The sequence below is a fragment of the Anopheles moucheti genome, chromosome X (assembly GCF_943734755.1).
Source record: "Anopheles moucheti chromosome X, idAnoMoucSN_F20_07, whole genome shotgun sequence".
NCBI lineage: Eukaryota > Metazoa > Arthropoda > Insecta > Diptera > Culicidae > Anopheles > Anopheles moucheti.
In genome coordinates, this window is record NC_069142.1 from 7,177,954 (window position 1) to 7,456,654 (window position 278,701).

The 278,701-nt window shown below is 45.7% G+C and overlaps 16 protein-coding genes across 21 annotated transcripts; 7 read left to right on the forward strand and 9 right to left on the reverse strand.

The window, feature by feature from the left end:
• Window positions 1–4,379: 4,379 nt before the first annotated feature.
• On the reverse strand, window positions 4,380–11,794 carry LOC128306860 (phosphatidylinositide phosphatase SAC2). Of its 2 annotated transcripts, XM_053044488.1 has the most exons (8): window positions 11,523–11,794; window positions 10,299–11,445; window positions 9,885–10,212; window positions 9,745–9,815; window positions 9,146–9,373; window positions 8,407–8,649; window positions 6,447–7,707; window positions 4,380–6,375 (listed from the first exon to the last, which is right to left on the reverse strand). In XM_053044488.1, exons 1-8 carry the CDS (start codon window positions 11,623–11,625, stop codon window positions 6,268–6,270), a joined length of 3,489 nt encoding a protein of 1,162 aa, XP_052900448.1. In that variant the 5' UTR covers window positions 11,626–11,794; the 3' UTR covers window positions 4,380–6,267. The 2 variants fall into 2 exon arrangements, with proteins under 2 accessions (XP_052900448.1, XP_052900449.1); XM_053044489.1 differs by lacking the exon at window positions 9,146–9,373.
• Window positions 11,795–13,069: 1,275 nt separating this feature from the next.
• On the forward strand, window positions 13,070–18,325 carry LOC128306332 (inhibitor of growth protein 3-like). Of its 2 annotated transcripts, XR_008287588.1 has the most exons (5): window positions 13,070–13,211; window positions 13,369–13,440; window positions 13,531–15,803; window positions 15,976–16,395; window positions 16,555–18,325. XR_008287588.1 is itself a non-coding variant. In XM_053043798.1 (4 exons), the coding sequence occupies exons 1-4, from the start codon at window positions 13,184–13,186 to the stop codon at window positions 16,090–16,092; spliced, it is 2,490 nt and encodes an 829-aa protein (XP_052899758.1). In that variant the 5' UTR covers window positions 13,070–13,183; the 3' UTR covers window positions 16,093–18,324. The 2 variants fall into 2 exon arrangements, 1 of the variants encoding a protein (XP_052899758.1); XM_053043798.1 differs by having other exon boundaries at window positions 15,976–18,324.
• Window positions 18,326–19,482: 1,157 nt separating this feature from the next.
• LOC128306925 (coiled-coil domain-containing protein 136) lies at window positions 19,483–27,118 on the reverse strand. Of its 3 annotated transcripts, none has more exons than XM_053044599.1 (6): window positions 26,555–27,118; window positions 22,911–23,521; window positions 22,617–22,831; window positions 21,283–22,106; window positions 21,042–21,203; window positions 19,483–19,821 (listed from the first exon to the last, which is right to left on the reverse strand). In XM_053044599.1, exons 1-6 carry the CDS (start codon window positions 26,972–26,974, stop codon window positions 19,747–19,749), a joined length of 2,307 nt encoding a protein of 768 aa, XP_052900559.1. In that variant the 5' UTR covers window positions 26,975–27,118; the 3' UTR covers window positions 19,483–19,746. The 3 variants fall into 3 exon arrangements, with proteins under 3 accessions (XP_052900559.1, XP_052900558.1, XP_052900557.1); XM_053044598.1 differs by lacking the exon at window positions 19,483–19,821 and adding an exon at window positions 19,863–20,534 and having other exon boundaries at window positions 26,576–27,118; XM_053044597.1 differs by lacking the exon at window positions 19,483–19,821 and adding an exon at window positions 19,863–20,534.
• LOC128306926 (carboxypeptidase B-like) lies at window positions 24,771–26,465 on the forward strand. The gene is made up of 4 exons (XM_053044600.1): window positions 24,771–25,014; window positions 25,092–25,280; window positions 25,466–26,133; window positions 26,223–26,465. The coding sequence occupies exons 1-4, from the start codon at window positions 24,771–24,773 to the stop codon at window positions 26,463–26,465; spliced, it is 1,344 nt and encodes a 447-aa protein (XP_052900560.1).
• An 827-nt stretch (window positions 27,119–27,945) lies between the features above and the next one.
• Window positions 27,946–29,751, forward strand: LOC128307149 (myrosinase 1-like). The gene is made up of 4 exons (XM_053044885.1): window positions 27,946–28,599; window positions 28,673–28,948; window positions 29,011–29,561; window positions 29,634–29,751. The coding sequence occupies exons 1-4, from the start codon at window positions 27,946–27,948 to the stop codon at window positions 29,749–29,751; spliced, it is 1,599 nt and encodes a 532-aa protein (XP_052900845.1).
• Window positions 29,752–29,817: 66 nt separating this feature from the next.
• LOC128307233 (steroid receptor RNA activator 1-like) lies at window positions 29,818–30,753 on the reverse strand. Its single transcript, XM_053044987.1, has 3 exons — window positions 30,682–30,753; window positions 30,340–30,597; window positions 29,818–30,227 (listed from the first exon to the last, which is right to left on the reverse strand). Exons 1-3 carry the CDS (start codon window positions 30,713–30,715, stop codon window positions 30,040–30,042), a joined length of 480 nt encoding a protein of 159 aa, XP_052900947.1. The 5' UTR covers window positions 30,716–30,753; the 3' UTR covers window positions 29,818–30,039.
• A 305-nt stretch (window positions 30,754–31,058) lies between these two features.
• Window positions 31,059–32,141, forward strand: LOC128306649 (succinate dehydrogenase [ubiquinone] cytochrome b small subunit, mitochondrial). The gene is made up of 3 exons (XM_053044221.1): window positions 31,059–31,213; window positions 31,292–31,580; window positions 31,647–32,141. Exons 1-3 carry the CDS (start codon window positions 31,174–31,176, stop codon window positions 31,834–31,836), a joined length of 519 nt encoding a protein of 172 aa, XP_052900181.1. The 5' UTR covers window positions 31,059–31,173; the 3' UTR covers window positions 31,837–32,141.
• Window positions 32,027–33,864, reverse strand: LOC128306648 (phosphatidylglycerophosphatase and protein-tyrosine phosphatase 1). Of its 2 annotated transcripts, XM_053044219.1 has the most exons (4): window positions 33,613–33,864; window positions 33,335–33,349; window positions 32,789–33,250; window positions 32,027–32,403 (listed from the first exon to the last, which is right to left on the reverse strand). In XM_053044219.1, the coding sequence occupies exons 1-4, from the start codon at window positions 33,616–33,618 to the stop codon at window positions 32,269–32,271; spliced, it is 618 nt and encodes a 205-aa protein (XP_052900179.1). In that variant the 5' UTR covers window positions 33,619–33,864; the 3' UTR covers window positions 32,027–32,268. The 2 variants fall into 2 exon arrangements, with proteins under 2 accessions (XP_052900179.1, XP_052900180.1); XM_053044220.1 differs by lacking the exon at window positions 33,335–33,349.
• A 406-nt stretch (window positions 33,865–34,270) lies between these two features.
• Window positions 34,271–36,045, forward strand: LOC128306827 (26S proteasome regulatory subunit 6A-B). Its single transcript, XM_053044447.1, has one exon. It carries the CDS (start codon window positions 34,394–34,396, stop codon window positions 35,678–35,680), a length of 1,287 nt encoding a protein of 428 aa, XP_052900407.1. The 5' UTR covers window positions 34,271–34,393; the 3' UTR covers window positions 35,681–36,045.
• A 6-nt stretch (window positions 36,046–36,051) lies between these two features.
• Window positions 36,052–39,557, reverse strand: LOC128306826 (protein sel-1 homolog 1). Its single transcript, XM_053044446.1, has 4 exons — window positions 37,702–39,557; window positions 37,138–37,621; window positions 36,866–37,070; window positions 36,052–36,593 (listed from the first exon to the last, which is right to left on the reverse strand). Exons 1-4 carry the CDS (start codon window positions 39,116–39,118, stop codon window positions 36,201–36,203), a joined length of 2,499 nt encoding a protein of 832 aa, XP_052900406.1. The 5' UTR covers window positions 39,119–39,557; the 3' UTR covers window positions 36,052–36,200.
• Window positions 39,558–43,278: 3,721 nt separating this feature from the next.
• LOC128306462 (ras-GEF domain-containing family member 1B-like) lies at window positions 43,279–48,001 on the forward strand. Its single transcript, XM_053043984.1, has 4 exons — window positions 43,279–44,527; window positions 44,709–45,608; window positions 45,797–46,200; window positions 46,313–48,001. The coding sequence occupies exons 1-4, from the start codon at window positions 43,862–43,864 to the stop codon at window positions 46,677–46,679; spliced, it is 2,337 nt and encodes a 778-aa protein (XP_052899944.1). The 5' UTR covers window positions 43,279–43,861; the 3' UTR covers window positions 46,680–48,001.
• A 55,968-nt stretch (window positions 48,002–103,969) lies between these two features.
• On the reverse strand, window positions 103,970–218,021 carry LOC128307370 (alpha-2 adrenergic receptor). The gene is made up of 3 exons (XM_053045173.1): window positions 217,255–218,021; window positions 106,525–106,683; window positions 103,970–106,367 (listed from the first exon to the last, which is right to left on the reverse strand). Exons 1-3 carry the CDS (start codon window positions 217,999–218,001, stop codon window positions 105,297–105,299), a joined length of 1,977 nt encoding a protein of 658 aa, XP_052901133.1. The 5' UTR covers window positions 218,002–218,021; the 3' UTR covers window positions 103,970–105,296.
• Window positions 118,469–119,882, reverse strand: LOC128307371 (uncharacterized). The gene has a single exon (XM_053045174.1). It carries the CDS (start codon window positions 119,841–119,843, stop codon window positions 118,554–118,556), a length of 1,290 nt encoding a protein of 429 aa, XP_052901134.1. The 5' UTR covers window positions 119,844–119,882; the 3' UTR covers window positions 118,469–118,553.
• Window positions 120,166–121,566, reverse strand: LOC128307373 (uncharacterized). Its single transcript, XM_053045175.1, has one exon. The coding sequence runs from the start codon at window positions 121,533–121,535 to the stop codon at window positions 120,279–120,281; it is 1,257 nt and encodes a 418-aa protein (XP_052901135.1). The 5' UTR covers window positions 121,536–121,566; the 3' UTR covers window positions 120,166–120,278.
• LOC128307374 (uncharacterized) lies at window positions 121,848–123,129 on the reverse strand. The gene has a single exon (XM_053045176.1). It carries the CDS (start codon window positions 123,127–123,129, stop codon window positions 121,903–121,905), a length of 1,227 nt encoding a protein of 408 aa, XP_052901136.1. The 3' UTR covers window positions 121,848–121,902.
• On the forward strand, window positions 123,530–124,790 carry LOC128307375 (uncharacterized). Its single transcript, XM_053045177.1, has one exon. It carries the CDS (start codon window positions 123,534–123,536, stop codon window positions 124,719–124,721), a length of 1,188 nt encoding a protein of 395 aa, XP_052901137.1. The 5' UTR covers window positions 123,530–123,533; the 3' UTR covers window positions 124,722–124,790.
• Window positions 218,022–278,701: the final 60,680 nt, after the last annotated feature.

A 278,701-nucleotide genomic window follows, 5' to 3' on the forward strand; every position in this document is an offset into this window, starting at 1 on the left:
AGACATCTTTAGCATCCACCAAGCGGGCAACTCCTCAGGAGATTAACGTGCAAGTTGATGAACCGGTGTTGTAAATAGTGTCCATCATTTTTCCTTCATCCGCTAACACGTCGGTTGCACTTGCACCCGCCGAGCAACGGGAAGGCTGTAAATGTAATGGGTAGTACACCACCAACGCCACCGTCACCACTACGACCGGACGCACATCAATCAGGGCGAATGATTGGTAATTAACGGATAAATATTTGAGAAACCGATTATCAATACATCATTTGCGAGGAAAATTAGCGAATTTACAGCGGTGCGTTGCCCGACCGCATCCATCTCTTTATACCGCCCCGTATCACCAACGGCAGGTATCTCTTTCGGTGTGCTTCACTAATTATACGCAATGTTTGAGCGTATTGATAATCGATTGCCCACGCGCGGATCCTGCAAGGGCACCCGGGCGGCAGGCGAGTGCGTGTATGCGATGGCATTAAATTATAAATAAAAGATGAACAGAAACGGATTATATCCGTAGCCTTTGTTTCATTCACAAACAAGCGTTAAATGGCTGTAAATGTGTATGTGGGTGTATATAAATATGCTGGAGGGGTTGGGAATTATGTGCAATTTTCTCTCACTTTTATCACATGTGACATGTAAAGTGAGATGCATTTGATTTACCCAAAAACAGTGGCACATGGAGCGATGCTCTTTAGCATTTTTGGATTGTTAATGGAAAATTTACATAATTTGTTGAAAAGATGCAGCAGATGTGACATATGTCTAGTAATTGACGGGTCTATAATAAATAGAGATAGATGACCACTGGGTATTCCAACCTGCGGAGTAATTAAGGATGCCTCAGGAAGGTGGAGTCTTTAGTCATTCTTCTCTTCCGCTTCAAGAATTACTAAAAACTGCTTGTTCTCCCGAGTGGGAGTGGGACTCATCTGGGAAGCAGAATATCACCTGACATCAAAGATCTCGAGGTAGTTGATGGTAGTTCTGCTACCTTGGTAGACGCTCATAGTTATTGAGACTCACATATATTATGGGCACCATAAACTTCTGGACTCTTCAGCAAATATACAAAATGCACTCTATATAACACACGTCCTGTGATACATACGGTAGTCCTTCTTGGTTTTGAGATTTAATGCAGAACATTCCACTAGTTAGCTGAGCTGTTATTCTGATGATAGTGAAGGTCAGAAGAGTACGTGAAGAGGATACCGGATTAATGTCCTCATCGACGTACCAGAACACCACAACGAACTCGTTGAATTTATCAAGTAGAAAACTTGACCGGTCGGAGAAAAGCAAGCATAGAAAAGTCCTTAAACTACAGAGGCCAGTAAACATGAGATTCGAACCACGATTCTTCAGGGTACTAGACCTACGATCCAGGCACTCCACCACGAGGCAATCCATCATATCTGTTGTTTAAAAGCATCTACTTACAAGCAGCACATATGTAAAAGATGGCGAGAACTTACTTGTGGAACTCGAAAACACAATCATTCAAAATTTTTTTAATTAAGCTAAATTGACCTCTACAAATCACAATTTCAGAATAAAAAACAATTTCTAATCTACAATTTAAAAATATATATATATATATTGACCACCCCAATCAATGTATCAACCGTTTCATCGTACTATTCAAATGTGTTATTTGCCACTTCTCAGAATTTCAACCCCATTCTGCAGGTAATATAATTCGAGACAGTTTGCGGTTGAAACGTCTGGCGTAAACTACACATACCGGCTCGAGACACGGCTCCACACCTGCAGCACAGCAGCCAGGGCCTCGGGAAATAAAGGCAATGTGTTGCCAATTGGCGAAAGGAGATGAAAATTGAAACATTCTGAAGTGTTCCTTTCTGGACCGGGTTCCCGTTTGCCCGGCGGTCCGGCCAACACAAAAAAATACCGACCACCGGATCATCGACACCCGGACCATCCCGGGGACGAAGGCGAAGCGGTTCGTCTCCTACTGACCGACGGAGTAAAGTTTTGGCCGAACCACGGTTTGGCACACGCATACAGAAAAGTGCCCACGGCGGCCAATCCATTCCCACATCCATTTAAATGCTACAACCCGACTCGGCCGCCCCCCACGCAAATGCTTCCCTCGGTGGGTTATTGCCGTGGGATCAAGGAACCGAACGGAGCGAAGAAGTTTAGTCGCCGGCAAATGGCGGCAAGGCACTAGCAGCGGAATAAAAAAGTTAAGTCGTCCGGAAAATTAATCTCACACCATTTCTCTGGGTGGAGTTTTTTTGTTGTTGTTGTTGTTGTTGCTACTGTTGGTTCCCTGTTTTTTTTTTCCTTTTTCGGTTCTCTATTGCATGTGGCTCGGTTACCCTTCCCCACTGCTCTTCCGCCCAAATCCCTGGCAGCTGTAGCAGAAGCTCTAAGAAGGGTAATGGATGCACATCTTCCCTCTCTCTATCTCGAAATGAAATCACAATCAAATTGCTGTAGATTGTCATCCTTCACACATTCACACTCACACGTAACAGCCGGGCCACAAGGCGTCCTTTCTCGTACCGTGTGTCGGGGTTACCGGGGCGGGGGTGCTGGGTGGTGGAAACGGACACGGGGTGGGTCGGACAAACACGCCGAGGGCTTGCTCCTTACAAATCCAATTTGTTATTATACTTTCACCATACTCCGTTTGTCGCATCTCCACTCACCCACCCCAGCGCGGTACACGTCCCCAAATTTGTGCCATCCTTTCCAACCCAAAACCACTCAAAAAAGGACATTTTCCATACCACAGCACCGCGTGTGTGTGCGAGTGACAAAGGGAGAGAAAAATACAAAATGCAGAAGGAAAGAGACAATGTGCAATCCCTATTATCTGTGGCACGCTCTAGAAAGCATCACCGTAGTGACCCCTCAAGACATTTTATTTTTATTTCGCTTTGTTTATGGGTTTAAGACGGCTATAGTCGATCGGGCCGTGCCTTGACGGTTCAACTTTGACCGTGATGTTAATTCGTACCATGTTTCCTATCGTGCTGCAAACCGAACGCCCAATCCCAGAGGCAGAGGATTTGCCGCTTCAATGGTACGCTCTTTACGGTGTATTGGTAATGAACGTTAAATGTTTTTTGCTCTTCCTATTCGATTTTAAATTGAGACTCTTTCCTTCTTTAAAAAAATCAAGAATCATTTTTGAGATTTTTATCTCTTTATCCCTAGTAGTGGATGACGTGGAAGTCACTCAAACGAAGAGTCCAGTTGCATTCGCATGACGTTAGCGTTGTGCTCAATGAATCTTTTGTAAAGAATCATTCAAATGAGTCTTTAATAAGGAGTCACATCACGAGACGACTCCCAAAAGATTCAGGAACTTAGTAGATCAGGTAGTAATTCGGGGAGAATGTTTTAGGATTCATGAATTTTTGAATTAGAGAATCAGATTCACTTATTTAATTCAATAATTCATACAGATTCATTCAATCTGAATGAGATTCGTATTAATAAATACCATTAGTCATTCAAATCAGGAATCGACTCTTAAAAGATTCACGAATCCTCTGAGGAGTTATGGATCCAGCCCCTTGAAGTCTTTTTTAGTTGTAAACTGTTCCTTAAAGGTAATAAATCAAGGAAGATCTTGAGGATTATAAATCCTTGAAATTGAGATTCTGAGTCATTGATTCAGTACAAAGATTCGTTCCGACTCAGAATCAGATTCACCCAACACTACATGACCTGGCCGAAACCGATCGAAAGCAACAGCTACGTCATCAACCTGTGTGCTGTTCCTTAAAGTGGCATCAGGAAGAAAAAAAAAGGGAAACCAATCAAATCTAACATTTCAAATTAACATTCCCAATAAAGCGGAAGAAAACAGATTAAAGGAAGCGCACGGAGGAGTTGATAAAGAGGGCAAAGATTTTATCTGCCATTTAAACAATAACGTCCCCAATCTACCCGCGCTCGGTCGATTAAAGGTGGCAGGAAACATGGATAGACATTTAGCGTTCGCCGTCTACGGGCTGTGCAGGAGATAGGAGGAGAGGAACACACTAAGAAGTAAAAAAATTACGAAGGTATCGTGACCATCACAAATGGAAAAAGGGGAATGATAATGGCAAATAGACGAATCGAGGCAACCCCTTTTTTCTTGCAACAGTTGATCTACAAAGCGGAGCAGGTGTGGGACCCACAACTCGGATGAACTGAAGATGTATCGTTTGGGTGTATATCGTCTTGAGTGGGTTTGGGTAAAAGAGTTACGCGACGATGATTATGGCAAGCCACCAATGTTTACCAGCTGTAAATACGGACGCATATATTCCATTTGCTAGGCTAGAGATAGTAGGGCAATTCTTCCGAAGGGTGAATGTAAAGTGCACGACACACACATCTGCGTAATTGTAAGCAAAAAACCGTTTATTTTTCATTCGCAATCGAACTGAAAGCAACACACCGGCACGTCTACTGTAAACCTGCGGCAAGCGATGGCAATATAGGTGTGAATTAAGTAGATAATACCTAACGGCTGCATGCCCTTTTTTACTCTTCCCGCAAGCACCAAACAGAAAACAAAAACACAGATGGAATAGTATTGTCTACGTAATTTGCTTCTCGCCACTGCACAATAATACAACACAATTAGCGATATACGGTAAATACACGATTAATACATGACGATTCATACGGTAACTGTTGAACGGTTTTTGATCGCTTCGAAACGTAACATTGTTGCGTAAACGCAAAGCATTGGTGTAGAACGCACCCAAAAACTAACAAACTGCGAACAAAAACCCGCGACCAAAAAAGAGAGTGTAAGCGTAAGCTCACACTCGGATTTGCAGCAAAACGCGCAACGGAAAGGGAATGAATATGAACGCGTAACGCTACTCGCGGCTAATGCTACCGGGTAACGCATTAGTGTGCCTGCTACTTACACTAGTCCAAACTCCGGAACGCTATAAGCTATCGTGTAACGTCCACTACCACACTACTACGTACGCCTACACTAGCACTAACTGGCTGGAATGCTACAACTCCTTCTCATCGTACGTCGTACGTCGCCGACGGACTGTTAAAGCAACTATCAGGGGAGGGGGAGAGGCTAAATAGGTTATTTGATGTTGTCCATTTCGCCGGTCAGGCAACCTGGTGGTTATACGCCGGTTTTCGGTTTCATCATACGCAAACCGTACATGCTATACATAATTGACTTTGGTATTTCTCGTAACGTATGAATCCTCACCGCACTCGCGAAGCTCCTATATATCCGCTCATTTATGCACGTTTGTTCTGTATCTTTTTTTTTTTCATTGTTTGTTCGCGAATTGTTCTAATGTATGTGTTTGTTTTCCCGTACGGTAGAACGATTGAACCACTTTGACTAATGATAAATAACAATACTGCCGATAATTATAATATATTGAAGCATTTTCAATTGCCTCGCCTAATAATGTGCACACCCGGCAGGTGAGCACACAATAAATTTCGTTGCCATTTTTACTTGTAATTGCTGTGTGCTGATACTAATACCAGGCACGAGCGTTATGTTTTTGTTTTACCTTTGAGGAAGGGAACGCATAGGGCTAATAATGAAAGCAAAACAGTTACATTCTTTTCCTAATAAACTATTTTAGTTCTGTCAGTACAGCTTTGGCATGAGGGAAAAAAACCGGGCAAGCATGGCCCCTAGTGGAAGCAGTTTGTGCATCCTGGACAGTTGTGTAACGAGGTTCGAAAATACTGCTAAGACTCCCAGTTCGTAGTGCCTCAATGCGGAAGTGGAGTTGATCCAGTCTCAAACGATCTAACTTTGCCAATATGGACCTATATTGGTGCTAAAAGCTTTTGTGCCTTCATACAGTGTTATGCTGTGCGCCGTTCCTCGAAACTTCCCGTTTGCTGAGTTTACGCATATGAAAACTATCCTTTGACGCTTAATGATTGCTCTAGAAGGGGGGGAAGTGTTTCACAACACAAAAGTTGCAAAATCTACCCACCACCCGAAGGATACATGAAGCTTGACCAATGATCTGCCTTCTTGTTCGTCTCTATAACCGTTTTCCCGGTTGGGAAGAGGGTTGTTGGCTGGCGGTAACTTGAGAATTACTCATAGCTGAATTCCGTACTGCGTTTTGGGTGGCACGATCTAGACGAGATCATTAAGCCAGTGCCGTACCGACTATATCATGCGATCAGCCCAATCGAAATTATAACACGCAGCTAAAGTAAGAGGAGAGTGTTCGCCCATTAGATCGCGCTTAGATAGGCGTTAAAACAGCATTCCGTTCACAGCGCAATCAGCTTGGTGCGACAGCTGGCCTTTTCCCATTTTTCCTCCAGCTGTTTGATCTCGGCAAAAGCGGCACTGGTGCTTCTTACCGGTGCGACAGGACTCTGAAAAAGCAAAATAAAAGGATCTATTAATGACTACCCTATTGCGCTATTGCGGTTCGAAGCTCCCTTACCTTTACAGCAATTTTTCTCGGATCCAGGTTGGCACCGAGTGTCTGCAAACCCTTGCCAATGTTTGACAGCGGACTGGTAAGCTTCTTGAGCTGCCGGAGAGCATTATCGCCACCGCTGGTCGGGGCCTGCAGATTAAGGCTCATGTTGCGTCCCTGACGGGTAGCGTTGGGCTCACCATCGTCGACGAAGATTTCCGGTGTCGGGCTGCTGACACGTATCGGTGACGCACATTCGAGCATACCGACCGGCATGTTGATGTGATCCGTCACCGACGATATAGACATCGTGGACAGATCGGACGACATCTTCGCGATGCTATCCTTCTCCTCCAGCACATTGTTCGCCGAACCGACGTCGTCCGGTTCGTTGCTCGTACCACCCATCACGATACCGACCGACGGTAGAAAAACGTTCTCGTTGTACAGTGGGTTCTGTTCGACCAGATCTTCCGGTTCGTAGATGCTGGTGCATTCCGCCTCCTCCGACTCGGAGCTGGAACGTTCCATCTTGCCTCCAGCGTGCGCAGATCCCGGTCGCAAACCCCCAGCCGTGCCTGCCCCACTCGGTCCGCTGCCACCACCAAACGAGCTGACCGAACCGCTCGAACCTTCCCTACGGCCACTCTTGCCGCCGGCCTGGTCAACCGCTTGGTCATCCTTTTTGCCCTTCGTTTTTCCACCACCGGCCGACGATCCGCGCCCAATTTTGCTCGCATTCAACGATTGGCCGATCTTCGAAAACTGGCCCGCCATATTGCTGAACGCTTTCGAGCCCATCTGTACCAGCTGCGATTCGGACAAGTTGCGCGGTATTCCGGCCGGTACCGACAGCAGCGTACGGCTCTTTCGGCGCTGCAAACTTCCACCGCACTGGAACAGCACATCCGTACGGCCACAGTTTTGGAGCGCGATGCGAAACAAATCAACGATCGCGGTTAGCGATTCAGTGATTTCTTCCGTCTTGCGTATCACCACCGCAACGTTGTTGAAGAAGCGTATGTTCGGCGAACGGAACATATGGAAGTAACCGTCCACACCGTCCACCGCGTAGTTAAGCCGAATGCACAGATGTGCCGGTGCCGGACCTTGGAACATTTTGTTGTGCTGAAACAGACCGAGCTCGAGCAGCGTGATGTTTTCCAGCGGTACGTTCTCGAACCGCACGATCTTGTCCAGGTGCGAATCGTACTCTGCGACGATGTAGCAGTCGTCGGTCAGGATAAGGATGGTATCCACCTCTGTTTCACTCGGATCACCAGTGCTGGAAGCGTGCGGAAAAGGCAAAAGAGAAGGAAATGAAAACATAAAGTTAATTAGGTACGTATGCGAGAAATTTTACACTAGTTCGGATTAAGTTAATTCACATTTAACCTTTTTTAGGGAAAAAAACATTAAGAAAATATAACGTAGTATCAGTATTTGAAGGTGTACAAACAACAATTACTACATACAGCTTTTATTCACGTTTCTTTCCGCATATAAATGTTTCCCAAAACATTGTTCTAACTATTAACTACTAATTATGCTAACTAATTGCATACATGCAGGCTGTTAAAGGCTAATCAACAAACAATACTGCTCCACCGCTCATGATGAATATGTGATAAGCATATAAATAATTCTCTCGTATAGATAAACATGCAACAAAGCAGGAAATAGAAGCTTCCCCGTTCTATGGTGATATATTTTTGCTGTTTGCTGGCACGAGGTCAAATGACGTCAAAGCACATGCGCCGTCGCTGATAACCAATGCATACTAATGATGTGACAGAAAGACTTTATGCGCTACTACTTAATGCCGTTTTTTATAACGTAGTGTGAGTGAATCTTCGTCTTTACACACACACACACAAACTGCGTGGTAAAATGGGAAGTTGAGAAGACATATTCGAAGCATTCAAGCAATAATACTTAGCTGTTATCGAAAGGCCTCAATATTTAGACGCAAACGCATCCTTACCTTGGATCGGCATCGATCAGACCCCAGGCACCGACCGGAAGCTGAGCCGTGCCAAGCAACAGCCGTCGGCAGTCCTCCACCAGTAGACGGGCATGTTCGGCACCTTCCAAGGCGTCCGTTTCGTCGGTAGCGGCTGTCTGGCTGCCACCGAGCGCAGACACCGATTCGGGCGACACGTTGTTACCGAGCATCATATCGATCGTTGCCTGACGGTACGTGTCCTTAAACCTGGCTAGATAATAGCTGGAATGAATGAAAGAGAAAGAGAGAGGGAGAGACAGAGAGATAGATAGAGAGAGAGAGAAGAAAAACGTAGGAATGATTGAGTTTATTCATATAATTACTAAATACTTTGCAGTTGCGACCTGCCAATCAATTCGTCCAATTAAATTTAACGGTGGGAAAAGAGTATGGAGCGAAAACGCAGAGGTAACTGTTCCAATCAAGAGGTATTTAGACTTGTTCAGGCACAGGGAAGAGAAATAAAAAAGATCAATAGTTGGATAGTCTTCTATGAGAAGAATTTTTCAAGTTTGCGTAAGATACAGAGCTAAGCAGAAATTAAAGAAAAATTAGCCGTAGAAATTAGTTAACACCGACACCCCTTTAACGCCACCTACACTAACCCTCTCTCTTTGGCTGAACGATCTGTTAGGTCTGGTATGTCTATCAGTTGATACTTGTTGTTTAGCTACTTTTTGTAATAAAGTGGATAAAAAAGGAACTTTTAGAAGCGCACCTGGCACTGTAGACGACCTGCTCTAGCAGCATATGTTCGGTCGACATCAGCCCATAGTTGTAGTACATCAACGGTGCCCGACCGGAAGGTTTCAACGCCGTAGTGGCAATGCCGACGATCGCATCGCAAACGTCATCCTCCGGGATGCAGTCGAACTCGCTCAATTGGCCCTGCAGCAAATCAATGCAACTCTGCCGGAACGTGTCGGCGAAATGTTGAATGTAGTAGCTGCCATGGGGAGGGACCGAATGGAGTACCATGGGCGAGGAAAACCAAATGTTTGGATAATCCAAAGAGAAAGCGAAAGGGAAAGAAAAATAGAGAGAGAGAGAGAAAAAAAATCTCAAAGCAAACACAACCAAAACAACCAAAAACACACGTTTTAGTATTCCGGCACACATTACTCCGTTGAGAAAGGGGGAATGTTATAGTGCGTTCATGCACACAAAGGAACAAACCACAATCACCCACCAAAAGAGAGAAATAATTCAACGTTACGGAGGCAAAGTGTAAAAAGGAATTTTGCAAAGCTCCACATCCATTTCCCGTCAAACAACTACAGCACCGTTTGCGATATGGTAAACGAAACGGTTACATACCGATTGGCCGAGTTCATGCCATCCTTCATGATGCCGGAAATCTTTCGCTCGCCCGTACGCGTATAGTCACCCTGGGAAGAGGCAAAAAAAAAATTATTAATTAATTGCCGACAGGAGTTTCTAGCTTATAACCCGCTAACCTTGAGCGCATTCGTTCCTGCGTACTGTCGGCTGATGACATCACCGTTATTCGCCCACAGCACCATGAACGGTGCCTTCAGGGCGTCCGGTAGCTGCGAATATGGCATCGCCAGCCCGAGCTTGACCAGCTGCGATTCCAGGACCGCCTTGCCGATGGCCGTCTGCACCACGTTCGTACGGTCCAGACAGTCCATACAGTTGACACGAAACACGCCCTTCTGGTTACAGATCGGTCCGTTGTTGTCGCGCCAATGGAATCCCATCGCGCCCGCTTCTGGTGCAAGCGATTCAATTAGTGAAGATACATTTTCGAAACGCATTCCTCGGCTTTTGTTTTGCAAAGAAAGAGACAAGAAGGTGTACAATTATTTGCCTTGACGGGTTGAAAACTCCCTAGCAGTTGTTGGCCTTACCAATACTCGTGAAAGTCGAACGTCACGTAGATCAACCGTTCCGAGTTGTACTTTAGCACATGGTTCGCGTAAGCATCACCTATTATCTTCTCCTTGCCGCTTTGCTCCACCAGATTGATGATGCAAATCGACTGGTAGATACCCAGCTCGCCGTCGAAATGCTTCTCAAACGCTTGTTGCGTCTCCTGCTCATCCCTGTCGAGGCGTGGTGGTGGCCTATACTTATAACCCGGCTGGCTCCAGTACACCGGTACCGAACCGCGCACCTGTGTGAACGATATCTGATGCTGTCGGAGCGAGAGCACCTGCTCCGTCTCGACGTAGTTCGCACAGTTGCCTTGTTCGTCCACGCCACGGCGCTTGTAGCGTGTACCGGCCCGATTGCGAGATCGGCGCGATACCAGCGCCAACGTAAAGCATTCGTTCCCAATAACGCACTGTTCGACCTGTACGAATCCCTGTATGATCGGCAGGACCCAGTCCGCACCGGGTGCGTCCATTTCGCCACCCGCCGTCACCTTGAGCAACTCCGCCAGCATTGGTTTGTTCCAGTAGAACCGATCGTCCGGTGGAGCGCCCCGGCGTTGCAGATTATTGGTAATATCACAGTTGGGACTATAGTAGAAGCTGTCGGTATCGTCGAATATCTTGTGCAGCTCGTCGATGACGCGCTTCTCGATGCGTACCGGATCCTTCACCACCAGGCTGACGGTCGATTTGACCTGGCTGGTCGCGATGGCGGCCGCCTTCTCTGTCGTGTTGCGGATCGTGCTGCCCGCACTCTTCACTGCACCCCAGGTCTTGTTTACCAGGGCAGAACTTTCAAACAGACGGCTTTTCGGCGAGGGATGCCCATCCAGCAGTACCGTACCACCCGTACCACCCTGTACTGCCGGTGCAATTTTCACCGTCTGGTTGGTGTTGTGCTTGCTGCAACCGAGCAACAGCGTATCGGCCCCGTCTGGACCGAGCACGGCAATGCTCTTTATCTTGTATACAAGATGCGGTGCATACAGAACGCCGACTGGTACCACCTCTTTGATGACGATCAGATGCGGTTCTAGCACACCCTGCAGTGCAATCGTACCGACGATGCCATGCGTCACACCGATACACTCGATATCGTCCACCGACGATAAATCCCATCCTGAAGCAAACGAAAGTAGGACATTCCCGGTAAAAGTGAGTTCCATCGTTGGCAAACAAAAAACACTTCTTACATACCGCATTTTAGCTGAAATTCGGATGAATATCGATTCCACCAGAGGCTACGCTCCTTGCGCAGGAAGATGTAGTGTGTTTCGGTTTGGAACACTTCCATCGCCATCGTACACAACGCGGAACCAAACCAGCAAAGAAAGGAAAACGGTGACTACTAGCGGTGCAGAATTAGCCTATGTGCGATACGACACTCTTAGCAGAGATGATTCATCTAGAGCTTGAAGTGGTTGGGCCACCCCTATCCGCCTCGAAACAATATTGATTGCAGCGGTTTCGTGACGCACACTCACACACTGAGATAGTGAATCTGCAACAATAAAAGATATGTACCAGTGCAAAAACAACAACAAAAAACGCATGAAACAAAGAAAAACAACACAAAACAACAGACCTTGTATTGATTTCTCTCAACTGTGCGCGCAAAAATTTCCGGCCAGGAAAATGATATTAGAAAAAAAAAACACTTTATTAAAATACTTACAGCGTGAAAGCACCTAGTCAAAGAAACACGGTTCAGGGCTCAACCATTACCAACTGCGACGGAATGCAACATTTAGAATGGGGAGAAAATTGGGTGAATTTTTCATGAAATATTGAACTGTTTTGCTTTTGCCAGGGATGGATGCAGGCGATAGGCTTGTTGCGGAAACGTAAACCCTCTCGCATATGTTTTTCACTGGGGCGCTGAAGCAGGCAAGGGTTTATTATGTAGCATAAATATGCTGCGTTCCGTTCACATTCCCATGTTCGGGGCAGGGTTCGATGCATATATTTTGGATCGCCGTGTTTAGTGTCAAACTAGACAGCACAGCCTACCATTGACGTTTAAACGCATTTATTTACTTAAACGCACCGTTTTTAATTAATAAATTCAGAGTTTAATTCGTAGCAGTTTATCCACAATTGTATCAATGTTCAACATAATCCAATGTTTATTTGAGAAAATTCAAAACGCATTTATGTATTTAACACAAAAACGTTCGTTTAATGCAACATGATTTACTAGTGTTACAGGGGTTTAAAGAATCCTTACAGAAGAATTGTTCATTTGAATGAATATGAAACCCTATTCGTAGAAGAAGAATAATACTTGCCTCACTGCATTACACGGTGAAGGTGTATTCCTTACGCCAAAGTGCTGATTTTGCCAGATTCTAGATTTAATAATAAGCCTGTTTTTTCTAGAATCTGTCAAAGCTTTAGAAAGAAAATAAATAGCCAAAAACCATCGTGTCCGCTAGCCATGATTCAATTTACGGCTTTCTTGATAAAAACAAATCGAATCAATTTTTTTCAATTACGTCATGTATAGTGGCCTTAAGCGCATCAAGCCAAAGGAAGCTTCTGATATTCTTTTTGCACCTTATTTTTATTGCGTTTATTCTACGAAATGTCCAATCCAAATGTGAAATTTTATAAAATTGTAAATTTGAAAAAATCGTTCATTTGGTTTTTCGTTCTTTCGTTGTAAAATGACAGCTAGAACTGTACGAAGCTGTCATCGCTGTCATCGCGAGTCATCGAAAGCAAAACGGAAAAAGGAGTGTAGAAAAGCATTCTGTGAATTTGCTGGGCATAGTCTTTTCTCTGTAAACTCGGCAAAACTTGTGCGTCGATTGAACAATTGCTGGTAAATTGAACGCAGTTCTGCGAACGGCTACAATATGTTATATCTCGAAGACTATCTGGAGAGTAAGTATGGACATTTGCACAAATGGTTTTCCTTTGCCAAAAAGCGGATGCAGGTACACCGCATCTTACGGACGCGCGTATCTGCTGTAGTTGATGGCGTCCATTTCCGGAGATTGATCCTATTGTTCATGATCTTTCCTTTGTTCTTTCGGTGCAGTGATCGAGCATTTGCCGCAGGAATTGCGCGACAGATTCACCGAGATGCGTGAGATGGATCTGAGCGTCCAAAGTAAGAATCAATTACGAGAAATTTTAACTACAAAAAGCACACACGTACACGGTCTTGATTGATTTGCATTCTTTTTTCGCCGTATTGCAGACAATACGGACGCGCTGGATAAGCGTGTGCGCATGCTGTTTCAGCAATGTCGCCGCAGTGAAATTTCATCTCCGATGGCGGACGTCGAGTTTGACTCGATTCGCACCGACTACTACCGGGTGCTAGACGATTCCGATGAGAAAATACAGCTGGCGGGCCAGATGTACGATCTGGTCGAGCGTTATCTACGACGTCTCGATACCGAGCTGGCCAAGTTCAAATCTGAGCTGGAAGCAGACCATAACGGTATTACCGAGATACTGGAGAAGCGTTCACTAGAGTTGGACAGCCTGACGAGCAATGGCGGTACGAACCAGAAGGAAAATCGCTTCTACGATACACAAAACTCGCACGGTTCGGGCCATGGCAGTCGCTCGGATAACCGACACAAGCTGAAGACTGAAAAGCGCCGTTTCAGTGTGGCAACGGGCGTGCCGATGTCATCGATGGAGAAACGTACATTAGCCGGATCATCGAAGCCGCTGAACAATAGCAGCATGCGTCCCAACACACCCGCTGTCCTCGCTCCGGGAGGAGCTGTGGTGGGCAGTGTCGTTGGTGGTGTGGCGGGTGTCACAGGTATTGGGACGGTGCCGAGCGGCATAAACACCGTGGCCTGTGCCCAATCAGTGCCGGTGATGAATGCATCACCCAGCACGGCTACGGTGGCCGCCACCTACAATCTGCAGACGTGCGGTGCTGGCAATGCGATCGTGGCCGCCGCCAGTCAAGCGATCGCGCAGACGCAGCAGATGCAACAGGGGCGACGGACAGCGAGCTTGAAGGCATCATATGAAGCAATCGGTGGTGTAGGATCGCACGAGTTGCTGCTCAATAGCGAGCTAGCCGGTGCGACTCACAATGCCTTGCAAGCGGTCGAACGGGAGTCGACCGCATTTTCGAACCAACGTCGTCAGCGGAAGAAAACCGTTGGTACGTCACTGGGTTGTAATAATATGCGTAACAATTCTACGATGTTGGTAAATGCATCATCTATTGCTTCTATTTTGTCCTCACCATCGCCGAATGTTCCCTCAATTTCTAGCTCGCCTTCATTATCGTTATCGTCTGTTCAAGTAAATTCGACTCCAATACAGCAGCAGCAACAACAACAGCAGCAGCAGCAACCACAGCAGCAATCATTTATACAACAGCATTCGCTCAATCACCAAATTCCAGTCCAATCGCAGCAGTTACTAATTCATGCTAATACACCCGTTACATTGCAGCATCAGCTGCAACCCGTTATGCAGCAAATTTCCCTTTCCCAAAACCAAACTCAAACAGGGGTAAAGCAGCAGCTTCTACCGGGCCAACAGCAGCAGCAGCATCAAATCATGAATCAACCGCACAAACCGGTGCAACTCGTGTCTGCCCAGCATCGGATGCCGCGGCAGTTGCAACCGCAACAGTTGCAGCAATCCATCCAGGCCCAGCATCTTCAGCAGCAACAGCAGTTGCAGCGACCGCAGATAATCCAGCAGCAATCGCAACAACTACACACGGTCCCTCACCAGCAGCTGTTGCAGGCCCAGTCGCAGCAAAAGCAACAGCAGCTGCAGCAGCACAAGCCAGTACAGCACGCATCGTTCCAACATCAAGCCGCAACACAACAACAGCCTCATTTGGTGCAGCAGCAGGTAGTGCAGCACATACAGCAGCTACCGGTGCAACAGCAGCATCCACTGTTGGATCACCAGCACAAAGATTTGCAGTTACAGCAAACGATGCAACAGCAGCTATCGCAACAGCAGCAATTGTCGCAGCAGCAACAGTCCCAGCAGTTGTTGCAACAGCAGCCGCAACAGGTGCTGCAACAGCAGCAGCGGCAGCTTATTTTGCAACAGCAGCCTCAGCTACAGGTTACCCAGCAGCAACTGTTACAGCAACAGCAGCAACAGTTACAGTTGCAAAATAAGCAGCAGCAGCAGCAGCTGTTGCAACAGCATGCGGGACAGCAGGCCGTGCAAGTCCTTCCGCAATCGATGCACTCGCAGCAGCTACAGCAGCAGCAGCCATTCTTGACCACCGTCACGCAACCGACGACCAGTGCTACGGTGGTGAACGTGTCCTCGTTTATGAATCCACTTATCTCCCCTAATCCCAGCCCGAGTACTAGTAACGCTAGCAACAACAACAGCACTAACAATACCGAGCCGGCTGTGAATCTCGACCAGACAGCGGAAGGTGAATGGTTCGATCCGAACGAACCACGATACTGTCTCTGCAACCAAGTGTCGTACGGTGACATGGTAGCATGCGATAATGAAGATGTAAGTCTACCGGTGCCGTGGCCGTTGATCCCAAATGTATATAATCACTCCCTTCTGTTCGTCATAACGACCGTACGCTCTTGGTTCCTTTTGTTTGTTGTGCTCGGTTTTCGTGTGATTCAATTTGCAAGTGTCGTTCTTTTCTTAAGATATACCTTTCTACCTATTCCAGTGTCCGTTCGAATGGTTCCACTACCCATGCGTTAATATTAGCTCGTCCCCGAAGGGCAAATGGTACTGTCCGCAGTGCAGCAGCTCCATGAAGCGACGTGCATCGCGGAAAAATTAATGAACTCTGCGCGGATGGCTCTGGCGTTCGTGTGTCGAGGAAAGGCAGTGCGACGGACAATTGCAGTTGTTAGAATTAATTTAGTTGTACGGTTAAGCCCGTCGTATCTGTGTATTAATTTGCGTGTGTGCCCATGGACTTGATGATGTTGGACGTTGTGATAGACTAACGTTAATTACTAACATCTTACATGATGAATAACACTAACATCATGTGATTTTTTTCTTCTGTTTCAGGTACTTGGTGTCGTTGGTGTGTTTAATCGACGAGGAAATGCACGGGAAATGTTTAAAATACTAACATGTATGTAGGAATTTTTTATCACTTTTTCTTCTTGATTTCATTAACGGTTGTCTGGCCGTATTGCTTTAAATTCTGCGGTATACTATAATCGAGATTTAAGCAATACGGCCGGTTACTAATGAAATAGGAACAAAATAATTGTGAATTTTATTCTCTTAGTTCCAGAAAGACCTAATAACGTGGCCGTGGTAAGCACTAATGGATCGTGCACTGCTTAGGCAGATTGAGTGCTTGAAACGTTTCAACAAACGTTTGTAGCGTTTTGATTTCCAACATCATTTCAATACATGACTTTGTTCAAATTAGAAATTCTGGTATTCACTTTATTGCATAACTACTCATACGACTAATCATGGATAATATGGTGTTTAGAACGGTGTATTTTTGCTTCCGCTGCACAGCAGAAGTAGAAAGCGACTGATGGGTTTCTCACAGTAATTGAAGGCGTGTTTTAATGTCCAGCAAAGACTGTGAGAAGCAGTTTTACGTTTTGTGTATTTCTCTGTTTTCATATTTAGGTATGTGTTCAACAAAGAAAACAAAGTCTCTTTGTGGGGGGAAGGGTGAAACGGAACTCACACGGATTAAGTTTTGGTACAATAACTGACATCGGGGTATGGGATGTATGTATGAACGGAACTAACATGGATTAAGTAATGGTAAAATAATGAATTGCACAAGTCTCAGTTACACATGCGCAACCATTAGTGGAATTAAATTGTATATATGAAAGTAGTCTAGTTTAAAAAAAATCGATGTTAAATGTGTAAAGCGGCATTGGGAACCGAACATTATCCCACAATTAGGTAAAACGTGTAAAATTAAACTCGCTAAATCTGGTTACTATTGCAGCAATTGAACCGAAAACAAAAAAGAAATCATGTATGAATGAAATCGAATGGTAGTGGGGTTGAATGCATGCGTATGAATGGACTACAGTGTGAAGAACATAGCATAGAATGAAATAATTGTACAGAAATTAATGTCACTTTATGTAATATTGGATGTACGCAAGTGTTCTACCGCAAACAGAACAAAAAGGCCTAAATGAATGATCCCTCCTCCAAGCAAAAAGGTGCAAATTGCTTCACAGACAGCAGTTTTCGGGAGGGAATGAAAGCTTTCATAGCTAATAAAATGCATTTTACGTGGTGTAATAAAATAAAACAGTATCGTCTAGTAATTTCTAAGACATACGGCAATTAACAATGTATTGATTTCTTTTCATTCAACAATGCTACTTTATTAGTATAGTCACTGGGCAATATATTGGATTGTATTTAATGTAATATTGTAATAAGCGAAAAATAAATAAACTATTAAACTCGCATGTCATAAGGAGCATGAAATTAACTAAACAGTGTTTGAGAATTGCAAAATTTGTTTGTAGTGCCAGCACTAAACCAAAATGAGCGGTTACACCTTGCGGGTGGAGAAACAGTTTTTATTTCTTACAATTGACTAGATAAATTCATTCTTCTCATTCCCCCCAAACCCCGAACAATTAATTTGGTTTTGCTAGTCAATATAACAAGCTTGGAATTAATTAAATTGTGGTAGTTTCTGTCTACTTCTCGTTTTTATTGGTCTATTTTAAATTTTTATACATCAACGGCTGCTAACGTGTCGTGTTCTCAGTGGAAAATCTTGATTCGCATTTTTCCACCCAGTCATTTGTTTTGGGGATTGGATCGAGCACAAATGTGTTCGTTCAACTTTCATAGATAAAAACCACTTACTTCATCGAATACAAATTTTGCAATTTTTTTTTGAATGCAACCTTTAAAAACCGTGGCGCGCTGTACTGGGGATTTTTACTGCTTCAATATATGGGAAATATACATATACACACGAAATGTAATTAACATTCTTGAACAAAGGGAATCAAACCAACAATGGGAACGCATGAATTACGAATAGACTGTCATTGTAAATAAGGAATAGTAATCAGATGGTTCTCGCATTTACTTATAAATGTAATTGTTGTGGTGTTATGAAATAAAGAAAGAGTATCAAATATATTTTCCATCCGTTATATTGCCTTTCTACACACTTCCTTTCCCTCGCTTGGGTAAAACATTTGAGAATAAATAATGTCGGAATTTCCTTCCTATATCAATAATGTATACACTAGTGTTGAGTCAGATTCTGAACAGATCAGATTTGTGAAACTGAATGAATCATTAAATAGTTCGGATAACTCTGAATCTCCTTTTTTAAAAATTTCACCATTACACATAATAAATTCATAAATCCTCAAAGTTCCATAAAGCCACATAGGTTGATGAATCCTGAAAGATTCATTAAACTCTTTAAAGTACCGTGGATTTTTGCATTTTTTATGGGGTTAGGTTGTGAAGTAAGATTTATTCTACAGACTATTGTAAAGATCTGATGATGAATCAATTAGAAATCATCTATCTTTGAGGATTCGTAAGTCTGTTTAGATTTGACGCATAATTTTAATGACTCCTCGCTAAAGATTCATATGAATAACTCTTCTCGAAGGATTCAAGAGTCAACAACACTGGCATACACTGTTGCTAGTTTCTGTAGCCGCCCTGTGAGATCATTTGGTTTTGAATAGTAACCGTAAGAGTGAGTAGTTGTTAGTAACGTAACAAGTTCCTCAAAAAAGAAACAACACATTTGTAGTAAATTTGGAAAACCCGACCCTCAGTCTTAACCTTACATGCACTCGCTACTTCCGCTGTCTTCTTTCCCTTTTAAAGCATTTTAACGAGCAGGGTTGTTCGGTGTGATTCACGTAACGTTGACCAGCGCCCCATGGGGGCCTAATAAATGCGTAATAAGTAGCCCTGCGGTGCGCCTACAGAAACTAGCCAACTGTGTATAACGATTACTAGTCTGACACTGGAAAACGTGTACTCTACTAATGATTCGGCATTAAATAAAATCTTACTGTAATGCTAATAATTTTTCCATTTCCGTCACATTGTGTTGATTTTAGTTGAAAGTTGTTGCAAAACATTAATACATTATTCTACATTAAAATTTATTCTTTTTATTTTGGGGGAGGCTCTTCAGCAACTAGAAAAAAAAACCATTCGATGGTAGTATCACCCTGCTTAAGAACACGTCAATCTTTAAAACACGCAGTCACACACGGCGCATAAATACACTTATTTAACGAATATCTGAATGCCGCAGCACCTAAATTGAGATCGCGCAACCGTTAGTCCTCCACGGGGCCCTGTGACGCGCATTACGGGCGGGAGACGATTGCATTGACTAGAATGGTTCAGTTTACGCGTTATTACAACCCACATATATGCCAACATCGAACAATTGACCGCAATCAACGCACGAACGCCGACTCGAGCGGAACAATTATTTGCTTAACGCTTCTACCAACATCAGAAGACGTTGCTCACGCTCGGTATGGCGCCGTTCTAAGTATGCGACCTAGAGAAGAAGAAACATACAGATCATTTTCCATCGTTGCCCATTGAGTGAGAAAGAAAGAGAGAAAGAGGAATAAAGAAATAGCAATTAGCATATTAATAATTCTCTTTACGCTCCCTTCTAGCTGCACTGAATCTAACACGCTGGATGCTGCCAGTACGGATGAAAAATAAGCAATGATCGCAACTAGTTCGGTCGACTATAAGCAACCAAAATAGAAAAGCAAAACAGAAGAGAGGAAGAAAAACCATTACAAATTTAGTAGGTGCAACAGGACGGAACCGTATTTTAACGATGTTTCTATCACTACGAACGTGTTTAACTACCGGCACAATCGCTAAAATACGGTAAGTTTTCCAATGTATAACTTTACTACCCGTGGCTACAGATATTTTGGACTCAGCTGACCAGATATCCTAATGGCTACCCATAACATTTGGCGAATTTTGTTCAACCCTGGCAGGGGCATATCTCTTTCTCTCTCTAAGCTAGTTTTTGGTTTTGTGATTGGATTTAGCTAATTACAATTGTAGCTTATTGTCAGCACCGGTCTGCTGTCGCAGCAGCATATTCGTTTTGGTACAGTGAAACTCATCCTTTAGCATATGCTGAACCAACGCTTTACAGTGTCGACTATGGCCGGCCGATAGCCAACACTTCCGGGCCAAGATTTGCCCATGCCGTGGTGTAACCCGTTTCAATGTGCGCTTTCGCTAGCGTGCCGTATTTTAAGCAACAACAAAAAAGGGACGAATTGTTAACAAAGTGTGTAAGATTAAAGGTTAACATTTTAGAAAGTGAAATCGTTAAGCAGAAATAGTCAACCCGGGGACAAAAACAGATAACAAAACACAATCAAATTATTTTCCGACATAAAAAAGAGAGAAAAAGAGAAAAAGAGAGAAAGATAGAGAGAGAGAGAAAAGAGAAAGAAAATATTAATTTAATATAAACAATTCAGTATGATCCTAGCAGACGGCATTAAGCGAAAGCACAAAGTGTGGGTGTGTTTGCGAACGGCGTACATCCAAATACAAACACAAAACAGATACAAAATGGCGTTACAGCTAGCAAATGTGACTATGGGGGTTCGTGGATGGATTATGGGCGGTTTTCGTTTTGTTGGTATGCGGATGACCTTTACGATGAAATCGTTCCTCAAGCATCCTTTAAACCATCATCATCACCACCACCACCACGACACAAACACGCAGCTATACCTTTGCCTTCAGTCCGTAATAATCGTTACTATGGTTCGGTCGTTGCTTATCCTTACGCTGGAGCAGCTCTTCTTCACTTTCGGCCAGTCGCTGCTGCAGAAAGCGTATCGATTCGTGGCAGGATGCAAGCTCTTTTTCGTGGGCGGCTTGTAAAGTTTTCAACTAAAACAATAGCACCGGCAACAAAGGTTAATGATACACATTTCCCAACCAAAAAAAAAAACCGAGCAGATACACTTACATCTTGCAATCGTTTCTCCTGCAGTGCTTTGTAGTCCAGCTCGAGAATTTTTACCTTCGACTGGGCATCGCGAAGTGGTCCACCACTGTCCGGGCTGTCCGCACAGCTGTCCGCCACCTTGTTCCGCACCTTCACCGGTGACCGGCCACTGTCACACCGTCCCAGCACCGGTGGTTCCTTCTTTTTCTGCAACTTTTTGATCGTTTTCTTACACTCGTCGACTTCGCGCGTTAGCCGCTGGACCGCCTTTTCCTTGATGGCGAGATCGACCCGCATGCCGCGAATGGTGGCCAGCAGATGGGCGTCTTCCTTGCTCTGTGCCTGGGCACGCTTCGCGTTCGGCTGGCGCGTAACGATCGCATCCACCGTCCCGGTCACATCCGTCTGCACTAAAATAGAGCGCACTTTAACACTAGCTGGTTCGCGCCGCCGGCCCCGACATTCCGGTGCCTCCTCGGCGGATTCGGTTTGCGTGAAGCGTGCGGCGCTGGTGGCTTTCGCCACCGGCAGACCACCGACGGTGGCACCGGCCGCATGGCTGCTAATGCTGGCAAGCTCCTCCATCTGGCGGATGATCTTTTCGTTCAGCTTCGAATTGATCTCCTGCAGGCTGAGCACCTGCATCTCGAGATCGGCTATATGCGTTTCATACTTTGCCTGCACCGAGTTAAAGCGGGCCTGCACATCGGCCAATATACCTTGCGCCTTGGCGTCCTGCTTTTTCGCGTCCGCCTCCAGCTGAGCGATACGCTGCTCCAGTAGCCGGCAGGTGGTTGAGGTGGAACCGTCCGTTTCGGACTTCCCCGTGGGTGATTTGCTTGCCACTACAACAAACGAATGGATGTTTGTAAGTTTTGGCAGAAAATGTTGAACAATGAATAAATAAGAATGTAAAATGAAAGTCAAGTTACATGAAAGTTAGTGATCTGACTAATGAGTGAGTTAATATAAACTACCAAAACTTCAATCCTACTCCACAACACCATTATTGAAGCAATTCCACAAACTTTTGAAACTCATAAATGAGTTACAATAGGATATCACACCTTGTGGCGACTGTAATGTCATTTACATCAATGCAAATAATTCCCGATTTATAAATCTCGTGAGTGAGCTCAAACAAAAATACATCTAACTGCTATCTAACGATCGTTGAGTAATTGTGGAGTGTTGAATAACCCAAACTTACTCAGCCTCAATTCCCGCATTATATATCTGCAATAACTGAATTATGCAGTTAATTAGCTATTATGTAACTCTAATTTAAACCGCAGTGAATTATTATTCCTAACACTACAAAGGGACAAAGTAAACCAACAGCTTCGTGCTCATACCGATTAAGGCTGAGATGGAGTCGGGATTTTTACGCATCAGTATGCGTTCCATCTCCCGGCACTGTCGCTGCAGGTCCTGTATAGTTTTCGTATCCTTTTCCCCGCTGTCCTGTAACCTTTTCTTCTCCTTGCGTGATTCATCCAGCTCGGATTGTAGAATTTTCTGCAGCTCAATGGCCGAATCGCGATCGCAGCGGGCGGATTGCAATTCAGACCTGGAACAAATAGGAAGAAAGGAACGCGGATCAAATTGTGTAAACCAAAATAATAAAAAAAAGGGGAGTTTCGTCAAACCTCAACACGTCGGCACACTTGGTTAGATGCTGTATATCGAACTGCAGCTTTTCACTCTCCTCCTGCATCGCACCATAATTCTCACGCAACGTCCGATGCACCTGCGACAGGGTGTCGTATTGCAGCTTCAAACTGTGGTACCGTTCCTCGGTATCTTTCAGCCGTTCCTGCAGCTCGGTAATCTTACCCTCCAGCAACCGTTCCTTCGACCAGCTCGCATACTGATCGTTCGGTTCGTCATCCTCAGGCGTGGGCGACGGTTGCGTTGATCTGTCACACATAACCTGCCGGCGATCCGCCAATGCTGGGGAGCTACTGTTGCAGTTTGCTGTCTGCTTCACGGTGCGATTACGCCCGCATTGGTTGTGTGGTGGCTCCAGTTGCGTTTCCTCCAAGGCGTTGATAGGTGCCGGTTGATCGAGTTGTCGTCGCTGCCGGGGCGTGCAGGCTGGTGTTGGTGTACATTTCGCGACGGCTTTGTTGGCGGTCACACAACTTTCGTCCATCGTTGGTACGATAAGGTTGGATGGTTTTGATGTGTCCATTGTTTGTGACTGAGGTCTACTATCGACTGTTTCATTGTAAGTACCGCGACAATCAACATCTAGCACCTAAAACAAAACAAAAACAAATAGAAAGAAAATGATTACTTTAGGACAAAAATTCCTCAGTTTTAAGGTAAAAAGTTTTACTTCAACTCATCTATATAAAATAGGATTACATTTTTTCCCCCAATGTAGATTACAGAACATAGTCTAACTTCAATGTCTAACTCCCTCCGATGATTCTCCACCCAACGGTGCCACGGCATTTTTTAATTTAACAAACGCTTCGTTCGAAGGTCTTTCTAATCGCGTAACATTTAAAATACTTTTTTATTATTGGTACATTTTAAGCGTCGCTTAAAAATCTTAGGAGAAATTCCTCTCTGCTTTTGTGTAAAGTAATTAAAAAAGCCACAAAATTTATCATCTTTCTTAGAATACAAACAACAATTATGTGTCAGCAATATTGTGCAATTTTTTTTTAGCATACCTACAATCGATACAGCTAGAATACAATCAAACGCCATAACGATTCCTGCCCAAGCCTTTCTATACCGTCAATTATCGAATCGATACAGGTCCCAAGAAGTAGCGGAGATCGATTCACCTTTGCCTGGCGGTGGTTTTGAACATGATTGGAATTCATAAGTACACACAAACCCCCACCAACCCCCGCGTTGATCGACTGATACCTACCGGTACCATTGGGCCGTGGTACTGCAAGTGCGTTTGCGTCGCCGTTCTTGTGTTGCGGTATCCGGCTTGGCCTAGATTCGGGCGAGCTTGCCATCTTTCTGTTGCGCGCGTGAAAAGAACACACGACGCAGAACAAACCCGAAAGCCAACGGGACTCTCGCTCTCTCGGGCCCATACGGGCGGGCGGGAATGGAACCGGGCAAAAGAAAGTAGTGAACCCACACATCAACACACACACACACACACACACGCCTGCTTCACATGATCCAACCAGAACCAGCATGACTCGTCTTTTACATGCTTTGTGGTTATGTGTGGCGTGTGTGCTTTTATATGTTCCTTTTTTTTATGTCTCCTCTTTAAAACTACCTCTCATACTGATCCCTCACCTCACCCAATCCGTCTCAGAACTGGCAGGGACGGATCAGACCTTATAAGGCCAGTACGCGGTCACCGGAGCCAGACAGTGTGAAGTCGAAGCCTCCCAGGGTGAGACACCAGAACGTGATCGGAAAGAAACGACATCATTTTTAATTTGTGCAATTGGCTTACAAAACAATAACAACCCCCTGAAGAATTCCACCGTGGTGAGGTTACGTAGATAGACGGTTAAACAAACATGAACCGGTTATTGTTCCACCGAACAATGGTTGGTTTGCTGGTTTTACTGCTGCTACAGTTCTGCACCGGGCACACACTGCCGGAGGTTCCCGCCATCAAGGAAGCTGCGCAACTCCCGGCCACCCGAACCGATGCCACCTCAACAACTCAACCGGTCAAATACGATGGTGCTCAGCTGTGGCGCATCGCTTACGACGATCAACCGAAGAAGAATGCCGTCGCGGAGCTGCAGGATCGCTATGGTTGGTTCTTGCCGCGGGAGTTTTGTCTTTGTACGCTTCTATCTCAACATCTGATATCCACAAACACCAACCCGCAGATGCGTCCATGTGGAACTACAATGCCACCTCGGTGGATATCTTTGTACGGGGGCAGCAGATCCAGAAGGCAGAATGTTACCTCCGCGCGGCTAACATCCCGTTCGTGGTGGTGATCGAGGATATGCAGCGAGCAATCGATACCGAGAACCCATCACTAGAGGAGACCGAGTTATGGGAAAATCGTAACGGTAAGCAATAGCTCTTACCTTTTTCTTTTACCAATGTGTTTGACTTTCTCCGTAAGGTTAAGAGGAGACTCAAGATGCGAGTTCAAGATCAAGTGGAATATGTGGATATCCCAACGAACTCCAGAGTACCACTTCCTGCCGAGTCTGTTTATCGATTTATCTAAACCTTGCCACACCATCATCAGGCCACCGGATGACGTGGACGGCTTATCACAGACTGTCGGACATCTACGACTGGATGGAGTACCTTGCGCAAACCTATCCCGACCTTTGCAGCACGAAATCGATCGGTAAAAGTGTGCAGGGTCGGGAATTGAAGGTGCTGCGCATCTCCAACGGTAACCCGTCCAACAAGGCGATCTGGATGGATGGTGGTATACATGCGCGAGAATGGATCAGCCCAGCTACCGTTACGTACATCGCGAACGAGCTGGTAGAGGACTGGGACAATCAGCCGGACCACTTGCGGAACATTGACTGGTACATCCTACCGGTGCACAATCCGGACGGGTACGAGCATTCGCATCAGTACGATCGGTTGTGGCGCAAAAATCGGGGCGGGCTCCAGTATGGACCGTGTGCCGGCGTTGATCTGAATCGTAATTACGGCTACAAATGGGGTGGCCAGGGTACGTCCAAACAGCCGTGTTCGGAAATCTTTTGCGGTTCGGGTCCATTCTCCGAGCCGGAAACGAAAGCGGTCAGCGAGTTTATGCAGTCGTCGGCGGCGGATTGGAAAGCATTCCTGACGTTTCACAGCTACGGCCAGTACATCCTGTACCCGTGGGGGTACGATCGAGTGGTTCCACCGGACCATGCCGATCTGAAGCGAGTCGGCGATGCGGCCGCTGAGGTAAATAGTGGCTTCTCTTTTCGACATCACCTGCACAATCAAGAACTTTCTCGCTCCCTCTCTCTCTGTCTCTTTACTCGATGCTTTAGCAAATGTTGCAAGCGAGCGGTTCACGGTACACGGTCGGACCTTCTGGTAGCACACTCTACCCGGCGGCAGGTGGTTCGGATGATTGGGCACGCGGTGCCCTTAACATCAAGTACGCCTACACGGTCGAGTTGCGTGATACTGGCCGGTATGGGTTTGTACTGCCCGCGAACCAAATTAAACCCACCGGCGACGAAGCCTTCCAGTTCGTCGATATTGTTGCGCAGGAAGTGGCCAAACTGTAAGATGGGTGTCGTCGACACAACGACCAAAAACATCCAAAATCCCCCAACACAAGGCTGAAACAAATAAAACGGAAGCTAAAAATAACTACCTTCACACAGTCCGGGCTTACTGTTTGCAGGTACAGGGCGTCCCGGTTTGGCGATGGGTCCATCTCGGGCAGTAACAGTTCGCCCCACCCCATCGGCGATTGTACGGCGGGTTCCACGTCCGTACCGTGCGGATCCTGCAGCATCAATCGTTCCGCCTCCGCCAGTATGTCCTCCACGCACCGGTTGTCCGCGTCGTTCGCTACCCCGAACAAGTGGTTCAGCTCACCGTACAGTTCCGGCCGGATGGTCGCTATCTCCTCGCCGATCGGTTTATCCTCGTTCAGCCAGCAGAGCAGCTCGTGCTCGAGAAATTCGTCCAGCGACGATTCCTCACTATCGCCGCACGGTTGCGCTGGCTGTTGGTGGCGCTTCGCTTTGTTTGCCGACCACCGTCCGATGCCGTTCAATTGCGCGGACATATTTCACTAGCTCGCTGGTCTTTGGTCGGTTGCCACGGGTAGCCTCACATAACAAACTATCACCGGGCCGCGGGGTGATGGAGAAACACACCTGCACACCTGTTTTGGTTCCGAAACGGCCCTCCGCCCGGGTGGAGTTGCCACCTTATCTATTGTTTTGTGTTTGTATTATGAGGCGCGCGGTGAGGGCGGCCGTCAAGACAACTGGGTTTGTGTGTGATTATGTGACACAAGCGATGCAATTCTCCCCATGCATTGGTCACCCGGACGTCAAGGTGCTTACAAACATGGGGGCGAAAACCGGATTTCGTTCGAGCTGCTGCTCGAAAACTAGGTGCGTCCTTCGAACGCAAACAATCGAGCAGATGTTAGATAATTTTTTTGTATAAACGCATTTAGATACTTAGAAAACATTTTATGTAAAAAAATGCTGAACGAAGTAGAGAAAGATGCGTAGAAAATTAAATAAAATTCTAGTTGCAACGATTGTTGACAACGCTGTCATGCAGATTGCATACCATCAGGAGGATATGGGTAGCAGATGCAGCCAGGCATTTATTGATTTTCTTTCCACCTGATAAGCGCATGTTTATTCACATTTTTAATCTCAATCAAGCATTTCCCGCTTCTAAATGGCTTATCAAACATGCGTGACTTAGTTTTAAAACGTTTCCTCACTATCTCTCTTTTTCTATTCCATCATTAACAAGCGTAAAGATCGGAACCTACTCGTCCGCTTTTTGTTCTGCTTTAGTTGAAGTCTTGCTTTCTTGCTGGGCATTCTTCAAAATCGGGTCAGGTCTGTAAGCGTACAACAGATAACATTTATAACAGGACACTTTCACCGTAGCAAGTTACCAGCATTTCAGTCGACACTCGTTTGTTGAGCCGTGTGTTGAATATCAATTGAGTCGAGGAAGTCTTCGTTCAAGAGGGGTCTGTTTTAGAGAAACCAGGAACTGAGTCAGGCGATGCATTGCCATAATGGGTTGCTAGCAGTGGTGCTGCTAGTGTTGGGTAATCTCAGAGGCAGCAACTGTTATATTACTACCGGTATACCGCAGATAATCGAGCATGATAGTGGAGCATTGCCTTCGAAGCTTCGGGATGCGCTAGCGAAGAAGACATTCTTCAAACAGATCAATAATCAAAGCAAGTTCCAGTTTCCAGACGAGTTTTCCTTCGGTGCTGCAACGGCAGCTTACCAGATCGAAGGAGCCTGGAATGTGGATGGCAAGGGACCGAGTGTGTGGGACACGCTGACACACAACCATCCTGAGCTGGTGGTCGATCGTGCCACCGGTGACCGTGCGGCCGATTCCTACCATCTCTATGCAAGCGACATCAGCTCGCTGGCGGCTGTTGGCTTCGATTACTACCGCTTTTCGATTGCCTGGTCGAGACTAATGCCACGTGGCGATCGGTCGTCGTTGAATGCACAAGCTGTCGACTACTACAACCATCTGATCGACAAACTGCTGGCGACCGGGATAGAACCGGTGGTGACCATGCTCCACTATGATGTGCCACAGTATTTGCAGGACTTGGGCGGTTTTGCATCTCCACTGATTGTCGATTACTTCCGGGAGTACGCGGACACACTGTTCCAAACGTTCGGTGATCGTGTAAGCAGCACACTTACTTATGCTAATACGCATAACAATTGAAAAGACTTGAAGAAATTCCTCCTTATTGCAGGTGAAAGTGTGGATAACTCACAATGAACCGTACGATTTTTGCGTCGAAGGATACGGCACGGGTAAGTCGGGTCCGCTCGTCTATGCCTCCGGTGTTGGTGAATACCTTTGTGCGCATCATGTACTACTGAGCCACGGTGCCGCCTATCAGCTCTACCAGGAACGCTACCTCCAAAACCAGAAAGGTTTTATTGGACTGACACTCAGTGGAAGATATTACTATCCTGCTAGTAATGCTACCGCTCAGGAAGTCGTCGATCGTGCCATTGAGTTTCAGGTAATTATTTATTTTTTATTGAGATCCATCTCCAAAAAAAAACGGTACATGTTGGCTTTCAGATTGGTTGGTTTGCTAATCCACTGTTCGGAGAGGATGGTAACTATCCGGCCGTGATGATAGACGAAATTGCCAAAAACAGTGCACTCGAGGGACGAACTCGTTCCCGTCTGCCAACGTTGAGCAGCTCCGAACGGACGCTACTACGTGGAAGTGCGGACTTTTTCGCCTACAACTACTATTCCAGCCGGCTGGTAGAGATTGACAGCAGCGAGTACAACCCGCTGGAGATGCCTTCCTGGCAACGGGATGCCCGTATCATCCAGTCCGTGGATCCCGGCTGGAGTCGGGCAAAATCTTCCTGGCTCTATGTGGTTCCGGAGGGATTGCGTGGCATTCTGAATTGGGTTCGCACGCGCTACCATAATCCAACGGTGCTAATAACGGAGAATGGTTATTCCGATGACGGTCAGCTTGAAGATACGGAACGCGTTGATTACTATGCGAAACATCTGAAGGCAGTGCTGGCGGCTATGCTGGAGGATGGATGTCAGGTGGCCGGTTTTACGGCCTGGAGCATCATCGATAACTTCGAATGGTTGCGAGGATACAGGTAAGAACTTCCGCAACACACTTTCGCACGTTGATAATAATGTATCTTTTGGTTTTTGTTCTACCTTCGTAGTGAAAAATTTGGCCTTTTCTACGTAAACTTTACCGATCCTTCTCTCGCGCGTATACCCAAACGGTCGGCCAACTTCATGGCGCGCGTTATCAGCAGTCGTACTATTCCGGTGAAATAAATCGATCGTGATCTTTCTTTCTTTCATTACCCTCATAAATGGTGGGCGTCTTTCATATGTGTTGATTATGGTGCTTAACTGTATTTCACATTTTATCACCGATATTACATCCTTCCTATCTCACCATATAATGGAAATATGGTAATATTACATGCACTCTTAAACAGGGAAGTTCAAGAATACATTACCATATGGTTGCCGAGTCGTGGAGAATACTCTCTTTAAGGAAAAAGCAGCATGTTTCATTACAATACGCCCGTATAAAGATTAATCAATTCATTTGGCTCCTCAGTCTTCGTTCGACTGTATTGGTTGCACGATAGAGTTCTCATCGTGTCCCGTCTGGTCACTGCGTTGTTGCAACTCCATGATCGGGTGTCGCAATACCGGAGCCCACATAGTGCATACACTTCCATGATCACAGACAATGGTACGATGGACCGCATTCGCGCGATTCACATCCTGATCTAGTAGGGCTAAAAATAAAATATTTTACTCAATGCCACGATCGACGACTAGCAGGAAACTACTATTTTTAATAAATAAAATTCACTTTTAATGATCAGCCCAGGCCAAAATACAACTCACCGGTAGCTAACATGTAGATCAGCTTTTCTAATACTTCCGGCAGCTTTTTGTCCGTCCACTGTTGGTACATGAGATTGAAACGCTTTTGCACGGTCGCCCGTCGTGTTTCGTCCACGCGCTGGACATATTCATTAAAGACGGTCTGTATTTGGTCGAACATTTCTTCCCGGCTTGGTGCGTTATCACTCCCATCGGATGTAGTGACCGGTCGTTTGCTGGCCAGCTTTGGAGGTGGATCATTCCAGCCTGGCTCGTGTGCTAAAATTGTACAAACGGGACATAGAGGATAACGTTTCTGTACGGTCAGCAAATAAATAGGATTTATTTTGAACTTTTATTCACATTTTGTAGGGCTACGATAGTTTTCGCCACTCATTGCAAATGGATTTTGTAGGGAATCGCAACCAAAACACTGTGAACTGTCAAATTTTGCGTGATGTTGTGTTCCCTGAGGCGGTGGTCTTGTATAACGATTATTTTTGGCAAATAATTACAATATTGGCCTTTATTTTATTGCAAATATATATTCGATAAATTTCTAGCTTTTTTAAATTATATATCTCATACAGGTGAAAAATACGGAGGTTCGTGAACTTTGTATAAAGACCGAATAATCCGACATATGTGTGACCGGAAGACGAGACAGCTGTCTAAAAGAACCTTTCACACAAACGTCAAAACTCTTGTGTCACCGACCGAAGCAGAAACGAAAATATCAAAACCGACGAATATTCGAAACCACAATCTGCATTTGTTTTCCTCTCTACTCTGCCTCGCTGTGTGTGGTGTTTTGCTTAAAATCCACCTAAACGCCCGACCAATCTGAGTGCTGCGATGGCCAACTGTATTCTGCGCGGTTCACTGTCGAAGCCAGGTACGTAGAGATTCCAATTGGAGAGTGGGAATTTGCTGCAACGGTGTCCTACATTACATAATTTTGCTATTTTTCTAGCAATGGCTTTCGCGCGTACACTCGTGGCCAGCCAAACCCTGCCGAAGGCGCCCTTTTTCACGGCCAGCCTGCTGACGCCGGCACGCAAACCGCAGATGTTCTCCTCCACCGTACGTAACTTTGCCGTTTCGCCTGTACGGTGTTCGAGCGGTGGCAGTCACGTTACGCTGTGGAATGCCGAACGTGCCCTGTCCCTGGCCCTGCTGGGTGTGATTCCGGTTGGGTTGATGTTCCCATCGCAGGTCGGTGACTCCCTGATCGCCGTGAGCATTGTGATGCATCAGCATTGGTAAGCCTTCGAAATTGTGAAAGATGGTGTCGTAGCTAATACGCTTAACCTTGGAATGTATTGCAGGGGTTTGGAAGCTATCGTGACGGACTACGTGCGTCCAATTCTGTTCGGAACGACCGTACCGAAGCTTGCCCATGGCCTATTGCTTGTTGTGTCCGCGGCCACACTCGGTGGATTGTTCTATTTCAACTACAACGACATCGGAATTGCAGGTGTCGTCCGTAAAATCTGGTCTACCAAAGCGAAGGAATAGATAGTGCTGCATTACACCGCACTAGCAAAAATAAGTGGTGGGAGAATTAATTATTATTATTATGGGTGCTCCTACGCATGGGAGCCGATAGAGATTAGAATTTGTGTTTCGAGATGCTTAGTTAGCGTAGCTTGCTACGAACATTGTACACACACTGCGTTGAGAGTGTGAAGAGTTTTCGCAAAAAGAATTTCGTAAATCAAACCAAATTTATTGTAAAATGTATAAATTGCCTGTCTCAACCCTGAGGTCACCGCGAGACGTTCGATAATGTAAATAAATCGACGTTAAACGGACAGATTCTATCTACCAGGCGTTTCTTTACCTTTCCCTCCTCCCGCTTCATACCCTTCCCTTTAAACTAATATTGCTAAATAGTATCATTCGAAACAGTAGTTCGTTGCATGGTTGGTTGAGGTGTTAACGACTGGATTACGTTGGTGTCGTTGGTGGACATTTCGTTTGGTGGAATAACCGTAACGCCTCCCACTGCTTGCTACGCAGCAATATGTGTGGCCGACAGTCACGCATATGCTCGACTGCCTGTTCTGGGCTCCATCCATTTTTCTAAAAAGAAACAATTTAGAAAGAGTTTTGTAATACATATTTATCATAAATTCATAAATCCTTATCTCCTCATAGATTTCTAGGATTCTAGGATAGGATTTATGAATCTGTTAGAAGTCGACTCCTCATTTGAGTGACTTCCCATTGAAGATCTTCTTGAAAGATTCATCAGCATTTGAGGATTTACGGATCTCTTAAAAGTCGAGTTCTGATGCTAATGACACTTCATTTAAGGATCTGAAAAATCTCCTTCAAAGATTCATTTTAAGAGGAATTCTAATTTAAAAGAGTCTTCAATGAAGATCTTCTTTGAGGATGCACGTATTTGTTGAAAATGATCGGCCTGATTTCGGCCTCATACTAAAGATTGAAATGGAAATCGTACCATAACCAGGTAACAGCCTACGAGTGTCGCACTTCTCGTTCTACCCGCCTTGCAGTGCACATATATCGTGCCCGTTTCTACCGGTGGTCCTTCAGCAGCCGGAAGCTGTACCATTTTATCGCTCTCTGGCAGAAACCGGTTCATAAAGTTAACGCCTTTCCACAGCTTTTCCTGGCAGGGCGATTCGAAGATGTCGGTCGTTTCCAGTTGAAGAAATTCCACGCCCAACTTCGCCCAGCGAGCCTTATTGTTGGAAAATGCCCAGAGCTCGTAGTCTTCGTTCATCGACACGACCGCTTTAATGTTTTCCTTTCGAACCATTTCCTGTGCCATCGATCGGAACGGTAACGCACCGAGGATGACGTTTTCATCGATACGGTCGTACCAGTTTCGAGCCGTGATTCTCTCCATCATCACATTATACAACAGTGATGGGTAAAAGGTGATTCTTGCAAACATCGCCTAAAAGAAAAGCAAGGGGTATAGGAAGGAAAAATCATTAGTATATGGGCTGATAGTTCCATTCTGCCGGACGCTATCACACACCTGGCCTTGTTGCTGCTGCAGTTAGCATGAAACGTGAACAACAAAGTTATATTAGGAGAAAATGTACAGGTGAAAGTACGACGATAATACACAACACACTACATGCAAAATGGGGGGGATTGGACTAGGGAGTTGGAATAAAACATTCACACGCAACACAACTTTCCACAAGCAAAGTATAAAATAAAAAAGCAAACAATTCTTCTAGCACGTGGGACGACACATGGAAGGCTGGCAGGCTAAAAATATATATAAATCAAAGAAACATATTACGGTACCGTCATCCTGCAATGTGTTTTAAAGTTTTGCCTTTCTTTTGCTGTGGCTGGTGTTGCTATCTTTCTGGAATTTCCCACCACACTTGCATCCACCGTATGTGGACAACAATTTACCTAATGCGGTCGATTCTACCTTAACGACGAGAGCGTTGGAAAGAAAATCGCTTGTTGATGCTGGGTTGTACGTCTGTAAACTGAATGCCTCACTGTGCAGCAAAACAACAATTAAAATCTACACCAGAATTGCAACATTCTTATCCAAACAACAAACGAAAAGAAAAGAGAAATCGTGATGACACGGCGATGCGGTAAATAGACAGATGGCCATTCTTGGAAAACCTGCTTATTTCGAAGCGCGAAAAGTTAAATGCAAACGAAACGAAATTTACAAGCGATTACTACTTGCACGTGCATGTATTTAATAGCCTATTTATTATTGAACAGCATACAAAATCAGCTTTATTTCCAGTTCCAAGCAATTTCTGATTTTCGTTTTCATCGAAAATCGTTTGAACAGCAACTTTCCAAACATTGAAGTGGGTCGAGTAAACGGAAGAATTGTTTTCTTGGATTCGTGTCAAACAATCGGCTAAAAGTCCCGCAAGAATTGTCGATGTGCGTTGACAGCGTACAGAGAAATTTCAATAGTCATCTCGCAACGGATCAGTGAGTAGCTTTGCAGCACACAAGCAGAATCAGACACAAAGGCACCGTAACTAAATCGAATCGTTTGGGCAACTCATTCTTAACGCCACAATCGTCAGTGAAACTAATCGTAGCAATGGCAGGAAATTTGGAAGATCGTGAAATCTGGGAAGATTCGGAGGAGGCGCTCGGTGAGGAGGTTCTCCGGATGCCAACCGATGAGCTGGTCAATCGCACCCGGCTGATGGACAACGAGATCAAAATAATGAAAAGCGAGGTGGTCCGCATCAATCACGAGCTACAGACGCAGAATGAGAAAATTAAGGACAACACGGAGAAGATAAAGGTGAACAAAACGCTGCCGTACTTGGTGTCGAACGTGATCGAGCTGCTGGATGTTGATCCGCAGGAGGAGGAAGATGACGGTGCGGTGGTGGTGCTGGATTCGCAGCGGAAGGGCAAGTGTGCGGTTATCAAAACGTCCACCCGTCAGACGTACTTTCTGCCGGTGATTGGGCTGGTCGATTCGGAGAAGTTGAAACCGGGTGATCTGGTCGGGGTGAACAAAGACTCGTACCTGATACTGGAAACGTTACCGGCCGAGTATGATGCGCGCGTGAAAGCGATGGAAGTGGACGAACGGCCAACGGAACAGTACTCGGATATCGGAGGACTGGACAAGCAGATACAGGAGCTGATCGAAGCGGTCGTCCTGCCGATGACGCACAAGGACAAGTTTAAGAACCTTGGCATCCATCCGCCGAAGGGTGTGCTGCTGTACGGACCGCCCGGTACGGGTAAAACGCTACTAGCCCGTGCCTGTGCCGCACAGACCAAATCCACCTTTCTCAAGCTGGCCGGACCCCAGCTGGTACAGATGTTCATCGGTGACGGTGCGAAGCTGGTGCGGGATGCGTTTGCACTAGCAAAAGAAAAATCACCCGCCATCATCTTCATCGACGAGTTGGACGCGATCGGTACGAAGCGTTTCGACTCAGAGAAGGCTGGAGATCGTGAGGTGCAGCGTACCATGCTGGAGCTACTGAATCAGCTCGATGGGTTTAGTTCGACCGCCGACATTAAGGTAATTGCCGCCACGAACAGAGTGGACATACTCGATCCTGCTCTGTTGCGTTCCGGACGACTCGACCGAAAGATTGAATTTCCCCACCCGAACGAGGAAGCCCGGGCCCGTATTATGCAGATTCATTCCCGCAAGATGAACGTCAGCCCGGACGTCAACTTTGAGGAGCTTGCCCGCTCGACGGACGACTTTAACGGTGCCCAGTGTAAGGCGGTGTGCGTGGAAGCCGGCATGATTGCACTACGCCGTTCGGCCGTGTCCGTCATACACGAAGACTTCATGGACGCGATCATGGAGGTGCAGTCGAAAAAGAAGGCCAATCTGAATTACTTTGCCTAATCGAGCCAATTTAGTTTTAACATTTAAACTGTTTCTTTCCTTGCATAATTAATCGTCGAGTTTTCAAAATAATCGTGAAAACTCGTGAAAATATAATTGGTTTGAGATTCAGTCACTTCGTTGGACTCACTCCTTATGAAATTTGTTTTTGCTGGCTTTGTGTATTCTTTTTTTTTTTAAACAATCCGTTCTCTATAAAATACCAACAGCACTGTAACAAATAATTAAATTCTTATTCTTTTCCACTTTGATTAACTTGCAGTATAAAGAAATTGAAATAAAGTAGTTGGATGTGTAAGTTAAAACATACAGAGGTGAAAGTATTTCGGAGTATACAAAATACAACAGATTAAAAACAAACCACATTGGAATTACGGAAGCGTGATACGTAAACTTTACACGAGTGTGATAACTATTTAGAAACAAATGGTAATATCACAATATTATTTACAATTCTTTGCTTTCTCCTGTCCCAAAAAAAAAAAACAACGTACGCTAGATTTGCTTTACAATTTGCCCTCTAGTCAACGTTTTCATTTAACGTGGAATCAGCACGAGGCTCATTATTGCGGTTTGGTCGCGTTTCTGCGGAATCGGCACTGTTTGGATGGTTTGGTTCGCTCTCACCAGCGGTGGATGTGTCAGTGGTGGTACCATTACTAGTAGTTGCCGTATTAAGAGTTGTAGAAGTAGTGGCTGTAGTAGAGGAAACCGGCACGGTAGGAGCATTGCTCTCCGTCCTTGTTGGACGCGCTTCATTACCGGTTGGGTTTGGTGGTTCTGGTATCGATACCGGTACCGGTCGTCTGAAGTAAAGTCCTGCCCCGCACAATATTGTTATGACCGTGATCAGATACAGGTCCCAGTTGGAGGCAATATTTTCATCCAAGTTGAAAATTATTTTCAACGGTGTCTGGAAGAAACAATTGTACACAAACACACAAAAGAAGTTAAGAACTGTAAAACACTCTTAAGCAGCGTGAGATTTAGTGTAGCGTCTTTTGAATCTTTTGAGAAGAGTCACTTGTATGAATCTGCAGTGAAAAGTCTCTAAAGTTATGAGTCAACTCTCAAAATATTTAATAACTCCCAAAGATCGAATTGAATCATTATAGGATTCACGAATCCTCATGTATGATGGATAAAGGTCAAAAGATATTTGAAGAATTTTTAAATATACAGAACCTCTTTTAATGATTCGAGCTTGAAGAGAAGCTGCAGCTTGATGAGCGCTAGCGTGACGGGAACCTTCGCATCGACGCTGGAATCCGCGGCCAGATCGTAGCACCGCTTGGCAAGATGGATGTCCTTCTTCATGCCCAAACCTTGCTCGTGCATGTATCCCAAGTTGAACATTGCCTGCGCATTGTTTTGCTGCTCCGATGCCATTCTGAAAGACGAAGATTATTCGTTATCATCATTAGACCGTTGAGTGAGAGCGAAACTAAGCGACTTACCGGTAGTGAGAGGCGGCCATCTCGTAATCGATCAGTGTGCCCATCCCGTAGTAGTGATAGTCGCCGAGTTTAACCTGTGCCGCCGAATAACCCTGGGCAGCGGCACGACCCCAGTACTGGAGGGCACGCACTAGCTCCTCGCCACGATCCTTGAATAGGTTCACTTCTTCTCGATCGAGCAGAAAGCCGGCATTGCTCTGGGCCACCTCATAGCCCATCTCTGATAGAAGCGCGTACTGCATGAACGATTCCTCGAATCGGTACGATCGATAGTCCTGGTAGCCAGACATTAACCGATCCGCCCATTTGCCGCGTTCGGCGACATTCTTGAACAGTTCAACTGCGGTCGGACAAGACCGTATCATGCCGAGTCCGATCGCATGCATCTGGCCCAGATTGTAGAATGCCAGCACGTGGCCAGATTGGGACGCTAGGCTGAAGTATTTAATTGCCAGCTTAAAATCCCGCTGGACACCGATTCCACCTGGCGGAGGAGAGAGAAACGATCGATTAATATATTTTCTGCTTCGAAATTGCTGACATTTGTGTGCCTTCGATGCTTACTGTAGTACATATTTCCCAGCTGGAGTTGTCCATCGACCCAACCCTGATCGGCTGCCTTGGCGAAGTATTTAAGAGCCTTCATCGTATCCTTCCGTACGCCCTTACCATGCAGATACATGATGCCGAGCCCGCTCTGCCCAACCGGATTGCCTAGATCGGCCGCTTTTTTGAAGTACTTAATCGCCGTCTCGTTGTCCGCCTTGATGTTGTCGCTACCTTCTAGGTAGATTTTACCCAAGAATGCCATCGCAACCGCATTACCGGCATTGGCCGCCTGGCTAAAGTATTGTAGCGCCCGCTGATGGTCAAGCGGTATGCCCCGGCCACCCTGATAGTGGAGTTGACCCAATCCAACCTGCGCCTGCACGTCACCCTTGTCCGCCAGCAGTTGATAGTAGTCGATCAGATCGTTATCGAGGATGCCGGAGCTAGGTCCGGAATTGTCCACCTCGTCCAGCAGTCGGATCCGATGTACGGCGGCACCGCCGGAAAATGTAACCTGCGATGCTACCTTTGTTGCCACCTTGCGATAATACTCGAGGGCAGTTTCGCAGCTATTTGGCACACCGACGCCGGCCCAGTACCGGTAGCCGAGTGCCATCTGGGCCCAGGAGTTTTCACCTGCCGCCGCTAGCGTGTAGTAGAGCAGTGCCTTCCCCTGGCTGACGTTAAATCCGATCCCGGCCGCGTGCATAAACCCGAGCCCCATCTGCGCATCTGGAAGGCCTTCTTCGGCAAGTTCGAGAAACGTTTGCTTCGCTGCCTCAATATCCAGCGCGACCGGGCTGCCGAGCAACTGCGCCCAGGCGACGTGGCTTCGGGCCAGTGGGTGTCCTTTAAATGCCGCCTCCACCATAAGCTTGTGACCGAGCAAACGGTCTACACGGGTTTTGTTCAGCACACTGAGTGCCCGCTCGTAGATCTTGTGCGCCTCGGTAGCCTCCTCGCTCGGTGGTACCAACTCCGCACTCTGCCTACCCTGCTGCTGCTGCTCGATCACCTCGATCTCGTTCACGATGTTCTGTATCATCACCTTCTGCACCTCCAGCATGTCGTAGAGCACGCTCGGGATTTTCTTGCTGTCCTTCTCCTTGCTCAAATCCGTTATCTGCACCAGCTTGATCGTGTCGAGGTCCATCTTTTCCCATGGATGTTGCTCCTGGTCGATGCTGCCCGGGCCCTTCTGCTCCTCGTCCAGCTTTATTAGCCCTTCGGCAGACTTGCGCTGGTTGGTCGCACCAGTTTCCACCACCCGCTCGTTACCGGGCGGTGCCTTCTTTTCACCCTCACCGTCGTCCTGCGGGGACTGGGCTTGCAACTTTACCGTCTCTGCGTTCGATGCCCGCACACACCACGGTACTCCGTGCGCGATTAGCAGCAGTGCCGCGAGGGCATAACACCTGCCGCCCAGCCACATCACCCTGTTTGCTGCTCAACCTCCTCCTCCAGACAAAGTTACTTAATCTACGAACCTTCACACACGCCGATAATGGGATCGGTCGGTTACGGTCTTACGGCGGTGTCCCGACGTGTATTGTGATGTCTTGGGTTGATTGATGCACAAGAGTCGTGTTTAGGAAAACCGCCGCGTATTGTTTTGCTGTCCTTTCCCCTGCTTTACTGACTGATTGGGTACTTTCTACCGATTGCGTTAAATAAAAAGTTGCTCGACATTTTTAAGCACCTGTCACTGGTGTCGAAAAATGACGTGTCTCGGTTTTACACGACTGTTGTTCTATCGATATGCGTGTGTTTGATGACAACATTGCACCGTCTGCTAGACAAACAATAGAACTTCACTAGAGATTATCGACAGCAGCACGACAACCCGGAGCCATCGCGATGCAGTGTTGCACTGTGCAGTAGAACATTTGGATTAAAAGTACCAAATATTATTTCATTATTATAACAGAAAAAAGGATATTTGTTTTGGGGAAAATCACCACTATGTTGTAGAAAAGTAGCCGCTGGGAAATGGGGTGGGATTTTTTCTTTATTCTCCAAAATATTGCTGATACAGATTGCATTGGTTTGGCAACACTGGTCACGCAATAGGAGAAACTTTTGACAGCTCTAGTCCCACGAATCCGTCAGCTGTCAAATGGTTGGTATAACTGGTATAGAACGAAAAAACATGCTTTCGAACCGCGAATCAACAGTTTGGGAAATTATTTAATTTGAATTATATTTATTCGAAATGTATACAAAGGACTGCATTAGATAAATCAATAGATAACACCTCCTTTAATAAACATACACACTCTTGTGTGTCTTTTAATATAAGCAATAACTTTCCTTTCATAACGTCTGAATTGTGGAATATCCTGCTCCAGCATGTACAGTACGCAATTCCACTCAGCAAGACGATTTGAAGACTTGATGAATCAAACGTTCGAGGACTTGAACCAAAAACAAGGAAGGATGGCGTACGGTTTGAAGATGTCTATCCTTCGTACGTATCCTGATGCACGTTTCCCCCATTCGACAAGCATCCTGGGACAGCGTTTGCGCAGTAACTCCAAAGGTTTCGCTACACCGTGTTGAACGGTATTTAGTTTCATGTGTAGGGTTCTCCCAATGGCTATAATCAACAAAAGGGAAAGACGACTTTTTTATACTTCTAGTGTATAAGGTTTTTTTTGTCTGAATGAAGCGTCTCCGTTTTGTACCGACAATAAAGTGTGCATACATTAGCGGGCATGAGGAAATAGTAGTCGGTAGCAATAGTAAACCGAATGGAATTGTTGTGCAGAATCTATTGTACTGACGCCTGTGTCGAATAGTAGGTGGGCTGAGCCAGTGTTCATTTAAAAAAAAACCGGAAATTCCTCGTTACAAGTGCACTCCAACTCCGGTTTCTGGGGTTCCTTGGTTTCTGGAACCATGAACTCAACAACTGTACCGGCAGCGACGGCACCGTCAACAGCCACCGGTCCCTCAGCCTCATCGGTACACCCGAAAAAGCCACCGGTACCAGTGAAACCACGTTCGATTCCTCCCCCACCAAATCCACTGCTAGCGTCGGCAGCGTCATCGCTAAACACTCCCAAGGGTAGCATCAGGACATCGCTGCTAGCGCAACGGCTGGAGGAAACGCTGCGTTTGGGCCTGGGGGAACTCGATGTCGTACAGCCGGTGCGTCACGTTAAACCAAGCTGCCCAAACGAAGATACAACCGGCAGGCAAAGCGTTCCCGGTGGTGATGCCGATGCGAAGCTGAAGAAACAATCGGCGGACGAGCACAACTTGCAAGCGGCACTGCAGGCGGAAATGCGTCGTCAGTGCGGTAGCATCAAGGCACGATTTCTTCTCGAACGACGACTACCTCAAAATGGGAGTGTTGCGAAAGAAAAGGAACTCGTTAGTCACGTAAGTAGAACTGTTTATGCTTGTTTACTGCGCTTTTGGAGTACATGATGTTCTTCTCAATTTTCAACCACCGTCAGCAAATTCCAGGGTAGTGGATTTGATTATAACCTTTATTAAACTCGAGTAATCTCAGATAGTTTGAGGAGGTTGGGATATTGGTGTTCAGTTTACAATGTTTACCTCCTGAGCTGAACCAGAGATCAAAGTAGTGGATATCTACAAACGGATAGTATTTTTTTTTCCTAGGTAGAATCTTCGTTTGAAGTTTTTATACCAACAGGTAAAACATTCATCAACGTTATAGAGAAGTGTCTTTTGAGTTCTAACCTCCTAGAATGCACATAAGTTATACAGAATAGTGCGTGAATGAACAAGAAAAAAACTTGAGACGATGTCTGGGTGTCAGTTCTACAGCAAATGGTACCCAGCATGCAAAAGACAGCCGGACGGGCTAACATTGTCGATTTACGCTACACAGTTCAAGAGTGCACGTGTTTTTAAGGCGTTTTTACTACATTATGGTCAGCAATTTTATCTTATATGACTTTAAGAAGATTTTAACTAATTTTACAAACACGTTTTATTAACATTCAGACGATTTTTCAACATTTTGCAAGTTTTAGCCCACCTTCGGGGGCATTGCTATTGTTGATGTTGGTACCTTGGGCAGCATATTGGTTGTCACACCTTCACCAAGAAGAAGAAGAAGAAGCTCACGTAAACAACACGAGTGAAGCCGCTGCAGAAACGAACGAGTTTTATCTGCAATTATATAAAATGCAGTTGTTTACATGCAAAAAATAACAATGAGGAGTCTTCTGCATCTGCTACCATAGCGAAAAAAGCCTTATTCGCTTCTTTATCACCGTCATGTTCGTGCAACCGGTACCACCGTCATGATCATGCTGCCGGCAGATCCAAAGGAATGAAAGAAATGAACGTGCTTTTTTACCATGATTCAGGTCCATCTTGTACTAGAAGAGGGTCCTTAACCTTTAGATGATCCTTTTACATCGCACAACAGCTCCAGTGCCATCTCACAGTGGTTAAAATGGGTTACAATTTTCATCACCGCATCCGACCTATGAATGTGCATGTGATATTTTTTGTCGTGAAAGTTAAATTATTATCGCACGTTTGGTTGCAAGCAGAACTCTTGTTACATTATATTTGCCCCTCTGATGTATTCACAATAGTTTACGCTACGATCACACGAAAACAAGACGAGACAAACTCATGACGGTTTGATGACGGTAATGATGATGCTGTTCCACTGGAATCAGTGTCCGAAAATGCATGTAAAATAGAGACTATTTATACCTTCATTAAATTCAGGAAACACTTTTCGCTGAGGCCGAGGCTTCAACGAAACCAAAATACATACCGACCTTTAACTGCACCATCAATTTGGTGCATCTAGTGCAAATTCATGACGAAGACATACACAGCAGTGCATATTTCGCTTGACTCCATCATGGGTGCTTTTATAGCCCTATATTAGCCCCCAATTCAACACAGACGTAAAAGACAAATACATAACACATTAGAGATTCAAACACATACAATACGAGTTCGATTCTAAATATAGACAGTAAAATGATTGGGGGATGCATAGAAGAAAAAAAGAACTGGTAGGGAATGGTGGGAGAGGGGGGAAGGGATGGAGCTGAAAATTTTGTTTTTGGCAGCGTTGCCAATTTTTTGGCTACTGCAAATGTCAAAACCTGCCTTAGCCATCGTTATTCGGGCGCCCGAAGGTACCAATTTCGGGCGCCCTGCGGGAGCATTTTCGGGCGCCCTTTCGTGTGACGTTTGGAGCTTGGGTATTGAAATTCTCAAAAATTGGTTCCGTCTTGTGGTTGGAACCGATTAACTTTAGCAGGAAAACCAACCCATAACGAGTTCATGCAATTTATGTAAGGGAAATGATAAAATCTAGGCGCAACTTCCAACTTTCTCTGGACCAACCGTCGCATAAATTCGTTGCATTTTCGCGACATGCCAAATATTCGTGCTCAACGTTTTGCGACCGTGTGTCTTTCCCCGGCAGCAAACTTCACCCCGTTCCGTTTATGCTGCTCAGTTGAATGTTCTCCTCTTCCAACTGTCAAACGCACGAAAACACAGCAAAAGCAACAAAAAAGAAAATACTGTACACACACAGCAAGGCACACAAGAACAAAAATACATGACGCTATCCCTCTACGGGTTGTGTGGTTGCTGTGGTAGGCGATGGGTGAACTATTGGATTTGGTCGTAAAACGCGTTATTTAAGTCAACTTTACGGTCCGGGTGCTGCCGTACGGAAGGGTTGCCCGGGCGTAAAACTCACCCGTCCCTGTACAGAAGTGATTACGGTGCCAGAACAGGCCACCCGCGTGTGTTTGCTCAATACGTCGAACAGAAAAAAAATGTTCTCCAGTCGACTCGCAGCGCTCAACTATTTTTGGCATTGATTTTATGACCGTGTAGTATTTTGTTTCTCGGGTTTTCCACCGAGAGAAGTATTCTTTATTTTCCCCCCGCTTCGCGATTTATCCGTGACCGATGAGATCAGACCGCTCTGTTCTGAATGCGGCAATTATTAAGTATTAGTCATTTACATACTGTGCTTGTGAGACGTGCTAGAGGTTCTCTCGTTGAAGTTTGTGAAAGAAAGGCGAGCAAAGATATCGATACAATCAATCATCTCCTCGAGCAACCTGTTCCGGTTTTCGGGACGGACGATACGATGCGTACAACGCGTTAATCCTCCTCCCAGCGGCACAAACATCAACTCTCCGCCAAAACCATGTCCAACACGATTGAAGACGATGCCGCGATACAAGGGCAAAATGTGCTTGAACGGATTAGCTCACTGCTCAACGGTGGTTCGTCCGGTTCGTCTACAGGGGCGACCGGTACAACATCTGCCGCACCCAGCACGCTGGTGCTGGAGGACATCTCGCAAACACGAACCGTCCACGAGGAGGAAATACTGCTCATCAACGGTATACCGGTACGCCTTCCGGCGGAAAACTCCGACCACAGCACGGCGAGTGATGGCACGGACGATGACGCCGTTTCGATACGCGACGCTTTGCGGGCCGGAGAGATTCCATCCATCTTAGTATTAAACCGCATAATCGAGAAGCTGCATCGGAGCAATACGGGCCCGGGTATGGTGGTTGCCGTCGAAACCTCGCTAACCGTGTCGAACTGCCGCAAAACGACGGAAAAGTGTGTCGTGCAACCGATCCCGACCGGGCGCACCGGTGACCCGGTGGTGAACCCGTGGGAGGTGACCGAGGAACGGGTCGAAAAGCAGCTTTACAACAGCCGTACGGTCGAGATGACCGAGGGTTACAGGGGACCAGCGGACGGTAGCATGGCGAACCAGAAACACTGCTGGCCAAGCGGTAGCGTAGACTCGGGCCAGTGGACCGAAACGGACGCACCGGAAATAAAACACGCTGCGGTAATAAAAGCTGGTGCGGTTTCGTGGAGCGTGTTTATTAAATGCTGCCCCACCCAACATCCACAATCCAGCATCACAGTTCTTTTTCTTGTTTTCTTTTAAAGTATTAGCACACACACACACACGCACTAAATGAGATTTTTTGTTGTTCCTTTTCTTGTATGTCTCATTAATTTTGCAGGATCCTCAGTACACGAAGGCGGACGACCTGCTGCTACACTACACCGAAGGTAACCTAATATCGGGTTCGCTGGACGGACTGCTGACACATTTTACGCCCACCGTCTCGTACATTCCGGACCGTTCGTTCATCTTTACCTTCCTGCTTGCCGCACGTCAGTTCCTGCGCCCGGACGAAATACTGGAGAAGACGCTCCGTGCGGCGTTGACGAACGGTGGCACATCCAACCTGCCCCATCTGCTCGCCGCCTGGATGCATGACTTTCCGTACGACTTTCGGGATGAGCGTATGATGCGGCTGGTGCGCAGCTTCACGGAGCAGCAATCGTCCAACGCTTCGCTCCCGCACGACCAACCGGACCGTGCCCGGTCATCGAACCGTGGCTCGGTCCGCGAGCGGAGTACACTGTCCCGTGCGCTGCGACGCCTCGCACACCAACTGGCCAAGCTGGAAAAATACGAGCTGGAAAAGAGCAACCTGCAACAGCTAAAGTACGGTGCGGATGAGTGGAAAACGGCCCCGTCGCTGGTCGAGCTGGCGAGCGGTTCGCCCGTACTGATGGCCAACACACTGACCGCCATCGAGGCGGAACGGTTTTCATTCATCGGGCTGGAAGAATTTTTCCCCTCGCCGTGCAGCGGTACGTCCAGCGGTTCCGGGTCGAGCTACCGCGCTGGTACGACCGGCAGCAATCTGCTCGCGTACGTCCAGTGGTACAACCGGTTGACGTACGTGGTCGCGACAGATATACTGCGTTCGCCGCGCAAACGTCACCGTGCCCGGGCGGTGGAGTATTGGATCGAAACCGGCAGGGAATGCTTTAATCGGGGCAACTTCAATAGCCTCATGGCCATCATCGCTACCCTTACCGGTGGCCCAATAGGACGGTTAAAGAAAACGGTAAGCTAAACCATCGGTGAAAGCAGCAGATTTGAGGGACTAATGTAGTGCTGTTGAAAGCCTCCTTTAAAAAATGAAATATCAATGAAAAGTTTGTTTCAAACAAATGTTTCATATGAATTACTCCTCTCAAGAGAGAAATACAGTACCACAGTACTAACGCGAAGTTATTTATTTTGCTCTTTCAGTGGACGAAGGTTACATCGTCGTCGTCGTCGCTACTGTCCGGTATGACGTCGTCGAGCATGATTTCCAGTGCCAGCGGGATCGGTAACAGCTCTTCCACGTGCAGCAGTGCGGCTGGCGGTGGCCGCCAGCAACTTGCCATTCTCGAGCATCAGGCCGATCCGACAAACAACTTTGCAACGTACCGTGCGACACTACAGGCGGCGGCCTGGCGCAGCTGTCCTGCTAGCTCTCGATCCTCCTCCACGTCCTCTTCCAGGTCGTCGCAGGAAAATTCGTCTTGCTCGTCGGACGACGGGCAGGGTCAGACGAATGCGAAGAAAGGTTCCGCTGTCGCGGTGTTGCCGTTCTTCAGCCTGCTGCTAAAAGATCTACACTTCTTAAACGAAACCAGTGGCAGTTCGATGTAGGTAGTCTTATAAATGCGTCTGATCATCTGTTTTGTATTTAGTTCTTACTCATATATTAGAAGAAGAGTTGTAATTTTCTAAATTTCTGATTTTTTGAATTATTTTCAGCCTCCCGAATGGACACATAAATTTCGATAAATGGCGTCAGCTAGGCGAACGGTTATCGGAGGTACGCCGCTGGCAGCGGCAGAGCAGCTATCAACGCCGTTGCCGGCTAGGTCGGCGGCACAAATCAGTCACGTCGGCCGAGGTAACAGCGCTGCGTGATGCCATCGAGCGGGGCGCTGTAATAGGCGACCGAGACACGAACGGTGCGCACGAAGCATCGAAAACGGGCCGTGATCACACAGATGGCGGTAACGATGACGGTGAGCGCGGTGCGGCCGCACTAGCCAAAGTGAGCTACGAGCGGGAAGCACCGGAAGGTGCGGTAGAGAAATCCCACTGGAAATCATTACAACAGTATCATGCTTAAGAGGGTTAAGTTATACGTATGACAGTAAGGGAGCAAAGAACAGTATAGGCCGATATCGCGTAAGTCATTATCTATTTATTTCATTTATGTGTTTTTTTAAAACAAAGTATATTTATGTAACAGATGTATGTGTATTTTTTAAAAAAATGGTAACAGTAGCGAGGGAATGCGATTAGAAGTCACCTAGGTATTGTGATTTTACAGCTTATTATTTTAAAAACATTGTTTTTAATACCTTTTGGGTAGGGATTTCGGGCAGACTAGGGCAGCCACTAACACAACGGGTGGGTAGTTTATAGGAGTGTACATTTAGTCGTGTATGTCCCATACGCCCACTGGCAGCAACTTCATCCTTAGGTAATAGGAAGTTAGCAGATAGCGAGGGGCCGTGCATTGCCAAACCATTCATAAACAGCTGCATTCCGTAAAGAAATGGTTGCAGGAAAGGGAAGCGAATCAGGTAATCTCATTAGACGAACCGATGGCGGCCAATGTTTGCCAATCAATCGACAGATCCGGAGTCTTGGACGACTCCGTTTTGCCCTAGTGCAGGTGCATTTTTTTATGTTAGCTTGGTAGGATAAATTACTTTCCACATCAGTATGCTACTCAATCTCAGTAGAAATGGTGGTCCGGTACTGTGCGACCATCATTTGTAGCCAAACAGCAACGTAAAGAAGCCAGATGTATTATGCTTTGTTTTTCGTCGCATCCCATCATCATCCCGGGGGGAGGGGAGCCATACGATGGCGGATGGGGGACATCCATCGTTTTTTTATGTAAACCGAACGAACGTGAATTACCCTTTTGACACATTTATACACAAATTCACGCATCGTGCGGGATGATGATGATGGTGGCGGTAACTGGAATAGCACAAAACCATGGAAATATTAAGATTTCACTTTCCAACCCAAACCCCCACTCCACCCGACATTCCCTCTTCTCTCCCCCACCCAAAAAAAAAAACTAACGAACAACCGCCGGTCAGTCTTTTTTAAAACAAAACTAACGTAACGAAAACAAAGCAAAAAAAAAAACAAAAACAAAAAAAAACAAAACACAATTCACACATGTATTCCGGATATTTATGTGTAGTGGCAAAAAGAGAGAAAAAAAAGGATTAAAGAAAAGCAAAACAACAATCGAAAAAAAAAACGGACACGAAGAGTTAGCACAGAAACCGCACACTCACACACAGCCAATAATGTGTGCTCACGGGCTCGATTTTTTGCATAATGACATAATCATAAAATTAATTTCCAGTCATTAAATATTCATATGTACGGTGGAGTTCAATAAATAGACGAAGGCTTAAATTATTAATTGAGGGACGTTGCGTTTTTTTTTGTAACAGTGCGAGTTATTTTATGGTTTCATGGTTGTTAAAGTATAGGTTGATGAGAGAATAGCTCCCACCTACAAAGAGCTATACGATGATTTTATTGGATATTAGTAGCTCGTAATGTAAAACGCTCAGTTGGTCCCATTTGAAAGAACTGTAGATTCACATTTGCCGAACTGGAGCTGATTCTAAACAATACGCCGTGGAATTCTTTTTCGTGGAAAGGAAAGGTTGATATCTTTAGTGCTACGGTCACAAAGCGTTTTCTGAAAATTACGTGGAAAACCATTTACTTTAATATTTCGCAATCGTCTGCAAGCGATCACGCATGATTTTAGGCGAATGAAAGGACATTCTATCTCTAGCTTATTTAACCAACTATCTAGTTGCCGAGATCTCAACGACTGCGTTCATTGATTTCGGAAACTTCATCCTGATAAATTATTATAACTCTGATTCAGATTCATGAATCTGAATGAAAGAATCGGAATCTCAATTTAAAAGATTCATGAATCTTCTAAGATTTTTATATGTTGTCCAATGTATATAGCCTCCATGAGCTTATCCCCACCATAATCCGCCTCTGCTCTGAGGATTCATACAGGTTTTGAGAGTCGTTTCCTAATTTGAATGACTCTTCATTAAAGATTCATATAAATGACTCTTCTTAAAAGAATTCTTTAAGCAGAACAACAATTGTGACTTGTCTAAATATTAAAATTCAACTGCAAATTGAATGACCTGGTTTCAATTCCTGATTCGAATGACTCCTCACTAAAGATTCATATGAATAACTCTTCTCAAAGGATTCATTAAGCCTAACACAAGTATTATTCACCATAGCTTTCCAATGACTCCTGATGACCTTCTTGTCCAAAGACACCCAACAGGTGGCGCAGAAAGTCAACATTAAAGATGATTATCACACGGTACCTTGACACTTATGGAATAACTAACCACCAGCTAATAGCTTTAATGCCCGGGTGTGTGCCGCATCCAAATGTGCGCTCGGTAACCAACTCGCTACGTCTAAATCAGCTACGCGCGCTGCACTAATCGAAGCTAATTACCCGCCAGACTTTGCGTTGCGTTGCCATTTTCAGCACCTGCGCTTGCAACTACTCGCCCGTCTGTTGGTTTTATTTGTTAGCGCCGCCGTGCTTTCGCGCTGCTTCGCGTTCGATACGCGTTGAACGCGTCGATAAGCGGCCACCTGTTCTCCGAACACGGTTGCACGTTCTAAGCAACACGCGTTTTCGGCCTCGCCTAAAAGAGACACATGGCGGATCGCACCAGCCGGCACGGGGCAACCTTTCGTGCTGAATTTTAATGAAGGCATCCTGGTGTACATACTTTTTTTTGTTTGATGCCTCCTCGTTCCAACTCCCTACACTGTACCGTAAACCAGTCCCCCTTCGGGGTGTATCTTTCGGGGTGGCTGCTTGGCTGATTAATTATGCGAAAATATTCGCACAGGTTGTGTGAGCACCCGAAGTTGGCACAGTGCCGGCCAGTGCCTTTACTCACACCTTTATACCTCGAGAGATGCCCCCCCTCCCTTCCCTCTCCTCCCACCCTCCCAATGCATGAAAAAAAGGAAACCAGGTAATCTGATACCGGGAGGATGTCACCTGTTTGTCAGGTGGAAAGGTTGGGTTGGTACGTATTAGGAATGTAGATGAGATGAGATGCAAACGCAACCATTGCGCACAAGTTGGGATGACGGGAGAACCGGGAACCGTCCGCCACCGTAAGAGGTGATGAAAGCTAAACAAAAATCATTATTCATAATTCAGTACGACGCGAGGCAGTGACCGCACGGTACTTTTCGGAAATTTTCGGATCCCACGGCTGTGCTGTGGGTTGGGGCAACTGATAATGGATGTAAGAGACGTGGAAGCATGTGGGGAATGAAAGGAAGAAAAAAACGAAACTCAGGTGTGCTAACGCGCTCTGTCAGATCGACCCAGGTGGACTGGATCTTCGCCGGTATTGATGAGGGTGTATCAGGTTGATGGTTTTGGGTTAGACGAAAAGCAGGGGGGCGGGGAGATGGGTGGAAGAGGGGGGGGGGGGGGGGTATCGTGTACCCGAGACCCGGACTAAAAACACTTGCAATAAAAATAATATGCTGATGGTGTGATGAGGAGGATAATAACAAAATGCACACAACCCCACCTTTAGACGACCCGGGCTCTCTAGATCAAAGAGAGCCAACCAAACCCGGGCGGTGGATGTATGTGAGTTGGGGTGGGCTAAAATTACCAAAACCGTGCGCTTCCGAATTTAGATCCTTGTCGGTGGGAAAAAGATGTCTCACCTGGGTGGGAAATTCGTCCCAATTTCGCCCAAATTTCGCCCTCATTTCGCCCGCCTCCCTCAAGAGGACAAAACACGCGAACTTCTTGATGCTTCTATCGATACATTGAAATCGATACAATCCAATTCCCTGGAACCCTCACCCAACCTCGGGGGTGGTTTGGGGTTTGGGTGCTTTCCCCTGCACAAGGATTGGGAAAACCTTCCAGCGTCACTGATTAGCAGTGTGTGTCCCGCTGCGGCTAAAAACCTCCCGCAACTTTCACTCTGGTTGCGAAGAAAGCAAACCCATCAATCGATGGAATGCCATCGTCATCCGAGCCACCGAGCGAACAAAGAAACCCGCCGATGGGGCCCGGGTAATGCTCTGCAGAAATTAACGAACCCCTCCCGGCAAATGGGTGGCGCCCAACATTAAACGTGCGTGCCGGGCGCCAGCGGATTGATGGTGCTGGCGAAATAAATGTGCCAAAAAATGGTCGCCCGCTGATAGCGATACAATGGTGCCCGTTAATGGGCTTAATCGATGTGTAAAATATGTAAATTTAATAAGAAACCAAGTGCACAAGCCGCGTGCTGATCGCGCTCCGCGAACGACACAAAGGAATCACGGCGAACAAAATAAAAAAAAAAAAACCACCCCCAGCTCAGCCCACCATTAAATATGTGACTCATAATGGCGTTAATAAAAAAAAAAATGACAGTAACACAATGAATCTGTGTCATAACATTACGCTGTTTCACGGATTTAACGGTGCCGTGCGGTTGGGGTGCCGGGCCGGGCGTCTTTCGATCGATGTGTTTCTGTGGCCTGTGGTCCCCCTGGGTTGCGTTGCTGTGATGTATGTGAGTCACCAGCGTGCGGCACAAGTACGTGCAAGATGGCCCCGTAAGTCGTCGACAGTTACACACGATTTATGCACGGCATTTTTCTGTCCCGTTTGTATCGCTCGGTTGGTTGCACCAGGAAGCAGGCGTGGGTCAGATTTTCAGAATTTTGATTTCCTGCGCTTCCTCCCGGAGGGCATGGAACGTGACCGACGAACGGTTTTCTTGAGTGTGTGTGTATGTGTCTGTAGGGAGGGAAATTCAAGTCTTTGTGTTCTGGAACGAATTTTGGGGGAAGGAAAAAGCCATAATAATCGAACGAATTGTATAAGTCGGCGAATGGGATGTACAGTTTAAGACGACTTTGTCTGATGGATGTACTGCACTGTATCCTCCACCCTGTAATCTTCCCATCCGACATCCGGCAGCTCCACGCCGTCTCAACTCAAGAACGGTCAAAAGTGTCGCTGTGTTTCCAACATCGCTGCATCTGGCAGCCTGCTACTACGCTTCAACGGTGTACAACACTAAAGACACTCCTTTCCTCAACGCTTTTTGGGACCAAACTGTCAGAAGTGCTCTGTCGGAGCAAAACAAATTCGATACCCACGGCACAACGCGCATTGTCTTCAGCGTGGTTACGGTTTTCCGTGCTTCTGCTTGAAATTTCCTGAAGGATACTTACGTTCCCTTTCCCCCTTTTTAGGTCTACCAGGAACTGTAGGTACAATTGTTTGCTTATCCAAAACACACAGCGGATCGACTGAAGAGCAGTGGACAATTTGCCGCACTTTGTTAGCGTTGACAATTGTCTTGCGGTCAATGCAGCTGGTAATGGAGGGCATGAGAGGGAAGCAGAGTGCTATGTGGACTGTCCTGACCGAGGTTATGGTGGCTACCTACCAGACCTAACCTTCCCAAAACAGTAAAGTCAAGTTGCGCTGGGTATTAACACTTGTGATTCACGGCTCGCGTTAAAATTGAATAAGCTTTAGTAGCTTTTTTTATTGTACCCATTACAACAAACCATCATCAAACGTGATTTGAAGCTTGGAGACGAAACGGTGCAGTGAATTAACCTCACAATTGCAGTTTCGCTGTTTTTTTGTATCTCTGAGGAAACGACCTCATTCAGTGGTCGGCAAAGTACGGCAACAGTATCATTTCAGATCACCAATTTGTTTCCAGAAAACTTGATCCAAAGTTGCTCTTCTTCATGCTCGGTTGTATTTCATGCTAAGATGCTGGAAATTCAGCATTAATTGGGCACTTGATTTAAGTCGCGTTGAAGATGCGTGAGTTCTCCTGATTTAACTTCAAGATCCAAGGGTCCTAGGATATCCAAGAGTTCGACACAAGTTCGATAGAAGATTCCACCTCTAGCAGAAATTCGAGGACTCCAGTTAAAAAAAGGGAACTTCACATGGGAGGCATTTGGACTCAGGTCAGAAATCCGTTTCCAGGAAACCTGGGTCCAGAGCTGCACTTCTTCATCCTCGGTTGTATTTCATGCTAAGATGCTGGGATTGGGAGCTGGATTTCAGGCGCACAAATCTCACAGTATATCTAGGATATCCACTAGGTCGACACAAATTCGATAGAAGATTCCAGATAGAAGATTCATATCTGAAGTTTGAAAGGAGTTCGTTAGAAGTTGTCATCTCTTGTGGACATGAGACACCTCAGGTACTAATGACAGAGTTTAAGACAAGAACTCTGGTGATACTATTGGTGGGACTTCACATTCTTGGTGACCGACTTAGCAATAATATACTAGGAACTAAAGCATTTCGCATCTCTAAAGTTTCTTAGTAGCTCATAAGTTTTTAGAACTTGAAGACGTGACGTTTAGTAATACTGTAAGCACGTGTGAATACATTCGAGTAAGGTGATATATCCACTAAACAAAAAATTTCCAAACGCATAACAAATGTTCGGGATAATCAAGTACACATGTTGGGGTTTCTAATACTAAAATAATGGATATTGCTGTGATAATGGGCACAGTCTGTGCCGAAAAAGTTTGCCAAACACTGACCTAACCTCAATCCGGTTTTGCGATGTTGCGAGCTGTGATGTTGAGAGAGGGAGTAAAATGGAGGGTAGAAACGGGGGGGAAAAAGAAGCATCACAAAAAAATGGATGAAGTAAAACGAATTTCCGGCCTCCGGGGTTCGAGGATAATAAAAGCACATGGTAAATATAAGCGGAGGGTAGGTACAAATAAAACCCCACCATTGACAAGTGTTGCTCAAATCGACTACTCTCGTCCCTTCTGCACACTCGCTTTTTCCCTTCCCAGTGCGACTGTTTCGTTGGTCAACGATCGAATGGATAGATGACACCATTTTGGCTGGGCCATTTTGCTGACCGGAAACCGGATGCTGCCCGGCATGATGGAAACCGTCCAGTACTCGATCGTTTTGTAGGTATTGCGCGGTGTTGCAGCGTGTACCTTTTTTTTGGGGGGGGGGTTGGTGCTAAGCGTTGAGGTCGTTAGTCGCGCCATGCTTTAAACGTATCGATCAATGGAAGCCGGACCAGAAATAACTCGGCACAGATGGTGGCCAGCAGCACACTAAAATAAATAAACTAAACAGTACACGCCGCACGTGCTGCTATTTGGCGGGGACAGAAATGATGTATCTTTTACGTGTGTCGCGGGCGCTTGCTGGCGGTTGGAGTTTGACGTGACGTGTGCGAGTCGTAATTTGGTGATCGAAAAAAGCAGAATTTATTAGGGCGGGAATGGGAGGCCCCAACAAGAAAAAAAGGGAAGAGCACAACAGCAAGCACACATACTTTCGAAACATCTGCAACCGTATAACTCATTACGCTACGCCGCAAACCTCACAAAAACAACAGCTTGTGACATCCCGGCCAGGGAGGGAATGTGTGTTCGAATGTGTCCGGATGTTTGTTGTCCAGACGACTGGCAAGCTGTCGGTGCTTTAGCATTCTTTCCCACCACGACAGACGTTGTTTGCGTTGACAGGGTGGGTGGGTGGTGTGGGAGGGGTGAGTTTTTTTGATTTGCTCTGTAATCGGCCACCCATTAGCGCAATCCATCCGCCTTGCTTTACGACTTTCCGATCCGCGAACATGGCCACAGTGTGTTGCTTAAATAAAGCCCCCCTCCCCCTTTCTTCCCCCTCCTCACCAACCCCCCTCCCACCCCGGTGTTTCAATTCTCACTGTAAAGAAAAGGGGTTTGGCAATGGTGGATTGCAAATTGCAGCCCTGTTGGGCTAACAAGCTCGGCTTTCGGCACTTGTCGAAAAGTTCGTTACTGGTTCGACCGGTTCGGTTTGTCGACCAAAAATTATCTCGAAACGATGGGAAGGAGGGAGGAAAGGGAGGAGGTTGGGGGGGGGGGGGATGAATGTAAGGAAGAAGAAATTATCTCCACCGTAGCGCACGTTTGGTTTTGGTTGCTTTGGGGAGGGGGGGTGGATAAATAGGGGTGCGTTTTGGTTGGAGATGTTGCGGGCTGAGGATTTACGGCAATTAGTAAAGTTAATTTAACTCACAAGAGGGAATGCCAATCTCCTCACTTCCCGTTCCGCAAAAACTTCAACCTCACCCTCTCCCCCACCACCACCCCTTCCCATCATCTTCCTCCAGGGTACAGATTTGTCTTTTTCTGGTCCAAAAGTCTCGTGGCGAGAATGGGAATAAAATTGAATCTCCAGTGCTCTTCAAAATTGCCGGCGGGTGGCGTACAGCGAGTGTTTCCAGTTTTCCCACCCTTCCTCCAAGCATTCCCTTTAACCCGTACCCAGCCAAACGACGTTGCATTTTAACGGGAGAGGGAGGAGGGTTGGTGAAAATGTTTAAATATATATATAGACACACCAAAAACAAAAAAAGGCACAAAATAAAACTGTTGGTGAAGTTGCTTTGCCAATCGGGGAGCAGAGGGAAGATTTGCGAAAAACGGTAAAACTTTTACCACAACTGTCGATATGATGAGTGCGAAGCGGTGTGGATTTAGAGCGGGAGGGAGGGCAGGATGGATGCGCCGAGAGAGGAAAGGGATGGGGAGAACGTTGAACTTTTTCGCGCCAAACACCCCCTCCCAAAGTGAAGCGTTCTAATTACCCGTTTTCGATAAATAAGAATATTACGGTGGGTGGTGGGCGAAGGAAAAGCGGTCCGGTGCGAGTGGGCATACAAGCGGTGGTACGTGCCGTTCCTAATGGTTTACGGTGGATTTGGCCATCCGACCGGGTGTGTGGGTGGAACGGGAAACAACGGACAGCAGACGGTGAAATAAAACTAAAAACCCAACGGCAACACTGGTTCGGGGCTACTTTTAGGCTAGAAAAGCCTCGGACTCGCTTGTTTTTTTTTTACTGAAACACCTTCCACACACATATTTTGAGAATCGTCGCGGGAAAGAGAGGGGATGCGAAGGGCTACGCAGGTCGCAGGACCAGTGATTGAGAAATAATTGAATAATTAATTATCACAACACAACAACAAGTGCGCGTTGGCAACGTGGCCTGTGTGGTTTTTCTCTCGGTGTGGGGGGGTGGGGGGTGATTTTTCGTCTATTTTCCGTGTCGCGTTTTTTGTTTTGGGGTTTAATTTGTTAAAAAGGCGCTCCCACTCCCATTTTCCCGTGCGATTCAAACGATGTTGCTCGCTTTGTGAAATTATATGACAGGTGGGGGGTAGATGATGATGGGGGGTAGGTGGTGGGGGAGGGAAGAAAGGAAGATGGAAGGGAGGAGTTGAAATCGATGGTGTGGGTTGTTTTGTGCTTCGATTAAAATCCTATTGCTCGGTGAACCGCTGCTTGTGAGCCTGTTTTTCATCCACTGGTTGCTGTAATGAATGAGTGCAGGGGTTGCAGAAAGGGGATGATGGGGGGGTTGGGGGAAGAAACGATATTACCACTAACACTAACGTTACCACAACTGATGCTAATGACTGTTATTAAAAGCGGCAGTAAGAATTAAACCAATTCAAAGCTCTATTTGTGTTTTGCAGACATCCATAGCGCCTGTAGGTATGCAAAGCAATGTATTTTTGTCTTGAGTTCCTTTTTTTTTCTTCGTGGTTTCTGGCTCACAAAACTGCAAGAATGAACTATACATATAGATTTTAGACAGTCCTAGCTTAGATCTTCGTATGAGGTATTTTGAGTTGAACAGTTTTCTAATAATATAGTACAAACATCCCTACATTTGCCATCAACTTTGATTAGTAGGAACCGTCGAGTTAGAGACTTGGTGGTAAAGTTTTCCATCCACCTTCATCTGGCAGATAGCGTTGGACATCGCTATTTCTACAAATCTGGTAAGTTTGGTCAAGATTCCAAGAGTCTCTCTTTGTTGAACTTTGTTGAACTCTGGATAGGTTATCGCATACGATCTTCCAGGAAGAGATGTTCAGGAAGTCCAGGAGTGTCCAGGAAGGACACTCCTAATGTCTCTCATGTCATCTCTCAGGACATCAAAGAATGCCAATGGACTAAAGTCTCTAAAAGCATCAAAAGCAGCAACAATTTTCAAGGTTGTACCACTGATTAAGGAAAGTATTAAAATGCATGCATGTTGCATACTTTCAGGCGTGTACATGAAAACCGTCAGATTCGTCTGTCAAATGTCAACTGCCGATGTACACTACTGGCATCGGCATACATCTAGCAGCTTTGGCTTCGGACAGCTTCGGTACAGTTAGTGTACGCGATACACGGATGGGTAAATTGCATCTAACCAGCGGACCAACGATTGTGCCGCACAAACTGTGTTCCGATGATGTTTGCACAAAATATGGCCGTATGAGCCGTTTTGTGGCCCGCGCTCGCTCAACCAAATGCTTTGCTAGTTTACAAATTTCTCGCGTAACATTTTGCACACCCCAACACTAACATGTACTTAGCGTCGGCGGTGGTTTTGTATGTAGTAAACCACCGTGAGGGCACCACCAAATGCAGGCGGAAGTGGGGCAAGGGTGTGATGGTGGGATGCGTGCGTTCGAACTCGTTTGATGGTGGCCCTAATAAAGGGGACCGGTGAAGTGAAAATTGTTTCCAAACTCGGGGGAGCGAAAAATGCGAACCAACAACCTCAACCATTCAATTATGAAACCGACAGTGTCGCGTGTTACGGGTAGGGGATGGGCCGGGGTTTGCTCGGGCAAGGGAAGCAAATGCATTCCAGCGCCTATCACTGCGAGGTTATGTTCGCGTTCTTCCAGCGCATTAAGCACACTTTCGTGAACAAAATGTGAATGCGGTGGGTGATATTGTGGGTACGTGTGCGTGTTTTGGATGTGAGTAATAGGGGTGGAATTATAGAATTTTGTACCGTTTTTTTTTTGGTGAAATATAAACTTCACTCCCGGTTCGACGTTGCGGCAGTGTACGGTTTGTAAAAGGCTCCTGTTTCGGATGCGATCCTTGTCCGGCTGGTCGAATGTGGTTTCGTTTGCGAAGAACCAGCACAATTGACAACAATGCATTCCTGGCGTAACGGGCTTCACCCACCTTCCTTTCGATTTGGTTCGAAATGCTTACCGACTGTTGCTGCCATTGTGAAACAGTAAATTGAATCGCGAATAAGGAGATTTTCCATGCCGCGGACACGCGTGATATGGAAGGGTCACGTGCCCGGGGGTAAAGTGGTTGGGATTTGTGTGTTACAATTAAATTTTAATTATTTATCATCAAATTACAATTGTTGAGGTTTATTGAACGGCGGGAGCACAAGCGGAAGCGCGATAAAGGGATGCGGTACGGTACACAGTACCCACGGAAAATTGTTCTGAATGAATCATTAAAGCTTGAATGGTTCGAGAGCCAGTTAAAGCGTGCGTTTTATTGACGAATGCGCGGTAGGTGTGCAATGTGTAAATTTTTATTTAAATACTATTTCACTCCAGGAGCACTTCGGCAGCTTTCGGGATCTCTGGCTGACGTAAAAGTGTCAGCAGGAGCATTTTCATATAATGATTGCCTACTTTCTGGCGCTGCTAGATAAGGCAGAGAGGAGTTATTGAATATTCCATTAAACGCCTAAAGTTATGCAATGTGAATGGCACGTCGGTGTTATTAATCGTGCGTTAGCTTTTCTGACATGAAATTAATAACAAATAGCTTGAATTTTTGAACCAGCTTTTTCGAAAGGGTATGTTTTTATAGAAATATAGGATTATATAGTTTTAAAATAATATTTCACATTTGATTTATTTTTCCTCAACACAATTCTATTAATTAAAATTGTCTTCTTTGGGATACACAATTGGATTAATTCTTACTTACCGCTCTAAAACTGCCTATTGATTGTCTATTACCTGGCGTTACTTGCGTTAAAAAAGGTAGAGAGGTGTTATTGTTCCACATTCCAAAAAACGCCCAAAGGTATGCAATTAGCAAAGCAAAACTATATTGTTAATAGTTAAATAACGTTTCTATCAGTATTTTGCCAATAGAAAACATTAATTTAGCAACCTTTTTTAAAACCAACCAATGTTAAATACATTTTTCCATTTGTTTTGCCCTTTATTAACTCCCGTGCAGTACAACGAAATACCGGCCCACATGCACTTCCACGTACCAATAAGGCTGTTTTGTCGCGCGTTGATGTATCACGTTAATGCCGATAGCTATCAATTAACCCCGTGTGCATGTATTAAGGGGTAGGGAGGTTGCTAGTGTTGCACTGTACCGCCCGGTAGCCCAGGTGGAACCAGGTGCGGTCGTGAATATTTATTGCCAGGCGATGAACAGTACGCGGGATTGGCTTAATCCCGTGTCACCGGACTGGCCCTCATCATTAATCATTGATCAGAATGTAGCGAAACCGAAAATACACTTTAAAAAGTAGCGGTACGCGTAACGCTGGCTGTGTTTGTACATGCCTTGCGAGTGGCGGACGTAATGCGGCCCGGTCCCCCAGTCACAGCGGGAAAGCCAGCCGTAATGAATGTTTAATAGGAGGGGCTCAACAGATGGGGACACCGGATGGGCTGATGGATGCTTTCTGGGAGAGTCGCGTGTTGATAAATGGAATGCCCGGGTGGGGGTGGCTTTGTTTGAACTGTTGTTACGGTTGATCCGGAACCAGCAGCTGATGGTACGGTTCTGGTATCGATAGCAGAATTATAATTAGCGTAACGAGAAAGCCTCAAGTAGTCGTAAAGGGACACTATAATTAATTTGGGTTGTTGAGGTATGCTCCCGCCGCACTGTTTTGTTTCTGCCCGTATGTAGGCACGCCGCCACTGTTTGTATTCGCTACTTGTAGCGCTCATAAAACGGCACGCAGATGTAACCTTGAATGTAACGCATCAGCAACTTCCAGCAAAGTGACCGTTCGTGAACGGTGGAAAAGTTTAAATCAACCGTGTTTCGCAACAGTGCGCAAAACCGGGAGACAGGGAAGTACTCCGAGAAGTTCATTACATTTTCATGCCTTGACAGTGTGATTGGTTTCAGTGGAATTTCGAGATCTTGGCACTGGGTCGTTTGTGTAAACTTTGCTGTTTTACTGAGGTGTTTCATTCCCTCAGTCGGAGTGGAGAAGGTGGAAAAATTCTTGTAACTGGTGAAGCGAGTTTCTGTACCGATGGATATCCTGCAGTGCGTTGTAGAACTCTGGAGATAAGAGTTTTTGTAGACCGTTTTGTAGTAGGAGTTCATGACTTCAACTCAATCACAAATTCTGCAATATGAAGTATAGGATGTCAATAACGATTGTGTCACACCTGGAGAGTATATCTACAAGACACCACAGAACACAGTATGGGCTATGAACACATCGGGTATTTTGGCTTCAGATTAAAGAAGGTGTTTGGAGTAAGAAAAGAAGACACCTGAGAGGAGTTTTTAATTCTATTGCTGAGGTCCTCCGGGCTTTAGAAAACTTGAGGGTCTTGGATCTAAGTCATTATTCCTTCGATACTCATGCAGTTTTTATAGAGTTCAGAATTCTAGCGTATGATATCACATATACAGGGCCAAACTAATAGATTTTCATTAGCTCTAGAAGGACTCTCATATCAACAAGAAGTAAAAGTTAGAATTTGTCGTATTTTGTCTATGCCAAGAAATTGGCAACTGAAGATATCTTCAAACTGACCTTTGAGGACACTTTACAATTCCTCAAGATCAAGACTTCTAGTGTGGAAAACTTTACTGCACGAGGTGGTCAGGAGTTTACAGATATCATTATCAGCCTTATTACTGTAGCAATTCTTTGAAGGCTACTGCGTTTTACAGAGACTTCTATTTGCATATTCAACATATCCACGCTGCTCTTGGAAGACCTCGACGGGAACTCTTCCGTTTCAATCTTTATTTAAACGAAAAGTTTCTCCCGGATTTGCGATCCGAACCAGCTCGGGCGATACAAATGTCCTTGCACGCGTCCTGTATCTTACGCTGGAGCTAGATTTAATGTCCCCATTACCCACCAGTGCACTCGAATGCGTTCCGCAGCAGCACAATCAAAACTGACGTACGACGACTGCTTACCGGCTTACGCTATCTACAGATATGGTCGCTTTTATTAGTTCCTTCCTATTTGCAGCACTTTACGCGTTACAAATCCGGCCAGCAAAAACTTCGGCAAAAGGCAACCCGCATGTACCCCGGTAGATGATGCTCGCATTCGGTGCGTTCGGGCTGTCGGTCGGTCGGGCAAACAGCTATTTCCATTGATCATCTCAAGTGCTCTGCGTTTCGGACCACTATTTTCCAGCGTTGGCCGGGCTGGCACTTTTCCATTGGTCTGTTTGCGTGTGTGTGTGTGTGAAAAGTCGTTAGGATTGTGAAAGTCAAAGCCATCTACCGTCTAGTCGTGTGGTGAATGGAATAGAGAGGGGGAGACCGATGTCTTGCTGGTGACTACGCTCTAAAGCACATCCCTGGTGCGGGTTCTCAAAAAAAAAAAACACACACACAAAAAAACTATCATAAAATGTGAGCATTTAATTGAAATGTCGAAACTTTTACACCAGCCCACAGTTCGCACACCGGAAGGCAAAAGTTGCCTCCTTATCTTATCGCCACTCGGCTTCCTGCCGCTGTTCGGGCGATGTGGCGTTCGCTTTCTTTTCCCAAAACGCTTCTGCTCATTCTTATCGCATCGCTGCACTGTGCTGACATTCTACCCCACCCGGGGGCCTCCCACAAAAAAACCCCTTCCGCCCCATTTGGCTGGACGATGCAGGCGTCCGCAAATGTGGTCCCGCAACTTCTGGACATCGTCCAGGATTCAGCACACACCATCGTGCCGGATTATCTTTCGCTCGGTTTTGTTGGCCATGTGGTTAAAAATCGAGCAACTTCCGATGCAGTTAACGTACAGCGTAAGTGAGTCGGTGTATGTGTGCCGTGGTGTTATCGCGGTTATAGCTCCTAGCCGGTGTTGGGAGTTTCTGGTGGAACGGATTTCGCCAACTCGCCCGATGTAATGGAGTTTTCGTACCGCACGGGAAGAGGTTGTACAGCGAAGTAGTAAATTGATCGCTTTAAATGCTAATTGCTCGTGCACGGTGATGTGATGTACTAGCGGTGCCCACCGTACAGTCACACCGGTTTATGAAGGGCACACTTTTAATTTACCGTCGCGTGGATGCTGTCGTACGATCGTTCCGAAGCGACTAATTCGTTTCGACAGCAGCTACACACCAAAAGCAGCACTGGAACAAAAGATCAGAAAAGCTGCATTCTTGATGGGTTTTTAAAAAAGTGGCCCAACTAATCTTGCCCCGTGTCGTGTAGCCAATCGTGCTGTCCGTGTTGCCGGTACGTTCATTTATCATTTCTCACGAAATGCACGAAGGTGTCATTTGTCTTTATCCTTTTGATTGGGTAATATCTGCAGGCTATCGGGCTACGGGTTGTGGCCCCTGACGAGGGTTCGGCGGGTTCAGGTTGCTTCAGGGCGCAGCGCGTCGTTCTGGTTTGGCAATCCTACGACCGTGGTCGTACGGTCGATTCCACGACCCTTTCCCTATAAATCAACGTTTTGCAATCAACTGGCTTTATTCGGTAGCTTCCTTTTTGCCCAACCGGTTGCAGCTGTAGAGCATGCCGTTTGTTTTTGTTCTTTGTGTAACTCGTTACAGGATGTCACTATGGGGTTGGATGGAACGGGATACTGTTAAAAACATTATTTTTCTTTGATTTTTCCGGATTTGTGTGGTTAAATTTGTTTTATGCTTATTTATTTATAATTATTTTATTTATGCATTAAATTATTTGGTTAATTATTAATATTTTATTTACTTGTTTATTTACTTATTTATTTGTTTATTTAATTATATATTTAATCATTTATTTATTTATTTTTGTATTTATTTGTTTATTTATTTATTTATTTTTATTTATTTATTATTTTTTATTTCTTACCTTTGGACCCATAATACTGAAAACAACTGGGCGCCTCCATCACTTTAAAAAATTATAAAATTTATTTATTACACTAGCATACTTGGATAGCGTAGCTTGGATTCATTGAGAACTTGCTGTTCGTAAAAGTTACACAATCTATGAAAGGTATATAAATTATGGGGTAGGATGGAACGGGGTACTGTTAAAAATATTATTTTTCTTTTATGCTTCAGGATTTGTTTGTTTAGCCTTATTTTATGCTTATTTATTTATAATTATTTTATTAACTAAGTAATTAATTATTAAATTAATTATTATTTGCATTACTCATTTATTTACTTATCTAGATTTTTATTTAATTATTTATTTTTTTTTTATTTCTGACCGCTAGGTCCATAATACTGAAAACTACTGGGCGCCTCCATTATTTTTTTAAAATTTTAAAATCTGAAATATTTGCTACACCAGCATACTTCAAGCTTGGATTCGTCGAGAAGTTGCTGTTCGTAAAGGTTACACAATCTATGAAAGGTATATAAATTATAGTTTTGTTACAATCATTGCATAATGCATTTTTACAACATTTTGCTACATTTTTCCTCGATATTCTTGTTCGCCCCAGTCCCACATTGCTACACAGTGCCGCTCTCCGATTGTGGAAGCTATCGAAAATCTAACTTTTTGGAGGAAGGTCATGAGAAAGATTTATCGGACGTGCGAGATGAAGATTTTCGAAGCAATGCGAAGAATTTTCCCGCTTCCCGGTAACGTACACAATCATTCTATCGTTACACAGGTGTATATTTCTCCGTGTGTGCGTGTGTGAGTATAGTAAAGAAGGGAGAAGAAAAAAAATCAAACAACTGTACGGATGGGGCAAACAAATTGACAAAATTCACTTCCTGGAATTGATTTCCCCACTCACCAATCGTCCCGTACGATGGAGTAAATAGCTCCGTCCAAGTGAAGCGAACCTCCCCAACCCCATCCAGTAAGGAATAGAATGAAGTGACAAAGAGAAAGAGAGAGATAGAAAACATGGTCATCATTGAAGGCATTTTTTTAAACAAACAAAAATGTGAAAGGTGTGAGAAAGATGCCACACAGCGGTGCAGCATGGGGAAAACACACAAAAAAAGGAAGGAAAAACGATCCGTTTAATGCGGTAGAAGCGGAAAAGCGGGAATGTTCTCCATGACAGACGATACCGATGTTGACTGTCGGATAAATGAGCTCGGCGATAAATCTTCCGATCGGTGTTGCGCCGCCTCCGAAACGCGCCGACGGGTTTGTTTGGTGGCGGTTTTACCCACTTGGCTCGGCGAACGATTTTGGAGTTTATTATTTTACCAATGCATGCCAATTTAAACCGATTTTTCATAACCAAAACGCAACCCCCCCGGGGGCGAGACATGCGGGTGGGCATGAGGTCGAACATGGGCCCTATTACTTCTGTCTCATCTTTTACCACTTGCCCGGGTGATACCTTTATTTATTGCGCCGAAGGTGGAAGTCCGCCCAGATTTTCCTTCGTTGCAAAATGATTTATGTCACACGGATCGGTTCCGGTTCCGTTTTCTGATGATTAGTTTTATTTGTGTGAATTTTAATGGAGCTTCCAGCACAAAGTGTTCCAGGAACTTCCAGACAATGGTTTGCAAATCGAGCGGAAGTAGTCGGAACACCTGATGGGTTGCCAAAGTGGGAAGTCGTTCGATAAGTGATACCGATTTTCACTTCGAAATAATTCACCAAATTGTTTGTTGACGTTCAACGTGTTGAGAGATTTGACAGTGGTCCTGTCAAATTCTAGTGTCGCAATCAAATTGCGGTGGAATGTTTTAAAACGCACCCACTTGACCTCCGATGCCACAAGAACTTTCAACCCCACCGAGGATTAGTGCATCTCGTCCCCAAAATTCTAAGCATTTCTTCCTTTATTAACCCGATGCTGGGCCGGAAGTTGGGCTAGGGTGGGTTCCAATTTTCCTTTTACCCAGCAGCGCTCGTACTGATGTCATTCCCGGTGCCCGGAGTTGTTGGGCAATTTACGGACACATACGACACCGCTCGGGGACCAATAAAACTCACAATCAATCATCCTTACCCGCACCATCACAACTCTCTCCCTTCCTACCACCATTATGATGTGCTTCGGGTGCACCATATTTCTTTACCCTTTCCTTCCAGGGCGTAGGTGCGAATGTGGGGAATGTGAAGCAAATTACCACCCTGTGTTGTTCGATTTTGGTTGCGATCGGTGGTTGGGCGAAAGAATCCATTGCGGAAATGGAATGATTGAGTGGATTGCTACCTGTGCCGGGGTAGTGACGGGTAGGTGCAAAAAATGCTTATTCGATTCCGATTCATTCGTGCCCGATCGTGTGGTGATGGCGCTGTGGACAGCCGGGTGGTGATGCCCCCCCATCCCCCATTTTGCTACCCCCTTTTTACCCGTTTTTATGTCCGGTGTGCATTTTTTGCATGCTGAATGAACCCCTTCGGAATGGGAAACGATGCAGTTAACTCCATCGTGTCGATGTGGAGCAGGTCGATCGCTTACGGGTACGTTCTCTGGTGTCCTGTTGTGGTAGTGGCAGTATTGTTGGCAGGAAGACAGCGAATGAAAGAAAGAGAGAGATAGCTTCGTTCCGGTGAAAGGAAAAACTGGTACGAAAGGTGACGAATGTTTCGTCATTGCTTCTCCGGCGTGTGACAACACGCTCTTCACTCTGAACCGTTCGGAAGCAATACCGATAAAGTTGTTTTATGTGAAAGCGTGTATTTCCTATTCCCATTTTCCTCAACCCCTTTTCTCAATACATTTCACGGGGCCTCCTGCCTACCCATCCCTCACGTTCTTATATTGCTTTCGTGTGATTTTCCTTAATGGCTTACGGACGGCGGATGGACGGCGGTACGAAGCCGACGGTACGGGGTGAGTGATTTGCTAAATCAAGCAATTACCTGGCATGCTTCCGCATACTCATATTTTCCACCTCCTGATACAGCTGTGACGGTGCACCGGAAGTGCTTTGCGCTTTGTGCAAGAACTATTCCTTTTCATCGAGCACCTTGCAGAACTTTTGTGGAATGAGCGGGGGAGAGATGGTTGGAAACAGGAGAAGAAGTAGAACGTAGAGTACGGTTTATGCTAATGGATGTTAGCAATGTTTTTGCTTGATGGTTCCCTTCTCCTCGCCCAACCCATTTTCTATTCGACGCAAATCAATCAATCGAGCAACGGGCACCGTGCCGAACGGTAGGCAGCGTTCGATCGCGTGAAGCTAGCATAGATCGTCCCACCCGCCGGGCGAATGCTTGTTTTTCTAACACTTCCGGTGTGTGTTTATCGCTTAATTATGCAGCCGCTTCCGCGAGTTTGCTTTTGCCGCGCCAAACTAATTTTTGCCCCTCCCCCCCGCGCTGCTGTCACTTTTCGCCGCGCGCACACATTAGCAAATGGTCCGGTGGAAATGGTATTTGGGGTGCAGGAGTTGAACCGGGGTGCAACAGCTAAATACGGCACACTATTTACATTTTGTTTTTTGTTTGTTTGTTTGAGCTCATTCAATTATTACGTAACGCAGAAATTTTCAATTTTCTTACCCCTTCCTGCATTTTTTTTTCTTCATTTAACTCCCAATGGAACATCAGAAGTTTAGAGTGTCAATAAAGAAGTGAATTTTGTTAAAAAAAAAAAAAAACATTAAAATCAACAATTTTTGGCTGGTATGCTGACTACCAATACAGTCATACAAGCTCCGATTATGATGTCACACGTTCTAGTTGTCGAAAATTGCTCATTTCCATTGCTTTTAGTATGAGCGTTGAGTAAGTTTTATGAGTTCAGCGTTACGTAATGAATGGACGTTCCCTTTTGAAGGAGATGCTCAACTCCTTACCCCCGATGCATCAAGCAAACGGTTTGCACTGGCGCCTTGATGTATGCAAAGGTTACAGCAAAATAAAAGCGCCATAACTTATGCAAGCGCGTAAGCAAATGTTTTCTTCCGATGACGCTTTTATTGGCTTGCAAAACTTTAATGCCTTCATGACTTATGACTTATTTATGAGGGTTTGCTTCAGAAACTAATGTGCGTAATGGTGATATATTTATTTAGTTATTGTTAGGAAGTACGTACTGCATTGCAGAAATTATTGGAGGTTGGAGAGGCATTGCAGAGGTTCGCGAATTCATCCGTACACCAATATTAAACAAACTTTAAGAATTAACTGAAAGTACAATAAAATACCTTTGTTTTGAGATTTAAACTATTTTTCTACATAAAAAATGGACTGAGTTCTAACGAATAATGTGCCTCCGGAAATTAAATGTTTGTTAAACCACTCGGATATTTCTGAAGAATTGCCGATATTTCAAATATATTAAGGATTTCTAAAACAAGGGATACAAGAGTGATACTTTACAGCAGGGATCTTCAAACTTTTCAGTCCATGGGCCGCATTGGTTGGAACTGTCATAGTTGGAGGATACTTATACATTATCTTGCGGGTCATTTACACAGAGACTGGAGGCAATCGAGGGCCGTAGTTTGGAGATCTCTGCTCTAAAGGATACAAAATACTCATCATTAGGAGCAAGTCAACTTGTGACCACTCGTTCCTGCTCGCTTCCTGCTCGCTTCCTGCTATGTCTCCAACTATTAAACATTACGTTCAACATTTTGCCGATAGATGGCAGTAATGGGTAAAAGTTGTTTAGTCGAATAGATAGATGACACAGATCATTGTCATCGACCGATGTTCAGTGTTCATCCCGCGACAACATATCGGTCAAGGTGTGGACTTAGTTACGTTTGCACGTCGTTTTCCATGAGCGTCACCGCTGCTAACAAATAAGCTAGCATGGAAAAAGTTTTACCCCATCAGTGCTGCCCGGTAGAGGGACAGCTGGATATGCAAAAATTATTTCGAAACTCGATTAGCCGTTATACTGTAGCGCGCTGGCAAACAGTGTAACGCTATAGGACAGTACATCCTTTCCCGTGGCTATAACGCCAACAGAAGTTGTGCTGCCTTTTCCGCTATGGATGGAGTAAAATTGGAATAAAAATACTGTTTTTTTCCTTTTCCCTTTTCAACAAAGAGCATCATCCTTTTCGAGGCGAACCTTAGTCTTGGGGTTTGCGCTTGTGGACAGGTGTGTCAAACGATTTGGTGTCTTGTAGGTTGAGATGGTTGCCCTATTCCACTTCAGGCTGATAAAAAAATGCCAACAGTAGCGTCGAAAATTGAAATCTTGATTGTCATTATTGTTATCATTATGATAACACAATTGCCATCCATCATCCATGCACGGGAATAATGCCCCATTTCGCCAACCATTAGATCGGTTAGATAGACAGGTAACCGTGTGGTGTTCACACGGTCGGGCATCATGAGTGTGGATGATTGACGTAACTTTGACACGCTTGAATGATGATGGAGATGGTTACGGTTGTTTGGTGGTGCTGTACAAGAGATTATTTTTAAACTCAAGCATCCTCTAAAGAGGAACCCCATTATAGACAATGGGTGCCCAAAGCTATGGTTAGGGTGCTTCATTTCACAACAACAACAACATGGTGTTTTTGATTTTAATTCGCTTATCATTCATATGTAAAAGGTAAAAATGGCATTTTTAAAGCGAATAAACAATTAACCCCTGAAGTTATGCAAACAGCACAACATAGTGGGATTTATTATGAAATTGTTCGATTACTGTGCGTCTATGTGAGTAGTAATACTCTCGCTGTGTTTGTCTATTCCCTTTTTCCCACCATTTCAGGCCACACGAGTGTTCGGGTTTGACAATATCATTCTCCCTCCGTTGCTGTGATTGCAGCAGCGTCGCAGCGCGATGAGTGTGCGAAATCTGTCCACTTATCGCAACGAACATATGAATTTTCCATTGCCCATCATTCGCCGTCGTTACACGCGCGACACCGTTAATGGTACTTGCGATACCCCGGCACGGTACGGTCGCTGTTGATAATATGCCGCACACAGATAAAAGACACTTGCAAGCAAGAAAGCACATCGTAATGAGGTTAATTTAGAGTGCTGGCGAAGGGCAGGCATGCTGCGGGCTGGCGAAATCGTTGACAGACGGCTGTATTCCTATGTGCCCGTGGGGCCACCTGTTCGGGGTATAGCCAATGCTTGGGTAAGATGCTGTCAGCGTATTTTGCAACACGGCTCTAGATTAGCCCGTCTCCCATACGGGGTGGATGTACTTCAAAACCAACGCGGCGCGGCTGTACGAGCCGTCGGGAGTCGGGATTTTACCAGATCAGGAAATGGAGAAAAAGTAAATAGATGTGTGTGTGTGTGTAAGGATGAAAAAAAAACACACACACACACATACACAATATAAGAAAATGTTCGTTTACTCGTTGCGATTATTTTGTGTGTCTCGCCTTCCACCCCTGCAAGTTGTAGTGGTGTGTGGCAACCCGGTCCATGTCGTTGGTGACGTTTAATTTATACTGTGCGCCTAGAAGGTAGGCAACCCACGATACACAAGATGAGTGCGATCTCCCGTTAGCTGGTCCCGAGCCATCGCGAAGCGTTCACGCTAACCTTGGGCGAGGGTGCCGTTGTGCTGTTGCTTGCCCTTCGCATCCTTTACATTCCAGCCCTTCTCCCATCCCCTTCCTCCCTTCTCCCCTGCGTGTCTTAAGCGCTTTGATAAATAGCACACGAGCAATGGATGCGTTCAGCGCTAAAGCGCCGACACCGGGTTGGCGGGAAACATATTTACATATTTCGCCCGCCGTGAAAACACCTTCGAGGAGTGAATTTTTGTGTGTTTCATAACTTGCCCCATTACGCATCAGCAACAGTAACCACGGGGCCTGTAGCGCGTCCCTGCTGTGCACACATTTACCCGCGAAGGCTACACTACGGGAACGCGCACGGCAGCATCTGCATCAAATTGAAGGGCATCCCAACACCGCCTGGGGTCGGGAACACTGTTGATGGGCACAATATTTGCTTACGGGAGGTTGCCGTGCATGAAAAATGAAGGCATTTTAAATTTCGTACGCAACCGTACCGTGCCAACCGTGGACGACCGGGGCAGAACACCCTGGTGCCAATGTAGCGCGCAAACTTTGACGTACCGAAGCGCTCACGGACACTTAACGGGCTGGACGTCTTCCATTAGGTTCACTCATGTGTGTGAAGCGGCGGTGTGTACACCGTGCGGGACTTGGATGGTGCGCGAGATAAGGCGTGAAGAAGGCGCCTGGTTCGCATCTATCAGGCGCACGCTGTACTACCACACCATGGATTGACACTTGTCTGAGCGGTAGCGACGGTACCGGCGGACGGCTAAGGTGTGGAAAATTCGGCCAAAATTATGTAGCCCGACCTTCAACAGCGCCACCAAACACCGCAGGGGTTGAAGGTGAGTGAAAGAAACAAAAAAAAAACAAGCAACAACAATGATCGTTTAACGAACGGCAGACCGTTTGCCCGTTGGCACCACTGCACGGCATGATCCAGCTCAGGGTGATCAATATTCGCCGTAGTTCATAAATTTCCCGACGATTTATGATGTCGCACCCCGGGGGGAACAGGGGAGGTCGAGACACGTTCGCGATGGTTCGGGAAAGATTGATTGTTGCGCGGTTTGCCGGCGCGAATGTGGAAAGATTTGTTTGGGACACCAGGATCGATGTTTGCTTGTCGCAGGCGCGCAACCATTGCTACGTCATTATTTGACGTGTGACGCATTAGCGGTGACGGATACAGCTTGCCCAGTGCATCCGAGCTTTAGAGCGTTGAGGGGCAAAACGAGTAACGCAGTTGTATTAAAGAGGATAATTTTGACATGCCGATTGCATACTTTTAGGGGCTGAATCTTGGCTAAGAATCCCAGTCGCGTATGGTTTTTTTAGCGCAAAGTTGAAGAGTAGACAAGCTTGGCTATTTCCTTGGTGCAAAGGGTTGAGAGGTACGTTGAGAGCTCATTGTGTCGTAAAGTCTTACCCTGGCTATGCTATCGTATGTGGCCTTGAAGTCATTGAAGGAATGGAAAGAGTGGAACTGCTGCTACGACATCGTCTCCAAAGATCTACCGCATGGCGAAAGCCCTTCTGAGAGTTCCCAACTATCTCTTCTATTATTACGACAAGTTGATTTTGTAATATAAGTAGGATTATCTACACATCTTTGTAATCTATTGATAATCCGCCTTTAATTATGCAATCCGCAGTACAAAATATTCTTTTTGAAGTCGCAGTTGATTATTACTAGCAGCAAAGGCCTCAGTGTGCCGAAAAGTGTTCAAAACAGTTCCATAGCGGTTTACGGTCGTGCAATTCCTTGAGGTACGTCTATAGCCCCAAGGATTTCTCCAGGTATTTCTTCGGTACATTGACTCCGACCGGGATGGGTCCTGTTTCGGTATTAGTAACAAAACTAAGCTTCTGCTGCGGAGGATAGGCAAAAAGGTAGCCAAAACTCCCGGACAAATTCCATTCCATCAAGGGAGATGCCACGAATCGCACTGGCAGGCATTCCCGTGCGGTAGTTAACATCGGGAAACCCTTCTGCACACTTTGCATTATTATTGCTTTTAATTTGATTATTACTTTCTTACGCCCCCAAAATGAAAGCGGGCAGCTTGATGGTTTGAGGTGCTGGGGGAAGGGTTACATTCCAAGATTTTCAATTTCCGACTACAAGGAGACCAAACATTTGTCCCCCCTCACCCCTGTTCCAGGGGCAGTATTGAATTAACGGTGAGCTATTTCTGCCAAGCTGCACGCTGGTTTCCGCAGTGCGAAAGTGCCGCACGCCAGCATGTGTTGGTGAGCGCGAAGGCATTAATCACGTTTTACGAGCCAAGTCAAGTTGCTTGTAATCTGCTTTTCATTGCGCCGCAAAGATCAACCGGCCCTGGCACCCCGAAAAGGCACACGGCGGGTGCCCACAGATTTGTAGGCCATCGTTTTCTGCTGCTCACGGGATCGGCACGGGATACGGTCGCCATTCTCGCGAGCAACAATTAACCTTCGTAATTAAATTTCGCCCATAATCTCATCGGAGCCCCCGGAGGTCCTTTCACAGTGGCGTGCGATGCTGCCGCACCAGTTCCGGTTCCGGTCCGTTGTGATGAAAGGGAGTAGGTAATAGAGCGCAAGGTAGCAAACTACCTCGCAGACGTCCGTGTTTGCTGCCAACTGTCGACGGCATCCCGTACGATGATGGAGCAGTAGGGCGAACGAGAAAAGTGTGTGTGAAAGAGAGCGAGAGAGAGAGAGTGAGAAGAGGAAGAGAGCAAGGGAGTGAGGCGAAAAAGCAAATAAACGCTAGATGGGGTTTCAAAATGACCATAAATCTTGGCGCTACGACATCCTCAAGAACCTGTCATGGTGTGTTGCTTCACCGCGCCACAGGGAAAATAGCAGGACGTCAGTTCCGCGAAAGGACGCATCCAGTAGCCGAGCGTCATCAAATCTATTCACTTGCAAAAGAGTGAAAATATGTAGCAGCGTGTTCCGCCTTCCGTACGCAATCGCCCCAGCAATGGTAACGGTTACGGGGCAAACATGTAGCCGAGGAATAATCCGCGCAATACTATTATCCTTAGCTTTTGCCGTGCGCTCCAGCCCGTGTTTTCCCGTCGTTCGGTTCGGTCGGCCTTTTCACTCCCGTTGCTTTTTTGCTTTGTTTTTCATCTTCATCCCCGGCGACGCGGGTGCAGTGAAGAGTGAGAAATAAAATTGTACCATTATTTCACACTAACTTCGTCTGGTGCAATCACGAGCGAAATGCTTTTACTCCTTCACTTAGCCGCGTGAATGGCGCGTGCGTTTTTTTTGTTGGTTTTGTTGGTCGTTTTTCTTTTGCACCCTTTTAATATTTTTTGTTGCTCCGGTTGCCTACTTTCAGGCGCGCGCGCGGGAGATGGCGGGCGGTAAAGGAAACGTGCTTTGCGCTGTCCGTGCACATTATGCAGGTTGATGCGCTCTGATTGCGTGAAAAGCGTGCGGTTTAGCAGATAATAGATGGTGGCAGTGGAGGGGAAAATTTAGCCAAGCGAGCAAATAACTACGGTGGTTACGCGTATTTGATCACTAGAAATAAACATTCAGTGCACTGATTGTGCGGTGGTACCTACTGTGCTTTTTGGTCTGTTGGTGGAGCTGTGTTTAGAAAAGTTAACTCTTCTTCAGCTGCATCGGTTATCTTTCTTTTGCACTACCTCTACAAATTTTTTGTTACGCCAGAATGTATGCAATTTTATTTTATATTTCGCTTTTCGTAGTCTACGAGGGAGATACACTCAGTGAACAGACGATTGATAAATGAAATAAAAAGTAGAATTGCATGCTTTCAGGAGCGCGTGGCACATAAAACCGTGTGATAAAAGGTTGTGGGTAAGATTCACACGAGCTACCACTTATTTCATACAGGGTGTACAAAATAGAGATACCCGAAGTTTGTTTTTTTTTTCAAATAACCATCAATCAATATTTTTATGCATTTTTTTCAAAATATGTTTATTGATTTGTTTGATTATCAATCAGTTGCCAAAGATCGTGTGGTATTGAACTTAGCAACCATAACACGAGTGCTCTTCGTGGTAGGTGCAGTTTGTTTTCAGGCATATTTTGCACTGAAAGCGCGTTGCATCAGCGTAACAGAATACTTGTTTTCGAAATACTTTTTAACAATTTTAACTGTACTGGAATGATGTTTCTGCTACATAAATATAAATGTCAATCCGTTACAGGGTGGTCAAGTTAATAAATAAAAACTTCGGAAATGGTGCACCCTGTTTATTTGCATACTTTATCCAGCTTTAGGCGCTTTGGAAAATTTTCCTGAAAGTATGCAATTAGCAGGAAGTTGATGGTTTATTATTCATTCTGTGCCTGAATGTATGCAAAATATTCTTTGCTATTTGTGCACGACCGAATCGTGTATTGAGCACGAGTATCTTTTTTCACGAAATAAAATAAAAATTATATCAAATATTGCTGTCCTGCAATCAGAGAGTGTACCAACCAGTACATGTCATCGACGAATGAATTAATCTGTACTTTATTTGTTTCTGTTTGTTACAGCTACTGTCAGTCATGGTGTTTTTCCCTCCTCTTCAAAGATGAACCAGTACAAATGAAGTAACGAGTTATTAAAACAAAAAAAGGATCAAACGAACAAAAGGCCCCGAACGGACACGCTAGGGATAGTAGTTTGTGTGTGGGATCGGTATTACATCATCATGATAAGCGCGTCACATCCATCGGGATGAACAGAAATGATAAAAGCAGAAGAAATTAAAAAAAAAGAAGTATATTGTTGAAGATGAAGCACAAAGTTGTGCTTGCGAGTGAAACAATATTATCTCCTCCCAGTTTGGCTGGAGTTGGGTTTGGAGTGCGAAATGCAAAAGTCCGAAACCCGATCCCCGCTTACTAGACACTCAGCCAAGGCCCATTTACTGTCCCGGGTTTTTGCCCGATAGGGCCTGCATCAGCTTCAATATGCTCTGGTGAACTCGTTCCAACGTCCCTCGGTCACTCCTGCCACTGCCTTCCGTTCGGCCTCTTCGGACGGTACCGAAATTAACAGTAAAAAGGGCCCATGAGGGTAAAATTTTGTCATCATAATTCTTACATCTTCCGTACCGTCGGTCGGTCGGACCGGGGAGTGTGGCGGAGCGGGTTCGGAGCGGGTGAAAGGGTGGTTTGCCTGCCGGAGAATGCCTGCCCGAAAGCCAAAACCGTCTGCGCGTCCATTTTGTTTTAATGGAGTGATCGAAAAGTTTCTCATTATCTCTCTGTTCCTCTTTCTTTTGCTGCACGGACCCGAGCACTTGCCCGGAAGCACTTGCCATGAAGTTGGCCAGTGCTGGAGTGCCGCGCGGATATTTCCATAGTAGTACACTTGAAAAAAAAAAAGAAATAATACACACACACAGCTAGCTGGACCGAGCGGGTGAGAAGGAGTGGTGGGGTTTGTGTTGTGAAAGGGAGTTATCCTGGTATTGCTGCTACGGCCCCGTGACCGGTTGTGTCGTTCGCGTGCAATTTACGAGTGTGCCCCTCCGGGGATGTTCGAGTCCGGGGCTTAGGAACTGTTCGCACGCGCAAGGGTTTTTCAGCTTGCCCTGGTACACTCCGATCAAGTTTTCCATCGGACCGGAGCCCCCATCCACGCACATGCAAAGTGGAAGTCGCGGCCGGGGATGCAAAACAGTCGGGGACCAAGTACGGACTTGGACGGAGTAAATCGCGCTTCAACGACTGAAGTCGCTGCTTTAAACGGGTACGAGGGCAATTGGGCTTGCTTTGTTCTGGGTATCTGGACGAGATGAAGCGACAGTGGTAGTCCACGACCCAGGAAGACGAATTCATTCCAAACGGTTGACAGGTTCGAGATCGTCATTTCGACCGTGGAGCAGCAATTGAAACTTGAAACAACCTGATTCAGCGGTTTAATTACTATGCAAATGTGCTGGGTGTCGTCTTTACAGCTGTTATTGCTTATGCTGGGCTTGTTTGGGAAAACCGTACATGGTACAAGTTATCGAAACAATAACGCACTTCAGGTCACTAAACTGGGGGGAAGGAGTGGAAAGCCGGGCGACGTTTTTGTGAAACATTTGGCATAGTCGTATTAAGGTGCAGGGCCACGAGAGTTGACAAAATGTTGACAAATTTGTCAAGTGACAACATTAGCTGGTCAACTGAGAAAAACCACTATATCGTTGCCGCGTACACAATTGTTTTCAGATTTCCGATACCAGGAGAGCTTTTTTTTCAAGAGGTGACACCTTCAGAGTGGAATAAATTTGCCCATCACTATTGCATTGCATACTATAAAACCCGTAAAAGCGATCACTAGTGTAAGGAAGATCGATTAAACGGAAAGCATCCTTCATCTCGCTCAAGCTTTCCGTCGGCTGGTACGAAATTCCATACAAAACCAGCGGTTTTCCGATTTTCGATACCAGGAAAGCATCCACGGAAGAGGTAGCACCTTGTACAGCAATTTTGGTCGAAAACCGCCGAAAGGTATGCAACATTTAAACACTAACTTTCCCGTTGGTCGAGTAAAATTTTGCAGCAATTTTACTCAAAAACCGCCGAAAGTTATGCAATGTTTAAACACTAACTTTCCCGTTGGTGGAGAAAAATTTCTTCGAAAACTACCAGTTTTCGAATGTATAGTACCAGGAGAGCATCCACGGAAGAGGTAGCACCTGGTACTGCGCCATAAGGTATGCAATGTTTATACACTAACTTTGCAACCAATTTTCCGCCGTAAGGTATGCAATGTTTATACACTAACTTTTCATACAAACCAGCTGTTTTCAGATTTCCGATACCAGGAGAGCATGTATTTGAAGAGGTAACACCTGGTACCAGGATGTTGCACAACACATGTTGCACAACACTTGCTGCGCAACATATGTTGCACACCATCTGGGAATGGGAACGGTTTACAATTGGTTTTTGTACAGAAGAGTGCACACCTTTAGGCGACTAGCTAGACTAATTGGTTTTGTTTTGAATAAAGAGATGCGATGATGTCTGTACTTGATACTTTTGGTAGAGTTTTCAATAAGATAGTAGAGTAGAGACCTTGGTTAGTTTTGTCCAATACGGTCTATAATAATACATATATATATATATATATATATATACAATAATACATGGTCCCTCTAGGAAGGATGATGCAAATAAACCTCAAGATAACACATGCTGCAATATACATTTCATTGAAGTTCCACAATTTCCACAATTTGATGCGAGTTGTAAAGCGATTTGTATCTAAACACACAAGATGAACGAAAAACGTGATGCTTTGCATTGAAGATTGCATACATTTAGGAGGCCTCAACAGACAATACCATCACGTGCTTTGTTAATCTACGTAATTGAAGGTGAGAATCATACGGCTTAACACAGCAATGAAACAGTTGTCAAATGCTCTAAAATTACGATCAAATTAACGAGAAACGAGGAGTAACACTAGTTGGGATGGAAGACATAAATGGTTGCTAAATCAAGGTGTCCGATAGCCGATGTCATAGTGCTGCGAGTAGAGTGTTTGTGTGCGAGAACACCACAGTACAGGTAATCGTACCCGGTGAGGGTGTTTTTATTTCGGTACGTGCAGCACAAAACTTTCGTACGTGTTCCCCGGTGGGCACGGCTGTTGTTCGTGCGGTTTAGATGTGGGAGTTTTATTTTTGTATCCGTCCCCAGGTAGCGGACCATTGTTTGGACGTTGTACGGCGGTGGTTAGCTGTGTCAGGCGTGGTTACCGGTGGACGTAAAAATCTTCCAAATCGACCACATCCAGCTGGCAGGTGGGTGCCGGCAGTGTCACCCCGTCGAGTGGTGCGCTAAGCTGAGCGAGAGTTGTTGTGCTAGCTGATGGATACTTTTCGTGCACTGCTGAGCCTAGAGTGTGCCGCATTACCTTACACAAGCTTTCATTCATTTTTGTATGCTTCAGGTGTGGAGGTTGACGATACATCTACCCAAAGTTTTGCTCCGGTTCGGCTGTCAGTGCAGTGGAAGATGGATGCGATTTACGACGTATCGTAACCGTTTCGTTACCCGGACGCGTGAAAGCATCACACACCATCGTCACCAGGGTGTTTAGATACACCAAAATCTTGACTGTTTGCGTCACCGGCGTGGCCTGAAAATCCCTAGGCAACAGGTAACACCGGCGGAAGATTTTTCCCGGGCCCGGGCACCCCACGGTGGCGCTCTCCCGTCCCCCGGCGACAGGCGACAAAATCCGATATAAATGATGGTTTTAATATACTAGGGAAATTAAACTGGAAGTAATCAACGGAGCCCACCGCGTTTAGGGTGGAACGCGTTTTCCGGGTCCGCGCAGCTGCTGCACATTGATTCGACAGTCGTGGGAAAAGCAGGCCGGGCCGGTTTTGGGGGGGTGTCCTTTCCCGGGGGAGGTGAAACGGCCACCCACCCAACAACTTTTGCGGACGGTGGTTTATGGGTTTTCTCATCCCGGCGAACCCACCCGCAAAATGGCGCCCGGTGCCGAGGCCGCACGAATCGATTCCGGCAACAGGCGCCAGATGCCAATTGTAGTTAATGGACCCAGCACCAGGTTCGGCGGTTCGGCTGGGAAAGATGTTCGGGATATATATATTGATAAACTTTCTCCTTGGCGATGCCACCGAGTTCGGTTTTTCAAGTCGTGATGCTTTTTTCTCTCTCTCTCCTCTCTCACCCGCTTGTTGCTGTTGTTTGGTGAAGTAAGCAAGAATACCCCGTTCTTTCAACGATTGTGGTCGATTCAATTAGGTTCTCGTGCAGTGTGATGGTATCGTTGCTTTGCGCTCGCCTCCATTTCCTTTTGAAGATGATCCTTACTATCAAATAGTGAGCTTGCTATTGGAAAAATGTTATTTTTATTGAGCGTTTCGACGTGGCGAACGGGGCATCATACGATATCCGTGCGCTTCACCTTAATTCGAAACGAAACGTCGGGCTGGTCGGGCAAGTAGGGGGAGTCATCCCCACGTCCAAGGCGTCCAATCAATCTGTGCTGTTTTATTGCCCTTTCGGTGCTTCCTGTTCGTTTCCAGTCGCGTTCGGTTGAAGGTGTCGGTAAACTACTCGCCCCATACACAGCTCGGGGGGTGCTTTAGGACTTTCCTTTTCTTTTTTTTTGGGTGGGAAATTTGGAACATACATATTTACAGCGGGCGTAAAAGTTGTCTCGTTCGTCTAGGGTGGAAATGCTACGGCAAAAAAAAGAAAGCACCGTGCGCACCGTGTGGGAACTGGTTGTCTGGTAACCCTGTCACGAATTGACGATTTAATGGCAATGCGATAAAAGCGTTGCCAGTATCGTGGACCAATTTTCCCCACCCCAGAAAGCGGAGGATGTTGATCGTTGCTGGATCGGCGATCGATAGTGCCACGGGTAGCTGCGTTGCTTGCCATTGTTTAGCGTTTAAGCACACACGTCCAAAGTGGTATTATGTACACCAACACCAGTCCAAGAACTACAGCACACCCATTCACTTTCTCATCTTTACGTTTTGCTCGCGGAACTTACCTGATCAATCAATTCGACCAAGGGTTAGGACATTGTAGCTTGTACTTGAAAGTGTGTGTGTGTGAGAGAGAGAAACTTTAATCGATTTCCACGGAAAATCGGTGTACAATGAGACTTTCACCAGCGACTGTCAGCTACTCAGGTGGCCGGAAGGTAACCCCTATCGCCATTTTGGAGGAAAGAAGGGATGGTAATAAAAGAGGGCCAGCGAGGCAAGTTGTATCTGCAAATCGATGACTAAACGTTTCCGACTATTCATCTGCTACATCAACGAATATCGATAATTGCTTGGAGCGAGGTTAGTCCTGACCTGTATATATATATTTATATATACGCTAGCGGAGGTCTAGAAAATCGATCTAATTCGTTCCACTACTGGTTGCGAAATAGTCAGTCACGTGCGGCTCCAACCCGGTGGCCCCGCAACGGGTAACGCGCTTACTGCAAATTGAATAAGTTTACATGCGATCCAGCAACGGCGGGAAGATGGCCAGAAGTACATCAAAAACTCGTTGCATCGCCACGGTTCACCGAATTTGCTTTACGGGGCGTAATAAATTCTGCATACATTTAGGGGCACATTGCGTTTTACTGCAAAGTTTTTTTTTCAATACTCTCTCTCTCTCTCTCTCTCTCTCTCTCTCTCTCTCTCTCTCTCTCTTTCTCTCTTTAACTCCCTTCCACGAGTGTGTGTGAGAGAGTTTTTTTTATCATCCCCCCGGCTATTATAGTTGAAGTTTATTAAACACAATCAGGCAGCCCGACTTTGCGCCTGCTGGCACTATATTATGCGAACCATGCAAGGCGTATTGCCTACCATTCAGGCGGGAAGTTTGGCACGCGTGGGCACAGTATGCACTTTCGGCTATTTCGGGCACCAGGCCTTACGGTGGTCGTAAAGCAGCGTGGCTCAACCAGACACGCGGGCGTGCCCGTTAATCGTGCTCGTGGAGTGGAAATAAAAACTCTCCTTGCAGCGAAAAACAAAAAAAAAAGTCCAAACAAACAACTCCACCTCGTCTGCACTATTTCGTCGGCTTCCGATTCGCGACTGATGTGCAATTTATCTCATCCTTGATGCTGGAAGCCGTACCGGAAGAGCATCAGGTGGTGTGGTACGCTTTTCGGGCGAAACCATTAATGCGAGAGTCCAGGCAATGGACCGTTACGCTTATGGGTTGTGGCGGGTATATTGCCAGCCGGTGCAGGATAGGGTGCACACCGCCCAGGTCGTAATACGAACGAGATCTGTGGCCCGTAAATCTGTGGTGTATGGCTTCAAAAGTTGAAGTAATTTTCTCAAACACCTGCGCGCATCGCTCCGGTCCCGAGTACCGCACTGTATCGGCGAGTGTTGGACAAAATGCTGGAGCTGGGTGTACCGGAGCACTTTGGTGAAACTTTGAACGTAGTTCCGGATGTGAGAGGCCGAACCGTCCGAAATCGTCCGGAATCATTAGAACAGTTACAGTCTCTCTCCACACATGAAACTTTGCATGGATGCTCTGCGAACTTATCTCACTTTTGTATCGAGTTTCAAGTTCCATGTGTATATTACGTGGAAAAGAGTTTATAGAGTTTGATTTGGATTCTACTTGGAGAAGAGTTAATCTCTTTTAGAATCTCATTCATATAAATCTTTCAATCCAGGAGTCAATCAAATCAGGAATCGATGCTCAAAAGATTCATGAATCCTCAGATATTCACGAATCATCAAACATTCATCTCGAATTCTTTTGAGAAGAGTCATCCATATAAATCTTTAGTGAGGAGTCAACCAAATCAGGAATCGACTCTCAAAAGATTTATGAATCCTCAGATATTCACGAATCCTCAAACCCATCCAATGAACCCATCACTAGTTTCAATCCCTGTGGGAGGAGTGGAGAGTTGCCAAAGGAAATATCTTTTTATTGGAGCAACATCACAAAGGGGTCGTAGCGCGCGGGGGGTGGAAAAATGGGAGATTGTTTGTGATTTGTTTACGATTGGCTCGAAAAGTGAGTGGGTCACTTCTCGGGGAGCATAAATGAAAACGATTACGGCCGTAGCACGAATTCGTGGATTCGATCAATACTCCCCGATTGACGAGATAGCCCGACCAGTACCGGCGTTTGCGGGCGACCCGTACCGGAGGAGCGTTTGGGTTTAAAGGTTGTTTATGAAGTATTAGATCTAATGCCGATGCTAAAATGTACGCTCGTAGATTAGAATCATCATTCCGGAGCTGGACGGGTCGGCTGTATTTATCTTCCGGAATGGCAAAACCATTCGATCGGTTTCGGTGTAAGGGGCTACCAGGAGCAACCTTTATAACTCAAACGCTCCGGTCGAGGTATTATGCAAATCGGTCACATTCTCCGGCGCTTTAGATATTGCCTGGATGCCCGCCGCATGACCCCACTGCAGTATAAAGATTAGTTTTGGGCAACTCGAGTTCTACCTCGATTCACACACTTTTTGGCCACGCTGTCAAAAAACCCGTGCTGCATGCAGCAGCGCTTGCAAGGCACCAGTCGCGGGACAATTAACGCTCGTACCCGGGGTACGGTTTTCCTCGGGTCGGGAACGTGTGTTATCTTGCTTGCCCCGAAGGGAATGGGAACGTTTACGTTGTTGTCACATTTTACACCGTTTTGCTTCCTTTTTGGGTTCCCTCTGTTTTTTTTTTGCACTGCCCTTTCTGTCCTGTTTTGTCCCGCGTTTTGCGTGACACTTGCTTTCGCTTTCGATAATCCAAACACTTTGGATCAGGTTGAGGTTGGCTCTTGAGCTCTGAGGATTGTTCCCTCGCAGGGCTGTCTTTGTCTTTCGGTGTGTCGCGGCGCAAGGTGGCTGATGTTTCGCATCCTGCCAAGGCTCATTAAGATAAGCACAATGGGGTACGGAGGGTTGCCGGGTGGTGGTGGTTGCTAGAGCGGTCGGAAGCTAACACATTCGAAGCGCAAGAAACGCGACATCCGTCGGCTGTCATGTCTTTGGAGATCGAACGCCCGCAAGCGAAACTACTGCGATGTGCTACGAACAGACACACCAAACGTTGGGGTGTACGGGCTCAGGCTGAAGCGGACCAGCCACGTACGCCACTGGAAGGCAACACTAAGCACAATGTTCCATTTATGTTCTGTACCGCTCCTGTACCGTGCTGTTAGTTGCCGTACAACACTTGTTAAATGTTTTAAGCGATGATTGAATAAACTCACGGATTTCATCATACAATCGCGTAGGAGGAGGGGAAAGGGGGCGCGAGGGGAAGCAGGCATAAAACAACACATCCGTGTAGGGGAAAAAGGGGCGGGGCAGGGTGGACGGGGATGGCGATGGAGACAATTAATTTGCACCAAAATGAAGCAAATTCTATCGACTGCCGGTGACATCGGGTCGGGTTCTTCGCCCGCCGAGGTGAAATTGGGTAGGTGGAAGAGGGGAGAGTGGGGGAGAGGGGCGAAGGGAGGAGGCACGCCCACCGTCCCAGGGGAACGGTCTTGTTAAAAAGCACTAACAAGCTCTTAAGCATGCTTTAGCCCGCCGCGGAGCAGATTTGCCCCTAAATGCACGCTATCCGCAAAACAAAACGCACCAGGTAAAGCGAATCCGCACGGCAATATGTGTGTGTGTGCGTGTGTGTTTTTAAATATTTTATTCGGTTCGGTTTCAAGGCCCAGAGCACTCACAGCTGTTGCATGGGTGTTTTTCGGGGCGGAGCGTACAGAGCACTAAGATGCTCGGGAAGGGTCGGAACGGTACGGCACGTTGTAAATGTAGCAAAACACATCGCTTGCTCCAAAGGTGGATTGTTCTTCCATGCACAATCAAACATGGTACGGAGAGAGCGCACAAAAGAAGCCTCCCGGGAAAAGGTGCGTTATCGGCGATGGTGGAAAAGAGGGTGGGGGTGGTAGGGGCTGGGTTCTTGTGCTATGAGGAGGAAGCACGTAATCCATTTGCTTGGGAAACCGCTCGCACGAAACCCGGTGCCGGTGGTGCTGCTGCTGAGTGAGTGAGTGAAGTGCTCAAGTGCTGCGATTAGATCGGCTGTACGAGATCGGTACGGATGAGCTGCAGAGCTTATCTACGCCCGATAACGTACCTCCCGGGGTGGGGTGGTTGACGGTTTTCGGTTGCGCATCTTCTGCGCGACAGAAAAGCTTGAAAGCACAGCACAGCCCGAGCACAGGCACAACCACGGCCGGTGGTTAAATCTGCATACAGTAGTACATACCATTTTGTCCCCAGCATCCCTTCCACAGTCAGCGGAAGGTCGGGTATCTGGTACGTGTAGCAAAAGCGACGGCGAGTAGCTTGGATAGTGCCACTGTTAATTATTCATCCCCGGTTAGATGCTAGATGCTAGACCACGAATCATTTCAACCCATCGACTGATGGATGGTCGGGATGGGGTGAAGCAGGGTTAAAAGGGAGGTGGGGAGGGGGAGCAGGGGGTGGTTTTTGAGTTGTTCCAGGGAGGGGGGAGAGGAAGGATACAACTCTATCGATGAGGCGTGCTTGTAGGCCGACGTTCATCGCGCCGATGATGCTGACGATGATGGTAATGGTGATGCCATCGAATTCACCTTTCGTGCAGCGCAGTTCGAGGCGCACGGCAGCTCGATTTATAATTCACCAAAGATTATTGCAAACCGTTGCCCACCGAGTAACGGTCCATAATAAATAAGAGCACCGGTACGGGGTTTCGCTCGCAAAATGGTGGTACAGGCGCGGTGCCAAAGATCAAACGTCGGTGTGTTTCGTCGGGGACGAAGGAAACAAAAAAAAAAAACACGAGCCATGCATAATTTCAGGCGCTAGCCGAACCGTATGACCGTACCGCAACCGGTTCCATCCGATATTCCGGGGGCGCGAACTGCATTAATAATCTGCCGGGAGCCGGGGTTTTCTGTTGGCACTGAGGCACGGGGATGCGTAATGCGTTGACCTTGCGCCATCATCCCGTAAAGGAGAATGGACAAAAAAAACAAATACTCCCCCCCCACCCCATCCTCCTCCCACAAATGTCCCACTGCTTCTCCGGACGCGATATCTCATCATTGACCTCGAACGTTTCGCTAATCTTTTGAGCGTTGCCTTCCTTAACCTCGGCAGCACGTGCAGGGTTTTTCCACCAGCAATGCAATGCTCGTACCGTAGCCGGTACCCAAAACCTTGAAGCATAATTCATAACATATCTTGGCAAAGCAATCTCCGTACGGTTGGCAATTGCCAACTGGTCAATGGGGTGCGGGGAGCGTTTTGGGAACGGACCTTATCAAATTGCAATTTTTATTACACAAACCCCTGTCCGTCCGGTACGTATTTTCTTCTTTCGAAGGGGGAGGGTGGGTCCAAATCCACCCAGCCGCACACACAGTGCACCGATGCGAAGGATGGTGCAAGCTGAGCTGAAAATCAAAACCCATCTCCCAGCACTGGTGGCTGGCGAAATGGCAATAACTTCTGCATTCGGTTTGCCGTAAGCAGTGCCGATCCGTGCCGACTCGCATAAAGTACAGCATTATACTACAAACACACACACACGGCTGGGCGTGTATGTGTGTGTGTGTTTTCGATCCCTCTTAAGTCGTTCTTAGCTTTTTGGCTCGCACACCGCACGTCCGAGAGATGGCCGAATTAAGCGCCCGAAAGTATGCAAACGTATGGATCATACACCGTACTGTGCTAAAGAATGAAGCTTACCCCGTGCGAGGGAGGTTTTTGGAGTTACCGCTTTTTTTTGTGTGTGTGTGTGTAAGGTTTCTGCCCTGGAGAAGCTGTACGGTGACTGCACCGTAAGCGGGACGAAACACAATGTTAACGAGCGGAACAGCGGACGTCCAGCGCTGTTTGGGGATTGTCTACGGTTTCGGTTTCGGATAGCTTCGATATGCTTTTTCCGGTTTCTCTGGTGTGTGTGTGTGTCGTGCTGGTTACAACGAAGCAAAAGGATTGACATTACTAGCCTTCATTCAGCTACTCTTTGTACTGTCCAGTTTGGGTACGAGTGGTTTCTTTTTGCTCCCATCTCTCGTCCCGATGTCCAAAGTGCTCGCTATATGTTTTCTAGCATGGATTATATGCATTTACCCTTAAATAAACCTTTTCCCTTCATTTCGAGCGTGTTTCGTTGTGTTGTTTAAGTAAATAAAATGATGAAAAGGAAAAAAAAACACAAACACAGTAGTGATGGGAAAAGTTCATATAAAAGGAGCGGAGCGAATCCGTTCATTCTTTGAAAGGAACGGAACCGCTCCAACAGGTCTTTTTTTACCTTTACAGCGGATTAAGCCTCTTAGTTGGCCGAAGGTGGGGGAATACATACGAAGATAAATATCACAATAAAAGCGCTTACAACTTTTACGAAAGTTAAAATCAATGATTGTTGGAGCGTCTTTCCAAGGAGCGGTGTTTGGAGCGTCGTTCTAAGGAGCGTTGTTTAGAGCGTCTTTCCAAGGAGCGGTGTTTGGAGCGTCGTTCAAAAGAGCGATGTTTAGAGCGTCGTTCAAAAGAGCGATGCTAAGAGAGTCTTTCCAAGGAGCGATTTTTAGAGCATTTTTCCTAAAAGCGGTATTTGGAACGGTATCGGAACGGCATCGTAGAGCTTTTTTTCAACCTGATGTTGTTCACAGCAGGTAAGGAGCGGATTCGTTCCACCAAGTTCGTTCCTTATTTCCCATCGCTAGCACACACACACACATACATAAAAAATCGACCTCTACCTTCAAAGCCGGTAAGCGACCAAAAGCACTTTTTTTTTTTAAACCAACCAGACCATTCCGTTTCGAGGGACTACACCGCCAGCCCCGTGCAGAGCAAAGTGACTGGACGGGAGCGATACGTAAGACGGAGAGATTTAAGGTCATTAAGCGCACAAAATAGATCCGAAATGAAGACAAACGACCCCGGAACAAACCCCGAGGTGAAGGGCTTTCCAATCAGCGGCGGAACTTTTCGCAGGGACTTGCGCGCCGTTTGCTGGTACTCGTATTTTGTTTTTTGCCTCTTGCTGACACACGCGACTTTAGCAGGAAAAAAGAAAGGACGAAGGTGGATAGAAGGGCTGATGTAGTAAAAACGAGGGAATGGAGGATAAAACAACGAAAGCTATCGGGTGAAAGAGTTGTCATTGCCGGTGCTCGCATTCATCAAAAGGATAGTGTAACGGGTCGTAACGGAGCCGGGATTTAGTCGCCGGGTTCTTTTTATAGCTCCTAAAGGTAGGAGCGTTCGTTTTTTTTGTGAATGTATTTGTTTTGCTGTGTTTGTGTTGGGTTCTGGAAGGGATTTCTTGGTCTCATGTCTCATTGGGCGCTGTTAGGATGCAAAACTGTTTGCTATCATTGAGATGCTTTTTTTCCGTTGCTTCATCCTGCTAGCTGGATGACCCCTTTCGCTGGACATTGCAGCCTTTTAGGCGCTCGTTGTTCGATCGAAGTGGAAGCTTCATCTACGGGGGTTGTTATGAGCTGAGTTCGGTCACTATTCGAATTGGCTTGCTAGCAATCACAGTCCGGACACTAGATACTGGTGACAACTTCGTCAACCGTTAACTACCCTCGCGTTCGGGGTGGAATGGAGCAGTAGACTTTCCATCAATCTGCAGCCTCGCAGTTTGCAGGGCAAAAGGTACGGCGACAAGCAGAAAGGAATGGCACTTTACATTACAATAGCGAAATAACGTCTAGCACACAGCCACTGCAACAGCGTGCGCGAGTAGGGGTTGGCCCGGATGCTTCGGGACCAATTTATTCCACGTGCTTGATTTGTAAAATTGTGACTTTGTCGATGAAACCGTCCCATGCGACAGATACGGCAGAAAGGAAGCAAACAAGCCCGAGGTAGACTACTATTGAGGTTAGTTCTGCTACCAACGGCGCAACGCTTCAGTCGCTTTCGTTAACTATCTATTCTGAGGCGCCTAAAGTTATGCAACGTGCATCTTGTTTTGGTCTTTTTTACAAGCTGTGTCACCTGGGCCCGCCTGGTACTGCCTGTGTGCAACGGGAAAAAAGCGTTCTTCCTTATGTCGCGTTGGCACACGTAGCAGGCACCCACCGTGCGCATTTTATTCCCTTTTGATCCGTGAGTGAGAAAATAGGATGGGATAGAGCAAAGTAAGAAGGAAGAAAAAAAAGGAAGGCTCAAACAACTTTGGGCAAAACTTTCGTCGAGCTCTCCTTTCTTCTCGTTTCCTGCATCATCTTCTTGTTTTCTTATGTGGCAGAAAGCAAAAAACTGAATCTTTTCCGAATTCTTTCCCCATTATGTTTGCGAGCGTGCAGTGAAGTTTTCTGTTCCACGAAAGTGGCTCCCATTATGTGAAGAGTGGTGAATCTGTTAGCCAGGTAAGCTATTCCTGTCTGTATCGCGCATGGAAAACACTATACACACCCAGCCACACAATCACACACGCAAAGTGGTGCCAACAAAACCGAAACAAGCAACAGAAGCCAACCGTACCGTGTGCAGGCGAAAGCGCAACAATGGTGGCACAAATTTATGCAAATATCTCGATAATTTTTGCCATTTTTCGCTGACAATAAGCTGCAGGGTAACAGCAGAGAGGAAGGTGAAAAATTTGCCCAAGTCACACATACAGAAGGCACACCCGCCAACAACACTACACATGCTGTCCGTAGGCTGTTTTTCCTTTCGGTGAAGGATACGAAATGTGAATCGATCCGATTGGAAGAAAAAGTTAGCGAACGGTGAAGGGAAGCTACAGGGCACGGGTAACTATTGTGCTTGTTGGGTTCGGTTGGTTGGCTGGAGGTGAAGTCAAACTTGAATGTTGGAAAATGTGTTTTGCCCCACTCATACCGGGTGAGAAGCAAAGATACTACTCGACGACGTGTCTCACTTTGTCACGAGTGTTTTCAACTGAACTGTGATGCCATCCGGTAGATGGTTACATCTCTTATTAAATGTTGCTTTAAAAATTGGAAAACATTGAGTGCAATGAGTAGGATAATTGCCGAAAGCAACCATTGCGTTCAACAATTTATTTAATTAAAAGCGCCCGAAGTTATGCAATCCAAACTCATCACTTTGCTATTAACGCTTGGTGTATTTGTTTTTTTTTTTTAATTGCATATAGCACCGGCGTTTTGAGTTGGTCGCCTAAAGTTATGCAAATTGTGTGCTTGTTGTAGCTGTTTAAAGTTTGTCACCTGGGTTGTGCGGATGCGTGTGCGCTTTGTTTGTGAGCTATGTGGAAAGAAAATACCAAAGTGCGAAGCGCACTTTGCACTTTACCTTCGCTTTACCGACATTCTGCTAAGCTCATTCACCTGGCGGGGCGCCACTGCTCTCGCGTTAGACATCAAAAGACGGGTTTTGGGGTTTGTGCTAAAGGGGTGTGTGTGTGTTGTGCCGTTTCTCCGAAGCTAACGCGAGGGGGCAGGCTAGTTGCTAATTGTCCCGAGGGGATGTGGCAATTACACGTAATGTGGATACCATCGTGGCATGGTTTTCAACTTGTTGCAGCCCCCGCTGCGGACCACCGTTGCGTAGGCTTATCTTCGAGTGGTGGTACCTTCTTCAGGCTGGGTGCGAGCACTAGCCATGGGAGTGAAGAAGCAGCGTTACCACTTCCGGTCGGTTAGGTATTTGCGTCACGAAGCAGCACAGCGCGCAACAGTGTTGCCAGTGTTGTGCTGCTTCAAGTCGGCCATCATTAATGTCGCCTAACGAGCTGACCTCATTTATAGGCGCGCTGCGACTAATCGTCACCTATTTATTCCTGCCTCTGTTTGCCGCATTCTCGCTGGTGGTTCGAGAATGTAAGCAGATAAAGAAATAACTCACCGGCGGAAGGTACAGCTGAGGGCGTAAACAAAAGAGGTGACAAACCGCGCGGATAATAAAACCAATCGCACCAAAACGTTGTGTGCAATGATGCGGTATTTCTTCAGAGGCAACAAATAAATATTGACATAAGGATGATAACAAAACCGAGCGGGTCAATGTTGCGCGTACGGCGTAAAACAAGGAAAGAAACACCATAAAAGCGGTGAAAATTTTACCCTATCGCTTCGTGGACTGTTTTGTCGAGTGATTTGCAGTTTCGCCGATAAATCAGGTTTGGTCGACGGAAACGGGCGCACCGTGTTCCCGTGGCCGCGCTCTGTTTTCGCTACATAAATTAGCGGTCAGTGCGAGCCCCCAGCGGTGCCGGAAGGGGGTGGCGGGTTTTTAGTTACCATCCTAACGATCCTTTGTTTCGCGTCTTGAGAGATAAAAATACGGACGCCGAGGAGGGGAGTGGGAAGGGCCAATAAAATGGTCAAAGAAGTAGAAACAAACAACACAAAATGGCGAGCTTTGATAAGTAATGGGTGCGGACAAAATGGAGGTCGGTGTGGCATCATTTTGCCAATGGCTTTACCATGAGAGCCGCCTTTTTTTGTGCGTATCTCAGCGTACGATGCGTAAATAAGCTCGCCGAATGGGATGCAATGGGGCGGGAAGGGTTCCGTATCAGGTTGGGCATAATTTTAAAGTTTCCTCATCCGTTCGCTGCTCGAATTTTTGGTTGATTTGCTGTTGCGCGATTTGCACCATTTTGGAGGGGGTTGTGTGATGTTTTGTTTCCTATCTTCCCGCGCGACTGTTCATCAGCACATTCGAAAACCATCCGTAAATGGTCGTGCGGTCTGCTTGAGGTGAATAATTTTGTCCACCATTTTTCAAAAAAACAAAAAGCAAACAAAAAGTGTCCTATTTTCGTTTGCTGCTGTCCGGTAGGGAAAGTTTTCATTTTCCACCCAAAAATCGAACCCAACCGTTCGACCAACGGGAAGGAAAATAACATCGCAACCGTGCTGCACGCGAAAAACACTCGAGCAAAATTAATGATTTATGGCATCCTTGCCCTTTTCGTCGTACGCGGCTAAGCGGGAAAAGCCATTCCAGCTTCCTTTATTCCCAGCCCGCCATTCCTTCCTTCTGTGCCTTCATTTTCTTTTCTCTTCGACGAGCTCGACGGGCTCGAACTCCGCTATCGCGATAAGAAGCATTTGTCGTCGCCGTGGCAGGGGCAGTTCGTTGCTTCCCAGTTGTGTCGCGCTGAGCCGGGCATAATGTTTATGTTTGTGTGTGTGCGTGTGTGTGTCTCTTTCATTTGCTGTGTTATTATTTTTTTCCAACCTCAACAGCGTATTTGTTGACTTGTGTGAGCATCAGCGTAGCGTAGAAGTCAAAAAGGAAACACTGTTTTATTTTGTTCCCGGGGTGGGCCCGTTATTCATACATCGAGCCGAAAAACAGAAACCAAAAAAAAAAGAAAATATACGGAAGAAGGTTAACAAAACACCGAAAATTTCATCGCGAACCAAAATCAATAATTCTGAAAATAAACACATTCCTCAAGTGGTGGAAGGTATGTGGCGAAAAGCAAAGAGGTGGTAGGGCGCAGTGGAGCGTGTACTCCATTTTATCTCGCTACGAGCTGGCGTCACTCATCATCGTGTTTTGCTGCCAATGCGGGGCCATTGGCTCTTGTGTTCATCCCGCTCACAAATTTGGCAGCGGTGAAACAAAGCAAAACGACGCTACCGTGAGTGAGCCATCACGTGTGCTGTTGTCTGTGTCCACGGCTGCCAGCTTCCCAACCGTTGTGGAAACCGGGAAGGACGCATGCTTTATGCTTTTTCTTGTACAAATATTATCCACACATTTGTCTTACGAGGGTAGGGGGGAGGGAGAGACGCGCGTGTGTGCATGTTTGGGTAGGACTCAGTCAACCGAGCTTGTCGTCTGGCGAAGATACAGTGAACAAATGGTTCCGATCTTATCGCCCACGTATACCCACTCTCTTCCGGGTATGTTTCTGATCGGAAATGTACGACTTACCATTTATTAAATATATTAGCGGTTTCGCTAGCGCTGCGACCGTTGCTTTCCGTCTCGTTTCAAGAAAGCAACAATGGACGATTTACTTAGGAAAATGTAAGTACATAATAGGGAGAGGGAGAGAGAGAGAGATGTGGTTGATATATAGTTAGAAAGGAAGAAACCAGCAACCAACGGTTCAATCGAACCCATATTTCCCTTTTATCCAACTTACCTTTTGATTAAAATCTACAAATTAGCGCGCTGGTTTCATTTTCCCCATGGAGACGCCCGGTCGCCTGTGTGATGGAGACGCCTGGTCGGTTGTATTTGTATGGAGGCGCCCAGTCATTCACGTGTTCACGGGACAGGAATTTGTTTAACGAATGTCATCATTGTGTGTTTGCCGTTGTTCGTAGTACCTCGCGTTCGTACAAAAAAAAAAATAAAACCAAAGCAAGCAAAACACAACAGCCACAAATTATGTTTTAATGTTTTTTTTTTTATATTTCTGAAACGTTACATTTTTGTTAATCTCCGCTCATTCGCTTAACTTACGCTTCACTTTTTTTTTGGTAGTACGACGCGCACGGAGCACAGCTTTTCTCTTTCTTTTCTTTTTTTTGCTTTTTTTAGTGCGACAGCCTTCCAACGCAACTCTCCCTTTCGCCTTCTTGCATTTCCTCCCCTTCCATATCCCAACACCCTCGCAAGCAACGGCTTTACCTGTCGGGTTTTTGTCGTCAGGGTCAACAGTTCCGTTTCGGGCGGGGTGGTATTTAAAGGGTGTAGTGTGTTACAATCGAACCAATTGTGAATTCTACCCCCGCTCCTGTCTTGTCACCGTGTGTTGTAGCATTTTCTCGTAGTTTGTGTTTTTGTGTATGGGTGTGTGTAAAGATGAGCACGTGTGTTAATATTTATAGATATATTCTGTTCTATTGTTTTAGTTTGTTGTATGGATCTAGCATACAGCTGTGTGTGTGTGTTTTTTAGAAAAAAAAACTTTACGGCAAAGGCGAACATATCGAACAGCTTCTTTTCTTTGGCCATGGTTGTGTAATGTACGTGTACGTGGTCGGTGTTGATAATTCAGGTGTGTTGTACGTGTGTCACCATGTCTAGCTCGTTTTACCTTAAACCATTCCTAGCACTATTTGATCGCGTTCTTTTACTAATCTACTCGCCGCATCGCACCGGCAGGACCTCGTGTCATTTCCGGTAATATAATTTGGCATTTTGATTGTTTCATTGAATAGCTTGTGGGTGGTGGGGTGTTTTTTTGCACGAGGCCCACACCAGACTTCGTACACCTTCGCACACAACGCAGGAACAGGGAGCAGTGAGACCGCACCGAATAGGGGCGCATTCGTCGTACGAATCCTTCACCATCATTACCGCTTTTGTGTGTTTGTTTGCAATTACTACGATAGACAACATTTAAAAATCTTGAGCTGCTCACGTTGTTTCTCTTTACTATTATTATGTTTTTTTGTTTGCAATAATTTCTCGGTGCAGATCGTTTGTGCAAATTACCACCAGACGGTACGGTGTTTCGTAAGAGTGTGTGTGTGTGTGTCGGTGTATTTGTTATGCGGTAGTTATTGTTTTATTTTTCGGGTGTACATTTTTCTAGTGTCTGTGTAGATGTGTGTCCGTTGTGCAATGCATCCGTTCGGGTGTGTGGTTTCGTTTCGTCCCTAGCTTGGTTGTGGCTGTATAAACGTTTACGCTTGCATTATCGCATAAGTACTTGCCGCCTTTCTGTTCCCTTTACGCCATTCCGCTTTCCAATTGTTCCGCGTCTGGACCGGCATTAGTGTAATAAGTACGATTAGCTATTAGGGGACGCCTGTTTAAAGGGGTGTTTTTTTCTTGTATGCTGTTTTGCTTCCATAGTTTCCTCAATTTACAGTCCTTGTTTTTGCTTAGAAGGAGCGTCTTTAAGTGTGTTTTTTTTTCTGTTTGTTTCATAAGGAAATAACAATTACATAGTATAAATATGAAACAGTTTGATTTAAACAATCTCTTTAGCCCACAGCTGGCTTACGTTTTAATTCTTTTTTTGTTTTTTTTTGTTCTTCTTCTTTGCATTAAATACTCCGTTACCCTTCTCGTCACGTATCGCGTTTTTGTTTAGTTTTTTTTTTTGTTTGTTTGCCGGTTTAAGGGTACCTCCAAACACCATGCAAGTCTTGTAAGATACGACAGTGAGTGTTGTTTTGTATGCTGCAGTGTGTAACGTGTTTGTGGACAGGTTTCATTTAAAACAGGCGAATCAATCGACTTTAACACGCAACAAGACGGTTTTTTGTTTCGCAAATGCACTGCACCTAACTTCACAGCGCTGTGTGTGATGCGGATTGCATACACCGTAGATACATTATCTACAACCCGCGAGGTATGCAATCCGCATAACGAAACGCCCTGTAAAGTAACGCATAACGGTGCGTTACGTTACGTGCAAATTTGGCGCAATCAACGTGTTTATTCTCTCCTAACGAAAAACCTTTCCAACGGTGTGAATGTAAAATGGACCTAAGGAAGATGCGTAGTGTTTTGTGTGTGTGTGTGTTTTTTTTACAGATGATGGTGTTTTATTTTCCCTATAAATATTATCCAAGTGATTAGTGGTGTAAAATAAGTAGGTACAAATCAAAACAATCACACCTATACACAATATAGTCTAATCACCAAAACTGCATGTTAGGGGTTGTGTATAATGGATGTTTTTGTAGATATTTTCTCTCGGATAAAATCTACCCCTTCCTTCCATCCTGTTTTGCGTACATTATCCGGTGCCTTAATTTATTCCAGTTAGCATTATTGCGTCTTACATTTAAAAAACCGTGGTTTGATTTTAGTGCAGTGTGTGTTCCGTGTGCGTGTGTATTGTTTGTTGTTTTTTTTTGTCACTAGCGCAAGGAATCTTCGAGTGTTTCCCTGCGTTTAGTCTGCTATTCGTGTGTCGCTGTACAGCTCATGGGCGTGCGTGGTTTATTTTCGATCCATTTGACCAGCTTACATGACCCATCGGCTTTGGCTACTCCCCCCCCCCCCCCCCCACCCGAGGGGAGAGTCGGTTTTGTTATTGGCGAGCATTGGACCATGATCGTGCTGTAGTGTTGTGGTTTTTGCGGTTCGATTGGCAAAACCCCACAGTAGAACAGTGGATGATACGAACCGGTTGTGTTTTTGTTTTGTTTTTCCTTTTTTTTTTGTTGTTTTGGTTTTGGGTTTGGAGGGAGTAAAGGATTTGTGAGTGTGTTAGGAACCGCTGTAAGGTGGAGAGTAATAGGACCGGAGGGAAAGTTAGGGAAGGTTGGTCGCTAGACTAGTTGGACACACGCTGGGCTCAAGCGTTGTGCAGCTAGTGCTAAATGGATGCTTGTTCCCATTATTCTCTCTCTCTCTTTCGCACCCATTCAGATAGGACCATCGTTCCCTTTTCCAAAGCAAAGGACCCATACAAGCGCACCGCACTGCAGGTACATACGTGAAGGAGTGGGGTGAGTGATAAAAGGACCGGCTCGATGTGGGGCTCCCGCACTGTCCCGTTCCAATATACTCGTCTCTTAGCACTCGAATTAGCACCATTTTGAATTCGTTGTTCTATAATCTTGCTTGTTTGTGTGTTATGTTCTCGCCACTGCCCGTGTGTGCACCGTTCTGTCTCGTTTAGGTTGGATTATTAGAACAGTAATCAACGGAAAAAAAAGAAAAAGTGGAAGGAAAACACAAAGCGAAACGGAAATGGGACAAATCGAAAATGGCGGAAGAAAATGGCGAAACAAACGGCATTCCAAGCGTGCGATTGTGTCGTGTTTTATATCCAGACCCTGATTTATAATGGTATGGTATATGTTTTTTTTGTTGTTGTTTATTTCCGTTCGCCATTTTGTGGTCATTCATCCCGTGTACCTTGCCCTTGGCGCCACTTTAATTTATCCTCAGCAGTCCGAAAAGCCCGATCGGTTAGTGGTGGCATTGCCTGATAGCTAAGCACGCAGTGGAATTTATTAACTGTGCCATTTGTTTGGCGTTTCTCCCTGGGTTCCCTCCATAAAAAGGACATCGAGCTGGAATTGTGTTCGGGAGGGGTGAAATTAACACCAACCCCTTATCAACCCCTTCTCGTCCTTTTGTTGCATTTACCACATCGTCTAAATTGGCATACTCTTTCTAAAGTGCAATATCAACATGAATGGCGATAGAGGGGGGTGGTTGCAGTAACAAAAAAGGAGCAACCTCTTTCAAACGTTGTTTGCTAATAAAGCTTCCAAGAGAGAGAGAGAGAGAGAAAGAGAGAAAAAGAGAGAGAGAGAGAGAGAGAGAGAGCAAAGTGAGACGGATGTTCAAGGTAGTTGGCTTTTGTGCGTGTGGTAAACAGTTAATTATGATGATTAAACTCGGTCGCCACCATACCGATATCAACCCCGAATGCACAACGACATTACGGGTGTGCGAGTGGGGAACGTTTTTCTTTTGTTTGTTTACCCATTGTTTGCAGTTAATTTATGATCCATACACGCGCGTACGGATGCATATGAGGGGTGGCGTTTTTATTTTTTTATTTACGTCGGCCATGTTGTTGCGCGTTAGTCTGCTTTGGGTTGTGAGCCGGGGGTGGAGAATGAAGGGGTGGTTTGGCGGCTTTCGATGGGTGACAGCTTGTACTACTGTTGGTCTTTTCAATTATTTAGTCGCCCCTCCTCCCACAACCCTGCGAAGGGGGTGGTTTTAAAGGGGTGGAGAGATACCCCCATCCCGACCCCAGAATTGGACACCCCTAGCAACCATACAGGGGAAGGAAGCGTATGTGACAGTTTATATGTGTTTTTCCCTTTTATGGCTCCGGTGACCATTAGGCAACTGGAGAAAATGTCACCCGTATGGGTGAAAAAAAAAATGAGAAAAAGGAAAACCACCCTGGTTCACATGTCACATTTGCGAGCAAGGGACCGTTTGAAGGGGTTGAAGGAATTATTCCAAATGCCAGCAACACCAGCCCCGCACCTCCTCCCTTCCGCCTCCCAATCACATCACAGCCATCTTTTTTTGTTGTTGTTGCCTTTTTGCACAGCGGAAGACGATAAAACTTTTCAGCGCTAGCAGTGAACGATCGGCGAAGCTGTGGTGGTGCGGCATGATTTTAACTTTATCTCGCACACACACGCGCGCGCACGGGCGCCATTTACACCCAGTTGTCGGTAATGGAGAATGCCCCGGGAACGGATAATTAAAATAATTTTAATTAAGCATCTACTTGGGCGATGGGAAGATAAAGTGGGGGGGGGAGGCCGCCTTATGGGTGTTTGCCCACCGGCACGTCCTGCCCTAATCCGGCGACGTATTTTGGCGTCTACGTCCCAACGACACACGTAAGTACAGCAGTACGGGTCACGTCACCCATCTGGAAGGCGACGTAAAACAATCAACAATCAACCCCGCAGGCAGTGACCCAACGGCTGTGGTAATGTTTGTTAGCTGCTGCACCGGCGGCACGGACGTACCCTGCTGTCGTGGATTTAGACGTTTTTATATCCCTGCACGTCGTGCATCGTGCCAGTTCGGAATCACTCAGCACTCGCTCCGGGCAGGCGGCGGCGGTGGTGTTAAATCTAATTTCAGTACCAAAGTGACAGCATTTCCCGTGCACCGGTACCGGCATCCGGCATCCCGCGTCGGAATAAAGTGCATGTCAAGCGGGAATGTTTGCACAAAAGCGAACGCCAAAGGAAAAACTCCACCCCCCCCCCCCCCCCCCCCCCCTCCACCCGCATTCTGAATGGAGACGCATAATCATAAGTGTCTCGTGCTGGAACCGATTGTGAAAGGGGAGAAGGGGAGAGGGGGAGGTTTAAAGGTTGGCGTGTGACGGGCAACAAACCCGAGCAGGGAGTTGGAAGTGTCACCCGCAAACGGACACTCTCGTTCTTAATCTAGACTAATCGTCTAGAATGATTCATTGTGGGAGTTTTTGGACAGTGGATCGGTTTTGTGGGCAAGTCCGTTAGGTTTTCGTCCGCACTGAGAAACCACCGAGTGCTGCTTATTTCACCAGCACCGCGGGTTGGCGAATCTTTGGAAGAAGTTCATCTATGGTAGCTATAAAATTTAATTAGAAGAAGCTGATGAGCTCGATTTAGAAACGGATCTTTAAGACGACATGTACAGATTCTGTCCCGAACTCGCCACTGCACAGCACTGTGTCCCATGTTTAGTAATTTCGTTTGGAAGCGAGAGTTATTTGAAGGGAAATCATTTGGGTTGAGTGAAACAAAATCTTTGCTCTGAGGAAAATGGTCCGGATGGCGAGATTTCTAGGCGACATCATGAACTGAGCTGTGGAAGACTGTTGAGTACCATAGCAGCTGTAGTTCGAGAAAACCGTTCAAATTTCATCGGGTACGTACTCTACCCTAGATGTCATGCAAAGTACAGTCTTAAACATCGAAAGGTACGACTTGTAGCCGTCTTCTCTGGCTCCTTGGACGAGGAATACTAAAATACAAGGGTCTAAGACTTCGAAGAAGCAATACCTGACAGATATCTGAATTTTGAACGTGATAATACGATGATGATGTCGGATTCATGTCCTTATCGAGAATGTGTATATGAAGGTGAATACTCGCCGAAAATGTTTATGAAGATCTTCGGAAACTAATTGATGACTAAACCATATCAGTGTGAAGTATTCCGTGTCGTTACCGGACTTGGATTTATACACCTTTATTTTGGGCAGCCCGCAAGTATGCAATATTCACTACTGAAAAAAAATTGCCTAAATGTATGCAATCCACATTACTAAACTAGCACGTTAGTGATGGTGAACTATCTGCAACTAGAAGGCGGTAATCAAAAAGCCATCTTGCACTGTACAATGACTTTTTACTGTACCCCAGTAAACCAAAGGGACAGAAACAGTGCGCTGCCTGGTGGGAAATTTTTTGTAGCCACTCACCACAAAAACAGGGAAAGGGGGGGCATTAGAATTACGACTACTCAACCTGCTTCCCCATGCTGGCGATGCGAAACAGATGCAAACGCCCACTCGGTACACGAATAGTTGCTTCCTGCTCAAGGTTGAGAGCAGGGGCTGCACGCTGTGTGCTTTGTGTCTCTTTGTTCTTTCACCCTCCCCCCCGTCACCACCGTTCACGTAAGGGTGCACGTGATGGTTGATGAAAAATGAAATTTTTAATTTGATTCCTTCCAGCGCTGCCACGGAAATGTTCGCCGTGCAGGCAAATACGAACCGCGCGGAAAATACGATTCCTTCTGCGTGGCTGTGTGTTCGAGAGACCGCGGGCGCCGTGTGTCATTCGGTACCCAGGGTTTTTTTTTTGGTGTGTGGTTCAGATGGCGTCGGCTGCTTCGGGTTCGGGGGGGTGGTTGGTTTTGTGTGTGTGTGTGTGTGTGCGGTTCCTTCCCAACTCGCCCAGACTCTCGGCTGCCCTGGAAAAGCTTTGTTTGATTTGTGACTCACGCGGTAGCGCCCGGGAGTCTTTGACGTGGCCGCGTGGTCGTGAACCGACAGCAACCGAATGCGAGAGCACACGGGGGTATTTTGGACGAAAAAACCACAACCGAAAATGGCGACGCCCGGCAAAGGGGGGTTGTTCTACCAGTGGTCACCCACGAAGGGTGAAGAGCTCATTGTAAAAAAGAGCGAGAAAGTTGTGGCTAATGGCAAACGTACAAAATTAGTTTTTACACCCCCACATTCGCGTACTTTTTCTCCCTCGCTCGCGTTCATCCTTCCAGCGTTATTGGCTGTATGTAACTGTGTTTCCTTTTTTTTTGTTTGTTTCTTTTTTCTTTTTCCCTTCAGGATATTTCCTTCCCTCACAGCGGGCGGCACTCTATCAACAGCATCCCGGTTTAACATACCGGATTCCGGGTTGTATTGCTGACCGCAACCATAAACTGGACCTTCGCACCACGAACGTTGACGACTGGTTGTGCTCAACCGACTTCTTAGCACCCCTACCCAAACGCCCGAACGTGTGCCCCAGCGAGGTTAGGAGCAACAGCGAAGTAGGAAAAAATAGGGACACACGTACACACACATATATATATGTATATAAACAATACACAATACAGACAGCAACCAAACCAACCCCCGCCATCTTGGTCGAAGAAAATGGACGCTGTCGCACCCCTAATCGCGCTCGGAGTCGGAATGCTTAGTCTTCCCTTGCGCTTTGACCCTCTATTGTATTATCCTTCACCGCTTCCTCCCCTAACCACTCCCCACCTCTTCTTCCCTTTCCTTTCTCACCCCACCCCCCTTCTCACACCCCTATTGTAACGTTAGGGTCATACTATGTATCAGCACGGAGCAAACTTTTGGCATCAGTTTGCCTCCATTTTGTTTGGTTCGGTTTCTACTTCACCCATTTCTATTGTTCTGACTAGTTTCTCTCGTATTCTCTCCTCCCTTCCCTCCTCCCGGTAATTTTTGTTGTTGTTATTTTTATTTGCCCCTCTTTTGTAGCTGGCCCATTGTTTGCAACTTGTTTGGCTCGCTTGCTCACTGGCCTATTACAGTGGTCATGTGGTTGGTTGTTTCCCTTCTTGCTGTGGTGTACCGTCGTGTATGGTTTGCAGTACGGTCAGTACATTTATGTTTTCCGTATGCTGCTCTATTATTGCTTATTTCCTGGCCTGTCCGTGCGTTCTGCTTGCCCGCTTTCGCATCTCAGGCCCGCAGTTTTTTTTTGGTTTATTTGTTGTAAATGCTACGTTTTGTGTGGTGTTGTTTTGTTGTTTGTTTGTTTTGTTTTTTTTTCGCTCGGGGTTTATTTTGATTCCAGCAGAGAAATAAGCTGTTGACAGATTTCATTTCTTTTCCGTACGTGCCAAGAGCATACAGGGGAGAAAATAATACTGTGAGGGAAATCGATTTGCTGGGATGGAGCATAAGGGGTGGTACAAACGAGGTGGAAAGGTGTGGTAAAGTAGGCGGGAAAATTTCGAGCACAGAAGCATTTGCTTGGTACAGAGTCGGTCGGTAAAACGTTAGTAAACACCTACCACATGGTAGTGTTTTGTGGTTGCATACATTTAGGCGTATAAAGTGCGCAAGGGTTAAATCGGTTTTTAATATTAATCTAGCTAATGGGGAAATGTGTAAATAAAATACAGAAAGAAATGCTCAAATTAATTTCTCAGCAAGTATACATATTATTAATTGTATTGGATGCCATTGTTACAATATGATTTTGTTAATAATTTTTTTAATATATTTTTTTTAATGACGGTGAAGAATAATACTCATTAACGCAAGAAATATTTAAAAGCTTTTCAACAAACGATTGAATTTAAGTGAATTGTCAATTATCTGAATAAAGAAACGTGTTAGTTGTGCCTTGCGCCGCGATTTGACCGGTGCACAATTTAAGCGCCTAAATGTATGCAACCGATTGCACGATTACCTTGTTGGTGGTTTTATAATATTTTACCGAGTTGTGACTAGGTTTTCGTGGTCCTCGGTTCGTGTGGTGCGGTTCTTCGATCATTTATTTGCTATATAAGTGTGTGTAATGTGTGCATTGTGGTATGTGCGTGTGTTTTGCTTCTGCTTTCCGGTACGGTGGCCTAGCCCCGCCCTTCGCAATGGTCATGTCACATCTACGTTAGAGAACGATCGGGCCCTCTAGCTTAGCTTTAAATGTAATAATCGATCAGAAACCTCGTTATGCGCTTATGCTTATGCTCGTTTATTGATGGGTAAAGTGGGTATGAACCACGCTCGCCACTGCATGGTATGCTCGTTGATTTATGTTTTGTTGTGTGTTTGGGGGGTATTTTTTTTTTTTGCTATGCTATCAGATGTATATTTTAACCCCCGTCCATCTCACTAGCTAGATTTGGCTTTGGGTTTCACTCCCCGTATCCCTTCCCTTCCCCGCACCGCCCATCCCAACTACCAAAACCGTCTTAATGGCGGTGGTTTTATTGCTATTCGTGCAATGTTTGTTTTTTTTTTAATGTATGCGGTTTTGCAGGTCCGCAATTTTACACACTACTAGACACCGATTGTTTTGAGTTCCAGTTTTTGATGCACAATTGTTGCACAGAAAGAAAGGAAAGGAAAAAAAAAGACCACAAAAGAAAAACAAAAATTCATCTACGCTTATGCTTAACGATGTTCAATTTTTATTTGTTTTTTTCTTGTTTTGGTTTTACTGTTGATTTAGTTTTCCCTAGTTTTTCTTCACCCATTTTCTTCACTCCTTTCCGGAGCGCCGGAGCTTTCGGAGCTCCCCGACAAGTAATACACACAAACACGCACACACTATAGAAAAAATGCCCCCAAACAACTGGAGCACTGGACCACATAAAACATGCATTGTATGGTGGATGTCGTAACGTTTTTTTTAAAAGTGTTTTTTGTTTGTTTCTTTACTTCTTCGTTATAATTTAGCTAAACTTTTTAAATAGACACTAATAAATTGTTGGTTTTTTTTTGCTAATGCGCGGTTTCGCCGTATCACCGTACCGTGTTAGGCTTTGTTCATCCCGCGCTGCTCCGGTTTTACACATTTAAATGTTTTCCTTCGTGGTAGTTTATCTAAGTGGGCGTTTGTGTTTCCTCTTCTGTTATTTCCTCTCTGGTTTTGCTTTGCTTTGCAGTGTGTGGTTTTCCTCTTGTTTGGTTGTGAATTTGTGTGAATTATTTAGAATAATTACCATTTCTTATTTAACAAGTTGTGACGCGGTTTCGTCTTAGCTCTGCTAATTATTAACCTATGAACCCTTTATCACTATGCACCAAATTCGTCAAAGGGGGCCGGTGTGCCCTGTTTGCGTACCCATTTGTTGCGCGTTCACTCAATTGCATCGAGTTTCAATGGCTTCCATTTGATTTGGCTTCAACTGTATCGCTCATTCACACCCTGCGTCCACACATGTATAGGTATGTCTTGCACTCTAATGCACATCCACACACGCAAACAAATAAAAGAGAAAAGAAGGAAAGTCACCTGCACCTTATATCGTATCCGCTAGCGATGGGTCACGTAAAACAAGTATATCAGACCAATGCGCTCTAAAGTAGTTTTGCACCTTACGAATAAATTGGGAGTTTTGCCGAGAAAATGGATTCCGTTTCGTGGTGTTAGTTTTGTATATATATATATTTATATATATTTTGTTGCTTGCCTTTTTTTTTGTTTTCGATCCAACACATCTCGGCGCAGCGCTCCACAAAAAACATCTAATTTCACTTGGTTTGCTTTCATCATGTTTGTACCATGGACGTGCCAATGGACAATACATAGTAAATGTAGTGTGTAATGGTTTGGTTTTGTTTTTGTTTGTTTGTTTGCTTAAACATATTTGGATTGGTTTTCTTATGTATGTGTGTGTTTGTGTTTTTTTTTGTATTGTTTTGCTTAATTTCGCTATACTATACTGCAGCAAGTTTAGTACGACTTACGTGCTATCATTATTAGTTGTGTTAAACTTTCTTATTGTTTGTGCGTTTGTGTGTGTGTTGTTCTTTCTATTTATCTCCTCGTCATACAATTTTATTCTTCGTCGTCTCGTCGCACAATTCAATACTTAGGTGTACAGGGATTTTTTTAGTTTTGTTTTGGTTTTGGTTCAACATTCATTAGAATATGGTTATTAAAAAAATAAACCAAGAAAACTCTCTTAAACGATTAGATATCTTTTTAGTTTTGATGGCTGCTGTAATTTTTGCCTTAACCTAACATTCGCCAACTGTTTTTTGTTTCTCCCCCGGACGACCTTGCTTTATTTATTCATTCTCATAATATGACACCCAATAGGTGTGCGCTCTCGCCCTCACCTACTTTTAATCGTCACCGCGCTTGCATACGCTCCCATAGTGTGCGTATGTGTGTGCATGTGTGTGTGTGTGTATGCATCTGTGTGATGTATGCGCAGCGGTTTATTTGATTCTGTTCTAAACAACGTTCGGTGACCTATGTACAGGTGACAACGATTCGTAGGTAGTGATTTTGCTAATATGACTCTACAGTGGATATCGCGCGCCCGCATGTATGCAATGCGCGATACAATATGACACTTTTTTGTTTTGCTTTGCAATGAATGCGAAATTCGATGTGTGTATGTACAAAACACCGCCTGCATATTTAGTGGGTTTGAAGGGTAATTAATATACGGAGCGCTGTTAGTGTTATTGCTTGAAATTTGCTCAGCACCATAAAGTGCTTATCCCATTATGCTTGGGTTTCGATGAACTTATTGGTTAGTAATTTTTACTCCATACCGAGCACCGAGAGCATGATTTTAAATGGTTTTTAAATCTTCCTCCTGAACTCCTCCCCCCCACCAAACATCAGTCCCACATTATCACATACAGATACGCACACACACACATACACACTCACGCGCACATAGGTATAGACGCTTGCGCAGTTGTGTTAAAAATCGTTAACGTAAGTTGTGTCAATTTGCGCAAACAGCTAGATATCCAGATTGCTAGAACAACTATACACGATGTTATGTATCTGTTTTACTCTGTGTGTGTTTGTTTCTTTTTTTTTGTGTGTGGTTTTGTTTGTAAATCTTCAATGTGAATCCTTATATACAGCGGACGCATTACGTTCGATAGGTTGGCACGCTTGGTTACGCGACCGTTACGCGAAGTAACGGTCACATAACGCTGGCCCCTTTTTTATACCGGTATTTACCAACTATTAGTCATTAATTTTTACAGGTTTCCTCCACTTTCGGTGCACTTGGTAGGCGGTGGCTTATGACGGTGTCGCGTTAAAATGTCAACGTAAAAGATAAAATAATTTGAAATGTTCCAAAACCATATGAAAAAAGGTATAAACTGTAGCATGACTTGTCCGTATGAATGGGAAGGATAGGAAAAATTTGGAAGAAAAGAATTTGAATTGAAGATTCAGGGTCCATTTTATCTGGCCAGTTGTGGCGTGCGGAATGCACAAATAAATGATAACAGTAAATGTGTGGTTGCTGTGCGAACAGGGTGAAGCAGGAATAAATGCAAAAATTGTATTTTTTGGTACAATCAAACAATGTTTACAGCATCTGTAAATAATACTATTATTTAAGATTTCACGGTCATATTTATGTTCATTTCAAATAAGGTTAAAAAATGTCCAGCGTAGTCTTCTGATATCAGACTTTAGGGACTTCGCATTAGAGTGAAACGTTTAGTGAAATAAATTTTTACCAAGTTTTAATTGTAAATAAACATAAACAACCCAATTCTCAACCAAATTAAACCATTTTTTGTTAATGATTGAGCTGATATAACCAATTTTGCATTTTTCTCTGGCACACCCTGTATTAAATCAATCACGTTGATAAACGACTGCTTGCCATCGTAGCCGCCTGAACCCACCAACTGCATCTTACCACATTATTTAATTATTAAATCTATTAGCCCTATACGCCCCCCCCCTGTATCACCTTTCCATTCTTTTCCCTTCCCCTCTTAATCCCCTTTTTTCCATCTACCTTTCCCTACCCACGGTTGGATGTACTACTACTAACCCTCCCGCCCCATTATTTGGTTTCCCATTGTTTGTTTGTGTGCTAATTAGTTTTTGAAGTTATTAGTTATCTAAACTTACGCACTAGTCACCATATTGCATTTGTGTAAGTACGTCGGTCCGTTAATGAAGGATGCTTATAGATATATGCTATATCAAGTAACAAGGGAACGAACGTTCCTTATGTCCACCCTCGCTTCGAGGGCTATTCGTATGAGTGGGAAGTTTTTGTTTTGGGGGTTATGTTTTAAGTACGAGCACGAGTTTGTTTAATTTTGATTTTTCTCTTATGCGCTATACACAGTTAGTTAAGAAAAGATGTGTTTCCTTGTATAACGTACCGCTACCGCTCACCTTCCGCTTCCGCTCTCCGATCTTAAAACTACGAGTTTACGTTTACTTGTTTCCCCCTTTTTTCCCCGCTCTAACATATGCTACAGTTTTGGTGCACAATTATGATGCTTTCCTGCTCCGATTGGCTTTTGTTCCTTTCTGTATTCCTCTTTTTTTTCTTCTCTTGCTTCAAAATGCAAATTATGTTACACCGTATAGTGCGTTTAGTTGTAAGTAGTTGCTTGTTATATTGTTGGTTTTTTTTATCAACTTTATGTTTGTTTTCCAACTTTAGGATTTTTGTTTGTAGTTTTCTGGTTTTCTCTTCGTCTACATACTGCACCTGGTCACATTAGCTAGGTGGGAGAGTAATTTGGTGGGGAAAATACTGCTAACGTTCACACACCTTTTTTTGTTTGTTCTGCGGCTTTGTGCGGTTTCAGCCCCACACACACACACACACACACATACACACACACAGACTCACATCCACATACACATTCGCACACAGGCCCAACGTTCGACTATAGCTGAAGGTGAATGCGAGTGTGAGGTGTGTGTGTATGTGTATGTGCGCGTGTGTTTACTTTTTGCACACTCGCACACACTCACACGCAAACACATACATACACGTGCGAAGTATTTGGTTTTGATTAGTTCGTTCTTACTGTAACGCGTTACTTGTTGTTTTGGTGTTACCGATAGATGGGCGGCATTGCATACCTGCCGGGCGCTTTGCACACCTGCCGGGATGCGTCGGCGACGAAGATGACGATGGTGGCGTTCAGCGCGGCAATGCCGGTCGGCGGATAGCAGGATAGGAGAAGCGCGATAAGGGCGAACCAGCGCCGGTGCAGGGACAGCCGTGCCGGGGTTGTGGTGGCGCCACCTAGCGGCGCGTATTATCATCGCATGTAGCCACCCCGGTAGCCGCCGCCGAGCTGTGCGCCGCCAATGGCCCGCTCCGTAGCCTTCTCGATGCTACGGGAGACGCAGCGATAGCAGCACACGTACGCTAAACATCACTTGAATAGGATGCGCCGGAACGCGCGCCGAAAGTCCTTGTTGAAGATGGTGTAGATGGCCGGATTGAGCGCTGAGTTCATGTAGCCGAGCCAGAACGCGAGCGAGAACGCACTCTCCGGGATGTGGCAGTCCGGGCAGACCGGCACGAGTATGTACAGGAAGAAGAACGGCAACCAGCAGGCGATGAAGCTGCCCATGATCAGTCCCAGGATGAGCGTGGCCCGCTTTTCCTTCTTACGCGCGATGCGCCGCTTTTCCTTTTCCGGGTCGCGCGGTTTCGGTTTCGGCGGCAGTGCCGGCTCCAGCTCGCTGCACGCACTGTCCGTCTGCTTGGCGGCGATCAGCTGCGAGATGGCCTGCTGTCCGCCACCACCGCTCGTACTCCCCAGCATCGGTTGCGTACAGTTGCCACCACCCCGTCCGCCACCGCCCGACCCACCGTGGCCGGCTTTCGCGTTGGTTTGGCGCGATTTTGCCTTGCCCTTGCCAAAGATTGGCTGGCAGAGGCGAAACTTGAGCGGTTTCACCACCGCACACCGGCTGATCACGCCCGAGTCCGAGCTGGACGGATCGAACTCGCTCACCATATCCGTATCGATCCCGACCGAGAGCGCCCGGTTTCGGGCGGTGGCGGACGGCGATGGTGACGGTTCGGTACTGCCGGCCGACGAAATACCGTTCGTGCTACTGCTCCGGCCCTGCTGCATCGGTTGCGCCACCTTAAGCGTATCCTTCGGCTCGAGCCCACCCGCACCGACCGGCGAGATTGGCCCGTGATTGTCCTGTTCGGCCGTCGCCGCCTCGCTCGTCGACATGTCCGAGGCGAAGTCGCACGTCACGACCGGGATGGGCATCGGGGTGCCGGCCGACGAGCTGGTGCCGCGCGGCGGCGGCTCTATCGTTGCGATCTGCGTCGTCCCGCTGATAGTGTTGCCGACGGGCTGCGCACCGCCCGTACCGGTGGATAGTTGCAGCGGGTTTTGCGCCGTCGACTGATTGTTATTGCTAGAGGCACTGGGTAGCGATGGCATCGGCACGGTACCGGCATTTCGCGTGAAGCTCGTATCCTGTTGGGGAAGATGCAGAAAACATGTGCCGGGTGCAGTCGTTTTAAAACAAACAAACAACCAAAAATCACCAACCAAGTGGTGATGAAACATTAAAGGGATGATTATGTAGTTAACATTGCATATCTTTAGGCGTTTTTTCTTCCGCATAACCTACCTGTTCGCTCGGTGGTTTTAGCGGTTTCTTACGGATACCGCGCCGCGCACGGGCCTTCGCCGCAAAATAGATCCGGATGTAGACAAACACCATGATGCAGCTCGGAATATAGAACGATCCGAGTGCCGAGTACAGCACGTAACCGATGTCTTGACTTAGCTGCAGAATAAAAGAAGGAAACATTGGTTCGTGAGATTTATGTCATTTTTGAAGAAGAAGTGACTTGAAATATCTGTAATGATTTGCTGCAGTTTTTGAGATATTCATGAGATATTGAAAGAATCCCATTTCTATAAGGTGCTTATCACTGGACAGCTCATCCTTTCGGTATTTCGCTAAATCTCGAGTAATTTTACGGTGATCGAGTTTCATACCACTGGACATGACTTCTTCAAGGATTTCCTTTAAAAAAAAAACAAGGATTTCTTAAGAAAAGAAAACATTTCTGGTCAAAAAGAGTGCTTGGATGGTATATGAGTTACAATTTCTTTAAGAAATCCTTGAAGTCTATCAGTTTTATTGAGATATCGACATATTCCAATGTTCAAAAGTCTTGTACACCTGGATAAGAGGCAGGCTTCTTAAAGGTCAGCTTTTGAAGCCTTCATTGTCCTTATAGTATAGATATCAGAGAGATAGCAGAGCATGTTCGTAAGACGAACACTTGTTTAGTTGCATATTAAGGCTGATGCAGGAGTACAATTTGATGTCAGCTGGATGAACTTTCTAAATAGCGTTAGCTCCGAGTTTACAACGCTTCGGTAACTAATACTCATATGCAGGAGCGTTCTATCGCTTGGAGAAAGCCAACCACCTTGGAAAATTGAACAGAGTTTCATTAGCACTAACAGCACCCAATGGTTATCATCAAGCCAAGACACCGGGAGCGTTCTTTGGGACACAAAACGTCTACACCACTCATTGCTGAAGTATTACACTAGTTGCCTCATGAATGTCATGTCCAAATTCAGCTGTTTTAAAAAGAATATGAAGGTCCCGTGGGTCTATTTTGGTCAGATTTAATCATTAATACGAAAAAGTAACGTATAGCACAACTTCAGGCGTACCGAACACATCTTCATATGAATTGTAATATTTTATTGTTATTTTGCACATTTTGGGTCATTCAAGTGGTAGCGTACCGTTAAAAAGAATAGCAACAAGAAAAAAAGGGTCCACGAATCAAATGTCTCTAAATCCAGCGACTTCACTTAACCAAATGTACTCCGTCCTTTGAAATGCTTACAATGCTAGTTGTCACCAACCATCCAGATTGTTTCCTCCTCTCTATGCCGGGTCGGTACCCGGGAAAACACTTTGGCATAATAAATCCTCTCAATTCATCGCATTTATTTCGTCCGTCGCTCAACCAGATGTAACGATGCCAGGGGACTGATACGGCTGCTCTGGGTACCGAGTGCCTTCGTACGAGTTGTCGAGTGCGCGTATTTGCCTCGAGAAGGCACCGTTTGGTGCCTTTGTGGTGCGCCACCGGCAGGCAGGAGCACACAGCGTACGCATCCAAACATAGGCTTTGTTTATCCCCAAAATCCAAGAAACTCACTCTCGTCACTGATGAGCGTCCGGGCCGGGTCGGCCTGGTTGTCCTCCCCTGGTCGCTTGTACGCGTCGTAAAAGGAGGGAAAAATAAAGCTTCAAGACGAACCGCCGTTCGGTTTCATCGTTTGATAAAAGCACCCGGCCCCGGTTACGGGTTTACCGTTTTGTGGCATTCGGGTGGCCCGGGAGCCAACATCACCCGCCCACCACCACCACCAACCACCCCACTGTCAACGTCTTTAGCATATGCGACGCGTGATTGGATGCTGATAAATGCTCGTTCCTTGCCCCCGAGCTCGAGCTTTCGGTCGCTGGCAGGCTGGCGGCTGCTGGGATCGTGCGATAACTGGGCTTTGCCTGAAGGACGGCCCAATCCTTCGACCGCTGTCGAAATCAGCAACAAGCATCGTTCGCAACAGCACGCGTCCCGGAGGGGGGAGGGGGGGGGGGGGGGGGTTGGCGCTAGGTGGAAAACAAATGCCGAAATTACACATCGCAACATCCCAGCGGGGCTCCGACTAGGAGGGGTCGGCTGGTGGACGCTAACCGCAGCATTCGACTGCGCCAGCAAAGATGTGTGAACAGTTTGCCAACGCACCAGCAGTCCGTGCCGAAAGGAAAGCGATGCTCTAGTTGGAGACAATTTGTCATCCGACTGTTTCGTCGCTGGAAGGTTTGAGGGGCCCGGTACGTGGGCCCCGTTCCGATCCAAATGAACATGCACACGTACGGTACGCAACGTGGCCACACAATCCTGCGGACCGTGCGTCAGATGGAAATGATAGATGCCGGCGAAACCGAACGGCCCCGATGACGACGTACGGGCGGGCTTGATGAGTGGCTTTCATTTCCATAATGAACTGATTCACTTGCGTCCCCTCGTTGGGCTCTGTGTGTGTGCATGTGGTGGAATGATACTGGGTGAAGGATTTATTGTGCGGTACTACATAAATGACGCTACAAAAGTACCCGGTTTGTGATGGCCCGGCCAAAGATCGGAATTGTACATGTCGATGAAGATTGGTTCGGCAACGGCGCCAAGACACGGACACGTTTTGTGGGTTGTGTTTCTTCATCACATCGCATCGGTTTGTTCTCGGCTTGATGAGCTGCACTGCTCCACTACAAAAGCACACTGTTAATGGGGAAATTATCTTGCTGTGCGAAAATAATCTTCGCTAGCGAGCGCTGGCGAAGCCTTCCGTTGAATGTGCCGTTTTGCCTACCACGGTAGAGCATGTTCGATCATGTCCAGGGATCCAATTTCGTGCGCTGTGTATGATAGGTTGCCAGCATTGGAACGTGCTGATGGCAAATGAACAATACATGGTTGGGGGACTTTGTTTCGATTGCAAAATCGCCCAAAAATGGAACATGCAGGCTAAGATTCTAGCGTGCTAGGATCGTTTTGTAGCGCAGGTTGCATACTTTAAGGCGAGGTTGAAAACAGTGGCTAGCATGAATACATGAATGCTGCAGGTTGTACATTCTACAGAATGTAATGAATATAACTGGTGAGCTTTATGCAGGATCGGTCTGCTCGCCTAAAAGTGAGCAATCGTTAAAAGGATGTAAGATTTGCATACTTCTTTGCTGGCCGAGTTACTATAGCCGACACCGGAAGATTCGAATATTTCGTCAAGGGAAAGATAAATCAAAATGGGTGTAGGTAGCCGTAAACATATATTTAGAAGTTATTAAATAAAAATTAACGCCTAAAGGTATGCAATCAGCATGGCATAACGTCCTTTAAAGAAGTTTAATGGCCACAGACACAGTACCAGCCTGGTAAGGTGTATTAAAACAAGCTGCGAAAAGCACGCTGTACGTCCAAATGTCAACAAACGACCGGATGGACGGATGAAACATTAACTTGCTTTGCAAAACGTTCCAATATTAACGCATCCAAGTCTGTCACGGCGGCATCCGATGGAGTAACAAATGATATCGCCGAAATGAAAATTAATTCTATCAAATTAGAACCCGGTGCCCGGTCGCGAAACCCTGGGTGGGTTCTGAAAAATGTCACCCGCCCGGCAGTGGCAGAAGGTTTATCGGCAACCGCTACAACGCTAATAAAATTATATTCACGCGCACCGGACCGGATCAGCGTGCCGGGGGGGGTAAAACCATCGTCGCTGCTGGCCGCGCAGAAACACACCGTGTTCCCTTAATTGGTTCGAGCCAATTTGTGCGATTAGCTTCATTGGACCCCGCAGCTGTGAAGATAATGAGAAAGTGTTTTCCGTTATTTTTGCGCAACGGAATAAGACCACGGTTGAGCGAACGATAACGATGGTGGCGGCGGCGACATCACATCGGCGTCGATGATGTCTGGCACCGGGGAAGGTTGGGGTATGAAAATCTAAGATAATTGATTAGCGGCAAGTGGTAGCGCGTTAACTCGTTTTTGATTGATGCCGGTGTAAGCGTGGAACGGAGGGAAAACTAACAACACCAAATGCTAATGGTAGTTTGAGTTTATGGCATTATGGTAAACTGGTTAAACGGGGCAGGGTTCTGGTGAAGGTTGACCAGGAGATTAGAGAAGCTTCGCTTGACATTGAGATAAATTTTGAAAAACAATTTCCCAAGTGGTTGGAATAGGTGAAAAAGGGAACCTGGGTGAGGAAAATAATTTAATTTCGAGTTATGCTTAACACGTCCGGCGACAAGCGTGAACCAGTGATCTTTCCTGTGGGTACAAAATTTAATAATCTAAAAAATAATGACAGATGTTTTAACGGCGTGCCATAAAAAAGTAAAAATAAATATTTGTTTATCACGAAATACAATACTTTTCTGTAGAAGTGTAAAACTACTATTTTTCGCTACTAATTTACGAAAAGGAGCTGCTTCTGTTTAATCCGTTTCAAAAATGCAAACGAATATTTTGCTGCAAGCGCACCAAAGCGTCACTCAAATTTTCCTGTCACCAAACATTTCCTGTCACCCATAATTTGGGTGACGTGGTACCTAGCATTCTAGGTAGAATTCTAGTTCCAGAAAGGTGTCACATAGAAAGCATGCTATGTGATGTATATTGCCATTTTCATTCAAATAATGTTTTTGTGTAATGCCTAAAAGTATGCAATACGCAGAACAAAAAAGTAAACAAGTGGGTTTTCATCGTTTTCATAACATTTAAAAGGTAAGGGTTGCGATATGAGGTAAAATAAAGTTTATAAAACTAGTTATGTATGGTACCCATGACTGTGTTGATCTTTATTTCATCAAGTAGTGTGTAATTCAATAATTAAGTTAATTAAAAGTTATAAATTACTGATCCGCAAGCGGGCAAAACTTGAACAAACCGTTGCACCTTTACTGATATAATGCTAACGCTTGTTCGTGTTTTTGGTTGATAGTTTTTCCTTCCGAATACAGTTAGTTTCAAAATTTTAATGGTGTAACGGAACGAAGCGCAAAGACAATCTTCTAATTTAGCACCGTTGGCCAGAGCTTAGCATTGTCCAGTTTAACAAACTGTCCGTAAGCTCCCGAACTGCAGTTGTAATGAATTAGCATCTGCTTTCCGGTGGCTGTGTCGACGGGAAGCGTCCGTGTCTTGCTATTACGTGACCGAGAGTACCGAGTCCCGGAGCAAGTTTTAACAGCATGCTTGACAATTACAATTAAAGAGTTAACTGACTAACCCGGGCGTACTAAACCCGGGGTGGGGGGTTACTAAATTTCCGTATCTGCTTCCGAAGACACACGAAACGAGAGACACGTACATCTACGTGCAAGCGGATGACACATGATTCACGTTCGTATTTTCGTGTGGCAAACAGGAAGAGGGAAAATAAACGGAATCCTCGTTGCACAATCGTGCTCACCATGCGCGTTGCATTTAATTAAAACTGCAACTGAATAGTTATTTGCCGTGGGGCCACTAGCGGAGTCAGATACCAGTTTGCGATGTTTAGCTTAGTGTTCTTTTGCTATCAGATTCGTGGAGGAACGGAAAGTGGACCAGCAGAAGAGAGCAACAAAAAATAAGGTATGTTTGAAATTGAATTCCAATGAAAGTGAGTAAATTTAGAATTTATTTCCAGTAATCTGGTTCGCTCGAAGTGTTTGATTACGCTGTTTTCGTTCGTGGCTTTTTTTTTGTTGCTGTCGCCGAGAACAAGGTACTCCAGTGAAGTGGGATTATCGATTAGTGAACCGCCCGAGAAGTGTAAAATAGCCAAATGCGGGAGGCAATGGAAGTGTACCGTTCGAATCCAATTTCACCATCGGCACCGCGCGCGAAAGGATCAGTATTTCGGTGGCACTTGAGGTGTTCGGCACTGGCTGTGTTGATCGTTTCACCGAGCCGGCCACAAATTGGTAAATGAGGTCGGATTTCTCACCTGGCACCGTAGAAATATCCAACGGAACCCCCGGGGTGATGGGAGTGCTTTTTGGTGTGGAGTGGTCTCTCCACATTGATTCCGCCTTCTCGGCTTCGGCGCGTGACGCAAACGGTACCAAACTCCCCAAACCGTTCCGTCATGTACCGGTGGTTGGAGTGAAATGATGCCACCCGTTCCTGGGCCATCCGCACAGGAAGCGTTAAATCCCCGGGCGTACCAACACCACCGTTAGCATGGAGTGCGTTATTTGTTGAGCAAAGGGACGTAATTGAATTAAATGACATTATAATTACACCCCGTTTGGTCGTCTTTATTAGATTTTCCTTTCATGTGCCTGTAACGCTGTCTCTTCCGCTGTGTTACTATTAAAAAAATAACGAACAACCCGGACTGAAAGCTGGCAGCGTAGCAGACCGTGTGAAAGTTTTAAACCATTAACCGGTGGGTTAGGTACATCGCTTACCTTCAGATGTGGGTTTTGTTTTTTTTTTGGTTTTTACTTTACTCATCTTTTTATTTGCTGATCGCACAGTTTCGTAACCGACACCTGTTCCGTCGGCAGAAACCGTCGACCGGGAGGTACCTCATCGTCAGTGCAAACGATTATTATCATATCATTATAGTCAAGCTTAAGCCAACCCGAGACGAGCGGAAGTAAAAGCGGATCAACGGATGGAAGCGCACGGATGAGTAGGCAAAGATAAAGTGTAATGCACGCGCCGGTCGTTGGTTGTTTTTTTTTGTAACGAAACTCATTTTCTCTTTTGACCATTTTTGAGCGAAACCATTAAAAGCTAAAGCACACAGGGCGACACTATACAGGACTCACGCCCCCGGGAGAATAATCATCGCTGGTGGCTGGTACCATAATTCGCACCCCGTGACGGAACATGTGCGGCGTTATGCGTTATGAATCATTTGCATGCATGAAGTCATTACTTCCAGCAGGATTAAAGCGTTAGCACGAAGATTTCGCCTTGAGCCTGAGTTCAAGATCCGATTTGTGTACTTTTTTCTTCCGTTATAGTTCCAATCATTACTGATTTCTCATCATCATCATCATCATCATCACCAACATCATCACCAGATGCTCTATTCTATCAGCGAGTATTGGGTAGAAGCAAAAAAAAAACCGACAACCCTTTTTTCCGTTTAATGGCAGGGAAAGGTTTACGACAGAATAAAATCTTCATGCCATTGTATGTGTGTTGTCTGCTGTAATGAACCACTGTCACCATCGATAGCAATTTTGTGCAGTACGCACCATTCGTGTCGTAAAAAAGGTGGCGTGCTGCAATGACGGTTGCCTACCTTACAGGCGTACACGGGTGTTGTGATTGGTTGTGCCTGGGCGTGCTAAAAACATACGCTGCGCGCGTTCTGGTTTTTTTTCCGGCAATACGACTATAAGAAACGTGCTTTATGGTTAGCTTTTTATTTTGCCAACACTGTGGGTGGCGAGCAAATCGTTCTTTGCCTTTGATAACTAGTTTCTCATAGGCTCACGTGCGCTATCTGGGATGATGAATTTGCTAAACGGAGGTAAATAAAATGTTTGTGAGAAGTAAAAGGGATCGTGAACATCTTTTTGTTGCCATTTGGATGTTGTGTTGAACAAATTTCTTCTTAGAGTAAAGAAAGGAGTGTCAAAAAGAATAAGGTTAAAGCATTAGAAAGTGTGATTGTGATTCAGATTGCATTGATACAGGCGTACAAATTAGGTCAGGGTTAAATTAGTAGTTTGAGTACAACAGAGCTGACCATTTTCGTTTTTGCCATTCTAGAAAATTAATTCCTTAAGTTCCTTCAATGGTATAGAAAATATTTAGTAGTTGTAATAGATTGAAATATTGCAATAAATCTTGTTGTAAATCAGAAGATTTTTTATATTATCTTCCTGTTGTATTGTCTGCAAACAAAAACGATTTTCTGCATTTACTGAAACAATTTTTATAATGTTACGCAAAAACCTTACTAAAAAAATATAACTGCTGTCCAAATTATTACAGTAACATAATTTATTTATTTTTTTATTATCGTTAGAACGGCCAGGGCGTAAATCTAGTAACATAATTTATACTTTTGTTACTTTTAAAGATATTTTTTTATTAATTCCATTTATATTTATGCATTTTTTTTATTTTTTGTTGTATGAATGTGGTAAGAAATAAATAAGTTAATAAATCATTTAACTAATGTTCAGTGTTAATTTATTAAGTAACAGTCAATTAACAACGGCTAAAATAGCTATTCGACTTTAGCAGAATTTTTACGCCTTCATGGTATGCAATCTTTTGCTAGTGTTTTAATATTTTCTTATGCATTGACAAAACACTCAATTGAAACCTTACTCATGGCCTTTTCAGATCAATCTATTATTAGTTATTTCTTTAATATCAAGATTTGAAAACAAGTTTTCACTCGCATCTTGACCTCGCTGCCGATATTATGATGATCCTAATTTCGTTCTATTAATTTTCCTTCCCCACGGCTACACTGTACCACCCCGAAACAAATAAAGTGAATCAATCGATTTTGGCTGTGTTTAATCAACCGCACCGTAGTGGCTCCGTGCCTGATCCCCGGGCCGAGGCCACCGCACGGGCGGATTAAGATTTCTACCGATGAAATGGCCTACAACCAAACGGCACCACGATGGTTGGGCAGAGAAAAGTTATAGTATCGTTTTTATTGAATCGCCAAATGTCGTTACCGAACTCCTTTCACCAGTGTTCTGGTTTTGCGGATGAGGGCGAGGGTGGAGGGGAGGAACTCTTGTCAGTGGAATGGTCCGGTGTATTCAATATGTTAAAAGGCAATCAATGTTCTCGAGCGTCGGCGGGTGGATCGAACGAATCGATCCGATCTGCCGACAGCGGGCAGCTGGGTTGGCGTGTCCCGCTACAGTGTGCCGGGAGTTCAGCATCATAAATTTACCCCTCAATTTTCTGGCAAGGCAGAACAAGCAGAGGAAGAATATGGGAAGGAAACTAAAACCCAATCCAAACCTCCTTCCAAAAAAAAAAAAATCCAAAAAACCGTCCACTCTGTTCTGGGCGGGAGCGAATGGCTACCGCTTTTGCGGGCGTCGTTCGGTTCCGTTCCACTTGAGAAGTGCCCAAAGTCCGGAAAAGGGAAAAGCTGGAAATCGAAGATTTATTACAGTCTCTCGCTCACCTCCCCGGTGCTGGTGTGCTGCTTAAAGTTTAATGGCCGATTATCGATTTCGCTCGAGAGCAGTGCCATTCTTCCCGCCGTGCTCGGGACGGATGCGGGACGATGCGGGGATAGGTTAACTCCCAACACGACACGGCCCAGGATGGGAAAGAAAGCAAATGGAAGCGCTCATCTTCATCCGCAAGCGAGGCAACTGTACTGCTTGGCAAGAACACGAATCAAGATTCTACTCATTTTCACCGAACGAACCAATTTCCTGTACGACACAATCGCGTCCGTTACGATTCTACTGCTGTCGGTGTTTTGCCGCCATAGTGTTTGGCTATTTATTTCGCTTTGTGTCTCTCTTCCTTCCAGTAGCGTACTGCTGCACGGTTTTCCTGAATCCTTTTGGGATGTCTCTTTTCTTTTTTTAGTCCTTTGGGTGGCTGCGGTCCGCAGGAAACTCGCGAAGCGTTCCGTTGCGTGTGCGGCAGTAGGCGCACCGGTGTAGGCACGCCAAAGACTAGACAAAATTGGCACGGGAAGTAATATCACCGATGACATAAATTAATTTCAAATCGCAATAAATTACCACAATCCGTAAGCGCCGAAAGCTAAGACGGGCGGAAAAACCGGGCCGCGGATGGGGCCGGTCGTTGAGTGAACGTTCGTCTGCAAGCAACGACAAACGGCAATTGGAAAATAATAATAACAGCAGCAGGGGGGTGGGGGGTGGGGTTAGTGGGAGCAGGAGGAAGGGGGAGGGGTGGTTTGGATGGGAGGTAGGTCGAAAGAAAACCTCCCGGTCCAGTGACTTTGTGCTTTCCGGTATCGATTGCTCCCTTCCCCAAACGACGCTGCTCTTGTGTGTATGTGTGTGTGCGCGTGTGTTTGTGTGCGTACGGTCAAGGACAAGAAGGACAGCAGGGTAATGTGCCAACGAACCGGGGCCGGAAATAAAAACAATAAAATTAATACAAACGAACCAGGGTATCGCTGGTCCGATTTGAGGCCCATTCGACCCGAAACTGGGCACGAGAAATCGTGGCGCCTGGAAGGTAGGCAAACCGTATTGCGTGCAATATGTATTTTTGCCGTTTGGAAGTTTATGGTGCCCCCCCGTCGAAAAAAAAGGGTTTCGGATTGTTTTGTTCGGAGCAAACGCCAGCGAAGGCATAGTGCAGGATGTTTATATTTATTGGATAGCACGTGAGAATTTACCGTAGCGTAGCATGATTGCTCTACTATTGTTACTGGTGCAGTGGTTGCTCGTTTGCTTCAGCGCAAGATATTGGTGCGTTCTACTGCTTTTTACCCTCCGTCAAGTAATGGTCGTAGTCTCTGTTGGGATCGAGCTTCGCGAACAAACCCTTCACCGTGCCGAGCTTGTCCAGCACGCTTTGATCGCTTTTGCCACTCCGGATGAACGTTTCGCACTGCTCCAACTCCGGCGCCACCTTCGCCAGCCGGTTGGCAAAGTTGTGCTTGTTTCGCTGATTGATTTGCAGCAGCAGCATACGGAACGCTTCCAGGCGCTGTTTGGCCAGCGGTAGCCTGTTCGGGTACGTTACCAATCGGTTGAAATCCGTCCGGTCCCAATCGCCGGTGTCGATTGTGGCGAGTTGATTTTCTATCTCCTCGAAATGGTTTGAATATTTGGTGGCGAAGGTGACTATCTCGTCGTAATTGCCTGTTTGCACTGCACGCTTCAGGTGCGCCAGGGCGGGTTGGAAAATGTCCAGGTACAGCTGTCGCCCCTTTGCATCGTTCTGCGTGGTGTAGACCATCCGTCCAACATCCAGCGCCAACATCATGGCCAGATAACTGTCACGTTGATTCGGGTGCTGTTTCATTGCTGAGTATATGATATTGTAGAGCGATAACTTCAAACTGGACCCGGCCATCTTTCTCACAAAGTCTAGCAAATAGGCGAACCGTTCGTTCTCGTAGGCTGGATCACGGTACACCGAAGCGACGATATCATTCAGCAGTGGGCCGGGAGGTTGGCCCGCTAGGTAGCGATGATAGTACTTAATTGCCTCCTTAGACGAGCCGGCTCCAATATTGAGGAAAATTAGATCCCGATAGTACGATGTAAAATCCTTCCCAACCATTGCGATCCGGTGCTGCAGTGTGGCCTTTGCTTGTTGGTGCTTTTTCACATCCATTTCGTTCAGCTGAGTCTTTAGACGCATGGTACGGGCGTAGTAGTCGTGATCGCCCTGTATGTCCAGCTTAACGTTCTCGAGCTCCCGTTGACAGTCGAAAACGGACGGTTCTCTATTGCCGACTGCTAATTGTCGTTCCAGGCATACACTCATGTTCGCTCGCGCATTGCGATACTGGTTCTCCAGACTGGTCCACAGCGTATTGCAGGGTTCGTCACTATGGTTAGAATGGGATAAACGCTTCACCATACTCTCACTTACGGTAATCTCACAACCCTTAGCCAGTGTTCCCAAGAAACACCCAACCAAAACCACTACGATGACAGCTGTCATATTTGTAAGATATTGATGAGCTGCACCAGTTATGGAGGATCTCCGCGAGACACTTAACGGATGAGGAATGGTGTGATTTATTTTATATTGTATTAGCTCGCCATTTGCTCGTATGTTTCGTAACAAATCTGACATGGGAAAGGTGTTGCAAAAAAGGCATTGAGCAATGCAAACATCGCAAAGTAAATATTGGTACAGCTGCACAACTCCAGTTACTTTAGGTATGTTAATGAGGCAGCACTAAAGCACCGCAGTTGGATGCGTTTATGAAAGGTAAATAACACGACTTAGGTAAACAATTTCTCATCTCCAGATGTGTGTTGGGGCAAATAATGCAGACGGAGTGACTAAAATTTTGTGCAATAGAGACAGCTTTTTATTGAAGAAAGTGAGCAACTTGTACGACATCGACAACATTTATTGGAAGGGACTCTTATTCGCAATGTGGTTAACGGCGTCCATTTAAACCACCCCTGTTTCTGGGTTTGCCGGGTTTAGCCGGCACGGGCGGTTTCGTCTTGGTTAGCTTATCTGCATTCTTCAGATAGTACTCATAGCCATTTTTGTTGTCAAATTCCCGAAACTTCATCTTCAGCGTGACCAGCTCCTCCTTGTAGTCCAGCTCGTTGTAGTTTTGCTTGATGTACTTCTCACATATCTCCACCTGCTTGGCTAGCTTCGCAAGGTAGTAGGAGAAGTGGCTCTTGTTGCGTTCCTTCACTTGTCGTCTTATAGTCTGGAATGCTACCAGCCTGTGCTTGGGAAGCGTTAACAGATTTGGGTACGTCACGAACTGGCTGTAGCTGAACTGGAACCAATATTGCGGTGCGACCGTTGCCATCCGCACGCCTATCTTCTCGAAATATTGAGGATAGTTTTTAGCGAACGTTACAACGTCTCGGTAGTTTCCACCCAGCATTTGGTATTTCCATCGCGCCAAAACGATCTTAAACATGGCGTCTCGCAACTTTTTGAATTCGGACTCTTCCTTCTCTTTCACAAACTTGTCCATATCGAGCGATGCTATCATGGCGAGGTAGCTGACTTGCTGAGTGACGCGGTTTACGATCTCTGGTTGAATTAATCTGTAGAGGTCCATCTGTTCTGAGGCGGTTGGAAGATGCTTCGCCAGTGCAAGCAAGTTCTCTAGCCGGCGGTTTTCGTGTCTCTTGGAGATGTAGACGAACTTTACTACAGTTTTGAGCAGGTTTGGTTCTTTCAGCGATACCAAGAGGTGATAATAATACATTGCGCTCCGTACATCGGCAGAGTCGACGTAGAGTAGTAGCAGCCGGTGGTAATAATTTTTAAATTCAAGCTGGACGGACTTCAGCTGGTTTTTTAGCTTAACCATTTCGTTCCTCATCTTGGCGACTTCGATTTGCTCGTACTGTAGTTTACGCTTCATGTCGGCGCTAAGCTTCACGCGCGTCTGCTCCATTCGTTTGTCCAATTCGTCAGACAATTGTTGGCAGGTTGTCTGTGGTGTATCAACGTCTTCGAAAGACTCCGCACGCTGGTGGCATTCGGTGAGGTTCTGGTGGGCTTTCTGAAGGTGCGTTTGGAGTCCACTCCATGCTCCCTCACAGCCTGTAGCGGTTGGTTCCGTTTTCATTAGCCCGGTCAGCATATATTGAGGGATCTCGATTGTGCATGGTGTACTATTTGCTTCACCTACTGCAAGCAGTGAGATCCAGACAAGGGACAACATTAGCACGTGTGGGATATTTGACCCCATTTTTAAACAGATGCAGCACGAGCACCTTCAGCGAAGCTCACAACACTTGACACAATACTGGTACTCTTCCTGAGAATATCCCCCACATATATAGCAGGTGTTCCAGTGGACACAAGCAGTGATTGTTGTCTTAGTAATCTGTGTGTCAATATTTGCAACTCGAAGAAGCGATGCGGCAAGTAAACAGATGTCAGTTATTTGCACATATGGTCCAACTAGTAAGAGCTGCATTGAAACAGAGCTGACATACTTCGTATGTTTCTTAGATTAATCTCCCACTCATTAAAAAAAAGACTATGAAGACGTCTTGAAGCTACGAGGGAATGTTCTTTATTGAATTGTGCTACAACATGCTACAACTACAGCAAATTACGTGTGGTACTCAACTTCACGAATGATCATTATCGAAGAACCCATAGACGACATCACCGGAATCTACCCAGAAGGTTTACGCGATGCATCCAAGTACGTTTTGTAGACTTTTCCAGATGCAAACTTCGTGAACTCCTTTTTCAGGTCGTCCAGCATACGTCTATCGTTTTTGTCTTGGTTTTTCGTTCTGTTCATGAACGTCTCGCAAATGTCCAGCTGTTTCGCCGTCAGCACTAGACGCTGGTAGGAGTTTTGCTTATTCCGTGTCCAGATCTGATTCAATACCTGACGCAACGCTTCCAGACGCAGAGCTGCTTTCTGGAACGAGTTCATGTACGGTACGAACAAGTCAAACTTCAGATTCGCCCACTTGGCCTCATCCACCGTCGCTAGGTCGGTTTGCATCTGCTCGTAATATTTCGGCTGTTTGGCAGCGAAACTGATGACCTCTTTATAGTTTCCGTTCGCGAGCTGATCTTTCCAGCGCGCCACGAGCGGTACCATCAGGTTGGTGTAGAGCTGCTGGTCGGCGTTGTACGCGGTTGTGTCGGCTTTGACATTCAGTGCGAACGCCGCCGCAATGGGTCCATAACGCTGACTCGGTCGTTTCTGTATCTCCCCCATCATCAGCCGGTAGAGGTCCATCTTCGCATCCGTGGTCTGGATCTCGCGCACAAAGTTGAGGAGGTTTAGCAGTCGCTGGTCTTGGTAGATCGTCACCCGGTATACGGAGCGTACGATCTGCTCGTGAAGTTCGTGCGTTCGGTCTTTGGCCGGAAATTCATGGTAGTTGGCGAGCGCTTGCTTTGTGTCACCGATCGCAATGTTGGCTAGCAGCAGATCCATCACCAGCTCGGCACGTTCGTTCAGGAGGCGGTTTAGCTGACCCTCCAGCAAGACCTTCTCGTCGTGCTTTTCTTGAACTTCCTGCTGGGCTGCGTGTAGCTGCTTCTCGAGCTCGTCCGAGTGCTTGCGGTGTTCCTGCTCCATCTCTCGCTGTGCATCGTCCAACAGCTGCTGACAGAAGACATCGGACGCACCGGGTGCATCTTCATCACTGGGCCGTTGCAAACAGTCGGTAAGGTTTTGCTGAGTTTCGTGGTAGTGTAGAAGAAAGTTGCTCCACAGATTTTCATCACACTTGACTGCTGCTTGTATGGATTGTTCTAAGGTTTTCAGCATTTCCGAACTCACGGTAATCTGACACTGATCTTGCTCATCTTGGAATGGGTCCTCAGATTGTGGGACCTCGTCGGCGTACAGTGTCGACCAGAGCAGTGTCTGTACAATCGCCAAAAGTACCACTAGCCTATAACGCATCTTGCAATTTTAAGATGACGCACCTACTGACGGATGGGCGAAGACTTTAACTCTCTTGCGCGACACTGTCACATTTATATGATATTGCAGCAGATGCTAACTCCCTGTACGTTAGACCATTGCAACAGAGATTTGTGTTGCATAAAGACAAACAAACGACCTCATAATGATGTGCAAATATTGAGATAGTTGTGGATAATATAATTTGTCTTGAAAGATATATGCATGCTTGAACTCTTACGGTTACAGTTTATCGGCGCCTAGTAGCAGTGTCATCGGAGCAACTCGCGAATATACCAGTTTTATGCTTGCATTAGAGCCCAGTATCTGTATTTAGTTCGTAACGCCCTCACCACACAATCATCGCTCATCCTATCTTTTCCATTTCCATACGCCGTTTGCCGAACTTGCCGTTAGATTTGATGGTGTTTATGTAGGTGTGGTAGATGTCTTTACGTTCGTAATACCCTATTCTGAAGTTGTTTTTCAATATTTGAATGCGATCCAGTTCGTGTTTGTGATTGCCGGTCTGTTGCACTTTTAGCATCAATTTGTCCAGCTCTAGCGCTAGCGTGGGCAGATATGTCTGCAGTGCATGTTTGTCTCGTTGGTCGAATCTTGCGTACTTTTGGAACTGCCCAATCGCCGTAAAACGGTGTCCTTTCGCGTGGAACATGCTCGTTATCTCGAAGAGGCGACGTTTTTCAAGCTTTTTCCATACCTCTTCGGCAAAGGAGAAGATCGTCTCCTGGAAAAAGGTGTAGTAGCGTGGATATGTGTTCGCTATCCATACATTGTAATCGAATTGCAGATTTTGGAGCTCCTTGCGCAGACGGTGGATTATGACGGTTAAAGGATCGGTAACGAACTCCTTCTTTACTCCCTTGTTCTCCTCGGTATACAGCCCAACCGCATCTGCGGCGTACAGCAGGGTGACGTACGAAGAGGAAAGCTTATGCCGGCGCACTAACGGCACCAGGGCTTTGTAGAACTCCACTCTGCTGCTTTTCAGCGGTAGCCCGCGCGCGAACTGTACCATGTGCAGGCCAACCGCCTCGGTTACCTTGAAGTCGGGATGATTTCCGATCGCGTCCACTATCTGCTGCATCGTCCATTGGTTTTTCGTCGTGAGGTAGAGCAGCAGCGCATCCTCGATGCGACCCGCCTCGATGCTGTAGATGAGCAGCTTCCGGTTGAGGTCGGGTATCACGCCAGTGCCCCGTTGCGTTAGGTGTTCCGCGTCCACCACAAGCTGATGCGGTTCGTGTGCCTTCTCGAGCAAACCGTACAGGAACACGTGATCACCCTGCCAGTAGTTGATGCGAAATAAGAATTGTTCCCGCTCGCCAAGCCGCGCGGTCTCGTTAGCTCGACACCGTTGATAGTGGGCGAAGTAGCTTTGCGTCATCGCCTCACTGTTGCAGGCAACCAGCGGTCGGCACTGTATCGGAGGTGCGTCGAAAATGGCACCGGCATTGGACAGGCACGAACTTTTCCCCGGCGATTGCTGTACGCTCACTTCCGCGCTGGCACAGTTGTGCAGCGTGGCGAGTAGAAGCACTGTCGCCCACAGTTTTGCCACCTGTGGAACCATCGTGGAAACTAGCATGTCTAGATGGATGGACGGTACACTCTTATAAGCCGTGAGCACACGTGCACATGCTAGTTCAAACAAGCGAACAGCGATCGGATGGAGTGATGGATGACGATCGATTAATCATTAACACGATGACATGCGTGGTTGGTTGTTTCTAGCCAGAGATACTTGAGATACTCCACTCCAGAAAGATCCGTCGTAGGTAAAGGAAAGTCGTCACACTACTCTCGAGGTCTGTTTTTGTTTTGTTCAACACCACGGCTGACATTCACCAATATTTATTCCTAAACAAATCATTTATAACTCTCGACACTAAAACTGTTTCAATATGGAAAATCGAGACCTTCGGGACGTATAAATCCTGCACATGAACCGTTTCTGGATGTATCGCACAGTTGACAATGACTCCACTGATCGTAAGCTTTGTGTTGTGTGCCGTGAAGTTGAGCATCGTAACGGCCTTGCCGAGTGGAATGCCGGAAGCGACGGAACCGCTGGACGCCTGTGGTAAGCACTATAACGATCTAATTGCCGCCACAGACAGCTGGTACGACAAGCAGTGCGAGGGCGCAAAGGGACGGGCCGCGTGCGTGGTGCCGGAGCATGAGAAAGCCTATCTGGAGCTGAAACAACGCTGCAAACAAGCGCACGATGAGCGCAACGCGAAGGTGGCAGAAATTTACGAAAAGCTGCCGAAATACGCCGCCGACGTTGGTACGCGGGTGAGCTTGCTGAAGGAGTCGCTCCGGAACGACATGCCCAGCCTGGTGGAGATGGTGAACGAGCAGAAGAGTTTGCTGGAGGACGCGTGGAAGTATGGTGCGCAGCTGCAGCGTGAGCTGATGCAGACGAGCATGGAGTCGGATCACATGCAGCGTGCGCTGATGCTCCACTCGATGCTGGTGAACTCTTCGCTGTCGGACATGCTGCAGGAAAGCTACCGGTACCACGGTGGCAACAGTCGGATGGTGGCCCGGATGTTGAAGTTTGCCCGGCTACTACCGTCCGCCGACGAACGGGTGGAGGTGTACAAGCAGCTGTCGGAGCTGTTAAAATCCAACCAGCAGGATGAACGCTACCCAGCCATCTTATTCGCAAGCGATGTAAAAGAGCTGAAGGATCGTTCAGCATCCGATCCGGACCAATTCCAGAGCAAGGTGTTGCAACGCTGGCAGGCCCAGCTGCTAGCGGGCAACTTCAACGAGGTACTTATGTTCGCCCAGGACTATCCCGAATACTATGCGCACATCGAGAAAGAGTTGTACGGTGCGCTGAAGAGCCAGTGGTCTGTGGAAGCCCTCAACAGGATGGTGCATCTGCCCAACACGCTGCCAGTTGCAGCACAGCGTGTTGAAGCGTTCCGTGCCGTACTGGATGCATTGTTGGAGAATCAAACGAAACAGCGCAATGATGCCTACCTGATGCGGTTGGCGAACGACCTGACCCAGCTGGAAGCAACGCTCGGTGCGGAAGATGCGGAATCACGCCAGGCGCTGGAGGAAACCAAGAAGCTATTCGAACAATTCACGTACGCGCGCGATTTCTCCGCGTACGCCGAGCTGTACAAGGTGTTCAGAGCAGCTTTCTAGAACCCGTTCAATAGTGTGCCGAATAAAACTTGAATGATTTATGATGCGTGTGGGAGCAGCACTCGTGAAAAGCAACTACTGGTTGGTGCGTTTAAGTTGACGAAAACTACTATTGCGTGTAAGATACTTCTGAAGATGTCCAAGTTAAGGGTTGATGTATGATGTCCTTCAATGCTAATTGAGTTGAGTAATTTTGAAGGCTTTATATGCCGCCTGAAGCTAGTCGAACTGTACTTCAAAACATTATTTTTATGGTTTACGGCCTACTAATCTTAAAAACGAATGAACTGGTGATTCTAGAAATTCTGAGATCTTCGTCGAATGTCTAACAGCTCAGAAAATGTACATCAATACCTAAACACTCCTGGAACAACCGAACAAACCATCAAACGATGAGATCTACAGACATTCTCAGCAATATCTGAAGAATCGCTTTTGTCAAATTTAGCAATAGCACATCATCGCGACTTCCGACAGGAAGTTGTACCAAATCTACTGCTTAAAATGCGTTGCCCGACTTTTAATCATGAAGCATGATGTGGCGTATCTTTCAGTTTGTAACACCGAGTTTTCGATTCGTCATGCTTGAGGATACACGTTCGCTGCAGAGTTAATGTCTTTCAGAGCAGGGGTTTGGACAAAAAACCTACGTTAGCGTGGTTCGATTGAATTGCAAAATTTCGTTAAAATGATATTCGAATTAATGCGGAACAGTGCGGCAACGCTCACTGATGACTCTAACGCATAGCCCAGGCAGGCAAAATTCGATTGATGATTTGTGACTGTGAACGTGTGCCTATCTGCTCCATCTATCATTTTAGTGTTGCTTTTTTGGTAATATTTGGACGAATCACTCATCGGTTGACTTCCGACCGTGCTGAGTGCGGAGTCTCATGCTCATCAGTCGGTTGATGTTAAAGTTCGAGCATTCTTTGCGGAACAATTGCGCCGCACCCGCCATCTTCTATCCGCAACACATCTCGCAAGTTTTTGTGCAGACAAAATTAAAACGCCGGTCTCAAACCTGCCCGTTTGCCCCGGGCACACCTTGTCATTTGTGCATGTGACGCGAGTGGGATGTTTTGCTGCTGCTGGCAACACTGTCCGCTCGATGAGCTTTCTGGTGGTGGTAAAAAGTAAAAAGTGGAAGGAAAAGTCAACAGCCGCCGGAAGGTAGGTTGACGGAAACGTTCCGGTGGGTTGTTTGCGGATGCTCTTTTGTTTCCGTTGCGCTATCTTTTACACCTACCGCAAACCGCACCCGAACGTACCGTCCCGGCCGTGATGCGGTACGGTTTTGATGAGGCTTCATCAGCGAGGCTTGAGGCGAGAAAATTACCGACATTTCGCCACCGTGGCGACACCGTGCGCCGGCCGCCGGTACGCTTTTACCATCGTGAAATGAGCGCCGTATCTGCTACGGTGCCGGTACCTGTGCCTTGGTTGCCTTATCAGCTATCAGTCACCTGAGACTCGTGATGGGACTGACTGCCGCCAAGAAAGATTCCATTAAACGTGACTACGTTTTTGGGGACCCATTTCTCGGACACCCGATGGAGTCGACGCCGCGGTAAGTGGAGAAGTTAATTATAGACGTACCGCTGCGAGCTGGCGAGTCCACCCTGTCTATTTAGCATCACCTCGCTCCCACATTCAATATCATGTCCAACAACGCTCACACACACACACACACACACACACATTGAGTGATAATTAAAATGATTCCGAGCGAGCTCGGCGGATGGAAGGCTTGTTTTCGATCGTTTCAAAAGCCTCCATTTTGTCATCAACCAGACATCGGGTACCGTCTCTTAAGTCACCGTACCGACCGGCCCACAGATGATATGCTTTTGCCCCTTTACCCTCCGCCCGTCGTCGCACGGCTTGGCTAGTATTGAAATTCGCTTCGCATCTCTTCTGTGGCGTAAAATTTTATGGACAAACAAAAGCCCGGATAAACAGCCCCCGTGCCGTGGGGTGTGGCAGGCATGGGCAGGCTTTTAAATTAAAAGCACTGCCCGGTGAGCGATAGATAAGAACTGTCCCGGCTACTCACGCTGCGCAGTGTTTCGTGCGAAGTCATTGTTGTATGAGGTGTTATTGAATTTTGCGGACATTTTTGCCGGCAGTCGTCTCGGGGGGGAGGGAAAGCACAAAAAGGATGCAATGATGGCGCGGTGCGCCCGTTGAGAAAGCGTTAAAAGGAGCCAATTTTGGCGTGCGGATTGCATAGCTTTAGGGGCTCATTTTGTTTAATTTAATTGCTTATGATTTCAGCACCGGGGTTGGGTGGAGCGGCATAAAAAACGTCAGGCTATTTTCTAAATTTGAACCACTTTTCGGGAGTCTTTTCCCTCCCAGCGCCGTAAAGTATGCAATCCACACCGCTTTAATTCTTAAAAGGAATTGTAAAGTAGGTAATATTGAATCAAAAATAAACAGGTAATCAGCTTAGTTGTTCATTTAGTGATTAAGGTTTACAATATTGAAGAAACAAAAACAAACAACGAACTAATTGCGCACTTTTCAAACGTACGTTTTTCTATTAACAAAACAAAAAATATGAAATGAAACCAAAAAAAAATACAGCATCCACCGCAGCCATAAAACAACTACTGCCATAACGGTTTCGCGCGAAAGTGAACGGTAACCGAACCAGTCCAGCCAAAGCAAACTCACCGGCCAGATGAGAAAGATTAATGCGGCTCTCGTTGCATCCACCACATTTGCCACCTGATGGCAGGCAGCAACGCACACTATCGGCGCGGCAAAAAAAAGGGTTGTGAAGGGCAAAACAAAAGGACAACAGAAAAAAAAGCTTTGGGCAACGGGCAGGGAAGCTTCACGTACGGTCGTCACCTAACCTAACGGACCGTATCATACGACCACATGCCCACACACACACGCGCACACCGAAACAAATGGTGAGCAGCCGGAAATGCAGACAGGCCGGAAATGCAGATGCACCACGCAAAAAGGGATGGTAGTTCTGTGGTGGGGGTTTGAGCTGTGAAGCGACAAGGAAGAAGGACAAAATTCGTTGAAAAACAGTAATGTCCATTATGGATGGTTGGTTTTTTTTCTCTCTCTCTCTCTTCTGTGTCGCGCTGCTCAGACCAGCAGCATGCAGCTCGCTAGTGTTGTGTTTCTTGCGCATCCTTTTTCATGTCATTTTTCTGTTTATGTGAAACAAACAACAGCAAAAATAAAGCAAATAGCACATGTCCTCACTTCGTTGCGCTCGGTCTACGTCTAGCATGGCAGCACACACGGTTCGCGATTGTCGCTTCCTTCCTTTGCTTCGCATTGGCTCGTCGATTCAATCGCCAGTCTAGCCGTCAGACTGTGGTGGTGGTGTAGTGTTGAATGGAATTTTTATGCATTCTCGGCATTCCCGAGCAGACCGGGACCACGTTTGCACACACACCCACATAAACACACACACACACGAGCCGGAACCGAGGATCGGGAAGAATAGAATGTCACTAGCGATAGTGAAGGTAGCGATGAGAAGAAAAAAAAACAGCACGCGTGTCCGAACGAAGAAAGCAAAGTGGCCTTGCATGGCGGTGCAGGCAGCTCTAGGGAAGAGCATACATAAAAGTAATTACTATTGTGTTAAAGTTTACGCTCCGTACGTTCGTGTTCGTTAGCACTTCGTCGAGTACGGTGCACAGCGCCTTTCTGCTTCCAAGGACAACGCGCCCAGAGCAGAGGTAGACGCTTCTGCACAGTTTCTTTCACACCCTCCCCACCCTGTTCCCCCCCCCCCCCCCCTCACATCCATGTGTTGGTTTCGATCCGGTGCAATTTGCACCGACAAAGACCAATTGTTTCGGATACACCGTGTGAACGCGAAGGGGTGGGAAAGTAGAGAGAGAGAATGGAAAGATGGCCACGGGACCCGGTGGCAGGGCACATCGGCAGCGAAGTATTATGAACAATGTTTCGCAATTAATTTTCCACCCATCCGCACCGCGCCCATCGCCTACTGTTCATTTGTGATCGTGTCCGAGCGGCTTAAAATGAAACAAATTCGAACTAAACGTTTTTGACAGAGCAGGTAGGTTTGTGGTAGCGGGAAAGGGAAGGAATTTGTTTGAAATAATTCAAAGAAAGAAAAAAAAACACACACACAAACACACTTACGTATAAATTGAAATGTCGCCGAGACGATAAAAAATCTCGAACGGCATTTGTAACTATCATGTAAACAACATTTTGTCGTGCCGATTGCATTACTTTGGGCGATTTGTACACTGTGTTGCATACGGCCAGGGGTATAACTTTCCCTCAAGTGAGACTCAAAGGATTGTGAAAATGTGCACAAAAGAGACAAACAAAATGGTTAAAAAAACAATTTAAACAATTTCCACACATAAGACAACGTTCACCACGTAGTAGTGCTGATGGTTGCATACATGCAGGGGTATACATTTTCCGACAGTGGCGGAATTTGACAAATAATTATGGTGTTATCGTTCTTGATTATTGGATTGTGAAGGATTTAGCATTTTGGATTAAAGAATAAGGTACGATATTTGTGGAATTTTAAGAAAATTATTAACATTTAATGAGGAGAACATTGGGGTAATAACAAATGGAAAATAAAAAAATTAAAAAGGATATCTAATTAAATTTTTAAAAATTAACGCTTAATGAGCAATCAAAACATTATCTTCAGTTTTTTATGCAAGAACAAATAAAATAATAATATTGCACCACTTTATTCTATACGAAACCTCCAAATGTCAAAATGAATTAGTGAACGCCTAAATGTATGCAACTAAATATTAGTGTACTTGTTGTGCGCTGTCTAATGCTTTGGCAAATGTTGTATCTCCTAAAACTATGCAACCGGTGTGACAAAATGATGTTGTCGAGAGTTTTGTAGAAACCGTGTCTTTCGTTTGGATCCTAGTGGCAAATAGTCATCGGTGTGGTTTAAATCTAAGAACTATCCATCGGGACTATTCACCTTGTTCCTTCAATTTTTTCTCTTCAGAAGTAGATGGAAGGGGAACGAAAATCCAACGCACTTGGTTCCGGTTTCCGATGAGGTAAGCCCTCCAGTGGGCCATACCGATGGTTAGCAGCCCGACGTGACTTATCAGGCCGTCCATTTACGACCCCGGGATTTCACATGCATTTTCCCAAAGCCAGTGTCAGCAGCGCTGGATGCCGTTGGTCCTTACACTCGCCCGGATTACGGGGCAATTCGGACAAATTGAAACGCATACACACATCGTTCCGATGGCGATGGTGTACCCGTGGTGCGTCGGGCCCGATAAGGAACGGCTAAATGGAGCACAAGTGGGAACACAACCCGGAAGGGCCCTTTCGGTGCGTTCGCGTCGGTGTCGTGTGAGAAAGCGGCTTTCTTGCCGGGATGGAGAGTAAAAAAAAAGGAAAGAAAACGAAAAACGTTACGACCGTTACGACCCCGGTAGGTTAAGATCATGGTTCAGCAGGACGGTCACAAAACCCGGGAGAGCCCAGGTCGGGTTGCACGTTCCAATTCCCATATTCCAATCGACCCCGTGACGTGCGATGGGGTAGTATTGTATTTCGTTTCCGGTGCGTTGGGGATTTCCTTTTGTATTTGTGTGTGTGTGTGTGTGTGTCTCCCTCTCAGTGTTCTCTTTTGCAGCAGCTTAATATGATTATTATCTGCCCCGATCGGGTGCTCGTGTTACGGCAGCAATGTCGACCATTTCATGGGCGGCTTTTTTCCCCCAATGGTGCCCTTGCTGTACTTAAACGTGGTGTCTTTCCACTCGTGCTATCGAGAGCGGTGTTTGAGATGGAAATGCTTGTTTTTTTTTCGTATTTCACCGTGTTGGTTGCGCTTCAGTAAAGATTACTTCAGCAGCATAATTGAGTAGCTTGCTTAATCCACTGCGCTGGTTGGGGTTGGGGTTTGGTTTGTTTTTTGCGCGCGAGTCAATCGACTGAACCACGAAGCGGTTTTGGAGTGATTTCGATAGTGAATTGAGCGTTAGCGCACAGCTCACTGAGCTGCTCATTACCGTACTCCGGCGGGGTTAACAAGAGCTAGTAAAATAAGGAGTTAATGACAGAGCATTAATGCTGGCAGACGAGGCAGACTGCTCGCTGAGCAGATCGTTGTAATCTTTCGAAGTGACAGCTGGCTATATTCCTTCCAACCTCCGAAAGCACCCGGAGCGCCTCGGTGGAAGATATACGCCGGATGTGGTGCTTTCCATTAGTAACTTTTAATGTAACAACTGCTGCATGTATCTTTGCAGACATTGGAACTCCTAGCCCGGAGTTCGCCCAGTAGCAGCGTGACAGCGCGGAGAAGGTGAAAAATATCACCTTCTCAGCAGGAGCCTCCCCCGAATCCGTTATCATTACCCGGATGAGGTTGCCGGAATGTGCACGGAACCTGGTGATCGAGCATCCCCAGCGTTGGGTCCGGAAGAGTCGGCGAGAAATAAAGAAAATGTTAGTTGCGTTCCTTATCATTGTTGGTCGGTGGGTGGTAAAGGAAGAATACCCCCTCCCTCCCATACCCCTCCCCGTCACACACACCCCAAACAAGGCCATCGACCGCAAGACTATCGCGCAAGACAACGACTTCCGGACGGTTTGACGTGTTTTGTGGCGGCGGAAACCAGCAAAACCGGCCAAATGGTAATGAATAATTTATGCGATGTTGCACACCAGATGGCGCTCGCGTGTGTGTGTGTGTGTGTGGGGGGGGTTATTGATGCTTCGTCGTTCCCGCTCACGGCATTTCCTTGTTGTGCTGTGTTTTGCAGTCTTCCCAGTGGTTGTTGTTTTGGGTGGGAAAGAACACCAAAAGTAACCCGTACCGTCCGGAGAAAAATGGCCTGCCTGCATGACAAGTAACATTCCGCGTACCATTTTGTGCGGCGTCTCTGCTGTAGCTCCGCGCAACAGCATGATGTGTTTGGTGCTAGGATTTTTACATTTTCAGCTTCGATGGGCGATGGGCTCGGGTGTCTCGACGGTGCCATATTTTACAGCCATGTCGACGTACACGGGCCTTCCCATTCGGGTAATGGGTGCATTGTGAGCCGTGTATGCATGTGTGTGTGTGTGTGTCTAGGCATGTGTAAGCTGATTACATTATTATTTTTATTATCATTATGATCATGAGGTGACGCGTACACGTGTAGCGCGAAGCGGGAAGGTGATTTGAGTGAAGAGATGGTCGCGCGACTGAGACTCTTCTTGCAATTTATTCTCCTCGCTATCTCTGCCTAGTGTCGGCTCATTCTGTCTTACGCGAACACGAACACGAACTACGGCAAACTTACTTACCGGTGTGTAGTAAAGCACACCGTCACTGCTACTTACTTCTTTGCCCGGTTTTTTTTTGTTGCAAGCATAATGTCATTTCTCTCTAGCAAAGAGGCAAAATAATTGGATTCTGTCAATCTTCACTGTGCTCGTCCACCAGCTTTCCCGTCTTGCGGAGGGTAGCATTTTCCAGCGTTGGTGACTTTGCTCAGTGCTTCGGCCGTTGTGGCTGGCATATGTAAGAATTCATAGAAAGAGCAGGAACAAAATAGCATCAACACAAACCGGATAGCGGCAAACGGAAGGCACCAGTGGAGGGAGGCAAAAAATAACCCCGGCACGCGTACAGGACTTTTCCTCCTACCGAAAGGTGGAAAGATCCGCTGGACCGCGGAGTAAAAGAAGCGGCAGAGCCGAACGCAGGAAGGTGTGGATCGAAAGAAGCTGATGGGATCGCAGCTTAACCCGGGCACCGCGGGTGAGGATTTAAGAAAGTTCTTGCACAGTTACCACCCCGCACCCCATCACCACTATTCCCTCACCCTCTTCCCAGCACGGCGCCCTACTTACGCACCTGATCCGGGTGACGAAGCTCTGGTGCCGTTTTTTTTTTCGTTGCTATTCTCTGCCTGTTCGTACGCCGTTTCGCGTACAGCGAACAAAACTTTACCAATCTCGCGCAACTAAGCCCGCACTTGGTAGATTTATTCAATTAATGTTTCCTCATGATGTGACCATTCGGCTGGCGGGAGTGGTTATTCTTTCGCATCGTGTTGTTGTTGGTTTTTTTCTTCTCTTTGCTTGCTCGTGGGGCGCGACCTGCTTGGCAAAAGGTTTTGCCTTTCAGCAGTCTGGTCGGGAATATCCGGGCAACCGTCGGGAATTAGCCTGCCGTGTCATCGCAAACGGTGTTTTTTTGGGGGGGCTGGGCGGGGTTGGGTAACTGCCACCAGTAACGGGACGGAAAAGTTTTGAAGCGAGCGCTGAGATTGCGACTTTTCCCGTGGGGGGGAGGAAAAAAAACCTGACGGCACGGAAGATATCGCTACCAATCCGTGATGGGGGGGGGGGGGGGGGGGGGGGGAAGAGGGTCGACGGGAAGTGATTGATTTCATCGCTTCATTCATTTAATCATTTTTCTCTACCATCATGCTGTACGAACTTCCCAATCAACCAGCATCAACCGACGGGAGCCTTGTTAGCATCAATAAACAAGCCGTTATCGCAACCATAACGGGCCCTCCCCCACCCCATTTTTTTACTGCGAGTGTGCAGTGTATTTGATCGATTTTGCACCGTAAATTGGCTGTTTTAGTAGCAAATATATTGCAAAATAAACGCAAAACGCCTAAAGGTATGCAAACCGCGCGACATAATTGCATTTTTACGGTATAGATAGTTCTCGGCAACGGTTGTAATGACGCTGTCATCGAAGTGTTGGTGCCAGCACAGTAAACATGCAATGTATCACAGAATCAAAAGCATTTCCTTCACAAGCCTATTCCAATAGCAGCGAAAACGAACGGGGATGAAGGGAAGGGACCCGAAATGCATGACAAAGCTAATCGGCAGGGTGGCGAAATGTATGACAAAGCTAATTTATGTGAACAGGCGCGTGAATTGGCCTGGGTTTGCTTGTTGTTTGCTCCCTTATCGTGCATATTTTCACCTGCCTGGGTGTAATGCGGGTTGCCGCCATTCCGGCTGTCAAATCATATAGAGCTGATTAGTCATTGCCCCAACCGATCAGTGTTGTGATAACACGGGGAGGGGGGAGGGAGGGTCTGGGGGGTGCGTTTTTTCGTGTGTAATGCTCTCGTTTTGTGTAATAATTTCATCAACTTTCACCACTCGCAAAGTTGAGACCCGCATACGAACACTAGCTCACCGACCTGCCAAACGCATTCGCTGGTAGGAATGGGGCAGTGCCGTTTGCTCGAACGTTACTGGGACATGATGAGTGAAAAATTAATCAAATTCTATTTCGGGTGAACTTTCAGACGGAAAAGAAAGAAATAAAGAGAGCGAGAGGGAGTGATCAAAAATGTTTCACAAACAGACTTCATTTGAATCGTTAATATCGTGTCTACTGCTGCCGTTGTCGTATGGTTACGGATGGATGCAAATCGAGCAAAGCGCCCAAAACATAAATGATCTTCTAAGCGTCATTTTACTCGTTCCCAATGCAATCTGCATGTTTTTTTAAAGATACTCCTCACCCTCTCCATTAGGTCCCGGCAGGATGAAGAATCGAACGTTCCGTCCCGTCAGCGAAGAGTCATCCACACGTGCAGGACGCTCCAGTCCACTTACCTGGCGGGTAGAAAGGAAAAGAGAGAAATGCGTTGTATATATCATTAGTGATGCTATTGTATCCCGCAGTCACCGTCCGGAAAGACACCGGCAAGAACCACTAGAGACCGAAACCGTTGTCTGTGTCCGATTTGCATGATGAAGATCGGAAGTGATTTTCAAAAGCATTCGAAACGGGGCGTGCGCACCCGTGGATGGTGCGGGATAGATCACGAAACCCGTTTCATCTAATGTCTTTTGGTGATGCTCATCCACGTTATGGGTGAATGCTTTGCCACACCCGTACAGGTTACGGACGGTTCGGAGTTAAAATCGTACCGAGCACTACCGAGAAGAAAGATTAATGACCCATTGAATGGTGGGGTTTTGTTTTCTTCTGTTACTATTTTTGCTAAAGCGTCCATTATTTGGAAATAATATGATGAAGATGCTTTTAAATTTATACATACAGACGATTTGTACGAGAGAATATATACGTTCTTTGGTTTAGTCGTGAAAATAAAGCCTGGAGTTATACTTAAAATAATCATTACGGAACATTTATTACATACAAGATAGATTATGTAATGCAATTTTATTCTTCTTCTTGTTTTTCTTCTTCTTTTTATTCTGCTTCTTATCTGTTTGGTAAATTGGTAATTGGTAAAAACATATTATTGTATATTACATTGCATACATTTAGGCGACTTAAAAGAAGAATAAATCGCTCGTAGTCCCGAAAACGCCTGAATTTATGTTAAAAATAATCACTTCGAGGCTTTCACTGCAGAGAAGAAAGATTGTGTAGTGCATTTCTTTATTTTCTCCTTCTTCTTCTATTTCTAAATTTTTCTTTCTTTTCTTCTTTATTGCGAAGCGTTTGATAACATAATAATAAGCATTATTTTCCAATTGCATTGCATACGTTACAGTAAACGCCTAAAGTTATGCTTGTAATTTTTGGGTGCTTTCCGAACATCGCGTTTGGAGTTTTTAATTGAAGCTGTCCGAAAAGGTTCTCCTCCCAGCTAATGCTCTCATCTCAACACAATCGATATTGTTGTAGCATGCAGCAAACCTTTTACACAACCAAATCGGAACGATGCTCGTTCGTTGCCGAAGTGGACAGGTAGCAGAAAAACTAGTTTAAATTTTCCCTGCAAGCACCGTCCGTGCACGGCAAGCTGTTAATGCTGGGAACTCTCCCGTGGCCAACTGCGTGCGGGCGTACGGGTTTGACCGAAAGCCACGAATGCCCCAAAAACCAACCGGTGGTGGGCCAAAGTTTTGCCCAGTTTTCGGATGGATTCGGTCAGCATCAGAGCATCAGGGGTTGGTGAAATCCCTCAAGGTGGACGCCTCACGAAACCGCACGCTCGGACGTGGTAGCAACCGCTAGTGACACACCGCCCCGAGGGTGTCTTCCTAGCGGACCCGTAGCGCGTATCACATCCACCCGACGTACGGTACGGGATGGCCCGGTGAGCGACGCTTCATAATCAAACACTATTATCATAATAATTTAATATAAAGTCAAAAACTTTCCACACACTTGGTCCCGCACAATCAGAGCCCCGGCTTCTTTTATGCTTTCGCACGCGTACGTGGTGGTGAGCGCAAAACCCATTTTCCGGTCCCGGGTGCTCGTCTACGGCTGGTCCGTGCATACGTCACCGGCACCGGTGGAACGGGCACCATCTCGAGAGTCATCGGGGGAGCGTATGACTCACAGCAGGTCCCAACCTGCGCCCGTGCATGTGTGCGTACGCTGCCAGCCACTTGCTTTATGCACATTTAATTCATTCTCCGACCCTGTGCGCTGTTTTGTCGCTCCCCGAAGGCGACGGCGCGCTGCTGCTGAAGGGCTTTCGGGTGTTCGTTTTATGCTTGCGGTGTCCTGCTCGTGCTGCAGGGCTGTCACCCAACGTAACCTCCGCGCTGGTGCTTCGTTAGGTCCGGTGCGGTTCATTTCTTTCAATTTAGGTGTCACTGGAGACGGGGTTGCAGGAGGGCTGCTGATGGTCTCCGGTCCGGTCGACCGTGGTTAGCTGTAGCTGTATACCGCAACTTCAGCCTGAGCCGATACGGTCATCGACGAGGTCGGCAGGGAAAACTTTGCCTTTTTGGCCGGACTTTTAAAAGGCACCGAAAGTCGGTACGATAAGTGAAAGAAGCTGCTCTCGGGCTGGGTGTGGTATGAGCAAGAATTTTAAGTAAGCTTAGATCACGGTTGGGGTAATCCATTTTTTTTTGCTTCACAGTGCAATTATTCACTTTCTTTTATATATGACAACTTTGTGAAATTTTTTGTAAAACTGGTGTTTTTTTGCTAATTAATTGACGTTGTATTAAGTCCGATCTTATTTAAACGGAGCAAAGCAAACAAACATTGCATAAGCACAGGCGCAGCACTTATTCCGAATGACTTATAACGTAGCTTTGCCTAAAGTTATGCAATTCGCATCTCAATCAACAATTGCAAATTGCAGTTTAGCTGCCATAATGAACTTTTTATCTCTCTTTCTCTTTCTCTCTCTTTCTCTTTTTTTCTCTCTTTCTCTCTTTCCATAAAGTTGTCTTTTCAAAACTGTGCTGCTTAGAAGGGATATTTTGCAAAACGCCGAATAAAATGGAACGGCTGAAAACAAAAACCTAATCACTTTTGCTCGTCACCATCGGTTGCTTCATAGTGGGATAACGATCATCGCCCGGTTACACGTGCATCGCGTTGCCGAGCGTGCAGGTGCACGATAGCCCCGAGCGTGCGGACATCCCGGCCCGGACCCGGCAAACCGAAATGGAATCGAAATTTAAAATTCAAATTTAGCCGCTAACGATACACTGGTGGACTGAAAATACATGGCCTGAGGGTTCGGGCCGGCACGGGTTTTCATTCGCCTGGCCTGGCCCCGTACACGAAGCGGTGTGGGTAAAGTTTTGTGTGCCGAAGTGGGATGAACGAAGCAATGAAATTAAGCATGGAAAATCCAATTCAGGAAGAAAGCGTCACTGGATGGTAGCGCAGCACGAATGTGAGTCTACCGTATCATTAAGACAGAGCTGTTGCTGGGAAAGATGGGAACAAAGGAAATTAAACCAAAAAAAAAAACAAAAAACAGGACCCATCCCGACAGGTCCTAGATAGGAAACACGAAATGGATCTCAGCAATGTGCAGCACCATCACTCAATGGTTGCGCTTCCGCAAAAGTGCGCTCAGGAAAATGTAGTGAGCGAAGCTGGTGAAAGCAATTCAACTGCACCCATTAAAGAACGATGGAGGCAGGGTAAGACAACACACACACACACCCACCCGAGCGCAGAAACGAAATTCTCCAGTTTCACTAACCAACAACCCCTTTTTAGAAATGCTCGTGTCCTGGACCAGAAACAAGAAGGTGTTGCAAGAAGCGTGAGGTAGGAGTCTGTTAAAGTTTTTTGCATACATTTTCGCCGCGTAGAATGAATTTTTCTCTTCGACAGTTTTTTTGTTTGTTTTATGTACCACTTTCTTCTCCCTCTCAAAACCAGTTTTTCCAAACCAACTCCATTAATGCTTGAAAAGGCTGTACGAGGGAGAAAAGCGAGAGAATGGAAGAGTAGCGCCAGTGTGCACGAACGCGATTCATGATTGCATAGTTTAGTTGCAGTGTGTCCAACCCTCGAACGGACATTTGCAGTGCAGATTTTGCCGTACAAGAAGCAGCGGACTATAGATTGTTTCATTACGGTACCGTTGGGCATCACCTACCTCCCCCCTCGTTTGCATTGCCCGCTCCTGGGAGTGTACCGAATGTAATTATATTGCAATTCGGTTCGTAAGCGCCGCGCCAGCAGGACGCCAAAGTTGTTTGCAGCGCCATCTAGCGGCGGTTCGTGCTAGCAGTTTGGAAAGTTTGGAAAGAATGGAACCACGAGATTCTAAGCAGGCGCACCAGTGTGTGGTAGGAGTTCCCTTCGAAACCCTGCAAAATGCTGAACGTTCCCGGTGTAACGAGAGGATACCTTAGATTAGAAGCACTGAATATAGACGTGCTTGCTCGTGAGTACGACCATCTACAGTGTTTGAAACGGTTAACCTTGCGGTTGAGGGCTAATTCATGCAGCAATCGCTTCTTCTTCCATTACTTCGCACCACCGCACCCGGAACACACTTCCCACGCCAGAAGAGTAATTGTGGATAAAATAAACCAAAACTTCTCAGCAGAGCTATTCCAGAGCAATTGGACGAGATTCTTGGAACGCTAGTGCCCGGGGTGTAACAGTATTTCAATTTCCCATCCCCGTCCACGCGTGGTTCGTTCGATTTGCCACTGGAAGCCGTCAGAAGTGGCCCTGTTATCGGAATATATTTTCCATCTCATTACTCAACCCGAGCCCGTGATAGCCATCGCCTGCAATTGCTCACAGTGCTCCGTCCAGTCCGGCGGGGGCCCTTTGGGGGAGGCGAGGGCCAAGGATTTATTAAAACTGTAACTTATCCTTATTCGATTTCGCTACATGTTTCTGTTGCGCGTACCGTGATTCAATCCTGGGCGAGGTACTGCCAAAGGGGCTAAATCGCCGTACGTGCCGTTCGCTGTAGTGGTCGGATCGCACACGTGCGGCAGCGTCTTCGAACTGGTTCGGGCGAAGTTAATCAAGGTCTGGTCCACTTCTCGCCGGTTGCCTACCTTATGGCTTCCAGCACGGAAGCCGATGGCTGACTTATTGATGTGTATTTACACTAGGCTCGGCAATATATACAAGCGTCTCGCATCCTGGGTGTGTGAGTGCTGGCAATCAATATCATCACCGAGATTCTAGCCGTCCGGCATTGGAACAGGCGGGTTAAATTAGTTTTCTCCTAACAGTTCCCAGAAACCTGCCCGCTTTTGTGTAACAGGTATTTGCGTTGCGTTCTTGGGCGTTTACACGCTAAGATCCAATTCTCATCAGGGAATAAATGGTCGGTCCACTGTCAAAAATAAAAGCTATCTTGCACAACACTGGCAGAAGTGCAAGCATTCGCAAATCTTACACATCTGCAGTCGAGTAGCAAGAAGATCGAGTGTGTGGGTTTTTTTCGTGTGTCTTTTTCACCCAAGGGCTGGAGGAGCGACTGAAAGGATATTGAAGACTTTGCCGAGCGCTTGTAGAATTGGCGTAAAACAAGCATACCACTACCGAAACCGACACCCGGATTAAGCGAAATCGTCCACCCCACCCCCCTCCCCCCCCCCCACCAACCCCCTCAAGGCGATGAGGCTTTTCTTGTGTTTGCAAAGCGTACGATATTGAATACAATAAATCAGCATATTGATGCTCTCGAAAATTTCATTCGGAGGGTACAGCCCCCCCCCATCCCCCCCTCCCTCGCCCCACGGGAAAGAGCATCGTCATCGTGTCGCCCGAAAGGTGACATTTGCTCGGAATTGCCTGGCTGCGTGTGCGTGCGGCACACTGTCGGAGACTTTTTTATCGTTTTTATTTGTTGAAGGGTGGTTAGGGGCCGGCCTCATGAAACTCATCAACCGGCAATCAGAAGCGAGACCCTTCCATCCCTCGCATTCACCCCCGCCATCCGCTTCCCTATCGTCCATCCCCTTCCGCAAACGAGCCTCCAAAGTAAAAGGATTCCAAATTCTTAAACTTCCCAAAGTTCGGCTACGGCGTTGTTTTCTGTTTCGCTTGTTCTTTTAGTGTAACGCCCGTTTTGTTTTTTTATTATCATTATTTGCGTCCTTCCACAATGCAAAGCGATACAGCGACAAACAACAGTAAGAAGGACGTAAAAGTAAAGAATAAAGAGCAAACAGAAGAGAAAAAAAAAATACACAAAATACAAAACAAGCAAACACACACCCTTCTTATTTTTCGGGAGTATTTTCCATGATTGATTTCCCTCGGCAATTTCGCTGGCACCAATGCCGGGATGATGGAATGTAGCATCACGCCACCCTTCCCACCCTCCCCGTTAACCAAGCACGCACAGACAAAAGCTGTATTTGGGCGTGCAGCTGTGTGAGTGTGTGAGCTTTTTTTTCCTTCCTTGGGTGGCGAGAACCACATTATACAGGCTTAGCTTCCGTATAGGGCAGGTATAGGGTAAGCTAGGGTGATGGGGTTCCGTTGCCATTTTCGCTGTGTCAGCTGCAAATTTGCAAAGAATATCATTTCCCAGCATTTCGTTGCGCCCCATCTCTGTTCGCTGTGCAACAAGGCAGAACGAGTGGGCGATAGCGAAAAAGTAAAGTAAAACAAAACGAAAGCACCGACCAAAAAAACGAAGAAGATATCCGAGTCAGCCGTAAAGTGTGAGACAGCTGCAAGCTGCGACAGTCTGTGCCATGTCAGCAGTACCCAGCGCCTGGTTAGGATGATGCAGGACGGTATAGCATACAGCACATGCTGGCGCCAAGGGTGTATGTTTTTGCTCGTGGTGAAGTTTTTTTTTCCCACTCACAAAAACAGTCCCGCACTCACACACGCGCACATACATGAGCGATCATTACTATCAAAACGTCTCAGAAGTTATCGGCAAACGCTAAAAGCCTAGCTGAGATTGTTTTTTTTCTTCTCGCCTTCCACGCTTTTGGACGCCATGATGAAGGTGAAACGAAACGCAATAAAATAAAATGACCAGTCATAATGGAAGGATGGAGAATCGTTTCCGTTGATATCCCATCCCCAGCTGGCGTGCGCGCTTGCTCGATGAAGGTAAGCGTGTAAGCGTGTTTCGCAAATTGCATAGCTTTAGGCGCGTTCAGAACACTTTGTTGCAAGGCATGCAACAAAGCGCCTGTAGTTATGTGATGTGGTTTGTGCTGAAAGATGTTGTTAGCAAACTCGAAGTACACTAGCAGCACGGTACGCAGTTTTGTGTGTATGACGCCTGGAGTTATGCAATGCATTGGGCACGAAAGCCCTTAGGGAGGGCTCTGTCATGATAAATACGTCATTATTAGACTGGTGCTCTATCAACAGATGTGTCTAACTGTCAAATGCATGCAGAAAATAAAAGATGTATCTACATTTGAGTGGTTCGTTGTCAAACACGTTGTAGAATAATTAATTTTGAAGCTCGTTTTCAAAAATCAAATATCACTATTCCTGACTTAGAATGTTTCAGCAACTTTTGTAGATAACATGTGTCTTAAGAATAAAGAATCGATCAAACTAACCCATAAAGATAATAGATATGTAGGAAGATGGCAAACTACAATCAAAGTATTAAAAAATCTGTTCCAAAAAAAGATGAGGAATTAATCGGTTTTAATAAAATAGTTAAATAAATATGTAATATTACAAAAAAAATACATTTATTAATTACTTAAGATAAAAGCATAATAAATTGCAAAAAGATCACAAAAATGTATGGGCATACATGATAGTTTTCGTTCTAAAATAATGAAAACATTGACACACTGTCAAAATGGTCTTAAATTACGTTTCATATTAGTGTATCTATAATATTAAATTAATATTTTGCGATCGAAATTATGAAAATGTCATGAATTACTGCTCTAATCCCTTTTTATTTATATTGTTATACTTTCACACTGTGCTTGTTCTATGTGGATTACCAAGGTATACACAATACCAAGGTGGGAGCCAGATGTATGTCGTGTTTGTCTGTCTCTTGTTGTCCGATATGTCTTATTCGGGAGGTTTCAGAGCGCTGCCTTAATAGCAGCTCGTCGTGTATTTTTAACAAGGCGGTCCACCTTGGGAACCGAGCTTCGATTCGTGGCCGGGAATAATCAGATAAGCGACTCGAGCTAGCAACAGCAACCGGTCTGTAGATTACAAGAAGCACCGACCGAAATCTTCAAGCATCGTCCACCTACGACCTTACGGGACCAGATGGTAGCGAAAGGATAAGGCTATAATCCCGTGGCCCGTAGAAGACACGGATCCAGCCAGGTTTTTTTTGCCAGCAGGCTGTAAACAGTATCGGTTGCCACCGTGCAAAACTGGACCGGTGATCCAAAATAATGTAATAACGTTCAATATTCCGGGTCACAGTTCCGGTGTGCGGATTGCGACGGATGGGGACTTTTGAAGGACTTTTTCCTTCCAAACCGGACCAAAGGGTCCGAAAAATCGTTCCCGCTTTGCTGGGTGTGATATCGATCGTGTGTCCTGGCGGTGCGGCGAAATGTTACCAGCCAGGCCAATAATGATGCCAGTAAGCATACAATTATGAATTTGCATCAGCTGGAAACGAGTGGCGATCGATAGTGATGGCTTGCAGGCATAGCACCACATTATCGAGCAATGTCCGTTCGAAGGTGCTGGCATCCTGTCGATGGCGGGGTGGTTTTTGCGAAGGGGTGATGATGATTATGAGCGCTGTTAATGGTGTGACTTGTTGCACCCCGATACCACCCGGCCAGTCGGCTGGTTCTTGTGGTGTCGGGAGGTGGGCAAAGGGGGGACACTTGTGCGGTCCACCCACACGCAAAATCCTTCGCTTTCTTTGGACAGGCGACGCCATTGGAAAACCGTCGATGGAACGACGTCCATTAATGACCGGCCTATTCGGGTACGGCCTTTGCCTTCCCTCGTCCCGAAATGCTTGTCTCAGCTATTCCGGGGAGGGGGGTCAACGTCTAATGGCACTCTTCAGCCACAATTTGCTCGGTTCATTTAGCATTTAATGTGTTGGGTGTGTTGGGACCGTTTGCTTAGGATTCGAAGGACGTCACATTGAACAGTTGCTGCGTTGCTTCGGGTACGAGTTACTTTAGCGCTTGATTACGCGTCTTCCTTTATTTATGTTTCTACTCTCCACCCTCTCCCCACTTCCATGGCGGTTGTCTTAACGACGGTGAAATCTTATCGCCCTCCCTCACCCAAGCAGTAAACCGACAAAAAGTTCACCACCATCCCGAGCAAGGGCGATGAGCGACGTGACAGAATGAAGCGATTCATAATTTAATTTAAGTTTCGTTTTATTTTACTTTTAGTTTTGCTTTTTTTGTTTGTTTTGCACGTCTACGCCCCCCGGTTTTCGTCTGAGACGAGCGGGTAACTATTTGCGTCGGCTAATCAATGTTCACGTAGCCGAATGGCAAATGCGAAAATGCGAAGCAAAACGGACGCGAACGCACGGGAATACCTAAAACCGGGCAACAATGTTTCGTATTTTATTTTCATCTTGTGTGCTTTTTTTGTTTTCCTTTTTTGAGCGTTCGGCTGGCAACGGTAAGAGAAAAACAATCTTAACATACAAAGTGGGCAAAATCATACTCCCCCTCCCCCTCCGCTTTTTCACCCACCACTCTCTCTCACACACACACACAAAGGGAAATCAGCTGGTCACTCTGAGTGCTGACGCTCGTGCTGGTCGTTGTTTGTGCCTCGGTCAACAGTTTCCCATCCTTCCACCTCGGAGTTTTTCCACAGCGCCCGTGCAGTCAACATCACTAGCGCCTTCACAATGGCCAAGGAATCGTTTCAAGAACGGTCACTAACGAACGTCACGTCGTCCAATTTGCAAATTAAGTAATTTTCATTAGAGAATTTCTGGGCCCCCATCCTCCTGCCGTCCCCAAACCCCACCCCGACCCTTCAACACCGGGGGGCAGCATAAGCGTTATGCTTCAGCCGTCTGCCGTCCGATTCCTGGCCGCCCGCGGAATCACCGGATACGGTTTGCAAATCAACAACGGCATGCGAAAAAATAGCTGCCGAGTGGGATGTGGGATAAGAAAATGAGAAATGGGTAGAAACAAACAAAATTCCTGCAACATTAGTGTTGTTTTTTTTTTTTTTGGTTGTTGTTGTGGGGAGGAAGGGCAGGGTGTTGCGAGACAAAACGGAAGAGTCGGTACGTGAACAAGCACTCGTATGATGCTTTATCGTTCCAACCGTACTCCCCCACCCTTGGCTGTGTTTGTATGTGTGTCACAGGAGTTGGAAAATGTCAAAAAGTTCGCACAATGTAAACTGACCCAGTAAGGCCAACCCCACCCCGCAGTGCGAGAGTTTTGAGCGATTGGGGTGGGGATGATTTTCGTAACAGGTCGGTTTCCTGCTAGGTCGTCCTGCATATCCGATGGACTTGCACGTTGGGCAAAACACAACAAAACTTCCATATTCCTGCATCGTGGTGCAGGGCAAGAACAACACAAACCCGAAGCTAACCGCATGTTCGATGCTTCCCAGCCGGTCTGGTGAGCAGCTCCCATTTATGCTGCTAATGAGCGTACTGGCATGATTTTGAATCAATGAATTGGGGGTGTGTGTGTGTGTGTGTGCACGATGCACAGTGGGCCATCCGCCGTGAACATCGGTGAAAAAGCGCAGGAATCGAAAATTCGCAAATAAAATATTATTAGTAGCGAATTGTCGTTAATTTGCATACATGTAGGCGCAATAAATTTAATACAGTTCGCAGGATAACTAAAACACATTAAGGTTTGATTTGTTGACTGTTGTTTACGCTGCGTAAAATAATGCTAAAAGTCGCTAAGATTACAAGATGTTATTAATTGTTAATGGTCTTAAGGTGTCGTGATTGATGTTAAAATATTTTTGAATAATGTTTATGCACGTTTGTTAACAACTGTCGAACAATTCTGGCAGGCGTCCCGTAGCAAAATTTTGTACCTTTTGATTTTAAATCTTTTATAAATCGTGTGCCTCTTTGACTGGTTGTTTTATTTTTAAACTATGCGCCTGAAAGTATGCAATTACACATCAAATTTCTTCTATTGGCATACGAATCACGAACAAAAGTAATGTTTAGGGGTTTTAATAGATACAGCAAGGTAAAATCTTTAGCCATTGCCTAGTTGTTTTCATTTAGAATTATGCGCCTAGAGGTATGCAATTTCATAGCAAAACTCTCCTGTTAGCAATATGAATCGCGAGCTGACTTCATCGAAATGTGTAGTGATGTCTTTCAAAGCTTTTTATTTGTTTTCATATACTTCATACTTTACGTAGCTTTATCGTGAAAAAGTCATTAAAAGAGCAATAAGTTTTTCGCCTTGATGGAGAAAGATTGACCGGGAGGCTTCGCTTTGTGCTACGCCAAAATAGTGTCCAACAAAAATTGGCTATAAATAAGTTAAGAATTGGTTTTTCACCAAACACACTTGTCCACTATCCACTGCCGGTCGTTTTTGCGTTGCCCCTTTTTTGCCCCCACCCCCTCCGGGGAACGTGCACCAAGCTCAGGGTGGTGATGAATGGGCACTTTTGACCGACCGAATGAATGTAAATTGCTACGTACGTACCAGGGCGTAGCAGGAACAAAAGCAGACGAAGTAACTCCAGATATGTTTTCCTTTTGTTGTTGTTGTTGCTGCTGCTGTTGTGTGGCGCCCTTTTGTGTGGGCGCTGTGTTATTGCGACAGTGAGTGAAGGGTCAAGATGGTTTCTGCTGGGTATCTTGCTCGGTGGGTTCTCGGCAGCATGAACCAGCACAAATGCGGAAGATGAGAGGGAGCGAACGCTTGACTTGCACACAGAAGTAGTTTTAAAGTTGTATAATTAATGTTTTATCTCGGCACCAGTTGAGAACTTCCGCCGCACACGGCGGACCTCATTATGAGCATTGCACCGCGTAACAGTGTGCAGTAGTGTTAGACCTGCATCGACAGCCGAAAGTGACTGGGGCTCGCAACAGAGTAGAGAATGGAAAAAGTACCACGGTTGGAAGCGTTGTAAATAAAGCTATTCTCAGCTTTAGCCCCACAGCGTACTTCTTGACGGTCCGAAGTGCACACAGAGCGGAAAAGTGTTTGTGTGCGAAATAACTAATGTTGAGCAGTTTTTAGACTAGTTTTGAGGGTGATTTGAAACGATAAACCGTGATGGATTGGAGTGTTTTTGTAGTTCTCCTTGTTCGAACCTTTTGTTTTCTCCCAGGGCTCCCAGGGGTTGAAGCACGGCAACGACAGCCAATTGCCGCGGTCCGTGTGTTTGCCATTTTGTCTGGAGGAGGGAAGGATTGGCTTGCATGATTGTTTGCCCAACATTCAACATTCAATTCTTTGTTTTTCTGCTGCTGCTGCTGCTGCTGCTACTTGGCGTGTTCATCCTGATCCCATCGAAACCGTCCTCGCATGTCAGGTTGTCAAGCGGTATGGGATGGGATTCACGTCGGCAAACAGAACGCATCGCCTGCCGCACGATAGAAAGGGAAACCGGGTCGCCGAGCTTGATTGAGCTTCTTGAGCTTCCGGACCATATTGTGATAATTGATGCCCGAAGTTTTCGATTGATCCCATATACCGTCTATTGCAAGCCTGTCCACTCGGCCACTGTGGCGGTGTTTGTATCTCATCTACGCTCCTTAACCTTTGCGTGTGCGTGATGTGTTTTCTTATCCCAGCGTCCTATCGGCTTGGGTTGCGGGGGGTTTTCCGAGCAAGGGAGAAAAGAAAACCCATATGTGTCCACTTGCAGGCAGGGCTGGTCTGCGCCAGTGTGCTCGAACCGAAGTGTATCGGGCTTGATGTCGTGTTTATTTGATTGAGCACAGAAAACAGAAGCCCATCCACAAACCCCGCTTGCCCTTAATTGTCTCCGTCACCACTATCCGCCACCCGGCTAGTATGGCCGCTTTTATCTAAATATTTCTGTTACCATATTAACGTCCTTTCCATTGGAGCAGCCATCAGTTCGTTCGCCCTCGATGATGTACCCTTTTTTTTTTTGATGAAGCAAAACTAGAACGAACCTTACGCAAAAAAAAAGCACACACACATACAACACTCGAATGAAAACGGGAAGCAAGAAAATTGAACCCCTGTATGAGGGGGGGTATTTGTTGGGAAATGGGTGGGAGAAGGGGGAGGTGTTTGTGCTGGTGGAGGAAGAACTTTTGCCAAGCGAAAACCTTCATTAATCTCTTTCCGCTCCATTTTCTCAAACCAGCCCTACTCGATCGTGTCTGTGTGTGTGTGTATTGGTGTGTTTGTGTGTACGTGAACATTGGCAATGGTTTACCTTAGCTCTTTGGCATTCCCAGAAAGGCGATCGTGTCTCGAACCGTAAGCATACGGGTTGACAAAAAGGGGAAATAGGGGTGGGAAAGAATTGGGGGGTTGGTGCGAAGGGTGGTATGCAATCGGAAAATATGGAGGACATTAGGGAACGTGTGGTGTGATGGTAAAGGTGGGGAAGGGGGGGAAGTGGGCGTGGCGGGGATGACTAAAATGATGAGAACGGAATGTTAAACAAAAACAAACCTCTCGTTGGTGCTTAGCAAGTGTGAGAGACAGCATATGCGTGTGCATGTATTTATATATGGGTCGCCCCCGGGTGGGTATGCGAATGGGGTGGTGGTGGTGGTGGTTGGGTAGCCAGGACACAGTTAAATGGGTGGCCATTTTCCCGTTGTGGGTGAGACGATTTCATAAGATTTTCATTCCCTTTTTTCGGTCCGAGCCCGGTGAAGGAGCGCATCGAAGGACCAAGGGCGGGGGTAGGGGGTTGTTGAGGGTGAAGCATTAGGGGATGGTTGATGCTATAGTTTGCCATCTTATCCACCATCCCCCCCCCACCCGCCCAAAAAAAAGGGACCGACAAAACTCGACGGATCCGAACCGACCGGCAGCAAAAGGTGAGCGAAGGGAAAAAAGCAAACAAGGATGTGTCCTTCTCCATCCCTTTCCCTAACCTCCATTTTCTATCCCTCTACTAACCTCCCATCCTTAAGATACCATATTGGTGTGTGTGTTTGGATGTGTGCTGAGAAACATATGTTGGTACAAGAGGCATCTAATTTAATTCTAGAGAAAAGGACCCCCGTCTTGAGATGTTCGATGGTTATGGTAAAGGTAAGGTTACGGAGCGAATCCTTCGCAGGACTACGAGTAGGGCCCACCGTCAGCGGCGGCGCTCCTTTCAAATGCAAACGATTCCGACGACAATGACAACGACGGCTATGATGACGCTGATGGTGATGATGACGATGGTGGCGATGATCATGCTGATGATGCTGTGTTTGAATTGGGTAGGTGTGCGTTACTACGAACGGCCCGGCCGTTCGTTGGCCGTGATGGGGGTGGGGTTTACTTTTATTAGAACGATGGTAGCCTCCCCCACCAGCACCTTCCCAAAATCAGGACCCGGCCGGTCGTCCTTTTCCCGCTTGAGGAGGGTATTGTCAAGCGTCTTCTTCCATTTTTTTTTCTCGCAGAGGCTACGTTAGATGTGTCCCTGATGAGTGATTCCAGTTGACGGTACGAGATTCTTTCGCTCGGTAGTGATGGTGGTGGAAAACTGTGGTGACACGGCAGTAAACCTCCCCCTCCACCCGTTCGACCATCCGGTACGGGGCGTGTGGGTGTCGATTTGGTAAATCACTTGATCTGATTTATTCACACGAACACCTGATTTTCGTTTCTGGCGTTGATTAACTAGCCAGAATAGTGTCAGTTTTTTTTCTGGATGCGGCAATCGCATTTTAGTGGCTCGTTGAAGATGATTTAGTGGCAGTTTGTCTGCACATTTAGGTACTTTTCTTAAGCCAATGAAGTGATTCAAGAGATAAAAGCAATTTTATGTGCTTAAGTGAATTGTTGAGTGTTTTTTTTATTAACTTTAAATGAAGACAGCATGATTAAATACTGCAAATATGTCATTATAATAATACTTCGCAAAACGCCATAAGGTATGCATTCCGCACGGCATATAATAATTGTTTATAATATTTGTATTATTTGTATAATATTTAGGTGTAAAGGTAAAGGTCAGAAAGTCGAAGGCTTCAAATTTTGTCTGTTACACTTTGGAGCAAATTGCGAACAAATTGCGAACAAACAAATTGCTGAATTTTCTCTAATATTTGGTAAATAACTTAAAAAATCCAAAAATTGCATACATCTAGGCGTTAATAGTAGATATTATTTGCCGCACCTTTAGACCAGTTGTTATGTTTAACAAACTGTATGTAAGTATTTTTCTTCTTAAAAAATGTTCTAGAAGTGTTTTTGATTAACCTAATGTACTTTAATAAACTGTAAATAGCCTAAATTAAATAGCTCTAGCATATTGCAAACGAATGGCGAACGCTTATATTTAATCGAGTTTAGGGAAATATACTCTTGAGCATTATTTTTCAGGCTGTTTCAAGTCCAATTCAAAGAAAAAAAAAATTTTCAAAATAGACAAAAGAGAGAGGGAGAGAGAGAGAGAGATAGAGAAAAAAACATCAATTGTTGACTATTTTGGATCAACATGTTCCTATAACCGTTTAGCTGTGGTGTTGTGCGGTGTTTTTTTTCCAAAATGCAAAAACCACTGCACCACTGGTTGAAAGCCTTGCTTCACGTATCTTCATCGTATCATTGGAAGCATCTTTCTCGCCTGAGGAAGTACAAAAAAAAAAAACTAAAATAAACGGGCATGGCGAACTCACAACCCTTCAAACGTTAACATTCCGTGTCGGTGTGAATCGTCCTCATGCGAGCGTCAACCGTTTCACACTTGGACTGTTTGAACCTTTTTCCGAAACCGACCCCGTACCGTGCGCCTTCGGTAAACTTTCATCCCCGCTTCACGGTGGCACGGTTGGTTTGGTTTTCTTCTTCCCACAAACCTCCCCTCCCCTCCCTTCTCCCTGTGTTTCTTGGTGGCGTTTTGCATTTTGCCCGTTCGGTGCGTTCACTCAAGTCATGTGGTTGAAGCGATTACGAAGATTTTATCCCAACCAAAACTGTCTGAAAGCGAACTTCGGGTTTCGGGTCTAATCCCTTCCTTCATCCATACGGCTGGCACATCTTGGCACCCATCAGCTAAACGACCTAATGGAGACCAGGAGCCAGGATGGGCAAAGCGATGTGGTGAACGGTGAAGAAATTGATGAGGATAAAATGATGGCAAGTGAAACAAAAGAAAGAAAGCAAAAACAAAAAAAAAAAAACAAAACAACATCCGGATGCTACTCGCATAGCGGTAGAAGGGACCGATTGTGAGACGATGAAGATAAGTTCCCCGGGAAGAGTGAACTGTTTTGTGGGTGTGAGGTGGGCAAATTAAATGAAAACAGTTTAGACACTCTCGAATTGTGCCGGGCTCGTTTCGGGGTAGCCGGGTGCCGAGCGCATGGTTTGCTGGAAGGATTTGCGTTCTTGCCAAATACCTTACCGGTTTTACTTCCGGCTAGGATGAGTTTTGTAAAACGGGTCCATCGCAGCGGGAAGAAACACCACAAAATGAGCCGAGTGTGCTGGTGTGGCTGTCAATCAACGTTTATTCTTCTCGCTGGAACGCTTTACGTGTTATTATACAAATAGTTTTATTGAGCTTTCGGCAGTTGGTCGATATATGGCGCCCCGCAATGGGCACATAGGAGTTTCGGGTGGGTTGGAAACTAAAACTAGCATTAATATACTGTTCTATTGGTGGCTACTTGTGGAAGTTTTCCGGCGATAAAACTTGTTTCTTTATGTGGCAGCATAAAATAAATAAAATCCATCCGAAGATTGGGGTAATTGGGTACAATTTTTAGTGCAAAAGTTTTGAAGCTGTAAAATGTCAAACATTTAAAATAATTTCCCCGTCTTCAAACACGCTGCGGAATAAACCCATTTACCGAGCGTATCTTCCGCGGTGCTTACTGTTGGTGCCAATTACAAGGAAGGGAACACACAAAAAAGCGAGCTACTCACGAATGAATGACCGATGTCAATTTCAATTGGCACACAAAAGTCCTTGCTCGACACGGTATTTATACCCTGTCTATTATTGTTTATTCGTTCGGGCAAAACTTTCCTGCTTCCCGGTGCGAAAAGCGTGTCCAGATCGCTGTTATCGTTTTCTCTCTCTCTCTTTCTCTCTCTCTCTTTCTCTCTTTCTCTTTCTTTCTCTATCGTTCTTCTCTTACAGGAGACCCATTTTTCACGTCAAGGATCTACCTCATTCTCGCAATTAATTTCCACCAGTGTGAAGAGCTTTCCGGAGAAGAGTTTACCGACCGCTGCCTTACCACCTTCCATCCCATCGATTCATGCACAACCGGGAAGTAATTTTTCGATCACTTTTGTGCTGTGAAAGTGGCTGCTGCGAGATTCGTTTTTTATGTGGTTTTTTTTTCCTGCGCTAAGCGTCTTATCCGCGTTCATGGAGGCGCCTGGTCGTTGGTAGAATTTCCACTTCAGTAGCAAACACTCAAGGTAGCGTTTGAAGGATGTATAAAAAAGTGAAGGAAAATAGAACGTGGTCATTCCAATCAGCATTACGGTCGTTACAGTGGAAAAGGAAGAAAGAAAGTGTGTGTGTGTACGAGTGAGAGAGAGTGAAAGAGAGAGTGAATGATAGATTTTGTCGTAAGGCGGGCGTAAAGCATCAGACCAAAACTTTTCTCAACAGGACACAGAACCGGTCGCACTGTTAAAGCGTTGCAGTTTATATTGTCCGATTCGATTTCGATGTGTATTTTATTCTTGTGACTTTCCCCGTATCTATTTGGTTTGAGTATCGCTCGTTTTTTTTTTTTATTGACATGATGCTCACTATTTTATGTACCCCTTCAAACGGTTGACGTAAAAGTTTATCGTAAGTGGTTGAACTACATCCGCCTTTTGATGCAGAGTAGCGTTTTGTGTACTATTTGTGTAAGTAAATAAAAGTTCCTTAGCAAACTTCCAACACCGCAATGAAAAATATATTTTGACAGTTCATTATAAAGGTTGTTGTAGGTGAGGTAGGGCAAAAGGTTATTGTTTATTGTTCTTAATTCTCAAACCACTTTTACACTGTGTTGTCAAACATAATTGTGATAAAGAAATCAATCATCATCAGAGGGACGATCAACATATCGCCTCAATTTAGCAGCTTCTATAACTCAATCGTGTGCTAATTCATTCATTTGTCATTTATCGATGCAGCGATTAGTAGAAAGTCTATTTCAAGAGTTTTTTTCTCTTAGAGCTTCTTTTACTTAGACTAGACTAGTTCAATAGTAAACTTTGACTTACTATAGACATTGGTAGTTTAAATTCGAGGTTTGTATAAGTATAATGGCCTTTTGCTAAGGTTTATATTTTTGATACTAAATTCTATACCTTAACTTATAATAATTTGATAATATAAACATGTTTTTAAAAGATTTGTGGAACAAAACGATTGAATCAAATTTCCTATAGGTTCTCAAGCTTTTCTTGCGTTTTTTGATTGGTTTTTACTAGTAATTTCTATTTTGTTCAATGTTTTTGTAGGTTTTAAAGTATTAAGGTTTATATGTGTAAGGTGGCCTTTGAGACTTCTACACAATTTGATTTTTTAAAGCCTTGTTAACACTTGTTTTAAAAAGGATTTGATGGCGACAGATTTGAACCGTCACTGATACATATTGGACAATAAAGTTGAAGCACACTTATCGCCATGTACGCAAACAAGGGTTGCAGTTAATTAAGGAAGTGGTGGTTACGAAAACTATCGCCCTTTCCGCAACGCCAAACCACATCGCACCGGGATGGTAAGCAGTGTGCCGATGCAAAGCGAGTAAACATAAAAAAGCAGTAGATTGAATCGATCGTAAAAGAGAACATTCTGTGGCCGTTTCGCCGTGTTTGGGCAACGGGTGCCACGGGGGTGGGGGTAAGTTTTTCGGCTTGGCTACAGTTCACTTACGCTCAATGTGACGCTGCTTTGCCTGTGTCTTGTGCCACATTTTAGGTCGCGACAGCATGAATGCAAAACCGGTACGTCGCGATTGTTTTTTTTTTGTTTTTTTGGTGTTCAATCGTCAAGTGGACGAGTGCGGGTGCATTGATGGGGGCCCCCGAAACAGGATGGACGAAGGTGGGAAAAAACACTTTCCAGACCATAAGTGTCGTTCGAGGACACGTTTTCCGTTTATTCAGAAGCGTGTTCTTCTCAGTGGGCACACACACTCACACCGATGTATAAATACTCATAAACCCCCCCACCCCTTCGCAGCATGGATGTTCCGCTTTGACCAAGCGGTTGTGGAAATGGTTTTTGGTATGTAACGATTCGGATGGGAAGGGTATGGCGTATCCGGTGTGCGATTACCGGGCGCAGCTGCAAAGTGAGGAATGAACGTAAAAAAAGGGGAGATGTTTTTTTTTGTTCGTCCCCGCATTCTGGTGCGGTCGAGATGAACCCTGCTGGTTGGTGAAACGAAAACCCATTTACACGAGAACACAATAGACACGCACCAGTTGTCCGATGGCCATAGGAAATGGACCAATGCTGCTGGGAAATGGGAAGGTCTGAGTAATGGTTTTCGCGCAAGGAGAAAGTAACACCGAAACGGGAGTGTTCTCTGTTCATTCATACCCTTTCCTCTCACTCCCCCCCCCCCCCCCCCTTCCCCATCCTCCCCCACTCACCAAACTTCATGTCTAACTGTACTGTAAGGCATCTTCAACCCGTACGACGAGTGCGAATTGAAAATGTTTCCAGGAAACACGTGGAAATCGGAGAAAATTGGAATGTGAAGAAGCAAAATCATGCAGCAAAAGGACATTACACAGCTGCGACCTGCGTGCAACGAACGAAAGGACAGACTAGCCAAACAGCAGGGCAAAAAAAAGAAAAGAAATAAAAATACCACACTCGGCGTAGGAAAAATCGTTATTGGGTGGACAATTTTTCCACTAAAAGCTTTACCGTATGGTTTTGAATAAAAGATTCAATATAGTCTATTGCACTGCTTGTCCCCATTTTTTCGATCTGTTCGATCTGGGTTCTTCCTGCGCTACGCATTTGAAGCATTTCGCCGTGTCCACTCGGCCCAGTTAACAGCACCGCACCGGCCATCTCGCCCGATTTTGGGGCCACTTACAACCCACCGAATCTCGGTCAGCCGGGGCCCGGTTGTGTAGCAATTGGAAGCGCATCGGACAGGGCTAAAAGAAACCAACACCAGCTGGACACCTTAATGTGCTCACCCCAAACAAACCCGTTACGTATTTAGTATGGGTGTAGCGTGTTGTGCACCAGTTTGTTTTGTGTACGTCCAGACACCATTTACCCTCGCCGTTGCTACACACAGTCTGATGTCTTTTTTTCCTTGATCGCCCATGTAGGCAATGGGGCAAACTGTTCCGGATGACCGTTAAGCCATGGAATGCGGCTTCGCGCGGGACGAAGATACATGGGATGCGATGCCATTACGACAGGGACATTTTCTCCCAGACGACCACTCGATACATCGTTTCAGCACATTGCTGGTCCTGCCACACCGGCCACTGACAGCCTGCCTTGGTTCGGCTTGAGAAGCTCTGTGCTCTTGCTCTTATTCTTTCTCCACTATCTAGAAGGGAATTGCGTGACACGAACTACAAGGGCGCACACTGTCGGGTGACAAACGAGAATGATGAATGTCCAGCATCCGAATGGGGGAGGGGTGGCGTCCATTTGTGTTGCTGATAAAGCAGTCACGGGACACAACTCAAGGAAGAACCGGCGATACATTTGACTAAGAAGTCAAAAGATAAAGCTACACTTAATTTCGCACTCTATATAATGTACGGTGGTACCTCGAGATACGACTTTAATTAATTAATTGTAGTTTTTCAAAAGAAATATTGCACAAAAAAATGACTATTGTCATAAAAAAGGAAAAATTCAAAGTTAATAGAAAAGTTGTGATGATGTTTTATTTCATTTTATTACATCGGCTTTATTTTTTATTATTAAGGTATATTTCATTGGCTATTTAAAAATATGAGTGAGAAATGAATTAAAAGACTTTGATCATCTTTGATGGAAGATTAGTTGCTTTTTTATGATTTTCTTTGAAGAATTCTTCAACTTTCTTCTCATTTCCCAAAATCTCTTTTATTATTCTTGCAGAGTGACCTTCTGAATCTTAAGCTACTCTGCAAGGTACTCTTCAAAGTTATTATAAGTAATGTAACTCTTCGATTGTTATCTTCAGGAACTCTTATTAGATAAGACATCATTCACATCTCTCTCATCCACCTGAGAATCTTGAAAGAATTTTCTCAAGAAATCAATCTTCTTAATCGCTAATAAGTTAAACCTCAATCCATTCAAAGCCTCAGACCTACTTCATGAAGAGGTTGAAGTTCTCCTCCACATCCAGCACTGGTGAATAATTCTTAGAGATACAGAGACTTAAAAGAGGTATCTTCAAGAACTCTTTGAGATAGCGGCATTTGTATTTCGTCACCTCAAAACACAGACTGAGCTCTAGCCTGAGTTGGGTGAAATTTTAAGGAAGCAACTTGGAATACAAGTGCGATTGCTCGTATATCAAAACCTTCGAATATCAAGGCACTCGCATCTGAAGGTACTCAACATATATACTTGTCTTCTGTTCTTCTTGCAAGACGGATTCAAACTTCCAATGCTACTTAGACGCTTACGCTTTACTACAGATACCAAAGAGGTTAATGAAGTTGCTATCAGGTACTCTATTTAGCGAGCAGCTTATTAGAAAATAAGGGTTCTTAATATGCTGGTCACATTACCAAGTAGTTGCAGGCCAATAAACAAGCACCCTGCATCAACGGGATCGTCACGTAGTTGTGTGACAACAAACGATTTCGCTTCGAGATTCATCTTAAAATGGAACCCACGAGCCAAGATTAACCACACCGCAAGCTGTAAAAACCCGTACGTGATAGTTTCAACCCTCGCCCCGTGCATTCGCGTCGAACGAACGAATGGGTAGCACGAATCAGTGCTGTGCGGTGGTTGGCCATTTTATATCTGCTAATGTTCGGATGGAAGCAGATTGACAGTTGCCAAAATGCATTCCCGGCGACGCCTTGTGCATTGGGCAACGTTTTTATGGCCCACATCGAGAGAACAAAAAAATCACACACGCGAACACAACATGACGAACCGAGACGAACGGGCTGAATGAGTGAAGTGCAACACTTGGAAGGGAGCCAAAGTGCAGCATCGGAGCCGTCACTGGTATCACAGCGAGATTGTCCTCTGTCGCTTGTTTGTTGACTTTCCGGCTTTATCGGCGTCCCGCGTCACACGCTACCGGCTGTGTGCAATGGAAACTGTGGGCCTCCGGGGAGAGGGGTTGGAAAAATGGGTACCGGGGTGGATTTGCGAGCTTTATTAGCGATGCAAAATTAAAACACAAATCGCTCGCTGCCTACGATTGTTCCGTCAGCGAACGCAAGTAAGCAGCAGCGTGCATGTTTGGTGGAGCGGTATGCGATTGGCCCGATGCCAAGCAGCAACGAAGCAATAATAAATAATAACAAAAAAAAAGACACAAAAGCAGAGGTTTTCCACACCAGATGGTGTGCGAATCAAGTGCGCTCAGCAGGACGGTTTATGGTTTATTGAATTAAATTGAAAATTTATTTGATGGTGTAAGAATAACTGAAGGAGTACTGCTCAACATGGCGCTATTATTAAGTTAGATATCGTTTCCGAAGCGTTTCAAAGTGACTGTACAGCTTCAATGGAGGCGCCCGGTGCTTTACAATGGCACAGTGGTTATACTTTTGTTTTGTGGTGGAATTTCAACTAATGCCGAGAAACTAATGCAATGGTGAAGAATTCGTATTTTGGTACCGGATTCCAATGCTACGAACGAAAAATATCTTGCTAAATTAACATTTCTTCCACAGCTGGAGTTAATGGAGACGCCTGGTGGTTTTCACTAAAATTCCCAAAACCGTCTCGAAAGCGCACTACACCATGAAAAAAGGCAGCAGAGGTTAGTTTGAAAATTGGAGAGAGAGAAAAAAGAAGACACATCCCATCGAGGTTCGGATGACAGAGGATATGTTTAAAATTAATTACCGGCCTGCATCTAGCACAGCTCATCATCTTGTAGCACCGGAGTGCCCTCACCTTGCGTCATGGCCGTTCAGCTCCCGGTGGCTTAAAGCACCAGTAGTAGCAGCAGTAGCAGCAGCAGCAGCAAGATAAAAGCTAGTCCGTCACCTTTAGGGGCCACCGTCGGTACGTTTGCTAGTTGAACCTTTTTCCCCATTCGGTAAGCTAGAACCAGGTTTAGATCAAAGGTGCTCCTAAACGAGCGCCAACTAGAAAAGGAAAAAAGTGAACAGAAAAGCAAGAGAGAGAGAGAGAGAGAAAGAAAGAGGAAAACCGACAACAACCATCATCACTGCCGCCTATTGGGCTGTAGGCAAGATAAAACCCCCGGCACACAAAAACCCATCTCTCCGATGACAACAGGGTTGTAATTTTGTTGAATGGGATGAGCAGGTTGGGGTGGGTTTTTTTTTGCTTCCCTTTCTCCCCCTATTTTCACAACCCTCCTGTTTTACCACCCCGAGTGTCTTCCCGTTGGCATTGTTTGATTTTATTTTTGCTCCCTCATTTCCCATTTCTGTGCGGTTGTTCCTCGTTCGCCTTGGCCATTGTTGCTTCCCGCATGCTCCTGGTTGGGTGTTGGTTGCAACACCACGTCCCCTAGGTTGCTTTCGCCTCGCATCGCAACCGCCGTGGTTGAACGTTGTTTTTCGGGGCCCTCCCCAGCTTCAACGTCACCCATTAACATCAAGGCGTTGTCGTATTTCATCCAGGAGGTCACTTCTATTTCACGGACTGACGACCTTCATCTCCAACGTTAACCCCCCCTCCCTCCCTCCCTCCCAACTGCAAACCCCCCCCCACCCCCCTACACCGCCGACCGCTTTCCGTACCCGCACACGCAGCATTAAACTTTGACACTGACGGCTGACACTTAATAAAGCCGAGCCGGGTCGCAATGGGTATGGGCGACTTCGCTTCCCTCGTCGTCTGTCGGCGCGTTAAGTAAGTGGTGCCCGGTTGTTGGTTACGCGCCCTGCAAGGGTCCTGCCCGTGAAGCTGAGCGCGAACAGCCCGGGAGAGCCCATAAATCACCACAGTCTGTCAGGCGGGGCTTTTAAATCTGCCAGACATCGCGGACGTGTCCGCCGAAGGCACTCGGGCCCTTTTTTCCACCCCTCCCCCCTTCCCCCTCCTCTCCATTGCATCATTCACTCCTATTACCATAGTGTTTTCGTTGCCCCATCTTCGTGTTCGGTAGGCCCCATTCTGACTGGTTTTCCACGATTGTAAGCCATTTTTTTGGGAGCTTTTCCTTCCCTTTCTCTCTCTCTATTATCCTTTTTTAAAGGGAAGGAGGAAGAAAGTGTGTATAAAATCTTCAAGAAAAACACAGGAATGTGGTTCGTATGGTCGATCGGTCGGTTTTCCTTAACATCTGGCCTCCGGGGGTCGCAAATCCTTGGCCGCAAAAAAAGGAAGAAAACGACGACTGGACAGTGTGCGGCTGACAGCCGCAGTGGATGGAGTCTGATAGACCCCCGGCAGTTGTGGTAGTGTTTCCACGAGGTGTCGCCTCGTCAGCGCGTGAATTGAAAGACTAAAGACACATAATGAAGCCTTCGAGGAAAGTGGCGAGGGCAAGCGGCAGTGTGGATGAGTGAGAAAACAATCAATGTGCGGCCTGGCTCATCAGCAAGATTAACGATGCTCCGACGGCGCGTTTGGAGTGCCACACGTCTGCACACGTCGTCATGGCACCGGCCCGAGTGCAAGAGGAAAACCCGAAATGCGAAAGGAAAGGCTGGTCTAGTGAGGCATAAATTTTTATTAAAGTCAAACCCGGGCAGCATGTATATGCCGGCGAGCCGCGCTGCAGATTGAAGGCTGTGCGATGAAATACGGGCACCGGTGGCAGCTCAATCGCTCGCTCGGTACGTCGCTTCTTTCGAACCTAGCGCTGGGGCGAGATAAATTCTTTGAACTCCGGGCCAAAAACCCGGGCCCGCTTGTGTGCAGTGTGAAGGATGTGGACCGGGTTTGTTGCCCAAGCACGCCTCGAGCCGTCTCGGGGCGCGTGTGTATGAGACGATGGGATATAAATTGTGACCACAGAGGAATTTTCGTAGCGATGCGAAATGAACGGTACCGGAACCCGACGTGACAGCCCTGGTGACAGGTGTTGGTTGGGTTGGCGAGGCCGAAGATGGTGGCGGCAGTGGCAGACTGGCACGGATTTCATCGCATCGTCGAATCGACTTTCACTTTTTTTTATTCCACCACGCGTTCTTCCATGCGCGAAAGCATTTGCAGATAGTAGAAGCTTCCGACATTTATCACTTCTGTGTGTGCGTGTGGAGCAACAAAGCAAAAAAAAAAATGTTCAAAGGCTGCGAGGGTTAGTGGCGTTTTTTTTTTCTTCTTCCACTTCTCACTCACCCAGCACGCACCATCACACACGCATCGTCGCACCGGACGGACAGGTGAAAACGGCCGGGTCGGTAGGATGTAGGATAAAGGGGAACATGTACATTCCACCAGGGATTTTCCCGGTGGCTGCCCACTGGCGGTGCTGTGGTGTGATGAATTAACATTCACGCACCGCTTACCGGGATGAATTATTTGATGACTGTCTCATTTTTTATCCCAACACAGCAGCAGGTGCCTTGGAGTGCTTCTAAGACATATTTCGCTATTACTGCGGTAGGTGAGGGTGAACTTCAGCGAAAATGCTAGCGGTTCGGAGCTGTGTTCTGGAGGTTTGAGAAAATTCAATACACCGAGCTTAATATTGCATTAAGAGGGCGAAAAAGTTTGTACCCGTACTATGTAAGCATAAATCAATCAACCGAGCTGCTTCGATAAACCTTGATTTGTGTTCCACATTAAAGGTCTTTGAGGCACAATTGGTATTTGTTCTAGAATGCCAGAGGAACTCCGAGGTGATGTTCGTACTACACATGTCAGAAGACATTGAGGAACGTAACGAATTTAAGTCTATGTACCGTTCAGGACTCGAATAGGCCTTTGAGGTTTGACGTAAGGGTTAGATTCTTTACAACCCAGTCTTTTCCGTCACTCAATACCTCTACTTCCACCCTATGAAGTCAACAACGCATGGCATATCAAATTTCTACGGCTAGTGTAACAACCGAGAGTATTGACTGCCCTTTTCCTTTTGCAGCGGCTTGCTATACATGTTCCAACAATTTTCCTGCAACCGCATGCACTGCATGGAATTTTCTGAAGCTATAGATTTGCTATATATCTATACACCATTTAACTGCAATGGCTATAACTTTAAAGGATTTTCATCTCTCTCGCTTAATTGTCAGTTTTCTTAAGAGCCTTTATCCATTCTTAGGATCATAGATATCTATCTGGTATTTATCGATTTAGCAAGTTTAACAATTAGTAAATAAATAAATTTGTTAATGAATAAAAAATAAGCAAATAATGAAAATAAAATTATTGAACTAAATTAAGATAAGAGTAAAATAAAATAACTCATAAAGTGAATATCAATAATCAATTTATAAAAACTCTAACCGAAGGAGAAAAGAGGAGTAGCTAGAGTTTTAGAAAAAAGTGTATTAAAGAGTGTTTGAGAAGGGCAAGTACTATGCAGTTTATACCTTTGTTATTTAAGCACAAAAAACCGTTTAACCATTTAACCGTTCGATATGGAATCTCATACCAAATCAAACGCTTAGAAGTAGCCATTATTGACATTGCAGAAGGATCTAACACAGCACGACCGGATTTTTCATTACGAAAGCAAGTACAATACCAACACAAAGCTTTAAACAATGCACACACGTGCCCTTAACATTTTATTCGTTGCAAAATGAAAAGAAAATATAAAGTTGTCCAAAGAAAATAGATTTGCCCATCCTGCACCGGTATGCTTTTCAATCTTGCCTCACCGCACAATTGTGGCTTTCCGTTTTGACCGATGTAACTTAGAGTTTACCATAAACTTTACCGTTTGTATGGTGCTGCATGGTAAAATTGTAGTCTTCCCAGCTGCACACGTGGTTGCTTTCACCTCAGATACGCTCCGAAGTGCTTGCATTGTTGCATATTTCATAATTTCAAATAAAATACACAGTGCACCTACTGTGCTCCTACCTAGGTTGCAATGTTCTCATTGTTGTTTTATGTTAAACACTACCCCCTTTTTTTGCCATTGTACAGTACCTTTCAAACCAAACTATTCTAAATGGTGATGTTTTTTTTTCATAGTCACCATAAACTTTAATGTTTCCAGAGGAAACATCGGTTCTTTGGTTTTGCCAGCAAGTATTGTATATTTTAAGTGAATTAATTTACTATGCTGTATGGAAATTTTACATAGGTTTCATTTTAAGTAATTTAGTTCTGAATTGAAACACGAATAAGTCTTCATAATAAATCTCGTTTGACCCTTTGTGTTCTTGTTGTAACGAGTACAAGTCAAAAAAGGCAAAAGGATTGCGTTAATATAGAATACATGTTATGAGATTGCATACATTTAGGGGCTTTAAATTTCAAAGATTATCATGTAGCGGTCTAGCAGTAATCGCTTCATTAATACTTTTAACCTGACTTGTTTTCCTTGTTAATAGCAAGGATATGCTAAAAGATTGCATATATTTAGGCGTTTTAAAACAAGAAACTATTCATTGTTATCATTTAGCAGCCAAAAATAGCTTTAAAAATTGCAAATTTAACCTGAGAGACGGACCGCTCGAAGGATAAGGAATTAAGTATTTAAACCTGCTTTATTTTCCGTTTTTATAGCATTGTTTTCTTATTTGAGTGTGATTGTGGATGCTTTTTACATAAATGACACCGGAAAATAAACCACCAAACCTGTTCTGTTGTCGAGTTTAGCGAAGAAATATGTTTTTACATAATTACGGTGTGGAAGATATGGTTCCGTTCCGTCCTCCATCTGATTTTATACGTGCACACGCAGACAAAACGAGCAAACGCTGCTGTATCTCGCACCAGCGACGGGCACAAAATATACATGCAACGGGTGCGCACATCTTGATTATTTGTGTTTGTTTGCTTATTAAGGTGGTTCGGTACCTTCTGTGCAGATTGCTGGGCGAAACATTTCAATCATACGTACTGCCTCGAACGCCCCCGGTCGGTGGTGGCGCACGCAAGGATGTTTCTCTCTTCCGCTACTGTTTTATTTCCTGCACACGATCTTGTCGCGGCATTTTCCGAACCGTCGTAGCCCCGGAGCCGGCAGAAGAAATGTGTAACAATAAAGCATTCGTCGTATGAGTGTGCGGTGTATGTTTTGTTTTTGTTCTTGCGAAGCAATAGACGCAAGCGACAGGCAGTCAGAACCGACCTCGCCTGAACGTCACCCGACAGCGTTGCAACAAGAAAAAGCAAAAAGGAACACACGTACACAGCCAAATTTGCAGGCTTTTGTTTTTGAATGCCTTCGTGTTGCGTTCACCCCTCGGAATGGATTTATTTTCTATCGCGTCCGTCCGCCGCTGGATCCGTGGGAAGCAACGGCGTGCGAGAAGTTGCAGTGTTGTTACCCTGTCCAAACGATTGGGGAAACTTTGCTTTTTTTTCTTTATTACCTTCATTTCATTTAATTTCGTCCTGATGAAGGTTTTGGCATCGTGTTTAATGATGTGATATTTATGGTGGCAGTTACCATTACGGCCGAACTGTATGGATATTATCAGTCGTGGAGAAATTAAGATGCGACAAAGGCAGCACGAACACGGGGGCAAAATATACAGTCATAGAAGAAAAAACAGATAACAAATTAGTCGTCGAATATTGAGGTTTCTCTGCTTCCATAATCGCCCTAGCCATCACTTAGCGACGTGGCGGCGTTGCAAACTGGCACACCACATAACCTCAAAATTGACACCTTGCGGTCTCGCTGTGAGGAACGCTTTAATGAGTCGGCTGCGACGGCCGGACGGTGGAAGCTGGGGATGGGGCAAAACTTCAACCATTCTTCCGGGAAGAGGAAATGTCCTGACGGAAAGACAACGCCATTTGGTGACGATGAACGGTATTATCATTGCGGAATTGTGATTGCAATCTCGACACACACATACACCGTGTCTTATCATCGCACCAACACAGGCACTACAATTTTATACGTATTACATTCCCGTCGGCTCCACGACGCTTCCACCCCTTTCCAGCCAGGGAAATTGTCCTTTGAGGCTTCTCTTTTTTTTCTCTCTCTCTCTTTCTCTCTGTGTCTTGTTGTGTTTCAGGGTCTGCAAATGTGCCGTCAAGTAGGTATAGGGTAGGCAAAAACCGTGTGGTTCATTTGCCATGTTTCCTTCTTCACGGGGATTTTTTTTTATTTCCGCACAACCGCACCCCTATACTGCCTGGCGCTCGGTTGTATGCGTGTTCGCCCGTTCTTGCTTCCCGTTTTCGCATTGTTTTCGTGCCACAAAACATGCTGGAGTGAATGCTGGACTGTTTTTTTTCTTGCTTGCTTATTTTGTCTTGCCTCCTTCAACTCCAACTGGTAATTTAACCCACCCCCATCCCATCTACTCCACTGTTGCCACCGTTGTACGTTTCCTTCCCTTTTTGCTAGGGGGTTGCACACCCTTCCGCACATCACACTGTGCAGCAATATTTGTCGGTAGAAAAAAAGAATATTAATGGAAGGGAGAGGGGGAAGAGGGAAGAGAAAGCGAGAGGGGGTGGGGGGGGGGAGATATTTCGGTTAACAAAGCTCCCAAGCCGTTGCTGTTTGAATCTCGGTCGACTGTACGTGTGGATGTGCGAGAGCGAGAGAGAGAGAGAGAAAGAGAGTGGCAAAAAAAGAAAAGGGAAAAGCATAAAGTATCGTTACGTGGAAACTTTCCACCCCTTCCGTTCGTCTTCATTGGCGCCTCGTTTCTCATCCCTCCCCTTCCCCCTTCCTCCTTCCCCTTCCCTCTGTTACTGCATTCTCGTGCCAGATGTCCTTTATACTTCTGCAATTCCTCACTTCGCGTTTGTGGGCTTTTGCGGGAGGAAGTGCTGGGGGAGGGTGGGAGTGAGGGGGGGGGGGAGAGGTGCGTGATGGAAGTAGGTTGGCGCTAAGTTTGAGATTTGCAGCTGCACGGGCACAATCGCACAATGAGTGCGAGCAGAAATGTCAAGGATCCCTTGGCTGAAGCAGACCGGGCAAGCAGACAGAAAGGAATTAAACAAGGACAATCATTCACGGTTTCGAGTGAGCAGTGAACGAGCAGAGACAGAAACATGGCGATAAAATTTCGCTTTGCCTCCTCATATACATACATATGCCCATATATATAAGTGTGTGTGTGTGTGTGTGTGTGTGCGAGACGCCATGGTAATCGAACTGCACTCGAGGGAGTTGTTTTTCTTCCACCGAGCAGCATAAGGTCCTTTAAGAGGTGTGTATATGATTTTTTTTTGCACTGTTGACGGGGTTTTTCATGCTTAAGTAGTGACTTGCGTTATTCTTCGTGCTGCTACCCAAAAATGAAGGCCACATTGCGTTTTTGCTGTTCGCTTCCCACGCTTATGATTGGTAATATATGTTTTATCGCTTGCTCCTTCGCGTTTTTTTTTCTTTCGTCTCATCCGCCACCCTCCCGAGTCGGCCCATATTTTTTGCACACCATTTTGTTTTGCAGATCGCTAATGGTTTAAGAGGCTCATTCCCATGCGTGTTTTATTTATGGCTCATGCCATTTATGTTGCTTCATTTAGTCGTTAAAGAAACTCCTGTTGCGTGCAGTAGTTCGCATTACCAGTCGCGCACCAGTAGAACCACTCCTTAATAGTCCGCACCAAACCCGATTCAATCGTTTCGATTTAATATTTCATCTGCGTTGCTATGTTTTGTGTTTGGTAGTGAAGAATTTTTGGAACGATAATGCAAACCAACGGGTACAGACAAACCTTCGACGGCATCAAGCGACGAACCCCACTAAAACGAACCCCTCGTACGAGTGGTAGTGAAAGAGAGGAAATAGCCAAAAGCGATATAGAAATTGAAAAATGTGACAAAACTTTCACCGCCAGATAAAACCCTGGCTGGAATGTGTGCGAGTGTTTGAGAGTGATTGTGGGGGCTGTTAGCGAAACTACGCCAGACGATATGATTTGTTTCCCAAAACGCCCCTGTAACGGTCTGTCGCTTGAGACTGGATGGTTGAAGTGACTGTTTTAACAAACTCCTAATTGAAAACACTTGCACTTGTACTAACGATGCACCACCTGGCACACTAAATAAATCTAAACACAAGAAGCAATACCCAAATGCTCCTTTATATGACTATTGCATAATATTGTTGTACTTTTTTATACTAAAAGCACTCCATTTATGTGGGTTTTGATATCAATGGATGGTTTTTATTTAAAAGATAAAAAAAACCGCATATTTGTAGAAATTTCTCACAATTAAAATACTATTTTTTTAATTTTCAAAAATTAAACCCCTAAATTTATGCAATCCAACATACAAAAAGCACTTTGTTAAAAGATCTTAATGAACGTTTCGTTCGTTTCGCATATGTGGGATGAAAAATGGCGGCAACGGAACAACATTTGACTAGATGTTAAGGCAGATTGCATCGACCGAACCTTTCCATTATTCAGATCGAAACGTTGATGTCCACACGTGAATATGTTTTAATTGTTTTCCATTTCGCTTAACAATGGCCGCGGGTTTGGCAAAAGGGCAAAGGGATAGTACGAAAGCAATAAGCAGTGATGATTCTTTGTTTTCTGTTAGTTTTTAATTTTTTTGTTTCGACTTTTGCGGAAGGAAGTGTATGCAATTTCACTCAAAATTTATCGTTTTTCATATCGCTGCTAGTGCTCGGAAAAAGGGAATCCATTTTGTTTTTGTTTTTTTTTTGCAGTCGTGCATACACATGTACGGGGAGGGGAGGAGTTTTTTTTCATATTAAAAGAAAAAGCATTAAGTTTTGCTCCTCTCGAGTGTCACCCTTCATCGTAATCGGTACCACCAGTGGAATGTGCAGCCACCGGGCATCGGTGGATCGATAGCTGCGAGCAGAAATAGCACAGCACATGGCGCATTCACAGCGGCCGCAATGAACCGATCAGCACTGGTCGGCATCATCGCTTTGTTTCTAATCGGTAAATGGACGGTACAGGTATCGTCCGGCTCGCAGCCATCCCACAACAGGGAACAATGCATTCGAGAGCAAAGGACACCTTCCACCGCTCCAAGTGGCCAGTCCTCATCCCACCAAACACTAATAAAGGCAGATTCAATATGCAACGGCCGGGGAGGTGGGTTGAACGCCCGGACTAAAAACGTAATGCTACGTGCTGGGCGGTGGGCGTGAGGATGGTCCATCTATTTCATTTTATTTCCTCCCGGCCATCGGATCCATTTCGCAAACGGTGTCCGTTTTGTAATAGGGCCACTCAAATCAACCTCAAACCGCATCGGCCTCGTTTGAAGCAAGGGTCTCATCCGTTCGGTACGATTCCGAGTGCCCGTAGCCCGTCCGGTGCGCTGTGCGAATGTGTAATGGATCTCCGTCATCCGAACTCATCTCGAACCGGCTGCGTGTGGGGCTGGGTGGCGCTGTTTTGCAAAGCGGGCCGGCGGAAGGATTAGTGGTGATGTTTGCAAATGTCGACCTACGGGAGGCGGATCAAACGAATGTCAAAGCTGACGATGCTGTACGATGTCCACGATGAAGTGATAAATTATGAGTTCCATTTCATCATGCCCATTGCATGCCCCCCACACCTGGAATGGGGCGGGAAAAAGGACACCGGTGTGCCGTCTTTTCTGCTAAAACCGAGCAACCCTCTTCAATGATTAATAAATGATAGATTTGCGACTGTTCGGTACCATTTAACGTTCAGGTCATTTTTACGATCGATCTTCGTACCTTCCCGGTCGCCCCGTAAGAAAAGGTTACCTCGGTTACCCAGCTATTCATAAGCTTTGCACAATTTATCACACGGAGCAAGACGAACTAGTTTACGAGCGAGTTGTTGGGATTTGTTTGTGTGGTTAGGGACGTATTTATTTACTTTTTGCAACTGATGATATGCTATCAACTTTACAATTCAATCAATGCTATCGCCCAATGTAATCTGTTCGAGTGAACGGGAGGCAATACTTAAATGAACATGCTATAGTAAGTTTTTTTTTAGGTCAACAAGCTCTGCTGGCCATCAAGAAAATCAAAGATGTTGATAGGAAATGATTTGGTTTGGATGAGTTTTTCGAGATGTCTTTTCGATGAGTAATAATATTGTATGTTTGTCTACTGATATATTATGTTTTATGAAAAAAATATTCCTGTCGACTTTACGAGGTTTTCCTTTGAGTAGGAAAATATTTAATTTTTAGACATTCAATATGAGTGAGATTAACTGAGAATAATTATAATAAAGGAAAGCCTTGTAATTTCTTTATTAGGCCCCTATACGCCTACATGTATGCAATTAAATCTTTTTAATTCCTCGAACGTTTCATATATTTAAAACTACCAACAATGGTTGTGGTTGTGAGCAGAATGTCAATCAAATAAAGATAAACTCAACCAGCACCCTGTAGGAAAAATAAAACTGCTCATAACAAACCCCTTCTCACGTGCAACAAGCCTAAACCCCATCATAAGTTATGTCGTTTGCTGTGCATGTGGCACCATATGGTAGGTGGGATTAAAAGAACCTTTGGCACGGTGACCATTTTGCCGTAATCTTTCCGGGCAGGGGGTTGTAGTAAATGTGTGGAAAATTAGGCACCCCGTTCGGCGGGGTGTCGCTTCCACCAGGCGCCTCCACCGGCGTCCGAGCCAATCGACCATTACGGGGGAGTTGGTTTTATTGATGGTAATTATGATCGCAGTACGACCGAAAGTACAATTCCGATACCCTTTTTCGCACCCCGTCTGCCAATGGGTTTTGTATTGCGTGGCGCTGCCGAAGAAATGGCCAGAAACGGCGTCGCCGGGCGTGAGACGATGTGTGCGATAAGCGAAGGGACAGCTCGAGCTTTTGGTGAGCTTGCTTGTACGCACCGTTCGAAGGTTCGAAGGCTGTATTTGTATACTTTTTTTTTGTTACTCCCTGCCCTATTTTGCTCATAAAGGAATCGGAAATGAGCCGACCGTGAGGTTGTGGTGCGTGACTCCGAACACACCCGGAAGTCTTCCTTGGTAAGAGGAAGTGTGGCGGTTTCCGGGCCCACAACACGGGAAACCCCAAATTATCCTTAGCATATGGTGGCAGACGGTCCAACCACTAGCCTGCCCAAAACCCTTATTCCTGCGGGGTCACCGAACCGGGCAACGCAATCGTCGTCGAGGAGGCAGGAAATTGGAAATCAAGCCTTCGGATGATTATCGTACTGCCCCTTTGCCAAAGTGGGCACCATTTTCCAAAGCAAAGCGAAAGAGCGGTAACAGTTTGGGAAGAAACCACCCTTAACCCTCCCGCCATTCGTTGCCATCGCTTTTTGGGGCTTTCGTTTTGTTTGTTCTCGTATTCCAAATGAACCGGAAAATCGTTCTCGTTTTGTTTTGTTGCTGCTCCGGTGGTGGGTTTGGATGTAGGGAAAGGGGAGGATTTTTCCACCCCAAAATGCGTAAAGTTTCCGTTGCGTACACCTGCATGGTCGGATAATTGAAGCGTTCGAGCCAGTCGGCGCAGATAAATATATATATACCCATACCTATGTACCTAGCTACCTGAGGTACCTATTGTTGCCGCTAGATGGCGTCAGAGCGTGTACGTGGCTGCACTAAAATCGAGCACCCACCGAGGGACACGGGAGAGATGGGGAAAAGTTCTCACAGACACACCATGAGGCATTTTGGGTCGCAAATTAATTGCCCATTTTTCGGAAGCGATTTATTATCTGCTCCGTGTATTCGAGCGTGACGGTGCGAGCTCCCTACCTGAAGGGGAGCGGATGCGTTGAGGGGAACGCCGATTTATGAGGTAGCAGGTTGCTCAAGGTAGGTAAACGGCACTTCACGATGGCTGAAGGCTTAGTTCCGATAAATTGAGCCCACCCCGGTTTTGTGAGGGCACGGGCCTGGCCGGTGTACCTGGCAGCATCGTCGCGGATACCGTTAATTAACGCAATAAACGTTATAATTTATGAACAACAACATCAGCATGAGGTGGCCCCGGGAACGCACAACAAGCGGAGCCACCGGCAGGTGCCGGAATTGCAAAGCCTGCCTGGTGTGACGCACACCCCCCCAGCGGTGGTGGCAAGTGTTTGGTGTCGGCGGTCGCTTGAAAATAATGAACTTATGAATGGTAATAGGTTTCAGGGGGCAATGTCGGGTAATTCAATGGGGCTGCAAGGCACCTTTCGCACCTCGGCATGTGACGTGCGATGACGTGCTTGCGGGTGTTACTATTTTCCCCGGCTAGTGGATGCGGATCAGGTTACTATTACGAGAAGGTGTCTGGTAGCCTTCACGGAAAAGGGAAAGTTGTTAGCAGAAGACTATTATTATCGCATTTGCTGACATCTTTTTGGTAAAGAGTGTTCGTGTCTGAACAACGATTCACATTTTTGGTTTTATTTTTCGAAGCGGTGGAAGCTTGGAAACGTTAATTAAGCAATTGTAATGGATTTAAAATATGCAACATCGCATTGCATACATTTAGGAGTTGGGATAGATCATACTTTTAGATAGGAAGCTTTAGCGCAAAAACGACATCTGTCAAATGGTCTAAGCACCAGGTTGAATATCTCGTAAGAGTTTCGTAAAGAAAATTATTGTTTTATTAACAATTTATTCAATTTTTAAATGAAGCTATAAAATTGAAACAAAAATAAAACAAAACGTAATTATGCCATCAAAATGTGAATAGAATGTTTAAAAAGCCTCATGAATATGTTGTTTCAAATCGCAGTTTAAAGAAACTTAAAACGTTTTGTTCAAAGCTCGTGAAATTTGTTTCTTTTTGTGAACAACACTCTTAGCAGAGATTACACCCCTAAAAGAGATTACAAGATTAAGTGTTAGACAACTACAGCACGAACCGCATACAACACAAACTTCAAACATAAATATGTTTAGCATGTGGAAAATTGACCTAACCAAGTTCAAAATGCTTTTTTTGAACAATTGTCAAGCAGCTGACAGAAGCTGGCATTAGAAAATCAATATAACCTGCTTTTTCATCTCAAAAAACTAGTTGAAAGTATGATCTGCCCCAATTATTTACGTATCGCCTAAAGTTATGCAATCTGTTCATCATAGAAGTTTTATCTATGGCCATCAATTGCGATGTAAATTGACACGTTTCGTTTTTCGTATATTCACACGACACAATACAGTCTTGAGCGTCGATATGGAAACACAAGGCTTCAAGACACACGGTGGCCTTTTCCATTTTCAAATCCGTTCCATCTGGGGTCTTTTTTTGTCGGTTCCACTGTGCTGTCTAGGTCTATTGTACCGTCAGGGTGGGACCATTAGACGTCTTGACATTGGAGGTTGTCCAATTCCTCTGGACGTTCCAAATGGGTATGTCAAGCTTGAATCGAATCCATTGCACATTCATTCGTTACCGGACGTGATCCGGACAATGACACATCTCCGTCTCGTTGCCTGACGTTGTTTTCTCCTCTGCGAAAGGGGTGGTTTTTTCTTCTCTCGGTTTGACCCTTCGCACCAGCTGCCCAACCAACGCAAAACGCAGCACATAGTATCTCCCTCGGTAGCAGTTTACGAAACCACGCACCTCGTGTCCCTCCCGCACCTTAAGCGTAACGGTTAAACACACCACTCACTGCGCAAGATGTATGGTACGGTATGTTTTGGTAAGGTGGCAGGAGTAATGATCCGTCCGCTTCTTTAGCCCACAGTTTTGGGGTGAAATTTTATACGCTGACAATAAAACGGATTCGTATTTCTACGCGCTCAAACTTTCTACCTCTCCCCCGTTAAACTTTGTGGGTAATGAGAAAAGGGTTAGGCGGTGGATAGGCGGCGAGGGCATAAATTGAGGGCAACGAAGGATCCGCTTGGGTTTGGTTCATAATTTATCTTGCCCGTCGCATTGCTACCCAGCAGTCGTACTGCTATGTTCTGTTTTGTTTTTTTTGCTCCGGTTCATCTTTTAGCCGTGGCCATTCCGGTTGCGATACCCGGTAACTTGGGCACTAATATGCACCCGCTGGGTGCCCTACATGTACGCACTGTACGGCGCAGTCCACCCAGTGCAGTTGATTGTTATGCGTGGGCATAACCCCTCCGGCGTGTTGTCAGTAGAAGCGTTGTAGTGTGGGATTTATGCTCTTCATGATCGTGCAATCGAATGAATGGCCATTTCAACCGCTCTCCCATGACAGACAGTGCATGTATATGTGGGCATGCGATGGCGCTGTGCAACGCATTTCGGTTGGAAAGTTCAGCCCGGGGATTTTAGCAATACACGATAACAAAAAATACAATGTTCAAGAGCACATAAGCGACATGGACCGGAGACGAAGCAGCAAAAAAAAAACCCATTTGAGCAATACAGTAAGCGTGCGAGAGCGGGAGGCTTGAGGGTCGATCAGTATGCTGGTTGCATTTTCTCACCCGAACGGTATGCCTTAAATACACCGCTTGGTTTTCGCCCTCCGGACAGCGGCACTTGGAATGGGTGGGGTTGGTAATAACGCAGCACTAAATTATGAGCGCTACGATAACCAGCACGCATGGATGATTTTCAGATTTCACCCTGCAGGGTTTTATGCTGTCCATTTGGACAGTTCTACCCTTTCTACATTTTGACTTTTTATGCTGAACCTCGCTGGAAACCTTGTTAAAAGTCGCTGGTAAGCTGTTAACCATGTCGGTTGCTTATTTAAACTCCACTATGCGATGCGCATTGCATACATTTTGGAGAAATGTTTTGTATGGTTGATTTAGTCGATAAAAACGCCTAAAGTTATGCTTTTGAAATACATCTCGGATCATATATTTTTAAATATGAGTGTATTATAACTTTTTTCGCAAATTTATTTGCTTCAACAGCCAGAATTATTGCTTCATCACATTTGTACAGTAAGTATTGTAACGTGGCCGAGAATTTTCCCATCCAACACATTACACTTGGCATTTTGTCTACTGTTGTGCATGATGATGATGATGATGGAGATATTTTCCGAATAACTCAATCGATTTATTTTAAATTGAGAGGAAAAAGTGTGCTTTCTCCCGTCCGCAAAATTTGGTGGTTTTGTGCGGTGTGGTGGGAATAATTTTCAACTTGAGCATCGCAATGATCCGCCAAAACAAAAAAAAAAAAACACAGAGAAAAAGAGTCGATAAATAAAACAAGTTTGACGTCGGTGGCATCGACATTCGTAGACGAATCGGATATGATGGATTGGCTATAACACACACACACATATACACATCGCAACATAAAAGCATACAAAACCGAATTGAGTTGAGTCGGACCGTTTCAGCAGCGTTCAAATGGGGCGGGAATGGTTCACAACAGTTTAGCCACATCGTGAAACGGTGGACGACAAATTGACAGCTGACGCTGACGTACGTAATGTTATTCTTCACCTCTTTTACCTCTGCGTTCATCCCTGTGGGGTTTTGACATTTATTGACAACACAGGCGGAAGGCGCGGCGTGCCGAGCGAGGCGTGGCGAAATGTCCCATCGCTTCCGCCTTTTTTGTATGGAGGCCAGCAAAGGAATTGGCTGTTGCGGTTCGGTTCCGGCTTGCAAAAAACGATAATGAAAGCGGGCGTGATTTAGCAAATCGACCTGTTTCACTGCAGGCAAAACCACACCTTAAGGCTAGCGGTAAAGAAGCTAAAGGGGGGAAACAAAAAAGTTGTCCCGTGTCTATCATCCGCCGCTCGCAAACGGTACCAGCCGTGCGCTCGTGTGGTTGAAGTGTTTAGTGTCGCCACTGTCTGCTGTTCCTTCACCTTTGCCGTAGCGTCTTCGACGCGACATTTCCCGTTTTGCCGTGCGATAAATCGCGCCACCCTTCCTTGCGGCGGGCGAAATTCAACAAGTTTATTAAATATGAAAGCAAATCGCTCGGTTAGCGTCAGTCACGCGACATACCGTGCGCGGCCAGTTGCCGCAGCTCGCATTGGAGCAACGGAACACCACCTTCGTAACCATCCAACCGTACCCGGGGTGAAGTGTCATGTTGCATCAAGCATTTTCATACCGCCATCTTGTGTTTTTTTTCCTGCCGACCGGCAACGGTGCGGTGCCGCGAGACGCGCCGGCAGGTCCATAAATTCCCTCCGTCCTGCCGTGCCGGCTGCGAGCGGGTTGACACACCGTGGAAATGGATCATCCAGCCGTTAGGGACTCCGGAAACTTATATCCGGCCCGGGGAGGAGCAACTTAAAACGACCAACAAGTTCTTCTTGCTGCCAACCAAGTAACAAGTGGCTTTCGCATTTGAGTAGCAAGCGCACCGCAGCAAACGAAGCAAAAAAAAAATCAACTTAAGGGATTTGTGATTTGTTTTGACATGCATAATTAGTGTTTAATTCGCCTGCTTCCTTCGCGGTAATTGATTACCCTGTGGTGAATAATATACTCCCGCTTTAAGTTGCCGGTGGTGCGATACGGTTGCTGTTCCTTCAGGGAAATGGCAAGCTAATAAAATGCAAAAACCAAAACTTTATGAAAGCAAAAATGCAAAAAATAATGATTTTGTAAAGCGAATTGCATAATTTAAGGCGTTTTTACAGTAAATAAAACATTTGCGCCTGATCGTATGCAAATTGCGTGACATTTTTTTATTAATTAATTAAGTAGCTTTTTTCTTGTTCATTACAGTGGGGGTTTTCTTTCCGTTTTTCTTGCACACTTTAGTGCCTTTTCAGTGCGAAACTGCGACTCCCGGAATGTCTTCAAGTGGATAAAATGGGCGTTTGGGACCATTATATATTTTTTTGCTTCTCCTAAACCCATCACAGCGCAGCACAATATACCTCGGCAAGGAATTTCGCGAGGCCAAGGTCAACGCGGATGATGGCAGTACGGCTCTGTTGGCGTTGGAAGGCGCGCACGACAATGGATACAACACGATATTAGAAACCGTACGATGGCGACCAACGCCCACGCTCACCCGAATGCATTGGCAGATAATGGTGGTTAATGGAGTGCCTGCATCAATTATGCAGCGAATACCTCGCCTGAACGGAGCAGGAAGGATCGAAACCCGGATCAGCCGGGGCCCGGGGGCCAGATACAACCAGCATCGCAGGAAATGTGTAGCGAAATCGGACGAAAACAGTAATGGAGGTGTGGAGGGAGGCATCATAATCGTAAGGAACCCGTCCGGGCGCTCAAATGGGTGGATCCTGGTTGTAGCTATAAAACCCATTCCTGTCACCTTTACCCCATCTTTACCGCTTCTTGGTGGAAGGAAGCAGCAGTACAATAATTTGCACTATTTTACGGCCCCGTCCGGTATGGCGACCCCGTTTCGTTCGGTGCGCCGGACAGGAAATGTTCGGAGCCCGAAGATGTCCATGGCGTTTTTCGCACGGCTCGAACGTGTGGTTGGGTTTGGGAACGTTTCTTCCTGGGGCGAATGGTCATGCTGTTGCTACCATAAGGCAGCACAGCCAATATGCGATTCGGATCATCAAACGGTTCGACAGTGACACCGCACTGAAGGGAAAAGTTCGAACCGATCGAATCTATTGAATTTAATGAAATGGTTCCCATCCCCGGGCTTTTGCCGCCCGGAACCGTCGCCTTTGGCACATTCGCTCCGCTGTATGGGGGTGGCGTGTGATAATTTGACACCATCTTCCCGGGGGTTAATCAACGAAGTTTGACCAAAAACTTCTGCACACCAGTGGACAGCGCGTGGACTGTGTGCGGTCCGGCAGCGGATTTGCAGTGGACGAACACGAGCGCATCGTAAATTTGTCTCGTGCGCTATCGCTGGTGCTACACTCTTTTGCACTGATACACCATCAAAACCCAAAGATGGCGGATGTTTGGGATGGGGTTTTGCTGTTGCTACTTGCAACATCAGCTGTGTGAAGGTGGCAATGTGTAAGAAATCGAAGCATATCCCACATAGCGCTCGTGAGCTTCACACTCGGGACGCTCGTAAGCTTGTGGAGTGCACCGTACTAATCTTTGTTACAGTGTTGACTTTGGACGACGATCGGAACAATGGTTGGTGGTAACTCAATCCTACATCAACAGTATGTCTAGTACGCTGTGAGCTTTGCAAGAGTGTCTCGGAAGCGCATCGGACACAATCCTTTACCCCCATACCCAGTACCCCGCGATGGTATCTTTAACTGCTGGACGCATTCTGACACGGAGACGACAATCATGAGCGTTCCGAAATCGAATTTCCGTGTGAAGGTTCCACCGGGTTCGCACCGTGGTGGCGATATCCCAAAGGGCGTTCGGTTTCAGACCGCGCGGTGGTACGTGCCGAACCAAATGTCCACAAAACCCTCCCATGATGTACGAGGGAGATATTCTGTTCTGTGTCTCGGCGACGAAGTGTCTCCGTGGGTGGTAAGCGTTGACGAGTAGAAAATGTGTCACCATCTTCGGTGACCAAAACTCCCGAATGTGTGTGAAAGGGGGGCAAAGCAGGAGCAGGAGAATGTGAGAAAAAAAATGCTCAGAAATCTCCTCCCGCAATCGTAAGTATCGTTACGGGAAATGAAACTACGACCACTCTACTACCCATCCCAGGAAGTGCTTTTGGTCGCGCTGTGTGTTGTGAGTCTTACAATTTTCCATCCAGTGTTATTTGCAGCTGGTTCCGTGCGGTGCGGCAAGAAGGTTTGCTACTACATTATGGTTCCAATTCAACGTCCCCATCAGCACACTCTAGCGCGACCATATCGTTCCATCGTTATCGTTACCTATTCGATAGTGAAGTGTGTTCACGCCATTGCAACGCATCGCGGAACCGGTGTGATGTTTGGTGTGGAAAAAAGGAAGAGATTTTTATGGTGCTTCCGTTTTGTCAATCCCTATCCTTCACCTTAGCGCGCTCTTCCTTCGTTCTCTACTCAAACCACCCCAGTTTCCGCAAATCAAACGATCGGTAGGTGAAATAAAATAAAACAGAATGACCCAAGTCTCACACCCATTAACACCCTCGACGCGGGACCACTTGTTACAACAAAAAAAAAAAACGACAACCTGACCCTTTGCGATGATAGCGTTTTGTGACGCTCGCAATACGAAGCGTTGGCCGAAATTCTTTAACCGTGGCACGCGTTCATTACCACTTTTACTGCCATTACGGTGCTTTCTCGGGTGTCCGATTATGTTTTTCGGTACGGATTTTTGCTATCGTGCTATCACTACCCGAATGTACCCGTTGGTACCGATTTGTTCGGACGTCACGTTTTCTGCATTGCGCGATTGTATTTCGATGCCGCTTTTCGTAAGCAGACGAGAATGCGTTGCTTATTCCTCAAAACGACAGCTTTTGCAATGCGGTTAGCATACATTTTGGCGTGCGGGTAAGCAGATTGCATACTTTAAGGCGGTTTTAGAATATGTAAGGCAAGACAGTAAGAGCAAGACAAAGCCTCGTAAACAAAATAATGTGCCCTGTCAAACTGCATCGAACATGCCAGTCAAACACGACATACAGCTGAAACAATTGCAAGTCATTAATCACATGCAAATAAAAATAAAAACGCAAAGAGACTAACGTAGAATGTCATGAAATTGTCATAATTTCGTTGGCATAATGGTTCCATATCGTATATAAACTCATATTAAATTAATTTAGATCGCTTGCAATAACTTTTTGTACATTATTTTAATGTGAATTAAAATGTTCATTTAAAATGCTTAATGTAATGTCCATTATTTAATCATGTTATTTATTACTGCATAATAATGTATTTACTAATTTAATATATTTAGATTGATAATTTTCTCATGGTTTTTGTAATCACTGATTGCACTCTGCTATCCTGAGAATAGCTTCTATCTTTAGGGCTTGGCTTGAATGATTCTTTGCTCTTTTGATAAATATTATACACAAAACAGGCTGTTACTTTTCATGTTGCAAATAATGCAAACAATTGAAATAATTTAGTTTAAATAAATAATTATTGAATACCAGCTTCATTATTAATTATTTAATAATTTGTACACCAAGGGATAGCTCAAATGTATTACTTTATAAGTAATACATAGTAATATAATGTAAGTAATATTTACTGCATGGTAAGGTAAGCAAAAATGTATTTTTTTCAATATAACAATTATGTTTGATATTTATAGTGTGTAAAACAACTATAGTGCATCATCCGAAAAATGTCGTGTTGGTCGTGTTTGTCTGGCGCTTGACAAAGCAAAGAACGCCACCTCAGCAAACTCCTTTACGAAACGCCGGAAATTATGCAATCGGTTATACGAAAAGAGACTTATTTCACTCCCACCTGGATATGTTCTTACCAGTAATGGATTTCATCTTGAGAGCGACCACTTTACATGTAACCACATCACTGCACCGGTCGGTAATGAAGCTACCGGGCTAGTTAGTTAGGATGCTCACGAGGCGGATGCTTTACGGGCACGCGATGCCCCCCCGGGGAGGGTTCACCATAATCGCCAGTTAATCATGCTTGGCAACAAGGAAACCGGTTTGGTTGCAGCATTTCTTTGGCCAAACGATTAGAAGTGTTAGAAGCGCCAGAACGGACGATGGCTTGCAGAGTGGCACCGGCACCGTAGGCAGTTGCAGCAAACCGGAAGCCGGATTACAATCTTTGTGGGACCGTTCTGTGCGATGTGGCTACCGGGAAGGAGCGCTGGTCAAGTTGTGCGGTTTTTCCAGGGCTCGTTGCTTTACTCGCGCTGAGCGTTTCTAAAGCAGCCCTGATTGCGTACCACTGTCCAGTGTTCAACCGCACCGTTTGTTGGTAGCTTACCGATTTTGGGGATGCTTCTTTTACTGTCGTTTTTCTCGATTTTCCTGCTCACCCTCAAGTGTCTACGGTGCACCGGCTTGTGCACACAAAAGTCTATTTTATTCTTTCATCGCTTACCCTCGCCCCTCCTGTACATTCCCGGTACCGGGTTGGGCGAGCTAGCGGCAATAAGGGCAAACCAGTGCCGAATGGTTGGCAGTGTTTGGAAACCGAAATAGTTTCATCAGCGCTGCCATCAACAGGCATTTGCGTTTCTGTTTCTCCGGCACTGGTGCCATACCGTAACGAAAACCGACTCGTAGCCTGGGTTGGCACGAGGAAGTGAATAGTTAGTCCTCACTTTTCCCCGGCAATCGTTTCTTACGGGGCCCGGCACAATCACCCCACAACCCTGGCATTGTACATTCTTACCCAGGTTCGCCATTTTTTTTTTTTTAGGGGAGGTTTGGGGAACGGTTTGCCATTCCTTCCGAGATGGTGCAACGGATGCGCCTTACGGTAGGCTCAAACTGCTTCACAAAATGGGACGTTTTTTTTTTTTGTTCGCCTGGTGTGCGATCAGACAGTAAATGCAGCTGGCATTACCAACCCCCCCCCCCCCCCACCCCATCTTCCCACCCTTTCGGCATGTTTGTGTTGCAAACACGCCAACAACATGCGATCCGTGTTCGGTAGGCACACCCCAAGCCGTTGGTTAGCTGACAGCACCACTGGAACGGTTTTAAAGCCTGCCTGCTTCTGCCATTATCTACCTTCAACGCATATGTGTGAGAGTGTGTGTAAATGTGTAGTAAATAAATAGAGAATGTAATACACCGAGACGCACACACTACTTGACTCCCTGAAGCACACTCGACAGTCGGCACAAAGGGACAAAAACAGTGGCAAATAAGAGAACGTAGCCGTCGTTCAGACTCACCTAGGCTGAGCACCCTTTTACCGCGTGTGTGTGTGTTTTTTTTTATTTTCTACACCAGACCACCTCTGTGTACAACGCGATGGTGAAAGGGGAAAAACGCAACGGGGGTGGGGCCGAGTGACAGGAAAGAATATTAGTGAGGCACAGAAGTTCCTTTCATCGGATAGTTCTTTTTTATCTTCCCCTTACTCCCGTACACTCGCTGTTGTTGTCAGCTGACAGGAGATGAGTCGAAACTAAAAATAGGTAAACGACATTGCATCCTTCCGTTGTGTGATCGAGGGCACACGTCACGAGGGGGTGAGGGTGGGGTCGTCGAAAGGGTGGTACGTGGGCCAAACATCACACAGGCAAGCCAGCAGCCAACCGGAGTGATAAAGCAGCAACAAACGAGGCAGCAGACCCGTGCAGCTTCTTGCATATTTCATATCAAACAAATTCACTCGCCTCACCGGAAAGGACACACACTCACACACACATACACAGAGGCCTCGTTCAATCCCGCCCCCCTTCCTCATGACGGTTGTTTTGTCGAAAGCTGTCGGTAATTTGGTTGCCGGGTTGGTTTCGGATTCTGGGTGAGATCAGCAAACCAGCACGCAACCTGACCGGCGGAAGCCTGGAGGCATAATTGTATTTTCTCCTCCATATTCCCCACCCCCTGTAGTGGCAGACCCTTGGTAAGAATGCAAACAAGTTGTTGCCGAATGTACAGAACACGGTCACACAGTACTTGTACCGGGGTTTTTGTGGTTAGTTGTGGCCCAACGGATCTGCCGCCGGGCAGGACAACATTGCATGAACATTTTGGGTGACGGAAGCGCCTGAATGTATGCAACACACAAAACCACGCACAGGCAGCGTTGGTCCGCAAACCGGTGGAACCGAAAGGGTTTTTCGGTTCGGTAGCAGTGGCACATTGGGAAACGAGCTGTCAAGATACCGGCTGTGCTAGCGAACGGGTTATAGCCCGACCAGTGCCCTCATTCTTCTTGAGGGTGGGCATGTTTTAGTTTGCTTCTTTTCCATAGCCAAAAGTGGCCAAAAATCGATGATTACGCCTGGGATGCATTGGGTACCTGCTGCTTCGGAGAATAATGCTGAATGTTTTATTTTCTAGTTTTGCAATTGGAACCGGGTGACGTTTTATGCGGTTGTTCGGTTCCCTCCTGCTCATTGTTCTTAACCGTACGCTAAAGTTTTCGAAACGTGAACGACACCGGAGCATTGTACTGTATGGTAACATTCGGACTGCCCTGCTGTCTCTCGCGTTTTGTGGCACTGGTTTCAGGGCAGGCTAAGAGCATGACCATCTTAGCATTTTGGTAATGATTTTGTTTATTTTATAGGCATATTAAATGAATTCCCATTGTTTGGTGAATGCGAGCATTTGTTCTTATCTTCTCCTTTCACTCATTTGATAAATCTGAAGTAAAGAACACATCGCTGATATTTCTTCTTGCAATACTTCCAACCAACAAAGTGTATCATTTGAAGGATTAGGAAGGATTAAAGTTAAAAATTTAAGTTGTCGTGTTTCATTAGTATACATTTAGGCGCAAAATTGTTTAATGTTGTCAGGACTGTTATTTAATCAATTGACAAAATTGAAATGAAATACAAAGACATTTTCAAATAAATAAAACCACATAGTAATAGAGTAGTGATTAAGTTAGCCTTTTATATATAATTTGGTTTTTAAAGAATTGTTTAAGCAAAAATGCTTCCCCAGTTTTTTTATTAGTGTAAAGAAAATTATTTACGTGGAGTTGGTATGAAAGGTATAGAAAAATTATCTGTTTGAACATGTTAAATAAACTTCATTTAATATTACTCTAACTAGGAATTCCAAATGTATAATGGTCGTTTGAATAACTTGACGGTTCAAACAGCTACCTAACGACAGTATGATTTAACGCCTAAATATATGCAATGCAGGGATCATCCATTTATTACGTAATGGATAAGAACAATACGGCATTGAGATAGAACATACACTCCCGCATCGCAGTGTATTTACGAAAAATTAGGAACTTGTAGGCATTATCTTACAAATTCCTTATTATCTTCCTGTTGGTCAAGATTTTCGGTATTTGATACCTTTCCGTCGAAACGATGAAGAACTGAATTGGGGATGAAAGTTTAAAATTTTGGCGTTACGTTGGTTTGAATCGTTTGAATCGTTTGAATCATTTTTTGAATCGTTTAAGGCGCTTTGGAACCATTTATATGATTATAATTATTATTTATTTGGCATTGACTTTAAGTAGCAAGACATTCAACGATGCCTTGCTAATTATACAAAGTATGTCAATAATGTGTTATTGAAATTTGACGTTTGTTTTTTTTTAAGTTTTATGTCAAAAACTAAATTCACTTTAATTGAAGCGTATAAGCATAATTTTGCCAGTTTGGTTGCCGTTTCGGGTTTCCAATTCAAGCCCAACTGCAATCCCACTCGGCATCAATTAGACGTTGATGTGAAAAACGTCCCACGAGGCGCAGGCTTGCAAATCGTGGCCTTACAAACACGCGTGAGTTAAAGCCGCCGTTAAGCACATTACACGGGCCAACGGATGCAAACCGTTCCGTGCAAGTGCGTTAATGGGGGGGCCGCTCGAAAGTTGGGCCCAAAATCGGGTTCGAGCAGTGCCAAAAATTATACCTTACCGAACCGTAAGAAGGCATCCCGGTGCTGACGCAGGGGGTTTTGCCCGAAGGCAACCGCACGCGTTTCGTTTATTTATTTATCGATTGTTTTCAGCATGTTCCGGCCAAAAGTGCTTGCCGTACCGTAGCTGGAACGGCGTTGATTGCCCGGAAGGCACAAACAAGCAGAACGCGGATCGTCAGCGAGATGATTGTGCGGAGGGAACTTGGGAAAAAGGGGGAGAAAAGCCCCACACCCGAGGCCCAGAGGACGATATACGGCCCTCCTCGATGCGACAGAAAAAAAAAACCCCGGCAGCGGGAGTGAGAAATTGAAAAACAAACGAAATTCCTGTACGCAGGCCACGAATCTGCAACTAAATAACTCTGTCTCCCGGAAAACCACAATCATCAACCACAGTGCAAACCATCCACCCTGCCGCTTCCCGTTCGATCGCTCTCGGTTGCTGTCGCAATAAATTTTCCAAAAGTTAGTTAAAACTAACCCGCTACGTTGCACTGCGAAGCACTGCGGGAATGGTTGGCAAATCCCGGGATGCACAACGCTCGTTTTTGTGCAGCACGGGTATTTGCGGTTGTCATTGTTGCCCGAAATTTGTGCGGCACGGTGCTGTTCGCAGCCGCATACGCCTGAAGGTAGGCTTTCCGCTCGGCGTAAATTCCTTACGTTTGCATTAATGTACAGCTTCCGTTGCCGTTTTCCGTACGAAGAGCCTCGTACTCGAAGTGGGCAGAGTTTGGCTCCGTATTCTGGCCGGGATGGTCAAAGCAATCAGAAACATTTTCCCTTCCGACCAGAAACAATTCTCGCAGTTGCATATGTGGGCAAAAGTGGGTGCCTTCGACGTTGTAATGGAGTTGAGGTGGTGCAACAACAGAGATGTGAAGTTTAGTGTTGTGCAAAAGTGGTAACGCTGGTTAACTAAACCTCTTTAAGCGCCGGGTTGGGAATGTACAAGAACGAGGGAGTCATAAAGTGCACGCGTTTCGTTGCATAAACGAGCGCACGCTTACCATTTTAAACTGAATCATCGGCTATTTTTGTAGTGCAGAAACCCAAAACTGAATATTATTTTTTTTTTCTTGCTCTCTCGCTCTCTCTCTTGATCCATTCTTATTAGCACTTCAGCACATCTTGCTGCCATCCAAACCAGGAAGGAGAAGTAGGTCTTTTTTTCTGATTGGAAAACAAACCCGTGCACCGAAAACGACAGCCCTGTGGAAAGTTCAAAATTCGCTGGTTCAGCAATTCGCACTTTGGCTTGGCCTCTGCACGGATGAGGGCACTTAAGCTAAACGCTTTTTAAGGATGGAGAGAAGGAGGGGAAGGTAGGTGGTTTCAACCCTCTGCTTGATGTGCTGTGCCTACTGGACGTTGCAACACTTGCCCTGGTGCTTAATCGTTCTTCGTGTCCAGTTCGCACTCCGGAAAAAGAGGGAAAAGACCCATCCTTAACCACACTCGACGCTTCCGAATGGGCTGGCAAGCAATTTGCTTGAAAATTTTATTTTCACTCTCATTCATTCTGTTTATTATTTTTATTTTGCTGTTACTTTCCATATACCATTTTTTAGACATTTCATTTTTCGCATCTCGTAGTTTTCGGCTTGTCTACTGTTCATGGACAGGGGCTTTACTGTGGTTTCTACCTGTTATAGTTCGCTTAGAATGTGTTTCCATGTGTTTGATATTTTGCGTTGGAAAGTACAACTCTGCGTTATTTCATGCCTTGAATTTCTTTTTTTCCCCATGACCAAAAAGCCAAACACACAAATTTTGTGTGTGTGTTTAGCGGACGGGAGATGCAAATATGCCGGACATTCTTCTTGCGATCCTTTCCGGCTTTCTCTACCCAACCTGGGAAATTCCCATTCCACTGGCCTGTTTGGGAACAAAAAGCAATTCTCTTATTAAGCGGATTTGTGTAAAAGTTGCATAACTTTAGGCGCATGTGTTGCTAGCTCTCGTAAGCTAACTCGCCTAAAGGTATGCAATTAACAGTAGGAAATTCATTTTAAAATAAGTGTAATGTTAGTTTTACATTAATACTTTCCAGCAGTAATGTCAGCTGGGTCGTTCTAAAACAAAAATACCCGTCAAAACGTACGCTTCGCATTCACAGCAATCGATCGCCCCATTGACCGTTCATATGGGAGAATATTGTGAACCACCTTAAGACTATTCCGCCACACGGAAGGTTTTCCCGACGAAATAGGGAAAGAAATAAAACAAACCCACATATGATGCGCATAATATCTAAAGTCACCCTGGCAGCAAAGTATGCGCCTGTCCATGACTGACTGCGACTGCAAAAGCAGCGAAAGACGAAAATGTAAGACAACAAAAAAAAAAAAGGCATAACTAAGATGATGGATGGGAAGAAGGGGACACTAGAGCAGCCGGTGCTTTTGTCAGTTTTTGGTGAGTGTGTGAGTGTGTGAGTGTATTTTCCCTTTCATCCCTTTGCAAAACGATTTCAAATATTTTTCCACCCCGGTGCGGCAACCTTTCCCCCTACAGCGTCGCCACCCATTTCAATCCAATCCCTTTTACCGGGTCGTATTGCATTCAGCTGCAAGCGTTTGGTGTGCTTTTCTTCCCATCACGGGAAGAAAACGAGCCAGTTCTTTTTGATCTGCGAGCGGTACGGCTTGTCAGGTTTTGATGTGTGCTCCACAAACATATATTTGGAGTTTTTAGGCACGGGGACGGTGGGAAAGAGGAGGAAGATGGGAGAGAGGAGTGGGGGGGTTAGTAACGAGCAGAAAATGGTGTTTTGAGGGAATGGGAAAAAGTGGGCGTACGGAAGGAAGATGAAATATTTTCTATCTATTTTTCGAAACGAACATAACGATACGGCCCGCTGGTAAAAGTGACACATATTCTGGATGCGTGGTAGGGGTTTGTGCAAGTTGCTCGCTACGGAACAGAACATATTACGGGCTGTATGTGTTGGCAATATTGCTGCTTTATTGCTGTGCAGTTCCGTTAAGCATCAACTCACGTTTGTGAACTTTCAATTTCTCATACTTAACGTAATGTATTCTCATTACGCTTTCAGCGCAATACATTAATCACACCCACCGGTGAATGATTCACTGACCAAGCGGTTTAATTGCGGGCCATTGCGAAGTTTTTCCCAAGTGCGAATTCATTATTTCGACGAGCATTGGAAATGCTTTTTTAAAATATCTTTTCACTGCGCCCACTGCTGGCCCACTCTCACCTTACTTCGCTCCAAACTCGCCCATTTGGGGTGTTTTATTTCTGTGCTTGTTGTTATTATTCTTGCTTCGCCCAGGTAATACTGGTCGGTAAACGGCTGGTCAAACAACAAAATGTGGACTGGATTATTATACCGGCATGAATGAACCGTTCCGGGGAGTTTTTTGTTCCCGGGTGCAAAGGGAAAAAATGGCCGATGAAATAAAAGCTCAATTTGACGCTACATTGGGTTGAATACTCGGGAGGAATGAATTTTTAAATAAAGCCGAACGCAGCGCGTACCGGCGGAAAGTGCGGAAAGAATATTCCGCGCCATGCACCGGGCGGTGACAAATGGATCGCGCGGCGGGTGGAAAGAATTTTCCGCAGAATAACAAAACAAAACAAAAAAAAAAGGTTCGTCGTCTGCTCATTATAATATTTTTTAAGCTTCAAATTACTTTGCGGTTAAGGGTGAGTGGCGTGCTGGATGGACCAAAAGTGGCATTGTTTCTTCTCTCCCACCTCCCATTCCATTATGCTCTCTCGCACTTATTTTCTCTTGTTTTTCATCTTTTTGCATTCGTTTTTTTTTCGTAGTGGAAAGCGACGCACCCAGATGGAAAAATACAACTTTTCCATCATGATCATTCCCGCGGCTAGGTATTACTGTGCTCCTGCGCTCGTCACTACAATTTGCTTTATTCCTTCCCCCGACCATTGCCAAACCAATGTCCAGGGAAACCCAACGGACAGCGGCTAATAAAACAACCAAAGTCAGCACCGAAAATGATCAACATAGCAAATAACTTTGAACAATGTCCGTCCAGCGAGGGGGAGGAGGGTTTTTTCTCAATCGCCAGCATTCCATCGATGGTTTTGCAATTGAAAATCTCAGCAACCACCGTAAAGACCGCGTAGCGTCTTTATTCTCGCCTGCGCTTTTGTCACAGCAGCGATAGGGAGCGCTTATCAACGCCAGATTACGCGTTCCACCGGTTGTGCTCCGGTTTCATTTTCGGGAAAGCTTCATTCTGCCGTCGCCGTCTTTGTTGAATATGTTGCTGGGTTTGTTCCTTTTTTTGGTTAGCAGTGCCGTTGTTGCTTTTGTTTGTTGCCCAAAGCGTAGCTAACTTCACTATCAGCGGACGCCATCCGGCCGCGTACAACAGTGCGTTAAATTTCTACTCCCTTTTGGTAAACCGTTCGCACCGGGGAACCACTCACACTCCGGTACGGTGCCAGTACGGATTGTGGTATTTTTTTTTTGTATCAAAGCTAATTTTCCGCGCTCTTGATTATGATGGTAGTTTTGCTTTCCACTACCGCGGGAAAAAGAAAATTCGTCTCAGGTCTCACGAATCGGAAAAGGTTATCTTGATTTTTGTACCCTTGATACGGATCGTTAGCGCTCACTAAGCAGCATTGCGAATGTGTATTATATCTCCGTCTTTTTTCGTCGTTGCTGGTCCTTTCCTACCTTTGCCACAGTTCAATCTTACTCCGGTAGATTGTTCAAACACGATTTCGCGCTAGCTAATTTTCGCTGCTGTTGCAACAAGTGCGAAAGGGATGGACAAATTATAAACTACCATGAAAATAAAGTTTGATACCACTCTATCGCTCACCGGCGTGGACGGTTCTTGCTCGGTGACCTTCCACTCGCTCGGCGCCAAATTCTTCCCAAGGTGGGGTCTCAAAATGACTATTTACGTTAAGCGTTTCGGCCGTAAACGGAAATGTGTGTAAGTTATTTGTTTTGCTTCCCGCCGTTACGCGTCAGACACATTGACTCGACACAAATCTAGACAGCGGCCTTGCTTGTTTTTCTTCCATGGCAAAGCCGCACGCAACCTGTTTGCAAAAGAACGAAAAAATAGGTAATTTTATTATTGCGATTTGCAGCAATTTAGGCGCACCTTGTGCTGTGATTTGCTTGAGCGCTGCGGCTAAACGCCTTAAAGTATGCAATGCGTATGCGGACACGCTCGTCTTCATGGTGAGCGTTTGATTTCCGCTCTGTTATCAGCTTATCCGATCGAGTCACGGTACCGGACCAGCACGTAGCTTTAATCGATGGTATCATTTTCTATGGCCGGCCCCACTACGGTACGGTTTTGGCATTCAAATTTCGAGAAAAAAGGGAAAATAATGGTTTTGCGCTAAGCCGCACCAACGCACCCAATAGCAGCGCGGAGATGATCGGGGTGGCTGGTAATGATGGTCATTGGATCTTTTTATTAACTTTGCTGCTGGTCACCTTTTTTCCGTTTGGTGCCTCTCCCCCCTTATATTCTTTCGCTTTAAGCGTTTCCTCTGTCGGTGAAGTGGAAGATAAAAAATGCTTAGGAAAGTAAAAATCATCAAATCGATTAAATTTATCGAACAAATGGCATAACCCGGGATGGACAATCCAAGCAATTCCGGCCATGAGCCGAGCTGGGAAGAGGATAAACAAAGCAGGCAGGAAGCAACAAAAAAAAACGGAAACAAACGAGCTGGTACGCAAATTATGAACGCTTCACACAGCTGATAACGAGCTACCAGGCGTCTCCATCGGTGGCGCAAGCAGCAAAAAAGGGACTGATAGAAATCTTCCCCGTATGCGGTGAGCTGCCGAAAATCCAGCCTCGCTGCAAAATGCTAAGTTAATGGAGCTCGAGAAAAATGTGAAATTTCATTGCTTTTAATTTAAATTCAATTGTCCCTCCTCATCCCCCCCCCCCCAGGTCTATCGGGTGCGCTTCCGCAATTCTTTCCCATCGCTTACGATTGTTCGCTTTGACCGGTCTTTTCTGCCCTTGGTTTTGCAGCGCGAAGCATTAAGGGTGGAGGTGGGACACACGACAAACAAAACACAAAAAAAAATTCCTGCACTGAAAGCAAATCCTCCATTAGAATGCTTTCCACTGTTACCCCGTGGCACGGGGAGGAAAAACTCAATCAAGCTCCCCAAAGGCTGGCATGGTAGTGAGCCTGCCTTGGTTTTGGTGCTGCTGTTGCGAAGAGTTTCGTGCAGCTTTTATTCCTTTTACTTTCGCTTCTTTTCAAACCTTGCTGCGTGTGGTAGTCGTTTGACCTTTTTCTAACCATTTGGCTATACGTGTGTGCGTGTGGCTGTGTGAGATGGTGGAATGTGATTTGTTTTGGAGTTTTCGTGTACTAGTGTGGGCATGCTTAAAGCGTTTTTCGTTCGGAAGTTTTAAAGGCATGACTGCAAAAGATTTTTTTTTTACAAATAAGCTTCCCCTGATGAAGTTCCGCGTCTAATCCACCACAGTGTTCCAACCGATCGGCTGATTGAACACAGTGCTTAAATCAATTGGTATGGCAAAATATGACAAAAAATGATTAAACGTAAATGGAAAACGTTCCTCAATTGGCTGTTCCAATGAAAACAAAGGCAGAAGAGAGCCACACACAACAAAAAGGAAGCAAACAATAGGCAATGATAAAAGCAGGACATTCAACTCGATTTGTAAATGACTGTATTGATTGCTGAAAGCAACTACAAAACAAAGATGCACAGAAATTGAAAATTGCAACCCCTTTTTCTATTTTAATATGAATAAGGTTCATCGAGTGACAGCAAAAACATTCTCTCAACCTCAATATAAATGGAGACAAATTTAAGGCAAAAAAAAAGAACTATTAAAGCGCAAATTGCACACTTGGTCGGCAAAAGCATAACCCCAAAATGGAGAACAACGAAGAGCTGCACGGATTAATCAGCTGCAGATGGTATGTGTACAGAGCTAAAGTCAAAACCAAACAAAACAATCCATCCAAAATACTGCAAACAGTCTGCAAATGTAACTGCGTATTGCAGCTTTAAAAGCTGTGTGTGGAGTGAACACACACAGAAAAATAAACCAAACAAAATGCAAAACGACAATCACATGCACCTGATGGAATTATTTCCTCTTTTGGTTGCTGTCAATTTGCGAGCGTGATTGTTTTCGTATGCCAACAGCTTCTGTCAGGCTATAAATGCACCGGGCCCTGGTGTGGCCTCTCGTTTGATCGCTTTGCAATTTCGCCCAATGGCTTCAAACGCATTTTCCCTTTTTCATCCCCACCCCAAAAAGGAGGCCAATGTTCCAGTGCGTCGATCCTTAAATATCATTAAATTATAATTCAATCGACATAATGATGATATTTGTTGTTGTTCCCTTTATGTATGCTGTTCCGAAGTGAACAATTGACGGCTCTTTAAGGTTATTTTTTTTTCTTTGTTTCAGTTTTATCTCCGAAAAACAGAAAATAAAACCCCGAATGCATTGATTACGTGAATGGGGCAAAAAAAAAATAAACGCAATAATAAATCGTAACATGTGGTTTAATAAAATTTTTTGGTGCCGTGACCAGGATCAATTTCTTCAGCTTCGATGCTAAGCTGGATGTGTAGTGAAAATTGATAAACAGTGCATATTTCTTCACGTTCTAGTGAAAGCCAATGAGGGTTTTCATGGCACACCCCCCCTATCACAAGGAAAAACCTTGTATCCTTCAAGAGCTCACTTAGGGCAGACACAGGATGTGGGTTGAGGAGGGCTTTTTTATCCTCTTGCTCTCCTCTGTGACATGCAGCACTTCAACTAAAAAATGTAACAAGAAAAAAAGGGAAAAACAGCGTGCGCACTTATCACCTGATGTTAACCGCAGCTCATATTTTAACCTTCTCCTCATGCTTCCGCCTCTAGCCCAAAAACCGATAAAACGGTACTAAAACGGCAAAACAACACGCAAAGCATCGTAAAAAAACCAATCGAACTGGTTGGTGGGGGGAAGGGGTGGTGCCGGTGGTTTATTTTGCCTTTTTTGTCTTTTTCTTGTGCGCAGAATGTGCTCCCCCCATCCCTTCTGCTGGCCCGCGTCTTCTGGGGTCGAAATTTTCAAAATTGCCTCATGTTCGCACATCGATGACTTCGGTTTTCCATTGAAAGCGATGCATACCGGCCGGGTGAGGGGGGGGGAGGGGGTGGGGGTTGTATATTTCCACCATCTTTCTAGCGCTTTTGTTATTACCGCGGTCCCGAAGCCGTTTACCGTTACTCTTGCCCCTCTTCCACCCTCTCTACCATTTTCCTCCCGCTTCATCCCCTTTTTTGTCAGTGCGTACTCCTTTGGGGAGGGTTTTTTTTTTGGTGTGAGTGTATTCGGTCAATGCAAGTCAGCCAGTTGCTATGAGTTGCCGAGCCGAACTCATCTGTTGATTGTGGGTTCGGCCATTTTGGGACCGTTCGCCAATTCCGTCCCATTCTTTCGCATGTCTCTTCGCTTCGACTTTTTTATTTTATTTATTAAACGTTATGCTGCGTGAGGGATGATTGTGCTAACCCCGCAGGAGTAGCTACTTTTTTATGCACCTTTTTATGCCATTTGATTGACTTCGTTATGCCGTTGCTGAGTGTGTGAGTTGGCCCAGTCGTCCGAGTGAGCAACCGGAAACTTGGGATGGATGGGGGGAGAATACTGTTTTTTTACTACTCCGCTTATTATTATCATTATTGCTTTTTATAATAATTTTGCAGCGTTGCCGCGCGGTGGCGTGCTTTCACGGCCGACCCTTAGAAGGTGTGTATTATTTTATTCAATATTTTGATGATTTCCCAGAACCCATAACGCGCGCGCTTTGTTGATGATGAATTTTCCCGTCTTTTTTCGACGTGTTTCTGTGGGTGTGTGTGAGTGTTTGGCTTCGGTGTGATAAAGGTAACGATTCCTGTTTTTTTGTGTTTGGCTTATGTTTTTTTGTGATGCTTCCCGAAATCACAATATCCAACATTCGCACAGTCTGAGCCTAGTTTTTACACAAATGGCACACAAAGAACAGTTATTTGTTGATGGTGTTTTGCAGAAGTAAAACAAAAGGGATCAAAAAGTTTTGTTACTATTTTAATAGCGTGCTTAAAATTGTCATAAACGGAATTAATTTAATCCAGAAAATGAGGAACAGCATGCTTGTCCGGATTAAGGTTGCAAAATGGCCGTTTGATGTTCGATTGATTTTCACGAGTACCTCGCGATGCCAACATTGGCATGATGACAGGGGAACAAAACTACCTTTTAGCGCTGAAATTCCGTAGCTGTGGGCGATTCTTGCCGATGTTTGAAATTGATAGTGCCAAACCGTGCTTACCTGCAAAGAGAGTAGAGAGAGAAAGAGTCAATACGGGGTGTGTTAGCATCGATAATCGGTGAAGAAATCGGACGATCTTTTGCAACCCGCCGTACACGCGCGCGCGGGGCTTTGCTTTAATAAATATTTAATGCCACTGATCGGTGCGTTTGCTGATTATGGTGCTCCCAGCCGAAGCTACACTTCAGCTGCAAAAACCGGACAGCGTTGTGGAAAATAGCCTCCAGGCAGCGAACCTTTTCGGAATGGAGGCGGTAGAAATTGTGTATGCCAACCGCAGACCGATGATGTCCCACCCCTCGCAGCAATCTCGCACGGATGCTTCTTCCCCGAATCCGAACCCGGCGAGACGGCAGCAGTCGAGATTGCACGCAGAAGGTTTCACGCTGGTCCTGGGGTTTTCTTCCCATCTCCCCGCCCTCTTCCTTTACTGTCGTGTTCAGACAGCGGTTGAAATGCAACCCACAGTGCCGAGGTGCGACCGGGACATACCATCCCGTCACCGAAATGTCCGGCGGGAAGGTTTTTTTTTTTTGGTGGCTTCTTTCTTCGAGACGGTGGATTCGGTATTTCGCTGAAATTCTGCTGAACCATCGGCACACTGTCTGGTACACCGGCGACATTGCTTGAGGCCGTGGGACGGTGGGCCGGGGTAAACTTTCGGACAAACTTCACTGACACAGGTCACGGGGGAGGACAGTTGTCAACCCTACCGAGGAACCGAACGGTGGAAGCAATTGCTGGGATCGGAAAGGTGGAGTTTGCTTTGGTTTTTGGCTGACCGGCATTCAACTTTTTCGCAAGCCATGTAAACAAAGGCGGAACCCACGAATCGAGTTATTTAGGTCGATAGAATCTTCAGCTGTCGTCAGCTCAGCGAAAATAGTTCGCTCTGTCCGGGTGGATCGTGTTGGAGGGAATTATTTTTTGCTTCCATTGTGCAGATGCCGAGTGAGACAGAACGTAGGTGTGAAACGGATCGTAACTTCATCAAGAGTAGGGATGAAAAATAAAGCACAATTTAGCACAATATCGCGAGAGATGTTTACATATTGAGCTGATTTTTTAACATTCTTAATTATTAGCTCTAATTTAAGGGGAGATTTGCTGCTATCTTGGGTGATGGCTCAAATTGAAGTGAAAATACTTGCAAGTAACGAAATTGAGACCCAAACTTCATCCCCAATACGGCAATTCTCACTCAAAAGCCTGAGCAACTTGAGAAGTTGATTACCTTAACTTTAGTAGAGTTACTCACGATTCGCTCCTTCTCGACGTTCTCCAATATTTGAAGCCTATCGAATGGTGTTTAGCAGCTGTTATTTTCTTCAAGGATCTTCGATGAGCTCTTATTAATTTTCCTCTATATTTGTACGTGATGTTACTTAAGGTATCAATGACACGAGCAAGTTCAAATAATTCTCCAGCAGTGTTAATGCCGTGCAATTCAAAACAAAAAAAAATACGAAAAAACCGTCACCCAACACGCAGATTTATTCAAAATTCGTGAAAAATTAACAATTTTGTTGAAGGTAATATTTGTTTTACTCGAAAAAGCTATTTTCAGATGACAAATGCTCAAGCAGACCGGCAGGACGTTTAAAAACGAATATTCGACTGATTGCGCCTAAATGTATGCTATTTGGTGTATAAAATTAAGCACTCCTTTTATACAGGCATTCATCTTCCCGTCAACAAGTAACCTATAATCCTCCAAATGTTTTCCGAAACAGTCGAAATGAAGGGCCATCGCCCATGGAAGTACTTGAATACGTCCACTTAAAAGCATTCACACACAAATAATGAAACACCAAAACCACGGGACTTCAAACGGGTCCAACACAATAAAGCGTATTTTAATTATGGCACAAAGCGAGTAAAAACACAACACCGAGCTAGATCGGCCGAAGACCGAATGGTAGTGAAAGTGGTTGTTGCCAACTGGAAGCACGGACACGCAAAACTGCTGCCCGGTCGCACCACGCTGATTGCACAGATAATCCACCCCGTACGGTTTTTGTTCCTCTGCCGAGTGGAAGTTATTTCAATTGAAACGGAGTGTTTGGTTTAGTTTCGGGGGTGGGTTTTGGGTTGGTTGGTTGTCTTAAAGAGGAAGGAGTGCAGTGGAAGGTTGGAAACAAATTTGAAACAATTTGCCAGCCCCAGCACCGGGTTTCTTTAGCCGAAGCCGAAAAATAACCACCCCCCCCCCCCCCCTTCCAACCCCCGGTGAACCATGCCGCTCGTATCGAATCACAACGCTCATTCTCCCACCGCCATGAAATGCTTAATCCACCCAACACTACCGCCCGGTGTCTGTTCAGCTGCGCCCGGGAACTATGTAAATACATTAGATGAACTTTCCACCAAGTTTACCTTTTTTCCGGGACACCCAACCATCCGTACTTCGGCTTGAAGTCGGACGCCATTCTCGCCAGTGCTCGCCGCCCTCACCTGCTGCCTTAATCTTTTTCCCCTCCTCCGCAACTAAGCTCGCCTCGAGACACACAACAACACACACAGATACACACCTTTTTCAGACTTTTCGCGAGCAACCGTAACGGCTGATAACCGCTGTTAAGTGTCTTTCGCTGTTTGTCGCAATGGTTTTTATCGGGCGGGGTAAAAGGAAGGTACCCAGCACCGGCCAAACCATCGTCGAACAAAAGCATCGGATCAAACAGTGCCGGCACGGGTACGGGCAGCGATTTTACCAGCGTTCTGGGTGTTGTTGTTCTAGTTTTATTATTTCCTCCTCACTTGCTTTGGGGATTGTTGCCGTTGTTGTTTATTTTCCTTAATATTAGTGTTTAGCGTACCTTCAAACCTGCATCCCAGGCTAGGTCCGACGCAGGAGGGGAAGGGAAAAATGAGAGCAAAATTGATAACAACTATAAAAATAACAATAAAAGACTCCATCAACTACCGGACCATTCACGTCCGCCGGCCGGAAAGGTTCGTCGCTTAGCGTTCGTGCTGTAACGAAAGAAGACAACTACAAAAAGCCAGCGGACCCAGCAAATGGGCGATAGAGTATCATCTTTGGGTGTTCTTGCCCATGGTACAAAACCACCCTCCCAACGCCCTCTTGTGACTAGCCCCCTAGGGCGGAGGGGGGTGGGGATTTCAGTTGTGCTTAGGGCGTAGTTTTGTCTGCTTTCTTCAACCAACAGAGAGCGTCCAGTAAAAATTGAGACATTATGCAAATGTCCGTTTCCGGCTGTACCCTTCCGAGGGTTTGGAGCGATTCACACAATTGCCCATGGAAAAGTGAAGAACGAATAACAAAAAAAATAGCAAGCTCGCAACAAACAAGCAAAAAGTAGGGAAGCAGATAAGCACAATACACTCTGAACAAGCGGCACGATTTGCATGGCAAGCCGTACACACATTGTGCATGAACGGGAGCTACTGGTAAGGGACTAAATAACTATAACCACCCCCGAAATCGAACCCCTCTCAATGGGCAGACGAGAGGGCAGGACCCGATGGAAAAGATAACGGAAGGGCTCCGGGTTTTGAAAGTGGACCCCCATTTTGTTGGCGAACTTACCGGGCGGCATTATCTCGCTTGCATTGGATGGAAGTGGAGCCCACTTTTCCCGGGGCACACATGCCATGGGTCCATGTAGGCAAACTAGCCGGAAATTCTCCCTATCTACCACCCATCGAAAAAGTTGGAAGCATGGGGCATGAACATTCTGCACCATACTAGCTGCGGGACTGGTGATTGTTCGTAGGAATTTCGGAGCGTCACTCGCATGCTTCCAGAGCAGTTGTGTCCTTTACGAAGAACCCGGGCGGTACGCACAATGCAAAACTCATTTCCCAAAGTGCCATCCGCATAAGCTGGGCGGCACGCTATCAAACACCGGACCGAACCGGGCTGGTTGGGTCACCCTGGGGGGGGGGGGGGGGGGGGGGGGGGTGGTATACTGGGAACGCACAAAGGATGTAAGTCAGATACTCTATCAAACCTGTCAAACTTCGGCGGCTACATGGTACTGTACCCCGGGACGAATCTCGACGACTTCCGGACCGAATGCACATTAAGAAGACGAAACGATCCACACAACCGCAAACCACCCCCCCCCCCCTCCTTCCACCCTGCGCTAGGATTTATTTTTCCAACACCCATTCCCCGAGTGCGTGCCGCCCCGACTAAAAAACTTTACGAAATAAATTCTCGGGCACCCCTCCGGGCTGCGGACAAATGTGGAAAGCCGCATAAAGATTTACCACAAACTTCCATCCACAGCTAACCAATTCAATTCCAGGCATAACATTCGAAATTGCCACAGCACAGTGGATGTGGAGCGCGCGTGTGCATTTAGTGGGTGGTACAAGCAGGTTTTCTTTTATTTTATTTTTTTTTTTTTTGGGGAGTGGGAAAATCCTCTTCCCCCCCTATTTTAATTATGAAGTTGTCCGTCCCGACAACCCGTGCCGATTAGTTTAGTGGGGCTTGGGCAGAAGTTTAAGGTTAGGTTCTAAGAAATCCGAAATGCAAGGGGAGGGGAAAGGGAGTTTTGGGGAAAGGGAAGACTTTCAAGCGATTACTTTTCGCTTTCTGTCGTGTGACATCGATGTGTGAACGGAACGTACGCTGCTGTAACTTTTCTTTTGATCCACGCTGGTGCCGGTTGAGCGTATGCAGCAAAGCAGGGCTTGGGAAGCGATTTGCATTCACTGGTCCTGTTTTATGTTTGTTGTTTCTAGTTTTGACAGATAAAAAGTTTCGCATCATTTCTCATTAGACGGAGAACAGGATTACATTTCGCTCAAAGGAAAATTTCTGTAGACGAGTAGTCTTTACTTTCGGACGCATTGACACTCGAAGATGGTCATGCTTTAAGGTGCTAATTATAGTTGTGTGCTTGATAACTCTTTTGAGCAGAGAAACGTATGTCAAGCACATGCTTCTTCACGATTAATTTTCAGTGAAGAATCGTTCGAATCATGAATCGACTCTGATCTCTCTGACTCTAAGCTGATTTAAAAATGTCTTAAGATTCATGAACTACCCAAGAGTCTAAAAACAGACACCACGGTGAGCTTGAAGAATCTTTTATGAAGAGTCTTTCATGTGAATCTTCCTTGAAAAGTTGGAAAACTCCTTGGAGTTCGAATGATGAGTCAATTCTCTAAAGATCTAGTAATATATGAAGCGGAGAATCAATGTCTCAACTAAACGATTCGATATTCAAAGCCATTTATAGACATCTTAAGATGATGAAGAAGACTAAGAAGAAGTACAAGAAGAAAAGGAAGAAGAAGAAGAAGAAGAAGAAGAAGGAGAATTAGAATAAGAAGAACAAATAATAGAATCAAGTGACGAAAAGCATTTCGAGTGAATCTTCCGTGAAGATTCTTTAGGATCATTAGATAACTCTCCAAAGATCCAGGAATATCTCGAGCACAATGGCGTATCTGCAGGAATCTCAAGGAAATAGTAGATCTTCATCATAGAGATTTAAAGTTACTCACTCAATGAACTCAAGTCATTGTGATTCATTTATATTCATAAAAGAAATCCAGAGTAGTTAATTGAGGTTTGTTGATGCCTTCAGACACACAGGAGAGATTCAGAGACTTCCATATTCTTAAATCACGTCTACGACTTCAGGAAGCTTACTGACTGATATTAGCATGAAATATGTTATTTTCTAGAACTCCTCGAATGCTATCGATTCGCGTAAGATTTATCATCCTGTTCCACAAATCGTTCATGCTCGCGGGCGTATCGTACCCGTTCGCGCTAACCATCAAGTGCCGCCAATAAAATGTCCACACCAGCGGAGTGGAATCGCGAGCGCACGCTCGTGTGTTATTTTTTTTGTTCAAAGTTCGAATATTTCACCATTTGCACTGGGGAAAACGATCACTTAAGTCAATCGTATTTCATATCTGGCCGATCTTGTGCCATTCCCGCAACCACGGTAAAGTGTGCTCGACCGTGTGACTTCCACCGCACGGCCAAATCCCCCATGGGTAGCCCGATGTATGCAGCTAATCGACCGTAGAATGAACGAGTATTACTTCTTTCGTTCGATTTTCGGCCTGTGTGTATATTGGCTTTGCGATTTGGAGCAGCATTTTACGACTCAAAATTGAAAGATTTACGACACGGGCAGCTCGCACCGTCTTTGATGAGAAATTTTCAAGACCGATTGGCACGATTATACATCAGGGTGAGTATGCGTGCGGGGAGGAAGTGGGGGATACGGGAGTTCTTTTTTAAGGTCGATTCCAGCAAGATCATGGAAGCACTTCCACTTGTCACTGTTGGCCAGGGGGATTTTGTTTCCCTCTCGAGGGTTGAATGCAGATTGGCCGGAAAATCTACTCCATCTGCTGATTTGTTGCGAGTTCGGAACGAGGTTGGCCGTATGTGTGTGGGTGTTGTTGTGTTTCTTTTTCGTTCTTAAAATTCACTGCCCCGTCCGGTTAATAATAACTCCACCGCCGGGATCGTAAATTTATATGCCGTCGTGCCGCTGCCTGATGCTTCAGCTCAAGTGGCACAGATGAGCGGGCCTGTTAAACGAAGAGGATTTTCCCTTCCGCTCAAGTACGCGGATGATGATGCGATGCCGATACGCTGTGCGCTGGTTTGGCTGGTTTGGTAGATGAGGCTCATCAAATCCGCTTGCATCAATCGATCTGCCTTCACAGCGAGTTTAACAACCCTCCGCTCGCTGTGGTGGCAGGCCGGATTACTTAAATTGTATTCATTTCCATCGACCTTAACCAGCGAATTGCTCATAATGCATAAGCACGCAAGCCGTGATGCTGAAGAATGTGTATATCGAGGCAGAGGGGGTATTTCTTTTCTATTCTCTACAGTGACCAAAGAGCACGCCGCCATTTTACAATTTTAATGGCTCGTACTTCAGCATCTGACTTTACAGGGTCGGCATTAAAAATCGATTCACCTTAAGGTCAATGATGAGCGCATTATGCACGTGACAACTAGCGGTGCTCCGATATAACATGTGTGTTCAGTATGGTCGCACTATACAGGGTGGGATGGGGTACCTTTCATGTTCACGGCCTAGAGCTGGATGAGCGAAATAAAAAAGAATTACCCACCCCTAAACACAAAGCAAATAAACACCGGTACGGTAAAAAAGCGTGAAGCCAAAATAAACACACTGAAACTAATGCCGAAATCGTTGGAAGAGCAAATTTTCCGAAGCAGAGAAAACATGACCGGGCACAAAGTCTTGCCGAGTTTTGGGTTTTCCCTCGCTCCATTTTTTTTTTTTGTTGAACAAACGCGATGTTCGAGTTCGAACACATCCACCCACCTGAGGCCGTACAGTTCGAAGGGCCCTCGAAAAAGGAGAGAGCAAAATCCCAACAGGGTCACCCTGTGGACAATGCGTCAGCGGTGAAAGTTTCGTTCAACCCGTTCGTTATCGTTCGCTATTTGCGCGGCAAATGCCGGCGGGTTGTTGGGCGGGCGCAATGCACGGGAAGGTGGGGACCAGATTTGGGGTCAAAATCACAATCACAACTAACCGAAACGAAAGCATAAAAATTCCGGCCCAAGCTCGTAAGCCTCTATTCGGTGAAGGCTGTTGAATGATGGAGTAGCAAATAATACCGAACAATCGGTAACAATTTTCCTGAAAGTTTTCATTCTTTTTTGTTGGTGCTGTTGTTTATTGTTGTTTTCTTTTCTTTTTTTTTTTTGGTTTAAGTTACATTCCTTCCCTGTTGTGGCACTGCGGAGGAGTGGCGAAACTTTTTATTTACCTCAACCGATCGGTGGAGGCCCCGATCGGTAAACTAGCAAACTCCCAAACTGGGAACGGTTGCAAAAAGTGAAAATTTAAATTGTCACTCTGAAACAGTGAGAGAGGGAAAAAAATAGGGTGAATTGTGTTTGTGTGTGTTTGGGGACATGATTTTTTTTATTCTTTACTGCACCGTCAATGGGTGTGGAGGAATTTTATTCTTTTTTACTTTACATTCCCTTAGCCCACCGGGGAGCCTGTGGGCCGACCAATGAACGGGTCGCGATCCTACAAAATGGATGGCATGAAGGGGAGTGAGCGACAAAATCAGCAACAATCCTTCGCTCAGTAGAGGCGCCTGAACTAGACCCGTTCGGTTCAATCAGTTCTTTTGAATGAACGAACGAACTTCGTTCTTCGAAATGTATATTACAGAAGTTCACGAATTTATACAAATCAGTAAGTTAAATTATGTTTTTTAAATGTAAAAATTATCAAGCAAACGGTAAAACAGGTTAAATGACGCACGTCATAAAAACGACTTATAACACAGATTTAACTGTCTGTAACGCAGGTTGAACGACTAGTAACGCAGGCTGGACTGCTTGTAACGTATGTAAAACGGATCGTAACGCAGGTTGAATGGATTGTTTCGCAGGTTGATCGACTTGTAACGCAGGTTGAACTGCTCGTAACGTATGTAGAATGGGTCGTAACGCAGGTTAAATGGAAAGTAACGCAGGTTGAACGACTGGTAGCGCTGGTTGAACTGCTCGTACCGTATGTAGAATGGGTCGTAACGCAGATTGAACGGTCTGTAACGCAGGTTGAACGATTTGTAACGCAGGTTGAACTGCTTGTAACGTATGTCGAACGGATCGTAACGCATGTTGAACGGATTGTAACATACCAGGAGCGAACTAGAATGGGTAGGATAAACGAACTACCCATCGAATATAGGAACATTTGGTAAGCTGCCTTTGTAGAACGAACTTCCAGTGGAATGATCTCGGTGATCTTCGATGAGTGATCTGGAACGGAAGGTTCAGGAAGGGATCTTGTGAGCGACAAAAGAACTAAAGCTCTATACCGTTCGTTCAGTTCTTCACAAAGAACGAACCAGCTTCCTTAATGTTTTATCAACACTAATGATTTTCCCAACTCTACTACTGGACTCTTCAACGCTACCCGGTCCAATTGACATTTCGACACACACAAAAAATACACACACCTACAAAGACACTCAACCGGGCTCGGTAAATAACTCACGTATAGAATAACAAATTCCCACTGGCCACTGTAGGGCCGGTTGCCTACATTGAGGCGCACTCTCAAGGGACCGACCAGAACAACCAAATTTCGCCATTCGGTTTCTTTTTCTGTGCGCGCATGTGTGTGTGTGTGTGTTTATTTTCCACTTCCTGAACCTCCTCGCTCTGAAGTGGGCGCTGTTTTTTTTCTGGTGTGTTTTCCTGTTCGGCACACCATTTGTGGTCACCATTTTCGGGGTTCGTTTGTGTGTGCATCGACCGCATAAGGCGCTGGAAAATGGGCAAAATAAAAAATCACTCCAATCACCTCCACTCCAAACGATCGGGAAGATCCGCATCCACTCACCTCCCTCTCTCTCTCTCTCTCTCTCTCTTTCACTCTCTTTTCCAAGACCTTCGGATGTCCTTCTGATTGCTTCCAACGTCACAGTTTGGAGTTTGCGTTTGCACTACCCAGTCTCGTCCACTTCATCAAGTCGATGCGTCGCCGAGAAGCCAACATCTTTCACTTCATTTTGGACGTTGAATTTTTTTCCATGTGGCCTCCCCCTCCCCCCCTCCACCCAACACTGGCCACTTCTGGATGGAAGCAAACTGGCCATGTCCAGTTCGTGTGTATGTGTGTGTGTTTTTATGGACGCACAATGTGAATGAGTGGTCGCATGGGCGGGCCTCCGAAATGGTAAGGCGAATGCGAATGTAAAGCCCGGTTAGGCTGGGATTAGCTTTTCACGTAAATTGAAAAACTTTTCCATCGGTTTGTCAGTGGCGGGCCCGTCGTTGGCGGTACAGTAGCGGCTGCGACCACCATCGACTGTTTGTGCCCAACCTACCGACCGGCAAAACTCTCCCACACTTGCCCTCCCCGCCCAAAATGCACCCTAGCCACCAGCAAGGGGCACTGACCACCGGTAAGCATAAATTAGACTTTGTCTGGTCATCGAAGTTCTTGTGTCGTGTCGTGTTTTTTTGTTTGTTTTCCTTTCTCTTGCTGATGTTCGATGGCTTGTTCGCTGTTTTTCGCACTTTTATTTTGCGTACCGACCAAACACTCAAGTCAACCCCTCCCCCCCCCCCCAACCCTTACCAATGGCATTTTTTTTCGGGGTGGGGTGGACGAACTTTCATCAATTTTCCACCCGTCGAATGTTTTCACTTCACACATAAAACGGGCAACCGATTTTCGCCGATGTTCTTTGGCCGGGCTTTGTTTCGTGTGACGCCAGTTTTCGAGCAGTGGTTTCCGCTTTGTTCGGCCGTTTTTTTCCTCCCCGCCAAGGGCGTGTTGTTCCACATTCGTGTTGGGATGTTGTTTCTAGTCTTGCGAAGAGGGTGGTTACGGGTGAGCCGGTTGGGGGGAAAAATATACATATATTTTCCTGTGCAAGGATCCTGGTGACGAGGTTAGGGGAAACGGAAGTGGTGGAGGACAGTAGGGTGGACAGTAAGAGGGCTAGGGAGAGGCCGGTGTTGTTTTTTGCCACCAAATCCTCCGAGAGGAACAAATATTATTTCTCTCGGGTGTTTGCCTTGTGCGGGGCCCTACACCCCATCGAAGATGCCTTTCTGTTCAATCATGCTGATATAAGCACCCGGACACGCTCACCAACCACTCCGTTTCGCACCCACCCACCCCTCCGAAAGTGCTAGATTTAGCCCCCACCATAGGGCAGCAATTCCACCCCCTCCCCCCCACCAGAAACCCCTCCCTCACTTGATACCCCATCACTTTCCAAACACCCTTCGGTAGGACAGTTTTCCGTGAGGTTATCTTTGGACTCCCCCGAGGGCGCCCCCAAATACGTCTTTTTTTGCATTTCAATGCTTCGTCTAGCGTGTGTTTCGCGCACGGGTAAGGATGTTGTTGTTGGGGTTTTTTTTCTCTCTTCTGTTTTTGGTGTTCCCATCCACCCCGGAAGAGTGCCGACAGTGTGATGCTTTTCTTGTACGTTATTTTTGTTCAGCCTCGGTCCGGTTCCGTGGACCCTGTGGCCCTCAAGCGTGGATGATTTAAAATGCAGCCGAAGCGAAGAAATCGATCGAGAAAATGACGGGCAGCGGAAATTTTTGGGTAATGGGGATGGTGAGGTGGTTTGGATGAAGGGGAAGTGGTGGCGGTAGAATGGCCGAGAGCAATTCTAGCAACGACGCAAAGAAAAAATATAATAAAACAGTCCGACGTTCGTACCGGCGGTGATGAGAAAGTGTCGAAAGTGGCGAAAGAAATATTTACAAAATAAGTGAAGAATAACATGGCTTTGATCGTATCAGCTGTATCGGCCATGGGTGTGTTTTTTCAGGCGGGTGCTACTGTACCTTTGGTTGTATTGTTGTGCTTGCTGTGCTCGGAATGGAAAATCCTGCATCTGTTTAACAATTCTGCAAACAGTTAGATGCTATCGAAAGTTTAAAAAAAAACCCCCTCCGTAGAAATATTTTCATCTTAGTAATAAGAAAGGGCAAAATGTACTGAAAATTGCATAATTTTAGGCGTTTTTTCGTCTATCCAGTATACCTCATTGGTTCTGCCAATAAATGATCAATTCGCTTTTTAGAATATATAACATTCATTAAAAGATGGTTGAACGATTTTTATGTGGCGTGAAATTGATGGTCTATTTGTTTACATTTAAGTTCAAAGAGTGTCTTTTGAGCTTCGGTAAACCTTTTTGTAATATGAAAACTAAATGAATAAATTATTAACACATTTTCTCACAACTGCTGGCAGTACGTATCGGTGAGTTCGTGGAATTATAATTATAGCGCATATTTACGTGCCGTACGCCAACATTCCAGCACGCTCTGCTGCAAGATGGGTATCGAAAATAAAGTACCGAAAATATCCTACGCAATTGTTGGTTTAGGACAAGGTCCAAAATGTCAGCTGTCAGCAAACATCTACACGGTAATTTTATGACCTTTCTGTGGGCATGGATCTGAAATACATGCTCTTCACCTACAGCATCTAAGACCATTCCTTCAACAGCTTATAAACAAGTCGAATATTGCTCAACACGTAAATTAATTAGCAATATTTCTTGACGTTGGACATCGTGGAAGATGTCTTAATTTACATGACGTGCACAAAACACAAGCAAAGTGTATTAATGCCATCGATTTGTCGAAACGTTTGAAACCTGTGTTGCCATTAATTGTGAACATGTCCAGTGCGTATCTTTCATGAGATGGTAAGAATCTCTAACAGTACAGTACGTAGAAGTACTTTCATGGATGACGTCAATATGCAATTGACTAATTCAGAAAACAATGATTAAAGATGAATTACTTTCTTACAAGCTGCTGCTAAAATATCAGAGCAAATTATTAACAGACTTCATCGCCGCATTGAGCACATTATACGTCCGTAGAAATACTTGAGAGACTAGGTACTAGAACTAAGAACGATATAGGTATTAGAGCTAGGGCTGAGGTATTTCTGCAGACATTCGCAAATTATGTTTTTCAATTCAACTTTAACACGAGGAATTAGTTGTTTGATAACCTAAACTACCATCTCAGAATTTTCAACTGGACTTCATCTGAAGTAGCTCAGATATGTTCGAATTACTTCTTTTATACATCCCAGGATTGATTCAGCGCGTAATACGTCAGCAAACATAACTTAAAGTCTCAACTACTCTTAGGTCTCTGAGGTATTTCTAATGTGTTACGATTCTCCTTTAATACGAAGACAATATTTCTTACAAATTGACACTACCATGTCAGAATTTGCAGCTGGAGTTCGTCTAGAGTACCTTCGATTCTATCAGTTTACGTATTTAATTTATCTCAGGATTGTTTCTACTCAATACACGTCAATTATGCGAGGGATTGTTGAAGGCTTTAACACTTCCATCTCGGAATGTTCATCTGAAGTTCATCTGAAGAATATGAGATTGTTTCAGATAAATTCTTTGATTTATTATAGACAAGCTCTGGGGGATAGTTAAACTCCGTATCAAAAATGCCTTGCTCAGTATTGTATCTATGGAAGAGAGTACACCCAGCGCTGGTCTAATAGATTAGCTTTGCGTATTTTGCCATAGTTGTAACTTACAAACTTTGCACTGATATCGTCAACAACTCGTCCTGCTGGCATCTAGAACGATGTCAACATCAGCAATTCATCAATCAATAACACACAATTATTAGGGTTGACTAATCTAACGAACTAGTTAATGGGACATATTGGAAAATAAGATTGTCTTTGTTCTTTGGAACTGCGAGTTGGATGTGAGAAAAACAATTCATAATAATTAAAACGTCATTTGCATGATAACTTTGTGGAAATAAATACCATGCACCAGTCAATAATAACCTTCCCTCCTAACACCATGGCATCCCGTCCAGCTTTACGCCGGTGTTTCTCCGAATCATCAGCAAAGAAATTCCATAACTCTGAATCAGTTGACAAGTACAAATGAAAGACGCCCGTCCCATTGCCTCGACATCAGCAGAAAAGTTCCAAAGAAACGAAGAAGTACAACCAAGCTCCGGGTGCTCCGGGATTCTGCACCGATAACGGAAAGAACGCACAAAAACGCTCACATCTGGTCGGCGAGTTGATTGAGGTGTGCACACGGTATCGACACATTAATGGGCACAAATTGCGATTCGCCAGGCACATGTACAAACAGACCCACACAAACATTAAATCAATCACTACTCAGTGGTTTGGAACAGCATTAGAAGCGACCGTGCCGACCGTGCGACGGCAAATGGGAGCAAACCATTTGGCATGATTTTATCATTATGTTTTCTGCTGCCTGCCTGCTTCCGATGCCGATCCACCCGCCGATCGGTTCCGAATGTGGGAGTAGAAAAAAAAAACACATACACATTTGCATACAATTTTGTGGACTATTTTTCCGCACCTTGTCACTTGTTGAGGGGGAAGAAAATTCGAAGCATCTTAAAGATGTCAGCACGGAACGGTGCCGGTGCGCCAAGATTGATAGCACGGTGGGTCATAAAACTGTGCGTATGCTTCTTTTTGCCATTCGTTACCAAAACGAACATTTCGGTGTGTGTTAAATGTTTTTTTTCCTGCCTCGATATCTCTCCGTCTCTCATTACTTTTCCCCGGATAGATTGATAAACCGGGCAACGATGTCGATGATTGGATTAGCGTATCCGTATGATTTTCTACCTTTTTTTATATTTTTGCTCTGTACTTCAAACCACCAAATGGGGATTTTTGTTGCTTTTATAGTAAATCCCAGCCGAACGGAAAACCACTTTAACTCAATCGCAATCGAATTGCTGCAGATCGGTTCCCGCAACGGTTTCGCCTGCGATGTGTCGATTCTTTCGAGAATGGACGCGTTATTTCGGGAGCTTGAAGTGGTCGTCCATTTTTGTCGTTGCTTTTTCTTGGATGAATTTTCACCGAATGGCATAAGCATAAAGGTAGCAATAGCAGAAAAGTCTCCCGATGTTGAACAGGTATAATCGATCCATTCATAGCACACGTCCACACTGTGGTTCCCCAAAAAAAAAAAAAAAAAATTACCGGGCAACAACGAAACCAAAAAACAAAAATCCCCTCACCCCAAACGGTTGCAAGAAAACTCATCCGGATCTCCGCACATCTGTGCACAGCTGGAATGAAATGTGATAGCGGACAATTCAGCGGACCCGTTGCGAGGTGGCTGGGTGCGGTGAAAGTATCCATCATCGGTCCGGTTTGGTGCGGACAGCACAACACAGACATTCGCCTGCCCGAAGCGATGCTAATTTTAGAACCCCAAAACGCACGGCATACATTACGGGAGCAGCGAGCGCGCCCAGCTCCAGCAGCAGTTGCACGGGTGGGGTTGGGTTTTCCTTTCGCAACTATTTGTTCCACAGGTCGCAACGATATGAGCGACGGTAACAAGGTGGGGGTGGTTTTTTTTTCCCTCCTCACCCCAACTCTCATTTCCCACCTTCCTTCTGCTTGTTTTGGCCCCCTTTTAGTTCTTATAAATGCTCTCCAAAACATGCATGAGTGGTTATGGCGCACGGAAGCTGAAGGATGACGGTTTGCAAAGGGGTTTCTTCTGGCGGTACGATGTTTGTCATCTTTCACACAGCAGCAGCGGTTGCCCTGCATGTCGGTTCGCTGCCGATGCAAATAGATAAACTGTTTATTGTTTACAATAACAGGTTTGCCCATCAGACCACAACATCTTTCTCATGATCGGATCGTTTTCCGACCCGCAGTGGCGCAGTGTGTTTGGCGTGTCGCTTAAAATTCCACAACATATGAGTGCGAGTTAGTGTCAGGCAGTTTATTGCCAAGCGTAATTTATCGTGCGAATAAAGAACCGAAACTAAACGCTCAGCAGTGGTGTGTTTGATGTTGGTTTTTATCTACTCCTATCAACTTAAATCTTACTATTACGAGGCGCAATCTAAATACACGAAACATTAACATAGACATACCGGGAGTGTTTTCAAAATTGCTTTTTTTATATCTCATAAAATCAAGTAAAATAAAAAAAAAATGTTGACATAATGTGAATGGTCCGTTTTCAATTCTAAATTCACTTCCGATTAAGGAGACTTCCCCAAAAAAGCTTCATTATTTCGGACATCTCACTTAGAGTTTATAAATTTTTAAGGACTCATAAAGAGTTGATTCCAATCTAATCTTGAGTGTGGAGATATACAAGTTATTGGTCTATCACAAGATTCTTTGATTTCTCAAAACTCTCTGAATCTCAGAACCTCGAAGAATTTCAGAAAATCTATGAATCTCCAATGGCCTCATAATTCTTCAGAACTTATTATGAATGAATCCATCCTTGATTTCGGTAAAGAGATATTCAGCTCATTAGCCTTTCTTAAGATTGTCTGATATCACGATTCTCGAGATAAAATCTTATACAAGAATATACAAGACTTTTCTATGAATCTCCAGGAATTTCTATGAATCTCCAACAACGTCATAATTGTTCAGAGCCCATAATGAATGAATCCAATCTAATCTCCTTTTAATAGATATTCATCTCAATAGTTTATCTCTAGATGACATTTCAATATATAACGATTATTCAAGATTATCTAATATCAAATACCTTAATATACCTAAATATTCAAAAGTCACGGAAGATCCTCGAATCCCCAAAGAATCACTCAAATCAAAGAATTCATGAACTTACAGAGTTTTTTTATTAATTAGATATCCTCAGCTTCACGAGTCTTTCTGATTTACAGTTTGTAAGCAAGAGCTTTAAATATTACGACATCATCACGCTATAGAATCAGAGATTTGAGAAATTTGAACAAACGATCTATTCAGTATGAATGCCTACCACATTGAACCAAATACTAAACGATGTGCAAAGAATCGGTAACAGCATTTTGCCATGAAACTTTCGCTGAAACCTGTGGCCAGCTTTAGACATGATTTATCATCTCAAGGAACAACCTTCAAGAAACCGAAGATCACATTGCATTGATATATCTTCATGTACGTTAATGTTTGCAATTTCTTCCCGTTTTCACCTAAGATAATTCCAACACCTTGGAGTCCATATTTTTATCTCAATTTTCCACCTGAAAGAAATTCGATGCAAGCGGTGTCAGGAAATAGATGTTCCAAATTCCTTCAGCTGAGTGCCACCATCACCAATAGTCATGAAATGTGTGGTTTATACATGTCTCGTTATTGCAAAACCCAACAAGTGGCAAAATTTATGCAGTGTGTGAACCAAATGTTTGCCATTTGAATATATTTTCGTGGCCATGGTGTGGCCATGGCACGGGTCCATTTTTCACCATTCACCCAGTTATCTACGATGTAATTAATCTGACAATAAAGACTAAATTATGCTTTCCACACCATCGTGATTGTTCGTGATTAGTCCGGCACCGATCGAATGAAAATAAATTACCACCAGCCGTGGTACCGATCCACTCATCTCGTGCCCGATGCGTGTTTGTATTGGAAAATTAATTCACACCATTCGGAGTGCTTGAAATCGCTCCTCACAGCGGGCCGTTGCAAGCAAATAGGGGATGGAAAAAATAGTTTCCAATACACGGTGAGATTTTTCCGAGTTCCGAGCTAAAAGGTGTGAAAACGAAACCCCACCTTCACCGGGCACGTGCGGTACGGTGGGATAGCCGTGCATCCCGCCGGTTTTACTCCAAACATCTGCCCACCATTTGCGTACACGGTGAGTACTTAAATCGATCCAGAACCGTGCTTCCCTGCACTCACTGCAACCCGGCAAACCACCGCAACAATCGAATTCCTTTCGGGCAGCGGAGTACGCTGAAGAATGGTTGCCGTTTTTCATCGTATTTTCAGTGTCGGCCATTTTTTCACTGCTTGTAATGAGACATCAAGGGCTCGGTGGGCCAACGCTAATCCATCGGTACGGCCCGGTGCCGATCCGTGCCGAAAGTGTCCGAAGCGGGGCGATAATTGCTGTCAAGTAAAATTCGCTTCACATTCCGACAGGCAGCTTCGGTAACTACTCTTTTACCGATTTCGAACCGAGGCATCACATTCCAAGGCTGCGGCGGGTAATGTAAAACAACGGCGGGATGAATCGTTTTCCATCGCTTTTGATTCTTTTTCTCTTTTTTTTTGTCCTCCCCCCCATCACCAAACCACGCGCTCGGTGAAAAGTTTTACATCCACTCTAGAAAATGAACGGATTGTGCTCGACACTTGCACTACACCTGCCCACCCAGGTTAGTGGCGGCTTCTGCCATTTTTTGCCACCATTTTCCAACCGTACGCTGCTCCGCCCATCCCAGCAGTAAATCCTAATTACCGTGCCATTTAAAGCGCAGTGAAAATTGAATTTAATCACCTGAGCATTTAAAACCACTCGATCATGCAGTTTCCCGATGACGCTTTTCCTGCATCCCGTTCCGGCTGCCATCTTTTTTCAACCCCTCGCGAAATGGATTAGGATGCAGCACGGCAAAACCCGCTACCAAACGAGGCGAGGGAGGCGAGAATTTTCCACTAATCTGATGGCTAGATGGCAGGGAACTCGTGAGAGGGTGGCAAAAAAACGCTTCGCCCGGAAACGCGAGATAGGGGATGGAAAAGTCTTTACCGCGCACTAAACCTTTCTGTGTGTGTGTTTTCTTACGTACCGTACGCCGTGCACGTGTAAGGGCAATAAATTTTTATTAGAAAATTATGCATCACCAGGTGGCTGGGGTGGTTCGCAATAAGGGTTCGCTGCAACGCGATCTTCCCTTCGCCGGCCATGGGCATAGAACACGAACGCGATGATGTGTTCGGCCGTGTACGTGAGTTTATTTTCGCTACGTTCGAACAAACAATATCTCGGCGCTAGATGTTTTCCCAGCGAGAATACAAAACGATCGTCCAATGTGCGTGTGCGCGTGTGTGTGTGTGTCTGTGTGTATACAGTTTTGAGGATCTAATTCTTTTTTTTCCGGCGGGTGTTCTAGCCGTTTTTATCTACACAGCTTCGCGCACGCACCAGATTTGCCGATTCTCACTCGACGAGTTACTAAAATTCTGGGAAGTGGATGACGTGGCGAATAAGAGTCGGATGTGACCACCGCACGGTGGGAAAGCTCAGTACAAAAAAGTTTGATATTTTGCTGCAATTGGGAAACAAAATTGCTATTTTCTGATGTATCTTTCAAAAGCTCAACCCAGTAAAAAGAATACAAGTAAAGATTCTTTATAAACACCAACTACATAATCTATTCTCTTCTGTCCAAAAAAGGCAGCACCCTGTATACACTGTTCGAGGGTTCTCAAAACATTTGAGAAAGGTGATTAGCAAGATCAGATGAGTCTTCAGGTTTCTTAATAACTCAAGACGGACGAAAGAACAAGGTCGTCTAATTGTCAGAATTATGTCCGAACTCCTCCAAGGAATTATGTCCGATGTCAGAACTCCTCCAAGGAATTCTCACGTTCAAGAAAGTTTACGCATTTAGGTTCTAATCGCAGGTCAAATGGTAAACAAACTGGGTAAACTATTTTAAGATTACGAGTACGAAGATATTCAACAACTTCATAATGTAATCTTGTCTAAGAAGGACTAGTGACTAGACCCTGATATAGTTTCGAAAAACATTGAAGAATAATGAATAACTGTCGAGAATAACAATAAAAGACGACAAAAAGGAGTTCAACGTTAATCAACGGCTTCTACATGAGGACTGTTAGCCACAGTACAAGTAGTTCCCGAGATACACTATCATAATGTACTTCAGAGCACCATAGAAAACCTCGAATCTCCGCGTATGTAGAATCGGGATGCAACATCACCTGAACTTTTAAGCTATAAACTTCTTTGTTCTTAATGCATTCTTCATTTCAAACGAATCTTCAAATTAATCTTAGGAAACAATGTGAATAAATATCAAAGCAATACACTTATTCCTACTTGAAATTCTTCGAAGATCTTCAATAGATTTGTGCAACAATTTGGTTAAAAATTTTGCAGTAGCTCCATAATTCTTCACTTCTTTGAGGAGTGTTTGATATTTATTTGGTAAATAGTTTGTAACTTACTGTACAACATCAAGAGTTCGATTTTTCTCGAGATGTCCAAACTCGTTCCCAGCGTGCACTTGTACTAGAGCCTAGACAAGGTCTCATAATAGTCCAGAGTGTGTTCCTTACACTGGCAAAGACACTATCGCAACAGCCGTTTGCTACGTACGGACGGCAATGCATACACCGTACGACCGCTTGCTTGCTTGCGTTCACACTTCGGCAACCGGCTACCAACCAAGCTGGTCTGCCATCCAATATTATCCCAAGGTTCGCCGGACTACTTCCGGGCGGTGTTGCTTGATCTGCGGTGGGCTAAAGCTGTGCCCGGTCGGCTCCCCGACTCTGCAGCCAAGCATTACGTATGCGCCCCGCATCGCTGGCTGATGACGGAATTTGCTGCCACGAATCGATCGAATCCTTCCATCGCTTCGTGCAGATAGAAGTTAGCTCGGCAGAACTTTGCTTCCTCTTTTTTTTTGGCTGTTATTCACCGTTGTTGCTGTTGCTTCCATTGCTTTAGCCCCAAGCGCTTTTTGATGTTTTGAGTTGAGTGATGACGGTAAGGTAAGATGGTGATGGTAGTGGAATGGAACTGGGAGAGGGGGTGGGGGGAGGCAGGTTAACCGCGGACCACGAGCGGCAATAGCACAACCTGCTTTTAAACTTGCGGAATCCGGATCATTCGGCAGAAAGGCAGAACTGAACGAGTGAGAGAGAAAAGGAGAGAGAAGGAGAGAGAAAGAGCAAAAAAAAAGCCCAAAGTATGGAATTGAGAATTTATTGATTTTACACTCCCCGTTGCCGATCTTGAAGCGCTAAAGGTTAAGAGTGAGTACCCGTCGGAAGAACCGGGCGGGTTGTCGGCCGCAAGGTACAATGGTGGATTGCAAAACGGAGATTGACGCGGTCGATTGGTGCGGTGTCCGGTGTGCGGTAAAAGGATGTTTTAGGACCGCTTAAAGGCAAAACGCTCCTCGTGGGTTTGGTCCAGCAAACTACGGACGAACTAATAGCGTTGTGGGAGGGAACGGAAAATACGGAAAATCTTCCCCCCCAATCAACCTTTTTTTTTTGCGTGTGCTCTGTGTGTAGTAGGATTTCTTTCCTGTCTAAACCTTGGTATCATCCAACAGTACGCGGCTAAATATGGCTTTAAAGTTGCTTAAAAGTAACCCACGCCCGTACGCCCGTATGTAAGCAAGGGATGCATTCCCCGGGATTTGTCGTTAAGTGCAAAAGCAGGTGACGTCAAGTACCATCCATTCGTTCACCTGCTTTGTTTTGTGTGTTCCTTTCACACTTACCGGGCGCCTCCATTACGGGGGGTTTTAGGCGCAGGTGTTGGCCGGTTTGATTGTTCACCCAGTCGCCCATAATGGGCGCACACACACACACACACACACGGTAGACGGGCGTCACCCATTGCCCAGGCAGAAACGACCGTCGCCAGCAAGCCGCCAGCTAAATTGGATCCTTCCAGAGGTCGGTGTTTATTGGCTCAAGGTTTTGGAGTATTTACGCGTGCAGCAAAGGGCCACTCACACGGCTTCAAAGCCGTAGCAGGGATGCGAAAAACCCTTCCCTACCCCGTTGATTGTTTTTTGGTCGAGAGGCGTAACCCTGCATGACAAGGCGGCATGTGACATTATTGCAAGGAAGATATTAAGTGTGCCGTTGCCTTGCTTGCTGGAGAGCTGTGCAAAAATGTCTGCCTAGTCTGACGTGCTCCCAGACACCGGCAGGGCTCTCAGCACCTTAAGATCGTCAGCGCACACGTACGAAGCCAGGTCCGAACAAACGACTCCTGCAAGCGACCTGCCGTATAATAGGCAGAGTAATGTACTTTTACTACCACCCCTTTTCCACCCCTCTTTTTTCAGCCCCCATCAGCTTGGGGGGCCAATTTTACCAACGTCCAGCACAGCAGTGACGGCTTCCAGCATTTCCCTGTGATCTTGCCGTACTTCAACTGCAACCATTATGATGCACAAGATTACCCCGCTGACGGTCCAGATAGAGCGCAGGCTAACAAACTTCCACAGTGAAATAAACCATGTTGTTCCAAAAAAAAAATAACATAACTTCAGGCGCAATGAGACATTTCGCTACATGCAGTTGCTTATTTCTCCAAAAGTTTCATTCAAGCGTGGTAAGTTATGTTGTGCACAGTCCATAAAAATACTTTAAGGTTTTGGCTAGATTGCTTTAATCAAGACACTTTTTTGCGAAATTCCCAAAACTAACCCCCTTAAAGTTATGCACTGCGCACGACAATGGTTGCTTGTTAAGAGTTCTAGCAACACCGGTGGGTCACGTAATTAGGGGTAAGTCTGCAGTTACGTGCACAGTTCTACTCCCCGAGTGGGTTTTACAGGAGAAGAGCTTAGACAATTGAAAACCCCCTTTACACATACTTGCATTTTGCTGCATCAAACCCTGCCGCACGCTGTGTCTATTGGATCAGGTAATTTTCATCACTCAAATCACAATAGTTTTCACATAGCTCCCCCCCCCCCCTTTTTATTACACACATAAAACACACGCATGAAGGTAAAATCTTGACTTAGATCTCTCTGGGGGTCTGCTGGCCTAGCATTTATCGTTAGCTTCTTTACCGGCCAAGCAGAAAGTTAGTATTTCAATTTATACATGTGTTTGTGTGTGTTTTGTCGTGCGTTCCTTTTTTATAACAGAGCGCCGCACGCTTTTGTTTTCGACTTGACGTGACGTCCTTCACAAGCCTTTTCTTGTAGTTCTTTAGCTAAGGGTTGTCTTATCCCCCACCCTCCCTCCCTCTCTCCTCCCTCATCTGTCGAGTCATAAGAAGAAATAGACTGAGTGAACAAAGAAAAAAAAAAACGAGAAACTCATCGTTTCGCATAAATATTCATCTTTTACAGCATTAATAAAATCAAAACAAGGAAAATGCAAATGCGTTTCTGTGTATGCGTTCGTATAGATATGTGTGTGTGTGTATCCGACTTCTCGTTCGCTTATTTTCTTCATTCCACTTAAACGCCTTTCCGGCTGTGTGTGTGTGTGTGTTGGCAAAAGCCTTTACTTTGCACAGCTCTGTGCGCACAGGCCAAGATATATCCCGTGCACAACCGAAACAATACAACAGAAGGAAAAGCGGCGAAAAACACATTACGGGCGAATGCTTTTGCAAGCGTCTGTTTGAAAATGTGACTTTTTTATGAACTGACGCTTGACACTTTTTTTTTCGCACCTCCTTCGATGCACCCCCCCCCCCCTCTCCCCCTCCAAAGAAAAGTGCGATTTTCCACGCGGATAGCGATTGAGCGTGGCGTTCTATTTTCCGACGGCAGTTAACCAAGCTTTAAGTTCCCCGGTTTGGGCCATCGCGCACAGGAAATGGATGGATTGAAGTTTCCTATTTTTCTTTCATTTTCTACACTCTCCCTCTCTCTCTGTTTTACCCCCTTTTCCTTCATCTTAGAACATTACCGGACTTAACATTATCCCGACGAGTGGTAGACAAACATGAACCGATTGCAAAGCGGACGCCTGGTCTTTCACTGTGTGCACCGGGAAAAAAAAGGAAACTGCAAGCCGTACATTGCGTACCGGGGCACTGTTCCGGTATGGACTTCCCGGGTATGCTACCGAACGACCTTTCACGGCTGTGGAAGGGAGCTATCATTTTCTGTGCGTTTTTTTTTTTGGTTTTGTTTTGCCTATTGTCTTCGTTCTGTGCTTGGTGCGCATTGGACGGTCGTTGTTCCTGCCATGCGGACCGTCATGTGCTAACGGTGCATGCAAACATTGGATATGACAGTCGAAATTGAATTAAATTGACGTGAGCAAATAATATCGTAGCACACCGAACCAATCCATTCCGGTGGCCTTGTTTTCTTTCTGCCGGAGTCATTCCTCCCCCTCTACCAGGCCCGAATATTTAGGAATTCTAGGTAGCGAAGACTCCACATCTCCCCTCGCACTACACCACGCATCACCCATAGTCAAACTGATCAGTTTACACAATCCTTTCCATCAATAGCTGCATATGATTATCTGCCTGTTTACTTTTCTCTTTATGATGCTCAGGTTCACTTCAAGGATTTGTGGCTGCCGTTCGGCAGTACTTGGTTAAACTCATCTCTGCGCCAACCCAGCAGGAAGCTCGAATCAGGCAGGATGCGATTCGTAGAAATATATCACCAGAGCAGAATGGGTGCCACCTGCTGTTGTTGATCTACCGCACGGCTGCCGTCAAGTCAACCCCCGAACTGGTGAAAGTGGCGCACCTACTTTAAAGGTATTCTTCGAAACCGGAAGTAGTACCGCGACCATATTTTCCGGAGCTGGGAGGTTATAATCTTACTCACACTTTCCTTTTTTTTTCCACACCCCCCCTCCCCCCTCCTCACTGAAACTCACACAAACACACATTCATAAGCGAGGATTTTCCCGCCGGAGGCCAAGCCGGGCATCAGCAAGGCTTAGCTGGGGATGACAACAATGGACGACCCGAAAACTTACCCCCCTCTGTTGCGTGAGGGCGATGGGATGGGGGTGTGTGAAGGTGAGGAGGGGCTTTGGTGGCTTAAGGATGTGGAAGGCACACACACACACACACGCAAAAAACACCCGATGCCGTGCAGTGCGTGTAGGATCAGGGTGAGGATTTGTGTGGGTACCAACGACTGGAGCCGAACACGAACTGTTTTGGGGGGCCGCCGCTTTTTGGCGTATTTTTCGCGCACGAACCGATGGAGGGCTGGAGAGGGTGGATGACTAATATCACCAGATTAGGACATTGTGCCGAGTTCGAGTGTGGTATTCGCATGTGCGGATGTATATGCTTGAATGTGGTTTATTGTTTCAGCGACCAGGGCGTGGGGGGGGGGGGGGGGATGGGGTAGAAAACAAAAACCCGCCCGGCTCATCATTTCAACACCACTCGTAAAACCATGATGCAAAAAACCGGGAGGTGAGAAAGAACGCACGAAGTAAAAGTGGGCTCGTGGATGCGCGTGTGTGTGTGGTTTTGTTTTTCTTACTGGCAAAACTCTTGCACCTCCCCCCCCCTCCCCCCGTAGAACTGCTTCGAAGCGTCCCGGGTACGCTTGACACACGCGTCAGTATTCGCGCGCGTGGTATTGAATTTCCGAGCTGGAGGATAAATTTACCTTTGCCGCACATTATGTGTGCGGCCTCCGACAGCAAAACAACTAGGGCAAAAGGCCGATGGAAGCCGTTTCCATTTCCCAGCGAATGATTTCTCAACAATCAAACCATGCCGCCGGATATTAGCTTCCACGGTGGGCTCGCCCGCTAACCACTCTCCGGAGACTCCCCCTCGAACGGTGGCAAACTCTGAACGTGCAGGGCGATGAACAAAAAAAAAAAAAGGCACGAGAGGCAGAAACACATCAGAAATGAAAAACTGGGCTGGGAATTGTGGTGCAAAAGGAGCACTCGAATAACCATAGGGTGAAATTGACGGCAAGACTTCAGCAGACACCTTCGCAACCCGCAGCGGGGATGGAAGTCTTCAGTCAGGTGTGAGATATACGCATCAGCAGGATATCACGGTGTGCTACGGGTACGTGTTGGTTTGCTCTCCCAGACACAGCTTCCCGTGTTTGCTTGTTTGCTCAACACTATGCGCGCACACGTGTGTGGGTGTGTGTGTGTGTGTGTATCTATGTGTTACGCTTTCAATATTCGATCGCTTCGTGCGCCTTCAACATTCACAGTGCGAACCACCAAAATCAACCTTCTCGCCAAAACCCTCAATTCAAGTCACAGCCGACGAACCACATCGAACAGCGTCGAAATTTACACCCCCACCACGCCGGGGTTTATACCCCCAAACACGGCTCAGTGCCGGATGGGTTGATTCTCGATTTCCACGTTAACTTCTCCTTCCCCCCAACTCCTCCAATGTTCCCATTTCCCACCAATCCCCCCCCCTGCCCCTCTCCCCCATCCCCCATAACCCATTCCATTAGAAGCGTGTGGCGGATACAGACGATTGTACGTATCAACAACAGTTGGGGCCGTACGTCGTTTGGAGGTGTTAAAGATTACTCACACGCTGAGTCGAGCCTGGGTGGTACAAGACTTTTTTTTTCTTTATTGACTCGAATCGGCTCCGCTGGACGGGGCAATTTTGGGAAGGTTAGGAAAAATTATCTCTTATGAGGTCTGGCTCATTCTACGCTAATCGGGACGGGGATCACTTTATTGGCTTGCTGCCGCTTCAGAAGTCCTCAATGGGAGGGCAGAACAAATGAATAGGAGAACGGATGGAATAAAGATTACTGTTACGTGAAGGTCTCAGAAGAATTCGATATTGCTGTCCGTGAAGATCTTCGAAGAAGTTGGACTCTTATGCCAGTACAATCAAGTATTTTCGAGAGCGTCAGAACTCTGTCAAAAACCCAACAATTCCCAAGGCATTCTTCAACTTAGCTCTTGACAGAAACATTCGAGACCCGAGGATGGACATCTTCCTTAGGCTGACCCAGGCAGGAGAAAACCACTGGATGGAGATCAACGAACCAAAACTCAAAAAGTCGTTGTTGCCACAAATCGATGTACAAAGAATTCCAAAATGCCATTTAAAATAGGACAAAAGTTGCGGTTCTGAGTCCGCTATCAAGAATGTCTAAAGTCTGAGGTAACTTCTTAGTTTTAAGTCTTTTTAGGGAATCCACTTGCTTGAAGGAGACATCTGAAGCCCATACTGACAAGGAGCAATAGTGTTGATGGATTCAGATAGAAGGCCGACATTCCAGAGTAGCAGCTATTCAGAAGAGTCTTGCCGCAGATCAAGACTACGAGCGCCAGATAAGTGACTCAATATCTATAGTTTAGGTAGGTACCTTGGTTGGATAATGCCGTCTTGAAAATGACTCCGTCATGATAGCTAAACATCTACTGCTGCTCATATTTCGCACCTACCTGACATTGGGGCAGCTCCACATGGCCCTCGGGCCGTTGCGCTTTCCATCCGAGCAGTGGCGGTATGCAGACGAGCGCGGACATGATCCAGACGGCGGCAATCATGAAGGCGGCCCGGGCCGGCGTACGCGACTTGAGGTACTCGATCGCCTTCGTGATGCTCCAGTAGCGGTCGAGCGAGATCAGGCACAGGTTCATGATGGACGAGGTGCACAGCAGCACATCCATCGCCGAATGCACATCGCACCACCAGTTCCCAAAGATCCAGTACCCCATCAGTTCGTTCGCGAGCGAGAACGGCATAATGACCAGGCCGAGAAAAAAGTCCGCGACCGCCAGGGACGCGATAAACCAGTTCTGGATGTTCTTGAGCGTCTTCTCCGTCGCGATCGCAATGATGACGAGCATGTTGCCGACGACGATGACTATCATAAGTATTGTCACGATAATTGATGCGATGATGATGTGCGGTAGCGTGTACCCGCTCGGGTACGCACCGTGCAGGATGGTAAGGTTTTCGCCCGGTCCGACACCGGTTCCGCCGGTGCCGGCGGATGCGGCTGCTGCTGCCGCTGCCGCCGCTAGTGAGTCGTTAAACATGGCGGTACCACCGACGCCGGCACCGCCCGCACCACCGTACGTTCCGTTCGCTCCCACGATCGCGAGGAAGTCCTCCTGCGTGATGTTGCCTGGCGACGAGACGAAATCCATATCGCTACGACGCCCACCGCCGCGTTCCTCGCGCATCCACACCGCAACACCCTACGTACTAGACCCGGTAGCGTTTCGTTACCTACTGTTCCTGCTCCTACTGAGCGGCGGAATCGAAACGCACGCACTGCTTCGCGAATATCTCTAGCACGTGCCGGTGCATGATGGAACCCATCAGCGAGTTCTAGCTACCCGTCTCGAAGTCGAGCAGTTGACGTATAGGAGTTGCTGAATACTAAACCGATCACTAAACACTACTAGCTGAAGCGATGCGGGAACGCCGATCACCGTATTTCTCGACACACGTTTACACTACACTACAAACACACGCTCACGCACGAAAGGACGACGTATATATTCGAACCGAACCGACACACTATTGTGACGCGGTGATACGCACTGCTTATCAATAGGATACACACTCACACGAACATACAGGCACACGCACACTGTCGTGTTTTGGTTTAGCTGTTTTTGTGGTTGTTTTGTTCCAAGCGCCACCCGTCTGTCCGCTCTACCCTGCCCACTATCAGTGGCGGTGTCGCAGTAGTAGTAGACGCACCCTGCACCAACACTGTCCGCCACACTGACGGGACAGGCCGAAATTCGAAGATGGATGCGTGTGGGACTGACGCTTCCAAGCTGGTGGTGAGAGCAAGCGAGACACACTACCCGGCTGGCGCTGGACGCACAATTTTACCCGTTTTTATCCGAAACTGCTGCTCGACGCACACTGCTTTGGGGCGCTTGGTTTGCGAGCCTTGATTAGCTGACTGTGTTTGTGTGTGGGTGGTTGTGTAAGTTTGATTGTAGTGTGGTTCCTAGCTAGGCTAGGTGCTACTGTGTGCAGTAGTTACGCGTTGCTTACTAACTGTACTTACAACAAGTATTTTTGTTTTAAAAAGGGTCGTGTAACACGTGCGTAACACGTTCACGTATGCTGTTACTATTCCTTCGCTTTAGGGCAAGGTTCAGTTGTTGCTTTGTTCCTTTTGTTTGTTTGCTTTTCTCTCCGGTCGCGTTGGCGACACACACGCGGCACTGCAGCTTGGGGAGCTGTTTCTCTACTAGGACTGTGCGTTGTTTACCAGCTGCTTTTGATGCCTTTTGTCCGTTGCGTTCTGGGAGCGAAAACAAAAGTCAACTCCACTCACACAGCCATCGTTTATGCAGCGATCTGCAATGTAACGCACACACGAAACACGATCTATCCGACCACCGTCCGGTATGGCTTCGGGCCGATCGACGCACTTAGCCGAGCGCTTAACCTTCGCGCCTGCGGCCGACGTGGGCTCGACGCTGCTGCACGGTAGCGCCACCGTGCGTGGCCCATGGCGTGCCCCAACCGTCTGTGCACCTTTTTGCGTCGCCTGCGTCTACGCACCGCCGTCTGCTGCTTATCGGTGCTTATCGTGTCGGCTGGTCGGGCCTCGGTTGGCCACAGCCACCGGCACCACCCGTCTGTGTTTTGCACTCGACGCACAATGCTACCACCGCTGGTAGCCGAAATGGTGCCCTTCGCTGGTACCGCTCGTTTTGATTAGGAATCTGTCGGACGGAGATACAGAGAGAAATGTGTTAGTTGGGAGTGTTGAGCACGGTAGACATAATAGCTGGGATATCGCATAAAGAGCAATCTTCATGGGATGCATTTTTATCCGAAACTCCTCAAGAAAGCACGCCGCATAACAGATCTCAAGTTTAATCAAACATCAAATCATAGGAATCATACGTTTACAACCCTCAGAGCGTTTTGTTTGTGAAAAATAACTGTAGTATTAGTGAATTCTTTGAATGATCGATACAGCAACATTAAGTTGTATCAAACTGTCATTGCTTCATTTAATTCTGAGGCTTAATTGGATAGAGTGTACAAGGGTTACATCAGATGTTGTATCTATAAACTAGATCATCTAAACCCCCTGTATACTACTGATTATCCTTTATTGGCGTGAATATTAAGCCGCCATCTAGGAATGGATTAAATATTGCTACTTCGAGAATTCTTCAGGAATGCCTCGGAAATATAACTTCGAAAACTTAACGTGCTTGCACTATTTCTCAACAACATTATGACGATAATTTCCTACTCGAATTGTTTTCTTCACGTTGAGCACGTACAGCTGTTTCACACTCCTTTTGCTTACAAACCATTAATTCACAACTTTATTAGGCGAGTATTGTTATGAGTTAACTCTGTACCCCAGTAATGTGGACAGTTATGGTAGGTGAGTTGATTTAAAAACAAGTGAGCCTCGGGGATTATTCATCGAGATCAGCTTATTCTACAGTCTGTATCCACAACTGCAGCAGAGAAACATATTCAGGGTAGTTGACTGCCTTTCATCGCAAGCGTTCTTGTGACATTTCAGATAAGCAAAGCTTATGCAAGGGTATATTTGTAAATAGAGCATTGTACAAACAACGTTGCATAATAGATCTGTGTAAATCTTCAGCTGGTTAAGTAATAAATATCTTTTCGGCGATCTGGTGATCCTCGTCTACTTGAGATCGTTTAATATTTCAATGTAAGTATGTTTAGATGTTCATTTTTACTTATCCTAATGTTAACAAATAGTACAAATGATGGGAAGGATTTCTATTTACAAATATTATTGCCTGCTCCAAAGCAAATAAACATAACAAACGGTCATTGCCCTGGAAACGCCTAACGCGGGTTAAGAAACCATAATATGAAGCTGTGATGGTACAGCTAGCAGCTTGCAAATTACTCAAATTGTTTATTTTTGCAGTGAGTGTGGCAATTACTCACAAACCGGAAAAAACCAACAATATCTAGACAATGCGATGTGCTGTTTAAATATACGCAACGGCCTGATTCTACAATGTATTTCTAATTTTAACTCGCTTCATTGATAATTTGTGATACTTTCGAAAGTGTGGGAGAGGTAATTAAGTATTCCTGATTAAGTTTCATTATAACTTCCACATGAAATCAAGTAAACAGTTTGAGGTAGTTTTACTTAATTCCATTCAAATTTTTGTTTTTTAATGTGTGCAACAACTGTTTGCGGAGTCAAATATATTATTTTACATTGTTCCTTCTATTTGTTTCCTAATTATTTATTAACCTTTCAGCCAAAGAATAAACTTCTTGCCGCCGATGCAAATATTAAAATATATTTTTAATGAAATTATAGAAACATTATAGAATCCCTGCAAAACCGAAAGCATTTCCAACGCATTGCAAAATGGCCTATGTGCCGTTGTTTGTGCAGGCCCAGTCAAACATAAGTTGATCGATTGTTAATTGTTTTAAATGATTCGTAGAACTTTCTTCACACAGTCTACCTATCCGACCCTCCCAGCTCGGGTTATTCACAGCTACCAATTAATTTCAATGCCTCTTGAACTGCAAACAACTTAATTCACTTTTCCACCCATCAGCCAAACGAACAATCAACATCAGCACCACACAATTACAAACCGAGCTAGGGGGTGCGCTCCATTTCCCATCCGGCAGCGGACTGGGTAGGGTTGACGTGAAATGCAATCGCGTGTAGCTGATGCGCAACGCAAGGCCAAAACAACGCGCGCGCGCATGTGTTTGTGTGTGTGTGGCGAGTGCATGCGTAACACGCGGACGGTCCACGCGCGTACGCTAATAGTCTGGTTGGTGAAATAAAAGCTGCGCTTGCCATTGCTCACGCGCTCGGAACAAACATTCATCATCTGGTGCTGGCCACCGAACTGGGCTGCTGTTTGCAGCTTGTACATACAGCACCAACATAACCTTCTTACCCTTACAATGTAACTTTATTTCATCCACTTAACCCCTGCACCCGGTGGTTATAATTGCTGGCGTGCATGAGAAGCTGTGTGCGCATTTTCCTCGTTATGCATCGGAAAGTCTCACCACGCAAGATCAATACTTTCTACATAAGATATCGATGAGGTCAGCGGTGATGCGTAGAACAGCTCGAGGCATGTTTGACGGAAGTTGTTTTTACCGAAAGAAAACTGTTCAATATTAAACGAAAGTTAACTTCCTACTGAAAATTAAAACAAACCCCAAATACAGTTCGGAACGTAATTATACGTTTAGTATTTTTTTTCTAAAAATTTTAGACAAAGATAGAAAGATATATAAAAATACCCTTGAACAAGGAGAATATTTTGAATGCTTTTATTATTTACTCTTTCATCTCTCATGGGAAAATCAATTTTGATCTGTTTTATTATTGCTTTGTTGGATTTTTCTTTTACAGTGATCGATTTAAAGTGATTTTCGTGATATATGTAAAATATGTAAATTTCTCTCTTTGTTTCTTCTGTTCTTATGTATCTTGCCGTTAATATATCACTTAATTTTCAGTTCACTCCTATGTACAATTTTTAGTATTGTAATTATTAGTATATTTATTATTTTAATAATAATTATTTATAGCAAATAATTCTAAAATCACGAAAAATCATCACGGGTCAGTTATGTTACATGAATAAACTATCGAATTATCGAAAATATGTACGATATTGCAAAAAAAAACTTAACAAAGCAATCTGTAATTTGCTTCAGAAATCTCTTCGGCTTTGACGTGCTTCTTAACAAAGACTGCTAATCGTACAGTTACGTTACGCACTGTACGAACATTCAGTCATCATTTGAGGCTCACGGCTAAAATGTCTGCTCAATAGCTAGTAAGCCACAGCATCGTATCGGAAGCTCAAAGTATTCTATAACTTCCTTTTTTTGCGCCGGCTAGCCACGTGGGCATTATCGCATAGTAGCTGTAATAAATTTTAATATTTTATAGAGAAACAACGGCGCGCTTTCGGGGTTTTGATTCCTTAACCTTCCTTTTCCACTCGTCACACAACCCGCAACCATGCTCCACCCATCCCTTTCCTGAAATGGTTGTTGTTTGCGAAGTTATGAAACTCCCTGTTTTACTTTACACAAAGTTTTTCAAACCGAAAGCGAAAACGGTCGCCATGAAAGGTGGAAATCTTTCCCACCTGCACGTTGATGCGGGGAGTGGGGGAGGGAGGGAGGGAGGGAGGAAGGGAGGGGGTTTCTTCTTCTTTTATTGCTTAAAATAATGTTCATACACGCGGTGCACGCTTCGTTGCCCGTTCGATCCGGGTGGGGAATCCTTTCCGGTCGTTGAAGCCATTAGGGTGAGAATATAAACCACCTCAAAACATTCGCATTCGCAAAAGGGGAGGGAGGAGAAGGGGAGGGATGAATTTTGGGCACATGATTCTTCTTCTTATTCTTCATCTTTTTCCTCCCTCCTCTTCGGCTTATTCTTCTTAAAGTTCGATCCCCACGAGAGGAAGGTGATTGCAGTAAAAACATCGTTTCCATCCTAACATACGCACATATACCTAGAACCTAGAGGGAAAAGGGGGGGAAAGGGAAGGCTTTACGCCCGTCACTCACACACACACATATCTACCCACCCAGCCACGCACGTACATATCCGATACTTTTCCTTCACTAACTCCAATCGAATCAATCATCTTAAAAGCTTTCTCCTAAACTGTAACCCAGGAATATGTGTGGCTTGGCAGGAAGGAAGGTTACAATATTTATCAATCAGCTCAATCTAGCGTGTTAAGGGAACGAGGGCGAAAATGTCTACATGCACCAATCGGTGGCAGGCTGAGTAAGTGCGGGGGAAAGTGACACGAAACACCAGGAAGATAAGAAGGAAGTCAAATCCTTTGCAAAGTCCCCCACGCCCGGAGGAGAGCTTTTTGGTCACATTTGATTGTAATGGTGGCGTGGTGAGTTTTTGGAGGAATAAAACCAACACCGAGTGTCAAGTTTGCCGGTGGAATGTTGTGTACGCTGAATATTGCAGTTTGCGTTGGAGAAAAAACACAGTCGGGCCCACTTAAAGGTATTAATTTACCCGTGCAAGCAATACGCGCGACATACAAACTGGCGCCCGCCAAGTTGATGAGCAAAAACAAAAGCAATTATTATGATTTACTCCGGGCAAAAAGTTTTTAAACATGCAACAAAAAAAAATACAAGTTACATGACTTCCGGTGGTATACGCGCCGTGTGTAACAGAAGCCATCTATACGTATCTGCAGGATGTAGCTTTGAGAGGTATCCGATGTCTATTTATTTTTCAAACAACAGATGCCAAACATGTTTATGTTCTAGAAACGCCTGCTGTTATATCACAATGATATGGTGAAATTGTAAAACAAAAAGTTTGCAATAAAACTGCACTTTTACTCTGACTCAGAGGACTCTGAGTCACTATTCGCGCTGTTATGAACAGTTCTAACGCTTCTGGAACTCAAACGCTTGGAGTTAGATCAGTAGAGTTTCAACTGAGTTCAGATAAGCCTCTGTTCAGAGTCCTAAACGCACTATCGAGAGCATCACTAATATCCAAACTAAGACCCTCAGTTATTATTTCAATTTCTGTTTATTTCTCCCCATCTCAGAAGCCGTCAGAAGGCAACAACGGAAACAGTCACAAGAGCAGCACGTCTTCTCAAGTTTATCTTCATTACCCATGAAATATATCAAATGTGTCCAGGCGATAAACGGTCGTAAAAACTAGAAGTTCTTTTTTTCATAAAAGACAAGTCGTCGCGAACAGCTCTCCAATATCTTGGACGGGTATAAAGTTGACTACCTCACAACGAATTCCCAATGTCAAAGACTGACTGAGGCATAATAAGTCTTCAAACCACGAAGAAGAAGCATGTCTAACCTCAGCTTGCAACGAGAAGATATTTAACATTCAATTTCTGGAATCACTTCTTCATTGACATTGAGGCCTTATTCCTTCTTTATTACTCGTCTATTAACTTCATCCAGATATACTCGAGATGTCTATATTCTAGCTTAATTAGGACAACGTAAGTCTTCACGTCTCGAGTAAGAATCAAGTCTAATCTCAGCTTAAAATAATGAGGTATTAAGAATCCAATTTGTGAAAACATTACTTCGTTGGCTAAAGGTTCTATTTCTGCTTTATTACTAGTCTCTTAACTTCGTATAGGTTTACTCTGAGTCTATATAAATATAATTTATACTTCAACCTGACTGTAGTGGGGCTTCTCGCCTCAAAGAAAATTCATGCTCAACATCAGCTTAAAATAATGAGGTGTTTAAGATTCAATTGCTGGAAACATTTCAACATTGACATAAGGTTTACCGCTGGTCTATTAACTACATCTAGTTATTCTCCGAAGCCAGACATCTGTAATCTAGTTATGGGTATGGAAATACAAATGGAGGTGGGCGTTGGAGTCTATTTGAGATTTTATTCAAGAATTGAATTGCCCATAACGCCAGCATTGTTGACTTCACCGTTAGAATAATACACTTGATGCAATTGGTACAAAGAAAACCACACACAATCTCGTCTGCATTAAGAGCTTCTTTTCATTTTCTTATAATTTTCACTCAAAAAAGCGATATAGACCAGGAAGTTGTGAGCGATAATTCTGAGTACTTCAATCCGTCCTTTTTTTTGGCCATTGCGGGTTTACCATGAATTGCGCCCCAAATTTGCTTAAAAAGTTAGAAATTGCATCCTCATCCGAACATCCGCCAAACCCCCCCCCGAATGAAAATCCTTTTCTGCAGGTCCTTTTGCTTCGCATAAAATACGCAAAAAACAACCACACACAAACACACACGCTGACACGAATCGATCGCAAGAATTGCAACCTTTCTCGTTCGCTCCCGTTAAAGGAAATCATCGCTCGTTAAGGGAAGCAGACAAAACAAACAACCTCTGCCACGGTTCCACGGTGCCATTTCGCATCCACGCAACAAAGCAAAGAGAAAACACAAAAAAGAAACAAAAAAGAACACACACAAAAGAAAAAGAAACAAACGGATGCCAACTCCGTTATCAAGATCCGGCGCGCGAGATAGCGATAGCGTTGTACGCGTCGGTAACGGAAGGAAAACAGTCACAAAATCCATTGTGAAAGGTTGTTCTGGTAGCGGAGAGGACCGGTGAAACGACAGCATGTGCGAAGGCAATTCATTACTGGCATTTTTCACTGCTACTGATTTTCTAGAATTTCCACCAATCCACCCCACACCACTCGCTCCACCCTGTTTCTTCCCGCACCGGGGCATCCTCCATTTTCCACCGTATTTCATTTCTTATATCGCTTTCGTTTAACAAGCAGCCGTTTGAAGGGGAATTGACACCGAAATGGATTTTATTCGTGTTTCGTCCTTTGAGATTTGGTTCGATATGTATTCCTTCTTTGTCTTTACTGTTTGTCTTACGTCCCTCTTTCGCGCTAGACGCCGTATCGTTTCGTGCTGTTGCACAGGTCTCACGTCTGATCTATCTTCACCGACAGTGAGAAGGTTTGACGGGTGGGTGGGGTTTTAGGGTCTTCCGTTCATGTCTTTCCTTCACCTGTCTGCGAAACGGTACGATGCGGCCCCGGTGTAATGATTGATTAGTGGTAGTTAATTTATAATTGATTTCAAAATTCATCCCATGCCAGGATCGTACAGGAATAAATTCGCTATCAATCAGTGCGGTTAGCATTTTACGCCGCCGGGAAAGATTCCGACGTGAGTGCACAGTGGAAACTTTTCGGAAATGGAGCCGTGTGTATAAGTTTTGATATATAAACTGTTTTGTTTTGTTTTTTATGCTTAATGCACTTTGAGCTCTTTTCTATATTTATTTAATTAACCATCCAAAAGTACATTTATGGACTTTTTAAAGATGTCCTAGTAAATATTGACTGTTTTGGAAGATTTTTGAGGTATGGACTAAAACATTTTTACAGAATTCTTGTATCCATCGTGATCATCCAAAATACATAGCCCAATATCGGACATCCTCCTTGATTTTCTTTGAAAAACGGCTTCAAACTCAGCGTGGCTTACTTCAACACTTAGTTTCTGTTGTTGATTGTTTTTACTTCACTATTCGAAATCTCTCCTGAGCTGAACTCTACGTATTCCAGAACCAGAATTTAGCGGGAATTCGGTCCAAACATGGTTACTGAACAATTTAACTAACTTCAATACGGATATGAGTCCTATTTGATGTCGATTCTCCAAGAATTCAAGGTCATTTCTTGAGACCAGTTCGAAACGGGAATTCTCAATATCAGGAGGCGGAATTCTTCAAAAAAACATTTGAGGCTCTGGATCCTATTCATTCATCAATAGAAACATATTGGACAACCGATCGGACGATACTGCAGCATACAAACTTTAGTGAGCTTGGGACTTTGAAGCCATTAGACGTGCGCAAATCAAACCTCAATAATTGCCACGACTTATCACTTCTTCGGTTTGTATATCAAAGGTATAATTCCAGCAATGAATTGTACTAGTACTTGATAGTTTCTCGAACTGTAGTATACGAATGAGTGCGACATTTTTCGATGCATTAACGATAATCAGAATTATTCTCAAATCTAATTATTCCTACATTCCTGCATGTGTCCACAGTGGCTCGTTTATCTTATGTTTTTCTTCCTAAAATTAAAACAACGATCTTATCTTATCATTAAGACGCAGCATTTACGCATTCGCATGCGTCAGAAGTTCCCGGATATTTCTCGCATTTTCTATTCGCCCTGCCAAACCCCCCGCCGAGCTGCTTTTGTGCCTGTGCGTGCGAATGCAGCGCACCCGATTTGAAGGGAGCGAAAAAGGCACGAAAAAAAATCACACACACGGCTCGACTCACGGGGTTAATTTAATTAGATTTGCGGCTTTGCAATCTACTAAGAATGGCTGCCCGTAATAACCTCGCACACGGTACGCATCGGAGATGCGATCGATCGGGCGGGTATGCTAATGAGACAAGCTGTTTTTCTTTGCTTGTTTTGTTGTTTTTTTTTTTCGTTTTTTTTTTACCTGCGAAACATACACCTTTAGCGAATGCGAAGAATGGGTTCGCGCGTCGATGCTAAACAGCTATTAAGTTGTTAGGGAAAAGCGCGCGCAAACGCCAAACAACAGCATGCGGGTTTGCGATCTTAAATCATCATTATTTCTCTCGCCGACCTGTTGCGTGAAGGGCGCACCATGTGCTGAAGTTGATGAATCGCTTGTTAACATGAGCCCTGAGCGAGGTGCGAGCCTGAGTTGCGCCTCGTAAAGCTTGATTTTGTTAGTGTGAAATCAAATTAACGTCACGCATCTTGGGTGTGTGCTGTTTTTTTTTTTTAGCGTGTATACATCAAAATCAAGCTGCTGCAATCAATTAGCTCACTTTGAGATTGACTGCTGCCAATATTGAAAATTTAATTCACTGCTGGTACCTAATAAATTCGAGAGAGAAAGAGAGAGAGAGAAAATCCCACCTACAAAATTGAACAAAACAAACAAAAAAACACATACAGACAAGAAAACCTAGCAGTAAATAAAACGCACCCAAAGCATCCGCACGGATGGTTGAGCTGTAATTGAATTTCTCAATTTTGTAATAAACCACCACGCACCAAATCGCCCCATATTGGGTTCCAGGGAGGTTTTTTTCTTCTTCTTTCGAGTCAAACAGTCACACACGCCTGTGAGGTATGCGGCGATGGTCTTGTTTGCATGTTTTGACCACTAAAACGACCACCAGAAACCAACCCACTCGCTGCTCGATTCGTTTCATAATAACAATATTTGTTAGATTTCCGCCACCTCTCTACACCCAGGGCACCGGAAAATGGCCCAAAAAACCCTTTTTTTTTTGTTGGAGGTGCTGGTAACGTAGGTGGGAGGGAAAAAATTGGCCTCGTTTTATGCCGGTTAACGGTGGGATCGATAAGGAAACTTATCGTCCCATTTACACCAGCATCCAGTAAAACGAATAGGGTCACGCAACTGAACGGGAAATTACCATCATGATCCGTCCGCCCAACCTTTCTACCTAAGGAGGCAATGGAGGAAGATCGAGCACACCACAGAAAAAAGGTGTTGAAAGGATGGAAAAGGATGGGTGAGCTGATGCTTTGGTCAGCTCGGTGTTGCAGTTTATGACTGTTATTTCACTTTTTATTTTTCGTTTGTTGCGGCTAAAGAGGAAGGAAAAAAACCGAAACCTCAATGAAACCGGAAACTTGTCAAGGAATGGTATTCTAGCAGATAACGAACAGCCAAACAACCTTCAAATTGGTTTCGCTCCGCCTGTTGGACATGTCATCAACCAAAAACGAAGAGTATTGAATGCCGATCGGGTTTTTTTTTTGGATCGCTGTTGTCCACAAATCCTGCATTCGACTCGTTGCGACTTGCAGTTCCATACAATTTAGATGATTTTCTCTTAATTTGTCAACTTACTTAATTCATTCTCGATTAGTGGGCAATTGTTTGTTATTGAAAGACAGCAAGAACTAGAGAATGTTTGGAGGAGATCGTTGATTAAATCTATCGCTTGTTAGAAAGACTTTTTCAATGTCATTATTAACTCCACTACTTCTGTGGGAATTCTTGGATATATTTTGAACTCCAAGAACCTTCCAAGAATTATCTCTTACGCTACTTCTCTTCTTCACGTTATGCCTGCCATTTCTCGCTTACTAGACTTATTTTAGCACGTAGTCGGGGAGTCAGTCCTTGCTGTGTAGAATTCTTTCGGATCTGCCTTTTGAATATACGGCGTACTTTCAATACCGGGACGTCCCACCAAGAATCATCTAACCTAATATTATGCGATGCTTCTTAGATTCTTGGATTATTGATGGGAATTCTGAGATACACTCTGTTGGGAACTCTCGGACATACTCGCATTCAATATCCAGTCATGAACTTGGGTGGTCAACATCACTAAAACATCAACAGTCATAGCCGCTACCTAGAACTCCATATTAGACTATACCTTATTTGCCCTCAGAAGAGTTCTAGGAATCCAGATGTTCGTTTTGCGAGATTTTACTCTTTACTTTCCTCTTTTTTAGGAGTATTTTTGCAGTAGCGTTTGGATTTCTCCTGTTCTCTTCATATTGCGGACTTTCAATTCATATTTATTGGAGGATTTCGATCTCCTCGTCCCAAAACATGGCAGCAAGTGTCATTAGCGTCGTGCATGTCGAGGTAGAGTAACAGGTTGCATTCGCAAATGCCATCCGATACAGGTACACGTGAATGACACTGATTTGGAACCTCATTGAAACCAAAGCAATAGGCTCGGTAGTGTCGTATCAACTCCATAACCAAACGAAAACGTATTCTACCTCAAGCCCGGGAGGTCACACATGATGGAAGGGGAGCAGTTCCATTTTCGCTACCGAAATCCGGTACCGATCGATGAGGCAACAGCAATAAATCAAGGCACTGCCGATGCATGCCTGATGCATGACGTTTGTGAGACTGGCGGACGTGTCCGAGAAGGTCTTGCCCGACCTCGCCCGTAAGCGTATGCCGTGAATGGCTGCCTTAATAATCGTTTCGCCCACTACCCGGGTGGTCCCACATGTCCGCGGAAATTGGAGGTTGATTTGATTTCATTCGCCCCTGGCCGCTCGGGAACCACTGACACTGGTGCTGCTGTATTTGCTTGAGGAACGTGCGTTCCGAATGCCCATTCTTCACTTTACCCACTCCCACCACCACCACCAATTCGTTCGAACCGCCCGTGCGAACAAACACACTCGAGGGCTTGCTCCGGCTGGGCCACAACACATATATTTGCCTATCAAACAATCGTTGCGCACCCAACACACACACGCGCGTGATGGACCCGTTTTGCCCAACAAGTACCAGGCACTGTTAAGACGGTCTGGGTCTGGGAATAACCGTCCCTGGGAAAAAGGAGGAGGACGTGGACGTGGCGCTATGCTCGGTATCATAATGTTGATTTCGAACAGGATTCAAAAATGGAACATACAGCAAAAGGAGATGTGTTCGGCTCTTCATTTCTCTCTCTCTCTTTCTCTCTCTCTCTCTCGATCTCTGTGTGTGTGGTTGTTCCGACTGCAAACTTCCTATCCCGGTACGTGCGAGCACGCGTGCAAAACGTGTCACGAAGCCGGGGACCGAAAGACAAAAGAAGGACGGAAACAAGGCGGACGGACGAAATTCTCCTGTCAGAATGGAATTTAATTGAAATTGATTCCGCAGGCGCTCCGTGGCCGTGGCCGTGGTGGTGTGGCACCATCACCATCCCCCTTTTTGCACCATCAGCCGTGGTTCGGTATCAAACCTCGAGGGGGTTAGCTTCCGCCATTTTCTATCACCGGTACCGGTTCATCCACCATCCCCACAACTCTCCCCTTTTTCGCCTTCTGCCCGCATAAGGGGTTGATGATGGGGTGGTGCTCACGAGGGAGGTCAGGGCGCACATGGAAGAATGCAGCAAACAGTGGCCCGGAATGGCATTCCTCCGGCTCGATCCTTGCTGCGTAACCGGTATCGGCGTCGGCGGCTCCATTCATCCATCATCGACCAAAAACGGCCAACGAGTACGCGCGCACACAAACACACACCGACACACACACACAGTGCGCTGGAGGAGGTTCACTTGACAGGGCACTCGGTGGAAACTCAATACCATGCCGCCTCAAAAGAGCAAGCGCCCCGACCCGGGCCGGGAAGGGTGACAAACACACGGCGGGGAAGGACACGAGTGACAGGCAAAGTACGCAGAAATATTCACTGCTTCGACCCCAGTCCGCCGAACGCGCCCAGAAAACAATAGGGCAGGAAGGCAGGGTTAGGGTGGGTAGAGTAGAGGAGGTAAAGGGATGGGATGGGACGATGCTGGAAGGAATCCAGCCGATCGTTCCGATTAAGCATTCACAAGTGTCACGTCAACAACTATTTGCGGGCCTTTCTAACCCACAACATACCTCGTGGGCCCATAACCCTGCCGACCGTTGTATATCGATCGGGACGCATCGAATGTCCAGTAACAGTCGGAAGGTAACACCTTTCCCACCCGACTCCGGAACTTCATAGGGTCCGGTTTTAGCCAACACTCGCTGTTTTTTTTTTGTGTGTTGTATGTGGATGTGATGGATTGCTTTGCCCGTTAAGCTCATTACCGTCACCCTGGAGAGGGGAACCGCTGCCAGTAGCCGAAAATTGGGGAAGATAATCCGATCAGCACCGAAATTGAACGCCCGAAGGTTTTTTTGTTGTTGTGGACACCTACCATCAGGCACACTCGGAAGGGGTGGCGGAGGTGTGAGGGGAGACATAAAAACTGGAGCAAACTCCAGTGTCCTCGGTCGGTGAGTTAGGTGCAACAAGTTACACCTGAGCACCTGTGTGCGCTCCAGTTTCTAGAACTCCTCCGGACATTGGCGAACGGAGCTGGATCTTACCGAGCTTCGATCAGACAACACCAGAATAACGATTCACGCCCTTATCTACCATCATCATGACGTGACACGCATGCACTGGTCTGTGGGGAGTTACTGGGAGGGGTCCCATTTCGTGGAATGGAAAACACACGAACCTCGCACACCTTTAACTTGGGAGATAATTTACATTCGACTGGGGGGGAGGGAGGGAATTTTTGTTTCGTTAGTCATCTTCGCTCCGTTGTACTCCGCCAAAGCAGCTTATAAACAGATTAGATCGATCAGAGCAGCACGCAACGTCCGGATGCGAAGGCCTTAATGAGCTGAACCGCGAGAAGGGCTTCGTAGTCGGGTCAAGGTAGCAAACCAGTCAATAAATATTAAATATTCTACCCCTTAAATTAGTTTCACAGTTAATGACGATGGAGAGAGAAGAAAAAAAACACTACTCTCCCAGCACAATAGCACCAATCGAGCTCTCGACACCCTGCTCCCAGAGCTATGCTTCCAATTTTTGTGCTACAAATAATTATCATTACTACCCATCAGTTGATTACAAAATGGTGCATACCAACACGTTTGAAGTGTCCGCTACCGCGGAACGAGCATCGAAATGTCAGTTAATTTTGCTTGAGTGTCCCCCCTGGAGGCGCATGCACGAGCACTCAAACCCGCCATTCCGCCCTCCAAAAAGCCGACAACTTTCGCGATGCATTTTCAATCGCATTTCAAATCATTTCCGGATGGCAGAAGAAGCCAGAAATAAAGGGCGGAGGAGGCATTGGGATCAACACCGTTGGAATGGAAAATGAAATTAAATGAAAAACCCATTACCGTCTCCGTCCGCCTTTGGCAGGGAACTGGTGCGCGGTGCCTGTGGTCGATCGGGACCTCGACCCATTCGTCGTTCATCGTTCGACATCTGTCGACAGCTTTCCACCCGACCCGTACCAGCCCGACGTACGTAGCTTAATTTGATTTCATTCAAACAAAAACACATCTCACTGCACCAGTCCGACCTTTCACCCACATTTCCCCCCTTTCCACCCCCTCCCTACCCCACACCCCCTTTCATTTACAAAGCAAAAACACAAACGGAATAGAGCACGGTGAGGGATAAATTTAGTTTTTAACCCCTTTTTCGGACCGGCGCTGCGCGATGCGGATAAACATCGCGACCGCACAAAAATAGCCACAAAAATGAAAATATTTTGTAATGAATTGTGCGGGCCTCGGGTGTCTGTGTGGGGCTGTGGGGCGTGGTGCAGCTGCAGCTAACCATTTCGACTATTCCAAACAGCGGGAAAATCCCATAACACCAAGCACAATCAACAGCAGCACGGGGATGAATGAAAACTTTCCAACCTGCCGTTATGATGGGACGCTGGAAGGAGCGGGGAGGAGGGATGGGGTTTGGGGTGTGATGTTGAGAGGCTCGTAGTCGCTACCAAATGGTACATATTTCATACACCTGTTTGGGCATAAATTCACCCCCTTCGCATCACCATCCGACTGTCCCCCCGACCCACCCAACGGCCCTATTTCTGCCGACAGGGAAATAGTCAAAGGTGATCCCTCGTAAGCCCATGTCCACTTTGACAGCTTCAAATTGGCGATCCGTATCCGCGATGGCATGCGGAGTTTCCGCCTACGAATCGGCTAATTCTCGGCCGAGATACAGTCAAGTTAGGCGGGTGTCTTTGTTGCGAGTTGCGAAGGCACATAATCTGGTGTATAACCCTTGCAGATTTTTTTGTTGTTTTGTTGGCTCCTTGTGGCAACCCTTACAATAGCGGCACGAAAAAGGAAGCTGTGAAAACAAGCGCCGGAAAAGCCGGAAACGGATCGCATCAATTTGGATGAGTGGCTCAGAAGCTAACAGAAGATAAACGCGAAAGAAAAAAAAAGGGCAATCTAGAATAAAGAGAGACGAACGTACTTTCAGTAAACCAATGGAGGGGGTGTTCGTTTTGGTTTTTTTCTTTGTTTCGGTATCTGCCCCACCCATCCAACCTGTAAACGGCAAATAAAATACCAGATCCCAAATCAAACCTTGCTCAAAAATCGTTCACACCGTAAATCCTCGATAATCGCGGCATAATCCCATTAAAAGTAGCACCCAGCAGGTTGTGTTTTTCAATCCGCTCCAAAAAGGTATCCGGAACGGTGCAAAGGGAGGAGGGGAAGTCATCGATCCTAAATTGTTTAACCGTACCATTTCGGGTGGAATGAAAACTTTTAACCGATAGACATTTAGCCAAGGAGTTATTCAATAATTGTGTTTTTTTTTTTGTTAGCGAACAAAAAGCAATGGACGCTCCTTTTTATAAGGGTTCGCGTACCGCGCAAAATTTTGCTGATGTTCGAAATCTTCCCATTGTTCATGAATAATGTTGGGACTTTCAATCTTTTTAATAGAACATAGTCTAATCTCACCGCCCAACCACATTCGACGGCTTTGCAGGCACCAGATCAAGCAATACTGTTTGTTTCAAACAACGACGTACCCCGCATGATATTGCTGATGTCCGAAATCTTCCCATTGTGCAAGAATAATATTGGGACTTTGAACAATTTAAATAGAACATAGTCTAATCTCATCGCCCAACCACATTAGACGGCTTTGCAGGCCCCAGCTCTAGCGCAACTGTGTGTATTTCAACAAGAATGCCCATCCAAACCAAACGTGCCAAACAAGCCTACCTGGTAGCATGCATCATAAATGTGGACCGATACCCATCATTCACGTCGCTGGCCGTGTGTGCTTGCGGTGTAAATGACGGTACGCATTCCCGCACGGTGCCCTCGCGTTGACAAATTCGATTCGCAAAACAGGCGGCCCTGTCAAACAGTCGCAAAGAGCGCTCGTTCCAAACGTGACACCACCGTGGACACCGTCGGGTGTGATTATTTATGAGCGATTGCATGATTGAGCCGTTGTCCGGCTCATGCCATCTAATGGACGTCTGCTTGATCCGGGCTACACGCCATCACCGACGGCTAACAAGTTGGGCACATGTTCAATTATGTTGCAACACTGTTGTAATGAAAACCAAAATAAAAAAAAAGTATGTATATATAGATATTTGCTGGACAGCACGTTCTTCTTCCACTTGGAAAAGCGCTTCAACTTCACTTCCGCTTGTGTCTCCGTTTGTTGCGGTGGGGAGAAAATGCCACAGGTTGTAATGGGTGGCCCCACCTTCAGCGAATGCCAGGAATGGAACATGCCTGGGTGGGCTGTTGGCGTTGTTTTGGGGTGATTTGTTGTCACGCACCCATACCACCACCACCCCCAAAACCGGATCCCATTCGTACAATGGTGGGAGGTTCATTAAAGTATCTCACCGTGCCCTCTTCACCCAGCACCCCAACCAACCCTGTGAGGGGTGCAGGTTCCCGTACAGGAGCAAACACAAAACCGGAGGCGTTCGAGCATGATTTACACAGGTCTCGCCTGTTTGGAGCATTTTTATGAGCCTCTCCGAAATGGGCACCTTTATCGCGACGTTGTAGGCGTGCCGCATGGGCCCGTTACACATATATTTATAGCGGGCGTTCGAGTTTCGGGAGTGTTTTATTTTCCCATTTTCGCCATGCCGCGGTCCCGGGGGCGCGTAAGCCCGGGATGAGCCAGCGGGCTGTAGGTAACTTGCCCCAAGAAAATCCACCGTTTCAACGTTTTTTTTTGGTGTTTTTTTGGAATGTAACAGCAAGACAACCAGACCCTGGTTGCTCGCAAACAAACTTCAGGATGTGAAGCCTACTTCCAACAACTGACGTGTCTCCGGACCAGCAAAAATATCTATTTGCAGGAAATGTGTAGCAGATGAAAGAGATTAACAGTGAGCAAGAAAAAAAAAACCTACGGAAAGTGTTGATGCACGGTGGCCTCTTGGTTTGGTGTCAACGGCAGTCGTCCTGTTTGATAGAGGCGATAGGTTGATTGATGCTGATGAGACACACTTTCCAATACCCGCAATACCCCAATTGCACCGCACCTTCCGTTTGCGCATCATAAACACACGCGACACATTTTTTTTTTTTTGGTAGAAATGGACACACATTCACTCACACGTACACACTAATGGTTTCACGGTGTTGCGTCGACTTGGAAGGCAAAATGTGTTTTGCAACGGCAACTCAGCGAACAGACGCGTGGCGCGGCTATAAATAGTGATATCTGGAAATAGTGGACAAAACAAATAACAATGGAAGCGTTTCTGGTGGGCGCCCTAAGTTGTATCTTCATGGTGGAGCTGCATAGTTCTCGTATTGTCAGGTAGGTTTGCTCCTATATCTGAGATGGTAGCTGAGATACAGGTTGTTTAGGAGCTTAGACGATGGCAATCGATTCCCTTCTTTAGGGCGGAACTCACTAAATCCTGCACCGGCCGACAAGTGGGTTTCAGGAAGTCCGAAACAGACCCGGAAGGCTTAGCATACCAGAGCCGTCACAGTCAACTACCTTACATTCCCCAGCAATCCAGAGTCGTCTAACACGGCGGCGCTCGAGATACGAGATGAGAATCAATGCTAATTAGGTTTTGAACGCAATCACACCCCCAAGGCTAGCTCCGAGAGATGAAGCTCGAGAAGAATAGTGTTCTCCCTAACCTCACTTTTTCAGCAGAGCAGCATAAGCTTACACCCAAATCCGTTAACGATCCTAGGTAGGCTTACTCTAATACCGAATCCAAGGCACTGCATGCCGAATTCCTAACTCCAGACACTGATTTTTGGCAGCACGGAGCAGGATGGTCTAAAAATTTGTAGCTACCAGCAGCACACTATATCTCGCAACCGGACAGGCAGATCAAAAATTATTCAGCACCTTCATCCCACACCCAAAATCCACTTCCCGGCAACAAAGCAAAAGGGTGGGATAAAGCAAAAATGCGAACTGCTTGTGCACACCATCCCAACTGGAAGTGATGCGAAAAATGTTTTCGTGCGGCGTGCTGTGAATGTGGGATGCGGGAACGCCACTTCAAAGTGCGAACCGGATCCGTACTGTGGCGAACTAATCCACCCAAAGCTAAGCGTTGATTGATTGACCGGTATTGAATGTGTGCCTTAAGCGGATCTGAACGGTCTCAGACGAACGGGCGTTCCAATATGTCTGCACGTGCTAAGGTTTGCTAGATTGGCCTGACCGCCCAATGCTGTTTGGAAAGATATCCCTGGAAGTGTCTACCGACGGGCTATTGGATTCACTGTACTGTTTTGCTCCTAGCATGTAAATCGGATCGAACGAACAGCAAAAAACACACAACATCGTAATAGCCTTAAGACAACAAAATGCTGCTTAAAGCGCTTCGCCGGGGGGGTTTTTCTTTGCGAATTTTGATTGATGAGGAAGTTGATTGTCGAATTGGACGAATGGAAACTCTCACTGTCCAGTACGATATTAGTTTACCTTTTGGCACCGTTCCCGTTCCTTTAGCTGTCCGGTGTTCACTGTCGGGATCAGGGTCTTTCCGCTTCCTGCATGGGCTTTCCCCCTGCTAATGTCCAGTTTTTCACACACTTACACATTTAAAAAAAAACACACATACACACGCACACACCATTCACACCTAACACTTAAAAGCTGATCGATTTATTGTGATCGATTCTACGGCCTCCTTCCTTTTTCTTTTGCTGCACTGTACACACCCTCCAGCGGCATCCCGTACACACGTGATCGTCCTTGCTCGATCGAAGTAGCGCCTGTAAGGTATGCAATACGTTCGGCACCAGTAAGGGTGCCCCCGGGGCAGCAAAACTCCTGTTGATACAGTGATGTAAATCGATTGAAGCAAACCACACTGGAAGATCTTTCATGGCCAACAAATAAAAAAAAAAAAACAACCGGACGTCATGGTGCAAAAAAAAATCGGCTTCGCTCGTTCGCCATCATCCTTTTTCGCAACAGTTCTGAAGAAGATGGGTTTTTCGGTTGTGCTGGGAAAAGGCACAACTTTTGCCCTTGTGCTTCGTGGGCTTCGTTGGCTTTTCATGACGATGGGGGTGAGCGCGTGTGGTTTTTTTTTTTGCTTCTGCCCACCAACCACCCCACTCTGTGCCACACTACCCTTTCCCCCACACACACACCCCTTTTTCTACACCCCTCGCCACGCGTCACTTCGAGGAAACGATTCTCTTCACGGCTCACAGGTTTTGCCATCCGGCTTCCGTCTTGGTCGGAGATGTCTGTTCTTTTTTTTTTTCTTTGTTATTTTCCACCCCCCCTTCCCCTCGATCACCGCCACCCATTCACCCTCTCCAACCGTTTATCACTTTGCTTTCTGTTGTTTATATGTATGTGTGTAGGTATGTGTCAGTTTCTAAGACTTTTTACCACCCTTTTCGCAACATAATACACTTTTCTTTGCGTTTTTTTTTGTTTGGCACACACACCACCCCACCCCGCCCCATCATATCGTTCGTCCTTTCCCAGTCGATTGTTCCATTCGCTTCAGGGATGGGGTTGGTGGGGTTGTTTTTTTTTTCGTTGCTTTTGGCTTTCTTTTCATCCCCTTTTTGTTGCTCGCTTCATCGCGGTATTGCATGAGCTTGTTTTCCGGGGTTTCTTTCGTTTTTTGCTGTTTTGTTGCCCCGTACGCTTTTATCGGTGAAATTTTCGGGAAAAGCGATAGCAACGATAGACTGGTCGTGCCCCCGTACCCTTCCTGCCGTACTGTTTAAGCCATTGTACCGCATCCCTTTACGTCACGCCTCTTGCCACCGTCACCCACCACCCCGAACAGCGGGCGGAAGCTTTTTCCATTCAAACGTCCCCGTATGGCGGGTGGGGGGGTGCGAAGGTCCCTAGCCGGCGCTAGGGCGCCTTCCGCCCCAAAAGAACGGGGCGGAAATGCTCAAGGGGTGGAAACATTCGGGAACAACATTTTCGCAGCACAGCGTACAAGAAAAGTTGAGGAAGGTTGGTACGGCGACCAAAAGAAGCAACAGCAAAGAAAGCAAGAAAAAAAAGGCACTGGGTGAACGCCGAACGTTACCCACCAGCATCCGGTCGTTGCATTTCGTACGCTTTCCCACCCGCCCATGGTGCCGTTTTGGCTGAACGGTTTGGTGCATTTTGTTGTTGTTGTTGTTGTGGTCTCCCAATATTTTGGTAAAATTTCCCAAAACTCCAACAGTGGCGCGATTCACCGCACAATGAAGGGGAACAAATCGGATATTTAAACGATATCTCCTGCATGGGCCGTATGGGCCGGATGTTCTCGACAATATGGGGGGGTTAAAATTACTCCGCCTGTAGGCGGGGGTGTGCAGGGGTGTGAGCTGAGGGTGAAATGATTGAGATTAAAAATAACGCTAAATAATGTGCGCATCGGTAACGTGTAGAGTGGAGTTGCAGGAATTTCATATTCGTACTATTCTTGCTGGAATATAGTATATTCTAGCGAAAGAGAAATAAAGGCTCTCCGAAGGACTGGACAGATTTTCTTTATTTTTGCCATCTTCAAAAATATACCTTCAAGTTCCACGAGGTTTTGCCACACTTTTAAAACAATAAAGCCCCAATGGCACCAGAAAGTGCCGTCGGCTATTGTTGCTCATTGTTTTCTTCTTTCTTTTCTCGATTGCTTGCGTCTACTACTCCACAACCGTGCTAAAACCAACACTTCGGGGTAAGAAAAAGCAACCCCCATCCCCCACCCCCCCAGCAAAAAAAAAATACACCCCTCTCCCCCCCTTCTCCCCCTTTCGCCAGTAGAAATTGAGACAGCGTCATGTACGCGGATGAAACGGGAAAGATTAATTTCCTATCCGGATATTTCAAACCACCCTTCGACCCTTCACATCTCTCACATTTCGGGGGTTGCGTCTAAACGTCCACTCAGGGAGAGGGGAGAGGGGGGGGGGAAAGAAACGAAGCATAAGAAGCTGATAAGATGGCCCCCAGAACAACAAAGTGTCCCCACCGGCAAGGACAGCAAACGAGTTGGATGAGCCTATCAACCGTAGGCTTCACTGAAGTTTTGGTTTGGGGATGGATTAGTTTCCACCCTTAGACAACAACAACAACAACAATGGCAAGGAAAAACGGGCCCATCCTGTCCCAACCGACCTGGTTTGTGCTGTGCGGAAAAATAATAATTTCCTCCCAAAAATCAGGCTCCTTGCTGCTGGAAACCGGGAATACTTCCTCTAGAAGATAGGCTTCTGCTCTGTTGGTTGCAATCGGGGATGATTTTTCTTTTCTTCTTCACGTTCACTTAGGTGTGGTTTCCGTGTGTGGAAAATAATATTGATGGAATTTGGCAAAATATTGAAAAAAAAAGGAAAAGGAGAACACAAATACTGAAGTTTAGATAAATGTCTGTAGGAGTCCTCTTCAGGTGTAGGACCCTCTACATCTTTCGACGCGTAAGATCATCTGATCGTTCGAGCTTCTTCTGAGGGTTAGCATTCTCTCGACACTTCAAACTTCGGGCACCAGGTCGTTGGTTGATTGGTAAGTTGCGTGCCATTATTGACTGTCTTTCTTGCACCTCACGCGTGTATATTCGGGGTAGCTGCATCCCGAACTGCATCTACACCGTAAAGTGTTGTAGCAATTAAATTAGCTACTTCGGGGTGAGAACAACCGCTCCCAGCACGAACGCAAAACAGTACTTGAGTGCAGCCCTCTTCGAACTGATACTTGGCTGTAAAGCACACGAAGACACGCACGCACCTGGCACTTGTACAGCGCTTGACCCGTTCCGCACACACAGTACACTCGTCTGCAAACACCGGTTTTAGCAGGCACGGCACTGAGCTCATCATGGGTCGTGTTGGTCGCAAACCACGCCAAACCGGGAAATCGCTTAATTTGAAACAATTACAATCGATCACATCCCCAACCACTCGCACGCATTTTGGTATTTACACACACACAAGCACACATACACACACATGCACATGCACACACCCGGTGGTAGGGTGGTGTGTGCCGCTTACCCAGCACCACCGCCCGTCACTCACTTGCTTTGCTGGCGAACTCGTCTTCTGCAGGTGCTAACAGTGCTACCTGTCCGGCTGTGTCTGTCCGTCCACTGTCCCGGTCGATCGGGCACGCTTGTGTTCCAGCACGCTCTGTTCGGGCACTGTTGCCTGGGACGAGTACAGAACCATACTGAGCACGGGGTACGGCCGTCTTCCGGCATCAGTTCCTACACCCGACACGCAGCGTGTTCATCCCGACCCGACGAATGAACACCGTGCGCCGCTTTCGGGCCCGGTTCGTATCGGGTTCGAGGGGGGGGGGGGGTGCTTTTCCGAAGCTTATTCGATGTGCTGCGGTGAGTTCTTCCCGTGCTCGAGTAGACAACGGCACGGCCTACGGGCACGAGGGTACCGCGAGTAAGAGAAAAAAGGCCAAACAGGGTGAAAAGGCGTGTTCACTCACGCACCGCTTCACCCCGAAGTCGGAAAAGCTCACTCACTTCGCGATGACAATCGTTTCGCAATTGGGTTTTTTCTTTTGGCGGCGATTAAGAGTGAGAGGTGAAATGAACGGGATGGGGCTGATGTGATATGTCTGCACGAGAATGGCGCCAGAATTTTGGTGCGTTGCGGAGGAGGAGAAGGGGTTTGAACGCCGGGTCGGTCGGACCACAGCCAGTGCTGGCGTCTGTAACGTTCTAACCCGCATCGCCAGGCGCTTTTGTTCAATTTAATTATTTCATCTACTTTTCTTTACGGCTTTTGTTCGGCTGCGTCGATCAACCGATACCCAATGCGCGCGTGTATGAGGCTGTGATTTTCGGAAAAGGGCCCTCACATATACAGGTGGTTATTGGCTGGTGCTCGCCGCTGAGTACCACAAAGCGGGCAGGGGATATTGGAGAACAAATTCTCAAGTACTGTCCGTCTTGAGCATCAACACTGTCAGGTGGTGTATTTACGTGCCGTGTGACATGCCCAGCTCAAGAAGTGTTGGTAAATTAAATATCTTATTGTCCTGCCTGTTTTGTCCCTTTACCAACACGCAAAGTGGGGAAAACTGTGAAACCATCAGCAGTCTAGTGGACAGCACTAGCGCCCAGCAGGATGATTGTCGGCAGCATGAAAACTCCTATTTTGTTGATGTTGTTTTGCGTCCAACTAGATGCCGCCCCACTAGATGCAGAAAACCCATTGTTCTCGCATTGGGATATACTTTTCACACTTTCAACAGCACTCAAACCGCTTGAGTGCTGGGACGATTCAAACCAATGGATCATACCCGCTTCAAATGAGACGAACATTTTCCCCGAGCGAGGCCCTAAGAAAACTACCCCTTCGGGTGCTATTGCCGTATCGATCAGACACAAATCCGTTCGTTAACGTTGCAGCTTGCACAGTGTGCGGTGTTGTGCATCATATAGTGCTAATGCATTTCACTTCAAGTGTGCTGCACAACACGCTTCTACACTCGAGGACCGTTGCAGGAGTTCAGGGCCCTGCCGCTGACGGAAGCGATAAAAGGCATTACTACGTCTTCAATATATGTATATGTACATATATACCCATCGTTTTCTCGCTTTCTCTCTCTCTCTCTCTCTCTCTTTTGTTGCGTGACATGCTTTTGGCAACGCCACACATCAGCATTACCCATCGAGATCTTGTTTTCCTCACTTGTCTTTCTTTCTTTTTTTTTGCTATTAGAAAAAAAAGTGAATCGATGGTAAGAAGTATACATAACACAACAAAACCGGCGCTTAACCATTTTAACGGTGCACTTCCATTACACCAAGCACCGGAGGGGAAGAGCAAAAAAAAAAAGGGCATGAAATCAAGCACAAACAGCACAGTTGGTGTCCACGATCTCATGATACCCTGGGGCGATTTGTGTTGCCGTTGCCAATCCGTCCGCTTCGTGTCCGTGGTGTCAGGCGTTTGCCAGCGTTTGGAACGAAACATTTCGCCCGGAAAAGTTGCTACCACCGGAGCATACCGGTTGTGCATCAATTTTCATTTACCGCCATTATTTTCCTCGATTGGCAATAAAGAACATTACGGGTTGGGGTTGTTCCTTTGTGACCTTTAGTGGGGTGTGGGGGAAGGGTGAGGGGTGGAGGGGGGGAGGGAGGAAAGAGACAAAACACCCCCTTCCCCAACTCTGCAGAGCGACTGATTGCATGTGTGAATGGACAGATCTCGTTAACATGCACGCTATTTAGTGGTGGCAGTGGTTTTTGTTGTTGTAACCCCTGTGCTTATGCAAACCGGAAATCACCCTAATGGATTCCTGTTGAACGGAGCATTTGGTGTTGTTTTTTTTCGTTTTTTTTTCTGATTAAGTTACATTCCAAGCAAGTGTAATGAGTTGTTGAACTCGCTTCCAGAAAGGGTAAATCAATCATCGTTGTGAGTTTTTTTTAATTCTTTCCTTTTTTAATTCTTTTCCACGACACCCCCCTCCCCCCCCCCCCCCCCCTTCGCACACTACACGGCTGACTGTTAAACATTTAGGCCCTACTTCTACAAGACGCGCCATCGTTTAACCATACAGTGCCGAACAGTGAACCGGCACTCACTGGAACGGAGCAAGCTATACTCGCATGGGCAGCCGAATGAACGCTGGCGTCCGCTGGTTGGGTGCGATGCAATTGCGTATGCAGCGTGAAAAACTGTTGATTTATCAGCCGGCACTCACCCGGTTCGCTCGGCACTCAATGGAAGCGATGGGCGCGATGCGGACCGAGCTGCCGCGTTCGGTGCACACGAGTTGGGGGCTTCATTCGCGGCTCAACCACCAACGGAAACGGATCGCCTAGCATGCTTCCATCAAGCATGATTATCGTTCTGGCGCTGTTCTCCGATAGCAGAGGTAAAAAAAAACTGGGTGCACGCAATCTCAGTATGGATTAATCACAATGTAATTCTCGACCAATACCGGTAAATATGCGCTTCGAGGAATCTTCGTGCCGTTTGAGATTTTTTGATGGAAGCTAGGGCGTAAATCAATTCATCTCACCCAACCCCGATTGCGTACAAGAGCAATACGTGGAAGTATTGGATGGTTTGTTCAGTGGAGTTTGTGGAAAATGGAATATAGCTGGATCATATTTTTCCCGGATCTATTAAACGAATCAAGCAACTTTTTCTTGCTTCCATTCTTTGGAAAGTAACTCTTTCCACACATTCCACGGATTGACTGTAAAGACCCGCGTCACCCAAACGTTGGATGAGTCGCTTTTGCACTTTGAGTAAAATGTTTCGTTTGCATTTTTGATACGAAATCATTAACACCTGCTGAATATAAGCTAGGAAATAATAATAAAACATTTATTATCAATTTTTTAGATAAGTGTTGTATTTTGCAATAAAAACTGTCACACGATGTTTAAAAAAAATGTATCCACGTCTGAGATGATTTTATACAATTCCAATAAATTTAATTTTATAAGCCGTTTTTTGTTTGTTTTTTGTTTTTTGTACGCTTTATTGTGTAGTTTATTGCTTATTTTTTTAGTAATTTATTATGAGACTAGCACGTGAAGCACACTGATTTTCTCAGATATTTATTGCTAATATTATTGCTATTTATTGTTCTGTTGCTAACAATCTGAGAGTTTACAATCATTTTGAATAAGCAATAAATGGAAAAATGTCTAATTTTAATCATAATTATTTCTTTAGTGCAATTTGCTCTAGCAATTTGCTTTATTGCAATTCCCTCTGAACGTTGATTTTTAACATTTAAAGCAAAATAGGGTGGCGTGTTGTAAGGGATGAAAATAGCTTTGACTTGTAGAGAAAAAATGCACCATTCCACCGGTCAGCAAACTTCCTTCACCGAAGGGTGAAAAGTCACCTAATTTCGTTTCTACCATTCCTCTATCCGTCACACTCGTGGACGAACTGCTTCAAGCTTACTCTGGACATATTTCCCCACCGCAAAAAAGAAAACTATATGTTGAACTTCCAACACGAAGCGATAATTATTGTTTTTTTTTTAATTCTCCAACATTGTCACGTTGTCCCAAGCGAAACTGAAACGAATAACTAATTTACAACGGTATAGTTTTGTCGACCGGATTGCATAACTTCTGGCGTAATCAACACTTTGCAAGTGTGTTTTTTTTTGCTGCATACATCGGTAAATATGTTTTGCTGCCGCATATGCAATTCGCGTTACAAACTGCTGAATGATATGTGGAGACATAATTGATAGCAGGTGCTTATAGCGGTTTGTTTTCGCCACTCCTTGCCGGCTGGGTTAATGATGTAAATAAAGAAGGAACGGAAACGAACCATTGCACTCACGGCAAATTTTCCGCACAGATCAGATGATTGCAGCGAAACAGAACGAGAAGCAGCGTTTCGATGAGCAGCGAAACATCGCAGTTATGAAAGATAAATCCATCATTTTCCTATCTTCATTATCGGCTGCATGATGGAATGCAGTTTGTGTTGCGCTTTTCTTTTTTCAACTCCCCTCCACCGAACCCCATTAATGGCTACATTGATACATTGGCGCATACCAGGGAGGATACCGAACACTCCCAGGGAGTTTCTTTCTCCTGCATTCAATCCTTACTATTCGCTTTTCATTTTCTTTTTTGTTTCGCAATGACCGGAAGGCACCGGGAACGCAATTCCGCTTTGCTTCGTTTTAATTTGCTTTCCTCGTTACCCTCGTTTTTCGTTTACCGTTTGCCACAAAGCAAAGCTCACAGCAAACTTCTTTTTTATTTGCAGCAAGATTTGATGGAAGTGCGCTGGCAGCAAGCGGAGTGCTGTGTTACCCATTTGAAATAGAATAAAAATGGAGTTTCGCTTCGTGGAAACTAATTACGTATCGAGCGAGGATAATGCGAAACAACAGGGGGTTTGAAAGGGGGTGGTGGGGCCATCGGACGGGAGAATTGGTGGGTGGGAGGGAGAATGCAATTTTCTTTCTAATTAGTTGGTGCAAGGCGAACGTCTTGGAGCGATAATGAATGAATAAATGAGCGAGCTGAATGAATGAATGGATGAGCTGAGCGGCAGCTGCTCAAGCACCGAATGGAATGATAGCAACAAGCATAATGCACCGGGACCAGCCAATCGAACAGTGCAACAGAGTATTTTTCCACCGTGCCACGAACAGCGACAAACGCAACAAACAAACACCCGAAGGTACACACGCACGGCAGCGGGAACAATGTCGCCCGGGGCATAACGAGCAGGTTCGACCTAAATGTTTACCGTTTTGCCTACCTTCGGGCGCAGGACGGTAATTCCGGATGGGCACGGAAGCGTTGAGCTTTCGATTTGCGATTTCGATAATCAACCTTCCGACCCTCTTTATTTCTACCTTTTCCCATTTTTCCCACGCATCCCTTCGCGTCGAAATGGGCATAATCAAAAAGGTTCTTACATTACTTCGTGTGCGGGGCGTTGCTCTCCTTCTTGCAAGAACGCCCAGCATTACAAGACACGCGCAAACAACAATGCAGACGCTGGTTCAGCGTACATTTCTGAGTGACTTGATCTCTCTCACCGTGCACGAGAGGGGCGCACAATTTACGTACAGAAATAAAAGTTGAAAATGTCCAGCCCTCTCCAAACCTGACCGCTCTTCTTAGTACTCTGTTGTTGCTCTCCCTTCTTTACGCTTTGCCATGGACAGCGACGGGAAATGGACGGGTCCCGTTTCGCAGAAGTCGATAAAGGTGATCATGGTGCCTTTTGCGCCCGGTAGCACCGGCGGACGATGGCTAGAATTGTGTGTATTTAATCATTTATGAAGCACCGATAGGATGTCGCTCTGCTGCTACACGAAACGGAACGGAGTGTCAGATAATATTATTTCCCGTATCTTACACTACTTCTACCGATGCATCCTTCTTCAACGCACCAACTGGTACGGAACGGTTGTTGCTGCACGTGTACAGTACGGAACACACCTACCCGTAGACAAAAAAAAACACCATGGCTTTCTCAAGTACACCTTACCCGGTTCGAACCATATTGGTACTTGTTGGAGAGCGGAGAAAGCAAAGAAACACAGAAGCTGGCATCATGAATTACGATTGATTGCACCCAACATGACGCTCCTTTAGCTTGTTTTCCTGAGAATTAGATAACCGTTTCTTCACAGCATAAGAAATGTTATGCTTTGAAAGTTTTCTACGCCGCAAAATGAACCGTTTAATAATGCGTGAGCTTATAAAGCTGTGATGTATAGCGGCATGCATACATTTAGGCGCATTTCAATTTTTCTTGCGCTGCATTACATCGCTCATTTAGCGATGCTTTCTGATGCAGGTTGTTATCAATCCTGCATCATTTCATCCGGAACACAGATTGAAATCAAATAAATCGCACCAAAACAAATTCAAAACATCGTGAGAAAATAGCATCCCGAGGACCTGCGGCCCCGAAACCATGAGCAGGAAATAATCATGCAGTATCGATCCGACTGCTTCGATTGATGAGCTCTATCCTACGGTCGGATGTGTAGGGATCGGTGTTGTTTTTGTTGCTCACATGCCGGAATATTATCCTTCCGTCGAAAATGCTGCCACACCTTAGCGAGCGTCACCCGTCACCCAGGCAGGATAGGGTCACCCGTCACCCGGCAGCAGAAGCTTGGGTAACACCAATCTCCTGTACCGGAAACGCCCGGGAAAAAAACCCTCCGGGGGATCTACCATCCCATTTCACGGTGTAGTGCCGGGTTTATGCCCGTGAAACGTGATCGTGAACTGCTGTCGGTGGTGTCTTCGTCTTCGACACCTTGGCATGTACCACCGCCACCGTGCTAGCACAACAGAAGGGCACTAATCCCACTGGTCGTATCCATCGCTGCGATCCCGTACCCTAGCGCGGACAATGATGCGAGCGAGCGAGTGAGAGCGGGTGACGGAAAAAGGCGAGAGAGCGAATAATGAAAAATAAACAATAAATGAGTGGCAATCGTGATGGGAATGACTGGAAGCGCTAATGTATGCAGGCAACGGTGCGCTACGGGTGGATGATTTTCCGCTTTTGTTCTGTTTGCTACTGTGTAACACACGGTTTTTTAGCTTATCTGTCAGGTATCTATTTGGAGCCGGGCAGATAATCCACAACCGAACCCGTTCCGGGGGAAAGGGCTGAAAAAGGGGAGTGGGAGACTGAGGGGATACAAACGAAACAGTGTTCCGAAAACACGCTTTCAAAGGCCAATGAAGAAAGGAAAAGCGAGCGCAAATAAAATCCATCGACTGTGGAAAATTAGTTTCGGTCGCGTTTGTTGATTTTTATTTTATTTTTTTGGTATTCCTCATGTTCACGATTAGCTGGAGAACCGGGTCAAGGAATGTGAAATTAAGTCAACAACTCGTGGCGACACATTGCACAATGATCTCCGGTAACGGTTGCGGAGAATTAGCCCACTTTAACGGGGACAGAGCAACTGGCTGTGATAGAGCACGCGACCAAATTATTATACCAAATAAACTCCGGAAGAAAATCAACAAGAGGGTATACGAATTTAAGAAAAAAAAACGCACATAACTTTAATTTGCAATAGTTCAAGTCAAATTATAACACAAATTGCATACTTTTAGGGGGTAAAAGCACAATGCGCCTAAATGTATGCAATACCAATGTAATTTGATCTATCCACAGTAATTTCTTCATGATTTGAGCAATTTAGTTCATTAAACAAGCCTTTTTAAGGCAAAATTACTTCGGTTTATACATCTCCCAAGTAAATAGAAATGTTTAAACATGTTTTGGGTAATGTGTTTAAACTGAAAAAACGGACAGTGAAATCGTTTGGAATAGGTACTATAAAGAATTTAATGGTTTATATGTATTACCTATTCTGTGTCGTTACATTCATGTTAAACCAAACTACTAGTGGTGATCATTTTAAGGAGTACTCAAAATCAGACCAGTTTAGCCCGCAAGAATCGCCAGCAAGAATCGCCAGCAAGAATCTTTTTGCTACCGACAAAAAATCGACACCGACCCCGCTCGTGGTAACTCAGGGTGAAGTTTTAATTCGAACGGTGAAAGTAGCGCCGGTGTGGAATGCGTGTTTGGCGGTAACGCTGTTGATTGTACGCCACAAAACAGCAACAGTCCATTAAATACTTATGTTACATTTCACGGACACATCACACTGGGCGCTGCTATCGCCTGGATGTTCGCTTTTTTCCGTTCTCGCTGCTTACATTTCCTCTGGTTTTTCGGAAACATTTGTCCACCGTTCTTGTTTGACAATGCTGCCGGTGAGAGTGCTTTACCCGTCCGCATCTTGCGTTGCGGAGTAACGATTTCATTTATTTAGCCATTGCTTCAACCGCGATCGTTGACACCGTACCGGGGGGTGTGTAAAGTTTAGGTTTTTATTGCATTTGTTGCCCGTTTTATAATTCAACCACAACGCTTGCTTTTCCACCTGTTTGTATCACGAAAACCCGGTACAAAAACGGACATCCTTAGCCCGGTAACGTCTGTACGCTGCTCTGCATTTTAGCGCCTGGCAGGTATGCAATGAGCGCAACAAACCAATTGGTTGTGCGAACGGGGAGACAAGCGCTCAAAGGCTTACGGTTTTTCTTTCGCTTTTTTGTTTGTTGCTGTTCTGCATCACGTTTCGTAGCTGCTGTGAAATTGTGGCAGGAGAAAGCAAATAGAATACTCCCATCAGAACCAGTAAACGATCTAGTGGCAAAGTCAACGTGACGTGAGCAAAACTTAATAGAATTTTGAGAATGTTTTTTACTCTCCTTTCTTCTCCTTTTTTGCTCCGCAAGTCTGCGACGAATTAACCTTCAATCAATCTTGCATATTATTTCGCAGCGAATGAAACACTGTGCGTAGCAGCAGCGCGAGCAGCTTGCCGTAATTCGCTTGCCCGGGAGGGACGCTTTCCAAAGCGCAACCGAAGGAGCGTAAATGTTTGATGTATCATTAGTCACTCAGGCGCAGAAACGTACCGCACCGAACGCAAGGAAAAAGGGGTTCAATTTCGAGAACACGATAGCTCTGATCTCGGGTTTAATTAATCGATTCGAAAACCGTCACCCACAACAGCCCGGGTGGTCCGGTATCGGTGTCGATAATTTGCCTACGCTGCAGGCGCTTGCAGAGAGCCCAGTTGGTATGCTATCGTGAAGCTAGGTGGTCGAGGTTAGGGGGTTAGGGGGAAGGGAGGGAGTGAGAAAAAAGTGACCCAACCGGTGACAGCCAGGGGCACTAGAGCTCCAAAAACCCTCCAGGCATCGTAAATCACCCGCAACCCAACAACCCCCCCACACACGCCCCCAAAGGGTGGCTGCCGTCCCGTCCGGCTGGCAAAAAGGCGACGAGCGGATCTTATTTTGACGCCACATTATGACGCCACTTCGACACCCGATCGGTGCCGGGCGTGGGTTTGTTGCAACACGGGGGCGTGTTTTGTGTTCGGAACCGGCAGAGAAATACATCGTCAAAATCAAAGCCAAGCCCTGGTTGAACCCGAACCCTTGCCACCCCGTAATGCCGACTGCGTCCTGGAACCGGGTCGTACGGAAGTGTTTGCGGTACGGCTGTGCTTTAATTTGACTCCCCTAATCCCTATTTCTCTGTTTCGTTTGATTCTTCACATGGCCCTGCGGAAAGGGGGTGGGGACTTTTCACCCAAATCTCGCCTCATACATCCAGATGGCTTGGCGGAGCTACCTTTTTTTCCCCTCCCAACAGCGGTCCCACCGCTTTCACGGCTTATGATAGGAAATGGCACTGATGAAGCCGCACATCCTTGGCGATGAGTACATAAGGACGCACAAGCACCGATCCAAAGCTTCCATCCTTGCCCGAAATGATCGCTTCACACACGCCCGACGACCGTGATGTGTTCTAATGATACGTGGGAAATGAAATATTCATGATTTATGTGTATCAACCAGTTAATTTAGTGCCCCATCGCATAAGATAGAGTGCTCGAATTCCGCCCTATCCAACCACTACCACTACCAATTCCTCTTGGGGGAGGGTGGTTAAAAACAACCCTCCCGGAACCGGGAACCTTTTCCCCGCAAGGCATACGCTCCCGGCACAGCCGTGCAACGCGTCATTAGCCAAGGTGAGGCGGTTTGCAGCACTGACAGGCGCTGTCTTACGCGTGTGAGAGCACTTCACGCACGGTTCACGCAAAGCTGCCATCCATCAGTGCGGCACTGCGGCGGTACGGGACCCCCCAACCGGAAGTCTCCGGCATTGCGATTAGGGGCAGATGATAATTCACCCTCCATTGTACAGTGGGTGGTTTCGAGCACATTTGGGCATAATTTTGAATATTATTTAATTTTATTATTATTATTATTTTCGTTCGAAAACATAATTTTTTAATCGTTAAGAACCGAACCTCCAATCAATACGATCTGGCGGTCCATTTGCAACTTCATTTAAAGATTTCATCACGCTTGATGTAGCTCCACACATACAACAAGTTTGAAAAAAGGATTATTAAAATTAATTTCCAATGGAGACGCCCAGTACTTTACTAACATACTAAAAGCGGGAGCTGATTGCAGGAAAACAAATTAATAATAACGTTCACAATTTTCGTATAATGTTTTATTTTTAAAAACAAAAATAAACCTGTTATACTTTTCTCTGATACTTATGAGACGACACAACAAACTCCATTAGACTATAAGGCAGCAGACCAAAGTTTAAAAGCTTGATATTTTCCATGAACTTTTCTAAAGCTTTTCTAAATTTTGTTTGTGAATAAGTGATTTTTATAAATCGAGTAGTTGGTGTTTTTAGATTATTATTCATAATTGTTTCGAAATCACAAAAAAATATTTACTTTACAAATTGTTTAACTTAAATTGACTATGACAGCCTCGTTATCAGATAATTTGGAGCCTCGAGTTTTTGAAATATTCTAATCTTAATGCCATGGATTAAAACCCATATTTGGTTTGTCACTAATTGAATGACAATTTTAGAAATTTTTTCCTAGCAAATGCACATTGTGCTTTGAGGGAGTGTTTCCAATCCCTCACCCTGATACTTCCACCGTTGGTACAATTGGCCTCGCAGAAGTTCTCCAATGCAATTCTTGACCCGCTTTTTGATGTGGTACCACTCATCACCACCTTCTCGCTTTAGATTTCGTTCCAAGGGTTTATTTTTGGCTTTAGTGCTAACGCCACTTGTCCGCACGGTTGTCGATGATTTTATTCACAGGGCAGTTTTGAGCTGGCAGCCACCATTGTGCTTCGCTGATGGTGGATGAAATCCATGGCGTCAAGGCAAACAACTCGCACCCGCTGTGTGTTCGCGCGGGTATATATGTGCGTGTGTTTGTATTTTATCCTGTTTGTGAACATCCGTTCCGAATTGTGCCACCTTTAGGCGGTGAAGTGTGAAAACATGTTTCGCTACTGCTCGAACCGGTGTTGTACGTTGACTTAGCATGCACGTACATGTCGTGCTTGAAAATTGGCTCAAATTACTACATTCGTCTCCGGGCAGCAGCGTTACAGCCAACCCTGTCCAACACCGTGTGTGACCTTTGCAAGGTAATGGCTGTACGGCACATTGCCTACCTTCCAGGCGCCAGGCTACCAGAATGAACGCTGCATGAACGCAGCGCGAATGAATACAATCCTGCACGCAGAGAACAAATGCCTCGTCTGTATGAGTGTGTGTGTGTGTGGTTTTTGTAGCTTTGCATATGTAATGTGCGTAATTTGCCGGGAAGCTAAAGCGCCACAGCTAGTAGTGGCTTGCACCTAGTGTAGCAGGATGCGACCAGACAGCGTTACATTCTTCTTAAGGATACAAAACGGCCAGAGAAAATCCACAAACTTCCTTCTTCGCTTGTAAACACTGCCCGTTCTCACTTACTAAAAATCAATCACGTTTCTGTCCTCAACAGAAGCCCACACACCTACACAACCATACTCACAGTCTTATGCGGGAGTGTTTTTCTACTTAGGGTCGTTTATACGCAGCCGAGTGTTCTTCCTTTCCCACGAAGCACGATCTTGCGCTCCAACATCAACAAGGCACTCCGGGATGGACTGTTCTACTGCGAACGGCCTTCATTAATGATGACTATAAAAGAGGGATAGAGCAAGAGTGAAAAAAGCGAGAACAAGCAGGAAAAAGGACGGAGAATAATAAAAACAAAACAGCAAATCCAGACTCGGCAAGCAGAAAAACATGGGCTGCACAACTTCGCCGGATAAACATTCCGAGTGACTGCAACAACATCAACAACAGTGGCACCGGGTCCAAATTAAACGAAATTGGGTGTTGGGGATGTTTTTGCTGTTGCTGTTGTTGTTACGTGTGACACATTTTTGTATCATGTTTGTTTCAGCGCTTCGTCGCCCACTACCGTGAGTGGCAACCGTTAATGATGCCCTCGGTGCTGCCCGTTAATGATGGCTGAAGTATGTGGCGGGCGTGAAAGCTTCCGGATTGTAATGCAAACCTCCCCGCACCCCAACCTCTCCGCACTAAAACGGACTAAAACGTGAACCGGTTAGAAATGGTTGCCCAGCTTAGATGTTGTATTATCGCAGCGGTTTAATCCCTGGATTGAGAAAAATTAATTTAAAAAAATATGTCGTGAAGAATAGACGCAGCGTAGTGGAGAGAATAATTTTAAAATGAATTTCACACTTTCATTAAACGCGATAAACACCCACGCCACTGTGCGCTTGAATCGTAGGAAATAGCAAGGAAGGAAAAAAAGTGGAAGGAAGAACCCAACCTTGAAGCAAGAAAGCTGACGAATGCATCACACAGCATGCGGTCGAGTGAAGCGCACCGTGGGGAAGCGGTCGTAAGTAGATGTTCCGTACACTTCGCTGCAAAGCATGTAGACAGCAGAGCAGCAGCACGAAACATCCACACCCACACAGATGCGGTGTGCGGAGGCGATCACCAGTGCATCACCCCCGGGTGTATAAGAGACAGAGCGAAGGCGAGTGAGCGCTTCAAACTAATGAGAAGTGACGTGTGCAAATGCGATTGCATAATAAACAGGCGCACGGCGCGTACACTGTGCACAGCGGGTCACCTACCAGCCAGGCGCCGTCCTGATTTTGTGCGCGCTCTGTCCTGCACTGATCCCTGTCATAAGATAATCACAGTTCATTGTGTATTCCTGGCGCAAATTGCCCCCCTACCCTACCCCCGTACGTGGCCGGCTTTCTTCCCATCGTTTTACCGAATGGGAACCACAACGTTCGAAATTGTCTTTGCTGTTTTTCTTTGCATTTTTTTGTGGAACGGTTGAAGAGCGCATTCAAATCAAAGCATTAAAACCCGTGTTGGAGTGGAATAAGTATGTTTAATTTGGCCAGATTCGGGATGAGAATTTGTTTTCTTTGCCTTTCTTCTTCGTTTTTGCTTACGCCGTGGTAGCAAATAGTGCAAACGCTGAGTATTAAATGCATTCCAACAAAAGAGAGTGGGAAAAAAATCAGCAAACAAACACTCACCAAACCAAAGTGAAGTGTCGCCCAAAGACATGTATGCCAACCTGTTGGTGTGTGGCCTATCTTAGCCCACATATTTGGCTCGCGTTTCACATCGCACAACCTGGCGTTTGGCACCGTGCCAGCAGGGCTGGGTGGAGGGATTTTGTTTTTTATGGTCTCTCCCTGCCACTTATTCCGACGGTTAGTAATAAAAGCAGGATAAAAGTGTGTATTTTAACAGCCCGGTGGTAGAGCTGGGGGTGCAACAGTGCTGGTCAAAATGTAGATGCCACTAGTGGCACGATCTGCATCACTAGCGGAAACCCAACACGAGGGAAGGTGTCTTTTCTTTTTGTCATTTATGTTTTCTTTCTTTTTCAACACATCACACAACGGGCAAATCTACGACATTGACAATCAATTTATCTGCACTTGTTACATAAAAATTGTTAAATTCTTTTCCATAACGAGTAGAGGAAATTTAATGCAAATATCTGTTTCCATTCAGAGTATTTTATTACAATTTTTTTAAGAACTACTGGGCGTCTCCATCAGCTTTTTGGTGTAATTAAGAAATCCTAAATCAAAAAGGATGATAAAATTCATGTAAAATTTCTATATATTTATTAGTATTACTTACAAATTACAAAAACGATTTAACGCTTAATAGAATAAATAGAAACTAAGAAAAAAAAATCACTCATAATTTTTCTATGAACTACTGGGCGTCTCCATCAGCTTTTTGATGTCATTAAGAAATCGCAAATGAATAAGGGTGATAAAATTGATGTAAAATTTTGTGATACTTGTTAATATTACTTTCATATTACACAAATGATTTAACGCCCTTAATACACTAAAAAGAAAAAAAATAAAAACCATTTAGTGTATTTTATTATAATTTTCCCATGAATTACTGGGCGTCTCCATCAACTTTTTGAAGTATTTAAGAAATCCCAAATCAATAAGTGTGATAAAATAGTTGTAAAATTTATTTGTATGACTTACATATAACGAAAATGATATAACCTTAAATACCTTAAAAAAATATTTATAAATATACTACCAATAAATATATTTATTATTATCCTCTTCATTTAACAATCTAATCGTTCTATTTAACGACTGTTGGTAATTATTTAACGGTAGTTTATTACAAAAAACAACAGTTTTTAATTGAATACAGAGCAGAACAAGAAAGCGATAATAGCTACAGAGAACTTAAATGTTGAGCAATTTTCATTAAAGCGTTGGTTCAAACGTCAATTCAACGCCTAAATCTACGCAATCTAAATTACGACCCCGTAATAAGCGCAACGCAACGTACCCAACGATAGTTTTTTTCCCCCAATTTGGTTCTTGGTACTACCCACCGTGCATTGTGAGTGGTTTTTCGCGTGAAAATCTGTTCCGGCCGTGGGCATGCAAAGTGAAGATTAATGTGCTTGAACGGGTGAGCGTGTCGCAATCACGGAAGGATCAGTCCACGGGTAAAGGAAAAGCCTGACCACATGTCCCACGGTAAAGCCGCCATTTGCATGCACACACGTGCGACACCAAATAGGTGGTAGGAGAACGCGAATGATGCGGCGGGTGGTACGGTGAACAAAAAGAAAAACATTCTTCGCCCGCCCCAGCTAAGACTCTTAGCCAGCGTTAAGCAGGCGAGAAAACGCTACCTAAGCCCTCTTTCTCTCTCTCTCTCGCGTCCATCCCGCTGGGAACCCACCCGTACAAGGGCACTGGAACCACTTACCGTAAGCGACGGACAGGAAAAACAAAACTGCCGTCCAGCAGCAAGGACATGAGACTATGGTGAAGTACATCGATGTTACGCTGAGCCGATATTTTCCAGCACTTTTCCACGGCTAATCCCTGGGCTGGTTGGGCACCGTATTAGCTAATTATGTGCTTATGCTCGGTCGAATAAGAGGATGGGTGTATAAAAAAACCTCCCGCGGACCGTGGCATAATTTGTTCACATACGACACAAACCCACCCACACACACACGTACGGTTACGTGCAAACGGTAGGCAGAAGCTTGGGAAAATATGTTCTAATTCCGGTAGTGTATGTCGCGCGCATCGTTTCCATCGAAACTCGCTTTCCTAATTGAAGCGATCGTGTTTTCCACTTCGTACTGTTGCCTGCTCGCACCTCGCCACTACCTTTGCCTACCTCCATCCATCACCACACTGCTCGAGATACGCACGTGAAGAAGCATAATTGTGGGCCATTTGGAAATCTATTTGCTTTTTCCGGCGATTTGGTGCCCTCCTCCCTGCGTTATTTTCCGTTCTTACTTTTCGAATTCCCACCTTCATTCATGGATTCTTTTTTTTCTGCTGATTTGCTGTAGCTTTGTGTGAGGTTATATATGTATTTGTGTATGGGGGGTGGTTAAAAGGAATTAATGGACAGGGGTTAAGGGGGCAGGAAGCATCGACATATATTCTAAGCGTAAGCCCATTTTCACGCACAATCCCTCTCCCCCTCCACTCTTTGTTCCACAACCTGTTAGATAAATTCATTTCACGCGCTCACGCATAAGCTGCGGCGTGCTGTGCTTGGAGTTTTTTTTCCGTTTCCGTTTTTGTTTTTGTTCTATTTGATTAGTTCCGGAACCGAAATCAGTGAACGTCGACAGTTTGCCGCGCGCGAGTAGGACGAAGTTTTGTGTTTGTTTCATTTTCGCTTTGTCTAGCTGACGCATTCGATAGCGCTGTGGAAAGCTTTATCTTTATGAGCGGCTTGTTAATCATGTAGTTATTAAAGTAGCTGTCTAATTCATTGGTAAAAATGACATTTAAGCTGGAAGAAAAATCACAGAGCAAACAGAAAAGAAAAGCATATGAAAACGCATTACAAACGTGAAAAGTTGTGCTAATTGCCTACTTTCAGGCGTTTTTAAGAAAGGGTTGAAATTACTTGAATAAAAGTGCCACAAAATTAAGCTATTATACCAAAACACCGTTTATCAAATAATAAATTGACACTTACTTGTTTAATTTCAAAACTTATTTTCACTAATAGGCTTTTGAGACAAAAAAATAAAACTTTTAATTACTTCGAGGCGTATTTTAGAGTTACCTGTTTAAAACAAATTTATGCCTCTAGAAATTAGCCATTTTGTTTTTTCTGGTTTAAAATAATATATATAACATTATTTGCTTACATTAAACAAAATTCATCTCTACCTTTAAGGTGTTTTTTAAAAGTTGGGCTTTAAAGTTAACATAGTGACGCCTAAAAGTAGGCAATTTGTAACAAAACATCGTTTTTAAAGACAATTTTTAACCATTGTTCGATGAACATGTTACACTCAATGTTACAAAAATCAACCTTGTAACTAAGGAATTAAATTTTAAGACAACAAATTTCTCAGTCTATCAATTTATTAGTCACCCTTTACATTTGTTCTACCTTTTGCTAAACAAATAAGAGAATCACTGTTAAGTTTTCAACGCTCCTGCACTGTGTTTCACCTTTACCGAGCAGTTCGTTATCATCGATTCTTTCCTATTGGTGTGTGCGTGTGTGTTTTTTTTTTGTTTGTATTATTTCGCACGCATCCATTCTCGGTTCCCATTCGACCGTGGCAACCAAAACGAAGCCGGAAAACGTGTGAGAAATATTATACATTTATCAGCGCTGATTAAGGACACACAGTAACGGCCAACGGGGAGCGTTGGCGACTTCGACACACTTTTTCGGCGGCATGTACGTGGCACGAAAGCCGTGTCCGCCTTTATCTGGTGATGCGTTGCGCACCCGTTCATCCGTGGCTTCACCGTTCCGGAACAGTCCGCAAAAGTGTGCGCGATACACACCGCTTGTTCTGCACTTCCTTTCGTCGCTCGGTGTGTGTGTGTGTGTGCAAACAGTGGAAAGCGTTTCCGTACCAGGAAAGAGTAATGTTTCTTTTTTAGCAGCGTCGGTGGCACAATTTTGCCCCTTTTCTTCGCTTCGAATAGAGTTAACTTTTCGCCCTCTTGAGATTGTTGCGGGGTGGTGTATGTGTTTTTCTAGCTATGTTTGTAAGGCTTCGTTTATTTTTCCTTTTTGCGTTCCAAATAGATCACACTCCTTTCGTTCACATTTGCGGGGTGTTTGGAGGATTGTAGGTCAATATGATGGGCATACCGTCGGGTGGATGCACTGGAAAATGGAACAAGCGTAAGATGGGGGGCAGAAATAAAACGCAAAAACCATGACAGAAGAAAATACGCGACGGGTAAAGTTTTCCGAATGAACTTATGATCTGATCTCCCGTGGGGAGAAAGTAGACGACCGGCATCGTGGTCAAGGGGTGCTTCGAAAGGGAAGGCGAATGGATTTGTGTGCGCCAGCACTAGGCGCGGAGCGGAGAAGGATGTGGATGGAAAACGCACACAAAAGAAAATCGAATCGGATCACGACAACGATACGGATGATGATGAAAATTGAGATGAGTTATGGGCGTAGCGGGAACGCTGAAGTTTTTCACCCTGTTCGCGATAAATTGCATCCGTCAACAAGGCATTTTCCGTTCGTTGCCGTTTTCTCTTGGCGCTGTTGACAGAACGCCAGGGGGTGGGGGATGGATGGAAAGGGCAAAAAAAGGGCTGCGGAAGAGGTTTCGCAATCGCAAAAGTTGTAGCTACTTCATCCGGTTTTGGTCCACGCGTTTCCAACAGCTAACACAATTCCGATCAATCGTGTACAGTTTTCAGCTGCAGATTATTCGCAACCGTGCCCGGTTGTGCGGTAATCGAATTATTCGCGCACACGGACAAAAAGGGCAAATCATTTTAATCGGCCCGAGCGGCATCTAAACGATAAACAATTTGCAAGCGCATGAGAGCTGCATTAGCACGGTACGGCGGTGCATTAACGATTCGCCTGCATGCAGCTGCCACGATTAGCTGGAAATCGTAATGCCAAGCAATGAAGAATTGCTTCGGCCTCATTATTGGCTGCCGAAGCGGTGATCCGTATCAAAGGGTGTTCGAGCTCGAGCTAATATACCTATCATCCAAATCGCTTAATCCGTTTCCGTTCGGATTTTGGCGTTGAATTGTTTTCCTTTTTTTTCTACCGATCTGTTTTGCTTTACGGTTACTACCTCATTGGTTGTGCTTGCTTTCATTTACCGCGTGCCAAATAACGGCGTGCGCATCCATAATCTTATTATTGCAATCGAATAAACATGAGCGACGGCTAAATACGCAAATAGCCTCCGACGGCATTACCTCAACGGAACACATGAAAGCCAAAAAAAAAAAAACTCCAACCCGCACGCGAACGCGCCACAGATTTGAACGATTCATTGCTGTTTGTATGAGGAATTATGGGGGTGTTTCTTTTTATTTCCTTCTTGCATCTCACTCTCTCTCTCTCTCTCTCAAGCTGCCAGTATACTTGCTCACTCACTGCTTCCTTCCGTGCAAGCTCATTTCCGTTCGCCCTGGTCAGATAATCACGCACATTAGCAGCAACACAACAGCAAACATCACGGCAGTGCAAATTATTACGCTTTTCTGCGAATGTTGGTGGCAGAGCTCTTCCCATTTCGGTACTAAAGTGGCACAGTTTAATGTTTCCTACGAATCAGATTAACGATGTTCCGTTTGGTGGCTGGACGGAGAGAAAGAGTTATTATAAAGAGATTTTCCATGACGGTTCAATTGATGCAATACTTTGCAATAAGCGTTACTTACCAAAGAAAAAGAAAGGTCGTACGTTTATTTACTACACTGTTGGAATGATTGGCATTCCACTCCAAATTACAAACTATAATGGCTTACTTAACTCAATTTGTTGAAAACAAGTTTTTAAATTGCATAACTGTAGGCGCATCTTAAAGCAGATTACATACTTTTAGGAGTGTTTTATGAAAAGCACACGAATAACACAAACAGCCATTTTTCGTGTTCGTTTTTGCATATATTTAGGCTAGTAAGGTATCCTCCACATTGAAATCGAAACATTATTATCAGTTAATCATACTTTTCACTAGTTATTTTTTTAATGCAATTTGACGTTTCTAGACAAATCCGCTACCAATTTCCATCAGAAATTGTCAATTGGATTCGTTTAGCTGCTCGAAAAATGCCAAAAAAGCGTTTTGGTTGCAGGTCTAGCCACATTTGTCGTAACTGCTAGAACTGTAATCAAATATAGATAAATTAAGATCACATAAAAGCAACAGGTTTGAATATTTCAAGTAACATGTTTAATATTTGATTTAGGTAAATAATGAATGAATTGAATTCTAAGAGTATTTTGATAATTATATTCGGATAAATGTTTTAATTAATAAAATGCAAGGATATTCTTTTAATTACAAATTAGTTTTCCTTTATTTGAGGTTCAAATAAAATTAAAACATCCGTATCAAACACTAAAACATTTTCAATTGTTTAGTTATTTAATTATTTCAGCTCACTGTTCTTCAGTGTAGAGCATATTTAGCCATAATTTCAAGGGGTGTCAATGCAATGTCAGGAAAGTAGTAGTTTGTCCCGGTAGAGGAAAATAGCGTTCACGATCAATAAATACGAGTGGATTGGAGCCGAAGGGCGTATTATTGATCGGACTATTAAGCAGCATTTGATTTAAAAAGATTGTACAAAACCCGACCTGCTAAAATTGTGCAACCAAAACTATCGTCAAAAATCAAACGAGGGGTATAGAAGATTGTTCAATTAACAAACGAATATTGTAAATTATTTTAATCGTAGTGAGGAAACTTTCCTTACTTCACAGCTTTACCTCTTACTCACGTCTTTTATTTTTTGTTTCACTCGGCACCACCGCAGTTGGATTTTATCAAACGAAAACGACCCAACCCGATTGATTGCGCCCCATCGTCCACACTCACGCTCCGTACTGTGACATAGTAACAGGTCAATTGCAGCGTATTGTTGCGGGGAAGGCGCAAAGATTGAGGCGAACAATTCATATCAAACATTTTCCACCACTTGGCATGGCTGCTCTTGGCACGCGCACCAACAAAACCCGAAAACACTGGATGCTGCTCGGAAATGCTATAACATTTCCTTCCCTCGATTGGCTCGCTTCGATCGAGTGAGAAATGGTTTGCCATCATTACACCGCCAGAAGCTGAAGTGGAGCGTGTATTAGAATGTGTAAGCGTTGGTTTTGTTTTAGACCACCGATTTTTTTTCCGGTCCATTGACGAACCGGGGTAACCCGGGAGGAAGGATCCATTGCACCGACGAAGAATATTACGCTTCGAGCAAGCACAGCGAATCAAAGCGCAGATCGAACGCACACAACCGTCCGCAAGGGAGCGGACGACGAGGCAAAAGGTAATGGAGAGACAGCGAAAGAAAATGGCGGTTTCACGAAGGTATTGTGGTATTGCGGTACCTTACTTCAGCGGTATCCGGTCCGGTCGCAAAAGGCGGATTAAATTAATCTATCGCATTTGTCCTATCGCTGTGACCGGTACGAAAGGGCAGTGAATTGGTTGGCAAAAGGTGGGGCTTGGTTGGGGTCGGTGGAGCAAAGGGCATCTTCGAACCACAAAACGAGCTTTACTTCTGCTGCGAACCTCCCTATCGTACCGAAAACTGTCAACCGGATAATGGCATCTGATCAATCACCGGCGGAATTTAGCGAACCGGAACCGGGTGGCCCCAATGCGTACCGTGGTCAAACCGCTCAACTTCCGCACCGCGGTTTTTCACATCCGCTTCTGCTGTAACCGTTCGGCAGTGGAATTCAAATTACGCGTGTATGTATGTGTGTGTGTGTGTGTGTGTTTTCTTTTTACCTTGTTTGACTTTTAATCACTAAGAAAATGGTCTTCCCAAAATGCAGCCCGGAACAATTCCATCAAAAAGGAAACAAAAAAAATTGCATAAATTAAGGCGCACTTCACTGGAAAGGGGACCAATTTTTCGGTAAGCGCCAGGAAGTATGCAACCCACATAGCCTTGTTACTGCCTGCTTTGTCGATTGTAATCGGTGGCTTGTCAAAAAAAAAAAAGAACGAAGAGCTTGGCCTGTCCCTTGGGTGGAGTTTTTTCGCCTCGCGTAACTCTCGTTCGCACAAGCCGGAATGCAAATTCTTCTGTTACCAGCAACGGGAAATATGCGATCAATACTTCACATCGCAAAAGCTGCACAGATAGCCCCTTTTTTCGTAGGCAGCCCGGGAAATATTTTTGCCTTCCTGCAACTGTCAAACAGTCCAAAACGCAAAGCAGTACAGTGCCGAATACGCTCCAAAGAAGGACCGTAACCGAGACACACTCGCACGAAAAAAAAAAAGAAGACCGGCGTACATTTATTGAGCGAACCGTTAAGATGTGGCAGACATAAAACCCCGTGCTGCAATTAAAGTTACAAAGTTTTGGCCGGGTTGCTGGGAAGTTTGCACGATGCTCGTTGACTGTTTTGCTGGTCCGCCAGGAAGATGCGCCCTTCTGCATGCCTCCCATTACCATCGCGGACCACCGTTCGATGCACTTCATCGGCATTCGGATCGAAAGGGTTGATCAGCTCTTTGCGCTGTGTGATTAAAACATAAAAATCCACCATCCAGAACAATCCTGCCCCGCCAGCCAGTGGTCCGTTGCTGCTTCTCCCCTTTCCTACTTTTACAACCTACTTAATCATTCTCTCTCGACGTAAGGCGCATCCTTGACAAACATGGAATTACACAGCGGAGGTCGGTGGAAGAAAAAAGGGACACACTAACGGAGTGATTTGGTGGCACACTGGTGACATAAATGTCACGAAAACGGCTGTAGTATTGTAACTTTGCGCTCTTTCCGTTTCGCGCAGCACAAGTAAGTTGCCGAATGGTGACCCAAAAAACAAAAAGGCAAACGAAACAGACGAGATCGAAGATACTTGCGCCGAGTATCGCGAATTGTGGCGAACTGTTGAATGCACACGAAAAAAATAAGCTCGAGGACAACCAACGAACGTCCGGAAATGGGAAGAAAACGAAAATCGAATTACAACCGTTTCAGTATTTTTTTTTCTGCTGTTGTTGCTCAACTCGCTTTCTTCTACAAAGCACCATTGACTCACGGGACGTGCACATCACGATGCTGAATCATTCAGCTTTAACCTGACACAAAAACCTCTCTCTAGCACGCTGGGGAAACAGCGATAGCCAAACACACTCATAACTCGCGTTATTTTCCTCCGATTAACTTAATCGCTTCGCTTCTTCCCGTAACCGTAACCCGAGTGCGAGATACAGCGCAACCCACTCCGTTCGATGACGTCGAAACGTTGAAATGTCACACCGTACGCGTTTGTGTCCTGGTTTTGCCTGCTTAACTTCCTCGCCAAAAACCAGACCCACCGGTACGAGCTTCCTCTTTTTTTGTGCTGCTTTGCTGCTGCAATTAAGCAACTAGCAGCTCGCTGCGAAGAGGGATGATGCGGCAACGGGAAATTTATATTCGGCAATTAGGATTTTTATTACACCAATGCGAACGATCCCTTTTACCCGGCGGGAAAGGCGAACGCGCGAAGGAACAATTGGTGGATCTTATCTGCATAGCTGCTGTACGGAATGCGGGATGAGGGAAGGATAATCGACATTTGGGGTGAATCGTGACCAAAGTGTTAAGGACGATGACGTCGGTGTAAGAGCTACGACTGCACGAGAGCACGAGAGCAGCGTATCAAACCGGACGTCGTTTTCGGGTTCGCTTTAATCAGGGAAGTGAGCGATTTTTCACATGTGCCGCGTTACGGTACAGTGCAAAACCAATTCACGGCATCTTCGCTCATTACCGCGGATTATGAAACGGAAAACTTTACCCACTCAGGCGCGTAACATTCCGCTATTTAACATCTCTTTGCATTAAAGTTACGTAACCCGCGTTAGCGATGCGTTTTCGCGCTAAGATGGTTTCATCGTTTTACGTGCTTAATTATCGCGAAAATATCCAAAATCGCTCAAGGTGCTTGAATTTTTTTGCTGCAGAATAAAGCGAATGTGCAAAACCACATCCCTAAGGTAACAGAACGCCGTAAGAAATGAAATGCTAAGTTTGCCAGTAACGTTGTCCTTCCAAGTGAATAATGTCGTGCAGATTGCATAGATTGAGGAGCTTTGATTTGATTCGAATTTCAATCTGTTATACATCAAAGATGTAATATATAAAATTGTTACTGCGAGATCGAAATATAGTCCGCTGTAATTGTTTTTTTTGTGTGTAATATTCTGTTCCTGTGTTCCAATGTTTAATAGATCCAGTGTGTTGAGGTTGGAATTCTACGCCTAAATGTATGCAATCACGCTATTATTGTAGCAAGTGAATTAATTTTACTTGAGTTATTTTTGGTGTGAAGTAAATAATTTAAAATAAAAGAGGAAAATAAATGTAGAAGTCTAATTATTGTACAACTTAAACACCTTTCCGCCTTTGATTTTCATGCTTCACCGCCTAAATATATGCAACCCGCTCGACAAAAAATAACTAATTCAAGTCAGTGTTACTCATTTCTGCATTTTTTTAGCATTTCTTATTCACCCCGTGACACACAGCTGACAGTTGGAGTGTTTCGTTCGAAATAATGATCCACCGCCGTCCTCAGGGCTATATTTCCCATCTCAAAACCCACGAGCGATACATTAACGGGCCGGGTGGCTAACGCTTATGAGTCATTTGTCGTTTCACCATCAGGCAGAATGCAAAAATTAAGTTTCAATCGTTACGCCGCTAGGTGCCAACCACGGCCACTAGAATGTTTCCCCTTCACACCCGATCCCTTCCAACACAAACCCCTAAGGCTGGACGAGCAAGACGAGGATAGCAATGGTATGGAAAAAGGGACAAGGTAAACAAAGTTAGAGCTTCCGTTCCGTGCCACTCAAAAGCGTCTTATGAGCGCGGAAAGAAGAAAGGGCTACAAAAATCCTTTAAGCTACTCCTTCCCTTTCCAACGCCACCCGCCTTCTCCCACTTCTCCCAAATGCCTCTCTTTTGCCATATCATCCATCCTCTGCATCCGAAAGCTTACCGAGCTGCGCATTTTGGGGGTAATTTTCGCTGTTTCATTCGGAAATTCATTCCGCACCGAATGCTCTTCTTCCCCTGCCGCACGATTACCGATCGGCTGTCGATACGATCGTCAGGGAAATTTTTTAGCGTGCGGGCGAAACCACCCATCCGGTACCTTCCGGCCATATGGAGCAATCTGTTTCGAGGGAGATAAAGACGAAGAAGGTATGTGAGAAAAAAAGCCCCCCCCCCCCCAAAAGGCAGCAGGATTGCTTTCTTTGCCTCATTTACATATTTCGCTATTTCCCCCCTCTCCATCCCCCTCTTCCTCTCGCTCCCACCCTTTTCTTCCTTCTCTTAATATTCACCTTTTCCTTTCCCCCTTTTTTCCCACAGCACTGCGGTGGTGGGATTGATCCTCCCGCGTTATCACACACTACCTTCAAACATGCCACAAACAGAACATTCCCTGCCTTGCCGGGTTGTGGGCAAGCTGTGGAGCAAAACGGCAACGCATCGGTGGCAGCTATATCGACAGCGGCACACAAATCATATCCCAATCCCTTCTTCTTCGTTTTTATTTGGCTTTGGTTTGCTTACCAAACACCCTACCGGGTGTGCTTTCCCCCTTACCTTACCCATCAGGCGGAGAACGTCCAGGTGGTGTGTGGTTCGTGAATAAGCGAAAGAAAGAAAAAAATCCATCATCCCACAGGAACACATTCACACATCTACAAAGCTCACCGATGATGTTCTGCGCACCCACGCTATTACTATACAGATTCCTTTTTCTTTTTTATTATTCAATACACATATCTGTGTTTTGTGTGTATAAGTGCGCGTCTATACCCACCCGGTATCGAACAACGAAACGAAATTAAAGCGATAACGTGACGAACGCCCGGATGAAACTTTGGCAAAAGTTGAAGGCAAACAACCGATGAGCTGGAAATCCCCATTTTCGTCCGCCAGAACAAGTGGTTGGTTGTGTGCGTGTGTGTGTATGTTTGTGAATGTTTGTGCAACACTGCCTATCATCATAGGATGTCCTTTTATTTGTGAGTTTTTTCGAGAAGGGCCATGTTTCCCGTTTCTCCGCCCCTCTCTCTCCCTCTTTCTCTCTTGCTTTTCATCCTTTTCCCATCCTTCACAAGCACAAACCGACGAATTGACTCATCCAGTGGACATTTCTACTTTTACGCAAAACAAAAAAAACCTGTTCTCATGTGCAAACGTCAATGATGGTGGTTGATTGGGGGAAGTGAAGCATAACCCAGAATGGAATGGGGAAGGGCGGAAAAGAAAAGGGGACAGGAAGAGGCAAAAGTTTGGAGTAAGCAACAGCAGCAACAAACGAAGGAGAAACAAGAAACAAAAATTGAATCCGATACAATTTACAAACAAAATCTAATGCCAAATCTAGCGGCTCGAAGCCAATGATCGAAATGCAAATTTCTTTCTTTTTTTCTTGTTGTTGCCGTGTACAACCAACCTTACTGCAGTATACTATCGCCCACTTTCCCTTGGTTTATCGTTCGTTTTTTTTTCACTTGTTATTGTTTTTTTTATTCTATTTTCTTCGCCAGTTTTTTTCATTTCTCACGCACTTTGCGCCCCTGCCAATGGAGCTACCGAGGCTAGCAGTGACGTGAACGCAAAATATGTCCTCCGCTTCCGGTCCGATAACGTTCCGATGAGGCAAGGAAACGAACGGAAGGACGAAGAAAAAAATACGCCACGAACCGCGGTTGAGCGCTGAAATTCAATTTCAAAGCTACCCTACCCGGGGTAGCACATTTGCCCCCTCCAAAAACCGTATGCGACACTGTCACCCAGGTCGTGGGTGCAGAATTGGTGAATTGTATTATGCCGAATGTTTGTACGCTTTACTGCTGCGGACTAAACTGAACAGTGCGAATGGGGGGAAAAAAACTGGGCTAGAAATAATGATTTTTATCATGAGTTTGGTGTTAAATTTATTTAAATTAATTTTCAAATCCGTAAGAAAAATGTATATTTTACATTCACATTTTAATTCCCCTGCAAAGTATGCAATCCGCAAATATAGTAATTTTGTCGCCTGCATTTATACTTTTAACAACATTGAAGAATTGATCATATTTTGTTTTAACTACTATGATATAAAGTTTTTGTCTACTAAAAATAGATATTACGCACTTTTTCACCAGCCGAGAATCTTTATTTAAAACAATCTTCAATACGCCTGTGGGTATGCAAGCCTTACATCATGGTAGAATTTTCCCTACATTTGTACTAGTGGAAATTTCATGAACAGTAGAAAAATGATCACACTTTTAGCAATTTAAATCAACTTTAATGTTTGCTTTTAAAAAATCCATCATTAATACACTTCCTTCCATAGCGACAGCCTTCATTTCTAACACTCGTTAATTCCCCTGCGCGTATGCAATCAGCACATCATAGAAAAAAATGTCGCCTACATTTATGCCATACAGCATATGGTTAGCGGCACTTTCAACAGCACCAAACGAAAACCGGTAGTCGATTACACGTGTCCAACATGCACACACTCTTCCAGCCTGTCAGCAGTTACCCCCGCGTAACCCTTTGCCAGTAAACCGCAAATAGTGCAACGATTAGAATGGTACCGATTCTGCCAGCGTCGTACGCATGAACGATACGAAAATGTTGTACAGTTAATATACACCCGACGGTGTGAAGATCGTGCTAGGCACAGATCGCGCGTTTTACATTCGGCGTACGTGTGCGCCCTCCCCCCACCCGGGTTCGGCCAACCGGAAGAGTGCGTACCGGGCCCCCGGAAGGTTTTGCCCGAAAGCCGGCAGCAGCCGGTGTGTGTACACACGTTTCTTCACCCACATGCACGCAACGGTGTTGGTTTGCGTGCCGTGTGTTCTACGCACAACAACAATGCCGTTAAAGCTAACACCACAAAACCCGTACGACGACAATGGTGAATAGAAGGATGCGTTGTGTGTTTGGAAGCTGCTGTGCACGGTAGAGCGTATTACTAGACCCAGCTGACACACAGGTTCTTCGGTGAAAGTAATTAAGCTTTATAAACCATCGAACAAAACTTGCACAAGATTGCATAACTTTCGGCGCACATGCTTAAAGAGTGCTTTTTTGTTATAAACTGCGCCTAAAAGTATGCAACCCATCTGTCAGCATAGCCTTATCGACAGCTTATTTGTCGCTGCTTCTGGCAGTTCTGTCACCTGGGTCGCTGTATGATGGAAATGTAAATGACGCGATTGCCCATATTTACTATTTGCATTGTCATTACTCGGAAAACACACATCTCACCAAGCACACCATCCAAACATGTCATCCACGATACTGTCCAACGACTCCTGCAGGCAAACTCCATCGCAAAGGTTTAACAGGTTGGGCGGCCGCACACATACCGCACTCGTCGTGGATGCGGAACAGGGATGTGATTGCAACCGTTGTCCACACCGATAATAGCTCCCGGGCGAAAGCTCACTTACCAGCGAGAAGACCAACGTTCAAAGGCAACGACTCGGTGGATGTGGCGTTTCGACGAGCCGGTAACAATGTCGAAGATAGACCCACACGGTCGACATCAGTCGCGTCTATCGGCCGGTGCTTCCGGTTAAGAGCGGTGGGGGTTGATCTTTTGCAATGTAAATGCGCGTCTTATTGAATGGTTCCTGCTATTGTTCATCTGTCTGCCTCATCTTAGCCGTGTGCCGTATCGATGTGAGCGGGGCGCAGTGCAACTACAAGGAAAGATTATGTTTTATTCCCATTCGCCACCACGTCCAACCAAGCAGAAGTACACACACACATACAAAACGGCACTCCACTCTCTTCGGCGACCATGCTTCATGCTACACCTTCCCTATCTCTTCGCACTATGCTTTTACAACCATCCTCTGCTGGAGGACGTTCGTAAAAGGGTAAAGTTTTTAAGGTCTTGTTTTAAGACAGATTAACCCTTTACGAATGCTCGTCGTACCACGCCCGACCCCAGAATGTGCATTTGCTAGTTCACACCCACCGGTACGGGCGCATCACAACCCCCACCACGTTGACAGTTAAACAATCTCGTGCCCCTGCAGCGCGCACCCGCGCAAAAGTATGTTGCGCTCAAGGCAATGGAAGCCAAACCCGTAGGTGGTGAGGGGGAGGGGGGAGGTACTTACAATTGAATTTTCAAACAAACCTCCCTCCCTCCTCCTTATCCCTATATCCTTCCTCCCTCTCGAAAACTCTTCAAACTAAACCCGCCTCTATTCAATCCCTTCGCAAAATGGGGATGAAAAAGAGAGAGAGAAAAATAGAGCGAGAGAGATAGAGAGAGAGAGAGAGAGAGAGAGAGAGAGAGAGAGAGAGAGAAAGAGAGAGAGAGAGAGAGTAAGAGAGTGAGAGTGGAATTTTTAATTAAAAAGCTTCCGCCGAAAGCTTGGCTCCCGGGTTTCTTCAAATCACACATACACACCCAAGCAAACAGGGACAGAGCATGGGGTAGTGCATCAAACTCATTCCTGCACTGTCCCTCATCGCGGTACCGCCGATCGAGGGGCGGTTGGGCGGTGCAGCGATGGGGGGGGGGGAAATTACCGAGGTTACGGTGACTCCTTATTTTACCCAAGACGGTACCGGCTAGATCATGCCTAAATCGAGTGCAAGCACTCCGACACTTTTCCGCTTCCCCCTCCCCCCCCCCCTTTCTCCCCCCGCCACCCCCGCACCATACAAAACACATTCAGCCCGGCGGGGGTTTTCGGTATGCGTTGCGTAGTCAAGACACACACAAGACGCGAAGCCACTTTGTTCTAAATCCTTCGTTCTTATAGACCGCCACCTTTCCGTCACCGTGCCGCACCATCCACTCATCATAAGTGAATGTGGCTTCCTTTATTATCCTTTTTGTAACTCTACCACGGGAGAGGTGGGGGTGGGGGTTTTTTTTTTTTTTTTGTTCGTCTCTGCCTCACAGTGGCAGGCATCACCACAAATCCACTCCCGCGTGTACGCTGCTAGTTGCCGGCAGCGGAGCCAACATCGTTCACATTCTGAAGCCATCCGCCTTCACCAACATGCTCACTAAGCGGGAGCTAGTTTTTGCTAATATTTCTTGCAACTACTCGCTTTCCCAAAACTGCTTCCGGGCATTCGGTACGCTGGTAGTTTCCACTTTCCCTTCCTTAGCTGCACCTGCCCGCCCGACTGCCGTACCATAGCCAGGCTGCTTGCACTGTATGCACTCCACTGTAGAAGTACGAACGATCAGCATACCCGATGTTACTTTGCTGCAAGCAATAAGGTTACGACGGTACGATGGTAACCCTGCCGCATCCGATGCAGCTCAGCCGGGACGAAGCATAATGATTAAAAATATTGTGCAAATATTTGATAAACTCCGCGTTTCGGTCGCAATCCTACCGCTGCCGCGCTGGTACCGTAGTGTTGCACTGCTATATTGCGTTTTTGCTCGATCTCCAGCACAGTGTGATCTAGCTGTGTGAAGCGCGAGTTACAGCACACTGCCGAAAACAAAACAAACACACAAGAGGAAAAAAAAACCCGTCCTACGCAAATTATAGTTACCGTACTTCGTTTTTCTATAAAACCTTCAAGTCTTTGAAATACATTGAAGAATTTCTAAGCTGCACACTGAAGGGTTCGCCATATTAGTGAAACTTGCAGCTTTGGGAAACAAATACACAGTGATGGTATACGCTTTTCGTGTATCGCTAAAGTCTTTTACTATACTTTATAAACGCAACCATCACGAGCTGTCAATGACAAGCGTCAAACGCGTAATACTTTTGGGATACTTCGCCATCAGTCCCTTTTTTTAATTCAAGTTGTCTTTATTAAAATTAGTTCCATTTTGTGTTAAAGGATTCAGATTTCCACCTTATGAACTAGATTCAAAATGGTTGTTTCTACATTTATTTCGACAATTAGAGAATAGTTTAACTTATTTTTTTTATAATGATAACATATCTTTTTATAATTTAATTAACTCGGGGTAAGACTGCACTGCACACAGCGGCGGATCAAACGGTAGGCGGAGTAGGCGGTCGCCTAGGGCCTCGCCGTGTTGGGGGCCCCAAACAATGCCGATGGTGCGATTTTTGGAAATTTAGCAGCAGAATTAATTTATAGCATAAAATGTAATTAAAAAGGTAGAAAATTGGTTATGCTTGTTTAGATAAATTTTTTTTATTCGATTAGCAATATCGGCCCGGTTACACGGCTACGCAAGAGAAGTATGCAGTGTATTCAAACTCCTTCTTCTTTATCGGCACGACATCTTCAGGATGTTTAAGCCTACCATTTCTATTTTTTTTACTTTATTTACCCGTAGGATAGTCAGTGGTGCGTACGGAGGTTTGGTGGCCCAAATGAATTTTTTCCGTGGTCCTATCTTGTACAGACCGACTTCGCTACCAATACACCATCTGGCCGCCCCGTGAACCCTTATATGCCCCTTTACTTCAACCTATTCATGTATTCTATTTCTTGAACGGGATTTTTTCATCTGTTCGTAAATGATCCTACCGTTAGATGCTAAAATAGAAACCATGCTTATTTTCACTTCCGCAATATTTGCAAGCTATTGCCATTGCGATACTCGTGGTGTGGTATTGTTTTCTCTCACCGATTGAACCGTTAAAATGTCCAGCCTACGTGTTTCGAAACAGTATTGTGGTGGAGTATTGTATTTAGTATTTCGATTGTCACAATTTCTGCAAGTTTGCAAGCCGGTAATGATGTTATAAATGACACAATCTGTCAGTGTACTACGACATAGCTAGTATTGTCATAGAATATGAATAAAATCATATTGAAATCATTAGAACTTTCTTTTCCGTTCGATATTTGATACTTCATGGTTCTTGGAATACCATTTCTGTCTTTCTTGATTATTCCTTATTCGAAGCTGAATTGTAGGTTCAGCTTATGTCCACCCATCCCAAACTGTCCAAACACTTCATCATATCCCCGTGTAGAATACTGTTCAAACTACATTGTTGTAATCTCGGAAACATTTGCATCGTTGTTAGACTGAAATTGTTCTAAAATTTCCAATTCGAAATCCATACGGTTTAAGATCATGGCCGCGAAATTAAAATTAAAAAAAGAGCACGAAAAAAGATACTTGAAGAAATCAAGTATGAAATTGATATAAAAACGATGTTTTCAGTGAAGAACCTATCATAATAGTCTTGCTAAAACATTGTCGTGCGTGCTGAAAGTGGTCTCGTTTTTTTGCATTGAAAGCTCAGTTTGTTTGAGAAAAATCGTTGTAATTGGTGTGTTTCATACTGATGTAAATGTGCAAGTGTAAATGTGACGAAATGATCGCAAGTGTCTTCACAATGAGCGAAGAGATCGGCCCAGAAATTCTTGGGTTTCTTGACGCACGGACAACCGACCTAAAATTGGAGCATCAAACTTAATACGCGAAAATCAAGCTAACGATCGAAATTCACATTAATATGTGTCACTAGAGTTGACAAAATGCTGACAAATTTGCCCAATGACAGAAGCAGCTGGGCAACTGTGAAAACCACTATACCGTTGCCGCGCACACAATTGTTTTCAGATTTCCGATACCAGGAGAGCATGTTTTTCCAGAGGTGACATCTGCAGCTTGGGACAAATTTGCCCATCACAATTGCTATTGCATACTATCAAACACGTGAGAATGATCGCTAATAAGTAATATCAATAAAACGGAAACCATCCTTCATCTCGCTCAAACTTTCCGTCGGTTGGTACGAAATTCCATACAAAACCAGCTGTTTTCCGATTTCCGATACCAGGAAAGCATACACGGAAGAGGTAGCACCTTTTACAGCAATTTTGGTCGAAAACCGCCGAAACGTATGCAATATTTAAACACTAACTTTCCCGTTGGTCGAGTAAAATTTTGCAGCAGTTTTGCTCAAAAACCGCCGAAAGGTATGCAATGTTTAAACACTAACTTTCCCGTTGGTCGTGAAAAATTTCTTCGAAAACTACCAGTTTTTGAATGTATAGTACCAGGAGAGCATCAACGGAAGAGGTAGCTCCTGGAACTGCGCCGCAAGGTATGCAATGTGTATACACCAACTTTGCAACCAACTTTCCGCCCAAAGGTATGCAATGTTTATACACTAACTTTGCAACCAAATTTCCGCCGTAAGGTATGCAATGTTTATACACTAACTTTTCATACAAACCAGCTGTTTTCAGATTTCCGATACCAGGAGAGCATGTTCTTCAAGAGGTAACATCTTCCATCCCCCTCCCCCCTTCCCCACAACGATGACGACCAAGATGACGACCAAGATGGCGGCCAAGATGGCGGCCAAGATGGCGGCCAAGATGGCGGCCAAGATGGTGGACAAGATGGCGGCCAAGATGGCGGCCAAGATGGCGGCCAAGATGGCGGCCAAGATGGCGGCCAAGATGGCGGCCAAGATGGCGGACAAGATGGCGGCCAAGATGGCGGACACAAGATGGCGGACAAGATGGCGGACACAAGATGGCGGACAAGATGGCGGCCAACATGGCGGACAAGATGGCGGACAAGATGGCGGACACAAGATGGCGGCCAAGATGGCGGCCAAGATGGTGGACAAGATGGCGGACAATATGGCGGCCAAGATGGCGGACAAGATGGCGGCCAAGATGGCGGACAAGATGGCGGCCAAGATGGCGGACAAGATGGCGGCCAAGATGGCGGACAAGATGGCGGACAAGATGGCGGACACAAGATGGCGGCCAAGATGGCGGACAAGATGGCGGCCAAGATGGCGGACAAGATGGCGGACAAGATGGCGGCCAAGATGGCGGACAAGATGGCGGACAAGATGGCGGACAAGATGGCGGACAAGATGGCGGACAAGATGGCGGCCAAGATGGCGGACAAGATGGCGGACAAGATGGCGGACAAGATGGCGGACAAGATGGCGGACAAGATGGCGGACAAGATGGCGGACAAGATGGCGGACAAGATGGCGGCCAAGATGGCGGACAAGATGGCGGACACAAGATGGCGGCCAAGATGGCGGCCAAGATGGCGGCCAAGTTGGCGGCCAAGATGGCGGACAAGATGGCGGACAAGATGGCGGACACAAGATGGCGGACAAGATGGCGGACAAAATGGCGGACACAAGATGGCGGCCAAGATGGTGGACAAGATGGCGACCAAGATGGCGGACAAGATGGCGGACAAGATGGCGGACAAGATGGCGGACAAGATGGCGGCCAAGATGGCGGCCAAGATGGCGGACTCAAGATGGCGGACAAGATGGCGGACACAAGATGGCGGACACAAGATGGCGGCCAAGATGGCGGACACAAGATGGCGGACAACATGGCGGACAAGATGGCGGACAAGATGGCGGAAAAGATGGTGGCCAAGATGGCGGCCAAGATGGCGGACACAAGATGGCGGACAAGATGGCGGACAACATGGCGGACAAGATGGCGGACAAGATGGCGGCCAAGATGGCGGACAAGATGGCGGACAAGATGGCGGCCAAGATGGCGGCCAAGATGGTGGCCAAGATGGCGGACAAGATGGCGGACAAGATGGCGGACACAAGATGGCGGACAAGATGGCGGCCAACATGGCGGACAAGATGGCGGACAAGATGGCGGACACAAGATGGCGGCCAAGATGGCGGCCAAGATGGCGGCCAAGTTGGCGGCCAAGATGGCGGACAAGATGGCGGACAAGATGGCGGACACAAGATGGCGGACAAGATGGCGGACAAAATGGCGGACACAAGATGGCGGCCAAGATGGTGGACAAGATGGCGACCAAGATGGCGGACAAGATGGCGGACAAGATGGCGGACAAGATGGCGGACAAGATGGCGGCCAAGATGGCGGACACGATGGCGACCAAGATGGCGGACAAGATGGCGGCCAAGATGGCGGACAAGATGGCGGACAAGATGGCGGACAAGATGGCGGACAAGATGGCGGACAAGATGGCGGACAAGATGGCGGACAAGATGGCGGACAAGATGGCGGCCAAGATGGCGGACAAGATGGCGGACAAGATGGTGGACAAGATGGCGGACAAGATGGCGGACAAGATGGCGGCCAAGATGGCGGCCAAGATGGCGGACAAAATGGCGGCCAAGATGGCGGACAAGATGGCGGACAAGATGGCGGACAAGATGGCGGACAAGATGGCGGACAATATGGCGGCCAAGATGGCGGACAAGATGGCGGACACAAGATGGAGGACAAGATGGCGGACAAGATGGCGGCCAAGATGGCGGCCAAGATGGCGGACTCAAGATGGCGGACAAGATGGCGGACACAAGATGGCGGACACAAGATGGCGGCCAAGATGGCGGACACAAGATGGCGGACAAGATGGCGGACAAGATGGCGGACAAGATGGCGGACAAGATGGTGGCCAAGATGGCGGCCAAGATGGCGGACACAAGATGGCGGACAAGATGGCGGACAACATGGCGGACAAGATGGCGGACAAGATGGCGGCCAAGATGGCGGCCAAGATGGCGGACAAGATGGCGGACAAGATGGCGGCCAAGATGGCGGCCAAGATGGCGGCCAAGATGGCGGACAAGATGGCGGACAAGATGGCGGACACAAGATGGCGGACAAGATGGCGGCCAACATGGCGGACAAGATGGCGGACAAGATGGCGGACACAAGATGGCGGCCAAGATGGCGGCCAAGATGGCGGCCAAGTTGGCGGCCAAGATGGCGGACAAGATGGCGGACAAGATGGCGGACACAAGATGGCGGACAAGATGGCGGACAAAATGGCGGACACAAGATGGCGGCCAAGATGGTGGACAAGATGGCGGCCAAGATGGCGGACAAGATGGCGGACACAAGATGGCGGACAATATAGCGAACAAGATGGCGGACAAGATGGCGGACAAGATGGCGGCCAAGATGGCGGACAAGATGGCGGACAAAATGGCGGACACAAGATGGCGGACAAGATGGCGGACACAAGATGGCGGACAAGATGGCGGACACAAGATGGCGGACAAGATGGCGGACAAGATGGCGGCCAAGATGGCGGACACAAGATAGCGGCCAAGATGGCGGACAAGATGGCGGTCAAGATGGCGGACAAGATGGCGGACAAGATGGAGGAAAAGATGGCGGCCAAGATGGCGGACAAGATGGCGGCCAAGATGGCGGACACAAGATGGCGGACAAGATGGCGGACAAGATGGCGGACAAGATGGCGGACAAGATGGCGGCCAAGATGGCGGACAAGATGGCGGCCAAGATGGCGGACAATATGGCGGCCAAGATGGCGGACAATATGGCGGCCAAGATGGCGGACACAAGATGGAGGACAAGATGGCGGACAAGATGGCGGACAAGATGGCGGCCAAGATGACGGACTTAAGATGGCGGACAAGATGGCGGACAAGATGGCGGCCAAGATGGCGGACAAGATGGCGGACAAGATGGCGGCCAAGATGGCGGACACAAGATGGCGGACAAGATGGCGACCAAGATGGCGGACAAGATGGCGGCCAAGATGGCGGACAAGATGGCGGACACAAGATGGCGGACAAGATGGCGGCCAAGATGGCGGACAAGATGGCGGCCAAGATGGCGGACAAGATGGCGGACAAGATGGCGGCCAAGATGGCGGCCAAGATGGCGGCCAAGATGGCGGACGAGATGGCGGCCAAGATGGCGGACACAAGATGGCGGACAAGATGGCGGTCAAGATGGCGGCCAAGATGGCGGACTCAAGATGGCGGACAAGATGGCGGACACAAGATGGCGGACGAGATGGCGGACAATATGGCGGACAAGATGGCGGACAAGATGGCGGCCAAGATGGCAGACAAGATGGCGGACAAGATGGCGGACAAGATGGCAGACAAGATGGCGGACAAGATGGCGGACAAGATGGCGGCCAAGATGGCGGACAAGATGGCGGCCAAGATGGCGGACAAGATGGCGGACAAGATGGCGGACACAAGATGGCGGACAACATGGCGGACAAGATGCCGGCCAAGATGGCGGACACAAGATGGCGGACAAGATGGCGGCCAAGATGGCGGACAAGATGGTGGACAAGATGGCGGCCAAGATGGAGGACAAGATGGCGGCCAAGATGGCGGACAAGATGGCGGACAAGATGGCGGACAAGATGGCGGCCAAGATGGCGGACAAGATGGCGGACAAGAGGCGGCCAAGATGGCGGACAAGATGGCGGCCAAGATGGCGGCCAAGATGGCGGCCAAGATGGCGGACAAGATGGCGGACACAAGATGGCGGACAAGATGGCGGCCAAGATGGCGGACAAGATGGCGGCCAAGATGGCGGACAATATGGCGGCCAAGATGGCGGACAAGATGGCGGCCAAGATGGCGGACAAGATGGCGGCCAAGATGGCGGACACAACATGGCGGACAAGATGGCGGACACAAGATGGCGGACAAGATGGCGGACAAGATGGCGGCCAAGATGGCGGACAAGACGGCGGACAATATGGCGGCCAAGATGGCGGACAAGATGGCGGCCAAGATGGCGGACAAGAGGCGGACACAAGATGGCGGCCAAGATGGCGGACAACATGGCGGCCAAGATGGCGGACAAGATGGCGGACAAGATGGCGGACACAAGATGGCGGACAAGATGGGGAACACAAGATGGCGGACAACATGGCGGACAACATGGCGGACAAGATGGCGGACAAGATAGCGGCCAGGATGGTGGACAAGATGGCGGACAAGATGGCGGCCAAGATGGCGGACACAAGATGGCGACCAAGATGGCGGACAAGATGGCGGGTGGTAGGTGGTGACTTTTGGGTGGAGGGTGGTGACCCGTGGGAGGCGGGTGGTGACCAGTGGGAGATGGGTGGTGACCCGTGGGAGGTGGGTGAAGACTCGTGGGAGGTGGGTGATTACCCGTGGGAGGTGGGTGAAGACTTGTGGGAGGTGGTTGGTGACCCGTGGGAGGTGGGTGAAGACTCGTGGGAGGTGGGTGGTGACACGTGGAAGGTGGGTGGTGACCCGTGGGAGGTGGGTGGTGACCCGTGGGAGGCGGGTGGTGACCCGTGGGAGGCGAGTGGTGACCCGTGGGTGGTGACACGAGGGGGGAGGTGACACGAGGTTGGAGATGACTGCTAATTGACGGCTAATTGA

Coding starts and splice junctions, on each gene's coding strand:
- LOC128306860 (XM_053044488.1), bottom strand. CDS start 11,625: ATGGCGATGGAAGTGTTCCAAACCGAAACACACTACATCTTCCTGCGC. Junction 10,213..10,298: donor TTCGACTTTCACGAGTATTG/GTAAGGCCAACA, acceptor GCAAAACAAAAG/CCGAGGAATGCGTTTCGAAA. Junction 6,376..6,446: donor CGAGAAAAATTGCTGTAAAG/GTAAGGGAGCTT, acceptor TTGCTTTTTCAG/AGTCCTGTCGCACCGGTAAG.
- LOC128306332 (XM_053043798.1), top strand. CDS start 13,184: ATGTTATATCTCGAAGACTATCTGGAGA. Junction 13,441..13,530: donor GATGGATCTGAGCGTCCAAA/GTAAGAATCAAT, acceptor GCCGTATTGCAG/ACAATACGGACGCGCTGGAT. Junction 15,804..15,975: donor TAGCATGCGATAATGAAGAT/GTAAGTCTACCG, acceptor TACCTATTCCAG/TGTCCGTTCGAATGGTTCCA.
- LOC128306926 (XM_053044600.1), top strand. CDS start 24,771: ATGAACCGGTTATTGTTCCACCGAACAATGGTTGGTTTGCTGGTTTTA. Junction 25,015..25,091: donor GGAGCTGCAGGATCGCTATG/GTTGGTTCTTGC, acceptor ACCAACCCGCAG/ATGCGTCCATGTGGAACTAC. Junction 26,134..26,222: donor TCGGCGATGCGGCCGCTGAG/GTAAATAGTGGC, acceptor TCGATGCTTTAG/CAAATGTTGCAAGCGAGCGG.
- LOC128306925 (XM_053044597.1), bottom strand. CDS start 26,974: ATGTCCGCGCAATTGAACGGCATCGGACGGTGGTCGGCAAACAAAGCG. Junction 22,832..22,910: donor AAGTGTGCCGACGTGTTGAG/GTTTGACGAAAC, acceptor TATTTGTTCCAG/GTCTGAATTGCAATCCGCCC. Junction 21,204..21,282: donor AGGAGAAACGATTGCAAGAT/GTAAGTGTATCT, acceptor CTATTGTTTTAG/TTGAAAACTTTACAAGCCGC.
- LOC128307149 (XM_053044885.1), top strand. CDS start 27,946: ATGCATTGCCATAATGGGTTGCTAGCAGTGGTGCTGCTAGTGTTGGGT. Junction 28,600..28,672: donor TCCAAACGTTCGGTGATCGT/GTAAGCAGCACA, acceptor TCCTTATTGCAG/GTGAAAGTGTGGATAACTCA. Junction 28,949..29,010: donor ATCGTGCCATTGAGTTTCAG/GTAATTATTTAT, acceptor GTTGGCTTTCAG/ATTGGTTGGTTTGCTAATCC.
- LOC128307233 (XM_053044987.1), bottom strand. CDS start 30,715: ATGAGTGGCGAAAACTATCGTAGCCCTACAAAAT. Junction 30,598..30,681: donor CTATCGTAGCCCTACAAAAT/GTGAATAAAAGT, acceptor GTACAATTTTAG/CACACGAGCCAGGCTGGAAT. Junction 30,228..30,339: donor GATCTACATGTTAGCTACCG/GTGAGTTGTATT, acceptor TTTTATTTTTAG/CCCTACTAGATCAGGATGTG.
- LOC128306649 (XM_053044221.1), top strand. CDS start 31,174: ATGGCCAACTGTATTCTGCGCGGTTCACTGTCGAAGCCAG. Junction 31,214..31,291: donor CGGTTCACTGTCGAAGCCAG/GTACGTAGAGAT, acceptor CTATTTTTCTAG/CAATGGCTTTCGCGCGTACA. Junction 31,581..31,646: donor ATTGTGATGCATCAGCATTG/GTAAGCCTTCGA, acceptor AATGTATTGCAG/GGGTTTGGAAGCTATCGTGA.
- LOC128306648 (XM_053044219.1), bottom strand. Junction 32,404..32,788: donor TAGGCTGTTACCTGGTTATG/GTACGATTTCCA, acceptor GTTTCTTTTTAG/AAAAATGGATGGAGCCCAGA.
- LOC128306827 (XM_053044447.1), top strand. CDS start 34,394: ATGGCAGGAAATTTGGAAGATCGTGAAATCTGGGAAGATTCGGAGGAG.
- LOC128306826 (XM_053044446.1), bottom strand. CDS start 39,118: ATGTGGCTGGGCGGCAGGTGTTATGCCCTCGCGGCACTGCTGCTAATC. Junction 37,622..37,701: donor GCTGGGAAATATGTACTACA/GTAAGCATCGAA, acceptor CTCCTCCGCCAG/GTGGAATCGGTGTCCAGCGG. Junction 37,071..37,137: donor ATGGCCGCCTCTCACTACCG/GTAAGTCGCTTA, acceptor TTCGTCTTTCAG/AATGGCATCGGAGCAGCAAA.
- LOC128306462 (XM_053043984.1), top strand. CDS start 43,862: ATGTCCAACACGATTGAAGACGATGCCGCGATACAAGGGCAAAATGTG. Junction 44,528..44,708: donor CGGAAATAAAACACGCTGCG/GTAATAAAAGCT, acceptor TTAATTTTGCAG/GATCCTCAGTACACGAAGGC. Junction 46,201..46,312: donor GAAACCAGTGGCAGTTCGAT/GTAGGTAGTCTT, acceptor AATTATTTTCAG/CCTCCCGAATGGACACATAA.
- LOC128307371 (XM_053045174.1), bottom strand. CDS start 119,843: ATGGGGTCAAATATCCCACACGTGCTAATGTTGTCCCTTGTCTGGATC.
- LOC128307373 (XM_053045175.1), bottom strand. CDS start 121,535: ATGCGTTATAGGCTAGTGGTACTTTTGGCGATTGTACAGACACTGCTC.
- LOC128307374 (XM_053045176.1), bottom strand. CDS start 123,129: ATGGTTCCACAGGTGGCAAAACTGTGGGCGACAGTGCTTCTACTCGCC.
- LOC128307375 (XM_053045177.1), top strand. CDS start 123,534: ATGACTCCACTGATCGTAAGCTTTGTGTTGTGTGCCGTGAAGTTGAGC.
- LOC128307370 (XM_053045173.1), bottom strand. CDS start 218,001: ATGCGCGAGGAACGCGGCGGTGGGCGTCGTAGCGATATGGATTTCGTC. Junction 106,684..217,254: donor TGGAGCTGCCCCAATGTCAG/GTAGGTGCGAAA, acceptor TTTATTCTGCAG/CTAAGTCAAGACATCGGTTA. Junction 106,368..106,524: donor TAAAACCACCGAGCGAACAG/GTAGGTTATGCG, acceptor CTTCCCCAACAG/GATACGAGCTTCACGCGAAA.